The following is a 288,358-nucleotide window of genomic DNA, read 5'->3' as shown; positions in this document are numbered from 1 at the left end:
GTGATTCATGGTGCGAATTTTCTTTCTGATTTTGAGCTCTTTCGATGACGTACCAGTCCGGCTCTAAGTCCAAGGATTCTGGCTGAGTCACCGCTCGACAATCAAGGAAATAGGATTTGGAGGTTCTTAAAGGGGATTTGCATCGGTGCGAAGGCTTCTAAGTAGCTGTACGCAAGAGAGGAAGACCATATATCAAATATTGATCCTATGGTTCATGAATATTTTGATACGGAGAGAGAGAATAACTTGCCAGAATCTGTTGGGGTGAGTGTGAGATCCTTCACAGGGTCTGTCGCCTTCGATTTCAGTCCAAGCCTTCCACCTGTATAAGGAACCGTTGCACATGTTCCGCGCTCCTGATTTTGGTAACGAAAAAGTAGTCCTAGTCTGAAACAATGAGCAAGGGGATAATGTATAACTGCTACTTTATTATTACCATTATTACAGTTATTGCAATAATTTAAAGGTTTGGTAACATGCCGTATTATGAGAACCAGAGGAGAGTAACTCCAAAACTTTCGGGTTTGTTTAATGTATCTCCTCTTAAGAGTTCTAACTTACTTGGAGTCAGATCGACGTATCTACATTTCTAATCCTTAGCGGTAAAGTGGAGTCGCGTATCTCCAAATTACAGACTTCTTTTTAGAGTCAGACATATTCCTAAGAACACATCACGGTATTTCATCTGTCTTGTAAATTTTATAAATTTGAGTTACGTCTGTACACAAGGTGGTGGAAATGAACAACAACTGCTGGCATGGGCTACCGTTGAGCTGGGATAACCCTGTCATGGTGCTTTATATACATTTGAAATAGTAAAAGTTAAAACAATGAATTTAGCTTTCAAGTCTGACTAAATAATTTGTGATCAAATTCAGATTATAAAAAGAAGTATACATTTACGATAATGTGAAAGTTTTTTCACGTGATGCAGGGATTAGCTATTTATCTAAAAAATATAAATCTATTGACTATATAGGGGTATAAAGTGCCCTTACGGTAAAAAAAAAAACTGTAAATGGGCATGCCTAGCATCTACATTTTCACATATCCAAAAGTGAACGTGAGTTCAGCCTATAGTATACACGCGAGCCTGTAGAATTATTACTTTTCTAGTAACGCTTCAAGAACTTTTCGGCGAACACATCCTCAATGAAAATAATTTTAAAACACAACAACAGTCTCTTTCAGGCAATATTCATAACACGTATTTGCTACGATCATAAATTGTTTGGCGCTTTTCACAGAACGAGTATCAATAATTAAATGTATAATGCACAGTTTTCAGAGGTACTTCTTTCTCACATCAAATACAAATTTAAAAAAACATATTTTTTATTCAAATGTCATTTAAAGTAATATGTAAGTAATATTTAAAGAGCTCTTTTTGTTTTGTCAAACACTTCTCAACATAAAAAGATTTTCAATAAAATTTAAGACCCATAAATACACATACATGAACATTTTCAAACAATTTCTCCATGCGTGTAGCATAGGTTGATACGTTTATTGTTATTCACATTTAATGAACTCTGCATGCAAGCAAGACAATTAAATCATTTTACTGTAATTTTTGGTACGATATAATTCAAGCATAAGCATTCAAATTCTAGTTTGTTGTGTAACTTCCATAGAAGCAATCTTTTAAAATGTACAAGTCATAAGAACACTTTGTAATACATTTTAACATATGTTCACTTACGTTTTATGTTCAATACATATTGCAAAGTGTAAATCTTGTCAGATTATTATTCGTGTATCTACAAATAACGAGAAAACATTGGTTCTTCCATCTGTTGAAAAGTTGCACGAAACTGGCAAAATAAATTTCCAGGTACTGAAAGGGTCCAAACCATGAATTATATTATTTAAATTGTTTGCAGACTTCGTGAAAGTAAACCATGATTTTATGGTGAACTCATTGACAATGTTCGCGCCAGATATATAGCCACAAAACAACAGCAAAGTTCCATAAATACAAGCAATAATTTCTGATAGCCGGCAAATAACTTCCCCCAAATATCAAATAAACTTAATCTTTCCGAGATTATATCTAGAATTGACGGTCACAATAATTTAGTTTTGAGGTGCACATTACCCGAGGGAGACATTTTAAGTTCATTTTGTGCGTATACTCTAATCGGTTAAACCTGAGATCCCTCCATTCCAAGTCAATTGAGTAAACGACTTCGCTGTCGGATACCTCTAACATAAATGTCTTAAATTCTGTAGCATTTAGATTTTATATTTGAGTATTATCATCAATACAACAGATATAAAGCATAACTGTGTACAATACAACAGATGTACATAAATTATTTTACCACAATTAATACATAATTTTTCAGCAGCAAGTGCAGATTCTAGATCCTTAACTGACCTCTGTGTTGGCGTCGACAGCAATTTCAGTAGGTGGAGTCAACCAGTTGATATAAAAATTGAAGAGAAGAATTAAGAATCAAATAAAAAGTATAATTATGTAATACAATACTACAGTAAAACCTTATTAAGACCCCGATAAGTCTGACTTCGCTTAATCCGGACAGGCAAAAAATAAGATAAAAAAAGCAGAATGCAAGGTTTTAAATGTGGCTAGAAGTCAACAAGAGAACTTCCCAAAGAAAAGGCAGTCAACCACTGATGAAATTCTGTTTCCCGCAGACTTTGTACTGTACTGAATAGTGTATTTAGGCCTATGCCTTTTAAATACACCATAATAAACGTGTTTTGTTGCTATAAACGGAGTTTTAATGCACTTTCTACTGTTCACTTAGGTTATTTCAGTTATTCCGGACTTTCGTTAAACCGGTCAACTTATCCCTCCCCCCCCTGGATTAACGAGGTTTTACTGTATAATTTTTAGTGCATATTTATTAGCAGTAGTAGCTATTATTGATATATCTTCTACTCGGTACACGAGATAAGTTAATATCTTGCACAGCTGTTTTTCTTTGGTTGAAAATTTGTATTTAAAATACTCTTATCGCCGTGAAGTTATGCAACACACATAACGCCTTGCAGGAAAGCGCGTATTTCAGGATGTAGATGTCCCATTTTTATTGCAGCTGACTGTACATTCATTTGCTGCAATGTTGTTTGCACAGATAAGTAATAAACCCTTGAACGGTTTGAATGAACACTGCTAGTCTACTTACATTTAATTTTGCTCACGATTACAACTGCGGGAATGGAATAAAATAGAGCTTTCGCGTGGTCGTCTCCATTGCTCTGTCCGGATTGATTCGTATCGAAGGAGGGGGTGAAAGCAATTCCTAGAACTTCAGATGCAGAACCTAACTGCTGTCAAATCGCATTACACACTTGATGATTTTGTGACTGTTCAATGGAGTCTCCATATCGAAGAAGTCGCACCCCATTCAGACAAGTCTACAAGACACACCTAGACAACAATTATTCATTTTCCTTTAACAACGATAAGTGGCGTTCATATCTTAACTATCTGCCGTGGCCGTATCTATAAAAAATTATAACTGAAGTTCAACTTTTGCAGCGCAAGGAATTTTAATAGTTCTCATTTATATTACTATTTACTTATTAATAACCAGTTTTAAAATATATCCTATAACATTTTCTCTCTAAACAATTTTGGTATAAATATTAGTATATAAATGTATATAGTACATTAATTATACTAAACGTAACAATATTATTTTTATAATTAACTTTGTTAGAGTTAGGCTTTTATTTCTAAAATATTATTTTGTGTTTGTGTGTGTGATATTAACATACAAAACCATTTCAGCCAATTTGGAGTTGTTTATTTTATTACTCAATTAGTACAAAATGTTTACTAAACCATTAAGAAAGGCTTTGTGCCGTTAAACCCTCTATTTATATGCGGCCAAGTGCTAGCTGTATGAAATTAATACGCGTAATTCTTATTCTTCATTGAAGTTGGAAATTGGCCTTGTATTCGCGTATACGTTTCGAAAATCACATTGCTATACGAATTCGATTATGAAATGAGCGAGGATATAATTCAAAATTAGGAATATCAGCGAGACATTTTTGGAAAAGTCCAAAATTTACTTTTAGCCGCCTTTATGCTCAGATAGGCTAATTAGGACTGAACGCACAATTTAAAGTGACGTTCACCTGTGTCCCCTGAGGTATTGAACTCCGGATTTCTTGATTACCAGGCAACTGCATTAGTCGCACACAACGCAATAATATTAGAACAGGGTACCCACACACCTGGAAAACCTGGAAATCTCATGGAATTTGAAAAAAAAACAAACAAATCTCATGGAAATCTCTGAAAAAAATTTCTAAATGAGCAATGTATCCCAACGAAACCCACCAGATAATATTAACAACTAATAAGTACTAATAATTAGAACTGCATTAACTTGATTTACATTCCAATCACATATTGCCCGCATTTTAAGCGAAGCTCACAGAAATTTGGGATTTGTAATGAGAATGGGTAATCAATTTAGAAAAAAGGAAACATTTCTCTTGCTGTACCTATTATACGCTCGTCAGATCTAAACTCGAATATGCTTCTCTTGTTTGGAATCCGCAACTCAAGAAAGATATCGAAAAATTAGAAAAGCTTCAAAATAAATTTCTCAGATATCTACTATTTAAACTTGATGGTACATATCCAAAACTCACTCCTAGCAACATATTACGCGAAATCTTTAATATTCCGTCACTCGACGAAAGGAGGCAAACAAGTCAAATAACTTTTCTCTCCAAGCTTATCAATGGTAAAATAGATTCTTTTAATCTGTTGTCGAATTTAAATTTTTATGTGCCAAACTGTATGTTAAGGCCCAGAACTGATCTCTTTCAAATCCCCCTTGGAAGAACCAAAATGACCGAAGCTGAACCCATGAGGAGAATGTGCAAGTTATTTACCAAGCGTAGACCTACTTAAATGTAATTGTAACATTAGATCTTTTTGCTGAATTTCTGTATGTTTTGTTTTGCTTTGTTCATTGAATTTTGGTTTCATTCAGCTTGTAAGGTTATATCCAATAGTTTAGCGTCATTTATTGTTGTTTTGTCTCTGTGTTCCCTATGCTTCTATAATCTAATAGTTAATTTCTCTCAATTATTCTTAAAAGTAAAATGTATATTGCATCATTCATATTTCTTGTTAATTTTCTTAGTTATGTTCTTGTTTATGTAATGGTGTCATCCCATATTGAACACTGTAACTGGGCATGTGCCTGTTGTGTTTTAATTAATTAAAATAAAATAAAACAAGCTACTTTGAAAATACAGGCTTTCGACATATTTGTATTTTGAAGTACACACTAATTTTTATGGTTTGTCACAAGCAAATATATTCCGATGTTCTCATTTGAAATTTTATTTTGTGAATTGTGTTAAAGTTTGTAAAGGTTTGTTTAAATCCAAGAAAAGCTGTAATCTTTGTCCTTATTTATATGCAGAGATGACATTTTACTCTTGAGTTAGGTTTGAGGTATTAGAAAGTAGTAGCAGTAATAATAATAATAATAACAATAATAAAATAACTAGGGATGGACTGATAATGAAATTTTTGCTAAAACTTATAAACTGCTGATATGAAATTTACTGATACCAATAACTGACATCAGTGACGGTGATTTGATGCCAAAACTGGGGGGGGGGGGGGCGAAGAGACAGTTTACTTTATCTTGGTAGACAATGCATAATGTTAAAGAGACATAGTGCGGGGGAAAAGTGGCAAAAGTGCCCCCCCTCCCAATTGCCGCCACTGACTGTTATTCTAGTGATCCGATATTAAATTGCAAATATTCACCTCCTTAATTATTGAATCAACTAAATCTTAGAATGGGTTTTGCCTTTGAAAAGAACATGCAGGCAGTTACTTTACAAGACTCTGCCAGGAACTGCGTAAATATGACCTTGATTGCCAGGAAAACATAACGATTTGGAAATTATTCCCAGATCGCCCCCCCACTCCTGCTCTTTCGTGTAAGGGGGGCCCTTCCTATTTTCTTCTCCCTAGAAGAAGAGGCTCTTGAGTTGAGTTGCGGTTGTACCGAGTAACTCACCTCACACGTCGGCTGCAAGGAAAGCCAAGATTCGCTCGACTCTCTTTCCTCGTCTTTTATCACCCGATGCCGTATTCAAAATTTATACAAAATTACACACTTTAATGGGCGGAAAGAGAGCCTGCTGATGAAATCACTTCCCCTTGTAATGTTCCGCTCGCTGTTATAAGAGCGCGGGGCCTTAGTACCAAGGCAAGCTGTTAACATTACCATAATAGGTGTTAATCATGACAGAAAGCTTCGTTCTGAGAGTTTATAAAGCACGGCTGTCTATAGCCTTATATTAACACTGTGGAAAAGGAAGTTGGGGGGGGGATACCGAAGACACTTTTCGCCTCTGAGAGTGCTTGCAGGAGATTAATTCAATTTATTCCTCTAAACCGCGTCGATAAAGTCGAATCAAGATTGAAAGGAGTACTGGTACCTTTTTTTTTGGGCTAGAGTAACGTGTTAGGTGGGGGTTTGACCCCCGTTTCTCCCCGTTGTGTTTATGTGCAGCGCTTTTAGTACCCGTGGTGTTATGGTTCTCCGGGCTGAAATGGGAGACCGGTTGATGGGCCTTGTTAAAAACCTTGTTTGAGAACCCGCACAGGGTTAGCTGAGTGCGTTGCTGGCACACCAGAACTCTGGGAAATATAATTCGAACCTGTTACATGACTGCTACCACGAGAACACTCGAAGTTTCAACGACTATTCGTACACATGCGATTTATTGATATCCTTTAGACTTGTCCATCTTAAATGACTTGAAATGTATAATCATAAGAAAACGTTCAGTCGGTCTCCGTGGCGAAGGGGTTAGCACAGCGCGCTACGATGCCAAAAGTCCGCGTTCGAATCTCGACCTGGGCATGGGTGTTCTTTGTGATTGTTCCTTCATCAATTTCATTACATAACTCATCCTCATCTTCGTGAGTCATTGCTCCGCACAAGATTGCAATTTTTAAGTTTACTAAGAAGGATATAACTCTTCATATTCCACTCCACAAGTGAGAACAAATAATTTCTACACAAATATGAAAACAACAACAAGCTGCAATGCGCAGCTCCGCCATATTACTATCCCCCTGGCTAGAGCGAAGATGGGCGGCTTCAAACAAAAGCGCATCGTTTCCAGTCTGTAATTAGATGTCTGTGGTAACTCCAAACTCAACGAGATCATTTCAAAGGCATAGATTATACAGATGCTTCAACTTCAGATTGAAAAAGCGTAATTTGTTGTGCGCGACTAGGGCGACACCAATATCAGTTCATAATCTGGATCGTGTGGTTTCATACATACAAGGTAAAAAAACTGCCGTTTTTCAAGGATTCATACTGTCAAAACGAGACCTGAATAAGGTAAAAAACATTAACGTTCTTTATACGGTGTCAACACCATGTGCTTGTGTGGGTGTGTGTGGGTGTTATTGCTTGATAAGCCGAGATAGCTCTGATGGAATTCCTCGAAATTATTGTTTCCATCAACATACTGCTTGCATTTCATGGTCTCTGAGATAATCCTGTTAGAGTTCTTGCTCGTGACACCAAGGCTGCAAGCGTTTGGAGTGGGTGTTGTTGTCGGGAGTAGGAGGGGGGGCTCACTGAAGCCCATTGGCTGAAATTGCAAATGATGTCCGTAGCCCTTTGAACAGGGAACAAGAACAAAGCTCAAGAGCGATTGGCATAGCCTGGAGACCCCTGGACGTCACGCTCAGAACTTTATTGTTTTGCAGAAATTAATTCCGACCGAGGAAGAGATGTAGTTACTAATTGTGCTACAAGATGGCGTTGGTGCGAGGAGGGTGGGAGAAGGGATGTGATAATGCCATACTAATGAAGATCTAGCAAAATACTCGTTCATAAATCCAGCATTATAACTAGGGAAAACGTGTAAAGGATGTAGTTAACACCGCCAGAGCTGGAAGCATCGGGCGGAGATCGGTTTTTGTGTCAGCCATCTGGCGCTACGGAGGCAGATAAGGAACTCGACGGAGATCAGCGATTGGCCTGCCAAGTATCACCTGGGTAGTTTACGCGATTGGAAATCAAAATTAAGGGGGGAATTTGACACGGCAGAGCCTATAAAAAATATTATTGCCTTGTGAGAAGACGCTGTAAACAAATGAAGTAGCATGAATTTTTTCCCACCATGCTCAACGTCTGCTCTAGATGCTAAAACAAGATGGTGAGAAGCTTAAGAATATTTTGCGCTTAGTTTAACCAAAATGAGAAATAATAATATGATATGCCGTTTCCAGTGTTTGACAACATATATATATACAGGGTGTACCAAAAGTACCATTACCCCGCTTTTGAATTGTAGACAAACCTGCAAAATGTTATTTTAACAGAATGTGTATGATGAGAGGATGGTATACCATTAAATCAGACAAATGACCACCATTTACTCCAGAGGATCTGTGTGCACACTGCCATTTTCATGGCACAGTATTATTCGCCTCCAGGTGCGATGTGAAATCCTCCGTAACATGGCTGGCGTGAGGGAAGCAAACGCACAGCGAGCATCTTCTTGTAGTGAATAGAATAGAATTTATTTCCAGTATGAGCCTTTACAGCTATACATACCATACAGGTGAAAAATTTTCGTGCACTTTCCCTATACCCTTCCTCCTTTATAGTCTGCTTCCCCCTTCACCACTGCTTGGTAGTTCACAAACACTATTTCATTTCAAATCTTTCCCTATACTTGCACTGTTACCTGAGTGGTTCCTACGTTTCCTCAAATGTATTTATGAATTTATTTATTTATTTGGTACCCCTCCCTTCTTTCACACCTGTTCGCTATCCCCACTGAGCTTCTTTGCTCTCTTTACCCAGGCGTAATGTAGGAAAGTTCCCAGATTCCTTATTTGCGTCTCCTCCCCTCTCGGTCTCTCCCTCCTAATAACGCTTGTCATTATATTCTCAATGTTATCTTCATCTATTTCCCTGATATATTTTTGTCTTGCCTCCCCTGTTTCTTTGCACTGGAGGAGAATGTGAAATTTCGTCTCGTCTTCGCCGCATAACGGGCATTCTACGCTCCCGTCCTCACGTTTAAGCCTAACTTGTGCCCATCCCCCCAGTCTGAACCAGGCCAATCCTGACCTTTCTTTTGGCCCACACAAATCTACGTAGTTCCTCCTTCCCCATTCTCGATCCGTATCTACTATTTTCGCCGATGTTAACGATATTTTTGCGTCGTGCCTCAGTTGTCTGAAGGGTGTGAAATGAAAATGGTGGTGTGCACACAAACCCTCTGGAGTAAATGGTGGTCATTTGTCTGATTTAATGGTATACCATCCTCTCATCATACTCATGCTGTTAAAATAACATTTTGCAGGTTTGTCTACAATTCAAAGGGGGGGGGGGTGTAATGAACCTTTGGTACACCCTGTACATTACATAGTAATTTTTCCATGCTCAATTCTTCCTAACATAATCTCATAATAAATATAAAGGAGAAATCTTAATTCTTATGAACAAATCAGTGGTCAAAAATATTTCTTTACCGAGTAAGAGTTCTGTGTCCTTGTCACAAATGTATTTGCTTTATTTTACATTGCTTTTCTGTCACTTTGGCTAATCGCGGAGATGAATGATGATATGAGTCGTTGCGGATATCAAGGGCGAATTCGACAATGGTTTGTATCATACACATTGAAGACTGTAGGAACTCATGAAAGAGATGACAGGAGTGCCTCGTCTCTAATACTAACATTTGCTTTAGAATGGGACAGACGTTTGGAAAACTGCCGATTCCCGCAACTTGTATTTTGCGAGGTCGCCCTTAATATCCGCAACGCTTCATATTATGAAATTGATGAAGGGACACTCACGAAGAACACCCTTGGCCAGGCCGGGATTCGAACCCGGGACGCATGGCGTCGTAGCGCTGAGTTAACTACTTTCGTAGCTACGTAACTATTGCAAATATCTGGACAACAGGGAAAGCAAATCAGAAGATTCACGTGAGTGCTCTACAAGAAATTCTATTGAGATGTAAGTTTTGAGAATCTGGAATTTCAGAGCGGTTTTTCGATGGGAAAGCGAAATTTTGAAAACTGTTTCGCTGGCGTCGGGCAAAGGTCAAGTCGACCGGCCACGTGGCGTGTTTATAGAAAGATAGTGTGTGAAAGTATGTGAATCATTGTACACAAAATGTTGCCTCCTCCTCTCGTATTTATTTACTAGTTGTTTATTATTGAACTCAACAGGTTTACACCAATTTACAGAGTTCATATTATAATAGTACAATTTCTTATACAATACGTAGATAACAATACTGTAGAGTTTCATAACATATTTCCATCTGTTTTTCTAGCCAATGTATTTATAACTGTTTTCTTGAATTGTGAACAAAGCGATGATTTTATTCTCTTCCTCTAAAGCATTGTAGATGGTAGAAGGTACTCATTTCTCCAAATAGGCGACCTTCTCATGATATCGTAGCTGGGATGTTACGATATTTAGTATTGGTAATACTGAAAAGTGTTCATTATGAATTTATTATATGTTTAAGTTTTTGTTTGTTAACATTAAAGAGAGGTTAAAAATGTAAACTGCACATGAACTCTTCCCCCGCCCCCCCTTGGGTACCAACTTTCTCAGAAAATGCAGAAGAATAACATTTCTGTACATTTTGCACTAGGAAAGCCTTCATTTAGCACCCCTTGGTAATTCCCAACACAAAATGTCGGAAACGTGGTTGCTGTCGTCATCAACCCCTCGCTCTCACCCTCCCCTGGAGCAGGAGTAGAAACTCCTTGCAAACACACACACACATAAAGCTCCCTGTTTCCCTTCTGCTCTAAGTTAATAACGGGCCCCAAATTGAACTTGGCTGGGGTCCAAACCTCTCTCCCATGTTTTTGTCCCCTTCCCTGGAAATCATGCACCTTCGTCTCTCTCGTCTCTCTCTCTCTAACAACAGACCACTCTGCCTGTTCCCACAGATACCTTTTCTTGCATCCTCTACATCAAAGACAAAGCGTCGTCCATTTTGTCTTCAGTACCTTGTGACAATGACGTCGTGTAATGCTGTTAGACGAAGAGGCAGCCAACATTTGAGAAAACCCTTTCTTAATTCTATTTTATTCACTTCTCATTTGTTCCTAGAAAATTATATTTATTTTTATGTTTAGAAATATCTATAGGAAAAAATGGACACTTTGCTACACAATATAAAATCGTACACAAATATGCAATTCAAAATCGTAATGGCATAGTTCAGTACCAAAGTGTGGTCAAATATTTTTAACCGAAAAAGTTGAATTGAAATTCCGATAATACACAGACTATTCTCATGATCTGAAGAAAAATGATTTGTCTATCAAACACTAAAATGCATATATATATTTTTTTATATATAAATGTATATTTGGTTGTATCTTTGCTGCTATGTAGCAGTTACATTTATTTTACATTTCATAATTTTACAATTTCATAACTTTACGATTTCATAATTTCATAATACAATATTTTCTCTCACAATATAGTTGGTAAGTACATATATTATTTTCTTCGTTGGGTTCCTCAAAAGTGTTGACAAGTCGTATGGGACATTATATCCTGCTTTTTTTAGGTCTCTAAAGAAATAATCACGCGTATTTGCATTAAGATGACATTCAAATATAATATGATCAGGTGTTCCTTCAGTTGCACCACACTGACAGATTTGGGATTGAACAATGCAAATTTCAACAAAACATTGTTTATTAAAAGCATGAGCCGTGCGAATGTTTCAGTACATACCTATGATTTTCAACAAATCATAGGTAACTTTAGTTAGTGAGAACATAAGTTTGTCCAACAAATCTATTCGAGAAAAGGTACATAAGTTACAAACTGGGATTTTATGTTGCTCTCTTCTAAGTCACAATGAATAAACTAAAGATAATACGTAAGTATCTGTATAATCTTATACTGAGCATGTGTAAATATTCTAAAGAGCAATGATCCAACATGCCTGAAATGTTTGATATTAAAATAATAAAAATTAAAAAAATGTCTGCTGTAAAATTGCATTTCCCGAACAGACTAGAAATATAAATGTATTACTAAATGAAGACAAAATTGCGTAAACACGGTATTTAATGTAAAAAATATGGGTAAATTTCTCGTATCGGACAAACGGATTTCTTCAAATTTACAGGAGAAATTACTTACCGAATGCAGTTTCTTTAGACTTGTGGAAGTTCGGGGAAGTGTTTTCTTGCATCGTTCATTGAATTTTGCCGGTAAATCATCTATTTTTCTATATAAATGTGTGACCGATGCACGAAAGCTCTTGCATCCATTTACTTCCAGGTGGATGTAGCCTGTGTCTGATGACGTAATCCTGGTCAGTGTTTCGAAACACGTGTTTTTGTAACTGAAGAAGGTACGTTTCCGAAAATGGTTCGTGGGGCTATGTGTCAATGTTTCGTGGGGCTATGCGTCAATGGTTCGTGGGGCTATGCGAGAATGGTGTGTGGGGCTACACATATTTTTTTTTAAACCAATTTTTCAATATTGTAACCTATAGTGACCCTACCTAACCTAACCTTACCGGAAATGGTTCGTGGGGCTATGTATGAATGGTTCGTGGGGCTATGTGTCAATGGTTTGTGGGGCTACGTAGGTATTTTTGGGTGCAGTTGGGTGGAAACACTGCATGCCGAGTACGGTAGTAAAACTGTGACCGCCATTTTGCGTGTTACCGAAGGCAAAAAGAAACGAAGAAAACTTACCCGATATGTCGCAAATAGAGCTTATTTCCGTGAAATAAGTGAAATGCCACCTTCAGCAATGTTTCTCAATGAAGAATACGTAAGTACGAATATTCAAATTAAATGAACTAGCAAATTTCAGCCGTTTGTCCGATACGAGAAATTTACCAAAAATATGTAGTTTAAACATAAAATATGTAACATAGCTCAGCTCTTAAAATGTACAAATATACAACACCATTTCATGTATAATGTTCCTGACATCGTAATTCACGCGACACTTATCAATTTTTCTTGGCTACATACAAAGAAAAGAAAATGCTGGCTCTTCGAAGTGCACCAAACCAAAGTTGATGCAGTTATGGAGTATTAATTGACACAGTTAAACGTGTAATTTTGGTTTTCTTGAAATTATCGTGTTTATTTGTGATCAACTAATTAATGTTTAGTGCATCGCACAGAATAGCGAGTGATAAAACTACCATTTCGTGCAGTTTCCTGTGTATTTTGCAGTTTCTCAGTAGCAGTAATGTGCTATTGAAGCAAACATACGTATTTGTGTCAATTGGTTTTTTCTGTGTATGGTTATAGTAAGATTCATAATTTGTTTCTGTCTCCAACCTGCATGGAGTAGTGGTTAGCACAGTGCGTTACGTTCAAAGTCCCGGGTTCGAATCCCGGCCTGGGCATGTGAGTGTCCGTTCATCAATTTCATCACATCATCACTCATCCACAACGTTGCCTTTAGCCATAAGTGACAGAAAAGCGACGCTAAGTAACAAAAATAAAATAAAATCATCACTTCTCCTCGTATTTGCGATTAGCCAAAAGTGGCAGAAAAGCGAAGTAAAATAAACGAAATCAATCAATCAAAATATGTGTGTGTGTGTGTGTGTGTGTGTGTGTGTGTGTGTGTGTGTAGAGTTACAATAAGACTTAAAAAAATAACTACTTGCCTTTTCATAGTGGAGAAGCCCTTTTTTGTCTCCGCAACAAGATGACCAACGAGTTAAACCCTGACCTTTCGCTCGCGGTGCAAGGGGGTTGAAAATCGCTCGTATGCATACATGCAATCATTCACTCGTTTGACTTTTGATTTACAGACGCTGGGCAGGTTCCGTCGCCTGTTCATACACAAATAAGTGCATTCAAAGAGGCCGCGCGTTACATTCAACCACCCTTCATCCTCCCTGCGTGCATTGCAAATGCGTTCGCTGACCGGTTCTGCAGCATACGCACAGGTGCGTGGGGCAAGGAATTATTCATTGCAACCGCTACAAGTAAGGCGAGTGCCTTCAATTATGCGTAGACAGCAAGTTTTAACTTGTTCGTCACTTGTACGTACCAGAGAAAGGAAAGATTTGTGGCATTGCAGTGATGACCATTGCTGACAAGGTAGACGTTGAACTGTATTTACGAGATTTTTGTACCTGAATAGCCAACTACCCGCCACAAAAGATTAAAATTTGAATACCGCATCCATAAAATTATTCCAATTTAGCACACGCAGTACTCGATAACACATTAACGTTCATAAACTGCAAATTATGCACTTTTTGGTGTGTCAAAAAAACACAGAAAGGGCACTTTTATCAGCTAGTGTTCCGTCTGATGCACTAAAAATGCATGAATTTTGAAGATCATACAAGATCATTTCAAAGATAATAAAGTTTCACTTTTAATGCATCAATTGACACAGCTAAATGTGTAATTTTGTTATCTTTGAAATGATCTTGTCTGATCTTCAAAATTGATGCACTTTTAGTCCATCACATAGAACTGCAGCTGACAAAAGTGCCCTTTTATGCATTTCTGTTTATATTTTGACACACCAAAAATTGCATAATTTGCAGTTTATGAACTGAATGTATTATTGAAGTCGATTGATACGTTTTGGGTTTTGAGTGCACCAACAAAGGGACGTATCTAGAAATGTTTCTGATAAATAATTATAATAATATAAATGTTGAAATGTATACGTTAATATAATAAGTATATTCATAGTAACATGAAATAATATTGATATTATTATATAAAGAGACGATTTAAGAATAGATTTACGTATAACAGCTCATATTCAGTAAAGATCCCCAAAATTTGTATAAAAACAACCGTCCTGACTTGGACGTTAATGTCAAAAAAATATATATCGTATTTGCCGCAGTACAAGACGCATCTTTTTTCCTATAAAAATAGGTCTGAAAAGCAAGGTGCGTCTTATACGCCGATACTCAGGAGAAGGAAAAAGCGTAACATTTCACAAGTTTGTGAATGGGTCAAAGTTTCATTGGATGATGCGAAAACTTAAACAGTGGTAAAATCATTTAAGAAGCGTGGCATTAGTAATGCACTGGATGGTACAGAGGGCAATTTGGTGCATGAGGACTCAGATTCTGATTTAGAAGAGGTTTCAAGTCACTCTTCATTGAGCTCTGGAGATGAATGACGAAGGAGACGAAAATGTACACTATATAGCCAAAAGTCACTGGACACCAAATGCTGTTCATTCCAAAGCCACCAGCCAGGTAACCAATAAGATGTCGGGCTTCCCTTCGCTATTATTACAGCATTTACGCTTCAGGGCAGGCTTTCCACTAATTTCTGGTATATTGCTGGTGTAATTCTTTTCCATTCGTTCTGTAGCCTGGGCGGTCGAGTGATTCTGGCATGCAACCGACGCTCCAGTTAATCCCAAGGATGTTCTAAGGGGTTCCAGTCGGGGCTTTGAGCGGGCCAGCTAAGCACATCCACCTGATTGTACTCAAACCACGATGCAATGGACTCTGCTTAATCGTGTTGATAGAGAAAATGGTCCATTACAAACAGTTGCCACAGCGTGGGCAGCATGCTATTGTCTAAAATGTTCTCATAAACACCACCGTTCATGTTGCTATTGACCAAAACTAATGACCCCAGCCCAAACCAGGGAAAACAGCCGCAGACCATGACACTACCGCCACGTACACTTGGGTGTCTGGTGACTTTTGGCTACATAGTGTATTATTTCAATCTTTTCAGTGCAGACAACTTGCACTATGGGAAACTCTCTTAATTTTCCTTATCTTTTATTAACCTTTACTTTAACGTTCATTGAATCTTGTCCGGCTATAAGATAGCGGCAAGATGTGGTGGCAATTGACTTTTAAAAATTTCTTACGGGCCAACACAGGGGCTGATTACAGCTTCGATTTTGGTTTTTCGCCTTTTCTTCAGTCCTTATGTAGTTGAAACCTGAGCTCCAACGCTGAATTCCCATCATAGTGTCGAACCTCCTTTTCCCGTAGGAAATTCCCATCACATAGACTCAATCTGTTGTGCTTGCGAAAAGTTTTGCTTTGAAAATCGCACCGGATGCATAAACAAATATCACGAAAAGGGTTTGAATTTTTTTCATATGAAAAATACATGTAGCAGGAATTGCGTTTTGTCGAGGGGGGTTCTGGGAGGGGGTTCAAGGAAAAACGCTATCGACAAAGAATGAGGACAGCAAATTGTTTGCAAAGTGTTCTTTGGAGGAGCATATTGGAACGCAGTTTAAGGAAATAGGATAAAATTTCTCACAATGCTCCCGGAGCACGTGTCTTGAGCTGCTTTCCGAATTCGATAGACGAGAAAGATTCACTCACGCTCACACATGCTCTTTCTCGGCATGAACGTGTATGGACATGTCTCTCTCTCTTTTACCCTTTTTCTCTCTGCCTCTCTCTCTCTTTCCTTCTCTGTCTATATTTCTTTCTCTCTCCTTCCTTCCTTCTGTCTTTCCTTCCTTCTCTCTCTTTCTTTCTCCTCTATTTCTCTCTCTTTTTCTTACTATCTCTTTCCTTCCTTCTTTCTCTTTATTTCCTTGCCTCTCTATCTTACTTTCTCTTTCTTTCTTTCTTTCTCTTTCTTCCCTTCTCCCTCTTTCTTTCTCTCTCTCTCTCTCTCTCTCTCTCTCTCTTTCTTTCCTTCTCTCATTCTTGCTTTCTCAATCTCTTTATTTCCTTCTCTATTTCTATATTTTCCTCTCTTCTCCTCTCTCTTTTCTTCTCTCCTTTTCTCTCTCTTTCTCTCCTCTTTATTTCTCCCTATGTCTTTTTCCTCTTTCTTTTCCCGTCTCTCTCTTAATCTTTTTCCCCACTTTTATTTCTATCCCTCTTTCTGCATATTTCTCTATCCCCCTATATCTGCCTCCGTGTGTCTATCCGAATCCTAAATTCAAGTCTCGGTCAAGCCAGACATTTTTTTTCTATTCTATCCTATCCATTTCATGTATTCATCATATATCCTCATCGTCACGATGAAACGTAAGGTGTGGAAATCAACGTTAAATATCCTAAACATAACTTTTTATTTACATCCTGATTCCTTATGATTTATCTATTAGTTTTTCCTTATCTATCTGTGATATCGCTCTCTGTGTACATTTATTCCTTTCTGTAGTCTTCTCTATCTTTATTCTTTATTCATTCTATCTCTCTCTCCCCCCCTCTCTCTCTGTCTGTGTACACGCACACACACATACACACACCAGTGGCGTATTCTGAGTCCAAGATCTTTGGCTATCTCACTATGTCACGTGGTCCTAGGCTATGAACAGAAATACTTTTACCAACTCCTAAGGAATCAGGTTGCTAACTCATAAAAAATCAGGTTGCCAACTTATAGGAAATCAGGTTGCCAACTCATAAGAAATCAGGTTGCCAACTCGCAAGAAATCAGGTTGCCAACTCAAGAAATCAGGTTGCCAACTCCAGAATCACCATCATCATTTCACTGATATGAATAATTTTATTTACAATTTCTGATCGATTTTCCCACAGATATATGTGGGTGTTGGTATTTTTTTATTTAGCGTAGTTTTTTTTGCTAATCGTGACGACGAGGATGACTGCTGATATGATGAAATTGATGAAGGGACTCGCACAAAGAACACACATACCCAGGTCAGGATTCGAACCCGGAACCTCTGGCGCTGTGGTGCGAAGCCACGTAGCCACTCCTCCAAGAAGGTCGGCATATCTAAATCACACATATATAAATATATAACGCTCTATTTCTATCCATCTATTTCTCTACTTCCGATTCTCTCCCCTTTCTGCCTGTCTGTACTTTTCTGATTCTCTGTCTGTGCTTGCGTGTGCGCGTAACATATATTTCCTCTCCTCTCTCTGCTGAGTGTGTGGGATACACACGCAGGCTACAAGGCTGTTGGGAGGACCCGAGCACCTCCGCCGATCGATGCATTGAGGGGCCGGGGGTGGCGGGGGGCGGGAGGGGGCTGGAGGAGACCCGGATGTCCCGGAGACTCCAGACTGAATAAACAAGCCTGGAACAAAATCTTGACGTTGCATTGCCATGAAATAAACCGTTACTCGAGACGAGTTAAAAAGTAGATTGGTGTTCTCTCACTCTGTTAGCTGAGGGACTAGCTTCCATGAAGACAGAGAGGATTTATGTATCTCCAGAAAAAACATTATTATCAGTAAATTTACATACCCACGAATATACACAGCAATGAAACTGAATTAATATATTTTACATGTTCATTTACAGTTTAGTCTATCCAATATATATTTTATTTTTTATTTAAAAATTTAGGCACTTCATAATGGCGTGCACAGAAGTTCTTTAAGGCCATAAATGAGGGTGGCTTTTTAGTAATCAGTGCTGTAATCATAACCGTGCTCACGCCCTCTGATTTAGAGGGGTGAAAGTCTTGGTGAAAGTATAGTCAGGGAAATAGAAACATCTCCTCTAATTCGTTCACAAATTCTGTATTTATGAGTATAAAACAGGAGCGTTTTGTACCTCCCGAATTCCGTTCTGTGTACATTTAGTATAATTGTAGGAGTAATTATATACATGCCATACACCTGATGCTGAAATAGAACACATTTTATTCCAAGTAAAGGACAGTCAAATCTGATTGTAGATGAAAAAGAACGAGAATACCAATGGACAATTTGCCTAATCTTTGCAACTGATCTAACTTCTGGAATAGATACGGTGAAAAATTCGATTCCTGTGCAATATTTATTAACAAAATAACGAGTAGAAAAAGGACACTATAATATTTACGAAAAATTAATATTCAAAACATGTACATACTTAAAATTTAGTACAGATGTAACAAATGTTACATGAACGTGTGAAATATGTTGATGGAACTCAAACCTTATTTATAATATTCGAATGCTAATAGTTTTAAGTTGTTGAATGTTCAATTCGGTCGAACAAAATAATGATCTTGTAAATGTTGAATTTGGAATCATATTCCAAATTTTGATACAATTGAAAAAATGTTTGTGTCAGGAATCCATACATGAAAATATATAAAATACAGGTTATTAAATATCACAAGTTATTTTGAAAATGTATGGAGAAATAAAAAATATATTAGTCTACTGCAAAACATTATTTCCATAGCTTAAAAATAGTTGGGGTTCTTCGTATATACAATTATTTTTTGATTGAACGTCAAATATGTTACTGTCTCTAATGTTAGTTTTTGTAATATGTACATTTATAAAATTGTATCTGTGGGGTACTGAAAAATAGTTTTAAATACATTATTTTTATACATTGACGTCGTGCTCGTAAATTTTAATAATAAGGACTTAATGTTATTTTTCAGACTGAAATGGCGTACAAGCATTGGAGCAGAAATCTTCCGTCGCTTATCATGTATAGTGGTTACCGAAAGACACTTCCAGACCAAATTCAAGGTATGCTATCATTATTTCTATTTCATATGTTCCATTGCTATATTACTGATCTTCGTAGCATGTCTTTCACTACGACACCAGGGTTAAGGTCAAATATTTCGGACAAGTGTTTGTCATACCGTCCACTTTAAAATTATGTAACTGAATTCTTCCTCATTGTTGGGATTAAATTAAAGAGGAAAGGTAAAATAACTAAAGAGAAAACCATATCTATTATTGTTTTTTTAAAATTTTAGTTAATTAATTCACGTCGCTGTTCTACACTGTTGAAAGTTAATTGTGGAAATAACGGTGTAAGAGCCTCAATTTTAATAAAAAAAATCACTGCTTTTACGGTAAAGTATGAGTAAAGTATTACATAAGTAACTTAATCAATGTAATTTTAATGGCCAAGTTTTTTAAAAAAATATATTTATGGTACACTTTACGCTTTGATATAACATCCGAATATAAATAAAAAAGTTTGCGTTAACGAGCAGCCTGTTAAATTTTAACGCCAGAATATTGTAAATTTTCTGTAACTTCTACCATTGTACCTCTTGTGATAAACGCGACGATGAGCATGAATTAGATGATGGGATAACCACAATGATACAGCTATTCTTTAGCCAGGATTCGAATCTGAGATCACTGGTTTCGTAGCAGATAACATGGCTGACAAAAATACATAAAATAACGAAAATAGAAATAGATCAGTGTGAATTTAAATTGCAATTTTACAATTTTATTGTGTAAGAAATTTTAGGCTTGCTCCCTTTAATTACAGGAGAGTATGTTATGGATATTGAACCAATGTATTACATACACATAATACATTATTCTTTCGAAACAATAACGTAAATGTAATTGATATTAATCTATGTGGATGGCTTTATTAGAAGGAAATTTTCAGCTGAATCTAATAACTATAATTTATTACTAATTAATCCTGGATGTCACAATAAGAAAACTTGTATTATAATTTAGCGGTGTAATATGATATGTAAGAAATGTATTGAAGGTTTGGGCCAATTATAAAGTAAATAAAAACTGACATAGAAACATAAGGTATGGCACTATTGTTGTTTTCAGCTGTGGATGATGATTGTTGGAGCTAATGCTTTGTATTACAACGGACCTTTCGCCGTTCACAGTAGTAGAAATTGTGATCAGCTCATGGCAAAGCTTACGGCAATTTTCTTATTCTTAAGTTATTTATGGAAAGTGGTAAAGGTTTGAGTACTAAAGAGCGAGTCTTTTTTTTTTATTCTTTTGGCGCTGTTATTAGCTTAGCATCTTGTTACTCTCGTGGTCGTCAGAATCCATCGCAAAATGGGTCCCAGCATCCCGATCTGTTGCTGGGTGACGGGAGGCTGATTCTCCGCGATTTGGACCGGTTCTCGTTCCTCGACAAACATGCCGTAAGGTGACGTCCGTTGATAATTACTATCTTAGTTACTTGACTTTCACGCACAGTATCCGTTCTTCTAACGTACACGTAACTTCGAGACGGTAGTCAGAAAATTTTCATGAAAAATTCCATGAAAGTTTTCTTCTAAAATTTTTCCAGTAATTTTAATTTAATTAATTCGTGTTTCAATTTCACTGAATGCTTGCGTTCTTAATGTTGACGGACGAAAAGTTATCCGTTATCTCTATCGGCTTGTAATAAAGAGTTTTAAGGTTCGATTCCCGGGAGATGCATATTATTGGAGTAGATCTAGTCCCGGCAATCTCATTTATGCATAAATTAGATTTTTAAATAGTCAATTTTAGCAACGAATTTTTTCCCAGCTTTTTTTTGTTCATTTGTGTAACATATCGTGTATGGATGAAAACTAATAAATATCATGGAATGTAAATAAAGCATAATGTGCAAGAGAGTACTTTAATTAATAAAATTTAATTAATACAATCAATAGATACACGGTTATACATTAGCACTGTGAATAAATTACTTATAGTCATCATGATGGGAAATTAGTAATAATACAAGGATACGCCACCGAAGAGGCGAGTCTAGGATTATTGTAGTGTCGCTTCATTAATTTTATCTAAGCTTCATTCATCCTCATCGTCGCGATGGCATAAAAACTGTTTGAAAAACATATGATCGAATCTCATTATAATAGCTAATAAAAATTATGTGTACTTTACAAATTATTTGAACTGCTAGAGTGTGTAAATTTGACTATGAAATGTTGCACGTACGGTCAGGAAATTAATCGTCTTGTTATGGAAAACATTCATCCTTCCTGGTAGGCAACCAAAATGACACTAAAAAATCGCAAGGTTACATATATGGTAAGGATAGGCTCGATAAAAATCAGGACTTCCAAAAGCGTATATGTGTACTGTGTATATATAGGCTATATTGTGGAATTGGTTTTGAAATCTTCGTACGAATTCTTTCTGTACGAAAAGCATTTTCTTTCCTTCTGCATGAATTTTCTAATATCAATTATTTAACAGAGCTTGCAATAAAAATCCCCTCTGATTAATTTATAACGAAAGTACTTCGAAGTTAATAAGTAGTTAGGTCTTTCTAATGAAACAATTCGCGTATATTTAGCTTTGTCCTGAAGAAAACGCTTATATCTTCTTTTGTTCTATCCAATCTTCCAACTGAAGTCGAAGGGGAAGAGAGATTGTGTGATTACTATGGCCAGTGGCGTACGCAAGGGGGGGGGGTTACGGGGTTTAAACCCCCCCCCCTTGAGCTTGTGAAATGTTATGAAAAATGCTGTGGAAAAAATAATTAAATGGCCAACTTACCACAGTCGAAGATCTAGGACAATACTATTACTACTACTACTACTACTAATAATAAAAAATAATAATAATTTGAATTATTATTTCCATGCAGCACGGAGAAAAGCACAGCATTCCAAACACATGCGTCTTTCAGAGAGAAAGCCTTGAAAATTAACAAGTATTCTTGAAAACAAAATATGAGGGCAACTATGATTTAAAAGAGGGGTGTAAGGGGTGATCTTCCACGTAGTACACCCAAATGTCAACCTCACTTCCACGTTAGTGCACCCTGGACTCAAGACTAACGAGGCTCTGGCGACTGGCCCCATGGCCAGTATAATTTTGTTTGTATTGTCCTGTTCTTTTGTCCTTATGTGTGCTGAGTGCCCCTTTACAGCCTCAGCTTTTAACAGAAGTCAGAACATTTTAAATTTTTTAGTTATGCAACGATAGAGTTGTTATTTGTAGAGGTAAGGGGCTGGCCCCCGTATACTGTGACGGGAGCAAAATAGCCTAAGTGCTGACGCTCCCAAAATTTTAAATTCAAATTCAAATTCAATGATTTAAAAGAGAGAAAACTTGTTTTGTATCTCAGTTGCAACAGTGTTCAATACATTGGCATATGCAGGATTTTTTTTACGGGATGGGCTGGAATAGTAAATGTGGATAGCACATGCCTTCGTTTTGGAGGGCAGGATGCATAATAAAATATTTCGTATTTTTGGAGCTTTTCAGTCTATTAAAATTGTATTCAAAGACAAAAATGGTAATCGGGACTCACTTTAAAAGAGGTTTCGTCTTTACACATTTTGATTTTTTAAAGTTCTTAACGGATTTTTATTTGAAAATTCTGATTTTCTCAAAATTTCGGTAGGGGCTGTAACCCCATCAGCCACCCCTCTACGTACGCCAGTGTTCAATGAACATGTATTTTTTTGTGTGAACAATGAGAATTAACTAAAGAAAGTTCTTGGTTCGTTGTAAGAGGCTAATGTATAGTCAAAGGCTAGGCGGACAAGGACAGTCACCAGTCCGCCTTCCCATTGTTTACCGCAGCATGTTTGAATGTCTCTCTTTTAAAATGTCTCACCTTGTTGACTAGGCATTTATTCAAACGACAATAAGCTTAACTATTGTAAAATGTTTTGTTGGTAAGAACAGAGAGACAATCCAGATGTGAATTATCGGGGACATTTATGAGGGGATGAAGCCGGAAAAATTCCAACCAATTCCGGGAATCGAACCCGGATCTCCCGCGTGGTTGTCAGACGATCTACCAACCAACCAGACAACCGCAGCTCCTTGGATGAGTTCCATACTTTGATTATTTTAATTTATTTTAATATATTTTCTTGTTTTTATGGATTTTCTTCACACTTAAAATGTCTCACCTCGTTGACCAGACAATTATTTCGTAATAAAGAAACAAAAAAAATCTCCCAGAATTTGATAAAAATCGAATGATTAGAAAGTGATATTGTTCTATTGCTTTCGTAAATACTATATTTATGTAGATTTCTAGTAGATGATAGTAGTAGTGGTATTAGTAGTAATTCAGCTAATTAATTAATTATAAGTATTATTAATTAATTGTGATGATTATTATTTAATTAAAGTATAATAAAACAATGGTAATGTGAATTTGGAGAAAGTTTTAGAAACCCCCCCCCTTGATAAAATCCTGCGTACGCTACTGACTATGGCAACAATATTGTGGCACTTCTGTGGCAATAATAAATAATACTAATAAATTCAAAGCTGTATTTTTTTACTTGGAATTTGCACATTTTTATCCTATCAAGCAATATTTCAATGCATCTTCATCAAATATTCATCAAAGTTTCATTCGTCTCTTTTTATATTTTCTTGTGTTTGCTTTCAAATCGTTTCCTTAAAGGCGTATGCTTCATGCGGTGACATTACTATCCGTTTACTTGAAGCTATTGTCTAACATTTCATGAATTGTTAGAACAAGAATTTACTGCATGCCAACCGATAATATATTAATTAGTTAAAATATTATTGGAATAGTGCGTAATTGTATAAATATTAAGGATTTTCGTCTTGAATTATCTACATGTATCGAATTTATCAATTATTAAATTTTCAAAGCTTCCCATTGGTACTCTAATTAATTATCTTGATATGAATTTTGGTTTGTCTAGTACGTTCTCTTTTTCTGTTTAGGTTATCTAGTATATTCGCGACGATGATGAAAGAAATGATAACACCATTAAGCCTTGTTTCCATGATAACCAAAAACTCAATATGCTGACCAAGGCAGAATTTATTTTATTTTAAAACATATCGTAACGTTTCAACCTTCTAGCAAGGCCTTCTTCAGACTCTGTACCAAACACAAACGAAATAAGGTACAAAACAGGAAGATATATGTATATACACAAAAGAAATACATGATGAGACAAACACATATCTATGATTTACCCAGGACTCTAACCTAAAGGTATACAACCTCACGTCGTAAAGCAGCATTCGGTTAATCACCTTGTCATGGAGCCTGTCTGTACAAAAAATGGACTTAAGGCAAAACTCAAACTCATTTTTTCTCTGGGATAAGGGCTAAAAACATTGAAACCTTATTATAGCTTTAGGAATCGGGTTGAAGTGTTTCATTGTTGTGGCTACGGATGCATTTGTTACAGGCACGTCACTCAAAAACATGGAGGAAGGCCGCGTAACTAAAACGTGTACCAAATTCTTAGGATTCACTTTCACAATGCAGAGCTTTCATTTGTCAGTACATTTTCTTTTCCGATTTAATTTGCAAAGCTGAAATCTTGGAGGGGGGTTTGACAGTCAACCTCAACAGCCCCAGTCAAGTTGAAATCCGCAGTTGTTGCCGTGTCGAACGTCGACCACTCCACAATGGCGGACTGTCATTAACCGCGGCCCTAAAGAAAGAGAAGAGGACTCCGATTTCTGCATTTCTCCCATTCCGATGGGGGGAAAAGGGCCGTAGACATTATGATGGCTGTTCGTACGGGATGGCGAGGGAACGAAAAATGTGATGGACCCAAAAGATCACTTGATCCCCCTTCCCCCACCGTACTCTTCATCAGCCCTTATATCCCTTAAAGGTTTGTGTTACCCCCTCCCCCCTTTCTCCCTCAGAATCCCCGGTCGCAAAGATGGACGACCATCCCCGTTGGTCTGTCGCACAGACATGCTGGTTGGGGGAGAGCGAAGTTAAATGGACCAAGTTATAAACTCCACGATTCGTCCTCCCCCCTCCCCCTAACGTCTGACTCTCCCTTGATCTGAAACTTGGAATAAGGGCGATATACGTGTCTGGGTTTTAGCATCCATCTTTATTGGTCTATAACCTGCATGGGCGAAATGACTGGTCTGATATAACATCCCGGTGCTTCTCAGCACGAAGATATGTGTAGGATGTAAATAAAGTAATGATAGATAGTATCAGAATGAAGTTTAGATGTTGTTCATTCTTGTTGTTTATAAGAATGTTTGTTTGTCCAGTGGCGTAATTAAAACGTCCCTCCCTTTTCCATGTCATTATCACAGCCTTACTATTTTTGCAGTATGAGGACAGCATTACAATTATGCTTTCAATACAAGGCGGCGTTTGTAATATTTTTAAAGGCCCTGTTTACGTTGAAAGTAGACTAAAACTGGGAAAATTCACTGATGTTTGAACAAGTATGTTAAACTATTAGAACAAATTCTTTACAAACACTTTTGGCTCATGTAAAATGAACTCCTTACACAAGCACGGATTCGTACCAAAGAGATCTGTCGTGGCAAACCTCGTAGAAATTACATTTCCACTGAACTGGGTGTCATATTCACGGATTTCTGTAAAGCGTTCGACACCTTAAACCATGATATTCTACTGAAAGAGTAAGCATTTTATAATTTCTCATTTTCCTCCAAAATTGTCAATCGACACATATATTTTGACACATTAACTGCAAATGATGCACTTTTTAGTGTGCCAAAATACATATAGAAATGCATAAAATGGTATTTTTATCACATGATGTTCCGTGTGATGCACTAAAAATGCATCGATTAAGAAGACCATTTCAAAGATAATAACATTTCACTTTTAATGGATCAATTGACCCAGCTAAATGTGCAATTTTGTTATCTTTGAAATGATCTTGTCTGATTTTTCCAACTGATGCATTTTAGTGCATCACACGGAACATCATCTGATGAAAATACCCTTTTATATATTTATATGTGTATTTTTTATCACTAAAAAGTGCATCATTTACAATTTATGCACGTTAATGCGTCATTGGAGTCAAAATATATGTGTAAATTTACACGTTCTGTGTTCTGTGTGTAGATTTAATTGATGTGTTCATACCTCAAAAACCGAAATCGATACGTAAAATATCAAGGTTGCTGCTCGTATGAATTTCTAGCTGGCTCAGGCGTACCACAAGGTTCTAAAAACTCCCCTTGTTATATTTAATATTAATTAATGACGTACCAAAACAGCTTAGAAATTATGAGAAACTTTTAATCGCTGACAGAAGCATTCATTATAAGGAAAATTTCATTAGGATTTGTAAATCTTAACGCATCGTGCAAAGTAAATAAAGTTCATCTAAACCATAAAAAAATGCAGGGTTGTAACATTTACCCGCTTGAAATCACCACCACATTATAATTACGAAATAACAGACACAAATAAACAGGGCAGACTCAGTAACATCTCAATTACAAATTATCGTTTCAGTTACATATAATTAAGACTGTTAATGAGGCGTATAGAAATCTATAGAGAACTGTAAAAGAATTCAATGAAAAAGGTTATCATTACTTAAAATATACTATGTTATGTTGTATATTAGGCCCAAATTAGACTACGCATCTATAGTACAGAGTTAAAAAACCAATAAATAAATAGATCATTGAAAAAAAGTTCTAAATAAATTTACCCGTTTCGTAGTTTTTACGATAGATGGTGCATATCCAAACCTGACATCTTACAAAGAATTACTTTTAAGAGTTTGACATTATCTCACTCCTCTCTGCTTTCAAAAATAACTTTTTAGGTCCCCCATCCTAAATTGCGATCAAGAAAGCAACTGTTTGCGATTACCCACAGAAAAGGCTCCCCTGCGAGGACCGTGTAGATTGTATAGTGACTCTTTAGACATAACTGGTTAGACTGGACATATTTTCCTAATTTCCTGAGTTCAAACGCAATATTTTATTCGTATTTTCTTAAACACATATATTCGAATAAAGGAGGCTACAGCCCCATCAGCTTCTTTTGGGGACGCCCTTGCTTGGTGGCGAGACTCAGTTCCAACTATCGTGATTACACAATTATCTTTCTGTCTTTCAAAGGGTCCGCGCCCCAACCCCTTCAAAACTACGCACCATACCAGCATAGAACGAACTCATAGTATCCAGTTATTTCAAGTATTGTGCTGACTCTTTGGACATTCGTCATTTACCCTAACGGAAGCGCTTCCCACACTACGACCTTAAAGAAAGCTGATACCTCACTTCCTCTCCGGGATACAATTACGGACGGTACAATGTTCCGATTCTCAATTTTACCCCCTTCCAGGCTGCGCCTGTAACTCGACGTTTCCGGTTGGGAAGGCGGTTTTAAAAGTCTTCCAATTTGCGGCTCTTTTGTACTTTTCAAAGACGCCTTTCCTTTGCGAACGGCTTCAAAAGAAAAAGTGGAAGAGATTGCACCTTACCCCTGCTATACATCAATAGTGTAACAGAATCTGTTCCAACCCCTTTCCTATACATCTTTTTCTCGTTCCCATCACGTGATTTATTTCTTTTAAAATTGTAGGTCGGTTGCCTTCTCAATAATTTTCGCTGGAACAAACAATATTTTGTTATTTTTTTTTCTTTACGTCGCTTTTCTGTCATTTTTGGTTAACCCTAGCTTACCCGAGAGGACTGTTAGGCCCACCACCTATTTTTCGATTTTTGAACTATGAAAATGTTTATAAAAATTGAAAATAAATTACATTGTTCGCTAGAGTGTCCCTGACCATTTTGTATCACTTTTGTATATAAAAACCTAAATGTAATGTAAATAGGAGGCAAAATGCACTAGGTGGGCCTATCAGGCGCCATCTTTGAATGTTCTTCGAGACCCTCATGCCAGTGAGAGTGTACAATTAATTGGTAATTATGGTGATTTTCGTATTTATTATAATTAATTAACAACTTCACCTCCATAAACAAAAAAGCGTTAATGAAAAATCATTATTTTTTCTGAGATTTAGTGAATGGTAAAATATGTGTATGACACTCATGCAATAATTGGTTATTATTTCCTATTAATGATGATAATTTCTATAATTTTTCTAATAACTAACTGCTAGTGAAGAATATTTGCTGTGATAAACAATTTCCAAAATGATCTTGTGCTGGTGAAAAATGAATTGTTTATCGCCTACTTAAATAATTTGATTAAGGTATAAGTTACACCACACATGCCATTATTTCACTAAATAGCTAAAGTCCAGTTTAGGCATGTACGTTCTTTTTTAACCCAACTTACCCTTTGCTAAACTTTTACTATATTCTTGAGTTATTTCCTCAGGAAGCCACACGATGTGGCGAAAATTTGAGTAACTAAAAAGTGCATGCCTCAACTGGACTGTAGCTACTCTAGTATTAGTGAAATGTTTGGTTACCAGAAACTATTATTTATTTATTAATCAAAATAAATTCTTAGCTCTGTGGCACAAAATATTACATATTTACACTGTAGCCTTAAATAAAATTTCAGTCTTGATAATGTACTGTATTCTTAGAAACTAACGTCGTGGCTCCGCATAGATGAGGAACAGTCAAAGATGATTTGCGTTGCAAATTTACTGTGTTTATACCGTGAATATACAAGTCGTATTACGACAAATTCAATGTTTGTTAGCTACGGGGATAGATGGCGCACGTTTTGTGTCAAAGAAATATGTGGGATTTTGAATCTAAAAATCAAACACTTTTACATTTACATAAAGTTAGTTAATGAAGAATATCGCTGCTAGTTTACGTTAGTAAAGATAGTAAATCTATAAGGTTGATGAATAAAATAACACACTAAAATTTATACATGACTTCCATGCTTTTCATTATCTTACATGATAATATTTCGCAATAATGATAGTGAAAAGCAGAAATCTGATGAGATTTGTGCGAGATTATAACAAATGGTAGTAGCAAGAGATTAGCACTAACTGTTGTAGTTTCCAGTTACTGAAATTAGTATCCGTAACTTAAAATATTCTCATATAGAAATCCAACCCTTTCTTGCTTCGGAATAATCTCCCAGTCTACAGGACATTCTTGAAATACTCTGTTGTCTGGAAACTATTCCTAGGAGGGTAACAATCCCTCATGTAAAGGGATCATCCCTATCGAGCGGCTTGTGCTTTAGTGCTTGGTTGCAATTCCCCCGCTTTAACAAATGGATATTGCTGTCCATCACATGACAAAATATCGTCAGCATAAAACAGCCCTTCTTCCGTTTCGTAATGTCAAATCGAAGAAGGATTTCTTTGTGATCCTAGTCTCTCCCCCCCCCCCCCCCGGCTGCGGCGTTCTCGTATTCATCTGCATATTGATCTAGAGTGAATCATACGTATGATATCCTTTCGAGATATTTATCAGCACATGTCTCTATTCAATATTGCATCGCCCCATTACAAGCACAAATCAACAATGATATTCTTGTAATAGTTTAATGAAATCAAGTTTTGAAAGAAAAAATCTAAAGCAACGTTGCCAACAATGCCCCTTTCTTTACAATAGTCACAAAAATAACCGATTTATTTAAATTAACCAGAAATCTTTGGTTGAAGATTTTGGTTACAAAAGAAACTCATACCCCTTACTTATACTGGTACACCAAAAAATCGTCCGAATTTGATAACCTGGAATATATTGTATTAAACATGTACTTACGTTAAAAAAGTTAGTGAACGTCACACAATAAACAAAAAAATATTATATTTAATAATGGCAATAATATTACGAATACAATGTTTTAAAATATGGAATCGCTATATAGATTAAAAATGTTAAAATTTACTAAAATTAGTTTTGGCGTAACGAGATTTTAGTGTAATAATGATGAATTGTTCAGTAATCCTAAACATTTTTCTGTGTAGTTTTAACAAAGCAGAATTTTAGAAAGCGGTAAGTCATTGTGGGTCTTCATGTTGACAACAATGCTTTTTCCTTACAAAATTTTTAACAAAATCAAATTTCGAAAGAAAACGTTGAAGCATTGTCGACCTGAATGTTACGTCATTGTTTCTTGTTTTATCGAAACAAATTTTGAATAAAGCGTTAAAGCGTTGACATGTACGTACATTGTGGACATTATCTACAGAAACTTTGTGGTCAAACAAAAGATTCGACATGATTGGAATCAAATTTTTATTTAAAAAACAAAATACCTATTGTACTACATACTAACTGGTTGCATATTTAAAGTGTAACATGTAACGTGTCCGGAACATATACCTCACTAACATTTCAAATATGCCTCAATTGTTAACACAAGAACTAATTACCTTCCAATAATGCACACCCCTAACGTCGAGGACATAATGTAGCAGGTTGTATTAATATTTAAATATGAGAACGAGAGCGGTTATGAAGAAATAAATTAGTAAATAACCTGAGCCAAATAATTCATGACGCTGGCCTAAGGTAGTGTAAATTATTTGCTCTCCGCGATGCTTCGTACCCGGAATATGTTCGCCCTCATTCCACACTAATTCAACTATCCATTACAGTCTGGGAGAATATTTGCTCTTCTCCGTTCGTCGTTGCAGACTGTACACAAAAGATTGCGCCGGTACGTGACTGCGGGTACGTGATTCCCAGGGATAGAACGTTACGCTATCAGATCACGTAGCGATGAGTCTGCCAGAGTTCCGCTTGGAGTTTGTAATAGAGCCACTGTACCGCGTCTTCACACATAAACTTCAACTTCTGTGCGTTTGCTCTCTCTCTCTCTCTCTCTCTCTCTCTCTCTCTCTCTCTCTCTCTCTCTCTCTCTCTCTCTCTCTTTCTTCTTCCGTACAAGAGCCATTCTTCAAACACACAGCTATTCTGTCTTTTGTTGTTGTTTTTTAGCCTGTGTCTGTCACTAATATCTTTACATCTCACCATACGATTTTTTTTACGCAGGAATAAATGTTTAGATATCCAAGAATATGTTGATTAATTGATTTGATATTATGGGCATATCAACACGTCGTAAGCTAAATCCTTAACTCACTTAACTTGAGGACAGGTCCCTGAGAATAAAATGAAAGATGTCAATTAAAAAACTTCCTCAAGTTTTAAAACTAATTCATTGATTGATTACGAAACAAGAAATAAAACTAAAGCGGTCTCCGAAGGCGTCGCCAGAAATATTTGTAGAGGGAGGCAGGTCATTGATAAAACTTGATTAGTAGAAATAATAATAATTATTATTATTACCAAGGTTCTAATTGTTATTTTACAATAATAACTATTATAAGTTATCAAAGATAAACCAATTTTAATCTAAATATATTATTATTATTATTTAAAAGGAGAGACTTTGCTGTTCGATCCACCGTATGAGTGAATATCCAACATAATTGTTGTCCATTATTTTTCTTACATTTTGTACTGAAATTCATAGCTATTGTATTTTGTTATTAAGTTTAAAAAAGTTAAAAAAAGGCTTTAAAAAGTTAGACCCAAATTTTATTCAAAATTTATATTGTGTGACCTCTCACAAAGAAAACTATAAATTTTGAGAAGTGTGGGTCTATTTATTCTTTGGATTAAATGGTAGAATATAAAAATATAACTTGGTTTCTCTATTACACTAAACTTTTCTCGATCTAATGTTTGAGGAAGTAAAATTAATTACCACTATACACTATTTAAATTAGATATTTGTAGGATTTTGGGGGGTTCAGCCCCCTTAGCCCTCCCCTGACAAACACAGGACAACACGACTCCACAGAGGATTATCCTTGGATCCAGGCGGCAGAGCCTCGTTGGCCTGCAAAAAACAGTTACTGTGGTGTACTATGGGGAATTGAAGTTGACAGCCCAAAAAATAGGTGATGGTGACCAAGGATTTACTTGAATAAGAAATACAATGATGGTTCATCATTTAGTTTGTTTAGTAATTCTGACAAAATTCAGTCAATTTGTTTAGAATTATAAAAGTTCAATGCCAGAAACACTTGACAACCTATGTACTAATATCAGCACAATTTCGTTCCATATTATATGTAGCTATAACTTACAGTCCAATGTTTTACAGTCCTTTTCGCTATGATTTGACATACCAGTGGTACAATTGTTACTTCCCAAAATCCACTATCTTTGTGCAAATATTTTCAGTGGGAAGAAAGTTTATTTCTTTTCGAACACTGATAATAATGATATATTTACATTATAGACGTCATTAAAATTTGAACTATTGGAAGGATAGACAATTAATATTTATGCTTTTCAACTCAAGTAAGTAATGAAACTAAAGTTGAAATCACCAACCCTGATATTTTCTGTAAACAAAACCACGTGCATGCAGAAAGCATTGCAAACTCATAGAAGTAAAATAATCCACACGAAAATCCATCGTTGTTACAGGATTCATTACGTAAGGTAAAACAATGGCCAATTTGTAGTATGGGATACGCTGCCGAAAATGACGTCTCACTTTAAACCCAATGCTCTTTCTTTTGTACTTATTGCTTCACCTTTATAGTTAACTCTTTTCACCAGTAATCATTTCCCATAAATTTGGCTTCTTTCTTGCATGTGAATTGAATATATTTTACTTGCATTTTTTTTAGACAAAATGATACGTATAACATGGTAATGTATATTTCTAAGGTTTGATATAGATAGGAGTGTATTTGAAATTTGTTTGTAGATTTTATGTAAATTGTATCTTATGTAAATAAAATATATAATGGGCATAAACAGCCATATGCAATGTTGTAAGTCCAATAAATATATTGATGATGATGATCAAAACAAGACAAAGAAAGTTCGTAAATTTATTGAGGTTGGAAACTTTGACAAGCATCCTAATAACGATTTTTGTTCCGCCAAATATAGTGCACTTCGTAAAATAACTTGGTGACATGGCAAGGCAAGATAAGTGTGAACATTTTGTAGGAATATGCATTGTAACTTTCAATGAGCTTAGAGATTTGTGTACGTAATGATATTTTATAACATTGGTTATTTTCTAAAAATAATCATGTGAACAGCAAGGAAGTAGTGCCACTTCAACATGGCGAGTTCTATGCGTGCGGGAAGGTCTCTGTATTCAGTGATACATCAAATCGGTGAGACGGTTTGTTTACAGAAGGTCTCAGGGTTGGTGATTTACACTTTAGCATTCAGAATATTTGAATTGTTTAAAAGTGCCAAAGGATCTATGACGACTTGACTTTGAACTAGGGAAACAAAAGTGTGTTTTAGTTTTATTATTCTGATTGATATTATTCGAACTCTGATTCGAAAAATTACAAGAATCTTCCTTTAGAAATATCCAGCAAGAATCAACCTGTACAGTTTGATGCATACAAATTAGCAGGCTCATTGCCCATCGATGCTTTCATTCATTTCTATCTTGCGTCCTACGTTATTAATTAATAAGAATGGACTACGTCTTTTAATACGTATGCTTTAAATAATTGCTTTTGTTATTGAAATGACACAATTTTAATTAACTTCCATTGTAAACTTAATTTAGAACACATTGCACTTGAAAAATGTTCAGACAATTTGTTAAATTTGAATATTGATTACAAAAAAATACATTCATTGTTAAATTTGCACTTTCAAACATTTTTGTTTCGCTTTGATTTATTTTGCTTTTTTTTCCTTTCGCTCATATAGTGTATAGTGGACATTAGTTTCGCCCTTATTTTTCCGTTGCTATTATTGGTTCATTTAATTAATAACGCTATTCTTTCTACCATATGTTGTTCACGACCAGGCTATATAAGAGGAAGATAGGAGGAAACGAACAAGAAATTTAAACTTTATCAATCTTCTTCATGTACTTCGAGTTAGATTTAAAACGACCAATCCGGATAAATTCGAAAAAAAATTTGCTACTTTTAACTGTGCTGTTAAAAAGAAATTCAAATTTTTTTGTGTATCTTAGTTGACGAGTTGGGACTGTGCATAGGTTTACTACGACTAAAACAATGCGCTGAAATGTACACACAAATATGTTAATTCACTGTTTTGACTTTAGTAGCATATTAAAGTGCATAATCTGCTAATAACGTACTTTCAGTGCATCAAAATATACAGAGAAATACATACAATTGTATTTTTATCAGCTTCTATTTCTTGTAATCAACTAAAAATGCATTACTTGACATGATCATTTCAAAGAAACCAGAATTATACATTTAACTGTGCGAATTGATGTACGAAAACTGCATCAACCTTCATTTGATGTATTTCGAGTTCTGTGTGATAGTGGAAAATTAAATTTCACTGTGAGCAAATTATTTACGGAACTAGGGATATTCTGCAATCTTTGTAATGTTTCTCTCGTAATACATGGCAATTTTTATCGCTGTTGGGACGAACTTTGAAAATATTTTATTACATAAATTCCAAAACCCGAGGGCCATTTCGTGTATCAAGATTAGGACCGTGTCATACGAGGCGCGAACGTCTGGTAAGTCTAATTTATCTAAATGCTTCAATGCAGAATATTGATGCATTTTTATGCATTACTGCACGTGACCCAATGCTTCAGGCTGTTGCATCTCAGTTGGAAGGGAAATAATATCGTAAATATGAATACGCTCTAACATCAACAACTCACACACATACAAACGAAGAGTTACTATTTCTTCTGAGAAACCTTGGAACAAAAGTTGCAATTATAGTAATAAATAGCGACGTATAACTGCACAAAAATACAACTAGAATTGAACATATTACTTTAATGGAACTCCAATATTAGCAATAGTTCTATTCGCGCTGGGTAACAACAGGACATGACCGACTTCCTCATTCAGGGACCACAAGGAAAAGAATCTTCGGCAAAAATCTCCGCGCACCTCCCCCTTCTTACGTTCGACTCGGCCATAAGGAAGCATGCTCCACTCTGCCCCTACCCTCCACGCGGGAGTGAGGTGCACAGGAGTCAGGGGTCTGCGCAGGCTTTTTTGCTTGTGGTTCCGCTATAGCAGCCACTATCTTTCTCCCCATAGTTGTTAATTTAATATAAAAATAATAGAATGAAAAAGTATGCAACATTCTTTTCGTAACAAAGTCAAATTCAAATATAGAAATAAATAGTTTTTAGATTTGAATATCATGCAAATAAAATTAAGAAAAATTCATTCATAAACCTGTTAATTTTCTCCCTAAAAAGTAGTGGGTGCTAGATTTATTTGATTTATGAAAGAAATATTCTTTGCCTAAAAGGTTTGTTTGCTAGTTGTATGATTTTTTGTGAAGTTTTTTTTATTTTTAAATAAAAAATTATAGCAGCTGTATGATTTACATTTTTCTCGCCTTGTCGACATGTAATATATTGGGAAATTGTATATTTTAAATTCATAAAAATGTTTTACATTTTTAATATGTCCAGTTCTCATACGCTGCAGCAAACTTTACTATTTCTTAAATTATATTAACGTAATAGCCGAGCTTTAGAAATTGTTATGACAAATTTACAATAATTTCCCCAGCTTTTTTTTTTAGTTCTAATTGATATGAACGTTCCATTCCTCCCAAACTTTATTTCTTCCTCTTGGGAGTTATTCTGCATCGTACAGGTAAAATGTAACGCTGGGTAAATCAGCAGCCTTTTTTACACGCTGTTTTCTTCTTCTTCTTTATGTCGCCATTGTAGTGTGATGTCTTTCCTCATTAGCAACGTCATTAGACAACCGTGAAATGTTCTTACTTCAATTGATCTGATTGATTGATCCTCTGTGTGCAGAAGAAAATCATTTTCGTTCAAGGTTTCGACTGTAATGCGTACTGTGTTCGTGAAAGACAGTGGCGTGCCCAAGGTAGAGTTGGTGGGGCTCATAACCCTGGTCCAGTAGTCCTACAAGAAGAGCCAGAAGCAGAAAAAATGAGGACTGGCTACTAAATAATAGTATGTAAACTCCTCTTTTAGAAAATCCTGGGCACGCCACTGGTGAAAGAGTTGCACGATCTGTAGCAACGTTTTGGCGCTGTGGTGTCGAATTTCTTCCGGCATCCAGCATCAGTTCTTTTATATGCAACCTACCCCCAAGCATTCTGTTGTGCATATGCTTGACACAGTATTCCCAGATCTTTGGTCGTGTTTGTACCTCCCCTACCCCCCCCCCCGGTCCCTTCGACACCCCAAGAATAGAATTTTTTGTGCACTTGAAAAAACACCTATTCACCCCTTTCGGTTCCGACCAAGGGAAGAAGGGTAGATGAAAAAAATGTGTGTGTGAGAAGAAAAAAAAAGAGGCCCCGCCTCATATGTGTCAAGGCATGTGTCCCCCATGAACATAACCGCACGGACGAAAGAAGAAAAATGTCGGGTGGGTATTTGCAAATCTCTGTTCTCCCCCTTCTTTTTGCAGGGAAAGAAAGGGGTTGCAAAAGAGGAACGAGAGACACGGCATAGTATTCCTTCTTTCTGAATGTATAACGTATGCCACCCCTTCGCGGAATGTTTAAGAGTTGCACCTGGACTTGTGGAAGCGAATACAAAATTTGACTATTATACACCCTTTCGCCTCATCTATACTTCCTGTTGACCCGAATCTAACACGGGATCTTTTCTCCTGCTGAAATCGCATGTTCAGAACACGGAACGTAGTACAGTCAAGTTCAAAAATACATGTATCCAAATTCTCCACCATGTTAATTTCATTTTGTTTTGGGCAACGTAGGCATCAAAAGTTGAAAGGCGCTCGTCCCTCCCAAAAACCCTTGACTAGGTTTTTTGCATACATTATATTTGATAATTATTTTATTTGAATCTCAGAATTATATATGTAATCTATCCTTTATTTCATTGGTATAAAACATTATGGATATGGATATTTTGCAACTATTGTAATGTTTTGTATTGTAATGCCAATTATCATAATTATTATTAATTGTTCATAATTCTTTATTCGGGTGTTCTGGTAATAATCTACATTTCAAATCAAAATTAAATAAGCAAGTAATGGCCCAAATGCTTCTTGTATAGTTTTTACATTTTCCTGGCTTAACAAAGGCGACACTCTCTAGAGAAAAGGTTCTTCTTTCTTTGTTTCCACACTATTAATCGGATCTTTATAATAACAAGTTTATCATGACAGTGAAAATATATAATAATGCAGGAAAAATATTAATAAACATTCTTTACTTATAAGGGATTCGAACCCAGTATTCCTATGCGTACGTTAATCCCTTGTATCCACAGATGTATTGTTGTAAAAACTATATTCCTTTTCCGGAATGTCTGGAGTAAGAGAACGCGAACGCGACCTTAGCGCACGTTGCGGCTGTGCGCCTCGTCCAATGAACGCGCGGAGGGGAGGGGACTCGACTGGTCCAGTAATTCTATAGTAAACATGACAGCTAGCAAGCCTACTATGGGAATTCTGCATTCTGCACCCTTCCCCACCTAGTCTGGCCCGGCCCACAAGCTTTCGCCTCTGCGCGTCGCTACTCCAGACATTCCGGAAAAGGAATATATGTAATATTGGTTAGAATGGACTTCCGTTGGAAAATCCCAAGTGACATTCCTGGAACCGCCACTGAGTAAAGCAGAGGAAACACTCCCTAACTTGTTATTACACATAACATCATAGCATGAAATATAAATTACGACTGATGTTTAAAAAGAGTAACATAACGATTTTTGTTTCAATATTTTACAATATACCTACGTAAACTAAGAAATACACGAATTATTGTTCCAAGCCAAGTTGCATATCTGCGAAGCGAGTATACGTAATTAAATAATTATATATTAATTTCTAGTTAAGATTGTGAAACAACTCAAGGTATATTGAACTAAAACGGTTGTCCACAGTTGTAGCAGTTTAGCTTAGTGATTCTACTTTTGCTTTGTAACTTCAAGGTTATAAGTTCGAGTGCGACTGCAGAAACATTATCTTTTTCAGTTGGACTTTTACATTATTGAAAAAAAAATATTATTATTTATTTAATTATACTTTAATGTATTTAGTTTTCCCTTACATAGTAGTAAACCTTTTTAAGAATACTTCAGTGAATTCAGTACGTTGCTCAGTTGTTTAAAGTAATATTACTAATTTGCATAATCAATTTTAAAATGTCAGTTCAATTTGAAAGTTGATTGATTACACCACAGAATAATTGCAAGATCAATCAAGGTAATAGATAATCCTTGGATCAATGCCAATAACTGAAAGAAAAACTTCTCGAAGTGAATGACTGTTTTTTAATCTTTTTTTAAAGAATGTATTTACTTGTGTTCCATCGAATCCTTAAAAATATCGCGACTATCTTATTCATATAATGATGAACATCAAATTATGATTCATCTATCGTTGGGCCTACAAGTATTACTTGTCCAAAGTTTGTGACATAAAGTTGCCATCCAACCAAGATCCAACCGTATGATCGCGCTAGTGATTACCGCTTCATTTCACCTTGTTAGTGGTAATTTGCTGATTATTATTTACATGGATTTGAAAGTCACTTGTACAATATTTTTTGATAGCAACTACCTCATTGTCATCAATTTTGTTGTTTCTATGCATATGTGTATGCATGAAGCTATCACTTTTGTACTTTTAAGTATACTCGCTGCTCGTTGAATGTTGTGAATTATCTCTTGTCAGAATTATCAGTTGCAAAAATCACTGCAACTCATTTATTTAAGAATTCCATTTTCGTCGTCGGCCTGTAACCAAGATGTTCCGCGTTCGATACCTGGAGGAGGCATGCAGTGGTTTGAATCCCACTTTAAACTGTAGGCCCAGTCTCAGTTAGCCTATCTGTGTATAAAGTAGGCTTGAAACAAAACTAAAGGGTTCCATTTTCGTGTGCTTCAACAAGATACACAAACCTCTTTTATACGGGCAAACCAAGACTTAAAAATTAAAAACCATCTTGTTTTTTACGGACTTCTCGCCTAATTTAATAATCTCTCTCAGAGTATACCTATCGGTCATCCATTAGAATAAATGCTGCTAAATAGTGTTAAATTTGGCCTTCTTGAACTTATTTGTGTTAATTTTTGTTTATTTATATTTTTTGTTCCTTTCATTATTGGTGATTTTAGCGTAAACTGGTCATAATGTGCTGTATCTGAAACTTTATCAATAAGTCACAGTCAAATTGCCATAGTCAGAGAGCAATTGCATTCCACTTGTCACTAGTCCTTTCCGAAGTTCTTTTCGTTGATACACTACCTATAGTTTCTTCCTGTGACTATTACACAAAGATAGATAAGTGTTTGCACGTACAGAGCGACATATGAATGCACGCTTGCATGATATATTTGAGGAGACATTTCCGGAAACGTAATTTCGTGCAATTTCGAAGAAACTTCTTCTCTTCACGAGAGCACGAGATTTCCAGGAGGTCTGTGTGCATTCCATCATCACTTTATGGTTACCTGGTGTGTTTATTCTTCAGTTCAATCAGCAGAGCCATCCGTCATCCCGAAACTTGGTAGAAGTTTCTTATTGAAAGCGTCCGCGACAAGTTGGAAGTATGCCCTCAGAGGCAGGGAGGGTTTACCCTCACTGAAATCACGCCTCACCTTTGTCTGCTTCTGAGGATGGTAATTTCCAGGTAATGCAGTGCATGACGTACTAGAGTAAGTAGAACTGAAAGTGACACGAACTTGATACATCTCTGCGACCTTAAGAGGGTTTAAATCAACTCCCCTTTCCACTTTGACTCATGTGCTCAGGCTACTGGGGGGAGTACAGAACCGGTTTCTACCTTCGCTTCAACAAAGACAAGACGCAAACGTGAACTTTTGGAAATTAAAGTTCCATGAAGCACATATTCCGAGGCTATATTATACATGCAAGGTTTGAACAGTGAGTGTTCTGTGAGGATAAGGTGTATAGAATCAGCAAAGACAGCCAGGTTGGTGGGAATTTGAGGAAAAGTGATAACGGAACTACTGCTGAAAGTCATTACACCTTACACCCCAAGTTATTTCCAAACTGCTGGAGTCCGCATACACTCCTCGTACCCATTATGGCAAGTTAATGAAATCCGACGAGGTTCCCCAGTACAAGGATTTCTCACGGAGCTATTCATTGGCGTAGTCGGAAATCCAGAAGGGGTCGTGTTTCTCGTTTTGGCCCCACGGAGTGTCTTTGTTCTTCTCCAAAGGCACTGCATGTGTGAAGTCCATAGAAGAGTATGAGATGAGCTTCCTAAGCGTTCTGAGAGGAAATCGTCTTGCAGGAAACCAACATGGATAGGAAATAGTCATTCTGGATAATGTTACTATCAATAACTGTGTTAGATTGTTGCTATTTTGGGCAACCTTGTTTGTCGTAATGCACAAATTCACGTTACAATTGAAGGGTTAGCTGGAAGAAAACATAGTTTGGATGTAATAAACGAAAACTGCATCTCTTGCTGGAATATGACAATATTCGCTTATATTTGTTTGCAATATGCACGAATGTTATCATATATATCTCAATCTTGAGGAAAATTCAATGTATATCTCCGTTAACTTCGTGGATCATCAAGAATTTCAGATATTAGTGTAGGAGGAAAGTACCAGTTATTCGATGAAAAGATGTCAGTTCATTTGAGACTTCGATTGCCCATGAAACGCAGCTTTAAAAAATATAATTATTTTTCCTCTCCTTACAAACTAATTATGTAAATTTCTGATAAAAAAAGGGGAGTTACGTTAAGATGGGGTGGCACATTCAAGACTGCACATAAAAAGTGTCACTTATGCACAATGGGATGCATAAGTATTATCAAGTAAATTGTCCATCATCATATTTCTTCTCTTTATTTTACCCAGTGAGAGCTTCAAGAATTTAAAGAAACAAACAAAAACATTTACTTCGGATTTCTTTACTTCTAATTTTGTTTCGAGACGGGAACAATCTAATTTGTGAACAATTTATTCTGGTTTTATCAAGTTGACGATTGGTGTTCGAACTGTGCATTATGGCTTCCCAAATATAAAATCTGTAACCTGTTGAATTATTTTATCGATTATCACTATTTTTACTCAAGTAAAAATTTTACCATTTTTTGCCATTGACTTAGTATTATCCTCTGAAATTTTCATGTTGTAATTTGTAAGAATTGATTTCAGTTTGAAAACAGACCGTTGTGGATCATCTTCAATAGCTGCCATTACATAAAGCTTCTCTCAGTCCTTTCCATAAATTTATTTTAGTTCATACATTGGAGAAGGATGATGGGAGGCTACAGTCGTATCTCTGCTGGAAATTTCTAATGTTTTCAGTAGAAGAATTGTACTGTTTTCAAATGTCTTCTACTGTGAACTGGGAAATGTATTGAAACCAAATTGCAGGCTTATTGCACGGCTACTGTCCTCCAACAGTAGGGTTTCTGAAAATCCAATGTGTTAAAAATTCATTTATTAATGTCAAACATAGATAATTTAATTCTTGACATCACATTTCCATGTGATTTAAAAGTTCATTGGGAAAACAACGCATGAATTGAATTCTAATGAATACTTCTAAAGTCAGATATATCTTAATGAATAAGTGAATAGAACCCTTTCTTAATAAAAACTCAAACCTTATAGCAGATAGTAGTTGATCATAAATGTATTAGTTATTCTTCAATGTTGAATTTCCATGGTTATTCATGTCTGTGTAATGCACTTGCAGAAATAAGTAATCTTTTGATCAACTTAGTCGACAGTGTTCAATTTGTTGGTTTTCAAGCATTTAGGATTAGTTCTTTGTTTAACCTATTTTTTTTTAGCTGTTTTCGCATGAAGATAGGAAGAACAACATGTCAATTTATAACTAAAAGACTATGTTTTTCCATTTTCTACAAATGTGTTAATCACAATGAAGCCACATATTTAAAAACGAATGCACTGTATTCGATATTTTTTTTGTCGTGGGAAAGCATTCCTAAGTAGCAAATTCCATATGCTGTAGCAGACATTTATTTTAGTTGCTTCATATGATTTCTCCATCACATTTACAGTTGTATAGATATTTTTTTCGTTACTGATAACAGTACTGTTTTCATATAGCAATATACTGAAAACAATAAAATACTTTAACTGTACAATTATGTTACTGAAAACACTAGCAGTACATGAAGTAAGTATTGAAGCTTTCCTGGTGACGTATGATGAAATGATTCTCTCGGGCTATCGACCAGGTGAGTTGCAGTGGACATGGGCTACCAAAGACAGTAGAAAACATTATCAGTACAGGTAATCAACTGTAAGTGTTTCAAATCTATTGATCTACTGAAAACAGCAGACAGAATTTTCAACAGGGATCAGATCTTTCCTTCTGCACGCCCATGTCTGTGGAAAAGAAATTTCAGACAATGTTTAAAACAAAACACGCTATAAATATTTTGTATCACTTTGTGAGAGATCAACATCCCAACGAATGAGAAAATTTCCACCCATGTCAATTTCACCTTGTTATTTCGTTTGAAGCATTCTATCTTTTACATGAAACTATCTCTACAATTCTTCTTGTAAATGTGCTACATGAAGTGTAGCCAGAGCGTGTTTAACCTAGCTAACCCGTAAAGTACGATAAACTTACACCTTAAAGCCCCACACTTTTTCACTACAAATCAAGAAACCATTTTTTTATTGAATCACTGCTTCCTTTGTTGTGTATATAGGTGCGGTTATAATTATAATAATTACAGAAATTACCATCATTAATAAAAAACAAGAACTAATTATTGCATGAGTACCTATCACACACTTATTTTGTGATTTACTAAACTTAAAAAAATAGTATTTCATCAATGATCCTTTTGTTTATAGTTGCAGTTATATGGTAATTATCATCATTACAAAATTTACCATCATTACCAATCAATTGTACACTATTATTTGCATGAATGTCATGTCAGAACACACATCCCAAGAGGGGAGGGGGCTGATAGGCCCACCATGTGAATTTTGCCTCTCATATGTACGATACCTTTATAGAAACAATGTATTTACTTGTTTACAAAAATGTTCACAGTTGAAACATTGGAAAACAATAGGTGGTGGGCCTGGCAACACCTCTTGGGGTAAGCCAGGGTTAAAATTTCAATGTTTTGATGACTTTGACTTGAGAGAACGGATGTTGTTGATATTTTTTGTACCGATCTTGTCAAAATTAGTGTTACGGAATCATTGTGGAAAGTTGGAAGGAATTGTTCTTTATTCTTGCTGGAACAGTTTCACTGTGTATATTATCTCAGAGTGCTTCTCGCATGGGGCGCTGAAATAGTATTCCACGTACAAAATCAGCGCCATTTTGCCTCGCTTCCGTCTGATCGTGGCATTATGGGAAAAGAGAGTGACGCCATGTCACGGAATCTGCACCAGAAGGGTACTCTCCCCAATACAAAACAGTTCCGTAGACTCTTGTCACAGATGCATGTAGAAGTCTTGAAGTCCAGGAGAGAAAAAAAAGAGCCAGGAGACGCTTTGGAGCATGGGGGAAGAGGAGGCTTTCCACTCTCCGCGGAGGGAGTTTGGAGATCAGGAGGGATGCTGAGTTGAAGGAAGGGGGGAGTGAAGTTTGCTACTCATCCGGCCAAACTGAAGCGACACAGAATCAATAAGAGTTATCAATCCGATCGATGCGGACTCCCATTGGTCCCCTGCCGTCTCCCTGTTTGATGCTTGGTGTGGGCGGGCACAGTGGAGCAAATTCCCCCCTCCCCCTTCCCCAGACCTTCACCATCTTGCATTCCCATTTTTTTCTCTCCCCCTCCCTTCTCTGTCCCTCTCCCTTCAAGAGTCAACCCCTCTCCTCGTTCCCCCATGCGGTCGTTTGGGATGCTACGTGAAGATACATTGCCCTTCACGGCTACCCTCCTCCCTGGCTCTGTCTTCTGGAACTTTCATGTGTGTGTGTGTGCATGTGTGTACAGTATGTCCGCGTAATCTGAATCACAATGGAACGTTTTCGTAAACACTGACGTCACCAGAAGAGCAAGAGAGCATCAAGCAGGATCTACACTTGAAACTACGAAATCTTTTTTTGTCTTTTTCTGCGACGAATTTCCTCCGCTTTGAGATTAGCAGCCAATATTGGCCTTTGCACACTGAGTTGAGACCCCTTCCCTAACACATACACACTTATTCGTCTTCCAATAGCGATTACTGAGAAATGCATTCCGGCTACAATTTCCGGTTAGTACCGAAAAATGAGTCATTTGAGTTACTGAACCTCTTTCCTTACGTTCCCTTCTCCCTGGGGCTACATTCACTGGAATCAAAGAGATAGTTAGGTTCTAGTAATATAGGATGAGGAAAAAACTAACGAACATATGCAAACGGGAAAACCGGAAGTTGAAATATTCGTTTCGATTTCAACTTAATACCTCACCGATGGTGCAGTGGTAAAGGGTTCTGGGTTCGATCCCTGATGGAGGCACGTTTCATGGCTTGAACCCCACTTCAAACTATTAGCCTATCTGAACATGAAATAAACGTAAGCAACTTTTGTTTTTGTATTTGATCATGCAGTTTTATGTTCGTTCGAACGAATATAAATAATGTTCTCCTAAAATAAGACCACATGTTAATCAATTTTTACATCTTCTATGCGTTCATTTATGTTCTTGACAGTTGTACACTCCTGCTTTTCAAATGGAATAGCATTTTCAATTCCATATCCAATACCGTCTCTAATTATCAAATTATATGAATTAGCTAATTAAAAAAGAATGTGCCATATTTTCATTTTGTACGTTTCAATGTAATCTTTACCATTAATGCGACACATTAGAGACGAAAATTTATCTTCCTTTGAAGATACAATCCTTTTACAGATGTTTTCCGTTTATTGCACTTGCACTGTGTTTGCGACACAATTGAGTAAAAATTGGTAGGAAAATTCAGTAGGAAATTTCGTATAAGAACAAAAAATATAGAATCAATTCACATGTTCTTTTCTTATGACTTGTCTAAATTATTATTTAACTATATATATGTATGTATTTGACATCAGGCTCAGAATGTCGCCTATAGTGCGTGCTGTCAAGGTTCGATTCATGATGGGAGCTTAAAGAATGCTGTTTCCTGAAAGTTATTCTCAATGATTCCTCTCTAGGAAGGCAGATAAGGGACTCGATGTGCTGACCCAACAAAAGGTGGATTGACCTTCACTGGGATGTTGTACCACGTAGGTATGAATTCATTCTAAAACATACAAAAGTATGAAACATGCAATTTCTTCCTCGAGTAAGATTCTAAGCGGCAATGGTTGTTGCGCCTTGTACAAAAGCTGATCATTCTTTGATAATTCATGCAAGGTCTTATTTTATCTAAGGTTGATCACAACAGACCTCGTATTTCAAGTTGACGCAAATGGCTTCGTCCCTGCTTATAAATTAATTACCATCAGCTATTAGTCATCAACAAAGACATTATGCCTTTACGCGGAAGAGAAAGCAGAATGATGGCGTTGGACCGTTTTCGAAGTAATAAATTCTTCCGCCTATTACCGAAGCAGCCCTTGTGCATAACTAACGTGCACACGGGTTTATCACAGAGGAGAGAGAAATAAGACAAAAATTGGAGTGGCAAACTCGCGCTTTTCGAAAAACTTGGTGCCGTTAGGGTAAGTTATTACAGACGAGTCATCCAAGCAACCACTTAATTTAAGTTGCTTTCTTCCATGAACGCAACATCAGCTCTTTCACTGCGCGTGTTCACAAAACTTGCCTTGAAGTAAGCTAACACAGCACATGCAATCACGATTGGAAAGATCCATCCAGCGCGTTCAGCAGTACCTTCCTCGAGACACAGGCTATATTTTCATACCGCGCGTCGTCTTCTTCTTCTTTTCTTTGCCACGCGTGCATCCATCCATTGCGTCTTTCTGCCTTCATTTGTTACGAAGCTGTTCCCTATATTCCTGCCGTAGTATGCAAAACAGTTAAATTGGGTGCGTTGCGGCTTATGGCTTGATTTCGAACATGCTCATAAATTCAAGGAACAGCAAAGCAAGTAGGAAAGTTTTGTACAAAAGTTACCAAGATGAAGACATAGAAAACCTCTGGAAAGACAAATTTCTTGGAACGACACGAAAAGGGCACCATCTGGCTTTTCTTGTTAAAACTACACAGCAGAAGCGGGAGAATACATTTCCACTACGTCTCTAATTTCAACATCTGTGTAACCCTTGCATGTTGATTTCAAACTCTTTTTTCGAAAGCTTGTTACCACGAAGAAATGTTGTAAACCAGCACAGTAAGAATATGCATCCTTCGTTATTAGATATTGCTCAAGTATTCTAATTAATGTTTCTCATTGAACTTGACGTAATTCAGATGAATTACTGCTTATTTATTAATAATATTTTATGCCAGTACTTACAATTTGTAAGTTTTTGAATGTATAAATATCACGGTGTGTATCAAATTCCGATAATACACGTGATACGTAAAATCATGGCGGCATACATTAATATTTTAAATCAGGATGTGAAACTAAGATCAAAAATTGTGTTGCCAAGTCACTGTCATTTGTTTCCTGTCTTAATTTCTCTAATCTAGACCATGACGATTAATAGGAATTTTATGTGTTGGCCTACATTGAGAGCAAGTTTTTGATGTCCTTTACATGTTTAATACTTTTTGTTGCTGAAGTTTCTCACATTTTAATCATAGCAGTGCATAACTAAAATTGATGTTCACATTTTTATTGACAATTACAGAATAGGTATGTGTATTTTATGTTCTTGATGAAACAAAGGTGAGAGACAATATAGGGGTCGTTTTGATTCAACACATAAACGATATTGTCTAAAGAAAATATAAAAAAAACAAAATGAACTAATGGATAGTGGTAGAGAAAGTAAGAGGAAATTTTCCACCATTTTTGCTGTTAGCATAGTGTTAACGAATTAATGACAAAATGAATGAAGTAAAACAGTTGAAATTGGGTTCGTGGGGTTTTCCAAATGTGCGAAGTTGAATTCCATGAACTGTCATTCGTGTCATTTGAAAAGTATCGTTTGACACTTATCCATAATTGTATACGAATCATCTCTTTCCTCCTGCAATCTTGAAGAAGATTTATGCCAAAATCGTTGGACAGAACACAAAAATGATATTTTGCATCTGAGAGTCTCAAATGAAAGACTACAAAAGAAGAGAAAAAGGCATATTGTTAGCAAGAATGAATGATTTACAACTATTCTTCTCTTTCCGTTATCTGCATGCATGAATCAGGGCAGTTCTTCACCTCTCCCTATCTTCTGAACGAACAACCCGCATGACGTAGCACCATTCCAGCTATATTAAAATAAGAAAGAAAACGAATATTTTATGGCTTCCGTTCTCGCCGACCATTCTGCCTTTGTGCTCCAAATGCAGTCGTTGACAATGGAAACACATTGACCAGTGTCACATACCGCCTGCGTCCTATTCGCTCGATCAAGAGCAGATTGTACCACGAAGACAAATGTCGCCCTCTGTAGCGGCTGAAGGAGGGATGAAATGAGGGTCTGAAAGAGCCAGAGGTGGATGAAGGGTTGGTTAAGTGACCGGGCTCGTGCCTGCAATGCCCCGCCCACTCCTCATTGACTGACGGAGTGGGTGCTGTCCAGGGCCCATGGCCACACGGCTGGTTGAGGACGACAACTGGATGACCGCTTTCAATGGCTTCTCGAGCGGGTCCCAAGCATGCGCAGCAACAATCCGGACGCCATCGCGAAAATGGACAACAATGCAGCTTTGCGCGAGTGCCGGTCTGCTCAATCTTGATCCGTTGTGGGATACGCGCTGTGGAGGAATTTCAATTAAGATGATAATCATTGTTCGGGAAGCAGGCGTTTAACAAGATTTCTTGTGTTCAGGGAGACTTTGATAACCGAATGATAGTTGAATGATCGATCCCAGGCTCTATTTTCGAGTCCCGACATGAACATTGTTCGGCATTATTCGTCATCGAAATTTACCTTATCATATAGAAAAGTTACATTCAATAATCAGAATACAATTAAGTAATACTACTGTTGAAAACTACTAAGATTCGTATCTTGTTCAAATCTTACTGTAATATGGATGGTATACTTGGAATTTTCAATAAAAAACTGACGCGAAAGAACATTACGAATTTATGCCTTCCATTTATAGAAATATCAGATACATAAAATTTTCGGCAAAATTGCAGATATATCGATTTTTATATTGACTCCGACTTTGGAGGGAAAGGCCCTTTCTCTACCCCACGTATTTCGAGAGGGAGGAATATGCACACTAAAACATTAACTGGAGAAATAATGGTTTAAGGCCGTCGATTTCCGCTGGCATCCAACCACCGTAAAAAATTACCATGACCACTTTTAAGGTATTATAATTTCCTCTTTACCTTAATTTTCATTTAATAGGTATCAATTTTTGATTATGAAAACTGTTTCAATAAAAATTCTTATTAATAGTGTTACTGTATACTGACAAGACGGAGCAGCAGTGACTGAACCTCGCCCGCTGAATAATGTATTATTATTATTATCATCATGACCTCTTTGCTAACACACACACACACAGAAGGGGGGGTTTATGTTAGGGGCGTATATTCTAGTCTATCTGCTAAGCCCGAGACTCAGAAATTAAAATACAGAAGAAAAATTCATTAGAAAATGTACATGAAACTGTACACTTCATCAAGAAAAAACATGAATATGTGGAAATGAAATTTACCCAAAATGAGAGAAGAATGAAGTTTCAGTTTACTGTTGTTATTTCAATGACACATTTCCATAATTATTTGTGAATTGTGAGGTATCTATTTTTAATCACTTCAACATCCCAAAAGTGAACGAGAAAGAACTCACCCAGCATATTTTGGTTCATTCTAGTACTACGAGGGTCACTATTTATATTTTGAGCCTTGGCAACACTGATTGATGTTAGGCGCGATTTGACGTTTGCACGGAATCGTCTGGCATTATTGACCATAACGTACTTCAAATGTTTTGTCAATAGCTTCATTTGTGTTGTTTATGTTGCCTTGGAGATTGCGCGACAACAATAAAATGGAATTAACTCGTGAACATTTTCGTGCGATGATTATTTACGATTTTCGACGTGGATTATCAAGACAAGAGTGCATCGATCAACTTACTTCCACATTTGACGATGAAGCCCCATCCTTTGCACTGTGAAACGCTGGTATAACGAATTTAATCGTGGCCGCCATTCGCTCACCGACGAGATTCGCGAAGGTCGTCCAAAATCAGTTGTTGTTCAAGAAAACATTGATGCTGTGCAAAACCTAATACTGCAAGATCGTCATGTGACATACTGTGAGATTGAGGCAACCATAGGCATTAGTTCCACCAGCATATATAAAATATTACATGATCATTTAGCTGTGAGAAAGGTATGTTCTCGTTGGATCCCACACAATTTGACAAAAACTCATAAAGACGCTCGCGTCAATTGGTGCAAACAAATGCTCAATAAATACAATCGTGGTGCTTCAAAAGACGTATATAAGATTGTAACAGGTGACGAATCATGGATATATGCATATGAGCCGGAACGTAAACAGCAGTCGACTGTATGGGTGTTTGAAGATGAACCCAATCCAACAAAAGTTGTTCGAGCTCGAAGCACATCGAAACAATGGTCGCCTGTTTTTTCGGGAAAACTGGTCATGTGGCAACTGTGCCTTTAGAGGAACGTAGAACGGTCAACTCTGAATGGTACACAACAATTTGTTTGCCAGAGGTCTTCGGTCAAATACGGAAAACAAACAAACGCCGTCGGATCATTCTTCATCAAGACAGTGCCAGCTGTCACACATCTCGTCTAACAACCGACTTTATGAACAGTCAAAAAATCGAATTGATGGGTAATCCGCCGTACAGTCCTGATTTGGCACCCAATGACTTCTTCTTGTTCCCGAATGTCAAGAATAAATTGCGTGGACAACGATTTTCGTCGGCGGAAGACGCCGTTGATGCGTTCAAAAACCATATTATGGAGGTGTCTCAAGAAGATTGGAAAAACTGCTTTGACAAATGGTTCGAACGAATGCAAAAGTGTATTGACCATAAAGGAGAATACTTCGAAACACAATAAAGCAGTTTTCAATGCCAAATTCTTGTTTTTTCATTGTTAGGCTCAAAATATAAATAGTGACCCTCGTATGAACGCAGCATACGCTCGCTTCTGGTTTGTCTTCCCTAAAATTGTTTGCGCACATTAATCTAAAGCAGAGAAAAAAGTATTTCATTAATTCAAAACGCGAACGAATTGTAAGCGACAGAATGCACAGGAGATATATAAAAAGAATGTTTAATGTACTTTAATTTGCCCGCCAAACAGAGCGCTCACGCCAGCGAGAATGCAAATAAAATTTGCAAGGAAAAGAATGGCCCATTTCGACTCTCTTCACACAATTTCCGAAGAGGAAAGCAGCATTTTTCCAAGAAACAGAGAACAGATTTTAATTCTACTTAAGTGGTTTCACTCATTTGCTACTTGGCACCAGAAATAGAAACACTTGCTCGAGCTCTGTTGCCCCCCCACCCAACCCATTCCGCTCCTCCCCCTCTCCTTATTTTATGCGAAAGTAAGAGGGAGAAGTCTTTTTTCTCTCCTCCAGACTTCTTCTTTAAACGACAGTTATTTCGCCGTTTGCAAAAAGAGAGAACGAAAAGGAGGGAGAGTCATGAACAAGAACAAGAGAGAATCGTCATGACCTCATTTCGGTACTAAAACAAACTTTCTCCTGTCTGAATTTTAAAGACCTTTTCCCACGTTGAAAAAAGATGGAAAACCCTGACCTGGGTCTATATTTTGTTAGTTAGTTGCCACACAATGATGAGCCTGTGTAACTTCTTTTTCTTCTTTCATTCTCAGCTGCGAAGAGCGCTGTAAAAAAAAAGAAGAAAGATCAATAATCTTCTTTCTTGGCTTCAGCCTTTAAAATGCTAATATTTAAAAACTTCGTCTACCCTCGCTTGTGACACTCGTTAAACAAAAAAGGATCGCTTCGGGAGCAGCAAATTGCACGAAATGAGACGAGAGAGACTGAGAGAGAGAGAGAGAAAGAAGAAGAAGAAAAGAAAAACGATTTGGTTTCATGGGCTCGGGTGCAAAGTTTGCAGAAGCTATTTCAAGATTGCTGTTCATTAATCAGCGGAAGGAAGGGAATGTTGAGGAATTGTAATGCAAGCTGTTTTTCCTCTTCTTCTTCATCTTTTAATCCGGAAGTTCTCTGAAGAATTTGAAGGTTCATTCGCTCTTACGAAACATTTACAAAATTGTTTTCTTTCGTTCAATTTTTTTGAAAAAATAGATTTGCAACTTGTTCACCTCTGATTTATAAATTGTATGAGGCAAATTGTCCATATCTGATTCATAAATAGTTTGAGGCAAATTGTCCATCTCTCATTCATAAAAAGTATGAGGCAAATTGTCCATCTCTAATTTCATTCATTCAGATTCATTATTTTTTTCTTGTATTCCGTGTTTTCAGTGGAATTGTATACCTATAGTAGAGGATGTATGGGAAAATTACAGAATTTGTTAGACAGGGATAAATACCACGCGCTTATTACAAAGCATTTAGTTTAGGACCCCCCAAAACAAACGCCCTTAGAAATCAAAATACCGGGCATTTTCCAAAATATAAAATATATTTATTTTATAGGTCATGGTCGTTTATTATGTTTTCGAGGCTGTTAAATTCGATGGAAACCATGTCATAGCTCCAAAATTTATTTTCAGTAAAGTTAATATATGCTATAAAATTATGCATCAAATATACTAAGATATATGTAATGATAAAGATGCAGGAAGGTGCATCAGAAACGCATCAGTTGATGCATTCAAGCACATGTCGACAGATATAGACTCACTTGCATCGTATGATGCATTTCGGCGTTACCTTTACAAATGATACACAAAAATGCATCAAACTGGTAACTTGATTCTTGGCAAAGGCCAAAAAACACACTTGCTTTCTGGTGCATCAAATAGATTTTATGCATTTAACTTCTGTGTGACAGGATGTTCGGATATTTTGTTCGTTGCAAAATAAACACTTAGAAAACAATGTTCATCTTCTCATTAACATTAATGTTTTTACAACATGCAGTATTCTTCCATAACACCTAAGGTTGTCTGCTGAAGTAACTGTATTGAAGTTATGACGTTGTGACGATGAGAAGAGCTACCATAAAAACCAAGAAATCCCTAAAAATCCAAAAATCCCTAAATCGAATTGCCATTTTTTCTCACAGAAAGATGTCGTTAGAGGCTTGCAATCGACATATAACCGAGGCCGTATTCAGAGACTAACGTATTAAGTTCTATTTTGCTCCACAGAGGGCTCTACTGTGCAAACTGGCATATTTCGCACGCAATTGACGTGGATCAGAGTCTGAGATTTTTATGATGGCCCCAAGGTATGCGACATTTTGCAACACCCATTGTCAACGGTGGGTGGACCTCAACGAGCGTCACCCACTTTTACTACATATTGGAACGAGCCAGCCCAGCAACCGAGTTGTGTATACACTCCGCGATGGTCCTGAAAAGGACCGAAGAAAAGGGTTAAAAGAAGATAACGTTTTGTGGCTTCACAAAAGGGCGACTCCCTCCTTTGGACCCTGAAGCACACAAGTCTTCAACTTCGTTCGGGAATCGACGCACTGACGGATCACCCCGGCGTCAACAAGATGTGTCCCTCAGGGGCAAAAGAGGTTCCCTATTATTGGCCCTCGTCTCTCTTTGTGGAGGGGAAGAAGCCATCTAAGAAACCAACATCCACACACACACACACACACACACACATGAAGGTTCGTGCACGCATAGGAAATCTCGTTCCAACCGCATATATATACACCCAGGAGAGCGCCCTGAACGTTCTTTTAAAAGCAGGATACGACGAAGTAAAGCTCTGGGTTGAGAGAAGCTGCAAAAACTTCTTTTGACAACCGCTGGTCTTGGCAAAAAAAACAACATTGTTGCCAACCTGGGCCTTTTGGAACCAGATTTATCCATTTTAGTGTAGACATAGACTTCTCGTTTCATGATCTCTTATGTTCATGGACGTTCGCAGGATTTTTTCCAGGGAGGGACAAGCCAGGATTTTTTTTATATGGGAAGAAGGGCAAACGAGGCATATCTACCCCCGTCATAATAGCGTTATCTCCTTCAGACTGAAGTTATCACGCTCCTTCAACGCCCTTATAGTAAACAACACAAATATATGTAAATGAAGCAATGATATTATGTGTTAGGTTGACATTCATTTCCCAGGGGGCGTACCCCCGTGTCCCATTTCGGACACCCATTCCTAAGTTACTTTGTACAGAATTTCCGTGTTATTTCTCGCGATGTAGTGTAAGAAATGTTATTAATTTAAAATACGTGTAAATTTTATGTTATTTATAGGCGTTCATATTGAATACTGTGAGAAGTGGAATGAATATATATTTCGGACACTAAATATGGAATATTAACTGAATAATATCCCACAGCCATTTAAACATACTTTTGTCATTCACTTTTCAGCCTCATAACGATAACGATGATGGTTTTCCACATATTACATTTCGATATTGATCATAGGCTATTTACCCACAAAACTCTTTACATAGGCACGAAAATTGAAAGAATTTGAAACGGAACCTGAAACGAAATAGGCATTCACAGTTCAAGACGAGACCCGATAACAAAACAGAACTGCAGGCACATGAGACGAGATACGTTTCAATGTTGCAAACTCCTTAAAAGTGTTTCACTAAATAAGTTCACTATAATTGTGAATATTACGATACTGATATGTACAGTATCATATTTTGTTCACTTTTATACCCACTGCAGTCAAGAAGAATCTGAAATTTTAGTAATGTAGTTTGTTTGAGTTTTCATATGAAAAAATCATATTTTGAAATTTGGAACCATCTGAAGACATGGAGGGAAGGGCGTCAATTTTACATCAATCTTAGATATTTGAATTTTAAATTTTGAAACGCTATATTAACAATGTTTTTTACAAGGAAAGGGAATACTTGTAAAGAAATAATTTTATCAGTGTTTTAACAATGGTACATGGATGTCTGTTGGACAACAATGCAGAAAAATATCCTTTAACTCACATACCGAAATAAAAATAACATGTATGTGTTATTAAACTTGCATTCAAGCTATGTTGCGAAGTCAAGAAAACATTACTGCTACAGTAATGAACACATGGTAGTATTGTCTGTCCACTTTGTTCAATATGCGGTATACCCTCGTAGAAATATCTTTGAGTCCATCTATACAATTCACCAACCAACTTACATCGGATGATGACGTGAAGCACCTAACAGCTACACAACTTCCGTAATCAGCATTTTCAACCAAGTGAGATGAGAAACCACGTTTAATAGCAAAGACAGCCAACTCCTAACAATTGATGTTCTATTGTTATGATAGGAGAATAGACCACTGCCGTTTTTCCATCAAAAACTAGGACTCTCATTTGTCTTCTAACTTCTGAGTACTGTTGTATTCTTCTCGTTTTCAACTCTAACGAATGTGCATACAGAAGGAACTCCATATCCTCTACCCAATGGAGTTATTATACAATATATGTTATTGTATGTTAATGGATATTAACTTTCCTTCATCGCCTCCCACGTATTCTTTGAATTAAGTGATAGCATATGAAAACATCAAGTTCTGACTTATTTTCCACATATTATCCTCAGTCTAATTCAATTTAATTGATTGATTGAATTATAATTTTTGGGTGCGTCGGCACATCAGGTCATTTTCCACCCTTCTATGAATGTGGAGAAGATCCCCTTATCTAAAACCCTTACCTCAAGTTTAAAAAGATAAGAAAGGGGTGTAAAAAGCCCCTCAAGAAAGGTTAAAAAATGCAGGTTCTAACTTGTAAATGGACCTGCATTAGACAAACCGAACACATTAAAAAAACTAGGGGTAGTTTAAAAACTACCCCAGAGACAGTGGAAGAAACCTGCTCTTCTCAAAAATCTAAAAACATTGGCTAAAACACTGCTAATTCTATTAGAGAGCCTCCCCGATGGCATATTAGTAACGTCACCGCCTTGTAATCCACGGATCCCAGGCTTGATACCCGGTGGAGGCACATAGTGGTTCGGATCCCACTTTAAACTGTAGTTGCAGTCCCGATTAACCTTTCTGTGCATAAAGTGGACTTAAAAACCAAACTCAAACTTCAGTTATTCTGCTTGGAACAGAAATTTCTCGTTTACTTTCATAACCTTTCACGACTAGCTCGTTGAAGTCATTCCAGCTCACTTTAGCTCTTTTCTCATAATGCAGTTTGGCAACACTGCCGAAAGAAGCTCTTGGGATGTTTTTTTTTGGTGGTCGGTCTTCGAGTGCCTGTCTCGCTATATAGGAGTATCGCGCCGTAAGGTACGTACCCAGCATCTCATGGGGAACTAGATAGGTTCCCAACGATTCAATGTCTTTTGGAAGTGTCCCCAGAGGGTCCTGGCGGGAACGAAGATGTCTTCTGCTGCCTGGAACCTATATATCCCTGGCGTATGCATGAGTTTGAAGTGGGGGGCGGGGGCGATAAGCGGAGGTCGTTCCGTGCAGCTACCTCTTCCACGTAAATGCGGCAACGAAGGTATCATGACTTGGCGTATTCTGCTGATTGGTGTTACAAGTGCCTGACCAATTTTGGAATATTTCTCCCCAGGAATGGGTGTAAGTAGAAGAGCTGAACCAAGGGGGTGCCAAGAGGGGGATTTGGGGGTTCAACCCCACCTGTAGAAACACCTAAGTCACCTGCGACAAGCGATAAGTGCAGATTGTCCTATCACTTCGGTGCGAAAGGTTGCATTAGATCATTCAAATGAATGAAACCGGCCTGAAATGTGATCAAATTGAGCGAGAAACATTGCAGAAATGCTCAGATTTTTACTGATGATCACCGAGGGCTCGGTTCCTAGCGATACTGTCGTTTCTGTCTGAAATCTCATTTAGTCGTTATTGTTCCAATGCCGTTATCCTGTTCGCCATTTTAATGTTAAATTCCTTGCACATCTAGGTGGTATCAACAATAAAAAGCTGTTTGTTTGATTGATTGAATTGATCTATTTTACTTCGCGTTTCTGTCAGGTTTTGCTAATTGCGAAGATGAGGATGAAATGTGATGAGTTGAAAATGATGGGACAATCGCAAACACATATGGACGGCTGATAACACAAGTCCCATAGAGGATTATACTGACCATGGGTCCGCACGCCAGAGCCTCGTTAGTCTGCAAAATTCAGTCCTGGGTGTACATGTGGAAGTGAGCTTGAAACTACGTAAAAAGGTCACTCCATGTATTTTGAATATCAGTGTTCCTAAGTACGATGAAATTATGGAGTTCATAAGCTGGCAATAAAAAAAACTGCTTGTTTTATGAGCAGTTAAAACGAATGGAACGTAGTATACAGTAATCAAACAATGACAAAAGTAAAGTCTTCCATTTTCGATATGGCCAGCAATAGGCGGAGTTATGGAGGGGCCAGGGGAGGCCTGCCCCGCCAACTTAAAGAAGACTAAAAATAATAACACATGATTAAGTTCAGTTACTACATTTTTGTTATGAAGCCATACCGCAAATCTTGACATTTGGCATGATGGCATGTGCGGTAATTGCGCCGCAATAGCGGGTCTTAGACGATTTGATTGATGTGTACAGTTTGAAGAAAGAAAAACGTAAAATGACTTTGTGTTGAGTCAACAGTTACTGCTGAGGCATCAAAAGAACTTTTCAATTTAATTTTTCTAAAATTACTGAAGGTTACTATTGTACCGTAACTTTTTTAAAGTAATACGAGTATTGTATCAATAAAAAAAATAATGAAATGCAAAATGCAATAATCGTACTGTTTTGCTTCTTTTAAAAACTGACAACCAATATAATAATTAATATTTGTTTACTTAAGCGAGGAAATTTAACATTTTCAAATCTAAAAGGCCTAAAACTCAGTGTTTTTAGGTTGTTGTTTTTTAATTTCTGGGGGAAGGTCTCCGGACCCCTTATAAAGTAGGGGATATTCAGTAACCCTCAGGTACATCATATGCTTCTCCCAGAGTGTGCCCCCCCCAAAGCAAAAGCTCAAACTCCGCCCATGTGACCAGCACACGTGATTGTATTGTCAGTGCAATGTGCACATATTTTCCTAGAACGCTAGTTCATTAGATACGTGGTATTTGAAAGATCAGAGGTTTAATTTATCTTGAAGACAATGAAATTTGTGCCCTTAAAGACTGATGAACTAAAATGCCAAGCACTAATGAAAATATATCTAGGAGCGCAAACCAATCGATCTTTAGCATAAGGGCATCTTAATGTGTATAGGACGCATCAGAAAGTTGCGAATCAATATTTCATTGCTAACAAGCATTTGAACAAAGTAACAAATCAGGTTAATCCATATTCCGATAAACTAGTATTATAGGTGTGGCGTGTTGGTGTACAAAATCTTGCATCTGCAATAGTTTCTGAATGCCGATCGATATATCGAACCTTTCGATTATCGAGCCGAACACATTAACATACAGCCTCACCAAGAATATTGATAGTGCATGATTTTAGTAAATTATGGGCATTTTACTCTCCTCCAAATTAAATATAGCTTTAGTTTCTTCATCAAAATAACATATAATACTAGTAGTACATAAGTTAAGCTGCACAATGTGGTGTCATATTTGTTAATATGTCTATTATTAGCCAGTGGTCCAGAGTTCGAATCCCACTCTGGACTTGGGTCTTCTTTGTGTGACCCTTCATCAATTTCATCATATCATCACTCATCCTCATCTTTACGGTTAGCCAAAAGTGGCAGAAATGCGAAGTAAAATAAACCAATCAATCAATCAATCAATCAATGTTTTATTATTATTATTATTATCATATAACTATTTAGACACAGATAACGTACAACAGTGGCCTCCCCGATGGCGGAGTGGTAGCGTCGTCGCCTTGTAATCAAGGGGTCCCGGGTTCGATACCCGGTGAAGGTACATAGTGGTTCGGATCCCACTTTAAACTGTAGGTCAAGTCTGTGCATAAGGTGGACTTAAAACAACAAATCAAATAAAAAAATCAATCAATAACATACAATCCTGAGTAATAAATACCTCAGCAGACAATAAATCTCCAGAAAGACGAAATTTAAGAATTATCATTGAAGCACTCATACAAGAAAAGAACATCCTGTCAGAAGAATTTTCAAACTCATCGTTTCCCGTCTCAAGTGTCTCCAAATAAAATACTTTGTGTTACGTTAGATTTTGCTTAGATAGATGCATAACAAATTACTGTTAAGTAAAGCAAATTTTAAAACTAAATATTTACTGTTGTTTTTTGCGCCCTAGTTACATTAAAAAAATATATACCGGGGATGGGCCCTGGCACGATTACACCACTGGATTAATTAATACATTCGGGTGAAAATTTAACAATTCAATCATTAAATATCTCCTTACCAAGTTCGATAAGCTATGGTTGTGATATCTTCTTTTATTCTACACTGTTAGAAGTTATCGTAAAATTTACAATATTCTACCGTTAAAAATTTAGTAGCCTGCCTGTTAATTTATAAAAACGGTACAGAACCGTATTTTAATTATATTTGAATATTTTATCATGCATAAAGATGCTTACACCATAAATATATTCTTTAAAACTGAATCATTCAAAATACATTGATTAGGGCAACCGTGTCATAGCCGTTCTTACAGTGGGATCCATAAGTATGGCGTGCAAATCGTCCATCACCATGTTCGTGCACTTTATTTGACCCAATAAGAACTTCAAGACTAAAAAAAACCTCAAAACAAGCTGTTGACAACTTCTGCACCAGCATACATAAAAATCCATAGTTAATAACACATAGGATGTAAGAGAAAAATTAATGAAAATAGTCTTGGACAATTTGCACGATAATACTCAAAGATCTCACTGTGCATGGAAAAACGACCACTATCATTTGATCGTCATTTCTTCAGTCAACTTTTTACAGCGTATGTAAGCGTGTTTGCTGTTTTCATTCAAAGATTGTCGTAATTTAAAAAATAAAGACAATGTTACTGAGCCAAAGTACGGGTTAATACGTCCCCATTATACGACAAAGTAACAACCTTACTTTCGAAGACTGGTTAGTTAAACTATTCAATAAAAGTGAGTGGAAATAATTTCAAAAGTTTGTGACTAGCAACTTGTTCAGCGCCAGAGATAAGAGACTGATAGTGATGTACATTTACATTTTCGTTCACAGACGTGTCAGATAGGAGTGGCAGAAAGCTTGAATTATACATTCCGCTCGTGCCATTTATCTGGTTTTCTCGCGAGGACTCATTTGTACCCTGCTTCGTTTCAGTTAACAACTATGGGGTATGCAAATCAAACCCTGATCACCAATATCTTTCTCACCCCTTCACCTACTCCGGGTAAGGCGTTTCCTGTGTCGTGAGGGAACAACAAGGGTTAAAAGATGACATTTTGTGCGGGAAGAATCATTTGGAATCTATCTCTGCATTCAAGCACGCCAACTTCGATAAGTTTTTACCTTCTGTCATTGGCCATTGTGTGCGCGTGCGCAATGAATCACTTCTTGAAACTTGGCAAGAATATGTTTTTATCTAGAGTATGATTTTTGGAAATCGCTTGCACCATGAACGTCGGGAAAGGAGGGGGGTGTAAACCGGTTCGTCAATCTCCCCTGGAAATTGGCATCATTCATTTCAAGTGAAAAAAGAAGCAGAAAATTTGTTATTTCTATTATTAGTAACAAGTAAAGTCAGTTAGTATTTGAGCAGAATAACCAAAGTTAAGATTGAGTTGGATCGAGAGAATATGGTATAAAATGCAGGAAGCAAGTTGGGTTTTCCCATTCTATAATTATTTCAAATATTAACACATTTCCATAAATTAGTTTTATGTGAGAAAACGTCAACTTTATGACAAAAAAAATCCCTCATTTTGTGTGTAAAATTTTATAACAAAATAGAATAATTATGCATTTCAGTACACTAACCGGACGAAATATTTTTTTTAAAAAAAATGAAATAGAGTTGTGTTAGATATTCACTCATTTGGTGGCTCGAGTATAAGAGTCTCTCTAAGGATATAATAATAATAATTTTGGAATAAAGTTGGTTCATTTTTTATTAGTTCAAGTAATTATTCTTGAATAATAACCATCGTAACCATGATAGTAATAATTATTGATATTGTTATTATTCCTAATGTTGAAGTTTTATCAATGGCCTGACACCCCCCCCCCCCCCCACAAAAATTTCTGGCGACGTCCATGATTTGCACAGACACAGATGTTGGTTTGTATTGTACCGCTTTATAGTTTCTTCGATGCTTACATCTTTAACTAAAATATGCGTGCTACCTTCAAGTACACACAGAATTCAAAATATCAATTCACACAAATATGTGGACCCCAGTATCACATTAAAATGCATAAATTGCTAATGATTCTCTTTTTGCCGCATTAGAATACACACAGAAATTCATTAAAGGGAACTTGTATCAGCTGCTGCTCCGTGTGGTGCATTAAAAACAGAAATCATTTCAAAGAAATCAAAATCACAGAAACGGTACACAACTATGTCAATTGATCCACCAAAAGTGTACAAGGCAGATGCAATGACAATGTGAACCTCTCTTGAGGAAACTGTATTCTTGCAGGCAATCGACGCTCTGGTGCCTGGAACATAGGCGTAACTTGACGGGGACCCTTCCAAAATTATCAAGTCTAGTAAAATTTGCAAGTTAAGTGTATTCTCTTAACCTCATGGAACCTGAGGAACAAAGAAATAAGGAGTAATTTTTATGATTTCTCAAATGTAACAGTTACTTAGGAAAATAGTCCTTCTGCTCCCTTTCCAAAGTTGAGCTCGAAGTTCAGATCTGCCTCTCTCTCTCTCTCTCAAAGCTAGGGCCCAAGTTATGCTCATTGACTGGGCCCATGTGAGGTTTAAATTGTTCTACAGGCGAATTCAAAAGGCAACTTCATTTAATCATCATCAAAATTGATTGACGTTCTATGAGAGCAAGACAAACTATTGCTTTTTAATTGAAACAAAGTCACACAAGCGCTAAATGTTAGACGAGAATTGGATGAGGTAACTCTTTGCAAAGTGACATGAAAAATGATGTAAGACTCTATTGAATTTCGTGAAATTAACTGCAAACAAACTAATTTTAAGAACACGCTGTGCAAATCTTAGACTCCTTGCTGGAGTTCGCAAAATTTTCCCTCCTTTTTTTTCCCGCGAGAAACCTACGAGGTAAACTGCAAACAGAAGAGACGATGAAACATCCCTCCATGCGGAAAAAGAAGCCGAGATTTCCAGAGATTCATCCCACCGCGAACGGCATCACCTTTGACCGTAAAATCAACACGACGCTCCCCCCTTCCCTTAAAAAACATCTTGAAGAACATTCATCCTAGGTAAGCGAGAGTTCCGACTTGCATAATGATCGCGCAATATTCCATCCTTCACTTACTTTCGCATCAGCCTGTGTACTGAAAAGTTTAAAGAGAAAACGCTTTCGGAAGTAAACTTTGTTTAGCTTGTTGGCCGAAAAAACGCGGTGTGTAAAGAGTTTCCACGCTCATTCACAGGACTTTTTGCTCGCCAGTTTATGCTACCGACTCTGTATTTACCAACCTCATCCGCTGCGCAAGCTGAAATTCTATCCAGAACACACCAACGGAGAAAAACATCATTTAGAAACTATGACAACAAGCTGGCTTCGAGTGTAATGTAATTATGGCACACGCCACAGAATATCTCCCATTTTATTTTTTCTTCTTCTTTCGTATTAACAAACCGTCTAAGGGAAATTCAGATGCCAAACAGTGGAAAGAAGGGAATGAATGATATGGAAGACTGGTGAAATTTTTGTTTGTGTTTGCTCAAAGTTTCTGTTCAAGATGCTGTTCTAATTGAAAATAATTTGAGGTTTGTGGTTGAATGTTGCTGACGATTTTCGTGTTCTTGAGAATAAAATGAGAATGCCTGAGGTTTTCGTGTTTGATATATTCCTTTAGCTCAAAGATTTATCTCTCTGTAACACTCGATCTGCACAAATCGGCAGGAATTTGACAAAGGACTTCAGAGATTGTTGTAAATGAAGCTAAGCCGAAAATATTTTGATGATTGTGGCAGCAAGCATCCATTTATTGTTCGACTGCGAGAAGAAAATACATAACTTTTTTTAGGTGGAGAGATAAAAAATGCCACAATATGAACGAACATAATAATATAATTTATTATAATTCGATTAATGGATATTTCGAAAAACTTTCCCCTTCTTTAGGGCTTGAAAGTAATCTTTTTCACGATCTTGAAGACTGGAAGTTCCCTTTCAGATACAGAAAATATTATTTTTAGTGTTTTGTATTATTTTTTTTTGCCTTTTTATTTCATTTTAATGTATTTTTACTGGTGCTACATTTTTTTCTTTTTTTAATGTTTTCTAACTGCATTTTGCAGCATTACGGATGTTTCGTAGAATTTTAGTTGTATTTCTTCTTTCGAAATTCTACAACGGAAAATCAACCATTTACATTTTACATCGATGATAATGGAAGTAGAGCGATAGAGATATGAAATAATCGAACACAATGTTACCGACAGCAGTAAATAACAAGTGTAATTGTACATAATTTTATTTATCTTCCCTATCTTCAGTATTTTAAGTCATCCAACATCTTGTGTCGAATTATTCAGTAAATTCACAAGTATATGACTCTTTTGTCCTAGAAAATTCAAGATTACACATGTCACACATCACGTCACTTTAGAGGTACTTTTTTGTTATCGGCTTCCGAATTCCAGTTATAATGATTGAATCACATGAATTTTGGTTCGCTGTGATATTTCTGTACAAAGTATAAGTTACTCGCTTCGTTGCAACAATTTTAACACGATCTAAACCTAAGATTTGTTTCGATTCTCAATAAAATTGTCTAACAGATGCAATTAATGAGGTGGAATTACATTATTAGAATAGAGAAACCTGAATGAAGAAAATCCCGACAGACTGAAAACAATAGTGTTTTTGTTTGTCTGTTTCGAACAAGGTTTCGAAGGGTTTGTACCCAAGCATTATTATCATAAAGTACCCAACCAAAGTTCTTAGAATTAAAAAGATGGTGCTCTTGAGGACATGTGAATAAGTCACTCGCTGCAACTTCGCGACACCATATCAAGGCAGTTTTGGAGCACAACCCATAGGGTACACAACCTATCCATTAACTCCTGATATCGTGATGTTTCATCTAGGCAAGCAACGTATGAAAGTTTATGACGGTCCCAGCAGAAGTTATAGCGGGCCGAACCTCCAGTTGCTACTTTGTATAAATCTCACACCCAGACGGCTCCTGTTTTGCACCAGGTGGAGGGTGGGCTCAAGGCTACGTGCCCTGCTGTTGTTGCGAAAGGAGGAAAAAAAAAAAGGGCATTGCCAAAAGCGGTCGGCACGGCATACGCGAGCAAAAAATTAATCTGAATTTGACAAGCAACTGTCTCCCGCATGGAAAACCCTTTCATAGAAAAACCAGGGTACGTCTCATCTTCGGGAGTGGACCTTTCCAATGGAAGATTACGATTCAGGCCCAAATGTACAAAAGACATGGGATGATTTGAATGGAAACCAGGGTCGACTTGGATTTTTAATTAGAGCTTTTTCTCTATCAGGAGTCCACGGGTTCATTGTGATGTAGTGAATGCCTCAGTTCATAACAAGCCGTGTTCGGAATATCAATTCAGAAGGGTCTTTTGGGAATAGTTACTGTTGTCGACTGTCGTTCCAACCCAAGCTCCACTTCATGTCTGTCTGGCTTTGGGATTGTTGTGTTGTAGTGAGCCGTGGTGTGCACGATGTGGGCTAGACCGTTCCTCGCAGGATCCAATGTGCGATAATTAGGACGATTATCGTGATGTCTTGCCTAACTAAAATCGCTGAAGTGTAAGTCGTGAGGTACATACATGTACTGTATCGTTTCACGTTCATAGGTCAATTATATAATTATTTCTTCTGCTCCCTTCTGTAGATAAATTGTTGCAACTTTATTTATTCAAAATTATTAAGAATTTCAACAAATATTGCAAGTTTTCAGATTGTTTGTACCTTCTTACTAATCTTGTACAATTGATTCATTTAGTTTTAGTTCATAATGCAAAGTGTTTGCTAATTTGATACATTTCAACTCTTTTACACGCATTTTATTGATTCAAATGTTGCAGTATTATTAGTTACAAATAAGACAATATTCTTATTAGTTTCATGTTTTATGGGTTCGTTTAAAAAAATTAAACTACAATAATATTTGCTCTTTGATTCTGAAGTGTGCTGTAGTTTTTTTTAAGTAGTGCAGTATCTGGTTATAGTGAATCATTCAAACACTTACCAGGTTTTAGAGTGTTATGATAGCTAGTAACTTCATTATTAATAAAGAAATTGAAACAGAGGTAACAGTAGGGTAAGCCGGAGACACTTAATACTCGGTTGTTTTCAAATAAAAATCATTGCTACTTACCTCATATGCATAGCGGAAGATTTTTCAAGCTGGCGATAACTTTTTTTCCATGAAAAACACGTTAATTTTAACATTATAATCATTTATTGGTCGTTGCTAATTCTGCGGGCAAATTTTGACTCACGTTAGGTTAGGCCTGTTAGGTTAGGTTCCATTAGCACTCATTTCACCCCTAAATATGTGCTTCATGATCTAAAAAATTCCTTAGTACGTTCAATTACGCATATCCGGACAACATCGGTTTTTCTCGATTTACTCTTACAGGAAATTTTTCCTACCTTTGGGATTTACCTTGTTCAATTCCTTATAAAATAAGCTTTCCAACGATATATGACACGTATTCCTTAGGAAAAGGACGTAAACTAGAGTGTTACCTTAAATTGGAACAAAAAACGCGCTCACACGTCATCTTGTAAAACTACCGCGTGGTTGCTACACTGGGAGGGGGTTACATAACCAAACGCACGGAACATTTGATTCACGTAGTCGACGGTAATGGCGGCACGAGCTATCGCACAACGGAGATGCATGATTGACGAAAAATACCTTATTTACGGGCAAGAAACGTAGCACGATTCTAAAAAACAATACCTCCGGCTTCGGAAAGTCCTCAAGAACACAATTCCGTAAGTACTTTCTCTTCTTTTCTCCTGTAAATTTTAAGAAATCCGTCTCCGGCTTACCCTACCGTTACCCTAGTGTTGAGATGAATGTTAAAATATAAGTTATTGGTTACTATTATTAGAACTAAGAGTTTTTTTATATCTGGACCAACTATACCAACTTGGTATTGCAAGGGAAAATGCTTAGACCAAACGTTTGATCAAACTTGTTTTTCTGTGATTTCAGTTTGAAAGATATGTGTGACTGAAAAATAACATATTAACTTGAAACTCAACATTTTGTCCATAGTGTGCAAAATAATACATTACCTACGTTTACACAACATGAACAAATTCCAATTTTTCATGATAAAGGTACCCTTTAAACTGCATATAACTATTTTATCAAGGAAGGTAAACACAAGAAAGGCAATGAAGTTCTTAAAAGGCTGAGTCAGTATTCAAGTTAATGTTCGGACTTTCATTTTAAATTTTGCCAAACACCTCTCTTGTAATGGGAATTATATCGAACTTCACCTTTGCATAGTTCTTCTTGCTACATTTGAATAACTTTGGTGTTCTTTATTGCTATGGACTGATACATAGTATTTCGTATGTGGAATTCTAATCCAGGCCTCGTGACTGATAGGTTGCTATTGTCGTGCGGATTTGTTGCTACAGTCGCATTCATTTGTTTTTGTACAGTAGTCATCTGTTGCAAAAGTCCACATAATTTTGGACAGCAGAAACAGTTTGACACGTTATAAACAACTAGGAGTATTCCCTAACCTCGATCCGTACTACCATGAATCGCGAGTTAGTCTTCCCCTGGACAAAGTTGCTTGACCAGTAGCTGACCCCTTGCATCGCCAAACCCCCAGCGAGCTCACTGCATCGTGGCCACACGCCCCAATAGGGACCCGAAGCGAGTTATTGTTGCTCACAATGGCCGTATTATAACAACGTTATAAGCCTTTGAAAATTTGTTATTATACTCCCGCGGTAGCTGTCAGATGATCCTTGCATAGAGTATGAAGGATTCCAAAAGGTCTATAAAAAGTGATGGCCATAATAAAGGAGAAGCAACTGGGATATATAACGAAGGCTTTCGACCCTCCACGGTCCCGATTTTTTTATCTAATCACGGGCTTCAGAATGTAGATGATGTTATTGGAGCGTGAGTTTCTATTTTATTTTTATGAACCCCCCACCGAGCAGCAAAACTTGGGTTGGGATTATATGGAGAAAGGGGTTCTTTAGGCCTGTAACACATCGCCTGAATTGAAAGGTTTTTGAGGAACGTACCGAAACAGTGACTATATCTTGTATATTCAATGCACCAAGAAAGCACTAAGGGAGGTATTGAGCTGTGATACCATTTTCTTCTTTAAAAATAAGAATCGAAACAACATTTCACCAAGAACCGAAATGTGAAACATTCAGTATTATACAACAAACAAATTGCCTAACTTATTAAAGTAAGTCATCATGTGTCATTAGCCCCCAAAATTTAAAAACATTCAAATAGGAAATGAAAATAGGTAACAGAACTAATAAAGTCACTTCAGTTGCTACACATTTCCTTCTTTTACCATAAACATATACATATTTTTAATTAGCTACACATGCATACATACATAGCCCACGTTTTTATTTGCATTGCATCATCTCGTGCATGAATTAAATCTGATATCTTGTCATTGATTTTTCATTATTAATTATACAATACTTCAGACTGTGAAAGTATTGTTGTAGACAATTACATTATAAATACAAAATTGTACAATGTACCATCAGGGCCGGATTAAGACGAAATTGGGCTTGATGCTTGAAATCTTCGGTGAACAATAAACACAACGACGTTATAGTTACGTCACAGCGCAAAGAATAATAGTAACTGTATAATAAGTAACGCTGTGTCTAGGCGTCCGAAATTGGGAATCCAAATTTCATTCTAAGATTTATTTTCAGGTTAATATAGCAAAAGAAAACTGTTCTCGCCTGTTTTCATCTGGGCCTATTTCAGGAATGGGCCTAATGCTGCAGCATCAATAGCACCCACCTTAATCCGGCACTGAGTAACATAACTAATGTATTAACCGGTGCACAAGCTTTTCAATGTTTGATCCATGGCTTCCAAGGGAAGAAATACATTATAGAAGCCTTATTTCACTTGGTCATATAAGTGGTACAGAGACACTTGGTTTAACCTAGAACTGTAATTAATGAAGAATTGAATTGAATTGATTGTGTTTTAAGTCCGCTTTATGCACAGTAAAGCTGGGTCTGGACCTACAGTTTAGAGTGGAATCCGAACTACTATGTGCCTCCAGCGGTATAATTAATAAAGAAAATGAGTGTCCCATAAGTTCCTAAAAGATCCACCTGGCAACAGCCTATTGGGCACTTGTTCAAACTACCCCGAAGGATTCTGACATTATGGCAATAATAGTGAATGCGATAATGTTCTTCCATACAAACATGGTGATATTTAGTACATGTGAAACACTACCAACGACTTTCGTTGGAAGCTATATTATTAATTTGTCCATTGTTAACATCACAGCAGGGAATTTTACAAGATACATGGTTCTTCAGCCTACACCCATGAAGTCCACTGCATATTTGCACCATAAATTTGCTACTAAAGAAGCTAAGTTGAAGTTACAAACCATACAAAGCCTCTTCATGAGAAGAAAATTGACTCATTAAAAAATTCGAAACAGTTAATAATGAAATTAAAAACTACATTATGTATATGAGTAGTTAATTTCAAGAACGGGAGATAATACTAAAATAAGAAACAATATGCATTTGTAATTTGTAATTTAACTAAATCTAACAGTTTCCTAAAATTATGACTTAAAAGAGACACTAATTAATAGATAATTTTAAGGAAATATATGTAAAAATAAATACTGTTTCAATATAACATGTACACATATAATATAGTAATGCAATTATCTAAGAATTTTCGTACATATACAAGGTAAATTAAAGTTTATTTGAATGACTTGAAAGACATGTAAACATATTTTAAAGAGAGTTGTAAAGTAAGTCAATATTGCAAAGAAATATAAGAATATAATTTTCAAGATAACTGTCTTTGAATCTACATGTGAAACTTGAGTTTATTTTTACAGGATATTCAAATGAACTGAAACACTTTGAAACTACGATATTTATGCTACTCTACGACATAAACACGAATGAATTACGTGTTGAATAAATTCACTGAACTGGGAGGGATTTAGCATGACAAATGTTTCCATCCATTGTCACTTTAAGTAGCCAGTAAAAACAACAAGAGAAATGAAGAATGGAGTACACAACTAAATAATGTATGTTTTATGTGAAACTATTTTATCAAACTGGACACACATGTACTAAAGTGTAAAGGGTTGTCCTTCTCTGATAACATCCAAAATTCAAACTCCAGGCTCTGACGTCTGGGTTCACAGTCAGTGTAATTCTCTGTGTGGCTTGTGCTGTGTCCTGTCCATGTGAGTTTGTGATTGTCCTTTCAAGCATTTCATCTTATCATCTGTCATCTTTGCGATTAGTCAAAAGTGTCAGAAAAGTGAAGTAAAATAAATGAAGTTCAATCAATTCTTGGATAAGTTCCATCACGATAAACTCATTTGTATAATTAGTTGATCGTGTACGAAAATTTGCACTTGGATGTATCGGACCTAGGTACAGCAGAAAACATAAGAAAGATACGTTTTAATGAAAAAGGAAGAGTTGAAAAAGAGGGGGAGAGAATGAGAGAAAGTAAGGAAAATAAAAGAATAGATATACAGAAGAAACATGAAAGAAGATCAAGAGTGTAAATAATATAATATGGCAGAAAACGCAGGAGAAAACATTACAATTACATTGCATCAAAATTGAAGGAAAACAAGAAGAAAGATTAAAAAGAACCCAACGCTAGGATGAAGCTTAAGAAAGGATATTCAGAAAGAACAAGTTAAATGGAGCAACTTTTTTCATCCTTGCGAGCCCCATCCTGACCTCCCTTCACTATAGGTTTGAAGGTTCAAATCTAGCAAAAAGACATTGAAAACACGACCTTCAAATCAAGGAGTTGTAGCCCCATCTGCTCTCCCTCTGCGTACGCCAGTGAGCGCCATCTTATCAGACAGAAAAAATGTTAGTAACAAACATGAACCTGTAGTGCATAGCTACATACAAACAAGGTAAAATATGTTTTCTACACGCTGTCAATTTTTTTCGGTGTGTTAATACACCTAGGTACAGCGCCTTTCACGGTCAAGTCGTCCGCGGAGCGGCGGCAAGCTCGCCGGACAGGTGGGGGCGCGTCTTCCGGCATTTAGATCCACAGCTGTACGCTGACCTTGGCACTGGACGCGTCAGTGCTTCAGTATCCAGGTAGCTGGTGTCCAGTTTGCACGTGTTTGTGAAGTGTTAAGGTGTTTACAATTGTTTTAGATTGTTTTGTATTACTGGTGCTTTTCTACAGTCTAATAATGCCACGCTATCCGTACAATTTTAAAAAACGAAACTTTTGTGTAGAACTCTTAATTCTAATTCTTGTAGGGAAGGAAGTTATAAGGTTCGCAGCAGAATTTCCAGATGTTTCTGTTCCACACAGAGACAATGTTCGAGAACTTCAAATTTAGGGGAACAGGGATTGTTCATAATAAGAAGCGAAGGGTGAAACGACGTTTGCTTACTGAGGAGAAAGTAGACGACGTTAGAGCACGATTGGAACCAGGAGCGTACCTATATTCTAGGCTAGCTAGGCTATCTGCGAAGCCTGAAGTCTAGAGAATAAAATACAGGAGAAAAATCGACTACAAATTGTAAATAATATTATTCATATCAGTGAGATGATGTTGCTGATTCTGGAGTTGGCAACCTGATTTCCTATGAGTTGGCAACCTGATTTCCTATGAGCTGGCAACCTGATTTCCTATGAGCTGGCAACCTGATTTCTTATGAGTTGGCAACCTGATTTCATATGAGTTGGCAACCTGATTTCTTGTGAGTTGGCAACCTGATTTCTAAGGAGTTGGTAAATTTATTTCTATTCATAGCCTAGAACCACGTGACATATTGAGATAGCCCAGATATTGGACACAGTATACGCTACTGATTGGAACATACCTAAAAATCCCCCCAACGCTTCGCACAAGAAACACATTTTCATGACGTCTGCGTGGCGAGCTACCAAGCTTTTAAACCTGAAGCCATATATTAGAAGAATTGAAAGAAAATATCAGGAGACAAACTGTAGCAATTTCTGAAGAGAAACTGATACGTGTTGGTGAAAATTTGCTAAAAAGATACCGTAAATGTGTGGATGCAGGAGGAGAACATTTCCAACGCCTCTTGCAACAAAGTACGTGTTTACTTTAATTGTAACTGTCCATGTAATTGTACGATCTTATTTCATTACACAGCTAGCGTTTCCAGTTACGATGTTGCATCAAGTTTGCCGGCAGACGAGCTCTCGCTGCCAGGTGCGCTTGACGCCGCTCCGCGGACGATTTGACCGTGAAAGACACTGTACATAAACAATGTGTAATAATGACGCAATTGTAGTAATTTTTACAAGAAATGGAACTTGTCTATACTCCTTGTTAGCCAAAAGTAGCAGAAAAGCTACCTGAATTTAGGAACTTGTCTATATTTTCCTAACAGCGGCCCTGGCAGTAACATGGAAATATTAAAATTTAAAATGTTTTTTTTTTGTTTTTTTAAAGAGTGAACAATCGTCGATAATATAGCCGCGTGATTTTGATTAGGTTACCATTTTGTTAAGGCTCAAAGCCTGCATCTACATCTTAGAAACCACCACCATCCACAAACTGCACCCTGGTCATTATGGCTAAACCGGACAACCCACTTGTGTGCCACGTGGCCATGCACAATAGTAAGGCCAGGGGTCATCGGGTGTCCAGTCCGGTGCAACATTGTCCACTAAATCCCTTCCGGATCTTCTTACCATTATTACCAACCCCATCTAACTGCAACAGGGTGCAATGTTGCTTGACCAGGAACCGGCCTCGCGAACAAAGGATTCGCGCCAAAGCTCACTGCAGCGTAACTCGCCAAGGAAAGGACTGATCTTTTTTACCTTGGTCTGTCAATGAGGGGCCTTTCATTCCAAACAAAATCTAAATTGGAAGATTGAGTGAGGTGGAGTTAACCTTTGGCTCGTATTGACGTGGGTTTTGCGAAGAAGACGTGGTATAAAGAGGTCAGTTGCACAAAGAACTAGACTGACGGTATTGAAGGACATGATAGGATAATTTTCTACACTTAACTAACAATAACTTGATGCAACATCAAGGTGCATAAGCGACACCTGTTCCTAATGTTGGTTAAAATTTCATTTTACAGCACTGAAACAAAAAAAACAAAAAGAATTTTTGTTTTATTATTATTTAGATTCGTGTGAGCAAATTGGCTGAATAACTTTTCTGAGACATCTATAATTAACCTGCAAGTTAAGTCATGTTGTTATGTACGATTTGTATGAACATGAATGCATAAATATTGGTTGCTTTTTGTAAAAAAGTAACATCAAGATTGTTTGATTGATTGAGTTGGTGTTTTAAGTCCACTTTATGCACTGAGGGAACAATTTCCCTTACCAAGGGGCAAAATTTCCCTTTTTGGATTATTTTTCCCTTCACCTAAACAAATATAATAATAATAATTATTATTATGATTATAATTATTATTATTAGCAGTGGTAGTAGTAGCAGCAGCAGTGGTAGTAGTAAAATTTCCGTTGGTCCATGTTCGTATGAATAAAAAATCTTATACAAATTTTTCACATACATGTCAGCTTTCTGGTAAGATGTCCAAGATCATGGTCAGGAATCCATTAAATCGTTAATTCTCATCGTTACAATTATCCGAAGATACAGAAAAGCGACGTACAGTAAACTTAAGAGAATTATAAATAGATATAGACTTATATTCAAGGGAGCAAAAATAATAAGGATCAGAAAAATAAAAATGTGAATATGAAACTAGAACTTAACAAACTGTAATAATGTAAAGTCAGAAGTCTTAAAATTTCCCTGAAATTGTGACATTTTTCATCGAAATTCCCTTTTTCCCTTTTGGCTAAAATTTCGGTCCGAATTTCTCTGCAAAAGGAAAATTTCCCTTCATGTGGCAACACTGATCCGAACCACTATGTGCCTCCACTGGGTATCGAACCCGGGACCCCTTGATTACAAGGTGACGATGATACCACTGCGCAATCGGGGAAGCGCAAGAACATCATACATTTATTAATGAAGTGATAAGAATAATAATGGTTGTGATCAATGCCACTAAGAAATGGGGAGGAAGGTCCAATAATTATATATATTTATTACATTATGTTATGAAATATATATTTAACTTTAATTAATAATTATATATTTTTTCACGTACCAACTGGTTCAAAATGTCAGTAAATTACAGAATATTTGAGATGCTTTATAAAATATTATTATTATATTTCTTTAATTTTTGTTTTCTATTAATATTGAAAAATGAGATTTTCATACAGTTGTCTCATACCGGGTGTTTTATAAATACTTGAAGGATTACAAATATATATTGCAAATAAAGTATTGAACTAACGTTAATGAAACCAGTCCAGAACTAACGAGGAACTCTTTTGACACTTACAAATGTTCAATGTATACACCACGGCTGACCAGGCAACGCATCGACACGATAGTCTAGTTCTTGTAACACTTGCATCTTGTGTTGCCCACGAGACGAGACTTTGGCCTGTCTCGTCTCGTGGAAATGCTGTCTCGTCTCGAAAATATTCGTTTGTCTTATGACACATGGTCAATCTCGTCTCGTCTCGAATTTTTAAAAGCCTGTCCCGTCTCGTCCCGTGGGCAACACTACTTGCATCAACATGGGCCTGTCGATAGTGTCTATCCCTGCGATGATACGCTCCCTTAGAGCTGGAATTTCACGCGGCATCGGTGAGACGAACACCCTGTCTTTGATGAAACCCCACTTGGTGTAAGGTCCCGTGATCTTGAGAACCAAAACATTGTACAAAAAACTGTGACTGATGTGGGTGATTTGAGTGTCCCCTAGCGGCAGGGATATGAACTCTCAGCTTAACGAAACATGCACGCACAAACTGTTTACGTTCCTATCGTGTTGATGCGTGACGTCACCCGTGGTGCATACATTGAACATTTGTAGGTGTTAAAAAAACTTAGTTCCTTGAAAGTTCTGGACTGGTTTCATTAACGAAAGTTCAATAGTTTACTTGTAATAAATATTTGTAACCCATGAAGTATTTATGAAACACCTGGTAGGCCTATTTGTGATTTATTTTATTCTTTATATAATGCTATAAATATTCGTTAGTGGTCTCTTAATACGAAATTTTCCTTGCTACCTCAATTTGTGTAAATATTAAGCTACTTTATGACTACAGGGCTGTATTAGTGGTAGCAGAGCTAAAAGAAACACATACGCGCGCACACACACACGGAGAGAGAGAGAGAGAGATGAGAAGCAAGCAATTTTAATTTAGGCCAAAATATTTCAAGCGGATGGGGGGGGGGGAACCCCCTTCTGGATTTCGCACTCTGTTGTGCTCGACGATATTTTCGACGTTGAGTACTGACTCTGGAAATGAGTCCCTGCCTTGACATAACTACCACTAACTTTGACGAAATTTCTGAGCATTCGAATTTCATTGGTACTCGTTTTAACAGAGTGTGCTGTAGAATGACGCATACGTGGATTTAATAGTAAATTTTCAATGGTGACTGGTACCACTGTTATAGAGTTAGGCAACACACACAACACCTTGCACGGAAGCAAGTTTTCAGGATCTAGGTGTCCCATTTTTATTGCAGGTGACTGTACATGTATTAAAAATTTTGCCATGACACAATATTTTGGGCAAATGCCCCCCCTTTGCCCCAGTTGGATAAACCTAAGATAACAGCACTTATCTAGCTTACGGTACGTCTATAGTTAAGATCACTAAAATGTGTCAAAAAACTGTCGCCCTTCTAAAGAAATTAATGTATTTTTATAATTGCTTGAATACCAATAAGCTTGTTAGGTTCAGCTGATACAAAGTAAAAGTCCCTGATCATTATTTTAATGCGTATTATTATTATTAACGCATAAATTTTCGCAGGCACTGTCAACGCAAAGCTCTATCATCAAAATCTTATCCTTGACTTTATGAAAGTTCTGCGCGACGCCCTGCATGCCCTCTAAATGCGTCCTTGCCACTCCAGCGCTATCTTGGTTTGAGTAGTGACCGCGATTGCAAATAAACGTATGTTCTGTTCTTTGAGTTCTACGTCTAACTTGTTTGAAGTGCATTGTGAAGAAAAAGAGTAGTGTGGTTGTATTTTATGTAGCCTGTGGGAAAGCAATTCAGATTAAAAATTGCTTTAATTTCAAACCTATTCATCGGAGGATATGTTCACTTTCTACGTGATTCCAATGGTATGGGACATGAAGGAGGAAGACAGTCCCGGTCAACAAGAGTCGCAAATATTTCACATTTCAACCCCCCACTAAAGAAAATCTGTCTCGAATACAGTGTGTGCATAAGCAATCCAACAATCGAAATAAAGATGGATGCCAGAGTGAAATTCTGACTTCTGCTCTATACAAGTCTTCCTTCAGCCCGGTATAAGGACTCCGTCTGGATAAAATGCAGGTTTTGCAAGTACTAGATTCACGAACTCAATGATGATTATTTTTATCTTGTGTGACGTTTAGGAAAATAACAGTTTTGGTTGGAAAACATTTGGCGTCTAATAATAAAGACCCTCTAAATTTTGTAAAAATTAACAGTCACATTTTATTTTTTAAAAAATTCAGTGAATTATTAGAAGTTATTTATATTTGATTTGTGTCAGGTTTAAGGTTCCTAAAAATAAGTGAATTGTATTTTATTTTTAGAAACTTAGTGACTCCACTCCAATACCTCCCAACCGTGCCCTGAATTTGTAAAGCATAAGCCATAGTAAAATAATTTTGAAATAGCTGAAACTTTCATATATATCTTGACTTGCAATTTACTACCTTCAACGGGACGATACTCTTCGTAAGCTTTGGTGTCGTCTGACGTGTTCTCGGTCTCGATACAGTGGAATGCATAATTTTTACCAAGCAAATTGTCCACCACCATGTTTATTCTCTTTGTTTTATGTAAGAAGGGCTTCAAGAATTGCAACAAGACACTACACAAGCCGATGATAACTTCTGCACCAGCATTACTTAAAATAATGGAGGATGCAAGGAAAATGTTAATGAAAATAGTCATGGACAATTTGCCGAGCATTGTACAATATCTACAAGAAATGTAGTTATAAAATTACCACAGGTTCAAATTTTATCAATTCTTTTTCGAATTGTGCACAACCTCTTCTAGTTTCACTCTAAAGTAACATGATTTTTAGCGGTAAGTTAGTGCTTTCTTCAGTCGAGCCCTTGCACACTGTTGACTAACAAAAAAAGGTGCGATTGCAAGTGCACTGTTGCTCATAACTGCTGCGTGCAAAGGCGTAGAAAAAACTTGTACATTCAATTATTCCTGTACTCCATGATTTGTATGTAAACTTGTATGCGGTTCCTGCGTTTACCCCTCTCGGACTTTGCCATTCACTTGAGATATATGCATGTGCATGCGTAAAAGCAAGGAGGGTGGCTAGCGTGCTTACATGGTCACCCCTTCTCGTTGCGCCCAGTCATATATCTTCCTGCTGCATTGTCAGCTCAGGGTGAAAAAAAGGGGGTAGGGTGCGATCAGTACACAAGAAAAAGACGCGCAAAAGACGATGAAAGATGACTCCAGCGTTCAAGCTCGTGCCGCAAGGAACGACGGGAAGATTGTCCGCCATAATGAGGGTCAGTTTGATGGTCAAGGGTAATGGAAGGGTCTCTTGAGAAAAAAAAGGTGTACAATGCTGACGGACTGGACATGCATTTATGCACGAATGCAAACAACCCAAAGGGATTGACCCTTTCTCCCTGCCCTTTGAGGGCGCGTGTCGGAAAGTGGACTCTCCGGTTTGGTAATGACCACAGACCCATGGACATATAAAGTGCCTTGTATTGATGTTTACTAATAGCTACGGAGGCGCTGTCATGTAGCATAAATCACCGACATCGGTTGAAGTTTTTGTCGGGATACGTTTTTCCGATGGATAGGGCCTTTCTTTTCTTACCTTTGCTTCCACGTTACCTCATAAACACGTTGACAGTTCGTAAATTATACGCATGCAAAGGGCCTTGTACCATAAAATCATCCTAATGCGTTGTGTCCTTGGTGCATTCTTCACCTTTAAGCACTGCGAATTCTTGTCACAACATAACCGGACTGTATCCTTGGATGGAACACCTTACGATTAACTGTTGTACTACCAACTTTAGAACGAAAGCTGCATTACAATAACAATCCGATATTATTTTTTAAATAAAAGAGCACAATTGCTGAAAAAACATAAATTCTAGACTGCAGTTTGCTACAGAACATTGCACTGAAGGTTTTTATTATTAACAGTTTCAGAAATTGAACTAAAAGTAATATCGATAAAAGAACACACATTTTCGTAATTATATATCACGCCATTATTTTAGTATTTTAAATGTTCAAACGCTGAAACTACTGATAATTACAATTTTAAAATGAACATGAGATTTCATGACATACGCGAGGTGACCATCAGTTTACAGAAATTTCTTATTTGTCCACAACTTAATATAAACAAGTCCAAATTTGAAGGACTTTTCTTTTCCTATGCACTACACTTATTTTCACAATACGTTAAATATAATTTTTCACCAGGATATTAATTAGTATCAACAAAACTATATAATACAATTTGAAATTTAATAATTACAATGATATGTGAAGACAGTTGTGAAAATTCATAACTGGATCATACTTCGAATTTTAGTGTTTGAAATTCCCTACCGTTTTGATCGTCTGTAAAAAGAAATCCGTTGTTTAAAACTACCCGTACTTCAAATTATGATAGTATAAATTAATCAAACCTTCATTCGTATTGGGTGAAGTAGGTAGATGCAATAATATAGAAATCGAATTTTAACGTCTGAATCAAAACTGAGAAATCCAGTAACACAAAATTATTTGCAGCATAACACAACAAACATTTAAAGTAAATTAATTTTAATCAAAATGAAAATCATCAACACACTGAAGCAGAACCACCCGTTTTCAATGTTATGGTATCACATTCGAAATTACTAAGTAGTCAGCCAATACTTCTATTTCAAAATTACGATTTTATTCTGTAGCTATTTATGCTGAAATTCTTCTTTAATCGGGACGAAATATTCATTTTAACGGAACATTCCGCATTTTTTTATGGTGATTTCAAATACCGGAGTAAAGTAGGAGGCTACATATATAGGGTGTTTTTTTTTAGAGTGATAGTACTTTGAATTGAAATAAAACACATAAAAAAATAAGTTTTGAAGCCAATTGTGTTTTCATTTGAAAGATAACTTTCTGACATTTACTTTTTGAAAATAATTTCCGGCATATGTCCACCACGACTAGCTGTGATGACCCGGATTCGATCAGTCCAATTTTGAACCACTTTTTCAAGTAATTGGGGACGTATGTCGTTAATAACACGAGTTATGTTGGCTTCCAAAGCGTCAATTGTTGCTGGTTTATCAGCATAAACCAGAGACTTTAGATATCCACAAAGAAAATAATCCAGTGGCGTTAGGTCACATGATCTTGGAGGCCAATTCACTGACAGTACCGATATTTCCGAAGTGCTCTATACGTTTGGCGAACAGAATATTGATTTTGGAAATAGATTTAATTTGTAAACGTTGTTGCGGCGTCAGTCTTTCCATGATCATTTGCCAATGCTCACTGATATGAAATGACAAAACAACATGTCATCAAAACAAAACAAATGACAGCTATCCCTATCGAAAGTTCTATCACTCTTAAAAAAACACCCCTTATTTGATTATCAAAAAAAAAAAAAACTTTGTGTTTTTACCATATATTTTAATTTGATACAAAACCATAAATCACGTTTGTGTAAGTTGTTTTCTCGGACGAGCGTCGATTGCACCGCAAGCATAACATGTCAACCAAACGACTGGGCGAATTGCACCCGACTTCCTCGTGTACAAACAAGCTAGTTGCACCCGACTTCCTTATATATGAAATATATAAGGAAAAATTTGAGTCGAGCACGGCGTGCAGTGTTACCACCTCTTCCCCAAAACTCAAAAGAAGTGCATTGTGCTCTAACTTCATTGGAGAAGCAATGCTGCAAATTAATAACGAAGAAAAAGGTATTGTTTGTTTTTCAAGTACCTCTAATCTACAATTTTTTGTGTAAAAATGATACGATATTTATCTATGGAACTTTCAAACATTGTCCAAAGTTTTTCCATCAAATGTTTTCCTTGCATGTCAAAGAAAATGGTCACTACATACCACCTGCTCACTTTCTTTTGCCAAACAAACGTTGTTTCTGTTGCTGTCAAAGCGTTGTGAAGAATTAAAATTGAAATTCGAGCCGAAGACTATTGTTGCTGATTACTTGGTAGATACATACATTTCGGAAGATGCCAAATTTCCTTCCACCAATACTATGGGCTTCAGATAAAGTAGACGGAGAGCAGAAATAAAATGAAGCAGAAATATAAGAATAAAGAACTAACACTATTTGATTTCTTAAAGGCTATTTCCTACTACAGTTCAAAGAAGGATAAGAAGAAATAAAATTGAAACATAGAGGTAATATTAGACAAAGGAAACTCATCCGCAAATTTTTAAACACGCCATGAGCTTTTAGACATGACAGTCAAGCCTGTGAAGAGTGTGAAGGGAAAATTAGCGGAGAAAGGGTAAGCGGTGCAACTTACCCCTTGGTCCGAAGGGTTTAGCGGTGCAACTGACCCCTTGGTTCGAAGACTTTAGCGGTGCATCTCGCCCATTTATGTATTCTCGGGGTGCAACTAACCGTCACCCGTTTTCTCAATGCACTTTACCCAACAATACTCAATTATTAATTCTTGTTGAATTTAGTGTAATTCCTTTCTGTTAAGTCACGACTAAATTAATTTAAACTAAATACATGAATTTAGACCATGGGTTTCATCACAAAAGTAATTCATAATAATCGCAAAATGAAACAAAAATGTTTACATGGCGAACTTTGTACATAGAATAATTTAAAGATAGATTTTGGTGTGAAACCAGTGTGGATTCATTGTGATTCTGATTTTTACTAATGCCTGGGGGCAACCATGTGAGGGGTAAAGGCGGCCGGAGCTGATAATGACCACATAACCTCAAAAATGACCGATATTGAGAATGTGTGGTTCTACTTCCACTCTGACTGTACTACTTTGACATAAGTTTCTAATAACTCGAATATATTGGGGATTTTTTTTTACTACAGCCTACATACACTACCAGGAAACTTTATTTCCCCTGTGCAGAATCTTCTCACTATTTACATTTGGTTATTTTACGTCGCTTTTCTACCTCTCTAGTATAATCACAACGATGAGGATAAATGGAGAACTGATGAGGGAAATGGGACAAGCACAATGACACACTCAAACACTATATGCTCAAACTACTCCTACATATACATATTTAAGCTTCAGTTTGAGGGAAATGCATCTATAGTTTTGTTATCATTACATTGAACCCGTACGTTGATGTATTCTATTCAATAGGTAATGCCAATGATAGTATAAATATTTTAATAATAATAATTTAATACAAATATTTCTAGAAGCAACAACATGGAAGATTGCTTTTGTATAGCAGATATTTAGCATAAAATTACCCTACCCTATCTTGGTTCATGTCAATTGTAACTCCATGTGGAATCTACTGCGATTATAGTTAGCAAATTTATATATTTAAAAAGGAGTAGCTCATAGGCAATTTAGTTTCATTTCGAAGAGCGTCGATTTGTTAATTTCACTTTAAATCCTGTTTACCATGTAAGAGATATGATGATAGTAATATCTGATTAAATACGAAGATAGATATCACATTTTCATGTGAGCAGGTTTTTAATAACAATTTTAAAGTTTTGTATATCGTTGAAAATTAGCTTGGTTGGTATTAAGACTGGATTTCGTTGAACTTCGCTGCGTTGTGGAAACAGAAGTCCGCTAGACAAATTAAAAAAAACTAGTGCAAACAAACAAACCAAATTAGTCTCAACCTAGACCTAAAATAAAGAAAGGAACACGCTTTTGTGTGATACTTTGCCTCGTTGCATTCAAAGTCACGACATAAATTTCAGAACACGTTTTTCAGAATATCAGCAGGCATAAGTACAATAACGAATTGAGGTAATAATTCTTCTTTATTATTGTAAAATATGATTTCTCCGTTCCAAACCTAGAACATTCAAAATACTCACAAGTTTATCTAAAGTATTACTGAATTTTCCTTCCCGTTTTTGATTACCCATTGATTTTTGTCCATCTGATAATTCTTTTATTTAGTGATCCCTACCAAGGACAACTCTATTGAGCTAGTCACAATTAAATACCTAAATAAATATGAAAGGGTTTTTATTTTATAAATTAACACATGTGGCTACATTAGTAAAGTGTATAGTTTGAGAAAAATATTTAAAATGAACAATTATAACACCATTAAGCCTTGTTTCCATGATATGAAAAACTAATATGCTGACGAAGGCAGTAATTTATTTTATTAAAAACATAAACTAAACGTAACGTTTCAACCTTCTCACAAGGTCTTCTTCAGACTCTGTATCAAGTACAAATGTACATTACTGCCTTGGTCAGCATATTTAGTTTTTTAAAATGAAATAATAAAAAATATTAGATGACTCCAAAAATAGTGACCCCTCTTGATTGGCAGGAATTCATAGATCGGTGCGAAGAGGTGAACGAGAAGGAGATTACGCCCTCCGACGGAAGCTATAGTGGTGTTACTATTTAAATACTCTAGGAATACAACTGCACAAAGCACATGATAGGAAAGAAAGGGTTGAAGAATAATATTTCGGACACCCCCCCCCCCCCCCAAAAAAAATATTCCAAGACAATCTTCTGATTAGTGGAAACGTTAAGTTAAAGAATGATATTTTGATTCTCCCTAAGAAATGTACCGGAGAGAATTCATCGACACATAACTTGTAAAACTACCACATGATGAGAAATACATACTCTAGAATGCATGGGAGGGAGGCCTTTCTTCTCTTCAATATTTGAGCGTATTTCGACAGACATCATAGCTATAAATGTGCATTTTTTTGTTAAACTGTACTCCATATCTTGAAAAAAGAACAACGTTCTTTCTCATGACGATCGATATGTTACAACTTAAAAATACAACAGAAAATGTCAATTTAAGATCGCATGCTAAATCAGAGTGAATAGACATCGTGGGGGTTCAGTGTGTGCACAAATACTTTTTCATGTGACGGGACATCGCTACCAAGAAATGTTTAAATTTTTATGTTGGCTCAGGTCCATCCACTTAAAGTCTGCACTGCGTATAAGGAAATTCACAAATTGCAAATAATACTGTATTTAACAATACGCTTGGGTGACGCGTGCAATTCCACTGCACAAAAGATTGAATTTGTTGATAACCTTGTGTAAAGTCTATGTTCCCGTGAGATTCTCGAGGTCCTATTCACTCTTTCTGTTTGTGCTAACCCCATTCATTTCCACCCAGAAATTAGAATCACTTAGCTCTAAAGCTTTCAAATTGACTCCAAATTGCATAATTTGAACCTAGAGAGCGAGCGAGCGAGCGAGAGAGAGAGAGAGAGAGAGAGAGAGAGAGAGAGAGAGAGAGAGAGGAATATTTAACTCACAACCACTCCTCAACCCTTCGCGGAAAAAGAGAAAAGAGTTCCTCAGATTTCCAATCAGCCAGGCAGTATTGCAAATGCAATAATGAGTCTGAAAGGAAATTGCTATCTCCTCGTGGTTTAAGAGTTGGGAAGAGAAAGAGGGAAACTTTCTGTAATCATAAACCTCTTTTTGCCTCCCCTCTTCCAGATCTTTATTCCTCCATCCCCTCTTTTATGTCCCATTTCACCTGGGGAGCATAATTTTTAATTAGGCAGTTCTTAATCGTTTGACATATACACACAAGGGCCCCGAGGAAGGAGAAGAAAAATTGGCGGGAAGTAAGGAAGTCTGGTGTGAGGGACGTGAGAAGAAAAGTTATTCTGTGTTGTCTGGGCAAGGAAGACGCCAGCCAGCTGCTAGTGGAAGAAGAGAAGGAAGAAAAAGAACTCGTCGAAAAGAGAGATCCTCTGGAGAATACAAGATGGGAGGATTTTTACCGGGACCAACAGGCAAAGTGAGTGCTGGTACATGCCGAGAATTCCTCCAGCGTTGAATTGAATATTATATATGAAATTGCCACAAAGGAGGGGAAAAATTGCCGACGTCTCGCAAGGAGAAGAGAGAGAAGGCTGAAAAAGAAGAGATAGGGTGAGATACTTGCCAACACTGACCCACGTCAACGCGATGGCCAATGCGCATGCTCAGTACGAATGTGACCGCCATTATGGTTGTGGGAGACAGTATGTATTGACGATCTTATCCCCTCCCCAACTTCCTTGCTACTTTTTTTTTCTAGTCTTGAGAACATTACAGTGTTCCTCTTCAAGAAACAAGGCAAGTTCTGTGGAAAAACTTCTTGGAAGGGTTCGGGAGAGCCGCATAAGTACAATTAGATCCAGAGGTCAGAATAAGGGATGTAGCAAAGGGTAAAATGGGTAAAAGGGAGTTAGGTGGATGGGAGACCATGCATGAAGCTGGTTCACCCTTTGTGCTTTTCCAGTAAGGGTGTGTCTCCATGGACTTCTTACCAATGTATCCCAAAGGCGTATCTCGGGAAAGGAACCTTTTAACCACGCAAAGAGGTTTCCTTTCCCCGGTACCTGCAGTCAAATGTTAATTATATGGATATTATTATTTTATTTCCCCCCTCCCCCTTCTTCTCTCCATTGCAGCAGTTGCCGCAAGTCCACCCTCCCCTCGTACTTCTCCTCCAACACATTTCGCGTGTACACCTACGACCTCCCCACCACTTCACTTACCTAAAACCCCTGCGAAGAAACCCCCCGCACCATAATCCTGGCGAATGGCGTAGGGGATCAAAACCACAGCCAGTGACGTCACAACGTAGCTGCCCGCGCAGCTAGCCCAAGACCCTACTCATCGATTTGCTTTGCTAAAAGCGCTGACCCCTTGTGGACAAATCCGATACTGTGCTACCGTTTTGCAATTGCCCTGAGAATCTGGAATATTCCAGTTAGAGAATCTTTTTGACAACATCTATGTCTAGCTCACATGCCCTTGCACATGGCTGCAGCAGTCAAATTATAACAGGTGCAATGGCACGGCCATAAACACATAACGATACCAGCTGGACAGACTCGGCACAACGCAGTCCGCCATGTCAGTTTGTAACCTTAGCGCCATCAAAAGCTCCAAGCCGACGCCCCCTCCCTCCCTCCCTCCCTCCATCTCTCTCTCTCTCTCTCTCTCTCTTGCGAGTCCTCCCCCGTTCCATATTGTAACACAGTACGTTATCGATCTGTTGGTGGTAGGTGTTAGCGACGAAGGTCTGCCATCTTGTTCCGTGTTGACACATTGCAGGCTATTTATTGTTTTACAATGCGCAGCAACAGAGGAATATAAAACAATAAACCTTCCTCCAAGTCAAAATGGCATAATTTTTTTTAAGAAACGTAGCCTGTCATTGGTTTGATGTCTACCTCAAACTTTCAGCCACTACATATAATAAATAAATCATAATTGCATTGTTCTATCATATTGATGAAAACACAATAATATTCACAAGTCAATGCAGCTACCAGCTTTTGTACAAATGAGACCAAATAGCAAATGATAGATTTTAGTGTAGATATAACGTTTTTGTTTCAAACTATACGAAACGCTGTATTGAGGTAAACATGATTACATCACCTTCAAGAAATGAAATCATGTTGGTGCAACATAGAGAAAAGTTCAGTGGTTATATGATATATTTTCAAATCATGATTTTGAGTCTTGTTTTTTCTATAAAATCCGCACGTATCTCAAGATTTCAGATTTAAAATTTGAAATTTAAAAAAGAGCTAAAGATATTAGAGAAAGTCACAATTACGAAGGAATCAATTTAATGTTCTGAAAATATATCCAAAGATTAATATGTTAAACGTAATGTGTACAAAAAACAAAATACTCATGTTGATAAGATTGAATTCCAATTTGTTTCGTTATAATCGGTTAACATTTACATGAAAGACTAGAATTTGTGTGTGTATGTGTATTGCTGCTCAGTTTTCAAGAATTTGTATCATGCTGAATCCAGAAATAATCCATTTAACCGCCATAAACATACCTAATTTATAGTAATGAAAATATTGACATGAATATTGTGATTACATTTGATTAAATTTCATCTTGCTTTATACTTAATTATAAAGCGTTAGGTTTAGGACAATTTTTGTTTTTAAGTTTTAAAATTCCAAGAATATTATTCACCATATGAAGACGAACTCACTAGACATGACCACTTATAAAACAATATTAATACACGTTCATGGTAGTACTTGTATCACATACTGGAGTTATTTTTATTAAACGACTTAAATCAAACTCGTATAACTCATATTGTTTCACTGTCTCTGCTAACATTTTGTATTTGAAATTTTAGAAGTTTATTAAACAAATATTTATTCAATTTATTTTTATTTTTAGGTGAAGATGAAAGTCCAAGGCAGGGTTCATAGACTTTTCTCAAGGCAAGATTCAACTATTTTCCTGGAGGAACAGCGAAGAAACACAGATAAAACCTCCATCAGGTATAAATTATCAACATTCATCATTTTCAACACCAAGTAACATAAATCAATTTCACGCTTGCAAAAACAAAATTATGCTTCCTGGAACAGAATATTACATACAAATGGTTCAATGTATAAAACATTTTATTTCAAATATCTTAGCACACACTCTTTATTTGAAATACCTGTTCACGCACCTTTTATTTGATATATCTTTTCATACACTTTTCATTTCAAATACCTATTCACGCATGTGCGATATATTGTTTTCTTGTTAGTAATTCAGCATTCATGAACTGTGTAGCTCAATATGCTATATGCCTATATGCGAGTTTTTTAAAGTGTACAAAAATATTTTTTTAAGTGTATCTTGCATACTACCTAGATATATTTTATTTTAATTTTTTTCTGCGCGGATACCTGCTTATAACTGTCAAATACAATATTGTAATAATATATTTTGTGTATGTTCAAAATTTTATGAGACTCCGTGATGTAGCAATTAACATGTGGCACTACAAGGCAGAAAGAGAACAGGTGTACCCTGGTGGTTGGTTATTCATCAAGTTCATGAATTTATCATTAATATCCGAAAGGTATTGATCTTAAAATTGAAGAGGTGATACGTTTTGTGCTTTCACAACTTTTGCATACACTTCTTTTGCCGACCTCTGTGCTGTAATGGTTAGCGAAAAGTGCTGCGAATCCAAACAACCTAGGTTTGATATCCGAGTATTTCTCTTTCTTCTTTTCCATAGCTTCATCAAAAATTATCATATTAGACAATATTACGTGTATGTATACATATAAACATGTAAAATTATGTGTGCGTGTAATTACTTCACGATAAAGATGTGAACGGGAAGCTTAGAGAAAGACAATATAAACATGTCAGTTGCCCTTTAAAGACATTATTCTTAAATTTGCCTAGCACGTCGCTTTCCTTAAGTATACAAAAACTTATTTGATAAATTTGCATTAGAATATTGAAATCATTCTACTTTAGTAAACAGGAATATGGCATTATTTTTTTTACAAAAATTTAAAGTAGTGCGTATAATTATGAATAAGAATATTTTCTATAACGTGATTAGTTCCTCATTTATTATATACATGCAAATTTTTATAATGACGACAAATTGTTTTCTGTTGTTTCATAATATGACGATCTTACTTAAAATTTTATAAGTAAAATAAATATTGCTTAATTATTTATGCCAAAATGTTAATGTTCTGTTTTAAATATCAGATTCATATGCTGTTAAGGTAATATATTTTATCTTTTCAGGTAGGCTCTCTTTGCTGAAGCGACGAAGAGGATTGTATATTTTGGCCACTGCTGAAAACATTAGCGTCGCCATCATTGTAAGGATCACGAATGGCTACTGTTTAGATGGCCTTGTGTGTTCCCATCCATCCTGCCATAAAAAGCTTACATTAGTGATTTTCAGACAACTTGGTAAATGTTAATTGTAAGATCACATCATTAACAGCTATTTTAAACAAAAACCCAAACACATGTGACACATTAATGAAGGGCTCGAGTGTAAAACATGGTAAGTGACATTTTGTTGATATCTGAGTTCATTAAGAAAAAAGGTTATAAGAAACTACAGTATACTGTAGATAAATTGTTTTCGTGTTGTGTTTACCGATTTCAGAAGGCTTCCCTGAGTCCAATGAAAATTGTATCACATGGCAATTTCACTCGAAAATTGAAGGATGGCATATTTTACTTCGACTCAAAAATAAACAAAATGTCACTTACATCCGAGCCCTTCAAATATGATGAAACACATTAAACAAAAATCTTTGGCGTTGTTACAAAGTTGAAACAGAAACAAATGTATTTTTGCAAAAACCAACCAGAAGCATGTCAAAATATATGCTAAAATAGGTGAAAATCATATGATTGTTCATCAGCATTTTTCTTAGTAATTATGAAAAAATAGAACTTATTGTTTAGTATAATCTAACCAAATAATTCAGTCACAATACTGAATTACCCAATTCAAACACGATGTGTCGTGTTCTTTTTGCACATCAAATAAGAAACGCAATGAAGAATTTGTGTTTCTAGATTTACATATGAAAATCGATATTGAGAACAATTATAACAAAATTAAAAGTTGTGGATATCATTTTTAATTAAGAAAAAAAAATGTTTACAAAATAGCAGGAAATCTGAACGAGATATTTATTAAATACGGTATTTCGTACACTTAATATTAAAAACATTCCTGTTCTCATTTCTATTTATATCATGCATTATCCAACTTTAATGCAGTGTTGTTAAAGCTCCAGGAATTGTAAATAAATTCAATTCCGGTCCGGGAGAGAAAATCAGAAAGCATAAATGTGTTCTGAATCGTAAATAAGCTTTTTATCTTATATTTCAATTCGGTTGCGGAACCTTTTTTCCCGATAGATTTAAATAAGGTCCAAGTTAGGTACTGAAATGAAACACAGCAATATGAACCGAATTTAAATTGTGCGAGAAAAAAATGTTCCGGCCCAATAGAATCATTAAAATGACAAGATATTCACAAGTCATAAAATTTAATTTCCCTCATTCTATCAGAATTTAGGAAAAAATAGTAAAAACACAGAGAAGAAATTTCTCCAGATAGCTCTTGAGGACAAAAATCTAAGCTTCTTTCACATGTTCATAACCTTAATTTACGTAGTGAAAATTTGGTACTATTGTTAAATCAAGTGTTGGTTCTGCTTTTTATGGAAATAACATGTGATAAGAGCATTTTGACTTAAGTATCCTAATTTTCATTCTTAACGAGAAATAAAATCATATTATACATAGAAGACAGTTGAAAAGCGCCATTTTTTTTTGGAACACCGTCATCGAGCAGATAAGACTGACAGCATTTGCCGCCAAATTATAAACAGTAGCATTATGGGATACTACCGTGCTCAAAAATTCCAATCGCCTTCCAATTACTTCGTTTTGAAGGAAGTTATTGAAGGAGTTTCTGATGTGGATGTCAATTGTATAGATAGGTTGACTAATAGTCGGTGTCACCCAAAGTCTTATTTTTCGTAAATTGTATTAATATTTACAAATCTAGTTTTAATTTATTATTATGATTATGTGTTTGTCTAGACAAATCTAAACTACACAGTAATAAAATATTTTTGACGTTGTTCACGTTATTTTAATGAACCAGTCTTACTTCTAAGACGCAGAATTGATGTCCATTTCTAACGCGGATTACAAATGAAGAATATGAATTAAAATCGATAAGATTTGTAGACAAGAAGCACTCGGGTGTCATTTTTGTAATCCCAATTATCATCTTTTAAAAAGCTTTCCATGCTGTAGACCTCTGTAATAGGTATTACAGTTCATTCAAACGAAACGGGAGACAAGAATTTCCACTAAACTAAACCAGAGAGCTTTAATTTGGCAAGTGTTTTACATCGCCCCCGCCTAGAATTGTTTTTTCCCTCGCCTTCTTTTTTTTTCCTCTTTTCCCGTCTCTTTTATGAGGCATCAAATCAGTTTTTAAACACACAACTTTCAAGATATTTTCGCGGCTTTCACAGATTTCAACTTCGTGCCATAAATGCTCATTTCAATCTCATTCATCCAATTTGGCGAGCACTACTTTGCATAAAAGTAATTGTGTTATTTATAATTTAAATAGATGTTCCGAGCGGAGGGAAGAGAGAACATTTTAAAGAGAAAAGCGCAGGCTAAAAAGGAACGTCTTATAACTTACAAGAGCGAAGAAAAAGTAGACTTCGATGCAGAACAGCGAAAAGATGCTTCGCGCGACATCTAGGCGGAAGTTTTACAAATCAGCCTGGCGAGAAGAAAGAGCCGAAAAAAATCAATGTGTTGAAGAAACTTGTATATTTGATACTGATTTAATGCTAGTTTCTTTTAGACGTGTAAAAACAAAACAATATTTATGGTAAAATCATCCTCTTGTTGTTTGATAAGTTATTCAAGCATATTCAAGAAAACAAATGAATTAATTTGTATTGCTGGTAGAGACATCTACCGAATTCTGTGCGAACAAATTGTGAGAACACAATCGGATCCTAGACCTATACTTCTTTCTGGATTGATTTCGTTAAATCAATCAAATAGTAAGATGATGGATTCGGAAGAATAGAATATATGTTTGTCAACCATCAAACGTGGAAATTGAAATGCTTAGGTACAGTGGGATCCATGAGTATTACCGTGCAAATTGTCCACAACTAGTTTCATTCAATTTTCTCTTACATCCTATGTGTTTTTAAGCGATGGATTTTTATGTATGCGGGTGCAGAAGTTGTCAACAGCTTGTTTTGAGTTTTCTTTTAATTCTTGAAGCTCTTATTGGGTCAAATAAAGTGCACGAACATGGTGATGGACAATTTGCACGGTCATACTCATGGATCCCACTGTACAAAACTTTTTACCATCTGCCCAATATTGCAATTTGAAAATACAAAAATATGTTTTTTAAACATTAAGTAAAACAACGACCCATGCAAACTTAATATGAGAATTTCACGTTGGAATATTTAAAATATAGGGAATAATCTAATTTTCATTATTGTTTAAATCATGCAACGACAATAGTAGTTTTACCGTGATTTTCTTCAACAAAGCAAACCAGGTGAATGTTGTCATGATACCTTTGACGAGGCCATACTTATCTTTGTCCATTTCACCGCCTTCTCCGTTGGTTAGGCCGACTTTTAATAGATCAGCCATTGTCATAATTTAGTTGCATTTTATTGTTGACACTGAGAATGAAAATGGCGGTAATGTTACTGAAATGTAGGCAAGATAATGTATAATAGTTAATATAAATATCATTACCGAAGGAAATGTACTTAGTCAAAAAGTTACGTAAGTGTAGGGTATTCTCTCCATAAGAATAAGGAAAGGGTAATGCGCATGTGTTATAGATTAGTAATCCTTCAAGTAACATAAAAATCGAAAAATTCTCTGAAAGGAAAAGAGATCCTGCCTTATTTCCAGCGTGAAATAATACACTTCGTAAATAAACATGCAAAATTTACGTTTTATATGCTGATGGATGGTTCGCGCTTGAATGAGCTTTTCGTCTTAGCACTGGTGCGCTTCCCAACTCTATCTTCCCTGTGTTTCTTTTCCTACACGGGGACGTTTCGCTGATAGGGAAGGACAGGTGAAAAGTTTGTTTTGAAACTGACACCAACCGGTCACGCTGCGTGAAAACATGTCTGAAACGAACACACAACTTTTCAAACACTTTTTGAACGCACTACATGTTTAGAGTATAGGTGGGCTTCATGTGACGTCAGGAAGAGCACAGCCACCATGTTTGTGGTCAATTTTAGTTGTCGTTTGCAACCACGTAGCGTTCATTACATCTGCACGTACTGCACTTTTGTTTTAAATCACGAATGTCTGTGCCAGTATCTCCCGCCACGCCAGCCAGCTTGAATTCCGTATGCTTACAAGAACTAACCTCACTCATGGCTGCTCGAAGCCACAATGCAATAGGTTGTGACGTAGGTGAAACACACCTATTGTGCTGAGAGTGACCAGAAAATTCTAAATCTGCACAAAAGTTTTCGCATTGCAGCTTTTCTGAAATTATATTCATTTTTGGAACACTTTTAGCTCACAAAAAAGTACAATTTGGTGATCAAAAAGAGTTTCATCGTGGTTTGAAAAAGATTCATGCAAAATATGAAAAATGTATTAGAATTCTGTTTTTATTCTTCTTAAATTCAGTTTTAATTGTACGCTTATATTCTGGCAACACACTGCTGGTATTTTCTCCCAAAGTAGTAGTAATTGTACGTTTTTAAAGATCATCTTCAGACACTTAAGACATAACTTAAATATTCTGAAATATGCTGAACGTTTTTAAAAGTACAAATGCAAACTACGAACATGTAAGTGTAACTTAGATTATTTTATTGAATTTTTCTTTAATTCTTCATTTTAAAATTTGTAGGATGTAAATATCACAAACCATGGCATTAGAAGAAAATATCGTAGGACGCACACAAAATGTTGGTGCTTGGTAGTGCGGGGTTAAGGGGGGCAAAGGGAGCCAAATTATCTAGTTACGAGGCTGGCGAATGTTCAGGAGATACAAGGTAAGTAGTGTCTCCCCACAGAAAATGCACATGGACACTGTAATTGAATACGTATGTAGTCTTCGAAAATCCCGGGTTGTAAGGACTTTTTTACAAGAACATTCAAGAAATACCCTCGACAACGCCTGGTATATAGACAACCCAAATAACATTACATTGAAGGATACATAAAAGATAGAACAGAGATAAAGGGGAATGAGTGCCTCGCCTTTCTTGAAATGTAGCAATGTCCCATTCCGCGGTAAATTCATTTATTTACAGCTGCCTACGAACGAGCCTAATGAATTTATTTTCTCGCTCTTTGCAGTATTTTCACAATGTTATTGACATATTCGAGGAAAGAAATCCCAAGGTCAACACACACATGCACACGAAATATCTCACTCGAGCACGCAAACACACAAACGTAGTTGTTATGATTTTAAACATCTCAAAAAACTTTAATGGGAAGAATTATATGCGAAACTCTAGGAACGCATTTATTTCTGACATAGAATACATTTTTTTCTATATTACCCATAGATTGTGTACTTATTGCGAAAAACGAAAACTTAGCATTTCCGGGATTGGCGCATTAATACGCAAGAAAATAGTCTGAGTGAAAGGTACTGAACATTCTCGGTGGCGGATTGGTTATCACAACGCGCAAGGACGCTAGGAGTCCGGGCTCGACATAGATGTTTGTGTTTGTCCTGAATGAAAAAGTGGAGAATTAAGAAAAACTGATATGAGAATGATAGTGACAGGAAAAACTACTGGGTAGGGGTTTCCCCCCTTTTTAAAAATGAGAATGAGTGTTGGTTAGCCTACCAAGCTTTCAACAGCTATCCAGGCTCGATCCCAGCAAAGAGTAATATTTTTGGTCTTTTCTTCGAATGAAGCAGCATGTAATGTTGATTTCTAGATATTTTAACGAAGTGAAATCCGTCCTTCCATTATTTTCTAATAGGTCTTATATCTCTGGAGATGATACAGATACCCCAAGGAAGGGAAGGAGAGTGTGCTGGCTTTATTTATTTCGTCCGTTCAAAATACCTCACGAAACATAATAATATTTAACTAAAATACACAAAAATAGCTAAAAGTGAACATTTCTCTCTACACCAGCGCCTCTGAAATGAGTAATAGAAACATACCACGTCATCGTCTGTTGTGTGTGCTTTCGTCATAGCTTTTGACCTTATGGCATACTTGCGTAAGGATCTGTAGTTCGTAGCTCAATATATGGTCAACTTCGTTCTCTAACATTGTAGACATTACATATTATAACAATACAATCAGAATCCATGAGGTTTGCGAGCGGAAGCTGGAGGGGTCGAATCAGTCTGTCAACAGCCAACTTGCAAATTTACAGCGTTCATTTCAAATAAGGAAAAACCAAATATATTATTATTTTGATAGTTGATAACAGAATAAGGTTCCGTTAATTAATATTCCATAAGAATAACCAAATAAAAAAATGGTTACGTTGAAAACTTGGGTGTAAAATGCAGAAATCAGGTAATAACTTCATGTAACTTTAAAAATTAAGGATTCCACGAGTTTTCAAAATTCAAAATTTCACGAGTAAAAATTTTCCCTAACTTTGACTGACCTTTCGTGAAGGAGATGTGAAAAGGTTAATAAAATGTAGTAACTATTCATCTCAGTATATTAATGATATGAAACGTGAAAAATAAAGATAAAAAAGTGTGACGGACAATGGCGCCCGCGGGGGTGGGGCAAAGGAGGAGCTTGCTCCCCGGAGACATCTCGAAAGCTTCACATAATTCAAATGGTGGAATTGTTGCGCGAAAACATGAATGGGGCAGCCGATTAAATAGTCTTCGTTTTATACAGGGTGGCCCAAAAAAAGGTAACGAAAATTTTTCGGTTGCCTTTTTTTGGGCCACCCTGTATTTTTGCATAGTAAAAAGGACAAAAATACAAAGAAACACCGCCAAGGTATTTCAATACTATGTCAATTTTATGACTTGTAAAATAATAATAATAAAAGGCAAAATATGAGTTCTTGTTACTGAAGGGTAAAGAATGTAATCTTACTCTGCCCTCCAATAATCACTGCTGCTCTCTTAAAAAAAAAAAAAACGCGCGTCCTTGGTGACATATATTTACAAATGTGGTATATCGACTAGAATGAATTGATTGATTTCGTTTACCTTACCTCGCGTTTCATTCACTTTTGGCTAATGGAGAAGATCAGGATGAGTGAGGATACATGAAATTAGTGAAAGTACACTCACAAAAAATATCCACGCTTATAACCTGGATTCGAACTCGGAACCCCTGGGGTCGATGCGCGACTTCGCAACGAAGGTCGGCATATCAAGTGAAGTCAAGTGATATATAAATAATAATAGTAATAATAATAATAATAATAGCAATAAATCAATAATTATTTGATTATTATTTTTACTATTCAATTGAATTGTTGTTTAAGTCCACTTTATGCTAATCGGGACTGTACCTACAGTTTAAAGTGGGATCCGAACCACTGTGCCATGTGCCTCCACCAGGTATCGAAGCTGGGCCCCCTTGATTACAAGACAACGACGCTACCACTACTCCATCGGGGAGGCCTTTTACTATTCAATATTATATCAAGGGCCTTACACAAACAATTCTGGAGACTCCCATGTCAGTCACAAATTTACTCATACTATCTAACAATACCTAAGTCCGAACTTATGTTATCCATGGGCGTCCGGAAGGGGGGGGGGCAAGGGGGGGCCATGCCCCCCCCTGGAAAATGAAAGTCAACCAAAAAATATGCATTTCACACATATAATTTCATTTTAGCCACAACAATATGTGTTAATTATTGCATGAACACCATAAATTCAAATTTAAGCAATGTTTTTTTAGGGAAGAACACTATTTTTGGGGAAAATTTGTCTTCGTTGCCCCCCCTGGAAAAAAATAACTTCCTTGCCCCTCCCTGAAAAAAATCCTGCGGACGTCCATGATGTTATCGCTTATTTATTTTCTCATATTTGCAAAATATGTAATAATTGAGATTGCATAGGGTATGGTAGGTATTGCAGAAGTGATGTTTCCTTGCACTTCAGTACACGCATACCGCTTTGAGATTTTCACCGGAAATCGCCTCAGTCCTTTCACACAAAAGGCCAAACGTTGAATTCACATCTCCCTCACAATCCATCTTCATGTCGCACACACAGGAATTAGAACCAAAGGCACGTCACATGCTTACCATCAAAAGGTCAACTTAGAGCCTGTCATCAAAGTCAAAAGCATGGGTTGACGTCTTTATGTGGAAGCCGTTTAAGGGTGACTCGTGGCAGAGAGTAATTTGCATTCAGGAAACTTCAATATTAATCGCTGGAAACTTCTAATTATGCTCCATTTGTACACAAGAATATCTACACGTTCAACAGCCGGCAAGTATGACATCTAAACTCTGTACCGATAGTGTATCATATGTAAGTGTAAGCTCCTTGCCAAATAGCACCACAAAACATGTCTTGCAATGCGTTCTCTTCGCACAAAATGACGGATTTGAGCTTTGAAAGGACACAGCTCGCACTGACGTTGTCTTATAGACAGTCTTGGATGGAAATGTTCTGTTTTGTAGTTCATGAAGAGCTATGCTCATTTCGGTACCAACGATATGGTTGTGATATTATGTAGAGCGAATCATAACAGTTATTATACATGACATAGAGAGCCCATGGGCGTCGGGAAAAGGGGGGGGACCAGTCCGTCGACCCGCACTGGAGTTTGCACCGTTCAAGTTACAAAAATCAGGAAACTTCTTAGTTTTATTGTTAATAACAGAAATAAAGTTCAGTTAGTTGCTATTCGAACAGAGTAACGAATTAAAAATGAGTTAAATGGAAAAAAATTAGTAGGCTATTAAATACAAAAACCAGTTTATATTTTCATATTCTACCAGTTACATCAAAGAATAAATGGTTTCACAGTTTTCAAAATTTGAAAAATTAGTTTTATATTAGAGGTCACACATGAACTCTATGACTGAAATTTCTTCCTAACTTTTAAAGTTGTTCTTGAATGAGGTGAGTAAAAGTTAATAACAAAATAGAATAACTGTGCATTTGTACACTGACAGTATGTAATGCAAAAAATAATAAAGAAACAGTTGAGCTGGATATTCACTTATCTGGTAGATTGAGTAAATAGTATCCCAAAGGATATAATAATAATCATTATTATTAATAATAATAATAACATTTCTACTATTCACGTTTTATCAATGGACTGCAGCCCCTTCAAATACTTCTGGCGACGCCTATGATAGAGCCAAACATGTATATTCACCGACTTGAAGCTACAAGGAACAGAAGTATTACAATGTGGAACGATAGAAGTGTGAGAAATATCTTAATAACAGTAAGCCACATACAAAAGCAGTGGCCCAGAAAGAGAATATAAAAATACATGATAATCACAGTCACAGATATGATAATGATACCTATCAAATGCAAGTTTTCAAGGGATTTCAACAATACCGAGCAATTCTCTTACTTCAGTTTTATGATACAATTTTCCCTACAAAACTTTCTGTGTTTATTTGCCATATTGGACGTAATTACTCTGTTTCCTTATAGGAGTAGTTATATGTAGCAACTTCGATACATTCTGATTCTGGTTCCAAATGTATGTATTTGCACTTTTATAATGTTTTATCTGTCTTTCTATGATGAACCTGTTTAATTTTGAAATAGAATCTACATTTATTTCTATACTAATACATTAATAGTACAAGTTGTTTTCCAGAAGAATGTATCTTCATTTTTCATAGCAATAAACAGTGTCTAATCTCCTGATTATTTTATTTTACTGATATCATTTCTGAACATCATACCACGATATTTTGGTATATTTCTTGTGAAGAACAATAACAACCAAACTTGAAAAGTACCAGAACCATTCTTATCAAAAATAATAAGGTAAACCGGGGTATTAAGGACCACGGGGCATTAAGGACCGCGTGCTAGAATTTCGTAAAAAGCTCAAAGAAATGCGAAGCGGCAGGCACCAGCCATGTGCACGGCCTGTGATCCTTTTTTGTTTGTGTAAATAGTACTCTGCACACAAATGGCGTGTACGCTGCGTAGTTAAGACCGGGAAACGGAACCAGCCAAAAGGCAGACAGACGAGTGAAAACGCCATGATGAACTGCTGAGAGGCTGTATGAACTTAAAAGCGCATCCTGGAACGTCTACTGCACTAACAGCTGCAGAAGAATCACAATTAGAGGAGTGCTTCATTCTATTTCCTCAGTGGGTTTTTGGGATGAACAAACAAGACTTGTGTGACGTAGTTCAAGATTATTGTGTTTCGAAAAAGAAGGACGTACCATTCAAAAGCGGACCGGTCCTTGATACCCCATTGGCTGGTCCTTATTACCCAGCAAAGGGGCAATTGGGACCATACAACCTACCTTTCAATTCATTTTTTTTTTTTTTTTGCCTTTGCATTATATTCCTACTTCTTTGTGTTGTCATTAATGTAAACTAGAAAATATACATTCCAGAATGCATCCTGTTTGTGTTTTCTTGAACAGCTCCTGATGAATTTCTTCAATGAAATAGCAGTTTGGTGGTCCTTAATACCCCTGTTTACCTTACATGCAGATACACACATATACACTGCTCTAGAGATCCCAGTAAATTTGCTTGCATGTAAATATTTCCTAAATAATTTTATTTAAATAATTTAAATAGTATGTAATACCTGAATAAGCTAAGTACAATATAGCTATGGTTGACCATTAGTACAAGAATCTGAAAAGACTAAAGGGTTCTCCGTTCGAATCTCGTGTAAGGATATTTGTCCCATTGTTTCTTTCTTCAGTTCATCATTCATCCTTATCGTTGTGATTTATCTCGACAGGTAGAAAAGCGACTTAAAATAAAACAAAAATAAAGCCATTCATATCTCAACACAGAAATGTGCTGCAACTTGCCTCTTTGTTATAAATTAAACGTAGAAAATCTGGGAATTTAGGAAGCTGTACTGTTTAAAAATAATAGAAATAAAGTTTTATTTGATATTTAACACTCAGTATTCTCAGGATTTACTTCCACAACTCCAGAACCCTTCCATAAATATGTTAGTTCGTTCGTAGTTATTCTCAATCAGACTGACAAAACCAATGTCACGTGGTCTGAAAAAAATCTTGCAAACGAGAGGGAGAACCGTGCCTGTCGTCCTGCAACCTCAATTCGTGTGCAAGGGCATTGCCTGAAGCTGCTGAACCGTGAAGAGATTAGCGGTTTTTTGAAAGGAAATCGCGAAATTCCAGCCGCCATTCATACAAGTTTTCCGCTTGTCTATCTCAACACATTACGTTTGCTTCAGCGCTTTCTGTCGAAGACTCAAGCTGCTTGCCTGTTCTTATAACGGAAAGGAAGGAGGGATCGCATGGCTAATGTAATAGGTAACTGATTGAGCAAGGAGAATTGGGGAAAGCATTGTAATATGCTACGGCTTCTACCTCACTCATGATCTATTCAAACAAATATAAACTTTATGAAAGTTATACACTATAACGTCTTGTAATCAAGAGATCATGAATTCGATTAGCAGTGAAGCTTAAAATCTGAAAAAAGAGAACTACAGTCAACTGCATACCAGACAAAATGTCCACTACCATGGTCATTTTCTTACTTTAATGTAATGCCAAATTTGAGAAATGAAACCTAAACACCAGCCAACATATGTGACTGAATATAGAGCTGGAAACAATGCTTATTAATATCCTTGCAGAATAATCGTATGAACCCTTGCACTTTAATTAGCATGGAATTGCGCATGAACAAAATAGACCCTATTTAAATTTTTGGCGTTAATTTTGACGATTTATGGACATGACAGTTTATTTATTTCATACGTTACAAGACGTTTTAAGACTAATCGTATTAAATTTGTGCATTAATATTTAAAAGTAACATAGTTTTTTCTTACATTTTTATCTTGAAAACTTGATATTTTTAATAAGCTAGAAACAGGAGTTACCGAAACACAAACGTAATCTCAAACTCAAAAATGTGAGAGAAACTAAATGAGTATATTACGACGAAGGAAGCAAATGAGCATTTCTATATGTAACTTCGTGTGTTCAGTGGTGATATTTTGGATACTTGTATAGTGCAACACTGACATACAGATAGATTTTCGTATCAGTTTTTCTTTATAAGTTCTCCAAACTCGGTATGAGAACTTAAAAGGGCGAATTATTTCAACCTCTATAACCCAATAACTTCGGTCGCAAGACTGCAAATTAGGAAGGTGGAATTTATAAATAACACTCTGGATTAACTATTTGAAAAGGAAAGCTGTTCTGTCGACGCGTTCTCAACAGCCTACTGTAGAGGATGTAAGTGTTCCATTGTTAAAATATTTAGTGCCAAGATGTTCTTTTATTGTAAATGAAGCATATTAACATTGTTAAAAAATGCAATGTGTAGCCTTTCTTTCACTAACATTTAAACCATTACATTGGTTTGATTATCGAGACATGGTATCCATATTTGAGTTAATTGTGTTCAATAGTCTGTTCAAACATAACAATTGAATAACAGTGCAAGTATACCGACATATACGCTCTTCGACCGACATCATTACATACATGCTCTGTTTAATGTTCACTTGTTATCTCTTTGCATTACTGTATGTCATCTTCTTATATACACCATAGATTTATGGTCTTACAACAATTACCGTTCTCGGAACATTTCCTACATGTTATCTATCTCAAGTTGTAAAACTTGCCTTGCAACGTAAGAACAGCTCTTTCAGTGTGGCGTATCAATTGAATTTATTATCAATTGAAAAGCTGGTGGATAAGAATGATTAGAAATATTCTCTTTGCCCAACCCCAACATGTCTTAAAATATGTTTAAAAAGTGGTTTGCATATTTTAGGTAGATTAGGGATTAATCAATTTTGGTATACCTCAATTTTAAATATCATGTACTCACTTTTTATCATTTGACCAAAGTAATAATTAATTTATGCAAAATGGTTGGACATATTTTCCGATTAGCTACCAACTACAATGTTTCGATTGAATCCATTTATGACTGTTCAGAAAACAAATTATTATTGAAGTAATTATTGATTCAGTATATTACTCAACAACTTATGACATGACCGATTTGCCAAAAATGTTTAATCTGAGATAGTATATTTTTAGGGGATGTCAATGCAAATTTAACAACAAAATATCACAAATTGGGCTTTTTAAAAATTTCTAGGGAAGTGTTACATTCGATGGGAGGAGGTTTCTGATAATCCGGTTAAATCACTGCTGATTTGAAAGCAATGGTTTCTCGCTTCTAATTTATTTGTTCTACATAAGTTAATAACTTTATAAAATAAGCTTTTCGTGAGGCATAATTTTACCAGAGGAAAATATTGTTTAATTAATGGTAAATATATAATTATTGTTTTTTTTTAATAAAACAAAGATATAAAATATACGTATTAGTACTTGTACCATACTCTAAAGAAAAATATTGGGCAAGTTAAAATTAAACCATTTACATATTTTTCAAAGTTTTTGCTGTATATTATTTTTAAGCATCAATTTGCCGAATCGTGATACGTACTTACGGCAAAATTAATCCAATAAGGGCGAGATTTTTTTTTATTGTACCGATAAAATCTCTTAATTGATTGATTGATATGTTGTTTTAAGTCCACTTTATGCACAGTAAGGCTAATCGGGACTGGACCTACAGTTTAAAGTGGGATCCGAACCACTTGTGCCTCCACCGGGTATCGAACCCAGGACCCCTTGATTACAAGGAGACAACGCTACCACTGCGCCATCGGGGAAACCCTGATAAAATCTCTTAAATATTCAATGTTAACTCCAGAATATATTTCTTACAAATGTAAAGTTATTCATTAAGTAATTATATTTCTACATAGTTTAGTTCATTGGAAGCATAAGTATGATTTTCACACGAAACTTGGCATTTTAGAAATGGTAATGTAACTTGCCAAAAATCAGTTTCTCTCTTTGCCCAGTTATTCGCTCCAAAACATAGACTGGAAAAGTCAGTAATATATTTTTGAAGTGCCCCTCAAGATGTTTTTACTCTGAAAATTTAATTACGGTCTATTTAAGTTATTTAGCTCAATACTTTCTTAATACTTGGACACACATAATTACTAAAACGTACATTTTGTGTGGCCTGCATACATACTAGACGGAAAGGTTGGAGCCAAGCGTCAACTAAACGAGGAACAACCTGAAGGAAGTATCATGAATGTATTGTAATAATGGTGCAGATGAGAGGAGAACGTTTTATTTTCTTTCATGGGCGTATCCAGCGGGGGCAAGGGGGCACTTTCCTCGCTGGAAAGACAGTGGTGTAAAATTTAATTCTGTTCATTTTGCTTTTTATGCGGAAAGTAAAGCAAATATTATCCCCTTTTCAAACCATTCAAAATATAGCATTGCTCTCCCTGGTAAACTGTTTGACTTTTTTTATTTAGCGTCGCTTTTCTGCTACTTTTTACTAGTCGTAACGATGGGGATGAGTGATGAAATTGATGAAGCGACACTCGCAAAGGACACCCATGGCCAGGCCGGTATTGGAACCAGTCTACGCGTAAACAACGATGTAGTCTACATTTTACACGTAGACTATTTTATACACTATATAGCGTAATCTATGTAAACCACATGGTTGAAGGCGGAAGCTTAATTAAGGGTGCTGTGGAAGTGAAACAGAATTATACAGTATATCAGTTGTTAAAATGTGGGAAGTAATTTGTTTAATCTTCTCTACAATTACAAGCAATTTCTCAACAAAGAAAAATTGCAACTAGGGAATTATTATATTGTTTTATGGGGAAAACATTACTTTTTCCTGACGACTGCCATCTCTTATTTGAATACATTTTAGCTTTTCCCTACAGTTTATGATAGAAAATGAGATAACTTTTTCTGTAAATAGGATTCATGTCACCTGGGTAGGAACAAATATAATTGCAAATGTCACTTTTAGTATAGTTTGTATTGTCTACGTACTCTATGTAAACTAAAGCCAATGTAATCTACGCGTAAATTACGTGTAGACAACGTATGCAGACGTAAACTTATAGCACAGATAAAGATATATTCATTCTTTATCTGTGCTTATAGTCTACGGCACATCACTGATTGGAACCCGGGGCTCCTGGTAGGTATCGTAACACTGTGCTACAAAGGTCGGCGTTGGGATAGTGTTTGCGCCACCCTGGAAAAGAAGGTTTATTTATGCACACAGAACAAAAAACATGTCAATTGCCAGATATATTTTGATTTCAATAACACGTTAACGTGCATAAACTGCAAATGATGCACCTTTTAGTGTGTCAAAATACACATAGAAACGTATAAAAGGGTATTTTTATCAGATGAAATTCCGTGTGATGCACAAAAATTCGTCAATTTGGAAGATCAGACAAGATCATTCATAGATAACAAAATTATACATTTAACTGTGTCAATTGTGCATCATACGGAACTTCATCTCATAAAAAACCCTTTAATACATTCCTATGTGTATTTTGACACACTAAAAGTTGCATCATTTGCAGTTCATGCACGTTAACGTGTTATTGAAATCAAAATATATGTGGCAATTGACACGTTTTGGGTTCTGTGTGTGTTTTTTTGTAAATTGCATAAAAGTGTTTTCCAATTAAATGCTTTCCTAGTGCTGCACAGTCATTCGCTGTAGAGAGATTGCAACGGAGGGAATGAAGCTTCGATAAGCGTAGATAATTTTACGACATGAGACACACCTGTCGTTTCTGTGGTGCAATTGCACTACAGTCCCTCCTGCCTGTTCAGTAAGTCGGAAAACCTTTTGTGGGCGAAAGAAAAGCAGTTTCGAAGGAGCGGCTCACGGTAGAAAAGAAGGCGAGGTTCTGACCCCCCGAACAATGCCCTCAGGTGTGTATGTGTGTGTGTGGCATCTCGACAGGAGGGGAGCCGATTCAAAGAGAGAAATAAAAAAAAATGTATGAGGTGTCGGAAGAACGGACTGGGAGCTATCGTTATTGCTGTCAGAACTACTTAGCACTTGAGCTCGAAACCTATTCACGAACCTTTAGGTTTGGATTTGCTAAACGGCTACGCAGCCGATCGCTACGACATTGATTTTTCAGTAAAAATGAAGAGAAAAATGGCGACAAATTCGAAGTGACACCTATTGGTGTCGTTCGTTCAGACATTAGCTCGCGTTACTGAACACTCTCATACACGCACTATGCTTAAAAGATTCCTTGTCGTGATGGACTTATTGTTCATCATTTCGTCAAATGTAGAAAAGTGAATAATTTCCTTTTCTACGCTAATACGGTCCTCTTATTTTCTAGATGATTGGGATTTAATAGTGAAACGCTTCTGCTACACTGAACATTGCTCCTATTCGTTATTCTAAATCCAGTAATGGATCATACTTTATTTTTGCTGTCAGTACCATAGTAGCGGATACGGGAAGTACAGGGGTACATTGTCCAGTGAAATGCACAAGTGTGCAAGTTGTCCATGCCTATTATTTTTTCTCTTTTGTACACCCTACATCCTTAAGGAGTGGATTATTACCCAAAGGTTGTCAGTATCTTGTTTGGATTTTTGTTTCATTGCTTGAAGTTCTCTTCGAGTAATAGAAAGGGTGATGGGCAATTTGCTTTTACAGTGGGATCCATGAGTATTACCTTGCAAATTGTCCATGACTACAGATTTTCATTAATTTTTCTCTTAAATCCTATGTGTTTTTAAGTAATGAATTTTTAATTATGCTGGTGCAGAAGTTGTCAACAGCTTGTTTTGAGTTTTATTTTAAGTCTTGAAGCTCTTATTGGATCAAATAAAGTGCACGAACATGGTGATGGACAATTTGCACGGTAATACTCATGGATCCCACTGTACTACATATACATTCCACTCTACCCCGGATTTTTTTTTGGGGGGGGGATGTGTAGTGTACCCCTCTAAATCCTCTGCTTCGAATTGTAACCTATAATACTACATTTTGGTACTACTAGTTACCTCACTCGATCTCTGCTCTCGAAAAACTTTTCAAGAAAGTAAACTGTTTAAAATGACTGAAAAACGATGTAATGAGGCCCAGAGTTTTATTTATTTCGGAATAGTAAATATTTTTAAAACATGTTAAAACTATCTTGAAAATAATGCAATTTCTTTAAGACAAGAAATTCTAAACTATTTTGTGAATATTGCAAATATTAATTTAAAATATGAAAGCCGTGTGACCTGTCCTAAAACGACGTTGAACTGGCCAGTCCTACATTTTTACCATATTTTCCTGTTTCCGGCATATAGGCAAAGGGATTATGAAAACTTTTCTAGATCAGCCATTCCCAAAATATTACTCCGCCCAGGCGCCTTATTTTTTCGCGGCACTGAATACATAACAATTGCATGTATGGTGTAGTGAATAGCTCAGATAACATAATAGTTAAATATGTTGACATGAATCCCGTAATTCACGTAATTTAACAATTTCAAATGAACTTCTAAAAAAATTCGGTAGCCGTCTGGGAACTAAAGGCAGCAGAGCTTTATGCAGAGGGCGGGTGACTTTTTCCTATCGCCACAAAATTCACTGAAGGCTTGTCGTTAGTTTTAGAAGTCAGTTCTCTACGGCCCGCTTTAGACGAAATTACTTCCTTTAACATTTTTGCTAGGATAAATGCTATGCAAATGCTTCCAAAAATCTTATAGCAGATAATCCTTTACACGGAAGCATTTCATTCATTCATTCATTGTAACATTCCTGATAACGAGGGCGCCTGCAAGGAGGTGCCATGGGGTACTTGCCCCCTGATATTCCTGGAAAGATTTAATGCAATTCGAATGGTGAAATTGTAGCGATATTTTGTAACAAAAAAAAATTGTTTTCTGTGACTTACAGGCTGTAAGTTACAGCAACTATTATCATTTTTTTTTGAAGTAGGTACATTTAAGCTTATAGTCTATTTTACACTTATCTAATTATAAAAAATCAGCTTTTTGTCCTGCATGAATTAATATGTTAAATATCCAGTTATGCAACTTCTATATAAATACACAGAATATGCAAATGGCAAATGTATGTATTTTTTAAGAAAACATAAGTAGTAGTAGTAGTGGTGGTAATAATAATAAAAATAATAACCACAATAATAATAATAATAATAATAAAAGTTTCTATAACTGCCCCCTCCTGAGGAAAAAATCCTGCATGCGGCCTTGCCTGATAATATTAACCGAGAAATTTGTATTCTGAAACGTCAATTATCTCTCGTATTTGTATGTTAGGCAAGATGTACGTGTGTCAAAAGTAGAGATATATTTTGCTCCACGCTGATTCTGAAAATTGCTTAGAACTAGTAATTGGTATTTAAATTCCAAAAATATTACTCTCTTCATTTATTTATACATGTAAGTGCTGGAAACTACGGAGAATTTTTATGTGGTGTCTATGACCAGCTTTCTTCTTATTATTACTATTAGTTATGGTTACAGTTAAGCCATCCAATATACTATATATTTAATGATATAGCTACATGCACAGACCGCGGTAGCTCAGTCGGTAACGCGTCTGACTACAATGCGAAAGGTCCCGGGGATCGAACCCCGGGACCTTTTCTAACATTGGAAGCGGTCCTGGCGCCCATCCAGCGTCGAATGACATGGGTACCTGGGGGAAACCCTGGGAGGTAAAGGCAGTCAGGGGCGTGATGCTGATCACATCAACCCCACTCACGATCGGATCAAGAAAGTGTGGGGCGTTACCCCCACACCCCCTATACACCTTCATGGCTTGTTGCTAAGCACAGGGGAGCACTTTACCTTTACTACATGCACAGTAGCCATTTGCAAAGTTACCACTCGAGTTATCTTAGAAATTTAGACACTCAAATAATACGAATATACCGATTGTAAAAATAGGCGGATAACAGATAAATGCATATTCCGATATCCGTATTTTGTCATTCTTGATCATAAGAAAGTTCTGAAAATCACCAAATTTGGAGGAAAGCCATTGGTCTCTCCTTTCTACAAATAGCCTTGTCTTTAACAAGACCTCCTCTCCCAGAAAAGTTATTATTTTTATTTTTTTAGCACTGTGGCTTGTTTGGATTATTACTTTCTCATATTCAGTACTGTCAGTGCTACACATTTAATGTCGAAAGTATCCATCAGATGGCAGGCAATGGTAGAACGATGCTGCCATCTGCTGGTTGGCATTTGTACTTATTGCCGACTGGTAGGATATGAGAGCCGTTCATTCAGATTTCTTCCGGACAGATTGTAAAGGTTAAAAACTTGTATTCACGTTGCTTGCGCCTGATCATTGGGCTACACAATAATAATTGGCAGACTCTTAGTGTCCCAGGACTATAGATCGTCACGTCAAAAGTTTCTCTGGCTAATCAGAGGACCACAGAAAGTTTCTGTTTCTGGGACGTTAAGGCGTATTTTCTCAAGAAGTAAAACATTTATTGCCAACGTATTTTGCACACCATTTTATGGATCATTATCCGTAAAATTAATGGATTCAAAAAGTTTTCCACACCACACCACAATTGAAATTTTAATTTTTCATTTTGAAAGTGATTTTTAGCTGAAGCTCCGTGGCTGAAGTTTTGGTGCAGTTTCGTTGTGGCAACACTGCAAGCATTCAACGTTCTGGTTCTGTAAAAGTAGATGTCGTTGTTGTAATCTGGAAATTTCTGCAACTATCGTTTACTAATGATACTTGTTACAATGTCGATGTCAAAAATTAAACAACCTTGATTATACATATTTTTTCTTTAAGTAAGAGGAAAAAGAAGTTTGTAAGTATTTATTTGTTTTCTTGAAACTAATTATTTTGTGAGAAACAAAGTAGAAAAATTTCAAGTTCGCTTCTGCAAACTGTCTGATGAAGAGTTATTGTGTACGTATACATTCCTTGTAGTACATTGGTATCTTTATGTTTTACTCCACACTTATTATCGCACACAATGCTATAAGTTAATTATACCACTCCTGAGCTGAAAATGTCGTTACGCCTTATTTTTTGTAAATCTGTGGAATAGTATCCTCTGTCTTAAGGCGAACATCCATCGTTTATCTTTGATAGTTTTAGAACCCGTTCAAAGTAGTATTTAAAACTCGTGAGATTTTTGTGTGAATTATGTTGTCTAGTGAATTTCCCACTACTCTTTATCATAAAATAGACCTAAATTCAACCAGTGTAGGCGAATTGTGTCAGTGCAATAAAACATGACATCCCATTCACAACTTTCGAGAGACCTACTTACCTTGACAGTTGGAGGGAACGCTGAAATTGTTGATTTTAGTTTAATGTCGTCTTATTTTAGAGGGCATTATATTGAATAAATTATTGAATTTTTATAGCTTTTATTTGGGCAAGTAGATGGAAACAGTTTCACTTCAAACTATATTTTTGGTGCATGAATATGAAATACCTTGAATTTGAAGGAACAGGAATAAATTACAGTAAATTGTTTGACAGTTGTACACACATACGTGCAATGCCTATAAATTGTGATATGTAAATGGAAGCAGTTAGGTGCAACGCTAATAGGAATATCAGTACTCTCTCCCTTGCATTGGATGATAGCAAAACCCATAAAAACTTAAGTTCATACTAAATGGACGTTTCTTGTATGACAGACAATATTTTAAAAAGGGTACTAATCTGATATTCCCCGGACAGATTTCTTCATTTCTACAGAAGAAACTACGGTAAATATGCGATAACGCCTGGACACCTTTCACTCATTTATTTCCTTAATTTTACCACTGGTACTTACCTATTTTGCCTTGTGGGACATTCTTTAAGGTGAAGCTATGCCTTTTTCCATAAAATAGTGTCAACTTTTCATATTACGATTGATTATTTGTCTTACTTGTTCCGCTTCTGTAATAGACAATATGGCGTGCACTCGTCATGGATCATCAGCACGTCGTGCTTGTGTTTTGTCGATTTGGAATGGGTATGCAGTGTTTCAACCTTCTTCACCGAAAAATACCTAATTTCGTGTTTATTATGTCATCACAAACCATTGACGGATAGCCCCAAAAAACATTCATGATAGCCCCACAAACCATTCACGGATAGCCCCAAAAACCATTCACGAAAGCCCCAAAAACCATTCACGATAGCCCCAAAAACCATTGACAGATAGCCCCAAAAACATTCACGATAGCCCCACGGACCATTTCCGGCAGGGTTAGGTTAGGCTGGGTTGGGTTAGGTAAGCATAGTTAAAAAAAAAAAAATCTCGTAAGAAAAAGGCATGTTTGGAAACACTGCAGAGATCGCGTGACTTTCAACGCTCTCGCCATCTGCACGCACACAATTGAAACAACGGCATAATGTGGCAGGCAATGCCAATTTCTTACGTAAAAAGTGATTAATTCTTGTTCGGCAGCATTCAAAAACGAAGTTTTTACTTTCCGTGAAAGAAAATACCTCCAAGAACGTCCAGAATGCTAAAGAAACTCATTTCAGTAAGTACTTTCTCCTGTAAATTTGAAGAAATCCGTCCGGGCGGTATCACATATTAACCGAAACTACTTACGGTAATAAGTTCCTGTAGCATTGTCTAACATCTGGAAGGTGTTTTGTGTGATGTGGGAATGTTTCATAGTGGAAATTCACACCATTGACATGTGGTTAGGTTGGTTTTGGTTAGGTTAGGCAAACATAGTTAAAATTTCGTGTCGTGGTAGTATCAGGATCTAGAAATTGCAAAATAATTGCGAACCATTGACGTTTGGTTAGGTTAGTTTCAGTTAGGTTAGGCAAACATAGTTAAAATTATGTGAAAAATTGCAATTACTTTGATAAAAAAAAACGTGGGTACTATTATCATATGAGAGAAACACCTACGAATCATATATTTCGGACTTCTGTACATTGCTAACGTGTTATTTTCGAATGTGGAACATTTCCTAAAGTGAAATAATGCATATCAATGTCTATTTCTTAGATTTACGAGTACTTACTGTTATTTGTTGTTTCGAATCTGTAACACATTATGGCCATGATAGCATACTGGTTTAGGGGGCGTTCTGAGAGTGTTTCTTCGATTTATGCAGTGTTGCAACCTCGTTCACTGGAAAATATCTACTTTCGTGCCCAGATTTGAAATTATGCTAATACGTCGCAAACCATTGACGTTAGCCCCTAAAACCATTCTCGTTAGCCCCAAAAACCATTTTCGGTAAGGTAAGGTTAGGTTAGGTTAGGTTAAGTTAGGTTAGGCAATCATAGTTAAAAAAAATAATTAAAAATACTCGACACGTCATGTTCTAGTGAAAACACGGCGAGGCTGAAACATTGGCTACAGGGTTGCATAATCTTAACACACGGAACATTGCACTCTCGTGCAGAAAGCAAATGGCTGGAGCAGAAACAGTGTGTCGGACAGAGATTTTTGCAGAAAACAACATGCATTCACATTAAAATGGATCAAATCTACATTCAGGAACTTCCACAACGGTAAAGAAAATGATTTCCATAAGTACTTTCTCCTGTAAATTTGAAGGAATCAGTTTTCCTCATACGATAATGTTACCAAAACGTGAATACATCTTAAAGAATGTTCCGCGAAGCAGATAGGTAAGTACAAATGTCAATAATTGACAAAACGAAGAAGTTATAGGTGTCCGGGGAATATCAGATTTTTACCGCTTTCGAGTGTGCTTGAAGAGAAAAATTAACCAATACATTCCAGCATTTCGTGTGTGACATTCTTCCATAAAATGTAATGCTCTAACCATACAATTGGTTAAAAATATTGATGCAAAATTTGATTTAGTTTGTGAAGCATATTTGCTACAGATGGTAATATTTTTTGTTGATGAAATATGAAAATTATATGCATTCCCAAACATTTAAACCTAAATGCAATTAAAAGCAATAATACTTTCCAGATTGATTAATTTTGTTATTTACTTGAAGACCACTTTTCATGGATTGCCCCACCATTGTTTTGTTAAACTTGAATAATAATAATTTAAAATGGCAGTTTTTTTTATCAGATGCACTTATTTTGGTAACAGTATGGTATAGTGAAAACGTATTTCTTCAAATTTACAGGAGAAATTACTTACGGAACTGAGTTTCTGTAGACTTTAGGAAGCTCGTGGAAGTGTTTTCTCCCTTCATTCAACTTATTCGGCCGGGAAATCATGTTTTTTCGACATTAACGTATCTCCGATGCACGATAGCTCTTGCCACAATTACCGTCGACTACGTGAATCAAATGTTCCGTGAGTTCCATTATGTAACCCCCTGTTAGTGTAGCAACCACGCGGTAGTTTTACAAGATGACATGTGAAGGTTTCATTGTGAAAATGTTCCCGGATATTGATGACCCACAAGATTTTTTAATTGAACATGGAATCGTCAAGGAAGAAATGGAATGTCCTAAATGTTCTAGTAGATGTAAGCTACACATTGGACCGAATGGGAAGTGGATGTATATCTGTACGAAGAGAGTCTAGGGGCGTAGTGAAAGTGAAACAGTATTTTTTTTTTTCAATTTAATTTTCTATGTTTGCCTATTGTGTGTAACGAAAGCGAATTAGAAAGAAAAGTAAATACTTGTAATGTGAAAAATTACACTTTTTTCAGTGAAAAAGCAAAATCGCACGTTAAAAATTGTTCTGCTATACATAACAGGTAAGTACAAATGTAAATAATTAGGAAATAAACGAGTGAAATGTGTTTTCACTATACTATACTGTTACCCTTATTTTTATTAAAGAAACTAGGAATATACGTTTAGCATAAATCAGTGTATGGTCCATTCCAGCATTATATTTGTCATGTCACATTTTACACAAGTTCCTAAACATGAGATTGGATTAAAATATTCATAATGATTATATTGAATGATGAAATTAATAAAAAATAAATTATTATTAATATTCCAATCTCTGCTAAATGTCTATAACTCACTCATTCTGTGATTTTTCATATTTGTACTTACATGTTCTGCATTGCGAGGGATTGTTGAAGATTGGTATTTTGCTTTTTAAGCAAAAATATTAACTATTTTCGACATATCGAGTAATTATTGTTCGTTGTTTTTTCTCTTCGGTAACATGCAATATGGCGTTGACAGGTTGACTACCATTGTCCATTCAGTGTTTCCAACCTTTTTGACCGAAAAATACCTAGTACCACGAACCATGGCCGGCAAGGTTAGGTTAGGTTAGCTTAGGTAAGGCAAACATAGTTAAAATTGTTATCGAACATCAGTTACAAAACCACATGGTTGGAAACACTAACCGGGGGTTACGTCATGAAACACACAGAACATCTGATTCACATAGTGGAAGGTAATGGAAGCAAGAGCTTTTGTGCATCGGAGATACATTAATGTCGAAAAATACTTGATTTACCGGCCAGATAAATTGAACGAAAGGAGAAAACACTTCCACGAAACGCTACAGAAACTCAATTCCGTAAGTACTTTGAAGAAATACGTTTCGCGGAGATAAAAATTTTACCAAATTATTTTCTTGGTGGTCAGTGTCACTTGTAGTTCACCTGCGTGAACTTTTTGCAGGTCTCTGTTATGTTTGAACTCACGGTACAATATGATGGAGCAGATTGTTCTGAAGTTTGTACAGAGTCCTCATGTATTCTTGCGGATTTAAGGTTTTCATGTTCAACTACTTGATGACTACACTATTTTCCATTTTCACCACTTTTCTACAGATGCTCTAGTTTGACAACCTGTGAAAACTAACATACCTGTTTGAATGCAAGTGTTTTTACATACAATCTATAAGGTTTCTACTTTTTAGGAATGTTAAATTTATGCTGCTGGGAGCGAGGGAAGTGGGTCAGTATTAGAACATACTGAACACCCCTTGCATGTATTCACAAATATTTAAGCCTTAATGGAATTCAGAACAATATTAATTTTCAGATCGATTGATTTGTTTATTCACATGGAGTAGGGCCACTTTTCGTGGAATGTTTGCGCAGATGTAACTAACTCTGTGTGTGTGTAAAGAGGAAAATTTGTGGCCCATATTCCAATTTTCTAATTACAATTTCATCATGATACACCTGCATTTCCTACATATTTTGAATTCTTTTTAATTGATAGATTTTGATCTTCGGAAGAATACATCTGACAGCGAAAACCTTCTGATTGCAGTTGCTTGTGCAACTTAGTAATTTCGGCATGCTGGTTTCAGATTTGCTGCCCATTTTTCTTCATCATGTACCACTTTTGAGATATGCATGTCATATATGGCATAATATGGGTAATTTATATGCCACTGAATTCCTGAACTTTTTACCAAGCTTCCCTGATAGTGTAGTGGAGATGCATCACATGCTGGTTCAGATCCAACTTTAAACTGCGAGTTCAGTTCCAGTTAACCTGAGTATAAAGTGGACTTATCACAAATGTACTAAATTCTTTACCATAAAAAATAATTGTCACAAACTTTTGAAGCATGATAAAATGTTACAGTATATTTGTTTTGGCTTAAATTGTTCCTTCGTTTTATGTTTTTTGAGGGTAAGGAAATTCTTTATAATCCTGTGGATATGCATGGTAGGAACATTGTTTGCTTTTTAAGTTTGTAGATGCTAATTTGCACAAGGGGCATTTCAGTGTTACGTGTGTGACATTCATACTAACATATTTGTCAAGAAAATTTCTCACAAATTACTACTGTGTGGGGCATTCCATGGAAAGTGGTCCTACTTCATGCAAGTAACAAAATTAGGCCCAAGTTCCTTTTGTTTTATTGCGATTTCATCATGCTACGAATGCAATTTTTACATGGTTCGTTTTTGATTTATGTCTGAACACATACTGCGGAATTTTAGCAATCACTTAATATTTTGTTCAATATATGCTTTCGTGCTTAGGTTAGGCAGGTTAGGTTTGGTTCCCTTAGCATTAAAATAAAGTCCCTAAATGCATTCTACTAATGTTCCGATTTACTTCTACATTCATTCCCACACTTCTACGATATTTACTGTCGGTTGTCGACTGAGAATATTTTGTCCATGAGAAGTGTGTAAGGTAATTTTCAAGTTGTTTTTTCTAAAGGTTAAGAAAAGGTCAAGAAAAATAATGATGTCGAAGAATTTTGTATTTGTTATTTATGTATGGTACATTTTAAAAGATCACTCATTACCAATAGGCTATTTCGTAAAATACAGATGCACCCTAAAAGTTCATGGTAAATGTCTGGTAAACATTCAGTCTGTACTGAAAAATAAAACATGAAGAAAGGGGGATTTCCTTTTTCAGGGAGACAAAGTTGAGTCTTGTGGGGTGGGGGTGCTTGTATATTATGGAGCTATTTTGTACTTAATGGAGATAAATCATACCTAGGTCATAGGAGAAATACCTATGTTGGTATGTTTGATTTTGTATGGGAATGACACAATTCCAAGTATGATTTGCATACAATGCTTTCCAATGTCATTGTGCTATTCGTAAGTCACCTTGACAAAGTGTTTAAATGGTTGTTTCATAACCTTAGTTTGTTTACACAATTACCGTGTTAGTCTTATGTTGTACAGCAATTGTTGTATTGAATTCTTATCCCAGCCTTGTCATTGAATGTCCCTTTACCTATTTAATTTCATCATTGCCAGGGACATAACTAGGCTGGGGCAGCCAGGCAAGTGGGTCCCAAAAAGCCGGAAGACTGTAATGGATTTTCCTGACTTATGTTTTTGATAGACTGGCCCGCTGCTGGCAGATTATAGTGGGGTGTTACACGTCTGCAGTAATTATACCCAGTGGTGAAGCTAAGGCGTAAATACTGGGTAGGCTGAAAAATCTGCTTACCTTATATTTTTTTAGACAGCAGGTCAATGTGTTGATTCTTGTTGGTCGCAAAAGTATCAATTACTCTTTCCTTGAAGCCTTGATCAAGAGAAAGTTCTTTAACAAGTTTTTTCCAATGACTATTGTACTGAGAGAACTTAATCTTTCATTTTTCATTGAATTACGGAGATAATTTTTTACTCTCTGGAGGGTGCTCATACTTCTTTCGGAGGAAGCTGTTGTAACGGAATATCAAGACCAACTCAATAAGTTGTGTTACTTCTTTGTAGATTGTTTGAAGATCATTGCTAACTATGAATTTTAGAAGGTCTGCAGGAGGTAAATTCTTTTGTTCAACAGCATGGGTATTCTTTAATTCATTTTCTAATCGGTAAAAGTGTGGATGTTTGAACACAATTAAGTAATGGTTGCAACACTGGCCGGGAAATCTGTGTGGGTCATTCCACGTCAGTTCAACTAGGCCAGGGAACCCACCATCTCAGATTTTTATGAAACTTGGTACATTCAATCCTTCCATGGTGGTAAGAAACCACATAAAATTTTTCGCCTCGAACTCATCTGGTTTCAGAGTTATGGCCTCTCAAACTTTCAGCCAAGTCTCGTTTTTCTTCATTTCCGAAGCCCTCATTGAAACCTGCAGTGCTTTACAAAAAAAAAAATCTTTCTCGCTTACACATGATTCAATCCTTTTGAAATTTCACAACAATATTAACCAAACAATAGGCATTTCAGAAAAAAATATGACATCACATGATATCAATATTTTAGTAAAACAAAAAATTAGTAAAAAAAAAATTAGCGGGATTTTGTTACTGAAAACATGCCTTGCTAACATTTCAATTATCATTAAAAGGGAATGAATTAATACCAGCATAAGTATTTTTAAAATTAAAATGGATATGTATTCTAACTTACCCAGCAATAAAAGTTATGGTTATTTTATTCCTTCTATAAATATAATATACTTATGTCTGATATTTGGATGAAATGGCTTCCGGAGTATTAAAATATTTTGGTTAACTCAAAATCAATCAAATAATGTGTTATAAATTAATCAGTGAAGCAAACTCGAAATTCTATACTTTTGTTTATTCTTTGAGCATTGTTGTCTTATTATTTCCTTGCTTATTTATAAAATAATTTATCCATATGTAAGCAAAATATATATGGCTCAAAAAAAATCTTTGTTTAATGTTGTGTTCTTTGTAAGCAGCAGTTTGATGATATGTCAACATTACCTGAGAAAGAATAGCAATGAAGGTGACAATAATGATAATAATTTATATTAGTTTATTAATATGAAGTCATCATTGAACAATATCAGTTATTATGGTATCCCCTCCTGCTTCAACATTTGGTGTTTGATGATTTATCCATATAGATATTTAAATGTGATTGACCAAAACACAGGTTTAAAAATTACTGAATATTCCATATATTGCCTATATACAGGGTGAGTCATAAGTCTCCATACAAATGGTGAAAACGATGACCAATGTTTGTTTTTCCTTTTCAGGCAGGTGAGCCAATGAAAAAGAGATGCCACTAACGAAGGAAGAACGGATTATTGACATCATTCTGTTGGCTGGGAGTGGTACCACCCGTCATGTAGCACGTACATGCCATGCAGCCCATAGAATGCAGATAACCCATGACACTTTGGCTAAAGTTCATCGCCGACGAAAGCAGGCCTGGAAGACCAAAAACAGCAACAAATGATCCTGTCCTTCTGAATTTCTTGATAAGTTTGGCCACGGTGTCATGGGTTACCTGCGTTCTGTGTGTTGCATTGCATGTACATGCTACATGATGGGTGGTACCACTCCCAGCCAACAGAATGATGTCAATCCGTTCTTCCTTCGTTATTGGCATCTCTTTTTCATTGGTTCGCCTGCCTGAAAAGGAAAAATAAATATTAGTCACCGTTTTCACCATTTGTATGGAGACTTATGACTCACCCTGTATATTTTTTACCTTTCCATATATGTGCATGCAACATATACAAAAATTTACTTTGTGACACAAGTTGTATACTTTGACACGTTGGATTATCTTGTCCATTGAACTTAGAACCTTTTGCCATCCAAATGTATGATTCTTTCCTGCACTGATATCATGCAGATGTCTGAGAAGTGGTATGTCCTTCCAGATGTTGTTCCTGGTGGATCAACAACAGCCAGCACATGGGGAATTGGTACTGCACCTGTATCTTCATGTCTTGGCCAATATAATGATGGGGAAGGAGCATGGGGTGAACAAACTTTACAACATCATCTCCTTGATCTTCATCCACTTGAGATACCATTCCAAAATACCACAACTGATCATACTTACAAGCAATGTAACATCCAGGAAAGAGTTCATGTACGGTTACAATAAAAGATTGAATCCAATCTTTTACAATCCAAGATGAGGCCCAAGGTTTCCACTGGACTTCTGAGTCATGTACTGTACATCCTGTGGTAGTCTACTGTAAGAACTCTGTTTGGGAAAAGATTGTTTCATCACACTGTATCATATATAATGACCTGAAGCATGATGTGAACATGGTTTACAAAATTCAAGGAATAGTCATGAGATTTCTGAAAGAAAATTTTTCACATGTCAAGAAAATACACTATTTTCGTGACAGGAGTGCTGCTCAATACAAAAACAAATATAACTTTCTCAACTTGTGTCTGCATGAAAAGAACTTCCAGCTAGAGGGACAATGGTCATTTTTTGCAACAAGCCATGGGAAATCAGAATGTAATGGGATTGGCGCAACAGCAAAACGCTTGGCACGAAAACAGAGTTTACAGAGACCATTTGAGAGACAGATCACAACAACAGGGGATTTTTACAATTTCTGTGTGGAAAAAATTACAAATATTGCATTTCACTTTATTGAGAAAGGTGAAGTAGATTCAACCCATTTGACACTTCAAAACCGGTTTACAGATGTACAAACAGTTCCAGGCACTAGAAGTTTCCACAATTTCAGACCTCTGGATTCTGCAGGCACCATTGTGGCTAGAAGAATCAGTCATTTCTCACGTACAGTCTGAAAAACCGCCAATCTTTTATTGTAACCGTACATGAACTCTTTCCTGGATGTTACATTGCTTGTAAGTATGATCAGTTGTGGTATTTTGGAATGGTATCTCAAGTGGATGAAGATCAAGGAGATGTTGTTGTAAAATTTCTTCACCCCCATGCTCCTTCCCCATCATTCTATTGGCCAAGACATGAAGATATATATGTGCAGTAACAATTCCCCATGTGCTGGCTGTTGCTGATCCACCAGAAACAACATTTGGATGGCAAAAGGTTCTAAGTTCAATGGACAAGATAATCCAACGTGTCAAAGTATACAACTTGTGTCACAAAGTAAATTTTTGTATATGTTGCATGCACATATATGGAAAGGTAAAAAATATATATGGCCAATATATGAGTAGTGTAGGTGGCCGGGTTGGCCAACCGAAAATGAGGCTCGGTGAGGCTCGCCTTAATGGATTTCTCTCGTAAGGCATGAGCCTCATTTTCTCACAGTGTTGCCAGCTTCTTACTTGAAAAAATCACCAAGGTTTTTTTTTCGGTCTAACCTAACCTAAAGCAAGGAGCTGGCAACACTGCTTGAGGCTTGTCTTAATGGTTTGCTCTTGTAAGGCATAAGCTCTATTTTCTCGCAGTGTGGCCAATATCTTACTCGAAAAAATCACCAAGGTTTTTTTTGGTCTAATCTAACCTAAAGCAAGGAGCTGGCACTTGTGTGCTCGCAGTGTTGCCAACACTTTACTCGAAAAAATCACCAAGGTTTTTATTTTGGTCTAACCTAACCTAAAGCAAGGAGCTGGCAATACTGCTTGAGGCTTACCTTACAGTACATAAAGCAATTTGCCAACCTACTGGTATTTTTGCCATAGCTTTTTACAAAAAAAAGAGGAGAAAAAGAGAGAGAGGGAAGAGTTAAACAACCGACAGTATTACCAACACCTACCTACAACCCTTTTTTCTTACTTGGCAAGGGCTACCTTGCTTAAGGCTTAGCCAATTTATATACTGGCGTAACATACATACACTGAGCAAGAAGAGCCGGCAACAAATATATACTGCCGTAAAAGAGAGAGAGGGATGGATGGATGGATGGCAACACAGTATGTGTGTGTGTGTGTGTGTGTATAAAATATGTAGCATTATTAACTAGAGTGTGTTGGCAACCCACCTACAACTAAAAAAAAAAAGATAGAGATACCAATATTGATGTAAGATGAGGAGGGGGAGAGACCTAGAGCTGGCAACACTGCTTGAGGCTTGCTCTTGCAGCGTTGCCAACATCTTACTCGAAAAAATCACCAAGGTTTTTATTCTGGTCTAACCTAACCTAAAGCAAGGAGCTGGCAATACTGCTTGAGGCTTGTCTTGCAGTATTGCCAATATTTTACTCGAAAAGTCACCAAGGTTTTTATTTTGGTCTAACCTAACCTAAAGCAAGGAGCTGGCAATACTGCTTGAGGCTTTACAGTGCATAAAGCAATTTGCCAACCTACTGGTATTTTTGCCATAGCTTTTTACAAAAAAAAGAGAGAGAGAGGGAAAAGTTAAACAACCGACAGTGTTGCCAACACCTACCTACAGCTTTTTTTTTACTTGGCAAGGGCTTAGCCAATTTATATACTGGCGTAACATACATACACTGGTCAAAGAGAGCCGGCAACAAATATATACTACCGTAAAAGAGAGAGATGGATGGATGAATGGATGGCAACACAGTATGTGTGTGTGTGTGTGTATAATATGTAGCATTATTAACTAGAGTGTGTTGGCAACCCGCCTGCAACTAAAAAATGATAGAGATACCAATATTGCTGTAAGATAAAGAGAGAAACCTATAGCTGGTAACAGTGGTGAGCGAATATGTATTATTTCCAAGTCCCAGGCGCCAATGTATATCGTGACCTTTGTAAACCTCTCTCGCGGGGACGATGTGCTGCACACGCACACACATGTATGTATTTTTTTTTATTTCTGTATTGTGATGCAAACAAAACAAATAATAATTGTTGTTTTTAGGATTCCTGGCCCCTATAACCTCGCCAGGGTGTGTGGTGCCCAACCAAAAAAAAGTAAAAGGTTTTCTAACGGCATTGAGGACAGAGTTGGCAACACTGTGGGTTCTTACTGTAGCTTTTTATGAGGGGGGTCTATTGCCCTCTGTTTACATCTGGCAACACTGCCGTAGATTTTCTGACAGTGTTGTTAACCTACTGGGTTTTTCACTGTAAATTTTCATCAAAGGGCCTGAGGGGTCCATGTATTTTTTATGTCTGGCAACACTGTTGGGGGCCTAGTGTTGGCGACCTGTGAGCTCTTACTGTAGTTTTTTATGAGGGGGACCTATTGTTTTTTTTTTTTACATTTGGCAACTCTATTGGATGTTTTTTTGAGGCTTGGGTTTTGCCAACCCATCTGAAGAAAATTCCACTATATGATTTTTCACTGGCTAAGCTAACCTACAAATAGGAATTGGCAGCACTGACGAGGCTCGAATTATTATTTGAGGCTCGAATCATCATTTGACGCTCGAATCATTATTTGAGGCTTGAAATTAATATTTGATGCTTGTTGGTATTACCAACCCACTTCACAAAAATTCCACTATATGATTTTTCACTGGCTAAACTAACCTACAAATAGGAATTGGCAACACTGACTTATAAACCTACTGGGTCCTCTTGGCATGTTTTTTCATGATGTGTTGCTAGGCTATTGGGCATTTTGGTGTATACAATGTATATATTTTGAGGAGGGGGGTTATGGCTTTTTATGCTGTACGAATACTGGGAGCTTGACAGTGACAACTAACAGAGTAGGTAAACCTACATCCAGGAACTGGCAACACTAGTTTCTGACAGTGAATTTGAAATAAAATATTAAACAAAATACATGAGTAAGTACTGTGGGTACAAATAGTACCAGTGTTGTGCCCCCAACTCCAACTGGGGGAAATAATTGTACAACAATTTGTACCTAATTGTACAATACTTGTACCTAATTGTACAACATACATATACACAGACATAAAAGAGAGAGCCTTCTCACAACTTACTTCATGTACAATTTATATGATTTTACAACTGTGAAAAGAAAGCATATGTGTTCTGTATGCACACATTTATTCTTATTTTTCGAAGTTGAATGCAAGCACATGTTTTTATGTTCTCGTAATACTAACCTTCCTCCACTGATTTTAAATTGCTTCCATCCGCTTTTTTTTCTGTGTTATTTCCGTATGCACGCAATATTTGCTTTCATAATGCCACGGGGGCGAAAAAAACATGCATACTTCTGTTTTTCCACATGTATGTATGTATGTAATGCGATTTGTGTGGGGGCCAAAATTTTGAACTTATGGCTTAATTAATCTGCATGAATGCTTAATGTTTGATTTTTTTATTTCTAGTTCGACATGAGATATACACAATTTTTATTTTTTTGAAGTACAGTTAATATTACCTAGTTCGGGTTAAGCTGTAACATACAACTAGCGATCGACACGACCACCTGACACACAGACAGAGAGAGTGTGAGCAAATTCAAAGTGTGATCTATTGTGAACTAAACTAACCTCACTCACCCACCCACATATAGTTTTACAGGTAATTCAAAAAGCAGAAAGTAGTACATAGCATGACAGGTCGATCTATCGTAAACTAAACTAACCTCACTTGCCCACTCACATATAGCCTTACAGGTGACTCAAAGGCAGAAAGGCAGCTATATCACTTGTAAGGGGCAACACACAAGATTTATTGCAAACTAAAATTAACCTACGACATAAGCCATGGACACATTTTCCAGATAGGGTATAAGCAACTCACCTCTTGCAATTGTATAACGGGGAAAATTAACCTACAGCTGGCAACACTGTTTGAGTTGTTTTTGACGAGGCAAACTTATATTTTGCAAATAGGCTAAAGCTAATCTTCTACAGCTAGAAGCTTGAAACATATACCCTCGCAGATTATGCCAACTTACCTCATGTAAAAATATTACCTAGTACGGTTAAGCTGTGACATACAACTAACGATCGACACGACCACCTGACACACATATGGAGAGAGTGAGACAGCTTATATGCAATATATTCCTACACATGTACTGGGTTTAAAAGGTAACTTGCAACAACTATTTCACTCACCCTCCTATCAAAATCTTCTAACCACATGTTTTTGATACTTGCTGCCAGAACATGGTGGTTTTAGACTGTAAATTCAACCTGATTATTCTATTTGTGCATGATGCCTGCATTTGGAATATTTTATTCTTGGCATACGGTATTTTGCGTGCTCCAGTAATCTTGTGCTTGATTTACGGAAGCTATGATGTGTATTTCCTGTTTTGCGAACATGCGAGAATTTTTCACAATAGATAATATATTGCAAGAGCGAGTTGTTTGTGTATATAAATCTAGTTTTGGAAATGGACGTGAATATAATGTCAAAAATTATTGCATAACTTAAAAATATTGATATTTATTGCACTAGCAAAGGTAAATGTGGAATGCCCCGGCCCCTCAGCTGTTAGGTTAAACACCATAAAAATTTTATTACTGATAGCAAGCATTCTCATATCGACAAAACAGATCTAGTAATGAGCTGTCTTGTAAGTCTCCCGAGTGAAGGAATATGATGCCACTATAAACTGTAAACAAGATATGCAGTCCCTCGCATGAGATGTACGAGGCTTATGAACCTCGACCTATAGAGTTGTACAATGGATGTTTTTTTTTTTTTTTTTAAGCATAGCGGTGTGTTTTCGCTTATTTCAATGTCATCGAGCGGGCATGTAAAGAAGGGGAGAGAAAAAAAAGAGGAGGAGGGGTTATAACGGATAATTCATATTTTGATTTTAATACTTTTGCTAGTCACGATTCACCTGCTATCTAGAAGGACACTGGACGATGGCTAAAAGCGAGTGAAGGAGAGAAATGTTATTTTTTTAATTTTTTTGATTGTGTGTGATGAAATAGTTTTAGATAATAATAGTAGGCTAATAGAATTGTAGAAAACGGCTGTATCGTGATGCGAGGCTGAAAGCAATTTCGAAAGCAGTCTCGGGCATCTTCGCGTTCAGCTAACAAGGAAAATGCACATGGAGGGCGTAACGGTATTGTCCATGGATGGTTTTTCTGAATAAACATACATATCAGTTTTTGCAGTCTCCAGATGGGACCGGAGTTTTTGTTTTGGTTGGACAAGGGGGTTCAGATAAATGCATGGACATCAAAATAAAAGAAAAAAAATTTACTCCACTGCTCACATGTATTGAGTCTTCCAATAACACACCTCGCGGGGCGTACCTACATGTATGCAAAATATAGTTAATGTTTTATTTCTCGAACCTGTGGTCTGTAGATTTGCTTTTGTTGGCAACAGAAACAGAAAAAATGGCACTATGTTATTGTATACTGATATGGGTGTACTGTAATCATAACAATTTTTCTAGTTAAAAATCTATGTCGAAAAGCAATGTTGGGTGACTTGTCTGTGTTGGGTCTTATTAACAACTTCACAGCTGTACCTGCACAACTCATCGACTACAAGGCAACAATGTTAGGAAATGTGTGCATGGCTCCGAGAATACAATTTAAAATTACTAATGTGGCATGAACCCCCTCCACTTGTGTGTATTTGAATATGCGAAAATTAGACACTTTGAATAATCGATGAGAACAATCACAAAAACAGGTTGCACCTGTATGACGTGTTCAAACTTCAGACGATTTTTGTTAATCTACAAAAGCCAAGTGCAAACGGAGATTACTACGAAAATTGGGAAAAAAAAGAAGCGACGCTATTTTGGCTAATGGCAACGATGAGGATGAATAATGGTTGTTTTGATAAAATTGACGAAGTCAATATGCCTAGCCTAAAATAAAATTCAACAATTAATGTTAAACATTTGCTACTCTGAAATGGCGATGGCTATCATCATAACATCACTTGTTTCTAACCTGTCCATATTGACCCTCTCTCTACCCCTCCATAAATTCGATTCGAAAGGCACAATCATTCCAGTTCTTGAATAAGACTTGCATATGCCCTCAGAAAAAACAAGAGAAGAAATAAATAAATCAAGTCATGTATATTCTTCATCCCCGAATTTTCTTCCACAACACTGCACGAAGCCTCGAGTTTCGGATATTGTTGTTGTGCGACAGGATAGGATAGATGAACCGTATGTTTACCGAGGACCAGACGTAATCAAATATTTTTTTTGAAAAGATAGTTGAAGAGGTTGAGACTATTGGCAGTCTCTTACACGAATCGAAACCAAATGCTCCTATTATCCAGCGATGAACTTCAATCTCACAATAACATTGAAATGTGCCTGGTGTGCGATCAAAGGTTTCACCGACGAGAACCGAAAAGTAATTTCATCATAATCATTTCACCGGAAACTACATCGGTGGAATCTGTAACATAATGTATTCATGTATGTGTTTGACAATCATATATCACTCACTAGAACAATTTTCACATTGTTTTCACTACGTGAGATGATATTTTATTTACATTTATGATAAAATAGAGGTTTGGGTGTAATAACAGTTTTTATTAATTAATTTAGAGATGCATTTTTTATTTGTTGAGTTAATGATTAGGTTAATTTGTTATTTCTCGCGAAAAAAAAGAGGGAACCACAGCTGAAAGAAAATACACAACTTGTATTATTGAGGTCAAGAGTTTGTTTTAACATCACTTTTTTGCACACATAGGCTAATCACGACTCGGGATATGTTTAAAATGGAATCTGAAATATTGATTATGCGACCTGACTGGAACTCGGAATAGGACACACTGATTACAAGACGTCGATATATTACCACTTGGCAAGAAATTGTAGTGTTTCAATTCACACACACATACTCACAATTTAAAACATCTAAACTGATCGCAGGCCCAACTGGTGGCTGGCATACACAACTATCCATCCACCAGTCGTCTTCTGGGGTGTGTGTCTTGATGAGTGTCAACAACCTCTATTGTGAAGTAAAATCTGTAGGGGTAACATCACTCTCCAATTACAATGTTGGCAAACTTTCCAACTTCATCGTGAACGACGACAAAGGTATCGGCTACCTGATCAAAATTATCAACATGCTGCCTCCGAGATTCTGGAACGTTGCCGAAGGAAAGGGACTCGTGAATGACATCATCAACAAGTTACTTTTCGAGATGCATTTACCTGGCTACCAATACTGCGGACCGGGTACCAAACTCGAGAAAAGATTGGAGAGAGGAGACAAGGGTGTGAATCCGTTGGACACACCATGCAAAAATCACGATATTGCTTACAACACGCACACGAATTTGGATGCACGTCACGAAGCAGACAAGAAATTGGAGCATGCCGCTTTTAGGAGGGTCATGAGCAGAGACGCTTCTTTGGGAGAAAAAGTTGCAGCATTGGGCACCACCATTGCCATGAACACGAAACAAAAATTTGGATGGGGAATCCTACCTAGAGTTATCTTTAACTGGCAACGAGGTAATCTTAGTCAGCACGACGAACCCTCAGCTGTTATAGAAGATATCTGAAACCAGCTTACACCAGTCACTCATAGCCCCTCCAATTTTCTCACGATGGTGGGTTGCTACCGGCCCTATACGTAGGCCGAATAAATTCCGACCAGAGCCGGATTCGAACCTATGCCGTCTCACAACGAACAATCTCAAGACGAGTGAACGTCGTAACTCGCTCAGCTACGGAGGAGGACTCTCTTTCTCTACTTTTTCTCTAATTTTCATCATTATTGTTAAAATTAATCCAAGAAAAAATATATATTTTGTGTTGACATGGGAAATATGCAATAAAAAATGCATGATCAATAGTTAAGGTCAAAATCTGAATAAACAGTGAGGGTGATACACGCAAGCTTCCAGGCATGTGATTTGCACAGAATTAAATATAAAATGAGAGATGGAAGGTTTTTGTTACTATTAGAATTTAAGGACGGAAAATATGTACAGCGAATGAATACTACGTTTGACTAATCGTGAAGATGAGTATTACAGTACGTTTTTATCGTTCTTATATAAACGTTGAAACGTTCTTATACGTTCTTAAACATTTCAACGTTTATATAAGAACGATAAAAACGTACTGTAATACTCATCTTCACGATTAGTCAAACGTAGTATTCATTCGCTGTACATATTTTCCGTCCTTAAATTCTAATAGTAACAAAAACCTTCCATCTCTCATTTTATATTTAATTCTGTGCAAATCACATGCCTGGAAGCTTGCGTGTATCACCCTCACTGTTTATTCAGATTTTGACCTTAACTATTGATCATGCATTTTTTATTGCATATTTCCCATGTCAACACAAAATATATATTTTTTCTTGGATTAATTTTAACAATAATGATGAAAATTAGAGAAAAAGTAGAGAAAGAGAGTCCTCCTCCGTAGCTGAGCGAGTTACGACGTTCACTCGTCTTGAGATTGTTCGTTGTGAGACGGCATAGGTTCGAATCCGGCTCTGGTCGGAATTTATTCGGCCTACGTATAGGGCCGGTAGCAACCCACCATCGTGAGAAAATTGGAGGGGCTATGAGTGACTGGTGTAAGCTGGTTTCAGATATCTTCTATAACAGCTGAGGGTTCGTCGTGCTGACTAAGATCACCTCGTTGCCAGTTAAAGATAACTCTAGGTAGGATTCCCCATCCAAATTTTTGTTTCGTGTTCATGGCGATGGTGGTGCCCAATGCTGCAACTTTTTCTCCCAAAGAAGCATCTCTGCTCATGACCCTCCTAAAAGCGGCATGCTCCAATTTCTTGTCTGCTTCGTGACGTGCATCCAAATTCGTGTGCGTGTTGTAAGCAATATCGTGATTTTTGCATGGTGTGTCCAACGGATTCACACCCTTGTCTCCTCTCTCCAATCTTTTCTCGAGTTTGGTACCCGGTCCGCAGTATTGGTAGCCAGGTAAATGCATCTCGAAAAGTAACTTGTTGATGATGTCGTTCACGAGTCCCTTTCCTTCGGCAACGTTCCAGAATCTCGGAGGCAGCATGTTGATAATTTTGATCAGGTAGCCGATACCTTTGTCGTCGTTCACGATGAAGTTGGAAAGTTTGCCAACATTGTAATTGGAGAGTGATGTTACCCCTACAGATTTTACTTCACAATAGAGGTTGTTGACACTCATCAAGACACACGCCCCAGAAGACGACTGGTGGATGGATAGTTGTGTATGCCAGCCACCAGTTGGGCCTGCGATCAGTTTAGATGTTTTAAATTGTGAGTATGTGTGTGTGAATTGAAACACTACAATTTCTTGCCAAGTGGTAATATATCGACGTCTTGTAATCAGTGTGTCCTATTCCGAGTTCCAGTCAGGTCGCATAATCAATATTTCAGATTCCATTTTAAACATATCCCGAGTCGTGATTAGCCTATGTGTGCAAAAAAGTGATGTTAAAACAAACTCTTGACCTCAATAATACAAGTTGTGTATTTTCTTTCAGCTGTGGTTCCCTCTTTTTTTTCGCGAGAAATAACAAATTAACCTAATCATTAACTCAACAAATAAAAAATGCATCTCTAAATTAATTAATAAAAACTGTTATTACACCCAAACCTCTATTTTATCATAAATGTAAATAAAATATCATCTCACGTAGTGAAAACAATGTGAAAATTGTTCTAGTGAGTGATATATGATTGTCAAACACATACATGAATACATTATGTTACAGATTCCACCGATGTAGTTTCCGGTGAAATGATTATGATGAAATTACTTTTCGGTTCTCGTCGGTGAAACCTTTGATCGCACACCAGGCACATTTCAATGTTATTGTGAGATTGAAGTTCATCGCTGAATAATAGGAGCATTTGGTTTCGATTCGTGTAAGAGACTGCCAATAGTCTCAACCTCTTCAACTATCTTTTCAAAAAAAATATTTGATTACGTCTGGTCCTCGGTAAACATACGGTTCATCTATCCTATCCTGTCGCACAACAACAATATCCGAAACTCGAGGCTTCGTGCAGTGTTGTGGAAGAAAATTCGGGGATGAAGAATATACATGACTTGATTTATTTATTTCTTCTCTTGTTTTTTCTGAGGGCATATGCAAGTCTTATTCAAGAACTGGAATGATTGTGCCTTTCGAATCGAATTTATGGAGGGGTAGAGAGAGGGTCAATATGGACAGGTTAGAAACAAGTGATGTTATGATGATAGCCATCGCCATTTCAGAGTAGCAAATGTTTAACATTAATTGTTGAATTTTATTTTAGGCTAGGCATATTGACTTCGTCAATTTTATCAAAACAACCATTATTCATCCTCATCGTTGCCATTAGCCAAAATAGCGTCGCTTCTTTTTTTTCCCAATTTTCATAGTAATCTCCGTTTGCACTTGGCTTTTGTAGATTAACAAAAATCGTCTGAAGTTTGAACACGTCATACAGGTGCAACCTGTTTTTGTGATTGTTCTCATCGATTATTCAAAGTGTCTAATTTTCGCATATTCAAATACACACAAGTGGAGGGGGTTCATGCCACATTAGTAATTTTAAATTGTATTCTCGGAGCCATGCACACATTTCCTAACATTGTTGCCTTGTAGTCGATGAGTTGTGCAGGTACAGCTGTGAAGTTGTTAATAAGACCCAACACAGACAAGTCACCCAACATTGCTTTTCGACATAGATTTTTAACTAGAAAAATTGTTATGATTACAGTACACCCATATCAGTATACAATAACATAGTGCCATTTTTTCTGTTTCTGTTGCCAACAAAAGCAAATCTACAGACCACAGGTTCGAGAAATAAAACATTAACTATATTTTGCATACATGTAGGTACGCCCCGCGAGGTGTGTTATTGGAAGACTCAATACATGTGAGCAGTGGAGTAAATTTTTTTTCTTTTATTTTGATGTCCATGCATTTATCTGAACCCCCTTGTCCAACCAAAACAAAAACTCCGGTCCCATCTGGAGACTGCAAAAACTGATATGTATGTTTATTCAGAAAAACCATCCATGGACAATACCGTTACGCCCTCCATGTGCATTTTCCTTGTTAGCTGAACGCGAAGATGCCCGAGACTGCTTTCGAAATTGCTTTCAGCCTCGCATCACGATACAGCCGTTTTCTACAATTCTATTAGCCTACTATTATTATCTAAAACTATTTCATCACACACAATCAAAAAAATAAAAAAAATAACATTTCTCTCCTTCACTCGCTTTTAGCCATCGTCCAGTGTCCTTCTAGATAGCAGGTGAATCGTGACTAGCAAAAGTATTAAAATCAAAATATGAATTATCCGTTATAACCCCTCCTCCTCTTTTTTTTCTCTCCCCTTCTTTACATGCCCGCTCGATGACATTGAAATAAGCGAAAACACACCGCTATGCTTAAAAAAAAAAAAAAAAACATCCATTGTACAACTCTATAGGTCGAGGTTCATAAGCCTCGTACATCTCATGCGAGGGACTGCATATCTTGTTTACAGTTTATAGTGGCATCATATTCCTTCACTCGGGAGACTTACAAGACAGCTCATTACTAGATCTGTTTTGTCGATATGAGAATGCTTGCTATCAGTAATAAAATTTTTATGGTGTTTAACCTAACAGCTGAGGGGCCGGGGCATTCCACATTTACCTTTGCTAGTGCAATAAATATCAATATTTTTAAGTTATGCAATAATTTTTGACATTATATTCACGTCCATTTCCAAAACTAGATTTATATACACAAACAACTCGCTCTTGCAATATATTATCTATTGTGAAAAATTCTCGCATGTTCGCAAAACAGGAAATACACATCATAGCTTCCGTAAATCAAGCACAAGATTACTGGAGCACGCAAAATACCGTATGCCAAGAATAAAATATTCCAAATGCAGGCATCATGCACAAATAGAATAATCAGGTTGAATTTACAGTCTAAAACCACCATGTTCTGGCAGCAAGTATCAAAAACATGTGGTTAGAAGATTTTGATAGGAGGGTGAGTGAAATAGTTGTTGCAAGTTACCTTTTAAACCCAGTACATGTGTAGGAATATATTGCATATAAGCTGTCTCACTCTCTCCATATGTGTGTCAGGTGGTCGTGTCGATCGTTAGTTGTATGTCACAGCTTAACCGTACTAGGTAATATTTTTACATGAGGTAAGTTGGCATAATCTGCGAGGGTATATGTTTCAAGCTTCTAGCTGTAGAAGATTAGCTTTAGCCTATTTGCAAAATATAAGTTTGCCTCGTCAAAAACAACTCAAACAGTGTTGCCAGCTGTAGGTTAATTTTCCCCGTTATACAATTGCAAGAGGTGAGTTGCTTATACCCTATCTGGAAAATGTGTCCATGGCTTATGTCGTAGGTTAATTTTAGTTTGCAATAAATCTTGTGTGTTGCCCCTTACAAGTGATATAGCTGCCTTTCTGCCTTTGAGTCACCTGTAAGGCTATATGTGAGTGGGCAAGTGAGGTTAGTTTAGTTTACGATAGATCGACCTGTCATGCTATGTACTACTTTCTGCTTTTTGAATTACCTGTAAAACTATATGTGGGTGGGTGAGTGAGGTTAGTTTAGTTCACAATAGATCACACTTTGAATTTGCTCACACTCTCTCTGTCTGTGTGTCAGGTGGTCGTGTCGATCGCTAGTTGTATGTTACAGCTTAACCCGAACTAGGTAATATTAACTGTACTTCAAAAAAATAAAAATTGTGTATATCTCATGTCGAACTAGAAATAAAAAAATCAAACATTAAGCATTCATGCAGATTAATTAAGCCATAAGTTCAAAATTTTGGCCCCCACACAAATCGCATTACATACATACATACATGTGGAAAAACAGAAGTATGCATGTTTTTTTCGCCCCCGTGGCATTATGAAAGCAAATATTGCGTGCATACGGAAATAACACAGAAAAAAAAGCGGATGGAAGCAATTTAAAATCAGTGGAGGAAGGTTAGTATTACGAGAACATAAAAACATGTGCTTGCATTCAACTTCGAAAAATAAGAATAAATGTGTGCATACAGAACACATATGCTTTCTTTTCACAGTTGTAAAATCATATAAATTGTACATGAAGTAAGTTGTGAGAAGGCTCTCTCTTTTATGTCTGTGTATATGTATGTTGTACAATTAGGTACAAGTATTGTACAATTAGGTACAAATTGTTGTACAATTATTTCCCCCAGTTGGAGTTGGGGGCACAACACTGGTACTATTTGTACCCACAGTACTTACTCATGTATTTTGTTTAATATTTTATTTCAAATTCACTGTCAGAAACTAGTGTTGCCAGTTCCTGGATGTAGGTTTACCTACTCTGTTAGTTGTCACTGTCAAGCTCCCAGTATTCGTACAGCATAAAAAGCCATAACCCCCCTCCTCAAAATATATACATTGTATACACCAAAATGCCCAATAGCCTAGCAACACATCATGAAAAAACATGCCAAGAGGACCCAGTAGGTTTATAAGTCAGTGTTGCCAATTCCTATTTGTAGGTTAGTTTAGCCAGTGAAAAATCATATAGTGGAATTTTTGTGAAGTGGGTTGGTAATACCAACAAGCATCAAATATTAATTTCAAGCCTCAAATAATGATTCGAGCGTCAAATGATGATTCGAGCCTCAAATAATAATTCGAGCCTCGTCAGTGCTGCCAATTCCTATTTGTAGGTTAGCTTAGCCAGTGAAAAATCATATAGTGGAATTTTCTTCAGATGGGTTGGCAAAACCCAAGCCTCAAAAAAACATCCAATAGAGTTGCCAAATGTAAAAAAAAAAAACAATAGGTCCCCCTCATAAAAAACTACAGTAAGAGCTCACAGGTCGCCAACACTAGGCCCCCAACAGTGTTGCCAGACATAAAAAATACATGGACCCCTCAGGCCCTTTGATGAAAATTTACAGTGAAAAACCCAGTAGGTTAACAACACTGTCAGAAAATCTACGGCAGTGTTGCCAGATGTAAACAGAGGGCAATAGACCCCCCTCATAAAAAGCTACAGTAAGAACCCACAGTGTTGCCAACTCTGTCCTCAATGCCGTTAGAAAACCTTTTACTTTTTTTTGGTTGGGCACCACACACCCTGGCGAGGTTATAGGGGCCAGGAATCCTAAAAACAACAATTATTATTTGTTTTGTTTGCATCACAATACAGAAATAAAAAAAAATACATACATGTGTGTGCGTGTGCAGCACATCGTCCCCGCGAGAGAGGTTTACAAAGGTCACGATATACATTGGCGCCTGGGACTTGGAAATAATACATATTCGCTCACCACTGTTACCAGCTATAGGTTTCTCTCTTTATCTTACAGCAATATTGGTATCTCTATCATTTTTTAGTTGCAGGCGGGTTGCCAACACACTCTAGTTAATAATGCTACATATTATACACACACACACACACATACTGTGTTGCCATCCATTCATCCATCCATCTCTCTCTTTTACGGTAGTATATATTTGTTGCCGGCTCTCTTTGCCCAGTGTATGTATGTTACGCCAGTATATAAATTGGCTAAGCCCTTGCCAAGTAAAAAAAAAGCTGTAGGTAGGTGTTGGCAACACTGTCGGTTGTTTAACTTTTCCCTCTCTCTCTCTTTTTTTTTGTAAAAAGCTATGGCAAAAATACCAGTAGGTTGGCAAATTGCTTTATGCACTGTAAAGCCTCAAGCAGTATTGCCAGCTCCTTGCTTTAGGTTAGGTTAGACCAAAATAAAAACCTTGGTGACTTTTCGAGTAAAATATTGGCAATACTGCAAGACAAGCCTCAAGCAGTATTGCCAGCTCCTTGCTTTAGGTTAGGTTAGACCAGAATAAAAACCTTGGTGATTTTTTCGAGTAAGATGTTGGCAACGCTGCAAGAGCAAGCCTCAAGCAGTGTTGCCAGCTCTAGGTCTCTCCCCCTCCTCATCTTACATCAATATTGGTATCTCTATCTTTTTTTTTAGTTGTAGGTGGGTTGCCAACACACTCTAGTTAATAATGCTACATATTATACACACACACACACACACACATACTGTGTTGCCATCCATCCATCCATCCCTCTCTCTCTTTTACGGCAGTATATATTTGTTGCCGGCTCTTCTTGCTCAGTGTATGTATGTTACGCCAGTATATAAATTGGCTAAGCCTTAAGCAAGGTAGCCCTTGCCAAGTAAGAAAAAAGGGTTGTAGGTAGGTGTTGGTAATACTGTCGGTTGTTTAACTCTTCCCTCTCTCTCTTTTTCTCCTCTTTTTTTTGTAAAAAGCTATGGCAAAAATACCAGTAGGTTGGCAAATTGCTTTATGTACTGTAAGGTAAGCCTCAAGCAGTATTGCCAGCTCCTTGCTTTAGGTTAGGTTAGACCAAAATAAAAACCTTGGTGATTTTTTCGAGTAAAGTGTTGGCAACACTGCGAGCACACAAGTGCCAGCTCCTTGCTTTAGGTTAGATTAGACCAAAAAAAACCTTGGTGATTTTTTCGAGTAAGATATTGGCCACACTGCGAGAAAATAGAGCTTATGCCTTACAAGAGCAAACCATTAAGACAAGCCTCAAGCAGTGTTGCCAGCTCCTTGCTTTAGGTTAGGTTAGACCGAAAAAAAACCCTTGGTGATTTTTTCAAGTAAGAAGCTGGCAACACTGTGAGAAAATGAGGCTCATGCCTTACGAGAGAAATCCATTAAGGCGAGCCTCACCGAGCCTCATTTTCGGTTGGCCAACCCGGCCACCTACACTACTTATATGGAATATCCAGTAATTTTTAAACCTGTGTTTTGGTCAATCACATTTAAATATCTATATGGATAAATCATCAAACACCATATGTTGAAGGAGGAGGGGATACCATAATAACTGATATTGTTCAATGATGATTTCATATTAATAAAATAATATAAATTATTATCATTATTGTCATCTTCAATGCTATTCTTTCTCAGGTAATGTTGACATATCATCAAACTGCTGCTTACAAAGAACACAACATTAAACAAAGATTTTTTTTGAACCATATATACAGTACCCGCCCAAATTATATCATATTTTGGTTTTTTGAGGACAACTTTTTTGAACCTACTTCAATTCATCTGCTAATTTCGACATAATATTAGTGAGGTATATCACATAGTTGAAACAGGTTTACAGCATCTAAAACTCATTTTCAAATTTTACAGAATTTATTTTGTCAATTTGGGCAAAGCTGCAAAAAAACTAGTCATCATTATTACACTCAAAATTAGTCTACTATGCCTACTCTGCTTTGCTCTAACAACTTCAACGTGAACAATCAGTTAATACTTCATAGGAAATCCCTTGCTATCAATCACAGCCTGGCATCTACGTGGCATGGTATCGGGGAGAGTATTGATGACAGACTGGTCAATCTTCTCCCACTCCTCCTTCAGCTGTCTGAACTTCTCATCCTCAGAAGTGGCTCTGGTGCCTCGGAGACATCGGCTGAGCTCCTCCCAGAGGTGATCTATCGGGACTCTAGCTGGGCCACTCCATAACTGGCACTCTGCACTGCGCGAACCACCCCGTGACATCCTTCGATCGGTGCTTAGGGTCATTGTCTTGTTGGAAAACCCATCTTCTGCCCATGCTGCGATGTGCCCATGGCAGCATAGTATTTTCCAGGATGTTCTTGTAGACATGCCGATCCATGATTCCATTGATGCATTCCAGGGGGCCAATGCCGAGGGAAGAGAAGCACCCCCACACCATGACCGATCTACCACCGTGTTTCACTGTAGGAAGCTGATACTTTTGGTGGAATCTGGTGCCTGTAGGATGTCGTACCCACTGTGTGCCGTCAGTCCCAAACAGTAGATACTTCGATTCATCACTCCAGATTACGATATTCCACTCACGACAAGTCCAGTTCAGATGTGACTTGGCCCACTCGACATGTGCCTTCTTATTCTTCTCGGAGACAAGCGGTTTATTAACTGGCCGACATCCATTCAGTCCGGCAGCCTTCTACCTCTTTTGTATCGTCTGTATGGATGGCTGGCAATGTCCTGGACTCGCTAATTTCCGTCCAATATCCACTGCAGTAAGTCGGGGATTCTCCCGAGACAAGCGCAGTATGTTCCTATCCGCGACACGGTCTGTGATGCGTGGTCTCCCATTCTTCTCCTTCTTCACGTATCCTCCCTGGACCCGCCACCGCTTCAGAAGTTTGCTCACAGCCGACTGGCTGATCGAAAACTGCTATGCCAGCTCCTTCTGAGTCCTCCCTTAGCGATGGCCTGTCACAATCGCATTTTGTTGCGCCTTGGTGAGATCGAGCACTTGCTTTGTTTTACCCATCACAGAAATGATTATTATAATACACTTCAACAAAACAATTACAGATTGAGGTAGAAAAATACTTCTAAAAAGAAGATTCAAAAAACATGGAAAATCGCCATTTTCGAAAATCGGCGAAAAAATCAATTCTGCTTTTTACCATTGCAAACCACGCTGGCTACTGTAACATAATAGACAGTTCAAAGTGCTGTGAGAATTTCATAGAGATCGGGTAAGTCCCCAAAAAGTTATCCTCAGAAAACCTGAATATGATATAATTTGGGCGGGTACTGTATTTTGCTTATATATGGATAAATTATTTTATAAATAAGCAAGGAAATAATAAGACAACAATGCTCAAAGAATAAACAAAAGTATAGAATTTCGAGTTTGCTTCACTGATTAATTTATAACACATTATTTGATTGATTTTGAGTTAACCAAAATATTTTAATACTCCGGAAGCCATTTCATCCAAATATCAGACATAAGTATATTATATTTATAGAAGGAATAAAATAACCATAACTTTTATTGCTGGGTAAGTTAGAATACATATCCATTTTAATTTTAAAAATACTTATGCTGGTATTAATTCATTCCCTTTTAATGATAATTGAAATGTTAGCAAGGCATGTTTTCAGTAACAAAATCCCGCTAATTTTTTTTTTATTAATTTTTTGTTTTACTAAAATATTGATATCATGTGATGTCATATTTTTTTCTGAAATGCCTATTGTTTGGTTAATATTGTTGTGAAATTTCAAAAGGATTGAATCATGTGTGAGCGAGAAAGAATTTTTTTTGTAAAGCACTGCAGGTTTCAATGAGGGCTTCGGAAATGAAGAAAAACGAGACTTGGCTGAAAGTTTGAGAGGCCATAACTCTGAAACCAGATGAGTTCGAGGCAAAAATTTTTATGTGGTTTCTTACCACCATGGAAGGATTGAATATACCAAGTTTCATAAAAATCTGAGGTGGTGGGTTCCCAAACCTCTTTTTTTTGGTTGAATTGATATGGAATGACCCGTGTATTAGTTGTAATTTAAATTTAGTTCTTAATGCTGTAGAAGGTAATCAGGAAAGAGCCCTGATTTTTTGTAACATATCAGAATATCTGTAATTTTACTGGTAACAGTATTCTGTGATGGCAAGAGTTAAAATCTTGAACAAGAAATAAACCGAACCCAACTCCCAAAACACTTAATCCAACATGATGGGCAGGAAGATAAGAAGTTGTGTATGTTCTTAAAGAGAGGCTATTTGATATTTTGAAAGTTTTTTTTTTATGTGATATTAACACGAAGCTTAAATAATAATGTAATATTAGCACGAAGCCAAATGAAAGAAGTGGGGCTATTACCCTTAAGGGGGAAATGTATACTTTCAGTTTATTTTTTTTATTGGCTGTTCAATGTAAAGTTTTGGAGCAGATGAATATCACTTCTAAGTAATTACGAGCAGACTCTCTTGATGTATGAAAGATTTCTTACAGAACGCTCTCTTAGAAATGACAAATTTGGGGATCATTTGAATCACTTGTTGAAATGATGAAAAAATGTACCAAGTAGGAGGATTTCGAGTGAATTCTCTGACAAATGAATCAAAAAGATAAAGAAGCATATTGATGAACTCTGTTCAAAGACTTGCCAACATATCAATATTTTACGTGATGATAAACACAAATTGCTCACAACTGGACAATCGTTTTGAAGGCACAAATGCACGTGGAAAGTGATACAACCTTCCAGTGGCGTGTCCAGGTTTTCATTAAAGGCGGGTGAGTGGGGAATATGTATACTTTTCTCGGTATTCAACCGACATTTTGCAATCTTTTCCTGCCTTTTAGGAATACTGGGCTAAAGGGGGTTTATGACCCCACCAGCCTTCCATTGGGCCATGCCTCTTGAACCTTTTTTTTTTTTTTTTTGGCAAGATCTATAATAATAATAATAATTCCTTTATTTAGTGGGCGAGGTTCAGCCATAGGCTGCTCTACCACCTAACCCTTGTCATGAGATACATAAGAAAATATAAGTATATATATATACAGTATGTAACATTCTTATTCGTACACACAGATTTTCAAATGCTTTAATATCTGAAAGGAAATACACTCTTTTGAAATTGTTTCTTTACAATTCAATAACTAATATCATTAGGAACATAGAATCTTACCCAAATTCTGTATAACCAATGACAATAATAAATTAAATGAAACTGAAAGAGAAACATGCCAATTTTTGTACAACTTTTCTATTCGTACACTTAATAATATAAAAGAAAAAAGTATATTCAGAGCAAATTGACTGACAGTTCTTATCGTGTACTGACTGAACATATATGCTGATCTGCATCATCTGTGCATGCCAGACCTGGTTATTAAGTGTTTTTTGTCATGAGCAGAGTTAAGATTTTTAGGGGAAAATTTCATTGGGAAAAAGGAAGGGAAAAGGTGCTAAAATAAGACCCAAAAAGGTGCTGATAATTATACTACTTATTAAAACTTTCCCTCCTATTTTATTAGTCTAAGCTATTCACTCGAAGCTGTGTACACATCACACACATACGTTGTGTTACAGTTATTCACCAGAGTCGGGGGGGAAAACACAAAGCTGTTGTACCTTACAACATTAAGCATTCTAAATTTTTAAAAGTGAGTTTGTTTCTTTTCGGAGATAAAATATCTTTATATAAGCTGAAGCTTCTCTCTACATCCACAGAAACAAGTGGGGCAAACTTAGTATTCACTCAGAATGGCAAATTCCACAACATCCGGATTCTTGTCAAGACTAGCCTCAAGTTTGTGTCTGGCAAAACCATCTAACTGCCCCCTCACAGTAGTAAAGATATCCGATTGTTTTTCCTTTTCGACGCCTTGTTCTTCTAAGCTTTTGATGGCTGTCGACAGGTACTTGTAGGAATGTACACAAAATAGTTCTTTTTGCAAATCATCTATCTTGTCTGGAAGGAGAAGTTGCTGTGCCTTGGAAATTGCACCTGCGTCGGTTGAATCCAGGGAAAGCACAAACTCCTCAATTTTTTCAAAATTTTCACACAGAAATCCTGCACACTCAATCCATGATCCCCAGCGAGTAATGATGGGGAAATATGGCAGGGGCAGGCAGGTAGTTTCTCTGTAGGCAAGATCGAGACTTGGGGCTTTAAGGAGTATTATCTTCAGATCAGATGTTAACTCATTTACAATGTTGTATTCGTTCCTAATAGATTCAGAAACCCAGGGAAGGGCATGAGTCAAACAGGTTACATGCTTTAACTTAGGGAACAACGGATTCAATTGGTTAAATGCCGAAAGCATGTAGGGAGCCTGGTCAGTAACTACAACAACAACTTTTTCGAACTGAATTCCACCGGGCCACAGTTTTTGACAGAAATCCATAAATGACTGCATCACTGTACTGGCATTGGTTTTCTCCAACTCATACAGGTTTAGTAACACGGGCTTAACTTCCTCACCTGTCAGAGGAAAAAACAAAATGTTCAAAACATATCGTTGCATTGAGTCTGTCGTCTCATCCAGAATGACACCTATATCGCAATCTGACACTTTCACCTTAATTTTACGAACAGTTTCTTCATACACAGGTTCAATATAGTTTTTCCTTAACCTACTCTCATCGGGCACTGACAACCATGTGTACTTTTCAAGGAACCCTTTAAAGGCCGGATGGTCCACCTTGTTGAGTGGAATCCTTGCCTGTGTAAAAGATATACACAAGTCAACATTAAGTTCCTTTAAATTTTGGTTCTTGGAAGAACACTGCTCAAATGCATTGCGTAAGAGAGACTGCCGAGATTTACTTCCTTGCAGATTCTTGTTCTTTTGATGCTTAGAGCTGGAAATATGTTGCTGGATGCGATCTCTCTGGTGTTTTTCATCAATGTGATTTCCCCCCATGCATCGAATAACAGTTCCATCACTTTCTATGAACTCGTGCTTAAATTCTTGAGCCAGACTGAGAAATCTGGATCTGGGCACTTTCGGCATGGTAAATTACATGCACTAACAGGATCTAACAGAGTGAAAAAACAGGCAAGGAACTTACATCCACAAACAATATCTGTCCACTGCGCACACATGAAACGTGAAACCCACCACTTCAGAAACACATTGTTGCTTCACTGCTTCCAAGACCAAACTGTGTTTCCTTCTTCCTTCTATCTTAAAAAAATAAAAATAACTGCGATCTGGTGCATATCAGTAGCGGTCTTGCCATTGTTGATTTCAAATAGGCAGCAATCAAGCACAGTTTAAATACATTCAATTTCAGTTAACAATGTGAAAACATCTTAAAAAGAAAAATGTCGCGAAAAAATAAAATAAAAATTCAATGATTTGCTGAGGAAATATATTTAAACAACACCAGTAAAAGGACACAAAAAGGGGAGGAAAAGTGATTAAGAACACGAAAAAGGGGGAAAATAGATAAATGTCCCAGAAAAGGGAGGGAAGGGGAAAGGTTATCAAAAAAGGGGAAAAAAGGTGCTGGAAAATTAGCTCCATTCTCACCTTGAGGCAACATTTCACACACTGAGTCCTTCCAGAGAGGTCTCACTTTCACAATGTAAAAAAGGTGCGCACCTAAAAATCCTAACTCTGGTCATCAGTATTCTGTGTAATAGTACCGTCATGTATGCACCAAAAATATTTACCGTCCTTCGTGACGAGACATGTAGCATTTATACCATAATGTAAGTTGTTGTATTAATTCTTATCTTATTCGTGAATTATACACTTTTGTTTGTGTCCATACTCCAGTCGTATTCTTTACTTCATTTCCTGAATTACCGAAGAACAGAAAGAACTCAAACTCAACAATGGCGACGAGGATGTTGAGAACTTCATTTTATACTGATTTCTCATAATTCTACATATTTCTTGTGTTTGTTCTTCAATCTGTCTGTTGGAGGTAAGAATCTCTGTACACAATGCAAAAGTTGTCACAATTTTCTGAATACTGCAGGGAATAGGAAAGTATTAAACAATACTTCGATAGATTTGAACATTTTTGCAAAGCTTCAGACATTCCCGACGATAAGGTTAAACATGTTCTATTATCAGCAATAGGGCACAGAACGTATGCTGATTTGTATAATCTTATACAACCTAAATCAATATCGGAGCTCAGTCTAGCTCAGATTAAGCAAACATTGATCCGCCACTATAAGCCCAAAAAGAATCTCGTACTTGAAAGGCATAAGTTTTTCCTCATTAAACAGAAATGTCATCAAAGCATTCCTGATTTCATTGTGCAAATCAAAGAGCAAGCCTCAAAATGTGATTTTGGTGATCTCATTGATTCCATGTGCCGCGAGGTATTTATTCTTGGTATGAGAAGTTAGAAATAGACTATTGTCAGATTCTGAATTGACCTTGAATAAGGCAATAGCTATGGCCATGTATCTCAACGAGCTAGAATTAATCGAAGGAATTGTTAACCAAAGTCAATCAAAGAATGCTGTGGAACATTCTGAAACTCCGACTGAATTCACTTCGCTAGTCCAAAAGAGGTACAAGGGCAATCTTCGAATTAACATCAGACAAAATAGAACTGATGCAAGGAATATTGGTAACAAATCAAACAATGATTCTGGTAAACCGTGTGATAATTGTAATTCCTTTCATTGTAATGGAAAATGTCCAGCTTTCGGGGGCTACTTGCAAAATGAAAAATCATTTCTTAACAGCTTGCAAAAAGATGGAATATAACAATTCTAGCAAAAACAAATTGGTTTCTAGTGTGCTTAACACACGTGTTAATGGAAGATCTATCAATGTTCCAGCTTATTCAAAACCTACAATTGTACCTAACAATCACAGCAATTTCAACCATATGTTCCGAGAATCATCCATTGATTATTCAGATTTTAATGTGCCATGCATTCCCACAGATCACAAATTTGTAGATATGAACTAAAAAAAATCTGAGAGCAAACTTGTTGATTGCAGCGCCGCTTTTATCCGTTTTAACCTTTTGGGTCCCAAGTATCTCGATCGAGATACCCAAATGTAAGCCTCACAGTCCCAAACATCTCGATCGAGATACCCTGTGTCAAGGTCGTAGTTTTACGTTATAACTTTTCTATTTTTGGCTAGAATTTCGATTTTTTTTTTATATATTGTTCCTAACACATGTATTTAACAGAAATGTTTTTTTGCATTTTTTTTGTCTTCATGAAAATGGAGGGGAAAAGGTGGGAAAAGGGACTTCTCTTTTGCGTCTCTTTTCAAGGTCAAATTTTTGCCGACAAAGGAAGACCGGCTTTGTTTGTTCATTCCGCGTACAACAGTATATCACTCATCTCTCTAGGGCAATTAGTTTCCGATCTACACTCATTTAATTGCAACTCTGCATTTTGCTCAAAATCGGCTCGGGACCGATAGGCTTACTTGTGAAAATGGCCTCGGGACTCAAAAGGTTAATGCTCAGTGTCCTGAAATTTTCACTACTTTCATTACTAATGAAAGTGAGTCTGTTTGGCATACAGAGGGATCGTTATTAATCGACTAAGAAGTGAACAATTCTAATATTCCATTCCTAGTGGATACAGGTTCTGTTTATACTTTAATTGACAGTAGACAATTTGAGTCTTCATTGCAAGGTTGCACTATACACAATTTTTGTATCATCTTGAAAGCAGCAAATGGTAATAATCTTGGTGTTTTAGGAAAAGTTAATGTTAAACTTGTATTTCGAGGAATGAAACAACTTAAATCTGATTGTTGTAAAGACAAAATTGAATCATGCTATTATGGGTTTGTCTTGGATTGATATTTTCATGCCTGAATGGCGAAACATTTTTGTTTCACATGTTCCTTAAATGATTGCAACTACCGTTGAATTATCAGCAATAAAGAAACTGGTTGACAATCTAAGGAAAGATTTTCCTATACCTTTTGATGGTGACATGTCCAAGTCAATCAAGCACTTCGAGATAGACTTGCCATTGAAAGACGATGCTACACCAGTGTTCAAGAGATATTATGACGTCCTGTACTCGCTAAAGGAACCAGTCAAAGATGAATTGCAGAAGTTGGTTAGTGACGGAGTCATTGAACCGATCAAATCATCATCGTGGGCTTCTCCTCTTGTTGTTGTTCGTAAGGAAAACGGTGAATTAAGGCTGTGTGTGTTGTACAAGAACACTGTAAATCCGCAACTTAGGAAGATAGGTCATCCATTACCTAAAATAGAGGACCTCTACAACAAGATGGTTGGTTGCAGTTGGTTCGTTTCATTTGACCTTCGAAGGGCTTACCTTCAGTTAGGCCTATCTCTACAGGCTCAGAAGGTCCTTGTCTTCAACACGGAATTCGAATTATTGAGACAGTTGAAGCTTCCCTTCGGAGTGCCATTTTCCAAGACGACATTTTAGTAGGAGGATAACATATTGTGATGTGCGTATTACTCACAGCTAAATAATGAAGAACTTTAAAAAAGATCTAAGATCAGTTACTTACGTGTGCGAGTACGATTTGTCGATCAAAGCAACGTTTCAGAGGTCAAGACTGCCTCCTCCTTCAGGTTAATGCATGGTGTCATGTTAAGAAAGTGTTAGTTGAGGATACAGGTTAAAGGTTATGGTAGAAAACACTTATTGAAGTGTGGGTTCTTAAATGTCTCTTACGGAGAGTTTGATGAAGCAAGTAATGCTCAATTCTAACAAAAAAAAGAAGTTGTTAATAACTGAACTCGTATCTTCAACAACACAGTAAAGCAGAGAATTATGAATGAATAAGTGCATAACATTGTTACAAGGTTGGGATCACCTCTCCGATAGTGTAGTGGTAACGTCATCAGCTTGGATCAAGGGGTTCCGGTTTGATGCACACTTGAGCCACATATTGGTTCGAGTCCCACTTTAAACGGTAGGTCCAATCCTAATTAGCCTATCTTTGCATGGAAGTGGACTTAAACTGTTACTGGAATCTGTAAAGTAAGTTGTTTGTTATTGTAAAGTAAGTTATTGTACATGGCATTAATTTTTATTGTATCTCTTTCAGGCTGAAGCCGTAGGGCAGCACAATGAGTAGTCACCACCACCTAGGCATGAATGCTCCAAGTGGAGAAATTGAGCACACAAACTTCCTGTCCGAACATATCGGTGCACTGTACTTAAATGATGAATACAGTGACGTCATTTTAATCATTGATGGCCAGAAGATACATGCCCATAAAGTCATTTTAGCAGCTAGAAGTGAATATTTCCGGTAAGTATTATTGTGCATTGCAATTAACTTGAGAGGTAAATTCCTTAATATATGCATCCAGTGTATGTGAAGTGTCCTAACACTGTTCATTCAGTGCAAATAAAGCTGCCCTTCATGACAGAGTGATTAGCACAGCATGCTGCAACTCCGGAAGTCCCAGGTTTGAATCCTAGCCCAGTCATGGGGTGTTCTTTGTAAGTAACCCTTCATCACTGTCATCATATCCTCACTCATTGTCATCTTCACCAAAAGTGGCAGAGAAGCAAATTAACATTAAGAGTCATTCCATGCTAAATCAACACAGATACGTGCAATTTTCAACCCGACCATCTCAGATTTTCATGAAATTTGGGAATTTGAAAGTATGCATGGAACTTAGTAACCGTGAAAATTTTGAGTCTCATTTGTCTTGTAATTGTAAAATTATTCAAGGTCAGAGTTTGCAGGAATTGCCCTTTCTAAGCTTATTTAACTATACTAAATGTGCTGTAACTCTGCTCCTATTTCACCTAAGAACTTGATATAAAGTTTAACATGCAGGGAATAGAACAAGCTTTCCAACGATATGTAACAAGCCTAACTTTGGATAACAAGTAAATATTGACCTTGAAAATCTCAAGACGGGTCATCGCCAAAAATCGTGAAAAAAAATATTTGACACACCATGCTATACTCTAAAACATACGAAAAAATGAAACTAGGACTGCAAAGGAATCTGAAGATACAAAGTAATATGTGTAACTATGTAACTGAATAGGGTGAGTTATAAGTCCCTTAACACCCTCTATAAAATGTAAAGGAATTAAGCTGGGTACAATGGTCATGATAGAAACATGTTAGGGTCAGGGGGAACCATATTTTTTGTGTGTCAAGCGGAGGTCCACCATATTGAATTCAAGTCAAACCTTTTCATTGGAAAGGAGGTGATGTGATATATTAAATCAGGCTAGAATTTCACGAGAAATGCAGGGGCGAAGCTTGTCAGTGCAGTTCTGTTAGTTTTAGCTTGGAGGTGTAATTTTTCAGTTTAATTTCAGTGTGTGAGTGCACTTTTGTCCAGTCTCATAGTTAGTTTTTCCTGTATAATCCCAGTGTGTGTTTGTGTGTGTTTAATAAGATTGTGTGACCATTGAAATGAGTAGCCGAAAAATTCAAATTAAAACAAAGAATTTTTATGTGTGACACTTACATGAAAACCGAATCATGTCGAGACATATGTAGGCAATTTCTTATTTGTGGGGACACCTAGAAATAGTCTATAGAAACAATCCCCACATTATAGATGAACTGAAAGACTATATAAGAACAAAACTTACAAAAATTACGGTTGAGGAACTTTTGCGTGTTAATCAAAATATGCCGGAATGTGTGAATGAAGTTGGCCATCACTTTGAACAACTCTTATAACACAGGTCAGTACCCGCTTATAAATACAATTTTCTGCATGCTAATGATATGCACTTAAAAATAGCGGGACGTCAGGGGTGCCTCGCCGTTCTGCAGTCACGTGCTATCTTGGCCAGGAGCCAAAACGAACTCACTGTATTTGCCCATTTCAGTAATCAAGTTTTTCCTTGATGTTTTACCAAAATACCTGTATTGATAAAGAACACCTAATGAAATTTTGTTGGTAGTATTTTTAATATTAAACGTATCAATAATATTGCAATAATGTTAATGTAATACCATACAGCATTTTTCTAATAAAGTACATACATCTGTGTGCCTTAAATTATGTTCCCCCCCCCAAAAAAAAGCGGAAGCAATAATTAAAATGCACATTATAGTCATTGGCATCTTTAATTTGAAGAAATGTGGTACATACCAGTTTCCAAATTCAAATACTTAGAAGTAATATTAACAAGTGAAAATTATATTAAAGAGGAAATAAAAAGTAGGCTTAATTCAGGAAATGCATGTTACTTCTCTCTTCATAAACTTTTGTCTTCTCGTTTAATATCTAAGAAACTAAACGTTAAAATATACAAAACAGTAAATTTGCATGTAGTATTATATGGGTGTGAAACTTAGTCCCTTACATTGAAAGAGGCACATAAATTGAGAGTATTTGAAAATAAGATCCTTAGGAAAATATTTGGACCTAAAAGGGATGAGGAGACAGGTGAGTGGAGAAGGTTACATAATTTAGAACTACATAATTTGTATTCATGTCCAGATATTATTAGAATGATTAAATCAAGAAGACTTAGGTGGGCAGGCCATGTGGCACGAATGAGAGAGGAAAGAGGAGTTTACGGGATTCTTGTTGGGAAACCTGATGGTAAGAGACCTGTAGGAAGGCCAAGGCGAAGATGGAGGGTCAATGTTGAGATGGACCTAAAGGAAATCTGTAGGGATGGAAAAGAGTATATAGATCTTGCTCAAGATAGGGACAGATGGAAGGCCTGTGTTGCTGCAGCCATGAACCTTCAGGTTTAAGAAGGCTAGGGAATTAGTTAGTGGTACATATGAATGTATGACATACTAGAATTACAACACAATAAGGGTATCAAATGTTTGTCAACAGCTGGTTTTATTTTTTAGTTAGTATGAATTTTAAAGTCCAGGCTTGTGGACTGAGAACTATTCATTATACAGAGTTGAAGTTTGTTCCATTTTGGATGCAGTGGGTAGGGCTTTCACAAGAGGTACGAAGTTGACATTCAATCTCCATGCAGGCACAATTAAAATAAAAAAATAAAAATGTAAATTACTCAAAAAATGTCTTTTCAAGGAGCCCCTGCGACCCGTACATTAAACTGAAGTGAATAGAAGAATTACGAAGTGTAGCATTCAATCATACTTAGTTTAAAATTGCCCCACTTTATCATTATAAAATTGGTGTTGCCAATTTTTCCTAACTAGGCTATTGGTCTAGCAATAGGGTATCTAGGGCCTCCTAATGGTGTAGTGGTAATGTTCTTGTCCTGTAAGCAAGGAGTCCCGGGTTCGATATCTTGTGGAGGTACATTACACAGTGGTTTGGATCCCACTTTAAACTATATGTCCAGTCCCGAGTAGCATATCTGTGCAAAAAGTGGACTTTGAATATTTACTTGTTGTGTACCACAGAAGACCACTGTTTGGGAAGTATTAACAGGGACAGCCGATTCTTTAGGACTAGAAACTCGCTTGAATTTGTATTCGAAGTGTGTATCAAAGAATGCCACGTATCACATTTTCAATCATATCAATATGTACAATATGGCGGCAAGCCCATGTGATAAAATTATTTTTTTGAGACAGCTTGTAACTTGCAGGAATATTTATATACCTTCTGATAATGGATTTGAGGCATCTTTTGAAATATTTCTATTGTAGTCAGGTTGTTACAAGCGTAAAAATTTTTGATGTGATGTTTCAGGAAAACGTCACAACAAAAACTGTATTTTTATGCTTGTAACAACCATAGACTACAAGAGAAATAGCAAACACTTATTGTAAAAAATAAAGTGTACTAAGTGATCTTCGTGTGAGTTTCATAAACATAAGCAAAAAACCACTATTGGTTCCCCAGATTCGCACATTGTGCCACTAAGACAAAATGTAGCTTCATCACTGAACACATGTGTATAAAAGATGTCATCATGCTCTTCCATAAGCTTTTGCAATTGTGTACAAAACTGAAAGCAAAGAATGACTTTGTCCTCGGGTTTTAGTAATTGCAGCAACTGCAAGCGGTGTGGCTTCTGCTTCAGCTGTTTCTGTAAGTTCTTCCATACGGTCGCTCGTGGAACATCCAATTCCTTGGTTGCTCTCGACGTTGACTTTTTGGGGCTATGCATGAAACTGGGCCGTACACGGTCAACAGTTTCTTCAGGCACTAGAAGATGACCCATTGATTTTCCTTTACAGAAGCATCCTGTAGCTATAAACTGTTCATACCATCTGTATGGAGTTCGCACTGAATGGATCTTTACTGAACTTCGTTCTAAATCGCCGTTGAACCGTTGTCACCGAGCGACTTGGATGAAATTCGAATACAGCATATGCTTTCTCGCTGTTAGTTGCCAACTACTGCTGCGCTCTAACAACAGGAGGCAGAAACGTACAACATATGCAACAGGAAACAAGACTTTGTGAAATACTTTTGTCCTCTAACATCACATTCGAACAAATTACATCTAATAGTTACAAATAATATTTGAAACCAATCCAATTATTTGTAGACACCTCGTATATCAGACCTAATCAACACATAATTAATTTGTGTGTATCCTTTTCAGAGCTCTTTTGTTTGGAGGAATGCGTGAATCGCAGCAGACTGAAATAGAATTGAAGGGAACATCAGTTGGAGCCTTCAAAGGACTCCTGAAATACATATACACAGGTCACATGAGTTTGGCCAATAAAAAGGTATGTATTCCAAGTGTTTAATATGTTTTTGCACAACACAGTCCAGAGATATAGAAGTAATTTAAAGCATACCGTCATTACATGATTGATGTGTCAAGGATTTTGTTCTTTTCTTGTACTTCCTCTACTCTGTACTTGTAAGATAACTACTGCTACATTTTCTACTCCTGAGTGAACGTCACTGGCATTTGCCATAACAATATGTAATGGCATTTCATTAGGAAATGCTATAAGGACCCTTTACTAAATACAGACATTTACAGTGGAAAAAGGCTGACCAATGCTTGCATAGAGGCTGGGAAATTATTTGAATTTGAATTTAAAATTTTGGGAGCGTCAGCACTTAGGCTATTTTGCTCCCGTCACATTATACGGGGGCAAGCCCCTTATCATTACAAATAACAACTCTAGCGTTGCATAACTAAAAATGTTAAAATGTTCTGACTTCTGTTAAAAGCTGAGGCCGTAAATGGGCACTCAGCACACACAAGGACAACAAACAGGACAACACATACAAAATTATACTGGCCATAGTGCCAGTCACCAGAGCCTCGTTAGTCTTTAGTCCAGGGTGCACTACGGGGAAGTGAGGTTGACTTTTGGGCGCCTACGTGGAAGGTCACCCCTTACACCCCGCTGGGAAATTATGTCTTATGCCCAATTTTTATCAGAAAAACTTTGTTACTTTATATAAGAAAACATATGAGTGTAGTTCACCCACAAAAATGCAAAGTGAAGGGAACAATTGTAAGATGTAGCACCGCTACATACATACAGCTTCTAGTTGAAAATTGCTCAGTAGGTCATCATAAAGAAATAATTTATTTAAATATGCAACTTTGGTTCTAGCCGTGCAGCTATGTAGGTCAGATACTTGTGTGTGTCAAAAAAGAACACTGAAAAAACCTTATTTTTTTTTCAAAAATACAGTGGCACCAAATTTTATGTTCCTGGTTTTTACTTTTTTCCACATTATGCATTCAGTCTTGATGGTTCCAACATTGCAAAATGTTATAAAATTTCCTGCATTTTAAGTTTCTTCAGCTTGGTTTCCTGAAAAATGTAAAATGGAGGTTTCGCTGTAAAATGTTTTCGAAAAAAATGTAAACATTGACCAAGATAGGGGCCAAACCTTTTGTTTTTTAGGCCATGTATACACAACCAATATCTACCTATGAAATGCAAGTACCTTGTTTACCGATAGACTACAAATAATGGTTGGATCCAGCCCTTTTAAGTAAAACAGAATGTTTTACACTGATTTGTTCATAAATGACTATTCATTTGAAAAGTGCATGTTTGAAAATCTGTCTAGAGATACTTTACAAGCATAAAATGGTACTACCATCTTTTAAAGGTTTTAAATGGCCGTGGACATAATTTTCTATTGATTTGTGGGATGTATGAATATTTTATGTACAACTTGAGTAGATTAATGTGGTGTAGGTGGTAGGAAATATTTTTGAATAAACTGTACTTATGCTTAAACTTCAATTTTCTACAGCCGAGCTCCATGGTGGAGTGGTTAGCAGTGTCTCCTATGATGCCAGGAGTCCAGGGTTCAAATCCCAGCTAGGGCATGGGTGTTCTTTGTGAGTGTCCCTTCATCAGTTTCATCATATCATCACTCATCATCATCATTGCAATTAGCCAAAAGTGGCAGATAAATGATGTAAAATAATCTAATTCAATCAATCGATTCAAATTATTGTAGTGGTCATGTATCGATATTATCAGAAATTCTTATGATTATGGTATCAGTTCTTTTGGGACATCCTGCATCAAACATATGTGTAGATACTCTTTCTGTCTTGATTTGGGACACTTTTGCCTGTGTTATACATTAACTTTTGTTGTAATGCACTGTCATATTGTATTGTAGGAGGACGTTATCCTGGATATTCTTGGATTGGCACATCTCTATGGATTTGTTGATCTTGAAGCTGCAGTGTCCGATTACTTACGGGAAATTCTCAACATACGTAATGTGTGCATGGTGTATGATGCTGCCCGCTTGTATCAGCTTCACTTTCTGATGAGGTTCTGCTGTTCATTCATGGATCGTCACGCACTGGATATCATAAACAATGACAATTTCTTATCACTTTCAGCTGTGAGTACATTTCTGGAATAATTTTATTAATACATTCAACTAGTGCTTTTTTCCTGGGAAAAAATGTTCGGCTACTCTTCTGAAGTTGTTTGTTGTTGCCGAGCGTAGACAAAAGCAGAAATAATTCAACCACCAGCCCCTTTTTCTCAGGAGCCATCTTTTTTTTTTTTTTTTTTTTTTTTTCCTTTCTTTTCAAAATATGGTTTAAGAAGGCCATGAATACAACTAAGATAAAGCTACGCATTTTGAAACTTGGACTTAAAACATTTAGTTTATTAATTAACACAAGATTGGTTTAAAAGCAATTAATTCTTCCACCACTGGAGTGGCCTTCCTAAAGAAGGCTCTGCTGGCAACAGCATTAATAATTAACTAACTATCTAACCTTCTTAAATCCGAAGGTTTATGGCTGCTGCAACTCAGGCCTTCCATCTGTCCCTATCCTGGGAAAGATCAATCCACACTCTTTTCCATCCCTACCAATTTCCGTCAGGTCCATCTCAAGGTTATCCCTCAATTTTCGTTTTTGCCTTCCTACTGGTCTCTTACCATCAGGTTTCCCAACAAGAATCCTGTAAACTTTTCTTTCCTCTCCCATTTGTGCCACATGGCTTGCCACCTAAGTCTTCTTGATTTAACCATTCCAATAATATCTGGACATTAATACAAATTCTGTAGTTAGCATGAATAACTATGAAATACATTCTAATATATGTCTGACCCTTTCATATTGCTGGAGATTTTAAAATCAACTAGTAACAGTGCAAAGATGTACGTGTTTTTTTTTTTTTTTAATTAGGGGCCGTTTTGAAATAAAACGAAAGCATGCAAAGGAAGAAATTTAATTATCTCTGTGGCTGTTCATGTGTACATTCAGCTACTTCTCAACGTAATTCCCATAGTTGTTGAGACACTTGTCGTAGCGGTAGATGAGCTTTTGTAGACCCTCATCAAAGAAATCTGCCACCAGGTCAGACAGCCAATTCGTCATGGTCTGTTTGGCTTCATCGGCGCTGTTGAATCGCTTCCCAGTGAGGAAAGTCTTCAAGTAGAGGAATAGGTGATGATGTCTAGGGGTGAGATCTGGACTGTACGGAGGGTGGTCCATCCACTGCCAGCCAAATGAGTAGGGGCATGCATATTTCGTTTTTGACGAAAATACGAAATTTGAAAAAACACATTGTAGTGTTAATTTTTCATGTTTTTGAAAGGTGTGAGGTGCATTTTGTGACCATATTTTGTCACGAAATAATGCGAAATGAACTGCAAAAAGCGAAATTAACTCTTAAACACGAAATTCAGGGTTTATTCACCGACGCGACACCTTCTGAGATCTGAATTATCCTGAGAGTTATGCAATTCTCGGAAAATTGATTAATTCTGCTGTTAATATTGGAGAAGCAAAAATGAACTCCTTTACACACAAATAAACTTAATACTCTGATAACTACATAAATGTGCTATTAGAAGTGAAATGTTAATTCTGTGGAATAAGTGGTTTTTAAATCAAATTTAGGATTATTTTCACAATTTTAAAACCAATATGTCTTTTTACATACCACTTTTCATCCATTTTTTCACCGCTATAACACCAATATTTTATTTTATTTACCGCTTTTGAACCCGAAATTGACTCAGTTTTTGTACCGAAATTTTATCTTTTTATTTACCAAAAATATGTGCCTCTACAAATGAGTCAATGAGCAACTGTGTGGCAGCTGCAGTGTGTGCCCATGCGTTGTCGTGCAGCAACATGATACCGGAAGACAGCATTCCTCGTCGTTTATTCTGTATTGCTCGGCGAAGTTTCTTGAGAGTGTTGCAATACACGGCTGCATTAACTGTTTGTCCATTCGGCAGATACTCAATCAGAAGCACCCCGAACCTGTCCCAGAAGACAGTGAGCATGAGTTTCTTGGTGGAGGTCACTTGCATGAACTTCCCTTTTGTGGGGGATGATGTGTGGCATCCTGCTCATGGTTCTTCATGAACATTCATGCGACCGCCTTAAACAGACTTACCCACTTACGCATCTTGCCTTCAACAATGACATTCTCACCATACACCTCACGTAACTGGCGATAAATGTCTGCTGCTTTCACGTTTTTCGCGGTCAAAACCTGATCACTGATTGTATCTCACACTCAGTGGTATTTTCAATCACCTGCATCACTTCTATTGTCCACCACAACCACACCAAGCATTTTACAACGTGCAAATGGCATCTGTTTACATGCAAGGCATGTTGGTAACTAATGCACATGCGCAGAACGCCAAGCACGCAGTGTTGTCAACGTGAGTGCAAATGGCCCCTAATTTAAAAAAAAACAAAAAAACTCGTATAATGGCATGTTTGTTATTTTGAGTAAATGATACATGTAATACAGACATCACACTGTACTTGTTATTTAAAGAAAGGTAATGGACATTTCCTTAAATGAACTCTAAATATTTAAAAAATATATTTTTAGAAGTGAATTTGAAAATTCAGGTGCTACAGCGACCAGGTGCCTTGTATTTTTTCACCCCTGCTTATTGCAGCACTAATTACAATAATCATAAGACTTTACAGCAAGAGTAGCAGAAAGTACTGTGGTATTCATATATTCTTACATGTTAGTTTTTAATTCTCAGCTATGAAAAATATGCTGGTATGTAATACTGTTTTATACCACCAGAAAAATAGAATGCCCTGAGCTACAACTGAAGAAAAAAAATCACAATTTTTATTTGGGTTACACAAAGCCTATTATTAATGGAACTTGCGAAATATATCTGGTAGTTAGGAAATAGTTTTGAATGAACTGTACATTTTTTAAATGCTGAATCTTGATTTTTTTAATATTTCAAGTTTAAGTGTAACATTATGTGGATTTTTGTAACTGGAGATTTGACTTGTTATAAACCCATGCAACATGTATTTTTAAATGGAATGGAAAGCAATTCCAATCCTGCTCAGACTTCGTAAATAGTCTATCAAATTATAGTCCAGAGATGCTAAAAATGACATGTCTGCATAATAATATGAAATTTTGCTTTAAACCGGGGAAATCTTTAAGTGAAACTTGGTAAATGTTTCAACAACCCTTTGGCAGGGACTGTATGAACCGATTGCAGTGTCATGAGTGGTTTCAGCGTTTCAGAAACAAGATCGAGGAAGATTAAAGATCGGGATGACCTTCGACATCAAAAACGATGAACACATCGACGCTGTTTGGTGCATTATTAAGCAAGAGTTGGTTGAAGCACCATGACAATGTACCAAGTCACACATCACTGCTTGTTGGCCATTTTTTGATTCCTCATGTGATAACTGCCATTACCCACCCACCTTACTCTCCAGACTTGGCACCAGCGGATTTTTTTTGTCTTTCCACAATTGAAAAAAAAAACTATCAAAAGACATCATTTTGAACGTGTAGACAAAATTCAGCAGAACGCGACAACACAGGTGAGAGCTATCCCCAAAATCGCGTTCCAGGAGGCATCCGAAGATTGGCAGAAACAATGTAAGCACTCCATTGCTACTTCGAAGGGGACAAGCATGCGTCCAGTCTTTTTTTGAACAGCCCATGTGTACCTCAAATTTTTTGCAAATATGTAACATGAAATTCTTGTCAGGTGGCGACAGACCTGGAAAACCTTGAAAACTGGGAAAAGTCAGGGAATTTGAGGTGTCAAAAAAGTCAGGGAAATGTTAGGGAATTTTGTCTTGATCGACTTTTTTTTTTTAAAAGATATTGTTATGGAACTCTGCACAGGAACAGGAAATCTTGTTGCTAAATTTCAGTCTCAACTTTTGGGCCCCTTTTATGCACAACACAACCACGATGCCAAAAACCAGTGATGGCGGGAGGAGAGTGAGAGAGAAATTTCCGGAGGGGCAGAAAAATGTGTTAAGCCTCTAAATATTTAGTGGAAAATGCATTGAATTATCATTTTTTCTTGTCCGTATGGGAGAGTAGCAAGGGGACAGAACTGTCAACAGATGTAGGGGATGGGAGCAGGTGGCGCCGTTAGATAGTTGTCGGACGTCGTAGTAATGCATTTTGTTGGACAAACTAAAGGAACATAGAAACAAAGAGGCTCCATTGATACATACGTTTTTTGTCGAATATCGCCACTTGACAAAGTATCTCACTACAATATGCGACAGAAATTGCATGCATGACACACTCATGGAATTGATTTTTGTTGGATGTCTTCGGAAGGCAACATCCAACAGAAATCGCATGCATAAACAAGAGCTTTAGACTGCTAATATGTTGCTGGAATTGTATTATTCTTCTGGCTCACTTCACCTTATTTAATGTAGCAGTGCGGGGCGTTACCCCCACACCCCCTATATGCCTTCATGGCGTGGTGCTAAGCACAGGGGAACACTTTACCTTTACCTTTTGTGCTTACGAAGGTTTTCTTTCATCATCCTGACGTATTACTGGTTTCACACAAATTATCATACATTTACAATGACATTGCACAATTCTTGAATATCAAGAATAATCCAACAAATAGGGATATATATTTAATACTATCACGAAAAAGTGAAACAAAAATCTGCATTGGCAAACGTTATAAAAAATTGGCGAAGTGCATGCTCCCAACCTCAAATTTACTGCTGCATAGTATATTACAATGAAATTAACGCCACTCTCTGTCCTGTCTGTTTCAACTTGTGAGAGATGGTCATTAAACTCTCACTGAGTGAAGTTAATGTTAATATTATGAAATAAAATACTAATAATAAATACGTAAATATTTTAATATCATATTTACTCAAATCATTCAATCATAAAAGCATATCACTTTCTTCAAGAATTGACTTTTCTCTGCCAGCCCTCCTAAATTTTCACTTTTCATTTACAGATTTATACGAGGGGTGCCCAGACAGTAATTTCCAAATACCTTGATTTTTCACAAACACGAAAACCGTGAAAAATGTTAATTGCTGCGAAGTTGTGTTTATGAATGTGCAGTGATGTCTGGACACATTTTTTGCAATGCAAATTTGGCATAAAATGCGAATTGTTGGCGTTTTTAGTGATTTTTTTTAAAAAAAGGTCCTAAAACAACGAAAAATTCCTTGAAATCCAACATTCTTACTTTTTTAGGCTTATGTGCCATATTTGTGTACATAGAACGTGCAAGTTTTCCAACATTTTATTCAAGAGTAAACTATAATGCCTGTTATACATGGAATAATTCCAACAGCCACATTAAATCATGTATTTCCCACGATTTTTTCAACTACTATCAAAACAATTTGCATCACAGAGCAAAGTGGCAGGGTTCTAACAGGAGATCGAGTGCGTATCTACCGTCACTGTCTGCTCCATAGTCTGACCATACTCTCACTCACGACGTCCGGTCAGCACACCTTACAAGATTGCTGGTGGCTCTGTGCCAAATTCTGTGCGTGCAAATATCTGATTACTACACGTAGGCTACAGCACAATTGGTGGGAGACTGTATGAGAGCTGCAATATTTAATCTAGAACTGTCCTAAAACTGCAGCATTGCGACTGTACCAGATTACAGCTACATGCCACTTCTTCCTGCCCGCATGTGTGTGTCGCTCTCTGGCCACTAGTGCTGTGTACACATGCCTTTGGAGCTTTTTTCTGGATGCCTCTCATATATGAACTTTCAGAAGCTGTTATTAACAGAGTGTTCCTGTTTTAATGTTTAGTTAGCTAAATCAGGTAACTATACAATGCAATTCTATAAATTGCTTGCGATAAATTTCTAATACCTACATACCCTTTTCGTCAGCAATGCTGGTATAACTGCATGTTGTCAGTTTCACAGTACTTCACTTGGATATACTGTACTGAAGCAGAAATCCATGGATAATGTAAGAAAATATGACAATTTATTTTGTACAATTTAATTGTTTCACTTATATGCAAGAGTTAAATTGTTTGCTTTACAGAGAACAGAGAAGTAGATTTATGCATCGAAAAATGAGTCCGCACTCATGGTTCTTGCAAACAGAGGCTTCCAAACCTCAGTGGAAATATCAACATATAATGCCAAGAATGTATGAGGAGACTGATAAATTACAAATTGTATTTCTTAATCAATCACTCATCACACTAATCTCATTTAGTCGTAACTTTAAAAATAATCAAGTGTTTTATTTTAAACTTACTCTGTATGATAAAATTCCGTAATACTTCCCTAGCTTGTGAATTGTAATAATTTTCCAAATTCACTATTTTGCAGTTTGAATTCAAATCATAGAGAATAGAGAAATTAAGTCAATTTCAAAGAAGGTAATATTGGTACTTAACAAATCCATACCTGGATCTGTATGAGATTATTATTTCCATTTGCAGAAACATTGATTTAGTTTAGTTTGTAATTGACAGGGGAAAAACATAAATTTTGCCCTGGGAAACCTGGAAGAGTCAGGGAATTTTATTTCTCCTTGTTTGTAGCCACCCTGCTTGTGTATATTGTTCCTAATTTGTTTGAAATTTTGTGAATTTTGCTTGGCTGCATACAAAGGAAAAGCTATATACAGTAGAACGTTGTTTATCCGCATTAATTGGGACCGAAGGTTATGCGGATAACGATTTTTGAGGATAATCAAAGATGTGTTTATTTAACAAAGAAAAGCACGTACAGTGCAGGTTTATTTTATACATACAGTACACAGTACTAGGTACATACATATACAGTACAAGAAGACAAAAGACATGAGAAAATGACAACACACTCGTAATATACGTACAGTATCTAGCTTGGGAATATTCTACCCTCAGAGGCATGTGACACACTGTTGATTGGTTGAGAGTGTACTTGGGGTTATGCTCTAAGCAGGTGGTTTAGTCTTGTTTGAGAATGGTGCCAAGGTAGTTTTTTTTTAGATATGAAAACTACTGACTACTTGATTACTAGTTATTTTTAAAACACCCTGCTTTGCTTATACCTAAGGTAGTTTCTTAAATATTATTTTGGTTACTAATATATTAAGAAAAAACTTTTGAGGCATCCTATGTGAGAGACTAGTCTAGTCTAGTAAATTAAACTAAAATTGTTCTGTGACTCTCTCATTCTTCACATCTATGTATCATCTATGCCTTTGTAAATATGTGCTATCATATTTATTTCTACTCAAAATAATTTCTTAGCTATAAAAAAACTGACTACTTGGTTACCAATAAAAAAAATAGATACTACTTTTAACACACCATGCCTTTCATTCTCATTTGCCATGCTTCAACATAACAAATGTATATGACTTTTGGGACATACTGTCTATTGTTCACCTACACATACTAGTATTGATCCAGTCTAGAATTCCTTGCACAAGGTTGTGATAAGTTACTCACTCACGCATGTGTATGACTTTTTAGTTTTTCTTTTCTTAAAATTGACCAAACCACCGAGTTTCTCATTCAATTGCACCAGTTTCTCACATAATAAAGGCCCAGAAACAGGATCTCCCTTACTTCTTCTTTGAATGAACCATAGATACACAGCTTCTTCCAGCTTTTCATCCTGTGCTGTTCTCATAGTTCTTCTTTTTTTGGAACCTTCTTCACTATCTAACTTTGACACAAATTTCAGAATTTCATCTTTTCGGGTTTTTATATCATAAACCATCGTCCCTTCCAATCCCAAAACTTGTGGCAAGACATTCTACACTCTCACCTTTATCGAGCCATTTGATAATCTCTACCTTTTTTTCCAATTGATAGAACATTGGAACTCCATTTAACTTCATCACCACTTGGAGAGGCCATGGCTACTACAAAACAACACAAATCCTGAGTTCTTCACACAAAGAAGCACTCTTAAAAAACAGTACTGTACTGTACTGTACTGCTAGTTTCTGATCACAATGTTAGGTTGACGAATTCAAATTTGCTTGGCAGGTGTTCCCACCCCTTCAGTTTAATTGTTGCAGAGTCCATTACTCAACTTTCCTTCTGCAGAGTTGCCGGTCCATTTAAAAAAAACAACACTAAAACACATCAGATCCAATGTACTATTGAAGAAATTGCTTAAATTTGTTCAAAACTGAATCTTGCTTTTTTGAGTTTGCAGATAACTGACGTTGTGGATAATGAACTGTGGATAAATGTCGTTCTACTGTAATTCCATTAAAAGAAAAATTGCGGCGAACTTCCGTCATATCTTTAAACTGCTATGTTAGACAAACATATTCTCTTTGTAACATGCTCATCATTACCATAATGTAATGAAGTTCATTTTTTGTTTTTTCCAGAGTTCACTGAAAGAATTAATTACTAGGGATTCGTTCTGTGCACCAGAGGTGGAAATTTTCCGAGCTGTTTGCCAGTGGGCCCAACACAATCCTGAGGAAGATTCCCAGAGCATCCTGGAAGCCGTGAGACTACCCCTTATGTCTCTAACAGAGCTGCTGACCGTTGTTCGTCCAGCGGGGATTGTCAGTCCAGATTGTATATTAGATGCGATACAGGCACGCACCGAATGTCGTGACACAGAATTAAAATATCGAGGATACTTAAGTAAGTATTTTCTTGAATTTTGGATGAGAGGTAGATAGATGTTTAAAATATTGGTAAATTTCTTATCAGTGCTAGTAAAGCTTTCATAAAGAACGTGCCAGTTCCCCGTATGTTGATGGTGCATACCTCGCAGTTACTCTTGTCTTGTAGTGGTGGTTTCTCGTGCAACTCAAGAGCAACAAAACTAGTTTTTGTTACGGCTAATCCAATTGAGCCAATATGGATACTGATACCTGTGTAGATTTCCACAAATACTGTGTACGTTTTGGTATATTTGGCAGGAAAATGATCTGAAATAGAAACACTAATTTTGGGAAATATAAGACTGAGAATTTTTGGAGTCATAATATATCGGTTTCTGTAATGTGAGTTTGATTGATGGGCACCAATTTAGAAAAAAAATGATGAAAAATGAAGATCCCTACCGATTAGGCATAAATAAAACAAGAATATCAGATTTTTAGTTTATTTAGTTTATAATTGTCAGGGAAAAATGTAAATTTTGTCCTGGAGAACCTGGAAAAGTCAGGGAATTTCATTTCTGCTTGTTTGTTAGCCACCCTGTGTATAAAGGGGTCCATTTTTTCTTCTCAAATATTTACAGCAGAATTTATCGTGTCTGTAAATGAACTCTGAATTTCATGTTTAAGAGTCTTTCACATTTTGTAGTTCATTTCGCATTATTTCGTGACAAGACAGGGTAGGAAAATGTGCCTCTCACCTTTCAGAAATATGAAAAATTAACATTACAATGTGTTAATTCACATTTCGTGTTTTCGTCAAAAACTAAATATGCATGCGTCTAATTATAAGCATCAACTTATGAGAGTTTTGCTTTGAAGCATTAAAAAATGTCATCAGAATATGAGAATACCTGTTATGTAATCACAAAATACAGTTTTTTCATATAATGTTGGTACAAGATCAATGAAAACTTCAAATTTTACATTACTTCCATGCAAGTGTCACGTGTATGGTTACCAGATCACTATCATGAAAAGGAATAGAATAGAAAAGTATTTTTATTTACTACAGAGTGAGATTCAGCCTTGGTCTGCTCTACCACCTAACTCTGTTAGGACATGCTATCCCAAAATGTAGGACTTTTAAGTCAAAATGCAGGATATAAACCATTCGCAGTAAATAATACACATTATACCAGAACATGTTAGCAAAAATCCAAAATTGACACATTTTCAATTTTAAAAATAATGATTTTTATCATTTTGAGGGGAATAAGCAACGCGGTTGATAATATAAGACGTAAGCGAGTTACTAAAGTTATATCCGCGAAACTTACTTGTAAATGTTCTATTAATTTATGTCTTATATAATGATTTTTTCATGATTTCTTAAATACAAAATTCCCAGACTTATAATCGGTACTAAACAGTACATGTGAGGATCATCATGTGTGAAATGCCATTCTTCTCATCCAAATCAGCAATTGTATGCACATTTTCTAATAGATTTTACTTCTGAATTTTAGTTTCCGGGCTTTGCTACAACCTAGATATCCAAGAACGAAAGCTCCTCCTTGGAATGGTTTTGAAAGTTTAATTTTGGGTGGTTTTTAGTTCATTAACTTTGTTCTGTATTGCCTGTTTTAAAATGAAAATAATGAAGAAGAATTGGAAACACTGTGTAGGATTACTTGCATTGCGATAAATGCCAAAGTAAGAAATTCCACTCGGGTGCCGAACTGAGTGTGGCCCCAAAACTGTTGATTATTGCTTTGGTCTTTGTTCTAGCACATCAAACTTTTGTTTTCTTTCTTTTTTCATCTTTTTTTTTTGTCTCAATCAAAATAAATGTCACTATTAAGTGGGGAACTGCAGTCTATAGACTTGCATGATTTTTTTATGTTCAATGACTGAAACATACATTTTCTTAATATAAATTATGTGACGCTCAAAATGTAGGACATGAGCTTTTTCAAATTCCTCCCGGACGCCGGACATGCTAAAATGAAGGACATGTCTGGGAAAAAGAGGACCCTAGTCACATGGCATTTTTGCAGACCCTGCAAACGAAAAGTATTGGCCAATATTCCTAAATGAAATCGAACAGATACTTTGTGATACTGATACACTGGTATCAGGTCAGCTCCAGTTTTTATAAAAGCTGTTGAAATGGCCACTAGAGGAGGAGCTCCTTCCTATCCGTGTGATTGCACACCGAGGGATAGAAATCAAGGTGGTTAAATGTCCTGGAACCCATGAATTCTAATGGGTTCTGTAACAGGATCGGAACCTTCTTTTCTCGCACAATTTAAATTCTGTCTAAGTTGCGTATTGTTTCATTTCAGTACGGAACTTGTTTCGTATTTAAATTGATCCGGAAAAAATGTTCTGGGCCAGAATTGAAGTACTTTACAGAGAGAAAGGTTTTTTACGGTCTAGAACCCATTTACTCTTGCTGATTTTCTCTCCCGGACCAGAATTGAATTTATTTAGAATTCCTGAACCTTTAACAACCCTTATAAAAATGCATGTGAAAAGGAATGACACATGTGAACTGTGACTTCAAGAAGACAAAAAATGCAGTGGAACCTTGAAATTGTGTTTTTCAAGGTCAAGAGTGAAAAAACTTACGAGAAAAATATAAAATTTGTTAACATTTTGTAACATTTTGTTGCACTTGGACCATACAAAATGCATATTGCAGGAAAATGTAAAATCTGAGAGCCTGAAATCAGAGTTTCGCTGTATTGCTTTTTGAACATTATGAAAGCTGTATGATTGTGTGATGTATAACTGTTGGACTCACTACTGCACTCATTTTAGTGGCTGAAGAGAACGTTGCTCATCCAAGGCACGGAACGCAAGTATTACAAGGGGAGATGCGGGCTGCACTCCTGGATGGGGACTGCAATAACTACGACATGGAGAGAGGATTCACGCGGCACGCAATCAACGACAATGCTGAGCAGGGTATCCTCATCAAACTTGGAATGCAGTGCATCATAAACCATGTTAAGTTGCTGCTTTGGGATAAAGATATACGGTAATACATGTCTTTGAAATATTATCTGCCAACCTTTTAGATGATATTTGTATGTTATAAGTAGGGAACCTAAGTTTTTGCAATCACTGTAACAGCCGGAAGTGTTGATTGTTGCCAGAAAATGGTTATAAATGGGTAAAATGCATGTTTTATGCATGATGTGGTAATGCTGTTTAATCAAATAGCACCAGGTTGGGTTTCCAGTGGATGCATTTTGCACAGTGGTTGGGTTCCCACTTTAAACTGTAGGTCCAGTCCTGTATAAAGTGTACTTAAAACAAACTTTTTGCATAAAGAATACCTATGCCCAGGCTAACATTCAAACCTGGGACTCCTAACATCGAGGCATGCTATGCTAACCACTTCGCCACATGAAATTGTTATTATTTATTTGTTTAGCACAGAATACATTTCCCAATTATGTTGAACATAATATGCCATACATAGACTCCATTGCTCCTTAATTTTGCCTTAGAATATGCTGTTAGGAAGGTAAAAGAAATTAATGATGGACTAAAATTAAACAGAGTGACTCAGTTGTTAGCATATGCAGATGATGTAGACTTACTAGGGGATGATATTATAAACTTTATCATTGTCGTCATCATGATGATCATTATTATCAGAAGTAGTCAAAACTAAAATAATGCAAGTGCCATCCCGTTATTCTCAGGATCCAGCATATATATATATTTTTTTTTTTTTTACAAATATGAGCCAAGACCATGAATCCAAAAAAGATAAGCTAGGAAATGTGATCTTAAAGTGTTTAATTTATTAATTAATGCAAGATTGGATTAAAAGTAATTATTTATTTTGCCTTAGTGGCCTTCCTAAAGAAGACTCAACTGGTAAGAGCGAGAATAATTATGCAATATGTTCTAATATATGACTCTGCCATATTGTTGCAGATTTTAAAATTTGGCTGGCAGGAGTGAAAAAAATCACAGTGACATGTTTGTTATTCCGATTTAATGATGCACATGATATAGAAAAAACAAGCATTTAAAACACATACTGCACTTGTTATTTTGTTTAAAAAAGGACTGTAATGGAAATTTCTGTAAGCGAACTTGAAAAATATATATATATATATTAAAAAGAAAGTAGAACTGAACTAAAAAATTGAGGCACCATGGTGACTCGGCACCCTGTATTTTTCTGCCCCTGTTTATTATGATTACATGTGAAACACTTGGTTTGAACCCCTCCTGAAATATAGTTCTACATATGTGCCTGATTATAGCTTACAGTTTCTAATAAACTCAGGGCATTGACAGTTTATTCCTGCTCAACTTCCATAGGAAAATGAAATTGCTTATAATTCACCTGTCAACTTGGGTCTTCATGCCAAAATGTTTACACATTATCTTGTAGTTTTCTCTGTATTAATGTGCAGTTGCAATTTTAATTTATAAGAAAAATGCAAAAGAATAAGTGGTTCTGGTTGTGGACAGCCCTGTTTCCAAGACCTTCTTCATGCTTTCCAAGAAGTGTAAAATGTTAGTTAAAAGGTAAAATAAATAGGAAAGTTGAAGGTTGATAGCAAGCTGAGGGATGCTCTGTCATGTTGTGTTCATATTTATTAGGGATGGGACCGATTAATTGGTGCTCTATCGGTATTGGCCGATATAGGCATATCGGCTTATCGGTAAAATTACCGATTTTACCGATCCGATATATCAATAAATATCTGATAATTTAGTGCAAAATTCTGCCATTTTGTTGTAATTTTTATGGATAACCTCCATGCTCTACTTAATAAAAGAGTAAATGTCTAAATGTGCAACTTCTTTTGCACCTTGATACAATTTATTAAGGAGGTCAATGACCATTTCTAATTTTATGTCGGATCTCTATAATATCGGTTATCGGTATCAGTAAATTTTATATCTATACTTTATCGGTATCGGACAAAATTTCATATTGGGCCATCCCTAATATTTATTGTATTGTGAAACAGTGGTTATGGGAACATTCAAGAAATAATTTTCATTTATCTTCCATTATTTTCAGGTCCTACTCGTATTACATCGAAGTTTCCATGGATCAGAAGGACTGGGTGAGAGTGGTGGACTACACTCGCTATTTCTGTAGATCATGGCAGTATTTGTCCTTCGATCCTAGAGTTGTTCGATACATAAGAATTGTTGGGACAAATAATACTGTCAATAAAGTGTTCCATGTGGTTTCTTTTGAAGCCATGTACACCAATGCATCATTTGAGCTGGAGAAGGGGCTAGTTGGTAAGTATTCAGTAAGAATTTCATCAGTGCTTGTCTGATAAGGCCGCAAGTGAGAAAATTTAATTTTTTTAAGATTGATTTTGTGGAACCTTCAGCCTGAGCAAGTTTTCATGCTTCTGCCTCTTAATGATTATCACAGGATGCTAAGAAATCAATCAATCAAGAATTGATTTGGAACTTATGTTCCAGTAAAACTAGTCTTGGGCTGGGAATATTTTCTGACTGTTCCTGTACAAAGGGGCTCACCCAGTCTCCAAACAATTGGTACCTTTAAGCTGAGTTGGGTTGGGGCTAAAGGCAGCAGACGTATGGTGTTGGTCGCATCACCTCCACTATGGTCGATATTAAGATGGGCCTTTATTGTGTGATGCAGTGCACAGCGGATAGCATTACCTTTTACCCTTTTCAGATAAGCAATAATATGTGGGAATGTGTGTGGTAAAGCTAAGCTGTCCCCTACATACTGCACTGTGCCTTGACAATACATAGGGGTGTGGAGATAGGGCAACATTTATTTCCATACTGGAGATGATGTGATAAGCACCAGGATCTGGATTACCCCCCCCCCCCCCCTCCTCTCAGGTATCCATTGGAGGCTGTGTGTACCCAGAACTGCTCTTTGTAGTAGCATCGTCAGAAAAATTCCCACCGGAGGCCCCCTGGGAATTGAAACCAGGCCTCAGTGGTGTAAAATTATTTTATTAATAATTTGGAGCTCTGATGATGAAATTCTAATTTATTTATTTAATAGAAGATTCCAAATACAGTGTAGCCATTTTACATTGGAACGATTTTATAGAACATAAGGACAAAAAAAATAATAACATAATACAACAAAAATAATAACATAGAAAAATTACATGTGGTTAAGAGACTTGCATACTTTTAGCTAACTTTCTTCTAAAACAGTCCAGATTTTCAAAAATGTCTATTTGGCTTCCTAGATTATTATACAGTATTAACTGGGCAGTCTATGGAACAGAGAGCGCTGGATGAGGCACAATCTCGGCTTCTGAGAAGCAAAAAGTTGAGTGCTTCTTGTTGAGCGGGCAGGCACACGAAAGTGAATTTCCTGAAGAAGGCGGTCACTTCTGAGGTTGCCATTCACTATTTTATGTAGAAATATATGGTCAGCCAGTCTATGTCTCTCTTGTGGAGTTTGGATATTTAACATTTGCAGGAGGATGGACTTATGCAAGTGTTTTGTGGACGGAATTCGGTGTCGAACAATGGCCAGGAAGAAATTTAGGACGGAATTTAGTCTTATCTGAATTTGAGGGGCATGCCATAGACCAGATCGGAGAACAGTATTCAATTTTAGGTGACACAAAAGATTTGTGAAAGGTGCTGAGTTTTCTAGAATTTTTAAAACTACTGAGAGTTAGTGTGGGTCTAGTAAAATGCTCACATCGCCTAATGTTTAGACAACTGTCATTAGTTTTATTTTCTTTCCATGCCAGCCTTGTACATGAGAACGAAAGTGCAACGATCTTGCACAGCTCATATTTAACGTCTGACTTTAGTGAGATCATTGCATCCAGTACATTGAAATTATGCACCCAAGAGCTAGGGGCAGCAGAAAGGGATTCTCATCGCACTCTACTGCTATGCTGCAACATTGGAAGTGCTCTTTCCATCTCTTCATTTGCTCTTTATCTGTTAATAGTCTGCCATTCTTATCATTGACTGGTACTTTTTTCTTATATTGTTGCTTTGATAGTGTGTTGTTCTATCCATGCACTCTTCTTCAACCTCCCAGTCAAAATCCTTACACTGTTTCTCTAGGCAACTTTTTTTGGTTTCTTGTTTTTACAGTATTTAAGTCTTCTTTCTTCATTTTCCTAGCTTAAATTTTATCCCATGTGTCAGTTGACATCCAGTTTTTCAGATTACTTTCTCTATATGCTTAAAAGTTTTCACTTGCTTCTATCGAATTGTCTTGTTCTCCTTCCATTTTTCTCTATTATATCCCGCCTCTCTTTCTTCTAGATCTTATCTTCCTCCATTTGCAAACTTTTCAAACATTTTTCGATTCCAAAGCAAAACTATTTTTTATTTCTTTGTTATTTAACTTTTCACATCAAACTTCTTCCCTATTTTTAGAAACTTTTTATTTGCTGCCTTTATACGAAGTTTAAGGACTGCAATTACCAAGTGGTGGTCACCAATGCTTGCTTTTTTTAATTTCTTACATCAAGAAGGGATCTTTTCCATTTACGGGTAATACAAACATGATTACTTTGATTTTCTGTCACGTGATTAGGTGACACCCATGTCACTTTATGGATTTTTTTGTGGGGGAAAATCGTTCCACCTATGATTAGATCATTTTATGCACAAAGGTCTACAAATAACTGGCTATTTTCCTTCCTTCCCCTAGTCCATGTCTGTCCACATATATTTTTTTTATTTTGTACTATTATTTGTTGAAATCTTCAATACAATTCCATTTTTCTGATGTCTGAAACTTACGTTGGGGCATAGCACTGTGTGGAGAGTAAACTGTGGCTGCAGCTACCAGCCATTTGCAGCAGTGCACTTTGCTTTGCTTCGCCAACTAACTTTCTTCTTTTCTGTATCATGTATGGCTATGCTTCACAGGTTTTCAAGACATAGTGTAGTGTGCTCCTGTTCTTTGGAATAATGTATTAGGCTGTTTAAATTGTTTGTTATAGAAATCACATTGATATTTGTGAGCAACAATAGCAAATATTTATACTGTACTGTAGTTTTAGAATATATAACTTAACTCATGGCACAAGAACCCTTTTGGGCCAGTACTTACCTGTCACTGTCAGTCTCACTCCCACATGCGTCAGCAGAGGTGGACAATCATCCAACCACTTATGGGGTGACACGTGCTCAGCACGATGAACCCCCAGTCGTTGTAGTTTTCCATGACTGGGTTACACTACTCATCCGTAGCTCCCCAATTTCCTCACAATGGTGTGTGGCCCACACACACACTGAAATCTCAGGATAAAAGTTTTTAATCTTCCCCCAGGAGACTCGAACCTGCATGCATCCCGTACCCGTAAGCTGAGCCTTAAAACCACACAGCCAGGGTGCAGGACTTTAGAATATGTAGTATTGACATTTGTTCAGGAATAAATTAAAGTTTGAGCTTAGTAGCTTAATTCTCTCTTTTTTCCCCCCCATAAATTTCAGTTCCAAAACAAAACGTTGCAACAATCGAGAAAAGTGCATCTGTCATCGAAGGAGTAAGTCGAAGTAGGAATGCCTTGTTGAATGGCGACGTCAAGAATTATGACTGGGATTCTGGCTATACCTGCCATCAGCTGGGAAGTGGATCGATTTTAGTGCAGTTGGGGCAGCCGTACATGGTGGACTCTATGAGGTCAGTACTTCATATCTTATCATTTAGATTAATGGTCATAATCTGGTAACTGTGTGTGCATGTAGACAGTATAAATGTACCTATGACATTTCAGCTCCAGTTATTAAAAATTATGGATACTCGAATTTGGACTCAAATTAAAAATTAACCAGTAGACCTACACATAAACAAATTACATAAAAATTTAGCTTATTCAATTCTGCATTACCATATTAATCTATGGCAACCATTTTTTTTGAGTATGTCTTCAATTTTTTTATTGTCGGGAGAATAAAAAAAGTGGCAGTTTTTTTTTGTGTTTTCCAAACTACCACTCTTTGAAATTGTATAAATAAAAAACTAGTGATCCAATCATGATGAAATTTAAGTAGAGTGCAGGTAGAAAGGTTTTAAATACAATTCTAAAATTTCAGATTTTTTAAATCGGCCAAAGAAGAGTTTATCAATTTTCTGAAACAACTTTTTCTTAGTAGTGAGTAGTCCCACAAATACGTTCTTCATCTTGTTTTGCAGCTATTTTTAAAACCGATTGTCCTTGTCAGTTCACATTGCGAAACCGATTTGATACAGATTTTTATTGAACCACTTGCAGCAACAGCCTGCAGTTTCCATGGTTAATGAACATCGCTGTAGTGAGAAAACTTTACTCCAATATTTCGACTTCAAACAGCATAATGGTTAAAGTTGTGTTGTAACAAAGAACATCACCTTAAAAATATGAAAATGAGGTTCCACTGTACTTCCTCACACTTGTCATTTTTACTCTGAGAAAAAATATTTTTTAAATGCCAGAAACACACCACACATACACACGCGTTAATAATACAGAAGTGCATGGCATTGCTCAAATTACTCGTGACAACTTTTAAAGCTCATGTACCAGTGCACATGAATCTTCGGAATATTACTTGAGCTGTAATGTTTCCAGAGTCACATATTATGGTAACTACCATGTCATACCCTGCACCTCACAAAATTTAAAGGTTAAAAATGTTTATAAGTCGGTTAATAGTGATATTCCAGCAAAATGAGTAGAAGAACTCCATGGTGGAGTGGTTAACATGCAGTTCATTGTTTGATTTTTCTTCTACTTCACCATTTTACCATTTCTTCTTAATGCTATTAAGTTCAGAAAGGTAAAAAAAAGTGCCGTTATACACCCAGAATAGAAATATTCAGGTCAAAGTTTATTTTGAAAGTTCACTTTAGCCCACAGCTTAATTGGGACGGGACCCACAGTCAATAAAATTGAATCTGAACCATTCAAGTGTGATCTATCAGGGAATTGAACCTCGGCTTCCTTGATTAAAAAGCTAATAGGCTAAAAACTGACCACTGGTGTGGCAATGGGTCATTCCTCACATTTGAACTGAGAACTCGATATTTCGTTATGATGCCGTTTCTGACAAGTGGTTGACTCTTGCAGGTTGTTGCTGTGGGACTGTGATGATAGAAGTTACAGCTACTACGTCGAGGTGTCGGTCAACATGTGGGACTGGGAATTGGTGGCAGACAAAACGAGAGAGAGTTGCAGATCATGGCAGACCCTTCGCTTCGAAAAGAGGCCGGTGGTTTTTATCCGTATAGTGGGGACTCACAACACAGCGAATGAGGTAAGATATGTTTCTATCACTCTAAAAGTTATATATTTTGTGATAATATTTTCATAGATGAGCAGTGTGGTATATAAGAAATTTCCAGTGGGGGGATTCTGTCTGTCTGTCTAGAGACCGTCTACTACATTAACCTTTAGCCGCCTGACCTCATGCGTGCCTGTATTCTCGTTCACGTCAGCACATTTTCAAGCATGCGCTTTTCAAACTTTCTGCGAAGTACAAAAGAAATCATATCTCAAGATCTAATTATCGTAGACAGATGATTTTTTTGTTGTTGTTGTCTTTCTTAAAGAGGGGGCTTTTAGGGGAGGTAAAATTTATGCATTGTCTCTCCCAATAACACTGTGCGACAATGAAAATTGCCGCAGAACAAAAACATGTGATTCCTATGGAGTTCAGTGCCCTGATGACGATAGTGAAAACCGTTTTTCACTATCACCTAAACTTTTCTCTGAAAACTCAATTTTATCAGCGCACGACTGCATGTTATTGTTGTCGCGGCACTTATCAGCACAGCCTGTTACTAGGGCTCGACAGTGCATAGGGGAGGGGGTGGAGAGAGAAGGGATAGATAGCCACTTGGTTGAGGTATAGTAAGGTATAATGGAGTTGCAGTTATTTGCATCAGTCAGTTGCTAGTGAGATCACGCAGTGTCTGTTCCTGCAGTGTGTGTCATGTAAAACCCCTAACGTGAAGAATACTGTTTGTGTGTGTTCGCGTGTTTCTTGTGTTCAGCGATGTCTAGGATGTGTGTTAATTTACCAAACCTTTTCTGTTATGTGTGTGGTGAGTTTACGACGAAGTCCCAAAGACATCCCATTTCCCTGCTTGTCAAAAAGGCGTACGAGTTGTATTTTGAATCAAAAGTAGATGAGGGTAAGTGTTGGGCACCACAGAACTGTTGCTCACGTTACTCTTGCTATTTAAGAGGCTGGTTGCGTGGAACCCACCCACCTATGCCATTTGCCATACCACAGTTGTGGAGGGAACCTAGAGACCACATAACAGATTACTTTTGTTTAATGAAACTAACTGGAATCTCAAGTAAATCAAAACACACAGTTTCATATCCAAATTTGGAATCTGCAGTGCGCCCAGTTCCGCATTTCGATTCTCTCCCAGTTCCAAAACCACCAACGGAATGGACACTGGAAGATGAAACAGGCGATGGTAGTGACCAACCAATAGATCATGAAGATCTTGATTACACGCTATCTACATCACAGCCATTGTCACAGACAGAATTGGTATGAACCCATTGTTTACAAAAATAGAGTCTGTTACCACCGCTCCATCTGAAATTGGGCTTCATGAAGAATTTTGTGAAAGCAATGGACAAAGATGGCAGGGTATTAAATTTTTACTGTCCAAATTTTCTGCGATTAGTACTGCAAAAATTAAAGAAGGTATTTTCATTGGTCCTCAGATTCGTGACTTGATGAATGACATAACCTTTGAAGAGTTGCTGCCAGATACTGAGAAGGCAGCTTGGCTTGCCTTTAAAGATGTATGCAACAATTTCTTCGGTAACGTCAGGCCTGACAATTACAGAGAACTGACAGAATAAATGCTGGACTGTTACAAGGCTATGGGGTGCAACATTTCTTTCAAAGTACATTTCCTGCATTCTCATTTGGATTTTTTCCCGCCTAATCTCGGAGATGTGAGTGACGAACATGGTGAGCGATTTCACCAAGATACCGCTGCCATGGAAAGACGATATAAGGGAAGATGGTCACCAAACCTTTTGGCAGATTACTGCTGGACACTCCTACAAGAAGTTTCACCATCCACCCACAAACGGAAAGTTTCCAGGACATGTTTCTAACTTATAAATACATTTCAAGCTTTTTGCAGATTTCTCGTACCTTTTCTATGTTTTGTAATACAAACAATTAATTTTGTTCCATGATATGTATTTTATCCAGCTACAGGTTCCTCCTGTACTGTAATGGAGTCGTTTCCAAGTGTCGTGAAAGTTGCTACTTTGTTTTTCGTGAATTACAATATAATACTTACTATATGGAATATAGGCTAAGTGGTACATGTAGCATATCTTTTCCAGAAAAATTGGTACGTGATGGAACATTTCTGATTTCATTTTCGTAATCAGCGTACTTGATTTAGTAAAGAACACCTTCTTTCATCTCGCGGCAAGACACAAAGTTCCAATTTGTTGCACTGTGTAATTAGTGTTAAACGAAGAAGAAAGTGTATTGTGCTCCCCTAAATAGACCAAAGTGAATGATAAAAATGTAGTATGTAGCGGTGGTACATTCCTACAACCGTGCAAAGTTTTGTTGAAATCAGACTGATACTTCTTGAGTAAAAGTATAACATTATATAAAGTGGCAGTGTTGCCCACTTTGGGACAATGTCTGGAATTTCGCTTCTAGGTTTGGCCCTATGGACGCTGGATGTACCAAATTTGGAGGGAAGCACAACAAAAGACTATTCTATGAGCATATATCATCCACGTGCTGCAACTTTGAAAAAAAATGGAAATTACGGGGTTCGGAAATGTTATGTAATTACGGAAAATTTTGAACTTTGGACCTTTGTCCCTGCTTCCCCCTAAACTCTTAATTGTCGGATATTAATTAAAATGTTGCTTTTTACTCATTCTTGCATTTAGAATTTAAGTTGTTCAAAAAGATGCAATGGTTAGCAGTTACAGTTTATCATCTTCAATTTTCCTATAGCAACAGAAGGGAAACAAAGGGCTTTCTCAAACGGCACTTATTAATAATAATAACACTAGATATCTTGTTTTGTAAATCGAGTATATTATACCTTTAGATGAAAGCTAATGAATATCAAAGACAGAACTGTAATATAGTGTATAGTTTTCAAGAAATGGCACGTTAATTGCTGCCATGTGCTAACATGTGGCCGGGGCAAATTTCGACAATCCGGGCCTTTTCCCCCGCGTCCCGCCTAAATCCTTGATTGCAAGACATTGCTTAAAATGTTCTTTTTTACTCATTCGCAAGACATTGCTTAAAATGTTGCGTTTTACTCATTCTTGCTTGTAGAATTTAAATTTTTCAAAAAGATGCAGAACTTTACAAGTTATAGCCACTTTGAGAAATCTATCCCATAACAATATGGCTGTAACAATGGGAAACCAAGGGAAACAAAGGACTTTTTCAAACTTCGCTTGTTAATAGTAGTAACAATGGATATATTGTTTTGAAATTTGAGTATGTCATACCTTCATGTGTATACAAAAGATCAAAAAAGACAGAACTGAAATATGGTGTGTAGTTCTTAAGAAATTGCACGTTAATTGCCGCCGCTAGCTTCTGGCCGAAATATCGACCATCCGGCATTAAGGTGTTCGCATGTGTGGGGGTTCCGTTCCACACCAAAAAAGCCATTCCATTTTCTCTGGCCCCCAGGGGACAGCGCCTGAACACTTCACCCACCTCCCATGAGAATTACAACCTCCGCCTACACCAGGCCCTGGTCAACCGTGGATATCCCTCCATCCTGGTCACGAAACAAATATCACGAGCTGCCTCACACACCACTACCACCAAGGAACCTGCTGCCACCAACCCACCTGCACTCATCACCCAATATCATCCCCACCTCAACAAAATCAGGCACACACTACACTCTCTTCTCCCAATTCTCCACAGTGATCCTGAAACCAAAAACATATTTCCCGACAAACCCAGAGTGGTTTTCAAACGCCCCCAACCTCCAAAACATCCTGGTCCACAACACTCCTTCACCACACATCCAACACCCCCCCTGCCCATAAATGCAACCGCCCCAGGTGCAAGACCTGCCCCATCCTCATTACCTCTCACACCCTCCAGGTGCACACGGCCACTGGCAAATTTACCCTCCATCCCAAGGGAACCTGCCATGCCTCAAACCTAATCTACATCGTCACCTACAACATCTGTGATGATTTTTATCTGGGGGAAACATCTACTGCCCTCAACCTCTGCATCAATAACCACCGCTCTTCCACTCACAACCTGGACTTCACTGTCGCCGTTCACACCAACCACCACAACATCCCTTTCAATGACTGCTTCCGGGTAGCGATCATCCATCTCCTACCCCAACCAGCCAACACCTCTGTTCGCAAAAGATGGGAGAGGGCCTATATATCGGCCATGAGTGTTCAGGCCAACCAGTAACGTCCCTACCTTAACCCACCTCATCCCACCCTCCCAACATATTTCATCCCTCCGTCCCTCCCGACCCCTCACAGTTTCCGACGAGCCCGGTGACAAAACAGTGTTTTTTTCGTTCTACGCACTACTTCTTTTTCGATGGGGACCTGGCAACTCTGCAGGGCCCCAACTTCCGGTTCCATCTCTTTCTCCTCACACCGATGATGCTACGAAGTTAGCAAAAATTTTGAATTTGTCTACTGTCCGGTGAGTGTTTCTTTGACCTTCTTTGATTTTTACTTAGCCCTTTTGGCCCTCCTTGCTTTTATATATATATATATATATATATATATATATATATATATAAGGAAACACTCGCCGGACAGTGGAAAAATTCAGAATTTTCGCTAACTTTGTCGTAGCATCTTCTGTGTGAGAAGAAAGAGACGGAACCCGAAGTTGGACCCTGCAGAGTTGCCAGGTCCCTATTGAAGAAGAAGCGGTGCGTTGAACGAAAAAAGCACTGTTTCACCAGGCTCGTCGCAAACTGTAAGTGGGTGGGATGAGGTGCGGGACATTACTGGGTGGCCTTGTTCAGGCCAGGTGGACTGGTTACACTCATGGCCGATATATAGGTCCTCTCGATCCTGAAACCAAAAACATATTTCTCGACAAGCCCAGAGTGGTTTTCAAACGCCTCCCCAACTTCCAAAACATCCTGGTCCACAACACTCCTTCACCACACAACCAACCCCCCCCCCCCCCCCCCCATGCCCATAAATGCAACCATCCTAGTGTAAAACCTGTCCCATCCTCTCACACCCTCCAGGTGCACATGGCCACTGGCAAATTTACCCTCCATCCCAAAGGGACCTGCCACACCTCAAACCTGATCTACATCCTCACCTGCAACATCTGAGGTGATTTTTACCTGGGGGAAACATCAACTGCCCTCAACCTCGGCATCAATAACCACCGCTCCTCCACCCACAACCTAGACTTCACTGTCGCTGTCCACACCAACCACCACAACATCCGTTTCAACGACTGCTTCCAGGTAGCGATCATCCATCTCCTACCCCAACCAGCCAACACCTCTGTTTGCAAAAGATGGGAGAGTGACTATATATCGTCCATGAGTGCAACCATTCCACCTGGCCTGAACAAGGCCACCCAGTAACGTCCCCAGGTGGTAGAACAGCCGCAGGCTGAACCTCGCCCTTTAATAAAGGAAAATTGAAATTAAAATCCCACCCTCCCTCCCAACCCAACCCACCCACTCACAGTTTTCGACGAGCCTGGTGACGAAACAGTGTTTCTGCTCACACCGAAGATGCTACGACAAAGTTATCAAAAATTCTGAATTTTTCCACTGTCTGGTGTAGGTAAAAAGTGGGTGTGCGAGGGTTGTACTGCCCAAAATACATAAACCTGGCAACCCTGGTGGACCCATTGTGTCCAGTTACAATTCACCTTCTGAAAGAATCTCAGCCGTTGTCGACTTCCACGTCCAGCCTTTTCTTAAAGCTCTGCCCTCCTACCTCCGGGACACCAACCACTTCCTTCAGAAAATCAACACACTCCCACCATTATCTGCCAACACCATCCTTGCCACCATCGATGTTACGTCTCTCTACACCAACATACCTCACTCCCATGGCCTCCGCTCCATAGAATCCTTCCTCAACAACAGACCAAAACCCCACAACCCCAACACCAATTTCCTGACCCATCTAGCCCACCTTGTCCTCACGTGCAACAACTTCACCTTCGAGGACAAGCACTATCTTCAAATCCGGGGCACAGCCATGGGTACCAGAATGGCCCCATGGCCCCATCCTATGCCAACCTTTTCATGGCAAACTTGAAAAAGAGTTCCTGGGGACCCAGTCCCTCAAACCTCTCCTCTGGCTCCGTTTCATCAATGACATCTTCATGCTCTGGACACATGGAGAACCTTCCCTGACCACCTTCCTAGACCAACTAAACCACTCCATCAATTTCACCTGGACCCAATCCACCAACCAAATCACCTTCCTGGATATGCACACGAGTAAAGGACATTTGGAAACCTCTATCCACATCAAACCTACCAACCACATTCAATACCTACACTTCTCCAGCTCCCATCCGTTCCACACCAAGAAAGCCATCCCATTCTCCCTGGCCCTCACCCACCTCCCGACAGAACTATAACCTCCGCCTACACCAAGCCTTGACCAACCGTGGATATCCTTCCACCCTGGTCACCAAACAAATATCCCGAGCTGCTTCATACACACCCACCAAGAAACCTGCCACCAATCCCCCTGCACTGTCACCCAATATCACCCCCACCTCAACAAAATCAGACACACTCTACGTTCCCTCCTTCCCATCCTGCACAGTGATCCTGACACCAGAAATATCTTCCCCGACAAGCCCAGAGTGGTTTTCAAACACTCCCCCAATCTCCAAAACATCCTGATCCACCACAATCCACCTATTCACAATCAACTCGCACCCGCCCACAAATGCAACCACCCAAGGTGCAAAACCTTCCCCATGTTTGTCACTTCCTGCACCCTCCAGATCCTTACTGCCACTGGCAAATCCACCCTCTATCCAATAGGAACCTGCTACAGCTATAACCTAATTTATATCCTGCAACATCTGTGGGAGCTTCTACCTGGGGGAAACATCCACAGCCCTGAACCTCCGGATCAACAACCACCGCTCCTCCACCGATAACCTAGACTTTGCTGTTGCCATTCACACCAATCACCACAATATTCCTTTTAATGACTGCTTCCATGTAGCGATCGTCCACTCCTCGCCCCAATCCACCAACACCTCAATACGCAGAAGATGGGTGAGGGCCTACATATTGGCATTGAGTGCAACCACACCCTCAGACCTGAACAAGGCCACCCAATAATGCCCCTCATCCCCACTCCACACCACTTTTCCCCGACCTTCTCCCCCACCACCACTCACAGTTTTTGTTAAGCCTGGCGAAAGAACTACCTACGTTTTTTGTGGCACTGTCAACACTTTTTTCTGGACCTGGCAACACTGCAGGCCATGCTATCGCCTTCTATGTAGCTTACTCTACTAACGTCCTCTCTACTCCTGAAGATGTGACACATCATCATGAAAATTTGAAGTTTTTTCTGCATCTGGTGAGGGTTTCCTCTCTCCTGTGTGTGTGTTATTCCTCTTTGGATTTTACATTCCTTTGTGTCACCTTTCTTGAATATGGGAACTATTTGTCCCTTTGCCCAATCTCCTGGCACTTCTCTCTCGTACTACACTGTTTTCATCACTCTGTTCAGCCACTGCACACCTGTCACTCCTGCTCCACTGGCACTTCATCTATTCCAGGTGCTCCACCTCTCTTCAGTGCTTCCTCCACTTCTTTCCACGTAGGATTCATTTTTTCCTTCACTTCTTCATGTTCATTTTTCACGTTCAGCAATTTCTCGAAATGATTTCTCTCCACATTCTCCTAATTTCTTCATCCTCTTCTACAACATTTTCCCTTTCTTCTTTCCTGCGTTACTACTGTTCTTGCCTCTTGCATCTTTTCGTGCATTTTGTGAATTAACTTTAAACCATTTTCTAAATGCATCATTTTTTTTCACTGCCTAAAGTGGGTGCAACATGTCCATTTCAATTTTTGCAGTGTTACTTGTAGCCCCATTTTGTTGAAAGTAAGTGTTTTTGTTCACTGGAAGACGTTAGAGACGAGGAGTGAAGAAGTTCTGTAACATGTGTGCGAACACTCCACGTTTGTCCTCAAAGAAATAAGGACCGAAAATGGCAAAGGCTGTAACAGTACGCCACACAGTTACTGTGCATTGGTTTCTGTACAAGTTTGTGTGGGTGTTGATCACACCAGTATTGGCAGTGTTGTTTGTTTACTAGCCTGTTCCACCCTTAAAATGTACCAAAATGAGTGGGATTTCGGTGACATCGTACTATCTTTGCACCCTCTGTGCTTCAAGATAGTCCAAGGGTTCATGCCTTCAATCTCGAATCCCGAATTCTGTCACATTGCTCTCTGCATGTTTTGTTTTCGAACACATGGCCTTAACGATAGCTTTTCTGGTGATACAATTCAAACAAATGTTCTCGGGTTAGCAGCAAGGTTAAATTTGCCTTAGCATCCAACATTTTGAGTACATACATTGCTCTCATCTTTAGGGATGTATGTACTCAAAACATTCGACACTAATGCCATTTTAACCTGGCTTGTAACCCGAGAACACTTGTTCCATACTACTGTTCTCTACTTAATATCTACCACAATGAAAAGTGTGCCATTCAAATATTAGTTGCTTCTTTCGTGCGATCTCTTTTCCATGGTGCTATTGCCAGTTCAACTTTTTCCTCTTGATAGCGTTCATCACTGCTGTGTTACATTGGATTAAGAGGCTTTTAGCTGAATCTAGAATGAAACTTGGATTTTTTTCCTATGCAGGTTTTCCATTGTGTACACTTCGAATGTCCTGCCCAGTTGGAGGAGCAACCAACGAAAATGGAATTGTCACCAGCAACGAACGGGGTGGCAGCAGGCGATGCCGCCCAGTCTCCTCAACCGTCAGCCGGGCAGCAAGCACCAGAGGAGAACACAGAGCAGGTTAAAATGCAGGAAAGATAGAAATCAGTTTTCATTTTGAATTTAGAGCTAACTGTGATGTAGGAATCTCAATGATTCTTAACTCTTCGTAGCTTTATTTTCTTTCGCTTTATATGTAAATGATACGTTACTTTTAAATATCATGAAACGGCACTGGTGCTACTGCTGAAAATTCTAGTCTCGGTTTGCATTAATTGCAACAAAGATATTGAGCTGTTTTATGTTTACTTATCAACTGTTTGTTATTGCCAAAAATACAAATGAGTTGTACATTAGCAGATACTTGTTCATGACAATAATAAACATGACAGTATTGTTAACATTCTTAGGTAGATATAATGAAGGGAAAACAAAATATGTCATTATCAATAGAGGTAAGTACAAATTAGGCTTTCTTTCATTAGAAAAAAATGTGGTGTTTTTTCTATGATGAGCGCTGTGCTTTAAACATTCCACATCTTTTAGTCCACAATTGAGTATGGCTAAGAATAATATGTACATTTGTTTAAAATGCCTGCTGTCACTTTGTAGGAGAAATTTCAACTTCCTTCTGGGACCATCATGAGAAAAATGTTTGCATGATGCTTACCAAAGATGTACATTTAAATTAATATATGTAAAAGTTTATTTGCTCGAATCCACGGAGATAATTTGCCCAGCCAAAAAATGGTAAAGATTAGTGCAATGAATGCATAATTCAAAATATATTTTTCCTCGCATGCCTGTTTTTTTTTATTCTCTCAAAATTGTTCGAATAAAATTTGAGATGTGGTATTTTTTCGTATGCTAGTCTGAATGTTGGTGTCTAAGCCACTTTTGAAAGTTTTCAATGTAGTGAAATCACTTGAAAAATTATGATTTTTTTTTCTGATTGGCAAAATAAGAAAAATATTCCTGCTAAAGGAGGTAGAAATTGAGTTATTGATATGTGGCAATACGTACCACAGTTTTTCTTCAATTTTTCTTTGTTTATGTGTATTCGGCTTACAAGTGAAATTTTTGATACTTCAAACAAATACATTGTTGTTATTGCAGTTACTATATATGGCAGCAAAAGGGTTTTCACAACAAAGAATATACATTTGAGTTGCAATATTATTTCCCTAAGTATGTGGAAAATTAGATTTCTAGTATTTCATATATTTCAAACGAATGACTAAAAATTTTATTCCAGAAAAGGAAAATTTTGAAATTTTACATTCCAGAAAATTATGCTACTAATTTACAACTCTAAACTTTCATTTTGGTCAGTGTTCTCTTTAGCTTTTACACCCACCCTCAAAAAACTCAATTGCTAGTTATAACAAAGAAATTATCTAAACATAATTCTAATAAGCATTGAACAAGAGAAAGATCATATACGGATGTATTAATTTTAAAAGGCTGTAGTTACAACAGATATATTATTTATAATAATAATGGTTGTGAATGCATATGTATATAAACTCGTACCTGCATTGATGAGATGTTTTGATATTTGGCTGGTGTAAATTGGTTAAAAATTTTTAGGGCCAGTTGTTGATAAAATTCACTGTACCTGATATAACAAGGCCCTCTTTTATTTTCAAATCGTAAATATTTTGTTTTGTTTTTCTGTGCAACTAGTGCACGAGCTATCTTGTGCCTTGATATATTCTGTTGTATTGATGTCTATAGGTTAATACATTGTCAAAGTTTTAAATGGAAAGATTATGTTGGAAAATATATACTGAGATGTGTTTCTTCACAATATCTCTAATGCTAAATGCTGCATAGTCAAATGTTAGTGTAATAAGTTGCAGGAAGTATCATTTCCTTCCATTCCTACGCATCTGAAAAAGACTTACCTTTTCATGTCAATCCTTACCCAAGGTTCAGAAGTAACTTATGCAGAAAATGTTTCTACAGTAGCGTATTAGTAGAGGCATGCAAATTTCGTTTTTGACGAAAACACGAAATATGAAATAACATGCTGTAATGTTCATTTTTCATGTTTCTGAAAGGTCTGAGGTGCATTTTTCTACCCGGTTTTGTCACGAAATAATGCGAAATGAACTGCAAAATGCGAAATTGACTCTTAAACACGAAATTTACCGTTTATATACCGACGCGACACTTTCTGAAGTCTGAAGTATCCTGTGAGTTATGCAATTCACGGAAAATTGATTAATTCTGCTGTAAATATTTGAGAAGCAAAAATGGACCAGTTACTCTGGTAACTACATAAATGTGCTATTAGAAGGGAAAAGTTTATTTTTTGTAATAAGTGCAGTTTTTAAATCAAATTTAGGATTATATTCACAATTTTAAAACCAAAATGTCATTTTATATAGCACTTTTGATGTGATTATTCACCGCTATAACACCGAAATTTTATTTTATTTACCGCTTTTGAACCTGAAATCGACTCTGCTTTTGTACCGAAATTTTGCTTTTTTATTTACCAAAAATATGTGCCTTCACGTATTAGTGTTCAGTACACTGTCGTATTGCATATATTATTAATATCAAATTGCTCTCCAAGTTAAGGCAGGGTTTTTAATTGCATCTGGTCTAAGGCATCGTGCTTTGGACTCTGGCTATGAGATGCTTGCAGGTTCGAGTCTCCTTGGGGAAGCGTATTAACTTTTCTCCTAAGATTTTGGCCTGTGTATGGGACCTGTGGCCACCCACCATTGTGAAGAAATTGGGGAGCTATGAATGAATAGTGTAACCCGGTCTAGGAAACTTACAACGACTGGGGGTTCGTCATGCTGACTACACGTCACCCCATAACTGGTTGGATGACCTCCCACCTCTGGGAGTGAGGCTGGCAGTCGGTAGGTAGGCCCTGGCCTTCACGGGCTTTTGCGCCACAAGTTAATTTAAAATTAACGGTTAACATTATGTAACAAAGTTAATTTGTAATTTTAAAAAAGTAACATTAAAAAATCAATTTTTCATATCAGATAAGTGCATAAGAATATAAGGTGGATGCATGCACCCCTTACTAGAAGCTGTCTACACACAGTGCCTATAAGGCTCTAGCAGTTCAAACAGTTACCCCTATGTTCGCCCCATCTAGTTAGTTAAAAATGCAACAATGAGTGACCTATTTCATTGATGTGTACACCATTTGCTCTATGTTGTGGAACAATGTACATCCAAGTACAAAAAAAAACAACATGAAAAACTCAATATGCTGACCAACGCAGAAATTTATTTTGTACTTTGTACAGAATCTGAAGACCTTGCTAGAAAGTTGTAACGTTACGTTTAGTTTATGTTTTAAAATAAAGTAAATTTCTGCCTTGGTCAGCATATTGACTTTTTCATATCATGGAAACAATGGCGTTATAAAAAAAACAGTAGGCAAATTCAGTTTTTCTACACTGTGATGCCAGTGAATTGAAATAAATATGTAATTAGAGGCCAATACTTGCTTTGAATCAGCAGAAATGCTATTGCTATAAATAACACAAGATGTAGAATTAAAAGTAATGAAAATAGCAATGGAAAATTTGCCTACTGTTATCTTTGCTGTTGACTGTACAGTGTGGGGGTACAGAAGAGACTTTTTCTTTAGCCATGTCTTCCTGCCCCAAATAAATGGCATAACACTTGGGTAAAATCCATGTTGTTCTTGTAGGGCCCCAATATGAACTATTGATCTGCATAATCTGCAATTCTTCTGATAACCACAACAGCTTTACATGATTGACAAGATCATCTCACCCAGTCTAAAATTAACAAAAAAAATGCATTTATGAACCATTAGGTGGTGCATAGCTTTTAAAAATCAATATGTTAGTTATAAATGAAAAATGTACCACACATATTTGAGGTGAGAGCATGAACTTTTGTGTAATTGTTACTTCTGAACCTACTATTCCCCCCCCCCCTTCCCAAACTTCCAAATAAGCTTTAGGCTTTTTTTAAAAAAATGTATGTTTAGAATGTATGTATTTTTCTTTGGATAGGTTATTTTTATATTTCAAGTCTTGATCCTTCCTTTTAGTGTTAAGAATTTGCAACCTAAACAATTTTTACCAGCCTAACAGATACATTTCTTTTTAGCCGACAGAGAGAAATCTGCATATGTACATGGGGTGCTAAACATATTTTTGTTGTCTTCGTGGTGGATGCGGAAAACACAGTTTTAATATTGCACAAGGGATGTTTTGTGTTTCCATATTGCGAATTTAGTTTTTCTCCCCATTTAATTTCAAAGGACTACTGCCTTCATTAACAGAGTTTAACGGCATCTGGGACAGAGGTATTGTCACTGCTTTGTTCCTGGGTGGTGATTCTCCCATCTGATGGTGCTGGTGTGTTCATTGTCTGGCATGCTTTCTGCTGAAACTAGAATGCTGTTTCAGCACATCACATTGGTGCTAGAGTCGAGAAAGTTAAGGTAACGAATTATTTCTTCTCTATGGTGAATTTTATGTTGGAGGATATTATGTGCAGTGTAGGTCCTCACCCTGTTCATGGTTGGGTGAGTATGGGTTTTTCTGTGTAACACGGGTGCAGTGTCCATCACAAACCCTCTGTTGTAATTTTGGTTACTGAGTTTTCTAGGAGCCATTTTGTCAGGTGTACACTGGGTTGGTTCAAGCTGGCCTCTAAAAGTCTTGCATGGGTTTCAGTTTTTCGGTATGCCATAATGCATGTGGAAATGCAGATCATCACCTATATAGTAATAAAACCACATTTGGCTTAAATAACTATGCAAGTTATAAGGTGATTTTTATCTCAATGGTAAGTCATATTTGTTTCATGGTGTGGTGCAAAGCACAGAGCAGCACTTTACTTTTTAGGTTTTCATATGGCCAATTTTTGCAGCTTCACTTAATCAAGAACACTGGATTTGGTAATAAATATCACTTAGAATGCTTTTAATTTTAAATCAATTAAGCTAACTGCTGCTATTAAAGTTAGCAGCCTTGAAAATGTAGGAAACATTCCGTTGCTTGTCTAGATATCCTAGATTACATAGTCTAGTTGTGGCCTTGTGTTGCTGAACTACACTATGAAGAAATGCATTAGTTCAGCAATGTGCCAAGAGGTGGGACTGGTTCTGATAATAATTCAGCACCACCTGCTGGCAAGTTGCCAAAAAGTTTTTTTTTTTTTTTTTAGTTAAGCAACTTGCCACCAGGTGGCAATGGTCTGAATTGAACTGCAGCACCATCTGGTGGCAAGTTGCCAAACTCAGTTATTTTTGATATGGTAGTTCAGCAAGTTACCACCAGGTAGAGCTGCAGTTCAATTGAACTTTTGTGGTGGTAGTTTACTGAACTACCATATCAAAAATGCTTTAATGCAGCAACCCACCAACAGGTGGCACACTTCTGAATTTAACTGCATCACCATCTGGTAGCCAAACTAAGCTGTTTTTGAAGCGGTAGTTCAATTGCAGGCCAATTAAAACTTCAGTGCCACCTGGTGGTAGCTTGCTGAACTACCATATAAAAAAATGCTAGTTCAGCAATCCAACACGAGATGGTACTGGAGTAAAAATATCCTACATATTTTAGTGTCATATGATGGTAAGTTGCTGAACTACAGTATGAAGAAATGCATTAGTTCAGCAACTGACCACCAGGTGACACTGAAGTAAAGTTGCCAAACAGACCACTAGAATATGTAGGAAATGAATGTCCAGCACATTGGCTTTAGGCCAGTACTTTTTCTTCTATAGATGTGCTTAAGTTCAAAATTATTATGCCTGTACTTGCTCCCCCCCCCCCCTCAATTTTTCAGGTTTGTTAAAATTTAATGATACATTTGTTAACATCCTAAGACCTGAGTAATAAATAATAATGATTTTGCAAATGTAACAGTATGAGATGAAATTTTTTTTTCGACTGCCCACCAAAGTTATGCCCATGCCTGCATTGATGTTTTATTTCTATTATATCTAATTAATATACACAATAAATAAGAATTGTTGCAGTAAACCAGGTCAAATTTTCAGAATGCACCACTGGAAAGCCCAAAATCTCAGGCTGGTTTTAGTATACTAACTGAAGAATCAATACAAGAGATTATGCACTTCCAAGATTTAGAATTAAAGTGTTCCAAATCCAGTTGGGTGTGGGGTACTTCAGGGAAGAAAATATGACAGCAATTTGAACATACCCACCACTATGCCTTTTCAGATTCCATTCAAATCACTGTGAATCCTTGTTATCCAGCACCTAAGCTAGGCATTTTTTTTTGCTTCATTTCCTTTATTAATAAACTTTTATTTCTTGTAATGTATATTACAAAAAGTAACTTTCATTCTTTGCCATAAGCATACACTCTCAAGGTGCTTTCAACCCTGTGTTTTACATGCGGAACTGAAGAACAATTTCTCCTCAGCATTCAAGATTCTTCCACCAGTCCAATTCTGTAATGACAAAAGTAAACTACATTAAACTGTGCCAAATTACACTTTAAAAGCACAAATTCTATGTGTATATAAAACAGAATGTTTCACACCAACAACCACAACTGTAAAGCTCAAATTTGGAAACAAAATTAATTATATAGTCCTTCCTGCACAAGAAATTTGCAACATTTGATGGACTGGTGCCATTTGTGTAGATAGAAATCACATTATCAAAAGTTATTGCACAAAGAGATCCCACAAATATAGGCTTAAGTATTCAAAAATTTTGACAAAATGCAGGATATATGAGGGTGGATCAAATGGAACAGGGGCCACAGAATGAATTCAACAAATATAGCCCAATACATCCACTGTTCCATCCCTATTATATATATATATATATATATATATATATATATATATATATATATATATATATATATATATATATATATATATATATATATATATATATATATATATATATATATTAAATGGTCATCCTGAACGTGTAAGGTGTTGTTTCCTACATTTCTAAGGATCTTACATTCAATGGAAACAGTTAAAACGTGAAATCTTGGCTTTAATATGATAAGAAGCAATGTATGAATTAAAAAAGAAAAGATATTTGTTACCATCTTCGAGGATGGTTTACTGGACATCTTTTGAGATATTCAACATAGCAGACAAATATGGCTGTTACCATTAACATACAAATTACCTTTTCGCTTACAAGGGTTATTTAAGGTGGGTGCAGTAAACATGGTTTCAATATTGTATGTATTTATTTTAATGTTCTGTATTTCTGCATATTTGTAAGTGCATTGTAGCATACAAGAAAACTCACAATCTAAGAATGTTAGCGGTCTGCTTCAACTAACCCAGTGTACACCTAACAAAATAGCTTCTCCAGAAACAGTGCCCAAAATGCTTTATTTATGTACAACTCTTTCCTCACCCCTGTCAAACATAGTGTTACATATACTCACCCTGAGTTTTTGGTTGTGTGAGTATGATACCAGTCATTTACAAACATAAACCACCCCCTAACTGCCTTCAACAACATGCACCCCAACATAAAATTCAATCCGAATGAAAGAAAATGGCCACCTAAACTTTCTCGACCATATCATCCAATGCCATGAAGACAAGTGCATCAGTTTCCATGTACAGTCATGGAAAGAAATACTTTCCCATACAGCATTAAAACCAGTAGTCTTATGGAGGAAGTATTTCTTTCCAGGCTCAGGCACCCAGTATATCATGCCAAATCCAACCATCTCCCAAAACAGAAAGCCAGAATGAGAATGAATTTCTACATAAGAGCCATCAAACACAGCTCCTTGGAAGAGAAATAGCACACATCACAGAAATAAGACTAAATAATGGATACACTAAACGTGAGTGTGTGCATCAAAGCCCAGTTCCCAACACCCAGAGTCGAGCCGAGCCAAACCAAGAACAGGAACTCAAATGGATTGCATTTCCATACCACCCCACCATGTCAGGAGACTATCCAAGCCATTCAACTCAAAATATAAGACTCGTGCACAAACTGGTATCTCAAAGTTAAGAGCCCCCTACCAAACTTTTAAGGATATTACCTACCTAATCTTAAATCCCCCAGTGTCTACAAAACCACATGTCAATGCTACAGCTACTAAATCAGCATAATTATCCGCACCTCCACCACGTATTGAGACACACTTTTACTAAGCGTGTGAACCTCGAAAGGTTCGGGGATCGAACCTGGAGCCCTTTAGATGAAAGTAATTCTTACCATTGGGGGTTAGCGGTAGCTCGTAAGCTCTCGCTTGGCTGCATCTGCTAACTGCAGGAGGTACCTGAATAAACTTAAATTTACAGAATCCTTTATAAAATGGCAACTCTCTAGATTTGGGTTACTATGACCTTAAGTCTGCATTGGCAAAGGATGACATTATAAAAGTATATTACCTGTCTCTCTTTAGAAGCGTGGACAGAAGGATTTCTAAAGTAACTCTCACTCGCTTGCCGAAGTTCGCCTCTTAAATTGTCACTCAGCTTCGCTGCACTCCACTTCCAAACAAGTTTCTAAAAGTCTGCTTCCAGCCTGAATCTCCTTCAAAATCCAACTCACTCTCCTCTCTCCAAAACTCAAAAACCCCCTTCTCTTACTCCCGAACCACTCTCCTCTTCTCTTCAAACCCCAAGACGAACTCTCCATGTCTCCCTCGAGCCAGATCCAACTTGCATTCCTCCTAATCAAAACTCCTCCCCTTTTTCTCTCTCATCAATTTTGCTTTGCAAATATTGGCGAATGCTTTTCGCTGAGCTGAAGTTAACACTTTCCTATACTTCCTGCCAGGCTGCCTAGCTAAACGTAACTCGAAAATGAAAATGAGGGATACGTAACGGTACTGTACAAGAAAGAATTTGAGAACACCCCAAATAATAAAATCCCCAAAATCGGGCCACAGTGCCACAAACCACTCCATGTACTCCACATCCATATTTAATCCAACTGGCTCCTGCATGAAAAACATCATCAAAGAAATACATGCTATCATCTAGCAGACACCAGCCTAAACTAAGACAGTGGAGAGGCACACCTAACCTGGCACCCTGTACTTAACAAAATCCCAGACAGCCAATCAACACTGTCAGATGGTGGAAGCCAGAACAACTGCCAAGAGAAATCACAGCAGACAACGCAAGCCAAGAAACATACGAATGTCACCAGATGGGAGAAAATGGAACTACCGCCACCCAGGAACAAGCAGTGATGCTCTACTACCTCTATTCCAGATTATGTATCCTTCGAAATTAATCAGAAGAAAACTATTCACAGCCCAAAACATTACTTGTGCAATATTTTTGTTGGCATGTCATTTCATGTTTCTTAATGTTACATAGTGCAATAATAAATGTCTAAATGAAGTTAAAATACAGACTAGAAAGAAGCTCTATTGTGTTACCATTCAGAGTAAATATAAGAACACTGTCTAATCACATAACTCATGTAAAATAATAGTATGTGTAAGTTAATTTGCAAAGTAAAATTACTTTCTAATTTTATGTGTATTTGTTGTAATACCTATCCTTACCACATGGTGACGTAGGATGGCAATTTTCCCATAACCCTATAAAAACCTAACCTACACATCTTTCAGTACAATAAATTTCAACTCTCATTTCATCTGGACATTGACTGAATAACATATTCAGATGTTGGGCACACCTGGTACTGCCCTCTGACACAACCAATGTTGCCAGAACGCCTCGTAATTTTGGAAAAAAAACTATGAATATGTTATAATTAACCCCATGAAATCATTGGTAATGCACTTATCAGTTCGATAAATACCCACACAGATCATCGAAACACATTGAAAACTATTGTAAGTGACTTTACAGCTGCCTTTTCTTTGCTTCATCCAAAAACTTTGTTACACCTTAGTAACTTTTCCCACATACTGAATATTCATGTAGAGCATGATTTTCTTGTTTAAGTGTTTAAAAAAATATCCACATACACTGGGTATTAACTTGGTCTAAGTTTCATGTCTAACCCTTTCTGTGCAAAAGTTATATGCATTTAAAATCTCAGTTGCATGACTTTTTGGACACCCCATACAATGTTCCCGTAATAGTTGTAAATGAAAATAAAAAGTACATTTCAACATGGGGCACCTAGGTTCTTTTTTAAACATAGAAAACTAATAATGCAAATAGCATGTGAAGATACAAACAGTACTTGTCGTGTTGCACTGCCATTCATAGTTCATGAGGAAAAATGGGTATCAAAAATCTTCAGCGATCCAGGACACCATTGTGAACCACAGCTTACAATAGATAACCAATGACACAGATATTACTAGCATATAGGTGCATGCCATGAAGACATATGAGGTGATGTGGAGGTATGGAGTTCCACATATTCATCATCTCTGCCATAGTTGGGATGATGTGATTAGCATCATGCCCGGTGTGACGTCTCTTTAATGTGTGTATTAAATTTGATATTAACGACATCTAAAATGGGAACTCAAATGCCAATTTAATATTAATTTGTTTTAAGAATATAGTTCCCGCCTCAGTAATAGTTTCAATTTAGCACAATTATCGACACTAATACCAGTTGAGTTACTAACATACACTTAAGACAACACTTTCAAGCTTGGAAGACAATTTAACATGAGTTATATTCAAGCCTATTTCACATTCAGGTATTTTTAGTATCTTCAATAATCTTTGGAAGAAACTATGCTTTACAAAACAATTCTACATTTTGATATACAATCACAAATAAAACAGTATTGTATATATTCAATTGTATTTGTCACAATAATTATATGTATACTCATTTCAAGTCCATGCCTACTTATAATTTTACATCAATTATTACAGTAGATGTTATTACATCATACTTCATATAAAGGTGAAGAAAGGTACTTTTATGCAATCTTCCAAGTTTGTCACAAAAGTATGAGTACAGCTTAAATTTGAAAGACTTGGATGGCTATATTTGTTCTTTACCAAATCAATCTTCTTATAATCGAGTTTCTATGTTGAATAATATCACTGTTGAAAGTTTACTTATAGTTCACGAAAAAGATTCCAGCCTCCCTTACCTGGAGCTGTATTAATCAAATACTTATCTGTCAGTATTTCCTTGTCAAATCACTCTTACACAACTCTTCTGTCTTCCCAAAGTGTGAAGATTATTTACTTGTACATTTTCACATTTGTTTTGAAAACTTTTGAATAAATCTGTTCACTGACCACTACTTTGGTCTTAATTTATGTTATTTCTGATAAATTTGGACTTATATCTGCCAAATCAAGAATTTATTGCTCCAACGCTAATTTACGCATATTTTTTTAATAAGTAGCCTCGATCCAGGCATCCATAGCCTCCAAGTTGAGATATGGACACACAGACCAATGAATGAATTCTCTTTTATACATCATGAATGTCTGTTTTTGATACAAACTGCTGTATACTTAGTTTTACATTGACAAATGTGTAATAATATTATATTTTATATAATTTCAAAGGCATTTTTGTATTATTTGCTAACCCAAAAGAGATTATTTTGTATAATTTTTATCATTATGTTATTACGATTTTTTTTATTTTTGTTCAAAGTGATTCGGCAACACTGCAAAATAGCCATGAACTATAGCAAAGCATTTTTCTTTGACAAATTTTATCCAAATATTAAATAAACTTCAAATTGTGCCTGTTTTCATTGCAAATGTATGGGAAACTTTATAAAACAACTGTAATTAATAATTGAATGACTCGGGGTGTAAAACATGGTGAGTGACATTTTGGTCATTTTTGAGTTACAAAGTAAAATGTGCCATCCTTCAATTTTCGAGTGAAATTGCCATTTCATACAATTTGCATTGGACTCAGTGAAGCCTTATGAAATTGGTAAACACAACATGAAAACAATTTATCTACAGTATAGCTTCTAATAACCTTCTTTCTTAATGAACTTAGAAATGATCGAAATGTCACTTACCATGTTTTACACCCGAGCCCTTCAATTAGCAAAGAAAGATTGCAAAATACCAGAATTACAGCTACGAAATTCCTGTTCTTTGCAATGCTTACATAAGAGCATGGAAATAAATAAAATATGTATCAATTTTTTAATTCTGAATAACTTTTAAACTATAGTTGTGATTTCCATTAAATTTCAGAATCAGTGGCGATTAATTATGGGGAAAACAATTAAATAAAAGCCCACTCTGAAAAATGAAGATTCATTTAAAATTACCAAACTTAACAAATTTTAATGCTGATATAACCTTACATGTGAAAGACTGGTTATACCTGCTGCCCTTACCCCCCAGGTACCCATTATATGTGGCTGGGTGAGCCTCAGAGCCATGCAGAAATGGATATGACTGGAAAAATTCCTTATCCTGGGATTTGAACCTGGGTCTTTGATGTAGTAGCCAGATGCTCTACCAACCAAGCTACCATGTAATAACTACCGTATTTCGTAGTTAATAGTTTCGTAGCTACCCCTTTCACATGGGCTCTTACTAATATATTAAAATGCTTAATATTTATAAGAAACTGAATATCTGGGCCATGTCTCAACGTTCCTGTTATGCATCAAGTCTACTGTAAACCAGTGGTTCTCAACCTTCGCTATATCGACTGTGGCCCAGTATATTTTTTAATAATTCAAGGCCCGGTACCAACAATTTTACTTGTAAATACCAAACTTTATTCATTAATTAATGGCATGTAGGAATGGTTTCCAAGAGATTCTCTCCTCACGGTGGCTGCAGAGCACTGTTGCCAACTTAGCTCGTTTGGAGCCAGATTCGGCTCTTCCATGTATTCGTTTGACTGTGAACTATAATGCTAAAGCTGGCTCTGGCCCACATAGACCAATTTTTACCATGAATATAGATTTTGCACATTATATTGTTATATTAGCTGCATTGCCTCAAACTTCCCCCCCTCTTATCTCCCCAGCTACTTTTTATAGCGCCATGGCTGACGTTAAGATGACATAATATTGTTATCCGGGAATCCTTTATTTTCAATTTCATACGATCATTGGTGGATTATTGAGATAAGTGATGCCATCAGATCTAGATGATGAAAATTAATAATGTCATCATCATCACTTTACGACCCCGATGCCATCTCTCTCTCTCTCTCTCTCTCTCCCTCTCTCTCTCTCTCTCTCTCTCTCTCTCTCGAGAGAGAGAGAGAGAGAGAGAGAGTGAGTTTAAAGTTAACAGTAATAGCAGCACCCCCACCCCTTTTGACCCTAGGAGGCACTTTATCAAGTCTTTGTAAATCTAGCTCCTTGGAAGTCAACCCTAGCTCCATTTAAGGTAATTTAGCTCATTTGTTTGCATCAGGTTTGGCAACACTGCCAGGATGGCCGTAGAAGGAAAGGAGAAATGGATCATGCTTATGGGAGCATTATTTTCATTGTTCTCTCGGTAATATCAAACATCCAAGGCGTAGAAAAGTACATGAACGGAAAAAGAACATGCTGAACAATTTCTTGGTCATCGGAAAAGTCAAAACTCCCATTTGATTAGCCACAACTTGAAGTTGATTCCTCCATAAGGAATACATGGGATTCTGTAAATACTTATTCATCATATTTTTCAAACATCCTGTCTAGCTTAATAATCAACTTAAAAAACAGCTTCCACTTGCAACATGGAGAGAAATTCATACTCTCTTCTAAGCCGTTTTTCTCTTGTTATTTTTAGTAGCAATGTCCATTCAGACTATATTAAAATAAATGCATAATTGATGCGAAACTGTCACTCTTTGTCTTCATAGTATGTAAAGCTGACTAAACAAAACTCTGCGGCACATCAACCCTCTGAGGGCCAAGGCCTGCCGACAGGGTGGATGATTTTTATTAAAAAAATATATATACAGTAGAGCGTCGATTATCCGAAGGAATTGGGGGACATGGGTGTTCGGAAAACTGGTTTGTTCGGATAATCGAACTGTACATGTTTATTTGCCAAAAAGAAGTACTGTACAGTAAATTTATTCATAAAAACAGGCATCTCTTTAAGTATGTATTACAAAGTAACGTACAAAGGCAACTTTAGTAGGAATATATAGTATGTGGTACAGTTTATTAAACAAAAATATGTACATATTACATACGCATTTTGCATGAACAATACACACAGTACACAAAATTAACGTTTAAAAAAATCCTTTATTTTGGTCTGTCTAAGCAAGCCTACACGCTTACGAGCAGCTAAGTCACGTACTTTTTTCATTACAGATATCTGAAAGTGAGCGAGTACACAGTTCGGTTAAGCGGTCGTTCGGTTGACCGACGTTCGGATAATCGACGCTCTACTGTATATTTAAATAGATTTTTTCATGTTGAGGGGAATAACCAACGTGGTTGATAATATAAGATGTAAACTAGTTACTAAAAATATATCCACAAAACTTACTTGTAAATGTTCTATTAATTTCAGTGGTCTCTGCCACCATCCACTTGGGAACTCGATGCTTCACTGCTAGGTTGACTTCTGGTTCCTGTTGTTGTTTCCTTGACTACCGCTAGGGGCGCTGGTGTAGCAATTTCATCTGCTGCGCATGATGGGTTTGAGCTGTTGTAATAGTGGGAGCCAAACATGATAAGCCTGACCGCTGTCGATATTCAGCTCGTAAAAATCCCAACCCACTACCGGGCTAGCAAGACACCTCAAGTTCAATAAACACAGGATCCAAAAAGTTTCAGTTAGGCACACATCACACACCCTAATCGACACCAAAATCAAAGAGATGCATGCAATTATGCACTTTCTGCACGAGCTGAATATCGACAGTGGTCAGGCTCATCATGTTTGGCTCCTGCTATTACAACAGCTCAAACCCATCACACGCAGCAGACGAAATGGCTACACCAGCGCCCCTAGCGATAGTCGAGGAAACAACAACAGGAACCGGAAGTCAACCTAGCAGTGAAGCATCGAGTTCCCAAGTGGACGGTGGCAGAAGCCACTGAAATTAATAGCACATTTACAAGTATGTTTCGTGGATATATTTTTAATAACTCGTTTACGTCTTATATAGATTTTTTTATTTTAAAAAAAATGCCTAAAATTGCTTGTATGGTTTTGGCACCATACAGATATATGTATTTTATAGAGAGACTTTTTCTAGTAAATAGCCCTGTAAAATATTTGAACAGTTTAATTAAAGCACATAAAAAAATTGTATGTAAATATACATTTTTCTGTTTCTGATGCTGTATACCTACTATAGAAATGTTTGTTACTGGCCATCATGGCGGAGCGGTTAGCACATTGCGCTACGATGCCAGGGGTCCCGGGTTCAAATCCCAGCCTGGGCATGGATATTTGCGAGTGTCCATTCATCAATTTTATTATATCATCACTCATCCCCATCTTCGCAAATTAGCCAAAATGTGGCACAAAAAGTGAAGTAAAATAAAGCAAATGTTTGTTGAGCGTGTAAATGAAACTATAATAATTTCAGTCACTTCCAATGAAAATAAAACATTCTGGCTGTACTCTATAATTATAACTTAAATATTTTTTATAGTGTTTGTAGCTGAATTTTGGCAATTTTTTAATAAGTTTGCAAAATATCAGCTGCCATGTTTATTTACAGTTTAATGATTTACTGCTTAACATGATTAGTATTTTGTATAATTTTTCATACAAAATATTTGCTATTTTTATCTAAAAAAGTTATTGAATTTTAAAACAAGATAAATTTAAGTTTGTTTTTAGTTTACATATTACATTTCCTTTCATGTGAGCTTCACCCCATCTGTACATATATTTTGTTTTCTTTCTTTTCCTATTTAGAGCCTAATAAACACCATTAAATGATTACGAGATTAATGTGTTTTCACCAAAAGTGATTCTCATATCTAAAAAATTGTTGTGTACATTATTCTATAAATTAGTGATTTTTTTTAAAAAAAAACCCTTATTTAAATCGGCTCAATGCTTCTTTTCAAGTAGCTCCCCAATTGTTCTCCTACAGAAATTTTTGGGGTCCCTACCAAAAGTGGGGGAACTCTCTCGCACCAGAGACGAGAGCGTTAATTGTAATAAATATAATAATTAATATGTAATAAATAAATTATGGCGTAAACGTAGGAGTACTAGTTCGATTATGTCTGAAGCACAACTTGTTGACAAATAAACTGATGCCATCTTCGTGTACAGACATGACAAAGAAATAGAGTTACTGATGGAAAAACTTAGAACTGGAAAAGCAAGGCAGTAGCAACTTTTTCTGGGTGCACACTCTAGGACCTTCACAAAATTCAAGTGTAATTCCCGGTTTTGAAGGTGAATTTTCCAAAAATTCAAAGCTACAAGAACATGTTTTCTCTATTTCAACTTACATATTACCGCCTCTCAACACCCACCCACACACACAAATATATTAACAATATAAAGGATGTGTGCTTTCCAATGCATCCAAAAATTATAATACAATTCAATTAAACAGAATATATATTTAAAATATTTAATTTGGGGTGGGGAGTTTACATTTGCCACTTCACATACTCAGACTCAAAATATATCTACAAACATTAAGTCACAAATGTTACGGTTTATATTCCAATCTATTAAAAAAGCTAAACTTTGAAAAACTTGCCTCAGGGCATTTATAAATATGTATAAATTCAATGGGATTTGGATTAATAAAAGTCGCAATTTTTGACGTCTACCATGAAAACTCACGCAGAATTCCCGGAGCCAATAATTCATGCAGAATTCCTGGTGAGTAGTCACCCTATTTTTAGACCGAACCATCAAAAGCAACAACAAATTCACTACCACAGAAAACCATGGGCAGGGAACCAGTATATTCACCCAAAACAATGATCTAAGGGAAAATTCACACCATAGCAACTGAGCCAATCAGTAGCAATGTTTCATGCTGTCACGGCATGACAGGCTGCACAAGCCTGCATTTAATTGGTGACACGTTTCACCTATCCTTGCAGTGTGAATTCTCCCTAAGGAAAGATGTTACCATAATCATAGACAAGAGGACATAAGAATGGGTACACAGAACTCTCAACATGGTGTAGCAAATCAGATGCAGGTTTGACATCCAAACCATCACCAACCAACCAGCAAAAATAAAATGACATGGATTGCCTTCCCTTACCACTATACGAAATCCAACTGCCTTGCCAAGACACCGAGACAGATCAGCATCGAACAAGAACACAAACCAGTGACCAAAATAGCCAGTGCTCTAAACTAGCACAAACGATATTTCATCTTGCCCCTGGACAACCCAGGAGTATGCAACACCCAGCGTGAGTGCAATTCGCATTACATTGGCAGATCAATCAGAGCCATCCATGAATGTATAGAACAGGACTTGTCAGATGCTAAAAAATCCAAGCCGACTAGCAAATTGCCTCAAGTTCAACAAAAACTCGGTTAAAAAATGTTTCATTCAGGCATACATCACACAAGCTAATTGACACCAAAATCAAAGACACACATGCAATTATACACTTTCTGCATGAACTTAACATTGACACTGGTCAGGCACATCACATTTGGCTCCCGCTCCTGCAGCAACTGACACCAAGTATGTGCAAGCCAATGTAGCAGACAAACTGGGTACACCAGCGCTCCCAGCAGTGAAGCTACAAGTTCCCAAGTGGATAGTGGTAGGGGTCCAAAATGAACAGAACCTTTGAAGTAAGTCTAGCAGAAAAAGTTATTACAGTGGAATCCCGATTTTACATTTTCCCGCATTATACATTCAACCGTGATGGTCCCAAAGTAGCAAAATGTTTTAAATTTTCCTACATTTTACCATATTTTAAGTTTTTTTAGTTTGGTCCCCTGAAAAACATAAAATCGAGATTCCACTGTAGCTTGTTTATGTGTATTTATTATACAACCAAATATTTTATCCCCCAATCATGAATAAATAAAATTATGTTTATGGTTGGGTATCCATTGTAAACATAATTTTATGTTTAATAACATGGGTACCTGGGGGGAAACCCTGGGGGTAAAGGCGGTCAGGGGCGTGATCCTGATCACATCACCCCCACTCACGACCGGATCAAGAAAGTGTGGGGCGTTACCCCCCCCCCCCCCACACCCCCTATACGCCTTCATGGCATGGTGCTTAGCACAGGGGAGCACTTTACCTTTTTATCCATTGTAAGAGATGGTCTCCTTAAGTGTTTGCTTCAGTACCTGTCCTAAACCTATGTACACACACACATTGTTACTATTAGAACATAAACTTATATTCTCTAAAGTCACGTACCTTTCCTGCTTCCTTCACTTATTAGTCACTGCATCATAACGCTAACCTCACCCTCACTTTTATCAATGGATAACTGTTGGCCACATTCCATCCCTTTAGAAAAAAAATATTTGTTAAAATTTGCACAAGAAGTTCAAAAATACTCGCAGTAATTTGTTTTGAAAACATGAAAATAACAGAAAGCAGTTTTAAATGCACCAGGTAACTAACCATAACGTAAGTTCAAGACAAAGCATGGAACAGTTTGATCATTTTCCGAAGTGCACACCTGAATAGTCTGCTTTTACTTAAGATTCATATTTTCCTGACAAAGATGTGGGAATAAAGCAGCAGGGGGAATGCAGAGAGAGCTAGGTCAGGAATTTCTCAAAGGATATTTGGTTCCTTCATGACAACTGTTTCACGGAAATGAGTCCGTGAACAAGGCACACTGAACGCCTTGTATTGTTACCCAAATCGAATGCACTTTCATGATATGTGGTCTCTTACTTTGATATCGAGAAACAGAACATTTTTTTTCTAATATTTGAATCTTCAATTTGTCACTGCTATATGTTTAGAAGTCTCGTACCATGGCATCTCGGTCTAAGGCATCATGCTTTGGACTCCGGCTACGGGACACGTAGGTTCGAGTTTCCTGGGAAAAGCTAACAACGTTTCTTCTGAGATTTCAGCCAGTGTATGGAGTCGGTGTCCACCCACCATCGTGAGGAAATTGGGGAGCTACAAACGAGTAACTTAACTTGGAAACGTACAACAATGACTGGGGGTTTGCCGTGCTGACCACACATCACCCTGTAACTACCTGGATGATTTCCCACCTCGGCAAGTGGGAGCTAGGCCAGCAGTCACGGGTTATTTATTGATTTATATGTTAGAAAATTGACACAGTTCAAAGTTCCCAGCACTAAAAACCAAGAGGGCAGAGTAGAGATGGTATCAAGACCATACTTGGCAGTCTTATCTCATCGGTTTACCTTGCTCTCAGTCTTTTCTCCAGTTGTAAATGCCTGTCTTGTACTGAGTCTCAACACATTCCTTTTCTTCTCGGTCTCAAATTCATGGAAGTCTGTCTTATTCTTGATCTCGTTTCCACAAGTCTTAAAAGATCTAGTCTTGTTTCATTGCAATGTTCACCCTCACACCTCTCTCTAATGTGACCGAGGCAGTGACAATAGTGAAGACAGCGTGGTCAACCAATTCTGTTAAATCATGTCCCACCAATTACTTTTTATATCACAATGTGACTGGTACATGCTCTCAGTTATACCTGAAGTTCAGACTAACACATCATCACATCATATAAATGCCAGATATATAATAGCATACAATCAGAATTCAAAAAAATGTGTAGTACAGGAAGAAGCTACGGTTACATGATGAAAAGGTAACACCAGCTTACATTTACTAAGGAAATATATTTTTTGTAAAAACAGTGGAGTAATTTTTATGTAAAATATGTTGTTATAACCAAGCAAAAACCTATAGTTAAAACATCATCAAATTATACCTTGGAAAAGAATTATTTATAACATAAAAGTGAAATTTAAATAAAGAAAGTGTCTTAGCTGTGGTGGTTCAGTCGGTAACGCGTCTGACTACCATGCTAAAGGTCCCGGGTTCGATCCCTGGCCGGTTCAAATCTAGGAACTTTTCTAACATTGGAAGCGGCCCTGGTGCCCACCCAGAGTCGAATAACATGGGTACCTGGGGGAAACCCTGGGGGGTAAAGGCAGTCAGGGGCATGATGCTGATCACATCACCCCCACTCGCCACCTATACACCTTCATGACATGGTGCTAAGCACAGGGGAGCACTTTACCTTTTTCTTAGACAATCTTCTCTGAGAAGAATCAGTCTTTTTCATATATTATTTACTTCCAAGAATTCTGCTAGAGTATAATTTCTTCATCCAGGTCTTCTACAATTCTGCTCTTCAATTTTCAAAACTCAATATCTGACTAAATCACGTCCAAATGTAGAATATATGTGTCACTTTATGTAATATTCTTTAACCTTTAAGTAGGTAGGTGGCCAAATTGTACACAAGTGGGTAGTAGACACAGAAAAAATACACTTACAGTTATATTTCTAACAATTATAATTGTAATTATGTAATTTTACATTATTTGTACGGTTGTAAGATTGTGAATAATGAAAATAACTAAATTTGAAACTTTCTAAGGACATTTTTACAATTTTCCTTTTTCCTTCTATTTTATAGGGACAATTCCTTATTTTATTATATTTTTTTCATTTTTTTTTTCTTCTGCACTACTAACCACGTCCAATAACTCTAATAGCTTTTTGACATGTTCCTGTTCTTTCTTGTATTCCATTTCGAAGAAAAGAAAAGCCATAAGTATTGCAACACTCGAGCAAAATAAAGTTTAAAACAATACGCAAGTAGGTAGGTGGGGTGCTGATAACACCCCAGAACGCTGAGTTCTTTTGTTATTGTACACCAGCGCACAACAAGGCGACTAAAAGACCTACCCCTCAAGGAGTAAACAACATGAAGGTAACGGAAAAAGATGAACAGTGTTGCCAACTTATAAGACTATTTCTTTTAACAATTTTTACACCTGGGGTGTTGTGGCCACCCCACATACCCACTTAAATGTTAAAGCATCCATGTGAGGTATTAAATCACATATAAGCTTGCTTGTTATTGTAGATGAAAGCAGATATCAATTAACTGCTACAAATTCAATATGGTGTTTTTTACACACATTAGTGCCATTCCACAACTTTCCAATCTTTTTTAAACATTATGCCATGATCAAAGTTCTTTCAAGATCCAGTTATAAGAAAAAAGGCTTCTATATAGCTTAAGCAACCTATTATGATTAAATTGCAAAGTCTAATATTTTAAAAACATTAATAATTGTACAAATATGAAGCAATCACCAATTGCTACATTTGTACTTATCCTTATTCCATCATGAGATTTTTTCAATGTATATATATATATATTGGTCACTAACTGCTTAACAGCCTTGATATTTGTGAAGTAAATGTACATATTTGTTCTGTTACAGCTATTTTGCAATGTATATAACAATATACTTATCTAGCAATTGCATGATGTTACAAAATACCAAGAATGACATTATATTATACACTGACCAATCTTAAAGAGTTGATCTTTGTATATAAACCTTGAAGCAATCAATGCAAATGTAGACAATTTCAATAAATTTAATTATACATCTGAATGCTTCCCCTCTTACTTCTTTGAAAGAACATATTGAAGATATTGTTTCTTGATATAATCAGTAAAAAAAACTGTTATAAATTTGAATTCAAAATATTGCATAAATATAAAAATATTAATAACTTACGTTTTGCGAGTACGTATCTAGGTAATTCCGATGTTTCGGGATGCAACTGCTCCCTTCTTCAGGCTGCTCACGTTTAGGTTATGGGTAAATCATAACCACGTCGACCTCTCCATAGGTACAGGATATAGGATTGGTAAAAGATGTGTGGTTAAAAAACAATAAAAATCTAAAACCCATTACAGGTGCACGTCATACTGCCATGCTGTTTCCCCGAAATGTTAAAACTTTAAAACTGTGAATAGCCACAGCCCGCGTGTGCTGCAATTGCAATTAAATTTAAAGTTTTAACATTTCAGGGAAACAGCATGGTAGTATGACGTGCACCTGTAATGGGTTTTAGATTTTTATTGTTTTTTAACCACACATCTTTTACCAATCCTATATCCTGTACCTATGGAGAGGTCGACGTGGTTATGATTTACCCATAACCTAAACGTGAGCAGCCTGAAGAAGGGAGCAGTTGCATCCCGAAACGTCGGAATTACCTAGATACATACTCGCAAAACGTAAGTTATTAATATTTTTATATTAAATTTGTGAGTAATTCGCACAATTTTCAACAATATTACACAATTTCATAATTTTCTCCTAATATTCAAATTGGCTTTTTAAATATTTATTAAAATTAGTTCAAATAGTAATTCCAGACACATTTAATTGCATTATATGAATAAATGTGGAGTAATCGCATGACCAAAACTATTATTATTATTGCACAAGTGTGGAACTCTGAACTTAGCGTAACTATTTCAAATCTAAATATGACAATATATTAACTTTATTCTCATATCTCTTCCACACACCCTCCCTGCTACTGACCACACATTTCAACAAGTCTGGCGAGGGAGCCATGTTTTTCCATGTCACGTTTATCTTTGAGACCTGGCAACCTTGCAGGTTCAATGCTTACTCCAATGTCTGGTGAGTATTTCCATTTGGCTCAAATATATATGTCTAATACCCATTAACTTACCTGCACATAAAATTGTGCTTAAGCCTTAACTAGACCTCGCATTTTAGGTTTTTAACCTATTTTTTTCTTTACAGGTGTGTAAAATACTGTCAGCATTTTGTTAAAAAATGCAACTGATGAGGTTTTATAGTGGCTAAATAACCTATTTTGCTTGTTAGGTTTATGTGCCTAAATCAAACCTTTTATTAGGCTTTTATATATTTTTAAAGGTTTTACAGGATTTTTATGTCACACAGAGACATTTGCTTTGTTCGGTCACGAAAAAAATTCAATTACTAACGTGTTTCAAACGTACTTTCTGTCGATTTCCCTTCCTCCAAGTCCGGTAATTTTTCAAAGCTCTAAACAAAGCAAAATGTCTGGCGCCACTGTTACCTGTACAATCCAAAGTGGTCTGATCTGTGTAGTCTTGCTCACTTTCGCGTCACTTCGGTGCTTTGTGGCATTCACACCTTGCAAACTGCAAGGGTTGATCAACTGAAAAGGTACAAAACGACACTGTCGGTGTAAATGAATACTTTATTCAAAGTATCCTCCATAGGCCTGAGCACATTGATCCCATTGATGAACGAGCCGAATGATTCCTTTTTCCCAGAATTCCTTTGGCCGTGATGCGACCCAGTTCTTTACAGCGTCCTTGAGTTCATCGTTCGAGGTGAAGCGCTTTCCTTTGAGATGCTTTTTTCACCTGTCGTGAATAATTGTCCACATTGTTCCAAAGCTGACATCCATCTTTACCGCCAACATTCGCAATGTGACACGTCGATGACTTTGCACTAGGTCGTCCACCTTGTCGAGGAGATCGGCCGTGATGACAGTGTTCGTCTGGCCTGGTCTCGGGTCATCAAGCAAACTCTCACGGCCTGCACAAAAACGGGCACTCCATTTCCTCACTGATATGCCAGACACACAGTCTTCCCCGTAAACGTTCACCATCCGGCGATGAATATCGGCCGGTTTAACACCTTCCGCTGTCAGAAAACGGATAACGCCTCGCTGCTCCTCAACAGTCAAATTTGCCAATGTTAACGCCATCCTGTCCGAACACGCACTGCCGCGTCACTTGGACGGCACTCTGTATCGGAGCCTCTGCTCTCTCTCCTGCGCATGTACGTTCCCCTGCATGCTCCGATGCCGCGTGGCGACTCCAATCGCACTCCTACATATCACGCTACGTTCTCCCATCGCGTCATCGGTATTATATAAACGATTCCGTTGTTACGACGTTTCGTACCTTTTCATTTGATCAACCCTTGTAACATTTCAGCACTGAAGTTTGCATGACTGACTATGTTTTTGTTGGAAGATTATTTTCAGCATATAAGATGATCCTCACAGACAAAATTGCAGAGTTTGACTGTGGATAACATGAAAAAAGATTGTGGCCTAACTATACGGCAAAGAGTGGATTTTAATAGCAAATTTCCAACGGTAAGTTCTGCCATCGCCGTAAGGTTAGGCAACACACATAACGTTATGCAAGATGGTGCGTATTTCAGGATATAGATGTCTCATTTTCATTGCAGGTGACTATACGTAAACAGCATTTTTCAGGAAGTTTTAACTATTTTAAGTTTTTTTTAACCTACTTCAAGATTTTTCAAGCCTAACTAAGATTTTTAGGACCTATTTCATGATTTTTAGAGCTTATTTTAGGAACCTAAAAGCACACTTTTTAGAATCTAAAAATCCGAGGTCTAGCCATAACGTTGAATGAACCCAGCCAGAGCGGCAATATGCCTGTAATTTTTTACTTATAAATTATAACTTATAATAAATGCCGAAAGCAAACATTACCTGTACTTATATGGTCACTCAGCATTCGTGGTACAATATTACCCAAGACATCCAGCCTCAGCTCAATTTCACCCACACTGATTGAATTTGATTCTGGACTCTGAAAAAAAAAAGTGTGTTGTATCTTATCTGTAGCATCATAACATATTTTTGACTTAAACTATGAAGTTATAGAATGATGCCCAATTTATGCCATTGTTTGGTAGTTATCTCTCAGATCACAAAATTAGTTAAATATGGTAACTGCACATCTGAAGTTGGTTTAATTAAAGGCACTTGGCCTATTACTATTTGCTAGGGATGGGACCGATTAATCGGTACTCTATCGGTATCGGACAATATAGGCATATCGGTGTATCGGTAAAATTACCGATTATTTTACCGATCTGATATATCAATAAATATCTTATAATTTAGTGCAAAATTCTGCCATTTTGTTGAAATTTTTATGGATAATCTCCATGCCCTTCTTTCTAAAAAAGTAAATGTCTAAATATTCAACTTCTTTCTAAAAAAGTAAATGTCTAAATATTCAACTTCTTTTGCACTGCAGTCACCTCGAAACACACATTTATTAAGGAGATCAATGAACATTTCAGGTTCTTCAAGGACCATTTCTAATTTTATATCGGATCTGTAGAATATCGGTTATCGGTATCGGTAAATTTTATATCGGTACTTTATCGGTATCGGCCAAAATTTCATATCGGCCCATCCCTACTATTTGCTATTTTCATTAACGATACAATCAATGTTTTAAACTAATGAAAATCATTACTGCTCTGAGATGACTTGAAAATATGTTTCGAAATTAACTATAGTAAGCATTATTATTGTTTGAAAAGAAAAAAACCTGGAAGCTAATATAAGTAGAACAATATTTATTACCATCTGTAGGAAAAAGCATTATTTAATTACACATTACTACAGTGCAAGAAAGTAAACAGGGTACACATTAACAGCTTGATTCATTATCCCGAGTAAACTTTGGCAGGTACTAGGTGCACTTTTTATATTATCCCAATTACTTTCTCTCGTTCCATTTTTTTTATCCCGTTCAAACTCTGCGAGGCTTTCTGCCATGAAGTACAGTACATGCCCACTTGGAAGCAGCACCTGCTCAACTTGATGCTTGGAATGTGTAGCAGTGAGAGATGCCAAAGGCAAGAAAATTGGCAGTCAATCAAATTACTACTGCCCAGATTGCAATGTCCCCTGAAGCTGCATGCTTCAGAGTCTATCACACTGTGCATAATATCTAATAAGCACAGGACCAGAACAGCAATTTGTAAGATTTTAAAAACATATGTACAACATTTAAAGGCAAGATATTATGTTTAAATGTATTATGATGATAAAAATGTGTATCCTTCATTAGGCCGAGTATAATAAAATTTGTTCATTATCTGGGTGGCTACTCTAAGACCATGATAAAATTCACGTATAATTCTCGATTTTCAAGGAGAAATTTCCAAAAATTCATGTCTAAAAATTTAAGGGTACAGGCAAATGTTTCCTCTATTTAAACCTTGCTTTATTACCGCATGTAATCATAAGCATATTAAGAAAATGCTTATGATTACACAAAACAATATTAAGAAAATTAAAACACTTCCATCTGAAAGAACATGCACGTGAGCGAAGAACTGACAACGAACCGATGCTAACGCACACAAATTTCGGTCATAAAGGAACTCTTAGCTTACGCTCCAAAAAGGTTATATTTGACGCCTTCCCATGAGTTGCTATGTTTGTCAGATAGGTTATACTGCTAAGAATATTAAAAGTATAGGGACTGAGAGATTTGTGTTTTGTTTTTTACTGAAGCTTTACTATTTTCCTTCCTCGATAAAAATAAAAGCTAAAAAGTGAAAACATGCCACAGGGCATTTATAAATACGGATTCAATGAGGTTTGGACTAATAAAAGCTATAATATTTCACGTCTGCGGAGAATAATTCACGCAGAATTCAAGTATAATTTCCGGAACCAATAATTCATGCATAATTCCCAGTGAGTAGCCACACTGATTATATACACATGTACATAGGTGGCCGCGGTGGCTCAGTCGGTAACGCATCTGACTACCATGCTAAACGTCCCGGGTTCGATCCCCGGCCGGTTCAAATCCGGGAACTTTTCTAACGATGGAAGCGGTCCCGGCATCCACCCAGCATCGAATAACATGGGTACTTGGGGGAAACCCTGGGGGGGTAAAGGCAGTCAGGGGCATGATGCTGATCACATCACCCCCACTCACGACCGGATCAAGAAAGTGTGGGGCGTTACCCCCACACCCCCTATACGCCTTCATGGAGTGGTGCTATGCACAGGGGAACACTTTAGTTTACTTTACTTTACTTTACATGTGTACATAATGTTTACAAGTGAGTGAACTGAATTGCTTGACCTTTCATTTCATATATACAATATTATGAGTAGAGTATGGTTTTTTTTCGATAAAAAGCCGGCTTTTTTGAAAAAAAAACCCGGAAATTTTGGTTTTTTACCAATTACAGCTAACCTATTTCACTTGAAGTTACTGTTATGAGTATACAGGTTTGTAATGACATATTTTACAACTAGCTACAAAAATTTACATGATGTAGCAGCCAGGAGACAGATATTGGCCAATCCCAGTGGACGCATATTGCATAGTGGTTCAGCTACAATTTTAACCCTAGCTTACTGGGCTGAGGGGAACTTGCAGTCCCACAGTCTCTATTTTTTAGATTTTTCAACTGTTTGATGAAAATAAATTACATGGTTCCCTGGGATGTTCACAATATTTCTGTATTACTTTTGTTCATAAAAACATATAAATGTAATGTAAATAGGAGGCAGGTGAAATAAAGATGGCGGATGGTAGAAGGAGTACGTTTCTTCGCTCCTCAACTTTAGCCTGTGTTCTTGTAGTGTTTTGTGCCATTTGTGTTTTTCAACTTGATGAGACTGTGAAGTTACACCCTGGCTCGTCAATGTGGGCCAGGGATCCTGTAATCACGAACTGGATACTTGGTTATAGAAGTTACTTTGTTCCTGCTATTCAAGTTGTTCCCAAGCTCTCCGCTGCCATGTCTCGGCCGCCGATACAACGGGACCCGCACCCTCGAGGTAAGTCAACAACCCTCGCCAGCTACCGTTACTTCCTGTGCCTCGCGCTCCTGTGTGGTGACGTTCATCTGAACCCCGGGCCCCTCCAATGGAACTCTACCTCCCTCTCAGTTTATTACCAAAATGCTCAAAGCATAAAAAATAAACTCACCGACTGTACTACTCACCTGACGGAGCTGTTGAATTACGATTGCTTGGTGTTTACGGAGACCTGGCTGAACGACACTGTTCCAGACAATGAATTGCCTTTTGTTAGTCACTTCAATATTTTTCGAAATGATCGGCCAGTTGGAAGAGGAGGGGGTGTGATGGTGTGCATGAATGTGAAGTGGAAAAGCAAAATTCGAAAGGATCTGAACCGTGACTGTGAAATCGTGTGGGTTGAACTTAACATTGAGAAAGGTAGAAAAATTTTAATTGGTTCGTATTATCGACCGAACAGAAACTCTCCAGTGCAAATTCTGGAAGCCTGCAGGGATTCAGTCTTGGCAGCCTTAATGTGTGGTGACGTAATGCTTTTTGGTGACTTTAACCTTTCCATCGATTGGAACACCCCCACGTCTGGTACTCCAAACTGCCCGGCTGATCAATGGTTCATACACACATTCGTGAATGGCATTGGTTTGAAGCAATTCAACATGCATAAGACACGTGGTGATAGCAACTTAGATTACGTCCTGGCAACCCTGCCTGATCCAGAAATAACCCCGGAAAGAAACATTTTACCATCGGACCACGACTCGCTAGATGTCCTTGTATACCTGCCCCCCGTGGAGAAGAGAAAGTCTCGACCGCAAAAGCAGCCTTATCGCCTGTGGCGGAATGCACCCTGGGAGGACATTCGCCGAGCTCTTCATTTCTACCCGTGGTGTCTGGTGCAGGATGATGACGTCAACAAATCAGTGGAGATGTTTGTGAACGTACTGCACGCCGTGATTGATGACTTCGTGCCGACCAGGAAACCGAAATCGACCAAATATCCGGTGTGGTTTGACAATGAAGTTCTCCTGGTGTTAAAAAACAAAAAAGAAGCCTGGAACCTGTGGAAACAATGCCCCAATGTGCATACACACCAAACCTTCTGTAGTATTAGACGTCACTCCAAATATTTACTTAAGAAAAAATATAAGGACTACGTAGACAACGTAACATCACAGTGCCTTACCAATCCAAAGAAATTCTTTACTTTGTTAAATTCAAGAAAGCAGAAACCACGCGTCCCCATGGAAATCAAGTACAAATCGGAATCAGCCTGTGGAGATAAAAGAGTGCACTTATTCAACAGTTTCTTTCACGAAAACTTCACCTCGCATGCTTCAACCAACCCACTCCCCGACGTGCAGTCTGTCTGTTCACACTCTCTCTCCACTATCAATACCTCTTCTCATGAAGTTAAATCTCTCCTTGCCTCATTACCCATACACCGCTCTTTAGGACCAGATGAAATTCCCACAATTTTCCTCCGTAACACTGCTGACTTCTTGGCTCATCCTCTCTCTCTCTTGCTAAATAGGTGCTTCTCTGAAGGCGTGTTTCCTCAGATGTTCAAGAAAGCCAACGTTGTACCCATTCACAAATCTGGAGACAAAAATAGTGCTACATCATACAGACCAATATCACTCCTGTCACCTCTGTCTATAATCTGTGAAAAAATCATTAAGGACAGATTATTCAGATTTACATCTCCGCATATCAGTACTGCCCAACACGGATTTCTTCCAGGTAGCTCTTGCTTGACTAATCTTTCAGTTCTCCTTTCACATGCCACTAGGGCTATTTCCAAAAATTCCCAGCTAGATGTGATATACTTGGATATTTCAAAAGCCTTTGACAAAATAAACCATGCTCTTCTTATTCACAAATTACGAACTAGATTTAACATACATGGCAAATTTCTCTCCTTAATCCAGGATTATCTACACTCACGGACACAGCGTGTCACCCTTTCAGGCGCCTCTTCTGATTTTCTTCCTGTCTTGTCTGGGGTGCCACAAGGGAGCGTCTTAGGCCCTCTCTTGTTCATCCTATACATGGACGATCTCCCTCAAAGACTTTCCTCACTTCCTGTCAAGATACTCATGTTTGCTGACGACTGTAAACTTTTCAAAGAAATCTCAACCACGCAAGATGCTGTGATTCTCCAGAATGCTCTTTCCGAACTTGTCACATGGTGTAAGCAGTGGAATCTACAACTTAACCCACAGAAATGTTCCTCCCTCACAGTCTCTTTAAAAAAGAACAAAATACATTCTCATTATGTTCTTGAAAACAATTATATTACTACAGTTGCAACCCAAAAAGATCTAGGTGTTATCATAGATGAAAAACTGAACTTTAAGGAACACATCGCAGCTACAACTAAAAGTGCAATGCGCCTCTTAGGCCTCCTCTACAGATTCACTGAAATTGATACTCCAACTTCTCTTAGCCTGTTTTTCAAGTCATTCATTTCTCCGATTCTCGAATACTGTTCTCAAGTCTGGGCCATGGCTTCCAATACAAATCTTTCTAGCATGGATTCCGTCCTCAGCTTCTTTACCGCCATTGTTCGTCATAGAATTCCTTCTTTGCGGCATCTTCAGAAACCTGACATCCTGACTACTTTGAACATTCAGTTACTGCAGACCCGACGCGATATGGCCAATATGAAATTTTTCTATAAAATCATCAATGGGAAATTAAGATCTGAATTTCTTCTTACAGAATTCAACTTCAGAGTTCCCTCTCGATCCACCCGAAACACTGAATTGTTCCACAACTCTACCGCTAGGCTTTCCCTTATACAGCGCGCTCTATTCCACAGGCTGCCCCAGTTCTACAATAAACTACCCACAAACATAGACATTTTTGCCCCTGAAAGCATTTTCCGATCTTCCCTAAAAATGAATATGTAAATCTTTGTTTGTTTCCTTGTTTATGCCTTATGTTTATATTTAACTTTTCTTGTTTTTACCTTAAACCATCTTTACTTGTTATTGTTATTTGTTAGAGTTTTCAGTGTAAAATGGCCTTAAAAGTGCTGTATCTGAAACTTTGAATAAATAAATAAATAAATACAGTTGGTGAGCATATCAGGTGCCATCTTTGAATACGTCTCATTCGAGTCACTCACACCAGTGGCAGTGTAAGTTGGTAATGATGGAAATTATTATATGTAACAAACAACAGCACTTCTACAAACAAAAAAGCATTAATAAAAAAGTCATTATGGATTTTGTGGGTTTTAGTCAATATAAAATAGATGAGACACTCATGCAATGATTGGTTATTATCTTTTATTAATGATAGTAATTTTATAATTATTATAATTAATAAATAACTGCACATATATAATCTGCAAAGGAAGCAGTGATACAATAATGAAATGGTTTCTTGAATTTTAGTGATAAAAAAAAAGTGTAGGTCTGAGAGACATCACCCGGTATGTAAGTTTCTTGTATGGCATGGGTAAGCTATGGTTAAAACTAAACGTGTAGTCCTGATGAGCACTTCTGACCATGAAATGGACTTAAAACAAGCTTTTACATGTTTGTGTCTCAATTTAAATGTTCAGTTCATAAAATATGAAACAAATGTTAATATCAAAATATTCGATGTTTCAGGACAATTAAAAATCTTTACTGTCCACAACACATAACCAGAAGTATATGTGTTACATGAATGTAACAGCTTTGAGATGGAAGCGACGCGTGGCTCTTGGAATCCAAACTTTAGAAGTAAATGTCACTTGGCCTGCACCATTTTCTCAAGGAACTTTCAGACCGAAGCAACAAGTGACTTGTGTCACTTCTAAGCAGACCCTCAATAATCCATTCAACATTTTGATCCAAAGTGCGACAACGAGCTAAACGTCACTTGCATGTTGCTCGGACTATACTGTTTTCTCAATGACGTGCATCGTTCTGCTTCGGTCTGTTGTTCTTGCATGCACGATGAATGTTTTTTATATACTGAAGGTATGTCGATGGTCACCTGAAATCTCCTTCAATAGCGCGCATCCTGTTGCTTCGGTCTTGTTTGTGCATGCATGGTGGATGCTCGTTTATACTGAAGGGGCACTTGTCACATCAATGTGACACCCCCACTGTCATGTGTTGCTTCGGTCTGAATGTTCTCTATACTTAACAAGATTGTCATCAGATGTTAAGATTTAATTTAGCCTGAAAATCACAGAGAACAAATTGCAAGTACTGTTGTAGGAAAAATGCAGGCTTTTTGATAGAAAGTACCTTTCATAATCATGAATGGGCCTCTGGAGTGGAATAAAGTAATCCTGTTGCCTTGGGGTCTGAGGTTCAATCCTCAGTGGAAGCAGTGCTTTGGATCTCATTTCAATCTGTAGGTCTAGTCCAGATTTCTTAAATAGATTTTTCTTTGCCATGAAATGAGTGTCTATTTTACAATAGGGAGATAAAAGAAAATAATGGAACATGAAAAATACTGCCAACTTCTGTGTTTTCATTGATTTGAGACACTTTCATGAAAAAGCCGAAAAAAGCCCAACCAAAAAAGCCGTGGACAAAACTGTTTTTCCCCCCAAAAAAAGCCGTTTTTTCCTGACCACTTCTAACTCTAAATATGAGGCAGTACAATGTAAACTTTTTGTAAAAATAATTCTTCTTAAATTATGTTAAAAAAAAATGAACATTTTTCATGCATGTGTGTTTAGCCCGAGTAACTTGGGATAATAAAACATGAGTCTTACATACATATAGATATTCTATCTATATTTCAGGGAAAATATGTACTCTTAGTAATGAGCATACAATACAGAACAAAGAAACTGGATTTAAAAAATTACAAAATTTGGGACCGAATTTTAGAAATTAATTTTTAAGGCAAGCAGTTAGACTTAAAGGTGTTTTTCATGAAGAGAGATCATTATTTAAGGGGATGAGGGATGATTTCCCCGAGGTCCATCTCTCTGCAGCAGCTGGGGAGCACTGTTGCCAATTTAGCTCTTTTGGCTCTTTCATGCACTCATTTGGCTGTGAACTGTGGCACCTGCCCCCTGCCTCATTATGATGCCATCACTGGCTCCGACACCACAGACCAACTTTTGCCATGAGTATACATTTTGCACGTGACGTGATGATATTATATTGGCTGCGTCACCCCCACCCTCTCTTACCTCCCCAGCTACTTTTATATAGCACCGTCCATGGCTGAGGTGACAATACTGTTATTCGGGAATCCTTTATTTACGATTTCATACGACCACCAGTGGATTATTGAGATGGGTGATGCTGCCAGATCTAGACGGTAAAAACTAAGAATAAATTGTCATCACTTTAAAGTTAACAGTAATAGCAGTGCAGGTGATTAAGTTTTATAAAGAATTTATTAAATAATTACCCCATGTCTGAATTCATCGTGGAAACCTTCATGAGATACATCAGAGAACCTTACTGCTTTTGCATGGCCTGGGAGTTGCACGCTCTTCACTTCACCCTCTTCACTATGTCCCAACAGAACTTCACCCTCTGACAGGGCCAAATCATCTATGTCCTAAAAACAAGCAATTCAGTGTTACAAAGCAATGCAACAAATGCAGGGGTTTCCAAGAATGAATGGTGGGGTTTTGCGATTATTTGAAAGATACATTACAAGGTATACCTTGAAAGTGGTTTTATTACCTTCAGCAAGTCAACAGTTCTTACAATAAGCAAACAGATGATTTAGGAACTAAAGAAAATTATGAATTACCATGTTGTCCCAAAAATAAGCTGCACACTAAAAATTTGACGGGGAAAGGAGAAAAAAAGACAATACCCAGATATAAGGTTAACAATTTTATTCTATATACAAAGGCTGTCGCAGAGAAGGTGAGACAGATTTTTTCCTGGCTTGGCAACACTGCCTATGGTTTCGGCACTAGTCACATCGTGTAGGATGACTCATTCTGTTTCCGTAGCAAGTTTTCACATGTTGCGAAACCACGTTAGTGAGCAGCTGTGTTGATTTAAGTGGAACGTGTTTCGTTTACCCCTCCAGGTTTTTGTGTATAACATTGCTTTTCGTGATGAGTATTCAAGATGAACAGTGACATGCCATAAAATTTTGTTGGCGTTTAAGGAAAAGTGCTGCGGAAACATATGGAATGTTTCAACAGGCATATGCTGATCAAGACAGACTGAGTAGAGCCACAGTGTACCAATGGCACAAGTTGTTCGAAGATGGGCGCAAATCAGGTGCATCCTGGACAAAGACCATCTGTGATTAACGAGACGCTAGTGAATAAGGTTGCATACCGCGCTGGCTTTTCATATGCGACAAAGAGAAAAATAGACATTTTCCTGCATACAGTATACAGCCTGGACCTTGCACCCTGCGACTTTTGGCTATTTCCACTTTTAAAGGCTGCTTTACGTGGTCATCACTTCATGACGAACAAAGAAGAGATCACCGCAGCGCAAGTTTTCTTCAGTTCGCTACCTGACGACGAATTTTCAAAGACATTCACAAAGTGGCATGAGCGTATGGAGGCTTGCTTAACTGTCAATGCTGCCTATTTTGAAAAAGATGTACATCTACTCGATGTGGCTGATTTTGAATAAAAAATTTGTGGTTTGTACTTTTTTTTTGTTTCATTTTAACGATTCTTGGAGGGGTCCATGTACATGCTTTTTGACCTATTGTGCTCATTTTGGTCTCAATCGACAGCTAATGAACCAAATTTTCACCCTAGTACATTTGCTAGCCAATGGAGGTCGCTGTTTTCCTATACAGGAATTAGTCTCACCTTCTCTGCGACAGCCTTTGTATATCTAGTATTTGGAAAACAGTATGTACCCCCAGAATTTCCCTTCAACACATTTCTTTTCTTGTTAGGCATCGTAACAATCATTATTAACCCCTTAAGTGTGCAATTTGTTGAACAAGTCGCTACTGGAAAATGTATGTTTTTTCGTCAAATTCAGTATACACCTTCTGCATTGTGCTGCTGTGCGGAAGGCGTATATATACGCCGTATGTTTGTTTCAACTATATTCTATTTACTGTGGCGTATATAGTCACACAGACATTTGGTGAGATAGTTCTAGCAGTAGAAGAACAAAAAATAGAAGCAAGAGATGAAAAAGAAGACAAAACTAACTTTTCCCTTCTTCTTCTTTCTTTTCATCTTCTTCTCTTGCTTCTATTTTTTTTGTAGAATTATTTTCCTGTAGTTTACGGTTATTACAAGCATAAGAAAACAGCTTTTCGTCATGATGTTTCATAGCCCTATTATCCTAATTTTACATTCCTGGATAGAATATAATGTTATAACATTTTCCCAGTTCCTGCATTATATAACGGATTCTTTTAAAAAATTGCTAACCATTGTTATAACTGTATCTTTAGTCAAAATGAAAATAAATGTCTGATGAAGGGAGCGTGTGTTCTCCTGAAACGTCACAACGGAAAACTGTTTTCTTATGCTTGTAATAACCGTAAACTACAGAAAAAGAATTCTATTTTTTGTTTCTACTACAATTAGAACTATCTCAACATATACGCCTTCCGCACTACAGCAGCGCAATGTGGAGAGCGTATATATACGCCATCCACACTTAAGGGGTTAACTTCAGTAGTAACAAGTGCGTAAACATTTTTCTTAACACAGTGTAAACGAGCACAGTTTTGTTATGCACCTAACACATTTTCACTGCCCTACTATTTAAAAATAAGAAATAAGTGTAATTTGTAAACAACATACAATATGATGAAATGTCATAAAAGCCAAGGTTCCATTTATAAGCCTGAACTTTCCACAGTTGAAATTTGGATAGTGTGGCTTGTTTTTGGGCAAATACAATAACTAAAACACACTAAAGCAAATTGTGCATTAACTGAAACACACTAAAGCAAATTCTGCAATAACTGAAATGCACTGAAGCAGAATTCTGCATTAACTGAAACTCACTGAAGCAAAATTTTGCATTAAGTGAAACACACCAAAGCACCTTGAGGCACTGAAATCTGCACATTGTGCACAAACTGTTTGTAGTTGCTGAACCTAACAGAACAACTTTCAAGATAAATACTGTGTAATGTATATTTCACAATAACCTCAGGAAATCCTACCATTCATTCTCGGAAAGCCTGTACCAAAATTTTCCACACTAAAGCCATTAAGGTAATTCATATATTTAAATGTGTGTAAGAATGTCACTATATTTTAGGCAACACCACACTTAGAACTCCACTCAACGAAGTTTTTAGAATATTCACTTTACATGTAAAAGTGATAACAGCAGAATTGTCTTATTGTTAATTAATTATTTTTACAAAACACCATAACAATTAGAGCATAAATAATGCACAACTATAGTAACATTTAGTAATAAAAGCTATATTAATTCTAATATATATATCAAACCACCCCAAAAATTGCAACAAGAAAGTGGAAATTTCTGATAGTTCAAAAAATGGCCTTCTTCCTAGGGTATTTAATATACATTTTCTACTGAGAGACACCCTGAAAACTTCACAACTCTTCCATGTATGGCACATAATTATTATACAGTACAATAATATACTGACGAGTGAATGAAGAAATGCATAGGCTACACACCAAAGAATATGATGTACTGGAGACAAAGATAACATCTGATCCACTTGCACTAGGAGACTTCTGCAATGCTGTTTCCGCATGAACAGATGTTGGCTGTGGCTGCTCAGGGGAAGGAGGTGGAGGTGCACAAAGTGGGGAGTATGGAGGACTTGGTGATTTACGAGAGGAAACAGGTGTTGCAATTTGAGGTTCCAAATCATGCATCTTCCTTGGAGTAGATAATGGTGTTGGAGCAACTGAATTCTCTCCCACTTCAGTTCCACCTGACGGTAACGCTGCCTCTGATGGTTGGGGTGTTTCAACTCTGACAGGTGATGACATTCCTTCAGGAGTATGAACTGGTGTTTCGACTAATCTTTCCTCCTCATCCCTGCCATCTTCTGTAATGTTAGTTTCTGAAAAATTAATAATAATGTTTATGGACGATGTAATATCAATCTATTATCAACAACACTGTCAATTAGAGTACTGCATAGGACCACTTTCGTTCGCTCATACTTGTTATGTTCAACTTTATAGAATCAAATAACATTTGAATGTGACAATAATCATAGAAATATATATGGTATGGTAGTTTCAGCCCATAACCAACTACTCTATCATTCTATTTTATTTGCATATCACTATGCAAGACAAGGTCGTACATAGAGGTGCTGACTGTGCCAGTGACCATTATTTAGTAATTGCTAAATTAAGAGAAAGACTCTCAGTGATAAATCATAAGCAACAAAATCTAAAAGTTATAAAATTTAATACAGGAAAATTTGCTGATGAAAGAATTAAGAAAGATTACCAAATTAAACTGTCAAATAGATTTCATGTTTTGCAGGATTTAAATGATGATGAAAATATAAATGAAACAGACGTAAATAAGAATTGGGAGCACATACGTAATGCAATAGAATCAGCAGCTAAAGAAAGTATAGGATACCATAAACCGAGAAAAAGTAAGCCATGGTTTGATAATGAATGTCATAATCTAATAGAAATAAGAAATCAGGCTAGACTTAGGTGGTTAAATAACTCTGATGATACAAATCTAAACAATTATAATAGAATAAAGCGAGAAGTTAACCACACGTTTAGAAGTAAAAAAAGAGATTACTTGAAAAGCAAAATTAAAGAAATTGAAACAAACAGCAAAAATAAAAATATCAGAGATTTATATAAAGGTGTAAATGAGTTTAGAAAGGGGTGGCAACCTAAAGTAAACTTGATAAAAGATAAAGACGGTGATTTTCTAGCTGACCCAAGCAATATTCTAAATAGGTGGAAGAACTACTTTAATGACCTTTTAAATGTCCATGTAGGAGATAAATCAGAAGTAAATGAAGTACAGACAGCAGAACCTTTAGTTCCAGAACCTAACTTGACTGAAGTTAAAGATGCTATTAAAAGGCTAAAGAATAACAAAGCACCTGGCATTGATTTAATACCAGCTGAGTTAATTAAATATGGTGGAAATTCCTTAATATGTCAAATTCATAAATTAATTTGCTTAATATGGAATAAAGAAGAAATCCCTCAACAGTGGAAAGAATCCATAATTGTTCCTGTGTTTAAAAAAGGTGATAAAATGAACTGCAATAATTACCGTGGAATTTCTCTACTCTCAACAACATACAAAATATTGTCTAACATTCTTTTAACAAGACTAACCCCATATGCTAATGAAATTATAGGTGATTATCAATGTGGATTTAAACGTAACAGATCAACTACAGATCAAATTTTTCACATCAGACAGACACTTGAAAAAAAGTGGGAATATAATCAAAATGTCCATCAGCTATTCATTGATTTCAAAAAAGCATATGATTCGGTCAAAAGAGATAAATTATATAATATATTAGTAGAGTTTGGAATACCTAAGAAGCTTGTTAGTATGATAAAAGTATGCACCAGTGAAACAGAAAGTAAAATTCGTGTGAGTATTAATATGTCTGACAAATTTACAATTCATGATGGGTTAAAACAAGGAGATGCATTATCTTCATTGCTCTTTAATTTTGCCTTAGAATATGCTGTTAGGAAGGTAAAAGAAACTAAAGAAGGACTAAAATTAAATGGTGTGACTCAGTTGTTAGCATATGCAGATGATGTAGACTTACTGGGGGATGATGTGAATACAATTAAGAATAATGCTAAAATATTTTTCAAAACTGCTAGATATAGGTTTGGAAGTTAACAAAGAGAAAACTAAATATATGCTTACAGGCCGAAACCAAGTGTTAGGCAATAATCAAAATCTAATTAATGATAACAACTCGTTTGAACCAGTTTCCAAATTCAAATACTTAGGAGTAATATTAACATATGAAAATTTTATTAAAGAGGAAATAAAAAGTAGGCTTAATTCAGGAAATGCATGTTACTTCTCTCTTCATAAACTTTTGTCTTCTCGTTTAATATCTAAGAAACTAGAAGTTAAAATATACAAAACCGTAATTTTGCCTGTAGTATTATATGGATGCGAAACTTGGTCCCTTACATTGAAAGAGGAACATAAATTGAGAGTATTTGAAAATAAGATCCTTAGGAAAATCTTTGGACCTAAAAGGGATGAGGAGACAGGTGAGTGGAGAAGGTTACATAATTTAGAACTACATAATTTGTATTCATGTCCAAATATTATTATTATAATTATTAAATCAAGAAGACTTAGGTGGGCAGGCCATGTGGCACGAATGGGAGAGGAAAGAAGAGTTTACAGGATTCTTGTTGGGAAACCTGATGGTAAGAGACCTGTAGGAAGGCCAAGACGAAGATGGAGGGACAACGTTGAGATGGACGTAAGGGAAATCGGTAGGGATGGAAAAGAGTATATAGATCTTGCTCAAGATAGGGAAAGATGGAAGGCCTGTGTTGCTGCAGCCATGAACCTTCGGGTTTAAGAAGGCTAGAGAGTTAGTTAGTTAGTTATCACTATGTAAGACAAACTAAAACACACTTTAACATGTAGATGATGACTGTGTTCACTAAGTTTCAATTTCACCCATCTTTCACTTCACGAACCATATTTGAGGGCATACTACCACAGAAGGTTGGTTATATGTGTACTACTGGACTTCGAGCATATACAGTACTGATCATTTTGACTGTTCGAGCATTATTTGTTCAATAAGCGTCATCCATGCGAACTATTAGACACTCAAGCAAAAAGCCCTCGCTGTAGCACTCTACTGCCTACTCTTGAAAGTTTTCTTCATATGTCTCCAGCCAGTATGTCAATACTCTATAAGAACAGTCATCATCATTATCATGGTGTGGTGGAAGGCCAGAAGAAAATGAAGAGGCTTGACCTCTATGCCAATCCAGCCAGTGGCAGGAAACGGCAAAGGATGATGATGATGATGATGATGATGATGATGACAAGGACATTATGCAGTCAAAAATAAAACTTGTGAGAATACGCCTGATTTTTTGGGATGGAAAAATAAAACATAAATATAGTCAAACTACAGGGTGTCCCACGAACGGCGCAACTGGGAATTAAGAGTGGCGTTACTTTGTAACCGAAACCTGTACATACATAAGTCATACACCAAATGTTAGCCCTGTCCAAGTAGATATTTTTAAATATAGAAACAACAAACGGGGTGCAGTGTTGTTCATGCAGTGTTGCCAAATGTAAGTGAAAGTGTAAATTTATTTTTCCACAAAGCATGGAAAATTGCATGTCAAACATTCGTACGGAAATTTGGACGTCAATTTCCACCTTGGGTAGGTGGACTATTTCACCATCTATAGTTCAGAGAAGAAAACCGATCGTTTTCGCGTATAGCCAATCCTGAAATGCCTCGTAAAGGCGTACCGGTCCAAATGAGTGTTTTAAAAAAAATATGAGGTACAGTGGCAACACTGTTGATGTTTGAAGGCAACAAAAGGTGTGTTTAGTGATGGTCTATGACATGGAAATACTGGAAACAGGAAACACCATAATTTTCATTTTCTTTTTTTCCAGTTTCCAGTATTTCCATGTCATAGACCATCACTAAACACACCTTTTGTTGCCTTCAAACATCAACAGTGTTGCCACTGTACCTCATAATTTTTTTAAAACACTCATTTGGACCGGTACGCGTTTACGAGGCATTTCAGGATTGGCTATACGCGAAAACGATCGGTTTTCTTCTCTCAACTATAGATGGCGAAATAGTCCACCTACACAAGGTGGAAATTGACGTCCAAATTTCCGTACGAATGTTTGACATGCAATTTTCCATGCTTTGTGGAAAAATAAATTTACACTTTCACTTACATTTGGCAACACTGCACCAAGTTTGTTGTTTCTATGTTTAAAAATATCTACTTGGACAGGGCTAACATTTGGTGTATGACTTATGTATGTACAGGTTTCGGTTACAAAGTAACGCCACTCTTAATTCCCAGTTGCGCCGATCGTGGGACACCTTGTATGATTCTATGTTCCCATATTACACATTTATATATATATAAAGTGAAAGAGGAGAGAGGAAACACTCAACGGACGCAGAAAAACTTCAAATTTTTGTAATGGTATGTCACATCTTCAACGTTGTAGAACTTGGTGACAAGAACAGTTCTTTCGCCAGGCTTGTCAAAAACTGTGAGTGGGGGAAGGTGGTGGTGAGGGTGAGTTTAGGGGATGAGGGGCGTTACTGGGTGGCTTTGTTCAGGCCTGGAGGTGTGGTTGCATTCATGGTCAATATGTAGGCCCTCTCCCATCTTCTACGTATTGAGGTGTTGGTGGATTGGGGCAAGGAGTGGACGATCGCTACATGGAAGCAGTCATTAAAAGGAATAGTGTGGTGATTGGTGTGAATGGCAACAGCAAAGTCCAGGTTTTGGGTAGAGGAGCGGTGGTTGTTGATCCGGAGGTTCAGGTCTGTGGATGTTTCCCCCAGGTAGAAGCTCCCACAGATGTTGCAGGTGAGGATATAAATTAGGTTAGAGCTGTAGAAGGTTCCTTTCGGGTAGAGGGTGAATTTGCCAGTGGCAGTGTGGATCTGGAGGGTGCGGGAAGTGACAAATATGGGGCAGGTTTTGCACCTTGGGCAGTTGCATTTGTGGGCGGGTGCGACACACACACTCTACGTTCCCTCCTTCCCATCCTGCACAGTGATCCTGACACCAGAAATATCTTCCCCGAAAGCCCAGAGTGGTTTTCAAATGCCCCCCCCCCCCCATCTCCAAAACATCTTGGTCCACAACAATCCACCTACTCACAATCAACTCGCACCTGCCCTGATCCCAATACAACAAAATATTAGAATTAGAGTAGAGCCCTAATTTTACATTCCTGGATAGAACATAATGTTATAACATTTTCCCAGTTCTTGCATTTTAAGATTTTTCATCTTGGTGCCCTGAAAAATATAAAACTGAGGTTCCACTATATATCATGGATTTTATATTTTCCTGCAGTTTAGATTCTTCATGGAAAGGCCTCCTGAAGAAGATCTAATCAAGGCTGCACTGAATTTTGGGTTTTAAAAAGAATTTACACTGCAATTTTTCCTAGCCCCATTACATTTAAATTTCATCATGAATGGCAACAAATGTCACTGGAATTAAGAGAACAGATAAAAAATTAATTGATTTAACTGACCAAATACTGACTAATTACAGACCAATTTACTGATCGATAAATTAGCCTTTTAAAAGCGAAACATGGATTCTATCAACAAAAAAATATTATCTGCCATCCACCATTGTCAAAGACAGCCATAGGGCTAGGAAGTTGGTGACAAATGAACTTTTCTTCTGGGCTTTGAAAACCACGTCAAACCTGATAGTAGTCAGTTTCACTTCAGTCTAACTGAAGTGAAAACATTGTTTTCATTTTGCACTTTTTTTTTTTCCATTTTCCAGTCTTTTTTTGTTTTAAGTCATTTATCAGTATTTTTTATCATTTTTGAAGTTTCTTTCTTCCCCTTCCCAGTTGTTTCATGAATTTTAAATGCATTTGCTAGCATAATTTACGCATTTCAATTCCCTGACATGGTATTTTTAGCAAGTACGCCATTAATCGTAAATATGCACAAGCACAATATTATTTTAAACTGAAATCTTTAGCAATGTAATTAAATGTGATAAATTTACTTTTCTTCCAGCAAACATAAAAAAACATTGGGTGAAGGCTACCTTGAGTTTCCCTTGTTGGCCACTATTATAGCTTTAATCTGTGATTTTAAAACAAAATTAGTCACAACATAAAAAATATAATCTGATGCACACGAAACAAAACTGTATTTTCAGATGCTGACCAACTGCTGTATCGTGCAAGATCCACTCTGAAAGGAGGTAAATGACTTTCACAGAAAAACCTTGTGAATTATTTTATGAAACCTTGAAGTAAAAGTATAGAGAAGTACATTAGCACTTAATTGCTTTTTCCCCTTTGCTTAGATAATTTAAACCACCAAACAACAGATTTTATCAAATTATTTGACTAGTCTCTTGTAATTTATGAAAAATAAAGCTTTCATTTTAAGGGCGGAAATTATTTTTAAGTCATTTTTTGAAATTTTTAGGTCATTTTTAATTATTTTAAGGTCATTCTGTGGGTTATTTTTTAAGATTTTTTAGGTTACCAGCTTCCGAGCGCTAGTCATACCACATATTTATATTGAACACCAAGATGTAATTTTTATGAAGACATGTTTTCATTTTGTACTAAAAAGTTAATGAGGTATAAAGAAAAGTGATTGGATTGATTTGGTGTTTTAAGTCCACTTTATGAACAGTAAGGCTAATCGGAACTGGACCTACAGTTTAAAGTGGGATCCGAACCACTATGTGCCTCCACCGGGAATCGAACCCGGGACCCCTTGATTACAAGGTGACGATGCCATCGGGAATAAAGAAAAGTGACTTGGTAAACATTAAGTGGTGAATAAGATAAAAACCCAAGAAGGAAACCTAGCCTAGAAAATACATAAACTTTTCAGCAATTATGGAGAGTCGGTGCTCAAGGAAAGTGGTCATAATTCTTATATAATATTTACATAAAAAAGTTTTCGTCTAGCTGTATCCCTCAAAATACAATAACCATATCAAAAATATCAAATCAGAGCCATCAATGCTAAAAAAAAACTGACTGTACTGACCAACTTTAAAAAAAACAACTGACAAATTAGAGATCAAGATGAAAACCTGATTTTGTTTACATTTTAGGGAGTGGCAATGCCATCACCATGTAAACAACGTGTCCCCAGTTTGATACCTGGTGGAGGCATATAATGGTTTGGATCCCACTTTAAACTGTGGGTCCAGTCCCGATTAGCCTATCTATGCATAAAGTAGACTTAAAACAAAAACTCAAGCTAATGTGCAGCATGTCAATGAATATTTTTATGGGGTTTACCTTGTACTAAAACTTGAAAAGCTGCTTATTCAGATATTTATTTTACACAATCACAGTGCATGAATGGTACTTTTATATACCTAAAACTGTAATAAAAATATAAAATTATAATTACAAGCTATTCATAGTAACATTAGATTTGCAACAACTGACATGTCCTACCTTGAGTATACATTTTGTTTGCACTTGTCAAATAACTCACTATTTAATAGGACTGAGCTGATACCAATGTTTATGTTACCGCAAAACTTCCGTCGAGTACTGGAGATTATGCAAAATTTAAAGTTTCAATTTATTTTGCACAAATGTTGTGTGAAAACTGGATTTTGTGAGTACATAAGAGGAATTTTAATATTCTGATGTCATTCTTAAATATTTTGGAGCAAAACTGGTAAATTCATGCTTATAATTGGAATAGAATACTTACTCTCTCATATTATTCAATATTTTGAACAATTTTTAATTATTTTCAAGCATCGGTATTGGTGGGAATTGGTAAGAATATCGGTATTTGTACTGGTTCAAAGTGGTACTGGCTCAGAGCTACTCTTTGACAATAATTGCCTATTTCTGGTTATTTCATAAACTTTGGTAAATTCTATATATGATATCATGTGATAAGAATCTTTGGAAACATTTAGTACTACCTTCTTCCGATGCTTCCTGCTGAAGTTCCGGCGTTCTCACGGGAGTTGGTACTCTCAATTCCTCTTCCTCTTCTTCTGAGAGTATCTCGCTCACTGGCGATGGTGTGGGAGTTTTAATGTGCTGCAAACATCGAAATAAGCCCAATAATTAGTCACTCAAGCACGAAGAGAGTTACATCTGAAATGAGATTGGTACGAATACTTTAAAAAAAATGTGAAAATTTTACAGCTGCTAACAGAAATTTCAATTCGGGTCTAGATGCTTGATCACACATTTTGTAGTAAAAAGAGAAAGACAATTCTAGCATTTGAATTTGTTCCGACAGCATATTGACCTAGTAGATACTACTTCAACATTTTACAACAAGAGTGCTAGTCAAGATGTCTCAAAAAAGATTGGATATTTTGAAAAGGAAGTGTAGAGAAGAGAATCTAATCATGGAGAATGCAGAGAATACCATTACATAATTACATACTGCTGAAGAGAAGGGTAGATTTATGTCTTGAATATGACATCCAGTATATGACTATATTTTCCTAAGCAACCATTCATGCAGTCATCAAGGGACATTTGCATAGCTCGACGTAACAGTTTGTTGAGTTGAACAGATTTGTGAGAAAATCGCCCAGATTTCCATGATTAAATCTCTTGTAACTCTTTATTATATTCTCTATACCTCAGTTTCAAAATGCCCCATCTTTTTGAGACACCCTTTATATGATAAGACTGGAGGATACAAGTGCAGGCTGAAGTTAATACTTTTCTTCTGGAAATTGTATGACACATACGTATGCACATTTGCAAACGTATTCATGGAATTTCTTGGGGGCTTACAGTGTTCCCAGCTCAGAATACATTCTACTAAAGTGCCTCCATATTGGTTATGTACTGAATTCCCTTTAACAAAGTACACCATCTCACATCAAAACACATGGCACAAGTCACTAAATGTATGTTTATGTTAAGTTGATAATCTTTATTACTTAGGTTAAATTTCGTATTTCCGTGTTGCAGAATTGGATGGTTATTTCAGATTAATTTCGAAGGCTCACTGCCTTCATTCACTAAGGTTATGGCATCTGGAGCGGAGATGGTAGTGCATCACTTCTTTGTTAGTTCCCAGGCAGGTAGTTGCATTTTCTACCGTTTGGCACACACTTATTAACGTAAGTAATAAAGATTATCAACTTAACATAAACATACATTTAGTGACTTGTGCAATGTATTTTGATGTGAAACGGTGTGCTTTGTTAAAGGGGATATGTTAAGTACATAACCAATATGGAGGCTCCCATTTGGCAGCGCTGGTGTGCATTTCCTGGCTGCCAAACGGCAGAAAATACAACTAACTCTGCCTGGGAACTAACAAAGAAGTGACACACTACCATCTTCACTCCAGATGCCGTACCCTTAGTGAATGAAGGCAGTGAGCCTTCGAAATTAATTGGAAATAACCTTCCAATTGTGCAACGTGGAAATACGAAATTTAACATAAGTAATACTGCAAAATAATCTAACACAGTTATATTTAGTGGTTTTTATTTGATTTTATCTGTGATGTTTCGTTCTAAGCTCACATACATAGCCATGTGAGGTTGTGTTGTTGTATGTGTAGCTTGAAAAAGTTCTGGGAAACCAGAACGAAACGTCACAGATAAAATCAAATAAAAACCACTAAAAAAACTGTGTTAGATTATTTTGCTGTACAAAAAGTGGTTATGCGAATCGTCAGGAAGAACAAAGTAAGTACAGTCAACTCTCGATTCTAAGACCCCGGATTTAACGACCCTCTCGAAGTAACGACCCTTTTTCCGGGAACCATGAAAAATTTGAAGAAAGGAAAAAAATAAAAAAAAATAAGGAAATTGGCTGAAAAATACGTTTGTTGCACTAATTTTATTCGCTGTTTTGCAATTTACTTCACGAGCGCTCTGCGGGTCGCAAGTGAGCCTGATCTAAAAATAGACACCACCACACCATGCTTGAGTGATATCCAATAGCACTTGACCTCTGTCATTCCCTCCCCCAAGGGCAGCGACGGTCGCTACTTACGCGCCAGGCTTGTTTTGCCATTGTGATTTCGCTTGCTCTTGGATACGCGAGAAGAGAAGATCGAATGTGCTTAGATGTTATTTTAAATCGACCTTGACTTGTTTCCTTGTCCTAAGAGCTGCTGACAACTGAATGGGGGGGGGGGGGGGTGGCACCACCTTGAGAAATTAGAGATAAGATCGCAGGAATGTTCCAGAATACAGGTGCATGGTGCCTGGAAGTCTGGACCGTCTGTCCAGCTCTGACCTTGAGTTCAGCAGGTACCCGTGAGTGAGCAACTCTTGGCCTTGTAGCAGACAACTTTCAGTAACCGCTTTCATTCAAAACGTGTTCTTTGTTCCCTGTAACACTTCATAAAAAAGCGAAACTATTAAAGATAATAAAAGCCACATAGGCCAACTTAAGATCGTCAACCCGCTTAACCTCAACCCTCATCTCCATCCCTTGCTTGGCTTTCCTATCTTCATTCATTCTATTTACATGTCCATACCACTTCAGCTGGCGTTCCTCTACTACTTCAGTCATTGTCTTCTTTTATCTCTTCTCTTATTCTTTCATTTCTTATTCTGTCTCTTCAAGTTTTCCCCAGTGTTCTTCTAAGATATTTCATCTCTATTGCTTGAAATTTACTTAGATGTTTATCTTGGAGTGCTAAGCTTTCCGTACCATAGCCCATGATGGGAACTACAATTGAGTTGTAGAGTTGCATTTTTGTTTTTGTACTGATCTCTCTTTTTCCCACTAAAGTATTATTTGATAATATGCTGATGCTGCATTCTTTGTCCTATTCATTATCTCTTGATCAATTTTCCCACTGCTACTTATGATAGTTCCTAAGTATTCATATGTTTCTACTTTCTCTAGTTGTTTGTTTCGTACTTCGATCTTACGTGCATCGTAACTCCCGTTTCCCACTTCATACGCTTTCCTAACTGTACCAATGTCGTATTATTTGCCAAAAAAGTGTTCCGTTGGCTGAGTGACTTCTCTCTCTTTTACTCGCAGCAAACGTGTAGGGGGAAGGGAGGGGGGGCAGCGATGACGATTGCTTCAGCCACGATTTTCTTGCTCTTTCTTGCTCGTGTATGCACACTGGGTGATTTCAGGCGAGGGTGGAAGTGGACCGCTCTTCCTTTCCTTTGGCGTCTAAAATGGAGCAACCAGTCCTGGATACATTCTTGAAAACGAACAAAAAAACATAGGACAAGTAAAAAAAAAAGGCCCCTCCCCCTTCCCAGCTCATTCTCCCTCACACCCGGCAATGTCAGAGAGGCAATGTGATAATTGCAGAATTCAGGTCCTATTTTTTTCTATTAATGCTATTTAGTGCATAGGAAATATTGCCCGTATTATTGTCTGGTGCATAGTAAAACGTAAAGCAAGGGTCATTTCTTTCTTCTTTGCACTGCTGTTAAAAGTTCCGTCTTCGACAGTTGAGTTATCTTAATTTCTGAGGATTTTCTCTTCGACCACCTGTTGCTCGAACTTCCAGCCAGTCTCCTTGTTTTTACACTGCAGATGGCGCCAGTGTTTTGTCTAGCGTCTGCAAAGCTGTCGCTTGCCGATAACAGTGATTTGAAGATAATGAAATTCGATCTCCAGAAAGAAAAAAAAAAGAGATAAAACAACTTCATGTTCTGCACCTTCTGATAAGCAAAACTGTAAATTTTATCTTGCATCTGACAAGAATAAACTTCCTCAACACTCGGAACGTGTTGGAAGGAAATGCGCACAATATAACCGCTACTTTTCTCCAGAACCATTCATTTGAGAGAAAAGAAAGTGCTCAATGTAGGATTGGACGCTGAGACCGATTTAAAGAAACATTATTCAAGGGGAAAACGTTTGGAGGAGCGGATGTTTGACATCGAGAATAATCCTAAATCCAACATAAAAACGTCGATTAACGTGAAAGTAAATAACGATCTCCCATTTTGATATCTAAAAATGCGCAGGTTTCATAAAGCTTGTTTTGAGTTCATTTTATGCTGATGGGCTAATCGGGACTAAATATACAGTTTAAAGTGAAATCCAATTCCAAACCCGAATGATTATCGACTGCGATGCTGTTTAATGACGTGTCCTAGAATATGCATTGGGTGAAAACAGGTCTCAAGTTGCGTGTTTCCTTTCTCACGCTGGATTACAATGCAAGTCGAGGAAGGACTGCTCCCTTGAATGGGGGAGGGGGTGACTATGAAGTTGGTTGAAGCAAAGAAAATGTAACTTTTTTTTACGTTGTATTTTACACAGCTGAACCACAACAAAATTTACAGCCCCACCTTTTTTTTCTTCACTCTCAGGTGGCTAGAAAGATTGTGTTGTTTCTCCCGAGAGATCTTATCTTACCAGTTAATCTTGTAACAGACAATGATCCAGTAGACCCGTATAAAATCCAACATTCATTCTGCCCGATTATCTCCCGACTTTTGCTGGCGCCAGTGAGACTGGTGTCAAGATTCTTTGAGTTTCGCTTGCAATAAGGGAGAGATTGTTTTCTTTTCAGTAGGTCTCAGTGCAAACTGGTTTCTCATGAACTAGAATTGTAAGAATTTCCTGGAAGAGCAACGACTGTGCACAATTGAAAGAAAGTAACATTATTTTAAATTCTTTATTATTTGAAAACTTTGTCATGTTCTATTTTCCTTCTCACAACATGCGTCATGTACATAACAGGTTGTATAACTACCAGTATAAATTGTGTTACCGTCTCCTAGGCATCTTTGTGTCCGTTTGAGCCCTGTTTAAGCTGAAAATTGGTGCAAATTCCAATAACGACCCCTTCGAAATAACGACCCTTTTCCTGGGAACTGTGAAAGGTCGTTGTAACGAGAGTTGACTGTAATACTTAAACCGTGTTTACCGCATCCATCATGAATTGATAATCTTTGCTTTACCACTTCATATGCATGTATGGGCATGGCCTATTATTACATTTCAGGACTTATCTACAAAATCACTTTCATCTTTTGGAATTTTTCTTGCTTCACATCACTTTTCTGCTTTGTTAGGTTATCACAACAATAAGAAACTGACCAAGGGAAAAATACAAAGCAACAGTGATGCCCATGTTCTTACTGAGGCTCAGAACCTTCAATGGTAAAATCATGAGTGAAGCATCATATTTCTCATAGTTTTTGTATTATCATTATTAAAGTTGCGTAATGTTCATATCAAACTGAAAAAAACTCGCTGGCATAATATTACTTGTTCTAATGATCAATCTGCAAATTGAGAATCTTCGAACCTAAACTTCAAACTATAAGTTGGATGCTTCTGGAAGCACCTTCTGCCCAAAGTTTCTCGTTTATTTATGGCAGTCAGTTTTGCTACCTTATCCATCAATTTCCACACCACAAGTCTCAGTTTCTAAGCCTTACCTCATATACACTAGTCTCATCCTGTTGGGATCCGGATTCTTCATTTTCATTTTCTTCTTTCTCATTGGCTAATTCGTTACATATGTCATGAACAGCTTCACCCAGTACCTCCACAATTACATTTGTCAACATTTGATCATTAAGTGCCAGCCCATCTTGAAACTTCCATGGAACAAGAAAGAAAAAAATATTACCATTAAAGTTATGAGAAGATGTATGTATAAAAATAAATACTACAAACAAATAAATTCTGAAAATTTGACCTGGTTTACTGCAACAATTCCTAATTAGTGAATATATTTATTATATATTTAGATATAATAGAAATAAAACACTAATGCAGGCATGTTAGCAAAACAATACTGGAGTCCGACAACTTCAAATTTTCAAAAGTTGGTTTACCACCTGTATACTAGATCAGTGTTCCGCAACCTTGTTTTACTCACGGCACACCCCAGACGGGTCGAGACTCAACACGGCACACCAAAATGTCTGTCCCCTCAAAATCATATAATTACGAAATATTACGTTGTTATGTAATCAATTATTATTATTATCATTGTTGTTATTATTATTATTATAAAACATGAATAGACTTATGAATTTATTAAAAATTTATTAACTTTAATTCACTGTAGGAAATACACATTTCTAATACGAATTTTAAAGTAAATAACTCTACTCATACCTTCAATGTGATACTTGAGCCTGCTTAGCTGCACACAGACGGCTGATTCGTGGCGGAATCGTTGACAAAGCAAGCCTCATTTCTTCATCGATGGATTTGACTCTTTCTCTCTCTCTTTGATGTTTTAATTGCAGTCAACGTCGAGAAGCCCAGTTCACACAAATAAGTAGTTGAAAATGGTAATAACTTATCAACTGCCATCTCGGAAATAGCCGGGTATTCACTGCTTATTGACAACCAAAATGTATTCAAAGGCACTTCGAAAAATTTTAATTTCAATGTTCTCTCTGGTTTCAAATCTGCCAGTTCCTCTTGTAAGCGTAAATTTTTCTGAAGATATTTCGAATCCATACTGAATGGATCACGAACCCAGTCAAAATCTTTAACGCTATCTCCAAAATATTTTTTGAAAGTCTGCTGCAAGAGTACTAAATGTTCTTTAATTAAGTCCAACACCTTGTTATCGTCAGCAAGGGGCCATACAGTTTGGAACATCTCGCACGATCCATTTTCAATTGTCTGTATCCTCAAGTTCAACTTATTAATAAATCCTTGAATCTTGTCCAAATTAGTCAGAATATTTTCGTTTCTACCTTGCATTTTTCTGTTTAGTTCATTCAAGTGTTCGAAAATATCGGAAAGATATGCCAACTTCATCTGCAAATAAATCCACATACTCATGCCCCTCAATAGTCAAAAATGAAAGTACTTCCTCTTTAAGTTCAAACATTTGCGTTAACACTTTACCTCGAGATAACCATCATACTTCTGATCCCATTTCTTGACACAAAACGTTAAAGAGCCACATATTTAGGGGCTGCGATTTGATGAAGTTCACAACTTTTACTACTTCGTCCATCACAATTTTCAGAGGAGATGGCAAAGACTTAGCAACAATGGATTCGAAGTGAATGAGACAATGGTCGGTTCGTAAGTTAGGATTTACTTCGCGTACTTTACCCACAAATCCTTTCACTCAGCCTGTTAGAAGCGGCTCCGTCTGTACAAACACTAACGCAGTCCTCCCATATTAATCCATTACGGACCACATATTCATTAGTCGTACGAAATATTTCTTCACCGGTTGCTCGCTCGGGTAGTTCTTTGCAAAGAAAAGAAATTACTTGCAATTACATCCCCATCAACATACCTTATGTAGGAAAGAAGTTGTGCGTGACCGCCAATATCGGTGGACTCGTCGTTCTGAAGTGAGAACTTTCGACTGCTCTTTATTTTCTCCTTCATAATGTCTTCGATGTCAATGGACATGTCATTAACTCGGCGGCTGATTGTGTCAGCAGAGAGGAATTTTTGAAATTTCAGTAGGAGCTTCTGAACCCAGGACTATTTTTACCATTTCCTTACACGCGGGCATTAACAACGTTTCTGCTATTGTGTGTGGTCTTTTGGCCTTTACGATAAGTTCGGCTACCTTATAGCTAGCTTCCTGTACTTTTTGCGAAACACGTACCGACGTAGTCATGAGCGTCACTTGTTTTTTTATTTTGTTCCAACAACCGACGAAAATAATTCACATCTTTACTTAACAGAGAGGAATAATTTGTTGACAAATGTCGTTTTAATTTACTGGGAACCATAGCAGCATTACTGAGTTTTTCACCACATAACGCACTCGGGGATTAGGCATGTTTTGTCACCACACCAAAAAAACCCGTAAGATAAATAGTTATCACTATATTGCCGGTGATCTACTTTCTGTTTCTTTTTTTCGGGCTCGATGGTTTCACTACTTGCACTCGAGGACGGGCCACTCCGTACAAGGAACTTATCCATATCGAAAAAAGGAAATAGTAAGACTGGTGTAGCAATCCAATATTCGCAATACTGCAGAGCACAGCTGTGATAGATCTGAACTGAAATACTGTAATGGTTGTCTGACAATGTGTGGGTCCTTCGGCGAAGGAAAAGAGCAATAAAGTTTAAGAAGCGCCGACAAACAGGCACAAAACAGCAAGCCGTACACAAAAGATGTAGTGTTACAAACAAAGAACTCGCTTGAATAGCTCTATTGTATGATTGGTGCGGGCCGCTAAAAGGCTTGCTAAAAGACTTACGCGGCTTTCTTTCCGGTGAACACAAAGCTTGCTGCCTGTAACCTATCAAACCGGCCCTATATTACAGGTGAGAATAGATATAAGATGAGAAAACTATAACAATATTGAGTAAATAAATTACATTTAATTTCTATGAAAATATAACAGTTATCAGCAAGAATAAACAAGCACCGTCTTACTTAAAATCGACAATTAATTTCTTACAATATTACAATAGTAGATAAAAGTTCGCGTCACACCTTTAACCTTGTGATGGCACACTAGTGTGCCGCGGCACACCGGTTGCGGAACACTGTACTAGATAACAAAATTTTCAATGTAACATTAATCAAACAAGAATAAATGTCTGATGAAGGGAACCTGTGTTCTCCCAAAACATTACATAGAAAAATAGATTATGTCCTTGTAAGAACTGTAAACTACAAGAGAAATAATTCTACAATGCAGGTAATATATATGAGGGCAAATCGAAAAGTCTTTGCACCTAATTTTTTTCTAGCTTGTTATAAGTGTTATTACAAAAGCAAGGTATACGATCAATGAGTAGGCTTTTCTTGGAACAGCCCTATTGTAACTTCAGATTTCTTCCACGGCACCGCGCTGTTATCAGTTGGCAAAGATGGCCGGAGCGCTCAGGAAGTCCACGCCATATGAGCAGCGAAGTGTTATTCGTTTTTTATGGTGCAAAGAACAAACAACCACAGATATCCACAGAGTAATGGAGCCAGTGTATGGGGACAAGTGTTTATCAGTGCGAAGTGTGCAGTGGTGGTGCAAGTAGTTTGAAAATGGGACGGGAAAATGTGGAGTACAATGAGCGATTGGGCCGACCTCGTTCCTCACTGACACTGGACAACATTACCTGCGTTGATGAAATGGGGAAAGCTGATCGACGTGTTCATCTGAAGGACATTGCCACTGAACTTGGCATTTCCTATGGTAGTGTTTACGGCATTGTTCACGATTCGTTGGGATGTCGTGTCGGTGGGTTCCTAAGCTTCTTGATGATGTCCACTAGGGCAAGCGAATGGTCATTTCACTGAACCATTTGCAGCATTACGTATACAAAGGTGACAGTTTCCTGGACCTCATTGTCACTGGCAATGGAACGTAGATACTGCATTACACTCCCGAGTCAAAACAGCAGAACATGGTGTGGAAACATCCCGGCTCGCCAGTAAAGAACAAATTCTGAACAACACCATCGACCAGTAAACTGATACTCACAGTGTTTTTGGACAGTCGAGGACCACTCCTACTGGATTTCCTGACAAGAGGTGAAACCATCAACGCAGAACGCTACTGTCACACACTCTCCCATCTGCGAGCAGCCATTAGGAAAAAGCGTCAGGGTATTCGTGAAGTGAGCAATGTGGACTTCCTCCATGACAACGGGAAACCATACGTGGCAAAAAAAACAATCACCAAACTTCAGTCATGGGGGGTGGGAAATTATGGAGCATCCTCCATATAGCCCAGACCTAGCCCCCAGTGATTAACATCATTTTGGTCCATTGAAGAAGTTCCTGGCAGGACAGAGGTTCACGAACGACACCAAAGTGCAGAACGTTGTTCGTCATTGGTTCAGTGATCAGCCAGCCACCTTCCATGCAACGGGCATTGTGAAACTTGTGGTATGTTGGGACAAGCGCCTCAACAGGTGTGGTGTTTATGTGGAAAACTAGCAAAAAATACATAAAGATTGTGTATATCTTGTTTTTCTTTTATGGTTTGTAATCTGGCAATAAATAGTTAGGCACAAAGACTTTTTGATTTGCCCTCGTACATACAAGAAAAACATTTTCATCCATAGAAAGGAAATTAGAGATAAAGTGTTTAATTCTTGACCGACATCAAATTTGAAGAAAGTTGTTACATTTCAATCAAGAAGTGTCAGGCACAATTTCTTGCGTGCATACATTTCATTGGTTGCGATTCCTCTTTAAGAACTGTAAGTCAAGTTCTGATTAGTAATTTTTTACTCATAGATATAATGTACAATTGATATATTCAATATAATTTGGGTTGTATGAAAGGGTTAAATCAATGATTAATCCACACATCCTCTACACACTCGTAATATTCCCATTTTCTTTTCCTTGACAACCCAAACCAAGCTTTTCATAAAGGCACAATTTCTTGATATTTCGGTGTTAAATGTACTCTTACACTCTTCCTACAAAACTTCACGCTTGGGAAAGTTCTGAATAAACCTTTAAATCCCCCTCCCCTACTTATTTGGCAGAGGTGGTCTATTTTGTGGAAACTGAATGTGTCACATGGAACCAGGAAAACAAGGCACTAGCTACGTTTGCATCCGTCTCATCTTATCACTATGTATTCATCTCCACTGCCGAGATTAACCAAAAGTGACATTAAATGAACTAAATTGAATCAAGCTCATTCTGTCTTACAGAAGGAAACAACATACTGTTTGCAGGCCTCCCCAATGATGTAATGGTTACATCATCACCATGTAATCAAGTGGTCCCAGGTTCAATACCTAGTGGAGGCAAATGATCCCACTTTAAACTGAAGGTTCAGTCCCAAATAACCTATATGTGCATAAAATGGTCTTAAAATTCAACACCAACATAATGTTTACAGGATTATTTTACCTATAATCCATGAATTATATCCATTTGAATATCAAGAAAGCACTCACTAGACCACTTATAGCACCATTTGATGAAAGATATCAACACTTAAGAAAAGTAACAATATTCCTGCCATCAAATCAGCAGTTATTAATAGTCATACCAATGCCAAAAGAAAGAATGTGTTAAATCTTTCTTTTGAGGCATAACAACCTGGGGCATAACAGTCCGTGAGGACCAGGGCCTATGTAGCAACTGCCAGCCTCAATCCCACTACAGATGGGAGATCATCTAACCAGTTAGGGGGTGATGTTTGGTCAGCACGACGAACCTCCATTCATTATTTGTACACTACATACTTATTCTTAGCATCTGCCCCCTCCCCCCAACCGTGCCCATTCCTCATGATGGTGGGTGGTCGCTGGTCTCATACACAAGTTGAAATCTCAGGAGAAAAGATGTCAGCTTCCCCCAGGAGACTTGAGCCTATGCACGTCCCACAGTCGGAGCCCGAAGTATTATGCCGGAGCACACAGCCAGTGTGGGACTATCTTTTGAGATAAAGCATTTTAATATTCAACATCCCAAGAGAGAGCGAGAGAGAGAGCAAGAGCGAGAGAGAGAGAGAGAAAAAAACTGGATTTACATTTGGATGTGTTGTCATCGGTGAAATATATGCCCACTTATGTGTATTTTATTAAGTCGTATAAGTTGACATGGGGATGGATCTATGAACAAAACCTAGTCAGAACACTTAAGTCAAAAGTTGCACATTTATGGTTTTGACATTGGTGCGATGATATATTTCCGAATGAGAACACAAATACCTGTATAACCGATGGTTCAGTCTGTGTACCCCGTCCAGGCAATGACAGTGAAACACCAACAGGGAACCCTTCTCCATGTTCGGCAACAGATGAGGATGAACTTTCACTCGCACTTCCTGCTCCATTTGGAAACATTTTAATGAGCAAATTGGAAAAAGATGTGTCTTGAAACCTGTAACATCAAAAAGTACTTTCATAAAAATGCCAAGCATATGCACCAGTCATGTGGGTGTACTGAAATTTGGAAGTGCGAAATTTCTAAATTTCACGTAAGTAATTGTACACCGCGTTTACAGCATCCATCATGAATGCTGTATTTATGTTGGCAGAAGAGAGATTAAATAAATGTAAGCACTGACTGGTTCATTTATTGTTAACCTAGTAGAAATAGCAAACTGAACATAACAAAAGCAGGACAATTTTGCCTTTTGATTGATTGATTTGGTATTTTAAGTCCACTTTTTGCACAGTAAGGATAATTGGGACTGGACCTACAGTTTAAAGTGGGATCCGAACCACTATGTGCCTCCACCAGGTATTGAACCCAGGTCCAATTTTGCCTTTTGAAATTATTTACTTCTTGAATTATCCACAAAGAATTTTCTGTGTTCATATATGGTCCACGTACTGAGTAAACCCTGGTAATTGCATATTTTTATATTTATGAAAATGTAGAGGGAAACTTACATGTCTGGAACATTTTCGTGATCTTCCTGAATATCCTTATCTTCCTGCATCGGTTTCAAACTGTCCTTTCCCTCTGGAAACAACTGCAGCGGAAGTTTGTGAATCAAGGATATGTAAGGAACATTTCCTTCAGAAACAGTACACGGTACATTGTTTCCAGGTAATGGTGACTCAAAGCCTGTTAAAGAAATTAGATTTGTTACTGTATGAAGCATATCTAGTCTCCACAATAGCAAAACACTTAAATCAATGATTATATGCCACATTTCCTGACTTCAAATCAGTACTGCACAACATCCGCAGGCAACATACTTCCAAATAAAGTTGCCAGCGCTTTCATGTGTCTTTGGGCTTAATCATAACAACTGAGAAATACATACTGCTAAAAACAATCTGATTTTAATTGATTACATACAATTGATGAAAAGGCACTCTCAAAAAAAAAGAGTACATTGGGACATAAACCTGAAGATGAAAGTGTCTTTCAGCATACAAATCTTCAATTTTATGAAAATAAAATTCCCTGACTTTTCCAGACCAAGAACCAAAATTTTTCGAACCAGTTAGTTATTCATGTATTTAAACATTATGTAAAAAGGCCACTGCATTTTTAGCTCAAGACTACACTTAGAATCCCAAGTTTTTTATAATATTAAAAGTAAACTGAGCAGAAATTAATAGTTGGAAAGGGTATAATGAGCTTTTATGTAAAAATTAGAGTTGGAAGCGGTCGGAAAAAAATGCTTTTTTGAAAAGAAAAAAAACAATTTTTCCAGTGGCTTATTTCACAAGTGTTTGAAATCAATGGAAATACAGGAGTTGGCAGTATTTTTCCTGTTCCACAGTTTTCGTTTATCTTCCTACTGTAAAATAGACACTCATTTCTAAATATACTAGGGATGGGCGGGCCGATATGAAATTTTGGCCGATAACGATAAAGTACCGATATAAAATTTACCGATACCGATAACCGATATTCTACCGATCCGATATAAAATTAGAAATGGTCCTTGAAGAACCTGAAATGTTCATTGATCTCCTTAATAAATGTGTGTTTCAAGGTGACTGCAGTGCAAAAGAAGTTGAATAATTAGACATTTACTTTTTTACAAAGAAGGGTACGGAGATTATCCATAAAAATTAAAACAAAATGGCAGAATTTTGCACTAAATTATAAGATATTTATCGATATATTGGATCGGTAAAATAATTGGTAATTTTACCGATAAACCGATATGCCTATATCGGCTGATACCAATAGAGTACCGATTAATCGGTCCCATCCCTAAAATATACAATACAATTTACAATATAAAGATCGTACCTAGATAAAAACAGTGTTTTCAAGATAGTTGGCTTTTTTTGAATGGGCAGGTCTTTCCGAGTGTTATCTTCATATTTCGGCAGGCTTGTTAAATATATAGATGTAGTAAACATATTCACATAACTAGAGTAGTTTTGTACATGTTTTTAATGGAATCTAATAGTATGATGATTTTCAATGTTTGAATTTGTTATACGAACACATACATGAAGCAGAAAAGAAAATACTGCTATACCTTTTGAAAATCTAGTATCAAATCTCTCTACATTAAATTTTGTGTTCAGTAAAATATATTTGTATTCTGGCTTTGTAGTACATCATGTATAATTTGGTTAAATGGCTGCTAAACCTGGGCACGGAGTAACTAGTGATGTATTTTGGCTGTTTGTTGCACTGGTTCTCAACCTTTGTGAGACCACAGCCCAGTAAATTTATTCCTTACAAGTCAATGCCCTGATTCCAACAATTTCACTCATTTCTGATCTTTAAAGTTTATATGGAAATAAATATGCACCCTTAATTAATATTAATATATCAACTATAGTATAATCATAGTTCAATTATGTTTAGACTGGCTTTCAATTATAAAATTATATTGAAATTAGTCTTCAACCCCTGGGTGCAACGGACCTTTTGTGGCAGAATCTTTTAAGACTTGACGCAAATGGTGCCAAAAAAAAAAAATCTATTTCAGAAATCGGGACTGGACCTAGTTTGAAAACCTCAGACTCCTTCTTATTACAAAGCAACAGCATTAATTACATACTGGTAATGTGCTGATTGCTCACAATTAAATACCAACTAAAGGTTAAAAGATTAAAAATCAGTAACTTACATGTGTGAGCATGAGATTTGTCGAACTACGTTTCGAAGGTTATACCAGCTCCTTCTTCAGGTTGAAACGATGTTTTCAGACACCTGACATGGTGCCTCGTCGAGAAAGTGATGGTTGAGGATTTAGGTTAAAATGGTTTAGGAAAGACATTTTCTAAAAAAAGAATGTAAAATACACATACTAAAACCACGCAATACTCTATAAAAACAAAAGAACGTTCAAAGCTGATGAAGGCGAACTGCCGTTCGGTGCTCAGGGTAGGCGAATGCACGGTGTCAGCTCATACCTGGAGAAGGAAAACTCCCCCCCCCCCCCCCCCCATGTATGCGCATCCGGGTTATGGTCTTGCTAAAGAAATGATTAAGAGGTTGGGGGAAATTAATATGGACACTCAGTTTAGTATCAAAAACTCCCTTATGGTCAAAGAAACCATTGAGAAACTTACCATAGAAGAACAAGACACAATCTGTAGTTTCGATGTTATTAATCTGTATCCCAGTGTCCCCCGGGACAAAGCCGGGGATTGCTTGTATAGATGGTTAATAGACCAAAATGTTGAAATCTTGGTCACCTGGGAATATGTCAGGTGGTTTTTTCTCATTACGGGGTACAATTACTTCTACATTAACGATAAAATCTTCCGACAAAAAGAAGGGTTGGCCATGGGTAACCCCATTTCCGGTCTCGTGGCCAACATCTTCATGCACTATGTCGAAAAAGCTGCCATGGAGCATGTGGGAGGAGGGGTAAAATACTATGGGAGATACGTAGATGACATCCTCATCATAGGGAATGAAAACAAACTTGATAGCATTTTCAACCAATTGGGCAAGCAAGATCCCAGAATTGGTTTTACCAGAGAAGATCTGACCAACGGAAAGATTCACTTTCTAGACTTGTGCCTTACTAAAACCGGACAACGGATTGTAACAGGGGTCTTTCATAAACCGTTGGCTGGCAAGCTGTACCTCCATAAGAGATCCCAACATTCGAATAGAACTAAGTTAAATGTTTTTCTTAACTTTTTCATTCGCGCCGAAAGGAGACGAAAAAGAGAAAGAAAAAGAAGAAGAATGGATAAAGAAGGTGGGTATAAAGAATGGGTATACTATCCGCAACATGGAAAAAGTAGCTAGGAAAGCAAAAGAGATTGTTAGACAAGAACTATCACAAAATTATAAAGATGAAGATAAAACGGAGGTAGGAAACGGTGAAAAGAACACGTATTTTGTCAGGATTCCATATTTTAAGGGTGTTTCCGAGAAAATTGAAAAATCCGTAAGGGGATACGGGATAAAATGTGGGGTGAGATCACCTCGGAGCATTGAAAAACACTTCACGTCTTATAAGAAAGGGAGGGGAGATAGGCGCGATAACCCTGAAGAGCAAAAGGGAGTGTACAGGATAGTATGTGAATGCGGAAAGGAATACGTGGGACAGACCGGGAGGAGTATGCAAATTAGGTGGGGCAGCCACGATAAAGATGTAAAGGAGGGTATACCCAAGACAGGATTATCTGAACACGTATTAGTTAACTGGCATAAGATCGCCAAAAGAGAAGTCATTAGGAAGATTAACAATAAATTGGACAGGAATGTGTATGAGGCAGCCTATATATGCACGGATAATAGGAATAAACTCAATAGGGATGATGGGAATTTGGAAGACGGCTGGATAAACTTTTTTAAAAAATGGGATAAAGCCGCCGGGAGTAGAGACGAGATGGGCTTCCATGTTACCCCTGAGGTTAGGAAAGCCACCGAGGTGGAAGTTCAATTCAGCTTGGATTGGTGACTCACGAGCCCCAGTTGAGGAAAGAGCGGGGGGGGGGGGGGGGGGGGGGGGAATTTTCCTTCTCCAGGTATGAGCTGACACCGTGCATTCGCCTACCCTGAGCACTGAACGGCAGTTCGCCTTCATCCGCTTTGAACGTTCTTTTGTTTTTATAGAGTATTGCGCGGTTTTAGTATGTGTATTTTACATTATTTTTTTAGAAAGTGTCTTTCCTATACCATTTTAACCTAAATCCTCAACCATCACTTTCTCGACGAGGCACCATGTCAGGTGTCTGAAAACATTGTTTCAACCTGAAGTTGGCCGCGGTGGCTCAGTCGGTAACGCGTCTGACTACCATGCTCAAGGTCCCGGGTTCGATCCCCGGCCGGTTCAAATCCGGGAACTTTTCTAACGGTGAAAGCGGCCCCGGTGCCCACCCAGCGTCGAATAACATGGGTACCTGGGGGAAACCCTGGGGGGTAAAGGCGGTCAGGGGCGTGATGCTGATCACATCACCCCCACTCACGACCGGATCAAGGAAGTGTGGGGCGTTACCCCCACACCCTCTATACGCCTTCATGGCGTGGTGCTATGCACAGGGGAACACTTTACTTTTACTTTACAACCTGAAGAAGGAGGTAGTATAACCTTCGAAACGTAGTTCGATAAATCTCATGCTCACACATGTAAGTTACTGATTTTTAATCTTTTAACCTTTAGTTTGTGTGACAGCATTAATTTATGCCACTCCAGAGGCCCATTCATGATTATGAAAGGAACCTTCTATCAAAATGCCAGAATTCTTTCAGACAGTACTTGCAATTTGTTTTCTGAAATTTGCAGGCTAAATTTAATCTTAATCTCTGATGAAGTAACTAACAATCTTGTTAAGTATAGAGAACATTCAGACCGAAGCAACACATTACAGTGGGGTGTAACATTGAAGTGACAAGCGACATGAGCCCCTTTAGTCTATAAGCAAGCATTCACCACACATGCACAAACAAAGACCGAGGCGACACGATGTGTGCCACTGAAGGAGCTTTCAGACTGAAGTCACAGATGACAAGCAACACAGTCTCCTTCAGTATAAAGCAAAGCATTCACCGTGCATGCAAGAACAACAGACTGAAGCGGCACGATGCACACCATTGAGAAAACAGTATAGTCCGAGCAACATGCAAGTGACACATGTTTAGCTTGTTGTCGAACTTCGAACTTATCCTAAGACTTAGGATTGGTACCAGTTTGGAAAGCATGAAAAAGTAATGGAAATTACTTTTTCTGGAAAAGTCTTGAAAATATCAGGGAAATTTACCGTGTTTCAAAGTCTCTGAATCACTTGGTGATCCACAGTACAGCCAGTTGTATGTACATATTTAAAGAATTTAAAGATAGGAATGGGCAAATTAGCATCTGTGTGGATCATAATTGGCTGCATAAACAATAGAACATGATATAAATATAAGAGAAAGTCAAATAAAAATCTTATAAGTCCGACAAAAATTATGTGGCTGACTGCATACAGCTCAAATTTACATGAGGTATCCAACTGTTATTTATAAAACGATATCAAGGCTGCAACACTGATCAAATGAGCTTCAAACTGCAATTTTTGTCATTTTAAAGGTAGCGCCGCCTCTGCACACTTGCACCAATGAAGAGGAGTGGTTTCTTGTCCTCTGTCAGCCTGAAAAGGCTCATAAGTGACTGCACGTTGAGCCCAAAGACTTTTTCTTCTTAAGGTACACAGGTACTAACTCCAAGTTTAAAATATAAGTAGATTGTCAATAGGTCTGTGCATAGGTGCCAACTCCATGGGGCTTGGAGCTCGATGGTGGGGCAGAGCCCCCCAAATAATTTTGCTTTAGAGGATCTAATGTATTATTTTGCTTCTCTTGTAAAGTTTACTCTGAATTGTGCCACATGAACTTAGAACTTAACTTTAAATACACATTTAAAATTTTCTAGACCATCAACTTTGGGGGCTGAGACTGCTAAACCATCAACTTTGGGGAGGCTATGACCAGAGACAGGAAAACACATGACTTATTACTATATATTAAGTATGTAATTATGAGTATTGTTAAAATTTTTACTAAAAAGAGTTTCAAAAGACGATGTGCATGAACTAGGGTAGTGGATGGGACGTTCGGGCTACAAATGGCTCACATAACATTTAGAACGAGATCATTGATATATTAGGGAAATCTGTTTTGCGCTCCGTGGTAGCAGATATTAAAAGACGGGAATATTTTGCTATTATGGTTGAGGAAACTTGTGACATATTAATATTCTGCATTCGAACTGTGAATAAAAAATTTGATATTTTTGAGGAATTCATGGGCTTATATTAGGGGTGTGCGGGATGGGAATAATTTCCAATTTAAATTTCCCGAAGCTCTGAAAATCTCGAATTCTACATGTCATTTTCACTTTAAGTGATTTCTGGATTAAAAACTAACAATTTACGATAAATTCCAGAATTTGACAATGCAGAAAATGATCGTTCGGTATTTCCCGACTGCTCAGGATCTCCAAAAGTTGGGAAATCATTTCCTCGAAGTCAGGATCAGGATGGGAATTTTTTTTCCCAATCCCAGTCCCGACTTTTGGGGATCCCGCACACCCCTAGCTTTTATGAGATTCTGAACACTGAGGCTAAAACTTAAAAAAGGGAGAGCATTAGTCATTCATTAATTTATTTCAGTGATCAGAGGCCCCCCCCCCCCCCCCCCCAATAATTTTGACAAGTCGGCGCCCCTGGGTCTGTGCTAAAATGCAGCAAACTTGTGCAACCCTACATACAGAAATCTATCACATAAGAAACAAAATCAAATTCATTCTTTTTTCATTTGACTCTCCCGTGTAACACATGTAGTTATGTATATAATTGAATTTCAAAAAAACAATACCTGCATTTGAAGGGTTTGCTGCTTCTGCTACATGAAAATCTGTACTAATACTAGATTTACTAGCACATTCAGCCTGGTTCTTTTCATCCCGAACATCTTTAAAAGCAACACAATTCAATCTTACATTACTTTCCTTTTTATCGGGTTCAAAACGTGGCACTGATTCTATATTAACACTTGGCAGTCTCTGAAGAACCATGTCACCTTTGATTTCTACACTCGGAAGCGAACACACACCGAGCATGGTTGATTTAGGCTCCGGACGAGGTTCTTGGACTTTAAAGCTAACGAGAGCATTTCTTGGTAGATGGATCTCACGATTCTTTTGCACACTTGTCAATGGTGAGGTGTTGGTGGCAATTTCACGATAAACTTTAACTTGTTTTGGTGTCTTTGTAGAATGACGATATGGGGTTAAAGATATGGCAGACTGAGCGCTAACTTTGCGAGTAGATGGAGGTTCACACATGTAAACAGAGTTGCCAACCCACTTGTTTTGTACTTGATATGCAAATTTATTCTTTTGTAATTGTTTGACTTGGGAACTCTCTACAGACAGACACTTTTCTTGATCTCCATATGCTGGTTTGACCTTCAACGCATTTATACGAGCTTGCTGAGAACGAAGTATGGATTCTTGAACTGCTAAATCTTGGCACAACTTTGAACTGAGTAGTGGAAACACTGACATATCACTAGGGTTCTGTCTGATTTTGGCATTTACATTATTTGAAGTGGATCTCAAGGAAGACTTCACTGTATTAGCAATTCTATAGGTTCCATCAATGGAAGACTTGACTCTGGTTAATTCTTCCACAAACTCCTTGGTTACGCCTGATGGCAAGGTCCTAGGAAAAGCAGTTCTGCCCAGCTGCTTTTGGGGCTTTCCAAGAGCTACCTTCGTCCCTTCCGGTTCCTTCTCCGCTGCTCTTTTCTTTACTTGACTTGGATGTAGCTTTGAACCAGATTTTCCAGTTGGGTCAATCAGTTGAACAGTTAAAGCATTCTGTCCTTTCATATTGAGCACAGACTGCAGTCGACTCTAGAAGGAGAAAATTACTATGATAATTAGGCTGGAAATTTCAGATATTTTTGTTGCCAAAAACACCCAAACCAATATGATATGTTTGTTTAGTTATTTACTTTTTGAGAAAATATCAAACCATGACGTGGTCTGATGTCCACTGGTGTGCTTTTGCTCCATGACAATGCAAGACCACACACTGCCAATGTCACATTGTCTACCATCGAGGACCTAACCCCACCCTCCATATTTGCCCGATCTTGCACCTTCAGATTTTCACACCTTTAGCCCACTGAAAGATGCACTAAGTGGATCAAGGTTCCAGAATGATGATGAAGTTTAGTCAGCAGTGCATGAGTGGTTACGCATGCATCCAAAAGATTTTTTCCTATAGAATCAGTGCCCTTATCAAGCACTGGCGTAGGTGCATTGAACTAGGGGGGGGGGGGGGGGAGTATGCTAGGAGTACTATGTTTCTTTTGGTGCTTGTAATAAATATTTGTTACAACATATTTCCAGTTATATATTGAATGAGCCTTGTATGTACGTAAGCACATAGTGATGTGTGGTGGAATTTGCAAGATACACTAAAAATTGTGTAAAAGAACAAATTTCATGCCTTATAATGCATAAAAAATGTGCCAACATTTCATTTTATACACTTAAAATTACTTTTAGGTAATAACCAGTGACTTTGGGTGTTATTGTGAATGCAAAAATTTAAGATGTCTAATTATGATGGGGAAAATATATTTACACTTGATGATAGGTCTGACTCCTTGATTACTAGGCAACAGTGTTTCCACTATGCCACTGAGGAGGTCCGGAAAGTCTGTAGAAAGGAGACTTTTTTTTTAGTTATTACTTCACTAAATTATTTAAATAAGCATGATACCAAAAGGTTTAGGCTTGAAAGTAGCAACTGCCTTTCTGAGGAATTGAAAAGCTGTTAGATCGTAATAAACTTCAAAATTCAGACAGATATAAGGCACTTATTGACTGGTGGACTGTTATTCAGATGAACATTACCTGAACTGTAGCTTCCAGTTCTTGAATCTTTGCATCAACAACTCTCCTGATATGTATTTTGGTTTCCTCACTGTAAAAGAATTAAACAAAAAATTAATGACACGTAACTCCCATTACAAAACATGCCATTAAGTTTCAATAACAAACACATACATGGAAACAATTTCAAGCTGAATGAAAAGAAACCTGATTTTAACATTTTGAATATTAAGTGCTCCCATAATTTCAGTTATTTCTAGGCCTAGTCTGCTACTGTTTTCCAAAGGTCCACAAATATCTTACTTATTTATGTATTTGTTAATTTTTACATTAATCATTTCGACCAATGCATCAACAGTAATGGAATGTAGTGAAAGAATGAGCAAGTGGACATCAAAATTACCTAAATCAAGTGGGAGTTTTCTTTTTGTTCCATTTGAATAATGGATTTGCCACGTACATCATAAAATGTTCAGATTCAGTTAGTATTATCCATTCTTAAACACAATTCTAAGTGCCCTATAATGACTTAACACAAAAGTTGACTTGAATGCCACAGAAATTTGCTGGTGTCAAGTTTCACATTGTGTGACCATTTTAGTAACAGAGGAATATGGCCATAAAGATGGACAAGGGTATGACTTCTGATTTTTCTTAATATGGCAACACTTCATTTTACTATCATTTCAAATTTTCAAACGAAAGATGGATCTATAAGGGGTGGGGATTATAACGTCTGTCACCCTCGTTGGCCATGTCACTGCTGAACATAAAGTAGACATGAATACAAAAACCACCACAACAAAAAATGCAAAGCATACCTGTCCATTGGAGAACTGCTTGACGGTGACCCTGCAGCATTAATTGAATTCATTACATGACTCTTCCTCAAGGCTAAATCCAACTGCAAGTTTTGCAGCTGTTTTCTCGCATCTCGCAGAAGAACCTCTGCTTTCTCAACGATCAGTGTTGATTCTGGATTCCGACATTTCACTGAAGGTTCCGAGTCATCAACTTGTGGAGGCTGAGAAACGAATGTGGAATCAACATGAATTTGCTTGAGTACAGACATCAAACATTAAGAGCGTAAAATACCGTAATTACTCTAGCACCCCACACTCTCAAATAATCTGTGCACCTAAATTTTGAAAGAAGAAAACAAGGATCTTTTAATATTGATGCCACACTTGTTTTATCCCTGGATTTCACAACCACCATTTTGCACAGTATCATTCTATCACTCTTCTCTATTAGCTAGTGTCAGAGTATTTACAATAGGTTATCTGCATCTTCAATTTGCACTAGAAGATTCTGGTATAAGGTCCTATCGGTGGAATCTTGATTTAAACTATAAATGAGAGAACATGACTGGTTTACCTTCAGTTTCCCTGTAGAGCAACCCCAAACAAAAGAACCTTCCATTCATTTCTGGCCATAATCATATCATCACTCATCCCCATCTTCGCAAATTAGCCAAAAGTGGCACAAGCGAAGCAAAATCAATCAAATCAAATCAAAAAATTTCTATGATGCTGTCATAAAGTGAAGTTTTTCATTTGAATTTGAATTTTTGGGTGCGTCATGGTCATGGTCCATGTTATCCACACCTGAATTCCACACGTTTTTTCACCCGAAAATAGAGTACATGACCAACAAAAGAGTTTCGACAACTGCGCACATCCACATAACCACGGATAGTCATTATACCACGAAACATTGAAATGTCGGTCATATCCAGCAGACGACTTGGTTTTCAAATCGTTCAAAATAGGCTTTGGCCTCCCTTTCGCCACAATTTCGCTTTTTCCTGCAAAAGAACGAACCGAAAGATTGCTTCAAAATATCTTCTATCGCACAATTACACACACTGTTCAGATAGGATGAACCCGCCACCTCGGAACTCGGAGCAAGCTCCATTCCACTTGTTAATTAATTGACAATGCCCGAAAACAACATAAAGACGAAAAACACCACTCACAAAACTCGCACTGCACAGTCCCTCCCGCAAACCGTTGTTTACTTTTGTAACACGTGAAGCACCATCCTTGCCCCCTCCCCTCTCAGCATCGGCGCTTACTCAATATTTCCTTCGGAACCTGCAAGAAGTCCAGTTCTACTACTGTTGCCATCTTAGTTCTTTTGAAACCAGATTTGCCCAAATCGCGAAACTTTTCGTTTCAAATAAGACGTATGAAGAGTAGATGTAGGCTTCATCTGTTTCCTAACTACTCCCACTCCCATGTTTCGCTAAATCCACTGAAATCTCATTTCTGACACCACTACTATTTCGTATATTTTACGTCCTTTGCTACCTTTAAGGATTTCGCTTTATAGGATAATCATGACGATGAGGATGAATGGTGAATTATTGAAATAAAATTATTATTTCTTTGTGTATGTAATTATTATTTTTTATAATTAAGTAAGTAAAATAATAACAACGACCACTGAAATAACCATTTCTTGCTGAGGATTCGAACCTGCGACACCTGACACTTCAGAGCATGCTAAGATAACAATCGGGAAATTATGCTTGTAAGTATTGTTTTCACACAAAAACAGTTCTACCACCTCAGAAACATTGCTTCAATCCGAAATTATGTTTTCCTGCGACAACGTATGTCAATCTCAATCGGCCCTTTCAACAATTACGTAATTCCTGTAACCAGGTTGACATTTTTAGAAGGACAACGGACCCCATGACTATCCCCAACTCTCCTTCTCGCCCATGATGTCAAAGAAGGACAAAGAGGACTTTCGTAATCGCTGATATTTAGTGTAAATACAAAATATCACTTGCTAGTTTGCTTTTCCCCCAGTGTGATTTGATTTTTTAAAATATTGATTTGGCGATTTAAGTTCACTCATGCACAGTAATGCTAATCGGGACAGTTTAAAGTGGGATCCTAACCACTTGTGCCTCCACCGGGTATCCAACCCGCGATCCCTTCATTACAAGGCGGCGATGCTACCACTGCGCCATCGTTCCCAGTGTGACTGGACACCTTCAGAGTAAGTTAGACCCGATTAGGCGACTTAGCTCTTTTCTGTCAATTGAATGTGGCAACACTGATCTGTATCTGGTAACGATCCCCGGCAACTGCGGCGGCTAAACAGGCAGGCAATAACCCGCCTCCTCCTCCCACCATAACAGTCTTTGCCGCGGCGCGAAGTCTTCCTTGCGGTGGCTCAGGACCCTTTCCTCATGTTGCCTGAGGAGGGTACCGGATCAGTCCTCCTCTTCGCTTTTGCCGGTGTCAGAAAAAAATGTCAGTCTGCAATGTTTACTTTACGACAATATTACCAGTTTATGTACGTAATAATATTTTAAGACAGGTTCTTCAATTCTTTATATTTTGGTGTCACCTGCGGTAACAGCGGCTACATGCACACCACGCCTCTGCCTAGAGTCAAGCAAAGCTCTCTTCAGTGCGGTACCTGCCTTTATGGCAGTGACCCACTGTTGCCGCATTTACCTAAGAAGAAACTTGCAGTCGAACAGATGATTGGGCTTCCTGCTGGCTGCCGTTTTGAGCAAGATATCTTACACAAATTACTAACCATCCAAAACTTATAAATTTTAACCTTTAATGTTGGCTATTACAGTGCAAGGCAAAGGAAACTATTCTACATGAAAAGGTCAAGTGTCAACTAGCATAAGTTTTCATGTGCAGTGAGAATGAGCTACTAAGAGTTGGTTTGAGTTGGTGTTTTAAGTCCACTTTGTGCACAGTAAGGCTAATCGGGACTGGACCTACGGTTTAAAGTGGGATCCGAACCACTGTGCCATGTGCCTCCACCGGGTATCGAACCCGGGACCCCTTGACTACAAGGCGAGGACGCTACCACTGCGCCATCGGGGAGGCCCTGAGCTACTAAGAACTGCACACTTTCATGTATTCACACACACACATATAGTGCACTGAAGATAAAATACATCAATAACTACATAACTTTTATAACACCATTAAGCCTTGTTTCCATGATTATGAAAAACTAAATATGCTGACCAAGGCAGTAATTTATTTTATTAAAAACATAAACTAAACGTTTAGTTTATGTTTTTAATAAAATAAATTACTGCCTTGGTCAGCATATTTAGTTTTTCATACATAACTTTGTGTAAATATTATGTACATAGATGTTCATTATGTATCTTATTTGGTATGTACAGTGGGCCCAAGTATTGCGATTTCATCATGCTACGAATGCAACATTAACATGGTTCGATTTCGATTTACTACTATTAACACATACTGCAGAGTTGTAGCGATTGCTTAAGATTTTATTCAATACATGTTTTCGTAGTTAGATTAGGCAGGCCAGGTTTGGTTCCCTTCGCATTAAAATAAAGTCCCTAAATGCATTCTAGTAAGGTTCCGATTTACTTCTTCATTAATTCCCACTAGTCTAAGACACTTACAGTCGCTTGTCAACTGAAAATACATTGTCCATGGGAAGCAGGCATGCTTGCATAAGGTAATTTTTAAGTTTTTTTTAAACATAAATAACTTTTTTCGAAATCCAAAGAGTGCTCATTACTTTAAGGTAGGTTCAAATTTTGTGTGACAATGATTGCTAAATTAGTCTTCCTGCTTGGAGAATTTGGAGGAAAAAAAGGATAAAACAATCTGAACCGTTACCGTACAGTATATTAGTATGATATGTTCAAAGTAACTGGGAGATGTATCGTGTGTTGAACTAATAAATAATATTAATAAAAAAATCTTCTCATAAAATGCTGAAAAGCAAATTAGCTACACACACACATACATATCTGTAAGAACCTTACCAAATAATCATCCAAAGGGTACTTCTTTTTACTGTATCCTCTCGCTGTAGTGTTTCGGAGGAAATTCACAGATACAGATGATGACATTTTGCCGACATCAATGCACCCTGCTGTACTTCGTAAACGATTTGCGTTTCTTGGCTTTGATGGTTTATCAACATCACCACTTCCGTTTTCTTTCCTTTTCGTTTCCATTAATGTTGCTCCGTTCCAGTAATCTTTCAATGCTGTCTCTAAATCACTTTCTGCTGCTTCCAGTTGCAAGGCTACATTTCCAACATCTTCACCATTCTTTGTGCTGATGATGTTCGACTGATCGTTTGAAACCACATCATGTAATGTATTGTTGTTATCATTATCCATAATACCTTTAGAGGATAACCTGAAAAATACAAACTTAAGTACAATGTTAAGTAAGATACACTTATGCAAGTAATGCATGTATTTCAACAGATCAGATAACAGAGTGTGCAGTTTCATAAATGGACAATGTAGATGAAGCAGATATTCTTTATGCATATACAGTGCTTGAAAAATTTTCTTCAGAGCTAGGTGCCAGCTCTGAAAATCAGGTGCCAGGAAATTGTGCATACTATAAGAAGCTGAGCATTACCGAATTCGGTAAAATTCTTATCTCCGGGAAATGTATTTCTTCAACTTTACAGGAGAAAGTACTTACGGAACAAAGTTTCTGTAGACTTTAGGAAGTTTGTGGAAGTATTTTCTCCCTTCGTTCAATTTATCCTGCCGGTAAATCATGTATATTTCGACGTTAATGTCTCTCCGATGCACAAAAGGTTTTTCCTCAATTACCTTCTACTACGTGAATCAGATGTCCTGTGCGTCTCATGACGTAACCCCCAGTTAGTGTTTCCAAATACGTGGTTTTGTAACTGTGAGAACGTACGTAAATGTGCATGTTAGTGTGCATCATTTTTGAGTATGAACTTCCGAAAACATGACATGTACAGGATGCGTCGCGGCGTAGCAGATGTAAAAGAAAAGAAAAACCAGAATATATGTTATCCTCACATGAAATATCTAGAATATTTCTGATGTTCAATAACAATTTTAACTATGTTTGCCTTACCTAAGCTAACCTAACGTAACCTAACCTTGCCATGCATGGTTTGTGGGGTTATTGAATGGTTTTTGGGGCTATCCGTGCATGGTTCATGGCACTAGGTATTTTTTGGTCAACAAGGTTGGAAACACTGCATCGACAACGCTAGTCAACCTGTCGCCACCATATTGCATGTTACCGAAGCGAAAAAACAATGAACAATAATTACTCGATATGTCGAAAATAGGTAATATTTTCGTGAAAAAAGCTAAATCCCACCTTCAAGAATCCTTAGCAATGCAGAATAGGAAAAATGAGAAAAAAAAGGAATTTCAGACATTTTTCGGAGATTGAAATTTTAATATAAAGGTATTTGTAGTGGCTAAATTATATGGTAAAAGTTGCCTATCGGCCGAACGGATTTCTTCATTTTTACACAAGAAAGTACTTACTGGAATGAGTTTTTCTAGCATTTGGATACTTCGTGGAGATATTTTCTGTCATCGTAGAATCTGCTGGAGCGGTAAATCATGCATTTTTCACGATATTACAATGTTTGCCTAACTAACCAAACCGAACCTAACCTAACCTTGCCATGAATGGTTTGTGGGGCTATTTATAAATGGTTTTTGGGGGCAATCATGAATGGTTCGTGGGGCTATTATTGACATTATCCTCGTCACAAAACGTCAGAAAAGCAATATTTCACCTTAAAGAATGTTTCGCAATGCACAATAGGTAAGTACGAATGTAACAAGTGATGAAATAAACGAGTGAGAGGTGTTCAGCCGATTGACAACAATTAATGAAAGTACTTACTGGAATGAGTTTTTCTAGCATTTGGATACTTCGTGGAGCTATTTTCTGGGTAACACTTTACTATACCGGAGATGGATTTCTTCAAATTTACAGGAGAAAGTACTTACGCAAATCATTTTCTGTGGTGTTGTTGATGTTCGGGAATGTAGTTTTGATCCATTTTAATGCGAATGCATGTGGTTTTCTACGAAAATATATTTCCGACGTGCTATTGCTGCTGCCGCCATTTGCTTTCTGCACGAGAGCACAACACGCGCTATTGCTGCTGCTACAAGATGGCGTGTCGAGGATGCGTCGTGAAATTGTTGCCGGGTGTGGAAGATGCCATGGAATTTGTAATTCCGATGTTGTCCGTATATGCTAAATTGAACGAAAGGAGTGCTAATGGAACCAAACCTAACAGGCCTAACCTAGTAGGCATACCTCATCCCCGTGATGGTTCGTGGGGCTATCGTATGTAAGAAATAGACATTATTTTCGTTAGAAACCATTATTTCACCTAAAGAAATGTTCCGCAATGCAGAATAGTACGTTAGCAATGTAAAAAAGTGCGAAATAAATCATTGATAGGTGTCTCCGGTATAGTAAAGTAGTACCATTTTCTGTCATCGTAGAATCTGCTGGAGCGGTAAATCATGTGTTTTTCACGATATTACTATGTTTGCCTAACGTAACCTAACCTTGCCATGAATGGTTTGTGGGGCTATCAGTGAATGGTTCGTGGGGCTATCTGTGTATGGTTCGTGGGGCTATTTATAAATGGTTTAAAGAATGTTTCGCAATGCACAATAGGTAAGTACAAATGTAAAAAGTGACTAAATAAACGAGTGAGAAGCGTTCGGCCGATGGACAATTAATAATTATATTAATATACTCAAAGTTTCAACATATTTTTAGCTCTCACAAGGACACATGCAAAATTTGTCAACTATCAAAACGTTCTAGTCATTCTAAGCATTTTTTTTTAGTAGTGACTAACTTTACCAGGTTGTTAAGCTAGCATTGTAGTATGGGCTGAATAAGACCTACGACCTGACCTGATTAATACATTAACAAAACAGCCTCCCTTATGTGGTAGTGGTGATTCTGTCACCTTGTAATCAAGGGGTACTAGGTTTGATCCCACTGGACGCACCAGCACAATGGTTCAGATACCACTTTAAACTGTAGGTCCAGTTCTGATTAACTTATTTGAACAAACTTTTTGGCAGTAACAAAAAAAAAAAATCATTCGGAAAATGTGTAATTAAAAAAAAACTTGTTTAAAACATTTTAATACTTTTGTAAATACATAAAGGATGTATACGTTTTAAATTAAAGTAAATTGTTTAAAGCATTCAAACCGTGTTACAACTGTAGTTTATCACATTGAGACTATGAAGAACATAGTCCACAACCATGAAAGATCAAACTTTCAAACGTACCTTGTGAATTTAAGACGAATAACATTTGTGTGGTTTGGTAAATTTTAAACTAATATAGTAATAGCAGTCGTGTTATTGTAGCGTATAGAAATCGCGTATACTGCACATGCACGAAGTGGATTATGAAATTCTACAGGTTATGGATGCATTATGTTACTCACGATGCCAAAGAAGGACTGACCTGTATAACTTTCAGTTAACGTTCTGTGACTTATGGTTTCAACTCTCTCACTTTATTTTAATTATCTCCTTTTTCCCTAAAAAACGTTTTCAAAGCCATAAATTTATTCAAGTGGACCACCTACGTATGAAATAAACCCAATTCATGACCAAATTCAACTGCCGCCGACTGGGAAGGTACAAAACTAATTTATACGTCACAGTTGTTTCAATATTGCTGAATATTTTAGCTGACTGTATGGGTGTATGTATATTCGTAGTTTGATTTAAAGGTAAGCTGATAAATAATTCATATATACGTGTGTGTTTTATACATGCCAGAACCACTTAGTACAAATATAGTGTATGTATATTTCAAACGACACCAAGAAGGGGAAATGATGTAATTAATGAGCGATTCTACAATGTCTCATATTAGAACTACTTTCTTTTTTCAAATCATTTTAAAACCCACATGACCAAAGTAACACACCCACACAGACTTTATTTCGTTCTCGGATGTGGGAGTCTCTGATTTCAAAAGAGCGGTGTTGCCTGATTTTTGAACAGTCGTAAATGACACAACACCTACACTGTTCGCTCGCAAGTCAGGGAGCAATGATTTATCCACCCTCCCTCCCAAGTCCCAATACTCCCCTAAGAACCACCGAAACTTCCTCAACACCGCATAATATTTTTCACGAAGGCCAAATTTATGGAAATTTTGGCAAACGACACACCCTACATGAAAAATTATGGATAAACCCTTGTCAGGGAGACGCAGAGAACGGGAAACCCTGTCATATCCTAAACAGCGGCGGTCGCTAGGCCTTAAAAAACCTTGGACCCCGAATGTTGCTTCGACCCATAAGTTTGACTTGGCAATGCAGTATGCTACAAGAATTTCCTATCAACATGCCAACTGGACCAACCTGATTGGTTCAAATTCAAGGGTTTGTGTGACTCTCTCTGCGTTCCGAAAGGCAAAATAGAATTTCAAGTTGGTTCCTTGGTCGTGTGTGATATAGAATGGGGCTATTCACTGCCAAACTTTTCTGGTGGCGGCGCGACCCTAGACTTGTCCTTAGAAAATTTCATTCTTCATTTGCTTGCCCTAAGCTTTACAGCTATTCAATCGTTATTTTCACCGATGTTAAAGAGTTTCTCTTATAAATCGATAACAAAAATAAGAATAATAATAAGAATTAATATGTTAAAGTGTAACGGAGGGTAGCTCAAACGGATTAAATAGCGTATGTATTTCCACAAAGAGCACTAAAGTTGGTGTCATTTGGGTAGTTACCAGCTGCCTGATTGCGAGTGTCGGAATCGGAGAGTCTTCTAAAAATTTGAAAAATATATTGAGTGTCGTATACGCATGGTATTTATTACTTTATTACTATAAACAATGCTCTCTCCAATATTTTAAAGCTAACGTATGTTGTCTATGTACTAAGCAGACATTTTCCCGTTACACCATCGTCCTCTTTTTGTTACAACACTTTCAGATTTGTAATTCTTGGAAATAAAAACGCCCTAGTGGTTGCTAAGCTTGGAACAGAAGATAAGATGTTAATTTTTACAATTTTTCTTTTAAAAAAGTTTAAAAAAGTCAGTTGTCGACAACAACTTTGAAAATAAAGAGAACTATACTATGTCCCAGGAGTCTGTGGAGAAACGCCGCGCATAACAGTAGAGAAGGAGGGAAACCAGTGCACGCTGCTGCAAACGGCTGGAAGCTGCAGTTACGTTGTTCCCTCCGTGCAATCCCTTTCCCTCTCACTCGTTCATTGGTCGAACCCTATCTTTGTCCATCGCCATCATCTTCATTACAGTCCATTGCAAACATTGGCTATCATTCTCCAATTTCCACACTAACTTACACCCCTCCCCAACACCATCTACTCGTCTTAATTTTGATGGTCCTCGTTTTCTATATTTCTCTGGAGTATTAAGTGATATTCTCCCACGAGGTTCATTATCACTAGGGACGTGAAGTTTTCGTTTTAACAATAACACCGAGAAATGAGGAAATCAAAATGAAGTGTTTAAAATGTATAGATCTGTCATTTGTAGTCTAGCTGGTGATAGCATAGGTGATAGTTCGATTCAAATTGTCACGCTTCATAGGTTATATTGCAATTTGGCGCAGACAATGTTTAACCTCGTCCTGAAATAGAATTCGCTGGGGGGATCTTCCCAGAAGGAAAGTTTCGTAGGAACGGGAAATTTTTCAGGGAAAAGCACCTGCTTTGTTTCGGAGAGGGCATATATGTGTGTGTACACAAAATAGTATTTTGACGTCGTCAAAGATTTGGGTGTTATCATTCAATAAACATTTCATATTTAGTGTCTGATGTGATGAAATAGTTTTCCAAATTGAAGAAATTTGGTCATTTCTCACAAAGGTCAGCCATATATATATATATATATATTCATTAAATAAAATTTTCCCAATTTTCCAGAACTAAAACAATGTGAAAATCTAGAACTAGAAGGAACAGTAAAAATGCATGTAAAAATAACACCGAATTGCAGTAAAAAATAACATCGAAATTTAGAGAAAAATACAACGAAAACTTCACGTCCCTAATTATAATTAGGGACGTGAAGTTTTCGTTGTATTTTTCGGTTAGGTTAGGTTAGGTTAGGTCTGGATATCCTGCCCATTTCAATCCATATTTTTAAATCATTACAGTCACCGTTGGTTCTCCATACAACTCGTATTAACTTACATTCTCCAGTGACCATTTTTACATACAAGGTGCAATGTGTAGTGGAAGCAGACGCAAAAGAACCTGCCAGACCCGCGACTCCTGCGCATTGTACTCCCGCTTGGAGGGGAGTGGTAGGGTGGAGTTGTACAGATGGAGGGGAAGGTCCGCGAAGGATTTTGGTTGAAGGTGTTTTTGTTTGTGGTCGCTCTGTATGTTTTTGTTTGTGGTCGGACTCCTATAAGGGCCAGGATTCTACGCAATACTTTCTTCTCTAAGATCTCCAACACTGTTCCTCTTTTATTTTAGTCCATGTTTCAGATGCATATACCACATATATCAACACTTGTCTGATCAGGGTCTTGGGTTTGGGATTCCCACAAAGGGGGAGGAGGGATGGTGCCGCAAACAGAGTCATCAAAATTTGAGGAGGGATTTTACATAAAATAATATAAAATTCATCAGGCACCATTCTGCAATATGTGCGATGAGACAGGGGAGGAGCTAATCAATCAGAATATATTTCTTTAATAATTTATTTACTTTATCTGGTTCCAAGTCACTTTGCACCATATTTAATCCGTTACATGACGAAATGGAATAATTTTTGATGGCAGCTCAGGCAAAGTGTTAAATGAAGCTAGAAAAAAATAAGACTTTCAGTGATAGGATGGTGGTAGACACGCTGTTTTAATTAAATACTTTATGGGGAATATGACATTATCTGGGAGGGTCTATGACATTGATCTTGGGGAAATTGACATCCATGCTTTTGGCCAAAAAAGAAAAATACCTGGGCACATGAAAACACGGTAAAATATAGAACCAACTACTAAGAAAAGCCAAAACATCCTCGCATCAAATTCCTAGTAACGCCACAGCTGGCAAGAAACTGTTAAACTCTCTCCCAAGAAAGCTATTTCCCAACCTGCAACTCGAAAGCAATCATGACGTCACTGGAAACATTCCCGGTGGGGAGAATGGCGCCTCTAAGGCGGTTGGAGACATCTCAAAAAGGAGGAAATTTTCAGAATGAAACTTTAATTAATATCCACGTCACTTCCACTTTGTCTAGTTACTCGTTCGCCTTCCCTTCTTCCATATTTTTTGTTGGGGGGGGGGGGGGGTCGAGACCAATTAGACGTTGATTGGAAATATAGCATGATGTGAAGGTAAACACGCAGGCCATGCGGTGCCAAATGGCCCGGGCCAAATAAGAATTTCGTGGAGCAAAGTGCCAGGAATGCGACTTCCATTTACCACCAGCGTCGCCTTGGGACGTTCGTTTCTGCTGGCTGATCCAGTGTTGCCAACTGCTTCTGAGAAAATTCCATATCGAATCAGATCTGCCAAAAAATCGTGTTGCCCCTCCCTGGAAAAAATCCTGCGGACCAAGGCAGTATTTTTTTTAAAAAAAAAAAAAAAACATAAACTAAACGTAACGTTTCAACCTTCTAGCAAGGTCATCATCAGACTCTGTATCAAGTACAAAAACTTTTGTATTTGATACAGAGTCTGATGAAGACCTTGCTAGAAGGTTGAAACGTTACGTTTAGTTTATGTTTTTTTTTTAAAAAAAAAAAAATATATTGCCTTGGTCAGCATACTTAGTTTTTCATTTCTTATATGCGTTGATAATTTGTCTATTGTTAAATATCAAACTGAAAACTGTTTAATTGAAATGAGCTTCAAACAAATCTTCGGAAGTTCTGAAGCATATTACTTACGTAAATTTAAGAAACATGCATGTAAACCTCACTTAGCAAAGGACACACACACACACACACACACACACACAAATACGCATTGATACTAGCAAGAATGTTCATGTACTACGTGCCTCCCCTATGACGCAGTGGTAGCGTCGTCGCCTTGTAATCAAGGTGTCCCGGGTTCGCTACCCGGTGGAGGCACAAGTGGTTCGGATCCCACTTTAAACTGTAGGTCCAGTCCCGATTAGCCTTACTGTGCATAAAGTGGACTTAAAACAACAAATCAAAGAATGTTCATGCGTTGAAATAGAGAACACAACTCTTTCATTAAAACTATTTTATACAATTCTACAAAATGTTAAAACTCGCACCTTTAAAGATTTAACCAATAAATATCTTTACTCTTTCGCCCTCCCCTCTTCCCTCCTAAGAACTACTATAAAATGGCACCATGTAGTTTGCAATGAGCTCAGTAGGGTTGATATAATCCCGCGAACGTGCGTGGTATGCCTCTTCATTTATTTTGTCCTTATTCTTCCAAGTAATTAATAGCTCATGTCTTAGTTTAACTGCACTTAGGAATGCAGGTATTATTCAGTTCTATGACTTAGGTCGTGGCAGTAAATATGCAATTTTGTAACTTCTTGACCCATTCAAAACACTAGTGTGCGACATTGTTTCACATTTCCATTGCCACAGAGGAAGGCTGCCAAATTCATCTACCTTGCTTCTTAAAATACAAAGTCGTAAAGTTTACCCCTGTATGATAAATTTTCAAATAAGACACACACACATTCAAATGTGAGTAAGTGTTGATAAATAGGTACAAGCACTGAGAGCACTGATCCACACTTAACACCACCCTCCCAACCCAATACTTACTTACTTCCTCACCTTCTTAAACCCGATGGTTTATGGCCACAGCAACGCAAGCTTTCCATCTGTCCCTATCCCGGGCAAGATCAATCCAATCTTTTCCATCTTTACAGATTTCCTATAGGTTCATCTCAACGTTACCCCTCCATCTTTCTACTGGTCTCTCACCATCAGGTTTCCAAACAAGAATCCTGTGCACACTTCTTTCCTTTTTCATTCGTTCCACGTGGCCTCTTGCCCCCATAAGTCTTCTTGATTTAACCATTCTAATAATATCAGGACATGAATACAAATTATGTACTTCTAAATTATGTAACCTTCTCCACTCACCTGTCTCCTCATCCCTTTTAGGTCCAAATAATTTTCTAAGGATTTTATTTTCAAATATTCTTAAATTATGTTCCTCTTTTAATGTAAGGAATCAAGTTTCACATCCAAATAATACTACAGGCGAAAATACTGTTTTGTATATTTTAACTTTTAGTTTCTTACATATTATAAGATGCGTATTTTTATTTTGATTGATTAAGCTTTGTATGGACCTCAGAAGACCTCGAAAGAGGGATTTTTTATCCTGTATGCAACAACGCATCACGAGTTCATGGTTGCTACTGGTATTTGTGTTTTCTGGCGGACAATTCACTAAAAGCTCTTCAATTACGGATGTAACTATGAGTTTATTTCCGTGAAGGACGAGGAGGGTTCAAGTTGATTGATTAGAACATGCAAATTATTTATGTAATATGTTATTTCAGAAATGTCGAAACCTATAAGTTGAAATTGGACCTCGGGAAGTTGGTTGGTAAATCAGAAGGGGCGTGTCCTTTCAATCCTTACTTATACCGATGTAAAAATGAAGGCAAAGGCAGTCTGTGGAGTGTAAATACCTCAGGACAGAACTTATGAATTATGTCTTTAATGATAAAAACAGCAGCAAGGATAAGCGACATAGGTCTACATAAATGTGGTGCTAATTGTGTTTCTGTGTACGTATGTATGTGAAATTTCACTAGATTTCTTTTCGCCCGCCTTCAACCAGCGCGACAGTGGCGACCCCAATGTGACAAAACACGGTCAAAAAATCCAAAAGGTTGGCAATACTGGCCCGATACCTTTCGGTTTATTCCCAGCAAAGGCTCTTTCCACCCGTTCACTGAATAAAGCTTGCTTCAAGCTATTTCGAACCCTGGCTTTTCGGATTCTGTGAGCCTCATCCTCCTGCCACGTGCTTTGGCGTGTGCCGGAACAACAAGCACCAGCGACGCCAGCGCCATTTCCACGAAGCGGCAAGTTCCTTTCTAAACAAGGTTGACGACGCCGAACACGGGCCAAGGAGAAGAATATCCTGTGTGAACGGTGCCAGCATTTTTTTGAGCGGGTGGGCGTCCAGAATGCCCAGGGAAGAGCCCAATAGCGACTACATTCCTTCCTATTGGATTGGTCCAATTTCTGGAAAATATGGTGAAATAACAATGACTAATAGAAAGAAGTAATTTTGCATATTATTTTATGTAATATGCGAGGACATGTCCAGATATTATTAGAATAATTAAATCAAGAAGGCTTAGGTGGACAGGCAATGTGACACGAATGGGAGAGGAAAAAAGAGTTTACAGGATTCTTGTTGGGAAACCTGATGGTAAGAGACCTGTAGGAAGGCCAAGATGAAGAAGGAGGGATAACGTTCTGATGGTTCTAAAGGAAATCGGTAAGGATGGAGAAGATTGGATTGATCTTGCCCAGGATAGGGACAGATGGAAGGCTTGTGTCACTGCAGCCATAAACCTTCGGGTTTAAGAAGGCTAGAGAGAGTAATTAACGAGGAGCATGTTAAAAGTAAGAGCAATTGGTTATAAAATCCACATTACTTCTCTACATAGAGCCGACCTCACCTCCGTAGCGGAGTGGCTAAAACAACGTGCTACTACGCCTGGGGTCCCAGGTTCGAATCCCGGCATGGGTGTTCTTTGTGAGTGTCCCTTCGTCAATTTCATCATATCATCCTTCATCGTCGCGATTAGCCAAAAGTGGAAGAAAAGTGATTCTAAATAACAAAAATAAAAATTTTCTACACTATTATTTTCCAAACACTGAGCGAAAAACAAGTTTCTGGATTTGAAGCTAATTGGTTGGACTGATCTTGCCCAGGATAGGTAAAGATGGAAAATTTATGTTGTTGTAGCAATGAACCCTTGGGTTTAGAAATACCAGACAAAAAAAAGAGAGAGAGAAAGAGCAGCCTAATGCACGGGAATTGAACCAGTTTAGCTCTGCCCCAAGAAGAAGGCAAAGTCCATTCCATTTGCTGGAAAACTGTTTTTCCAAGCAACTTCCCTCGGCCTTGCCTATAGATGCCCATGTTTGCTGCAATGTTATTCTTTCAACAGCAACCTTTTGCATGTGCCAAATGATCTGCGCCACCGCATGTAGACCTCAAAACTGCCTTTGTCCCTCCCTTCAGTACTCACTACAGGTACATGGAGTTCTGAAAATAGCAGAATAATGTTGGTGGAAGGACAATAAATGCAATTTTCTGCACATGAATCCCATGCTTTTGTGTGTAGAATAATAAGAATATTAATATTCCGATAAACCTGTACGAGATGCACTAACCTAACTCAAACCCGCACATGTGAGTGTGCACCAACGGAACAATTCACAAGACATCTTCGTGGAGTCCCCCGGGCCGATTGCGTATTTACAAACCCTATAGTACTGCAGAACTTCCAGCGATATTTGGCTACTGATTGGCTGCCATTCCGGAAGTTGATGCAGCGTTCCTTCAAGTTAACGCTAGATGGCAGGGTTCAAATTAACAGTGTAGATTTCAGATATCCATCCCAACATGATAAGAAACCCATTTACACTAAGGTTCATTTTTTAGCAAAATTATTTAAATTAATGTTTTAGAAGACAGAAATCAGAACTATTCTTGAAGTGAATGAATTTTCTACTTAAAGTCACATCAGTGCAAACATTGTAACTACCAATGACTATTGAGAAAATTATGTATATCCAACGTACAGCATTTTAAACATTATATTTTATTATATAAACGCATATTTCTTAACATAATTTCGACAATCTGTTTACAAACTTTATTACTATATAATCACAAGTCTAATTTTTCCATACTTTTGCTGAACATAAACACTTCCGGTTCACACAGCCAATAAGAAAGTGTTATATACCTCTGGTTCTGCAGCACTATAGGGTTTGTAAATACGCGGCCCGATTAACGTCAGAAGAGACTCTGGTACTAAAAAAAGAAGGTCGACATCGAAGAAGCTAATTCAAATTTAAATCTACAAGTGGCGCCGCTATGAAAGGTGCGCTGGTCGCACCGCTGTCACGAGACCCGTCAGCTATGAAGCTGTCCGCACAAACCATAGTTCCACGAGTTTGCCCTTGGTATTAGATGGGCCTCCTTTATCGACAACGCGCTCCTAACTTCATGTTCTGACGTGAGACACGGAATGCCTATGTTGTTAGGTTAGGTCTGTTATGTTTGGTTCTCTAGCATAAATACACAGCAGATGTATTATTTTGTTTATACACTCGGTGTCAGTGTTGCCACAATCTGTAAGCACAATTTCCCTTTGTAAGGGGTAAAATTTCCCTTTCTCGCCCATTTTTTCCCTTCATCTAAAGAATTAATAATAATAATAATAATAATAAGTATTATCGTTGATCCATGTTCGTATGTATGTATAAAATGTTAAACAATTTAACTTTGAAATGCTACGACGCCAGTGACCCCGGGTTCGAATCCCGGCTTGGGATGACTGTTTGTAAGTGTCCATTCATAAATTTCATCATATCATCACTCATCCCCATCTTTGCAATTAGCCACCCACTCCCAATGCCGGGACATAAGGGTGAATGGTCAATAACCTTCATCCCAAAACGGTAGCCAGATGTGGACCAACCCAAATTCCACCCTTCCTCTCAGAACAAAGTATACGACAATTTTTTTTTTTTTAAAATCTCATTTTCAAAACTGGAATCTCTTATAATGTTTAATATAATTAATACTGATTGTCTTAAAATATCCCTGAAAATTCGCTAATTTTCATCGAATTTCCCTTTTCACATAAAATTAGCTTCAAATTTCCCTTCAAAAAGGGAAATTTCCCTTCATGTGGCAACACTGCTCGGTGTGTGTATAAGAGTGTAGCGTGTAGGGCTACCAGACACTGTAAGGATAAAGCAGGACAAAATGTCCCAAAGTCTACAAGTCAAAATGCAGGACACAATCATATTTACAGTAATTATAATATGTGTATTACTAGCAAATGTTAGCGAACCACGAGAAAATATCACATTTTCAGTTCAAAAAATACTTTTTAATTACTTGAAAATTTCCAGACTTCCAACGAATAGAACTACCTTAGCCAATAGGGTGTGCGGGGCGGAATGATTTTGGTCGGGATGAGATGAAGACACGAAATTATATACATATATAAATACAGGGTGTTTCCGCGCTGCTGATACAAACTTTCAGGGATGATGGACAAGGGCACATGTATCAATTTGAGATAAGGAACACTGGTCCGGAAACGACTTAATCGAAAGTTATAAGCGAAAATCGGTGTATGAAGATGTAATACTTTTATTACCTGCACAAGTTTCACAAGCTGCTGCATTCACAACAGTTGTTCAAAGTGTCGTCCCCCAACTTCGCTGCAGGCATGACATGCATGCATGACCCTGAAAGTTTGTATCAGCAGTCCGGAAACACCCTGTATGTGTGTGTGTGTGTGTGTTTATATACAAGGGTTGGATAAAAAGTAATGGCAACACTGGTATAATTGGTACTTGACTGTATTGGCAAAGCAGCACGTGTTACATTCCTTGAAAATAATCGCCCCTCATCTCTACGACCTTCTGTCACACGTATGGAAGGCGTCGTACACCGTCAGCGCGTCCATCTCTGTCGATGTCCCGCAGTGACCGCCCTATAGCACGTATGATGGCTTCGTGCGTTTCGTAGTGCTTCCCGCCCAGTGGTTCCTTCATTTTGACAAAACGGTCGTAATCACACGGTCTCATACCGGTGAATACGGCGGATGTTACAGTACCTCCCACTACCAGTTATGCAGGAGCGCCGTCACAGTGTTCGCAGTGTGACACCTTGCATTGTCAAGCAGGATGATGGGACACCGTGCCGTCGCTTCCTTCTTAATGCGAGACGAAGGTGGTGTTGCAAGAAGGTGCAGAAGTAGGCTGCGTTGACCGTCTGTCTGAGAGACGTTGTTCTTCTTGCCTAAACATATTGTTAGGGCGCTTGCACTCTCGTCCTCTGCTTCAGAGCACTGCTGTTTTTGACTGAATAACATACAATCGCTCCCACTCACTATACTTCCTCGTCTGACATTCCTTTATCAGCCACGAAACGCTTGTGGCGCTGTGACTCACCCCTTTCACGGGACAGCAGTGTTGCCATTACTTTTTATCCAACCCTTGTATATATATATATATATATACAAAAATCCTAGCCTGACCTTTCGCAGGCCGTCCTCCGAGGTGGAGGTGATTAGGGTATCGCACTGTGAAGCCAGAAGTCCTAGGTTCGAATCCTGGCTAAGGAATGGATCTTTGTTTCTCTATTTCATCAATTTTCACGGACCTCCCCGATGGCGTAGTGGTAACGTCGTCGCCTTGTAATCCAGGGTTCCCGTACTCGATACTCGGTGGAGGCGCATAGTGGTTCTGTTCCCACATTGAACTGTATGTCCAGTCCCGATTAATCTATCTATGCATAAAGTAGACTTAAAACAAATCCGTGCATTTACCACCGAGCCGTGATGGCACATTTAGCGGATGTGGGAGTAGGGTCCTACACATTCTCGATCTCGGCTATTCTGTAGGTGACGTGATCAGCACCACGCTCCTGCCGCCTATAACCCCCTCCCCAGGTACACATTGATTTGAGGCTGGGTAAGCCTCGGAGCCGCTTTATGCGGGGAGAAGGCCCGAAATATTCCGACATCAGATCATCCACTCCGGAAATCGAACCCTACCGACTAGACCACGGCGGCTCTAAAAAAATCAAAGAAACATAAATTCACAATTCGACCGTTGTGGTTAACCTAGAGAGATAGAAAGACGACGTAAAGTAACCTAATGCGCCGTATATTTCGCAACGAGCCCACACTTTCTCCCCGCCCCCTCCTTGAATTGCATAACAAGCACTCAGAGACGGTGGGTATGGTCGGGAACTTGCTATCTGGAGCGAGGGGATTTCGTGCTCTCATTGCGACAGGAAAGAAATGAGGCAATATCTCTCCAGCGCCTGGTCGGTTAGGCAAAGCGCACATCACGCGAGCAGCGTGCATCACGCCAATTCCAGGATAACCGGGTGCGTTTTCCGAGGAAGTGAGTCATGCGATGGAGGAAATCACGTGACTCACCCACGCTCGAGTGGCTGTTTGGGGAGGGTGAAACCTGCCAGCAGTGTTGCAAACTCTGCTCATTTTAGACCATATATTGCTAGCGTGGCATCAGATTTTCAGTTAAAGCCAAGAGGTGCGAACTTTCTTGGATTGTTATTGCCAAAAATCTAATTTAGATTTGACAAATTATATTTTGAGTGCATTTTCTAAATTTTACGTTGGGATTGTGGGGATGAACGACAGGTAAATGGAACTGTCGAAGAGACACTCACAACTGAACATGCGCAGGATGGTACCCTAGCCAGGCACCTTTGGATATACTGTGATAATTAGGAACGTATCGTCAGTAGTGTGCAACATGGGCAGTTATAAAATACATTTTAGATATTTACAAGAAACAAGAACTTCCAAAATAATTGGATTTAATTATATGTTTAGATATTTATTAAATGAGAAAATGGACACTGTAAGTCATTTGACAGGTACTGTAAAACAAAACAGTTCATTTAACAGCATTCGAATCTGAGGCCACTAGGCGTTACACAAATTCCGAAAGGTTATGTTTTCTATGCTGAGAATAGTCCAGAGCATCTATTTCACTATGTTTGGTACCGTCAATCGAAATATTCAACCCATTCTAGCAAGTAAGTAAATAACGATATATAGCACCTTTCCCCCATTTTTAATACTCTGTGCAGACTACATGTTTTTTGAAATAGAGAACGAAACGCGTAGGATTGTTAGGACAACACTTGTGCTATACTTTACCGTTAAAAGTTTTAAAATATGGTGCCTGTATTAGGAGCAGCAAGGTGGTGAAAGGGGTAAGCTACCAGTTTTGTCGTCACGACAGTTGTGTAAATTTATGGTTCAAATACGTAGAAACTTACAGGAGTGGTATTGGATTTGAGTGCAGTCAACATATTTCAAGATAGTGGCATGCACTAGCAGCAACAGTTTTTATTTTTGATTGATTGATTTTGTTTATTTTACTTAGCTTTTCCGCCACTTTTGGCCAATCTGGAAGATAAGGATGAAATTGATGGGGAGATATTTACAAAGAACACTTACATATGTCCAGGCCGGGATCGAACAATAGCTCGCTGTTCTAACCGCTCCTCCACGTAGGTTGGCAAATTTGTTCGGAAAATACACCTAGTGCAGTTGATGCGAAGGAGAGAATTTTCTGAATATCTACTGAAAAAAATGTTTGCGTTTCGCCATTGACTATATTAAGAAAATTTGGAAAACAGGGTGGACCATACTCTAATCATATTACTAATATAACCATAATATTTCCAACATTAAAAATTGGCCTTCCTGACAGCGTCTTGAAGTCAAGGAGTCCCGGGTTGGATCTCTCTTTAAACTGTAGCTCCAGTCCCGATTAGCCCATCTTACACAAACAAAAACATGAAAAAAAATTGGGATCAGTGATTTTTCTTCAAAATTACTTGGCAACACTGACTGCCACATGTTTTCGATCGAGATTATTCAAACGAGAGCCCTATCTGACCTTGCCGGTCACCAGATACCATCTGCGAGAGGAAGTTGCAAGTTTATTGTTCCTCAGTCTATCAAAAAGTAAATAATGACAAGTCGGACATGCAATTAGGATGAGTGGGCCGGGATGGTAGTGGTTAGATCGAACCGTGCGGGGAATCTACCTGGACCAATATTGCCAGATCCATATCCCGCCTACGCTGGGGGCTCCATGGAACTGCGTAGGACGGTTTATGCGTATCGATTTCCCGTAACTTGGACCTCGTAACATCAGAACTGAGACCACAGAAGCGCCACCTTTGAACGAGGACGGTGCTAAAAGTATATTCTGTTGAATGAAGCTTGACTCAGAGATATAAGAAAAGTCATATATGTTGGTATTAAGTAATACTATGTGTGCTTTAGTCAAATAAGTGTAGGCCTATACTGTAGACATGACGCAGCATTTCTCAGGGGAGATACTGTCCATGCAGTATTTTTATTATATCAAATGTTTACCGTATAACTTGAGGCTAACCTACATACTGTCACATCCATGGACAAACACAAGAAAAAAAGTATTCTTAAGTGAGATTGACGTCATTTTTAAGTCATCATTAGTAAGAAACATTTTGAGGGAAAGATAAAAGAAGAGATGTGAAAGAAAGGGTGGGGGGGGGAGAAAGAGAGTAAGAGCCAAAGCAAGAAGGAGAAATACACAGGTTGATATAAAGTAAGGTGACCAGATTTTTAAACAACAAAACGGGACATTTTTCATATTTTCCTGTAGGAATGGATCTTCAGATCTTATTCAGTACATCCTTCTTTTCAAATAACATTTTATAAAAGTTTACACACGTGTCCATAAAGCTCACCTTATTGATCAACATAACTTTCAAAGTTTGTACTGATATAGCGTTCTTGTCACTTGTTCAAGAACCATCTATGTACCAAAAAAATAGATCAATAGTGAACCCTCTGCCCCTTAATACGACTATGTTGTTTTACGTCAGTTATAAACAATTGACATGTATTTTTTATTGACAATGTCTATTTTGGTAATTTGTCAGTGATAACTACGGAAAGGATTTTAAGGTGCAAAATTATGGTCGGGGAAATGTTTTCAAAAAGGTGCAAAAAAATAAGGTGCTGATAAACTTGCCTTTATTCAATACACTCTTCTTCTGCGCTTTCTGTATATAATGCGCGCGGACCGCAGAGAGAACTGTGTATATAATGCGCGCGGACCGCATAGAGAACTGTGTATATAATGCGCGCGGACCGCATAGAGAACTGTGGTTCTGCCGAATAGGTTTTGTTGATGTTTGTATTTTCTCTAGGGTTTTGGTACATCTTATAGATTTCGCTCTGCTCTATAAAATGAGACTACGTATAGGATTTTATGTAGCTGCACAAGAAGAGTGAAAATCATTTCATGCAATAATTAACACATATTATTGTGGCTAGAATGCAATTATATATGTGAGATACAAAATTGTTGGTTGACTTTCATTTTCCAGGGAGGGCCACGGCCCCCCTTGCCCCCCTTCCGGACGCCCATGTTTGGAACGCGTCACAATCCTTTCAGATTTCTTTTCGACGGGCAAGATGGCGTCCCTAACTAGAAAGGCTCTGTTGTGACTCTTTTAGCGGTAGCCTCTGTGTTTGTTTCTCCTTTCCTCGGGAGGTTCTGGATTTATTCTTGAGTCAACACCAGAGGGCGTCCTGTCAAAAGACCAGGCTGTTTCCGCCTCCAACTACTCTTGTGAGTACGAGTACATGCTCACGCTTCTAAACGCACAGCCATGAAAATAGGCGGCTGGGCAGAATTGCGCTGGTGCCAGATTTGGGAAAACCAAAGCGAGAGCGGGACAAGAGTCCCTGGTTCCTGCGCATTGTGTGGCAACGTCAACCGGGCTGCGTTGCCTAGTTCGAGCGTCAGACCGACCTCTCTCCGGGGCACTTTTGCGTCATCCCTGCCCTTTCGAGCAAATGCTGTCAGTTTGTATCACATGGATTACAAAGACAAACTCTACAACGATATAGTTCATTCTCTTAAACGTCCGAACGCACGGGGTAGTGCTCCGACCTGGCAACAGCGCGAACTTCTGCCAGCCGCCTAATTTCATGGCGTGCGTTATAATCTACACCACCACACATCAGCCTGGTTTGATCTCTAAGTTTACATTTTGGGTTCAACCTTAAACCTGATCAAAAAAAAAAAGTTTCAAAAGGTTAACTTTAAAATCGTGTCAGGTTGTTTGGAACGTATAACTGAGCACGAGAAAATATCACAAAGCTGAAAATTTACGAATTCTGAATATCATCAGCAGAAGTATTCTTATGCGACGGTCGGAACCATCTGTTCGTTCGTGCCAACCAAAAAGACGAAATTTAGGTGCCTGATAGACTTATCAAATGATAGAGCCATCTAATATAAATTAAATCGATTTCCGAGTGACAACAATCGAACCGTCGATATCTCGAAAGCAGGCACGTATCTAGAAATATATTTCGGGTGGGGGGGTGGGGGGTCTGAACCAAGTGTCTCATTATTATTATTAATGTTTAAATTAAAATAATTATAATTATATTACATTAATTTTAAAATAATTATAATTAAAATAGTATTAATTAAAATATTCAAATTAATTAATATTATATTTCTATTATATAAGTTATTTAAAACGACGATATAAGGGTAGTGATATAAAAGCAAGTATTCATTATATATTGTAGCTTACGGATAGCTAAGGTCGGCAAGGAAATTAATGTCAAATAGATACAGAATCGAATATTTATTTCATATAAAAAAAGGATGTTAGATTCAGTTGACGAAAAGTAAAGTTCCTGGTAGTATTTTATGCATATTATTATAAGTAGTAATAGATCTTGCATAAATCATCTTTGGTACTATCATTCAAAGTCGTATAATCCCAATATAACCCTTGCCTTCCAATAAGTTCGGCGGAAATAAATAACCCTCGATTAATCAACAAGTTCATTTTCATTATTTACTTTTAGTAATTTTAATATTTCATTATTTTCATTATTTAATTCTAGTACTTGGTAAGTCTTTCGGGCGGTCCGGAACTCATGGACCCCACCTTTTAAATACGTCCTTGCTCGAAAGTTACAAATATGTGAATGCTTAGAACTTTCCACAGTTGGAAGTTCAGCAACGACGCTATGGGAGACACACCCGGTCGCGAATTTTCTTTTCCCAGTCAACTTGTGAATGCGGTTTCATTTCTTGCTCTCTGATTGGCTGTTGGAAAGTTACGGTGCTGTGATTGTGAGAATGTCTTATTTCCTATTTTAGCGCAAATTTGCTGCTTTCTAATCTAACCTAACCTAACGTACAGCTCAAACAAAATATTCTCACAATCATAGCACCGTAACTTTCCAACAGCCAATCAGAGAGCAAGAAATGAAACCGCATTCACAAGTTGACTGGGAAAAGAAAATGCGCCATGAGCGCCTTCTACCACCCACAGCAATCAAGAATTCCAGATAAATGAAAACTATTTAGCTCAAATATATATTTTGTGCATGTTGTTTAGTAGTATCGGTATATTAAATGCGACTGTCTCCCCATTATTTTTTCTGCTTTCGTCACTGCATAAAATTGGTTATAGAAATCGAAAGCCAGCAGCCAATTTTTAAGGTTGCTACATCGTCGAAACAGCTGCAAATATGCCATTTGGTGTGTTCTTGAAATAGTTTCTAGTTATTTTACAACCTTCCCTGCCTCTTTAGATTCATTGTGGAGATGATAACAAATAATGAACGACCTATGGTTGCCAACCCATTATTTTAAACACTAGATGTGGTGATTTAAAAGAAATGGCTGTGGAGGTAAGTATCGTGCGATCTGGGAAGCCAACACACCAGGTTCGAACTATGAATGAGGTACAGATACGTATTTTACCCTTTCATTTCATCATCGGGATTAGTCAAAATCGGAAGGAGAGCGACGCTAAACCGCAAAAATAAAATAAAATTATAACGCCACCTGTCATGTTCACTCATAAGTCGAAGATGCCTTAATTTGTCTTTGTTTTTTTTATCTAATAGCTTTCTTCATGTGGGTTACGCGACTTAGCTGCATTTTAGCATATATAACGGGTATCGTTATACGAGTCATATTATATTCAACTGTATTCATGTTTTTCTCTATATTATTGATAATGATTATTGAAAATTAACCACGGCTGTTGCTGCGCGCATGCTTATATTCTTGAGGACTCACAGAGCAAAATCTTTATATCTGTTGGCAACATTGTGCAGCGCTATACGAGTAACAGATCTTTTGAACGGTTCATTGGTAATAACTGATCTTGATTTCCGAACGGGATCCAGCAAGAAAATGCTTCTTTCTTTAATGTGATTTGGCGAGTTTGTGATAAACAAAGATTAAACCATGGGTTTTAATCATTCTCGGACATACGTTGGATGTGAAAGCAGTTCTGCACTGGGAATTGGACTTGTTGCCGGAAATCGCAGGTTGGAATCTGAACGTGAGGAACGGGTCGCGGAAGAGCGATTCAGGAGTTCGGGGAGAAAATATGGTAGACGCAGAAGTGAGCTGTTTTGATGCTGCAGATATCAAGGGATATCGGTCCATTTATAGGCGATCCATCCAAATTGAAGGATGCCTATGACCCACAAAGGATAAGATTACCTGTTTCACGAGAAATTTGTGAGCGCAAGTGAAGGTGTGAGCGGATATGTGAATTTTATTTTCGCTCAATATTCACAAATTGAAGGACCCGGATGCATTGTAAGTAGGAATCCTTTTCTATCTAAGCGATTACGGATAAACTCAAATCCAACTGAGAATACATGAAACTCATCGGCTTTATACGTGATTTAAGCTAGCTTTCGTGTGCGTATATTATGGCCATAATACGGAACTTAAAACGTCGTTAATTTGCGCGCGAAGCACATGCTAAGGGTAGCCATCTTGACGAGGAAATCTCTCGCTGCCTAAGACTGTGTAAATATTAATTATTGTATATAATTTTAATTTATTGTGCTCAATTCATTCATTATTTTCTGTGATATTTGTCAAAATTTACCTCATATCGAATGAGAGATTTTGTAACGTATGTTTACGTCCGTTAGCTGTCAATAATAGAGGCTGCTAAAACTTACATAGACAAATTTCATTGTTGGTTTTCATACGTTGAAATGGTATAAAATTGTATTCGTCAGCAACGTCAAAATGATCTAAATGATAATCTTTCAAATTATTTTCACACGTAATAATTGACGGTGTCAATGAGCATGGTGTGATCGATTTTAAGGAAAAAGACAGCGGTCACATCAGTTGATATTCACGTATTAATACGCCATTGTCTGGCATGTTGGTAAGGTGCAGAATGTAGCTTACACAAAATGTTGTGTTATGTGTTCGTCGTAATTCAAAATAAAATCCAGCAGATCTTATTTCTGCAATTGTTTTAGTTAATAAATGCTCATAAATCAACTCTCTAGTGTGAATATTATTAATTTACAGATTTCAATTCATGTAAGATAACCATGTGCATACTAATGTCAGTGATCTCTTACAGGTGGGGGGTTCACTTCTTACTGGTCACTCGTGCATGAATAATAACTCAATAAATTGTTACTTACTTTTACTTTAGCGTATTCGTTATCGGGAAAGAATTTAAATTAAGTTCATCTTTCGGGTGCGTCAATAAGTCAACGGAGATGGGTTCATTTTAATATACAGGGTGGACATGTGACAGCGGAATTTAGTATAAAGCATAAGTTCATTTCTGCTGCGGTTTTATACTTCTTGAGGTCAATAATGGTGAACATAAACTTTTAGGGTAGTTTTGGTCAAGATTCTTTAGTTTGTTTAAGCTTAATTGTTGTAATTCTTTAACACGGCTACCAGCGTTACCGATGAGATGGGTGGGGTCACGTGTGAGAATTTGGTGTGATTTCAGGGTTTTGTAATTGAGATGTCATCTAAATTGTTCACATTAACTTAATATACCTACCCACCAGGCATTGACATTCTGATTGGGAGTTCTCACCTCTCAGGGTTCGTCACACATAGACCCACTGCTGATTTACATATAATTACAAGTTTAAGTTAGTGGCTTTACACTTCAAGAACAATAATCTTTGATGTACGTGTAGTCACTTTTGAGGTACTGCGAAGGAGTTTCCACCCATCCATCTGCCTGCGAATTGAGGATATTGTTGAACTTCCTCCTTCGTTTGTGAACTTGCTGGTGTGGTACGCATGAATAGAGATAATTAATTTTGATTTACGGGAGAATTTCGATACGTTTTAGGTTTCCAGAGGGTAAGAAACCACTATTCTTCACTGGTGCAAGTGTGTGGAGGAGGCGCCATTTTAAAATGACAAAGATGGCGTTTTGAAGTGATGGGTGACGTTGTTTTGTAAATACGAGGGCAGATCGGACAGTAACGCACAATATTTTTTTTCTCCCCAGGTATTTCAGCTGGAATGCTGAAATTGCACGACGAGAGAGTATGAAGTTTGCACCACAGAGGGTATTTTTTTTCCTGTGCAGCTCTAGCGAGAGAAGCCTGAACTATGAAACAAACATGGTGCGCATGTTACTGTCTCCTACATGTGAAGAGCAGCGAAGTGTGGTTCGATTTTTATGGGCCAAAGGGCATACACCGAGTGAGATTCACAGGAACATGCGTGGCGTGTATGGGGACGACTGTCTGGACCGTAACAATGTCTCCAGGTGGTGTGCAATCTTTCAAGAGGGCCGTGTGAACCTTAGTGATTCGCCACGCTCTGGGCGGCCGGTAACAGCTTCAACTCCGCAGAATATCCGCGCCATTGAGGCAGCAATTGTGAACGACCGGCGTGTGCACCTGCGAACCTTATCGCATACGTTCAACATTTCCTATGGTGTGGTGTATGACATTGTCCATGACACGTTGAAATTCCGTAAAGTTAGTGCTCGCTGGGTGTCTAAAAACCTGACAGACCACCACAAGGCCAGCGAATGATGACAAGCATGGATCACTTAACACGTTACGCTGCAGAAGGGCATGACTTTCTGAAAGGAATCGTCACTGGTGATGAGTCGTGGGCATATCACTACGCTCCCGAAACCAAGCAGGCCTCTATGGAGTGGAAACATGCTGGTTCCCCAGTACGAAAAAGATCAAAGTGACTCAATCTGCTAGGAAAGTGCTTGTGACAGTGTTCTGGGACATGTTTGGTGTGTTATTGGTGGACTTTGCTGAACACGGGACCACTGTGAATGCTGCAGCCTACATTAAAACTTTGGTTAAGTTGCGTCGTGCCCTTCGTGACAAACGCCGCAACATTCATGCTGATGGTGTCAAACTTCTTCATGTCAATGCCCGTCCCCATGTTGCTGCTCCTGTTCGTGAGAAACTCACCGAATGTGGGTGGGAGGTGCTCCAGCATCCACCATACAGTCCGGACCTGTCACCGTCGGACTTTCATCTGTTTGGTCCCATGAAGAAATTCCTGGCCGGCCAACACTTTGCGACAGATGCGGAAGTGAAATCAGCAGTCCGCAGATGACTATACTCCAACCAAACGGACTTCTACGAACAGGGCATATTGAAACTTGTACCACGATGGGAGAAATGTATTGAGAAACTTGGTGACTACGTAGAAAAGTAGGTCAAAGATGTCAGTTCATTTGTGATTTGTTTGGTTTTTGTTACATATTAAACTTTTTGCGCAAAAAATTATTGTGCGTTACTTTCCGATCTGCCCTCGTAATAGTTGATGCCTTATATAAATTTGAATTATATGCAGTCTATCATATACTTTTTGTCGGACTTCTAAGGTTTTCATTTGACTCTTCCTCGTATATGGTTCTTCCCATGGCCGTCCGGAAGGGGGGGGGGGGGGGGTAAGAAGGGTCGTGCCCCGCACCTGGGAAATGAAAGTCAACCAAAAATTATATATTTCACACATATAATTTCATTTTAGCCATAATAATATGTGTTAATTATTGAATGAAACATCATAAATTCAAATTTAAGCAATGCTTTTTTTTTTTAGGGAACAACACTATTTTTGGAGAAAATGTGCCTTGTTTGCCCCCCTGGAAAATAATACCTTCCTTGCCCCTCCCTGGAAAAAATCCTGCGGACGTCCATGGTTCTTACAGAGGTTCTAGATGTGACGTGTATATTTCCTTGTGTTTATTCTCTCGTTTATGAGCTACTGAAATTAAACTTTTCTCATATTATCTTGGGTGTTTGAAGCCAACCGAACAGCTGTGTGTTATAGGCTGCAGTTGTAGCATAATATTTATTTCAAATTCGGGAGCTGAAAGTGGTACTACAAATTAAGCTCACATAAACAGTGTAGTAACAAAGAACCGTGAAAAAAGCAACTTTCAACCTATGTACGTCAGCGAAACTTACTTACAGAGGGAAACACATAGCACCACATGTTTGCTATCAGTTTTGCCATTAACCGGGCGATTACATGTTTCTGTAACACTTGATTCCTTGCTTATTTTGTCGACAATCAAATGGATTTTTATCCCGAGGGAGCATCTGGCGCCATGTCACAGCTCACAGGGCCAAAATAATCAAACATCAGCCTACCAAGCTATTTCCGCGTGTGCTGTGGTTAAGAATACACCATCTCTACGTAAAGAGCGCTATCCCTGTTAGGCTCAATGTTTCAAACACCAGGGGCAGAAGTGTCACTAAAATGCCACCGAAAAGTTACTTAGAATCAGTTGCTCGTGTACTAGGGGCTAGAAATATCTAGGTACAGTCACGGGAAAATTGTTACTGTTATGGAAACCTTTATACTAGAATTCCTGTAATCTGTATCCCGTTTCGGAAAGAAAAGGCAGAGAAAGATAAAACTCGCCGATGTCGTCTTTTCATGAAGGTATCTCGGGTTTGATTCCTGGTGGAGGCAAATTACACAGTGGATCGGGTCTCACTTTAAACTGCAGGCCTAGTCCCGATTGGCCTACCTGAGCATAAAGGTGGACTTAAAACGACCCCTTCTTTTTAAAACAAAATTCGAGAACCGATAAATGATGCAATATTGTTTTTCAAGATAGGGAATAAGTTGTAGGAATTTCGGTGTGTTTTTCGATAAGTTACTAGTAACCACTGGCACACGCAGGGAGAGCTTATAGGGCTACAGCCTCCTCCAAAATTTTGAGAAAATCCAAATTTTAAAATGAAAAAACTCTGGTAAAACCAGTGATGAATGCAAAACCTTAAAATAACCTCCATGTTTCTCTGATGCAGGGAGGCCGATGCTGAGAACTGTCAAGTGGAAACGAAGGTTGCAAATATTCATTACGAAATATTTTATTATGTATTCACAGTTCGCACGTTATTTACCACCACCCACATCTAGTGATCAAGTTAAAGAGTTGGCAACCGTAGGTCGACGGTCAATCCGACCTTCATCTCTCCCCTAGATTCATTCCTTCCTATCTCATCAGCTCTTCCGAGGGAAAGAAAACACCAGCGCGTGACGTCAAACATCTCGACGTCATCTTTACTTTGGCATCAATGTTACCAAATCCCGGGGTAACTTTAGTTCACGAAAATACATTGAGTTTATTTGTCTAACCTTACACAACTTTCTTAATCTCACTGCTGACGCATGGAAAAACCGACGGCCTATCTGATTCTGGGGGGTGGGGTTATGCAAACAGCATCTGACCAGGGGCGGGGTCAGAAAAAGATTTCGGGAGAGATTTGACAGAGGCATGATTTTCTCAAGGAGTGGAAAATTTCCCAGCATCGTCTCTGTATGGAGCAGCTCTGGGAATCACCCGGCCTCTAAAGAAATCGAGTTGGCAGGAGTACTGAGCAATCCTCCCATTGGTTCATTGCTTTCTTGGTTGTGGATATAATATCGGTATTTTCCTTCTTTCCTCTTTCATTACTTATTCATTATTTATTCTTAATGAAGAAGATGGCCTAAATTCTTTGAAAGCAAAATAAGAAGAAGCCTTTGGAACGTCCTACTTCTGGAAGACCAAATACTTGCAACTCCTGTTCCTTTGGGAGGCTTAAGGTCCAAGGACCTATATTACTCAATAAATTTACTAGATAATATCATATATTCCAAGTTAATATTTTATTATATTTATCATTATACATTTCCGTAAGATTTACAAGCTGAATATCAGCACCAAACAAATCCTTAACATATACAAGTCAATTTAGAAATTTTGGAAACACTGGTCAAACATATGTATGATTTTGTTTATTATATTTTATATTTATTCTGTATATACTGTTACGACCTTACTTATTTTGTAACTTTGCAATGCCGTGTTAAAAAGAAAAATTGATATAGTGTTACCTCAAGTCATTGTTAATGTCCGTGATACTACATGTTGTGACGCAAATATGAAAGCGCCAATCAAGGCGTTGTTGAACTAATGTATTCACCTTTCTGTAACTATCTAATGAAGACAGCTCGCTTAAGACAACGGGCATTTATTATGATGTAAATATAGATTTGCCAATCAAAGATTATCAATGTTTGATGAACTAACCTAATTGTAATTAAATAATGGCGGAACATTTAAATTTGTATATTTCCAAAATGTAAGATTTTATCAACGTTAAAGAAATAATTGTTAACTCAAATGAATATGTAAACTTTCTTTGTAAATTATTAATTGCCAAACTATGTATTTTTCAAATATCTTTCTGTTGTAATTTAGAGTATTGTAATAAGAAATTACCTAAAGACAGGTGTTCGAGGCTGGAACTTCGGGTATAAATACGAAGGAGTTCGGTCCGTAAGGGGGTCTGTTCTGGTGTCAGTCTAGGAAGAAGTGAATAGGTGTATGCCGCTCTTCTGTAAAACCCTAGGTTTGGGCCACCTTAGTCTGACCTTTCTAGTAAGTTCGAAATTATCTATTAACCATTGATCTCCAAGTTCCAGTTGCGAGTTACCTAACCTCTGGCTGTAAACACTCGAGCAGTAAATAAACTTTTCATTAAAACTTCACGACGTTGGTTGAATTTGTTCTGCACCTACCCTGAAGATAGGTTTCAGTGTAGACCCTTTGAGCCTCAGTGCTCCCGGCTATAAGAGTAAAGGGTGAGGAAAGTTACTAGGAACGTAACAATACTTTTCTTTTATTATATTTATTCCTCAAGTACAATAATCTTAGAAAACACAAACATATATATACACACCTTGGTTTTATTAATAGGCACCAAGGTCTGAAACTTCTCCTTACAAATACTCGAATCCTCTTCCATATTCCAATCCTAAACGGGACACTTCCGCTCTTGGCGAAATAACAGCTATGATAAGCATTCTACGCAAAAGTATACCAAGAGAGAGGGTTGCGTAGTGTGAGTGGCGAGAGGAGGCTGGAGGACCTCGTCCCTCAGTGTCCCGATACTTTTTTCTTCTTTTCTGTCACTTTAGGCTGATTGTGTTGACAAAGGATCACCCTTGCTCATGCCGAGACTCAAAGCCGGAACCTTGCGGTACGGAACGTACTTGGCCTCTCAGACAAAAAGCCGAGACTAGAACGAGACCTGGCAGTGTGCCAACTTAGCTCTCTTGGAGCCAGATCTGGCTCTTTCGTGCACTCGTTCGGCTATGAACTGGGATGCCTACCCCGTGCCCCACTATGATGCCATCACTGGTTCCGGCCCACATAGACCAACTTTTGTCATAATTATACATTTTGCACGTGACGTGATATTGTTATATTGGCTGCGTCGCGCCACCCCCTCTTATATATCCAGCTACTTCTTTATAGCGCAATGTTTGGCGTGAAATTGATATAATATTGTTATCAAGGAATTCTTTATTTTCGATTTCATACCACCATCGGTGGATTATTGAGATGGGCGATGCCGCCGGATCTAGATGTTGAAAACTAAGAATGAATTGTCATTAATTTAGAGTTAACGATAATAGCAGTGCCCCACCCCTTTGACAACTAACATTACCCTAGAAGGCACTTTACCCAGCCTTCGTAAATCTAGCTCCACTCCATGAAAGTCAGTTTTAACTCCATTTAAGGTGAATTTTAGTTCTTTCATGCGCATCAGGTTTGGCAACACTGCCAGGAGTCAAGGAGAAAATCATTGATCATATGGAAGTATGATTTGATTCGTTCTCTTGGGAATATAAAACTTCCGATGGAATAGAAAGATATGTCAACGGGAAGAGGGCAGTTTGAAGATGCATTTCACCAGCAGAAAAGTCGAAACTTCTATTAGATTAGCCGTAACTTGATGTTGAAGTTGATTCCCCATAAGGAATACATGGGATTCCGAAAATTCTTATTCATCATATTTTCCAAACATCTGTAACAGCCTAATAATCAACATAAGAAAACGCTTCCACTTGCAACATGGAGAGAAATTCATACTCTTGGATACACCCAGTGTTTCTTTTGTTTGTAGCAGTGCCCATTCCGGCGATATTGAAATAAATGCACAATTGGTGCGTAACTGTATCTCCTCCCCTTAATGCGACAATAATAATCGTAGACACATGTAAAATATCCGTCTTGGTAGTTTCAGCCCACAATCATCTATTTCATTATCATACATCACTGTGTATTGGTAACATCACTGAACAGTGGGTACGATAGACTAAACTTCATCTTACGTGGAGATGTTTATTTAAGTTTTAGTTTCACCACAGATAAAGATATATATATAAGCAGATCTTCATCTAAGGCAGGATAACCGGTGCACGGACCTCCCACTGGGAATCGCCATTCGCAAGAAGTTAGGTAATAATCCGCTAAGAGGCGCTGAGAGCACCACACTCGCACTTTTGCTTCCACTTCTTCTACCAAACAGAATAAGAGATGGCGCTACTTAATTTCACATTGTTTAGGACAAAAACTGACGTCACCAAACTCCCACCTCCCCGGAGGGATGGAGGTTCCCGAGAAATCTTTATATGTGGTTTCACTGCGTGTTGCATTTCACGGTCTATATTTTAGGGTCCACTACCACAGACAAATGACGGTTATAAGTGTACTACTGGGCTTCGAGTGTGTGTCGCTCGTCTTGCCTGATCCAGCGTCATTCGAACGAGCGAGGTATCTCTTAATTCCGTACGCTATCTAGCGTTATCCGTGAGAACTATTTGGCGCCCGAACGAAATTCTCTCTCTCTGCAGAATTCTAGAACTTAATGTTTGGCACAGTAACGAAATACTTTTCGAAGCTAAGTATTTCATCAGTTTTTAAGAAATTTAAAGCAACTGTGTTTCGGGTTGCCTAAATACTAAGTTACTAAGTCAGAGGGTGAAAATATGCACAACACAATGTCGGAGAATTCCGAGCTAAAATGCCGAGTAAGACATCATCGCGGTTGCAAGTCCCTGTGCACTTTTCCAACCTGGAGATGTCGAAATAGTTGAAAGTTTGCCACCCGCGAGCCTGCATCCGTCGGTATTCGCGGCTATGCACCTGGAAGGAATGAACCATTCCTTCGGTGCCTCTATTTATGACTCCCGGGATATTTCCGTGCCGCCATCCCTCCAAAATAGCTGCTTTCTTTCTTGTTCTGGCCTCAGAGGCTCCATCTTATTTATATTTCCACCTCAGCCGATCGTTATGACGTGCGTTGCTTCACATCTCCACCCAGACAGAGAGACTGGCATCTTAAGCATATCGAGGAATCAACATATGACATTTCGTTCGTCGATTTTCATTAAAAAAAGGGGGGAGAAGAAGGCTGAAGCCCAGGGCGTTATGCACAAAGGGCACCATTCAAACATTTTTTTCTAAACAAAAAAACAACAAAAACAAAGAATATGCGACTAAGAAATTTACACCTGGCAGAGGGAAAGCAAGAAGGAAGACAACAAGATGGTACTCGATACTTTTCTTCTTTTCTCGTAACACACTACTGGAATTTACTGTTTCCCAAAGTACATTTACAAAGATGTTCTTCAGACACTAAAACATTAACTAACGTAAGTATGCTAACCTTTATTGAATCAAATATGCAAACTATGGATCTTTTCGTCATTTCAAAATTTGTAGGATGTAAATATCACAAACCCCGTGAAGATGATCCACGTGAATACTACAGAACAGTGTTTCTCAACTGCCGGACCGCCGCGTCAATTATGCCCGGCCCGCGAGAGGTTCCCCTCAAGTTTGCGACTTGCAGCCCGAGCTGGAAGGATGACCTTTCGTTCGCGGTTCACCAGCGATAAGAGGATATCCTTTCTGGCCAGTCGTGGTGAAAATTCGAAGCCGCTGCGATGGGACTGTTATCCGTGCAATCTCCAAACTTGAATATTAACTGTTAGGTTTCTCTCGAGTTAGAACCTGAAGAGTTAAGCGACTTGCAGCCCAAGCTGGCAATCACCTGGCCCTTCCCTCGAGTTTGAATTCGACTGCGGTAACAGGAAATGCTCTCGCGACAGTGGCGGTGAGCGAACAAGTGCTCTAACGGGGGAAGGACGTTGTTTCCCGCCTCCTAATTTCGACGGACGGGCATCAATTTGAATCTTTCTGTGTCTGAAATGGAGCATGCCGACGAAAATCAACACTTACCAAATTTATTTAATGATATTGTCAAGAAGAAACTAAGGGTCCATTGGATCCAGTAGCTGTCAATTCAAACCAAATTTCATTATTTATCAACAAATCTAGACATAACCGAAGTAATACTCTCATATTAAATTCCGAACTGCATAATTAATGAATAAAGTTTTAAAAAGGTGAAAATTATTTACGAGTAAAATTGTTGGGATCGGAGCATCGACTTTTAAATAATGAATTTACCGGTCCGCGGGCTCAGTAAGGATAAGAATCACTGGTCTGCAACATTTATTTATGATGTTACATGTATTTACTTGCTTCAGATGACAAGCTTAACATAACGCCAATATATCTCAGTGGAAGCCATAACTTTTCGATTCTGACACCTTTCGCTTTAAATTCTGAGCCGTGCGACTCAGCCACCGGCTGGACCATGTCCTCTCGTCTTGTTCGGATCCCATGCCAATGCAAAACTGCAGAGCAGTGTCTGCTTCACAAAGAGCAGAAATGGTGCCACGCCATCCATTCGGGGAGGCAGGGCAAGATATACACAGACAGAGTGTTTATTTTCGAATTATGCTCTCGCTATTAAACAGAACAGCCGCTCCTTTTAAGAGAAACCCATCAACAAAGAGGGTGGGGAAAGGGGGGCGGTTGCGGAATCGTTGACGTCATAGCTAATAATCCTTAGCTGGGTTTCTGCTGCAGCGTGGAGTGGCGTCCTCTGGGCAGAGTTCCAAAGGAGCAGTGATGTTTCCAAAAGGGAATTTTCCCAGGATAGGGGAATTTTGGAACCGAAAATTACAGAAAAGGGAAACGCCCAAAAAAAATTACTTCTGACTCACGGTTCCTTCTACTGTTTTCTCTTCTAATGAAATTATTATTGTTTTAAGTCCACTTTATACACGGATAGACTAATCGCGACTGGGGCTACAGTTTAAAGTGGGATCCTAACCACTGTGCAATGTGCCTCCATTGGGTATCGAACCCGGGACTCCTTGATTGCAAGGCGACGACGTTACCACTATGCCTTCTGGGAGGCTCTTTTCTAGTGGATTATAAGCACATGAAATATTATACCTCGTTTCAATCAGAACTCAGTTGGTTAATTGTAGTGACAACTGTAAGAACTTCCGCGTTATAAATTTAATTAATACTGAAGTTCAAGGTAAAAGAAATTTTGTAAATTTAATGTCTAAGAAAGAAGGAAATTGTTGATTTAATTGGTTTGTTTTACTTGACATTTTCTACCACTTTTGGCTGGTCGCGAAGATGATGATGATACTGATGGACACTCACAAAGAACATCCATGCCCAGTTCGGGATTCGAACTCGGGACCTCTGGCGTCGTAGCGCCCTGTGCTAACTACTTCGCAACGGAGGCCCGCAGAAAGGAAATAAGTACATAGTACAAGATTTATCCATCCCAATAAACTTACCAGTAACTCTTTTTAAGACACGCTCACCGCACACGTAGAAGTTTTCACAAAGGTCTGATATGAAGCTAAATTTGCCTCCACACCTCCTTACGCCTTCCTCATTGGTGTACGATGAGGGGAGAGGTTGATGGGGCTACAGCCCCTCCCTAAATTTTTAGAAAATAAAAAAATATCAAATGAAAACAGTAAAGAAGTCGGAAAAGACGAAAGAGTAAATGCAACCCCGCCTTAAATTGACACCCAATTTCAATTTTTAGCCTTTTACCAAGCTTAAGAATTGTAATTATGAAATATTTTAAAGCGTATCCCTTCCCACCCTAGGACGCAGCTCTATGATATCCACCTTTACAATTCCAGCCTCCTGGAATGCTTGGTACGACAGTGGCTCTCCTAGAACGAAATCTCGTCATAAACCCTCAATAAGTGTGTTTTTTGTATTCGTTTGAGAAAGAGAGAATTTCAAGGTCGAAAAGGGAAATTTGTGGTATACGAGAGGGAAATATTTGGTATACGAGAGGGAATTTATTTGAATACGAGAGGGAAATTTCCCACTGGGCCAGGAACATCACTGTCTTCGGGCACAGTTCCAAGGGAGAGCCTCTGCTATTTGTCTCCGTCCGCCAACACCCCCTGCGAAGGCAGTCTCGCGTCGCCCACGTGCCACGGGGGCTAACTTTAGACTTTCCTCTTGGGCAGAATCCACGTGAAGGCTGGATGTTTACTTTTCCTCCGGCATATTTTTCCGGCGGGAGGCGCTGCGCTCGGAATAGCCGGTGGGAAGCCAGGCACAGGTGAAATCTGATTCACCCATTGACACCTCTTGCCACCGTGCCAAGCCTGCAAGTGTCTGATTTCGAGCGAAAAGCAGGGCTTGTCCGAGGTGGGTGTGATGCGTAGGGTGGCAGCTTGCAACTTGTGTCCAAAAACCCTCTGGAGGTCACCACACCCTTCCAGGAGATCCGTGTAGGCTTGTTGCAAAGTTACGACATATACTGACAAATTGAATCAGCTATATGGATATGAATTTGAAATTTGAAATAAATATTTTGTGTGCCCCGTCAACACCGTGTTCATCACCAACTTGTTTTGGCTTTTAACTTTCTTATGGTTGCCGGCCGGCCCCCGTGGCGGAGTGACATCGCGCTACGACGCCAAGGGTCGCGGGTTCGAATCCCGGCCTGCGCATGGATGTTTGTGAGTGTCCATTCATCAATTTCATCATATCATCACTCATCCACATCTTCGCAAATTAGCCAAAAGGTGACACAAAAAGCGAAGTAAAATAGAGCAAATCATTCAATCAACTTTCAAATGGCGCGTTTTTGGATCGGGCTTCCTTATCTCATATTTGTACGCATACTTGGGTCAGTCTCCATCAACCCTGCCAGTTTGATTCAAGCTCTCGGAAACACCTTTATACAGCTAGATATAGTACATGGAGAACTAAAACGGACACTGAATTAAACACATTAATTATTAATTAATTATATAATATTTAAAGGGTGATTTTGATATGCAAATCGTATCGTACGAAAGAAAAATATGCTAATTAATGAAAATGTATAAATGTGAATCTAGAGGAGGAAGACCATTAGGAGAATCGAAAATTAAATGTGAGGGTGGAAGAAAATATTTCCAATGTGCATATAAAAACAAATAATTAGCACAGAAAGTGTAAAGATATCTTTGAGAGTGGCTAACAAACATGAATAAGATGTATTGTTATTGTAAGATCTCTATTGATCATGTGTATTTATTTGTGTGCGTGTTATAGCAATTCCATGTTGCTGCATGTTGAAAATACTTTCCTTCGGAAAGTTGGGAACTATGTTTCTTTCTGTGTGGGCTACGTTTCTTCCCTCCCCAGCTAGGGACCAGGACGAAGGAATGCGAGAAGTGACAAATGAGCCCTGTATCCCTTCGACTAGACACTGCCCATCGTAGCTGAACTAATTTAGCTAACATGTGGCAGAAATTTTAGGGTCCAGAGAATGACGAGGGATGCTGTTCCCACGGTTTAGTCTAAACAACGCCAAACGATTTCATTGGGCCCGGGGGGCACGTGATCCACCAAAAGCTACAGTTTTTGGGAAATTGTTTTGAAGAGAAGACAGTGTGCGACGAGGCTCGAAAAAGAACAGTACCGCCAAGATTTGTTACGGACAGAGATGCGTTAGGAACACGAGAGTGCGCCAGTAACTTATACGGTAGAGTGTATGCGAGAGAGTCCGAACCCCGGACAGTGAAGTACCATAGAGTTGTACAAGCGTGTGTGGCGATAAGTGCCAATTGGGGAGAAGTTTCTGTTTACATGTGTAACAAGTGTATCCTTTTTCTTGTGTAAGTATGTTAGGATTATGTCCTTATTAATTAAATATGTTAAAAATCTATAGTTGTTTCCCTCATGTACAAGAAGTAGAAATTAAGTATCTAATCATTGGTAACTGCAACGGGTAAGCAAGACCAGGTAACGTTAGGTCGAGCTCTTGGCTCATAAATTCCCCTAGCTTCCCTGGCCGAATCCTGGAACGGACCGTTGCTAACCCCCAAATCTGTTGTAATGTGTGTGTTTTATTAGGAACGGACTCATGTGAAATTCTTGCAATACCAATACTGCACCGATAAATGATATTCTTCCTATCCGATATAAGATTGCAATTGTACTATGATGAACCTGGATAGTTGGTTCAACTCCTTCTGTGTGTAACCAGGTGATTGTAATGAATTTTACGTTTGAATAAGAATTGTGTATTTTGACATTTACTTTAAAAAAAAAATGATAATGTAACAGTAAAATGACCGAATTTTTTACTAACTTTTAGTATCAACCTTATTGTAATCTCTTAGGGCATACAATGATGGTTTATTTCACGGAAGGGCATTTTTATACGAGTCTTTGTTTTAAGTCCACTTTATCCACAGATAGGCAAATCTGGACTGGACCTATAGTTTAACGTGCGATCCGAACCACCGTGTGCCTCCATCAGATATCGAAGCCGGGATTCCTTGATTACGAGGCGACAACGTTATCGCTCCGCCATCAGAGAGGATCATTTCCCTTGCACATTGCACTGACGTCGGGAAATTATCATAAAAGTTGTGTTTTTCTTTTTCTATTCTTCCTGGCTGCCACTGTTCTAATTGGAATTCTTGTCCTCGTTTCGAAAAACTCAGTTGTTTTGTCTTTATGCAAATTCGCGCCCACTTAGCACTTTCTGTCTGTGGACGGTTGCAGTGGGAAGAAGGGGGATTTTGTGTCACGTTCATTAGAGATGAGGGGGGGGGGGTTCTCTGCAGCTTCGAGTCTCTGCTTCCGAGATAGGGGAAGCGTTCATCTCAATGGACCCAAACGAGTGAACATGCTACTCGTCGCATTTTAATTACAAGAGAATTTTCATCTTAATTCCGAGATTATTCTTGTACTTATTCAAAGTACAGCTTAGCTCCGATCTTACTGAGTTGGATAAACGGACAGGTTGGGTCATAAACAAATGGCCACCTTCTCTTAGTTATGTACATGGCGTTTGTCAGACCCATTCTGGAATTCAGTTCTGTGACATGGATTTTTTCCTGCGGTGTTGGAAAATGTGACATCATTGAGAATATACAAAATAAATTTCTTTCGTATTTATATTTTAGATTTAAACTGTTTAAATTATTTTATAGTTATGACAACCTATTAAACAAGTTAAAAGTTGAATACCTTTCAGCTAGAAGAAACAGATATGATATAAAATTCGTTGAGAAAATTTTAGAAGGTTGCTACTCTGTCCCAACGCTTTTATCGAGAATATCTATACGAGCTACGCCGTATCGAGTACGCACTAAAGGGTCGTTATTGACAACATCTACAGATTATAAATATAATGAGTTTCTAAACTCCATAGTCAGTAGTTATAATGAGTTCCAACGAGCCTAAAGATCAATTGTATTTTAATGATTCACCAGGCCTATTTTAATGACTTATCATGTATACTTTAATGTATATATCATTCATATTTTATTGTACCTTTTATTGTATTTAGTATTTATTTTGTACAGTCACTTCTTTATCATTCAATCTTGTATTATAAATTTGTGACTTTTATGTATTTACTTGTATACGTACTGCTGTACTAAGGCCAGCCAGCTGTTTTTCACCAGGATAATACTAGCATAAATAAACAAATAAATAAAATTACATTTGGAGAGTCAAAACAGAAAGAGCGATACAAAAGTGGCACGCCCTAACTTTGGTCGTTAATAACGTGAATATCTTAAGAAAGCTTCTGACCGTGTTTTCTAAATTATAACGCATTATCCGTTGAGATCTAGTACACTTAAATCACATCACTTCACAACTCTATACAGGAAAGGCAAGAAATTAATATAACTAGAGTATGTCGATCCTTGAAATGAAAATATATATATATCCCAAAAATTTGAAAGTTTGGTGATTGTGACAAACAATTGTCGTTAAAAAAATGTACTATTTTAGTGCAAGATAATCTATGCTGAAAAAACTGAAGTTGTCCGAAATTATGCTTAGAGCATCTCTTATTCGTCCTCTACCCCATTTTTTTCAATATTTTACCAAAGTCTTGAACGAAACCGAGAGTCATGAGAACTAAGTCTCGGTCTCGGTCTCGTCTCGAGAAATCTCAAAGTATCTGATCTCGTTCTCGTCTCGATTTTTACAAGCCCTTCTCGGTACCATCCACAGTAGTCCTTAAGCCTGGAATGAGGCTAATACAAAAAGCACAGAGCAATTTCGGTCCCAGTTTACTAAGAACCAAGACGTAGTATTCGTCGAAAACTGCCTCCTCTTTTTGCAGAATGTTTCTCCGCCTCATCTTCGCCGATGCCCGCCGTCGTCCAGCACCACCAATTGCAGCCAAACGACCCAATTACGTAGTCGCTCGGGCGTCCTGATTGGAGCATTAAGCCCAGCGGAGTCGACCGGGCGCACGCTGTTTGCAAATGAAACCACGCGAGGCAGATCATTGCGGCTCGAACAGGGACAACGGGATGAGCACAATCAGATTCATGGACCCCGAGAATCAGCAGTGTTGCAAATTCACCGAAAGTTCCATAGCAGAGAAGGCCAAAAAAAGGGTCATCCTTTATGTTATGCAATCCCGTAAAGTGACTGTGCATGACGGGGATACATAACTTTCAGGATATGTATCTTCGCTGCGAAGTAGGGTACGGTATTCGCGGGTAATTAACTCAAGGAGACTTACTTATATGGACAGGCCATGAGGTACGAACTGAAGAGGAAAGAAGAGTTTACAGAATTATTGTTGGGCAACCTGATGGAAAAGGTTGCCCAGGATAGGGACAGATGGAAGGCTTGTGTTGCTGCAGCCATGAACCTTCGGGTTTAAGAATGCTATAGAGTTAGTTAGTTAGTTGGTCTTCCAAGTAAAATTTCTATTTCATAACGTAATTTAGTTTCTCTAAGCAATTTTTCAATTAAAATATTGACTTTTCCTTTGAAGAAAGGAAACAATAATTTGATGATGATATCTGTAAGCCAGATCGAAAAATATTAACATTTATAACGTGTTTGCTTATTAAAATTATGATGTGTGCGTCAGCCTATAGGCTATATACAACTCTTTACACAATTCGGGCAGAATTAATCTGCAAGCCACATCGAAATACATTAACAAGGATGTAAATTAAAAAGATCTGCACAACCCTAATACATACTGAATCATTTTGGTGATTTATTTCAAACGTTTCTTCATAAATTTCAACTTCCGAGTTGGCAACACTATCCCTTAGTGATATCACCGCCAATGTATCAAGTGACATTGCTCCTTCCCATCTCATCAATTCTTCACAGGCTTCCTAAAAATAGGTAGGGACATTGACGAAACGATCGAACGCACAGAAGTCGAACCCAACAACACATGATGCCGCTGGTACGGAATCGATCGCCCTGACCTCTTGTGGCAGAAGCAGTAAAGAGAAAGCGGGAACCTCTCATAAAAAACTACCAATTGCCCTTTTTCATGCGGAAATAAAATTGGCATTCCCCACCTGGTCAGGTGCCTGCGACAACTAAAAGAAGATCATCCTAGGAACATCTGGAGAAGAAATTTTTCGGCCTAAGGCAGTGGCGAGATATCTGGATAGACCAAGTAGACACTGTTTCCCTTGGAATTATAATTGTGATGTCCCTTTTCTAAGTTGGCTTATAAAGTTACTTTGTACAGGATGTTTCATAATTCATAATTCCATCCCATGTACATGTCAGCGAAGAGAGAGAGAGAGTAAATATCCAAGTTTTTAGTTCACCTTACAGTCCACCCTTGATGACTCGATAGACGTAAATTCTGTAGTCTTGCTCGTATGCGGTCCACAGCCTCAGGCGATAACCCGGCCTACCTGCTCCAACATTTGTAACTTGGAGCATCACTGACAATGCTCTAATCCTCGTGGGTAAGCTGGCCTCTGAGAAACGTACTTACGAATTACCGGAGAGAATTATGAAACACCCTGTATATCGAAATGTAATATTGATTTTAATGACAAAAGGAATCACATTCGCACAACCGGAGGCGTAATATCTAAAAGTAGTCCTCTAGAAAATATTCTTTCACAGCGCTCAGTAAAAATATGAAAAAATTCTCATTGCTTGTTCTCGAGATAATCCTGACCAAAGTTACCCCATAAATTTACACAGGCTTGAATAGGAAGAGTCTGAGGGTATAAGATCAGCTTAAGAAACATCAAAAACTACAAAAGTACCGAAAAATGACCTGAAAAGGGTAGAAAGTAGCATGCATTGTCAAGTGGGCATTGTCTATTGTATAACCAAATACTGTAACGGATTTGTAGTAAAATCGCAGATCTGTCGTAGGTTCGATTCCCATCACCGGCAAAAAGAAATTGTTCGCCTGAAGACGAGAGAAGATGTGATATCTCGAAACAGTGTCAGACCAGACAATGGATAATTCCCAATTAACACTGAATGCTAACAAAGAACCATTATCACTAACACAGAGAATTATTGGGTCGAAAATGCCAAATAGATATTATGTTTTCTGGCTGGAAGTGAAATGCGTCTTCAAGGCCTCGAAGTGGTGGGTAACTTTTCTTCAAGAGACATACTAATCACCACTCATCCTCATCGTCGCCATTAACCTAGCGACGCAAAACAAAGCGTCAAATACAAAGTCAAACACACGTGCGTCCATCCACATACCAGCACAAACATACAGGAAATCACCTTCTGCGTCCTTTAAAAGCAAGTGTGACTAATAAGCTAATGAAGTGTCTATGACTGTTTCGGTCTTAATTTCTCTGCGATTTGAGGTTAGAAGGTAATTGGAAAAAGTAGGAAAACAGGAGCCTCGGTCATTTACCACTTAAGCGATAACTTATCTTGCTGCTTACGTGTGAGGAACATGACGCATGCAGTTGTCTAAGCTGAGGTTACGCATTCTAATGAAATGACGTAGGTTATAAACACCTTCAAAGACTTGACGTTAAGAAGAAACAGAACTATGTACCCTTTCCTTGAAAATGCCGCTATCTTAGTAAAGCTCATTATACAGTAGTGGCATTCATTATGGACACTTTTAGTAAAATGTTACTTTTAAAAAAATCTTGAATGTAGAAACTATATTCTGTATAGAAATATTAAACAAGTTTAAATAACATCGTTCAGTAACTTTACTAATTGCATCTGAGTGCAGCATTGTAGTCTGATTATAATTGTTATTGTTATTTTCAACCAACAGAACGCTTGTGTGCGATTGTTGTATAGTAGGTTAACTTCCAACTGCTGCAAACAATGAAGCTCAAACTTAACCCACAGTACAATACAGGAAATACCAATAATCAGAGAACAATGCTGCAGTAAGATGATATTCTTGAAGCTACTGAACAATATACAACAATGATGCTCCCAGTTGACCTACTATACAACAATCGCACACAAGTGTTCTGTTGGTTGAAAATAACAATAACAATAATAGACTACAATGCTGCACTCAGATGCAATTATTGAAGTTACTGAACGATGTCATTTAAACTTGTTTAATACTTCTATACAGAATATAGTTTTTACATTCTAGATTTTTAAAAAATTAACATTTTGCTAAAAGTGTCCAGAATTAATGCCACTACTGTATATCAAGATAACGTTCCAGATAAAGGTGAAGGCTATTGTAAGGCCATTAGGCTAAATAAAGTTTTAGTGAATTCTTCACTTATTGATCTATAATGTCTGAACATCACTATATAATTTTTATAAACGTTCTTATGCACTAAAAAATTGACTGCAGAAATGACGTTCTAAGTCCGTTAATTTTCGCTGCGATATAACTAGCGTTAAAAAATTATCTTGACCGTTTTTAACGAAGTAACGGCCATTATATACGTAGTTGCCCCAATTAATGTAATTTGAATGGTTCAATTTTAAACAATATATTTTATGGTGTACGCAACTGTAATTTACGCATGATAAAATATTCACATTGAAATAAAAAAAAAATCGGTTGTGTACCGTTTTTATAAATTAACGGTAGAATATTGTAAATTTTACGGTAACTTGTAATAGTGTAGATGTAAATATACATGTGTGAGGTTTGAAGTTTTTGTTTTAAGTCTACTTTACGCATGTGACTGGGCCAACACTTTACAGTGGGATCAGAACCACTATGTGACTCCACCGGGTATCGAATCCGGGATCTCTTGATTACAAGGCGGCCACGTTTTCGCCACGCCACGGGGAGGGTCACGTCAGGGATCTTGGATATACGAGGTATATGATGATCATCGTACGTATACAGGGTGGTGTTTGTAGAGGGGATATGGGGTAATTCGGCCTTGGTGGTAGTGGGATATGGTATACCTAGGTAGTATGTGAATTGTGTGTGTTGTCCAGATGCTTCGATAGACGATCTACTTACAAAACAGAATGAGAACAATGTCACACATTTTCATATTTTGGAAATAGATGGATATGGAAAATTCAGTTTTAATTGTTCTTTAGTATCTGGAGTTCGCTTACGAAAATTTTCATTACCCTTCTTTTTTAGTAACGAGTAGTGTGTGTGTGTGTGTGTGTGTGTGTGTTTTCTGTATCACGTGAATCATTAAATCAGAATAATTAACAGGTGTCGTGTCGTTTGCGCCAAGGCTTCTTATCGGTTCATTTCCTCCGTGACATATGTCAAGACCTTCCTTGGCTGGTTTTCCCACAATCCAGAGTGTCATCATCGCCGCGCGCACGTGTGTTTATGGGCACACGGTGCAAACAGTGGAGTTAAAACATAAAATCAAATGTGTGTTTATGACGATGCACAGCTGGGTTTACACTGAAATGTTAAACCTATCCAGAGAGTCAAATATGACTTTTCTTTACTTATTTCAATAGACGTTACAGAGGATTACTTATATCAATTTTATTCCACAACAGAAAATACATAAATCAGCATCAGCCTATTAACTATTAATCATTTATCGTTAATCGTCAAAAAACATTGTAAATACAGTATTGTTAAAATATTGCAAGCATTCTACAAGTACTACGTAAATGTACACTTTGGAAGCAACATAAATGTGCCAGTCTATTACACTTAATTATTATACACTACATAAAATCTTCAAAAACATTATACGTAAATACAGTGTAATTTTTTGCTAAACATTATATGTATAAGTAATAGCTACGTATATATAAACACAATATTTCGATACACTTGCACAACAACAATACAAACGTTATTTGAATTCTTGTAGGTATGCAAATGCTCGAAGGCATTCCACGCATTGTTCCTATCATTTCCATATTCTCAGCCATCTTGTCGTCTCTCTCAAGTCTCAGTTTTACATAAATACTAATTTCCCAATGTAGATCCCTCATATATACTTTCATCTTACATTCACTTACCAATCACCTTCCTTTTCAATCGAAGATAAACACAGCTGGAGCTGGGCAACGTCATAAACACACGTGCGCGCGGCGGTAATGACACTCCGGATTGTGGGAAAACCCACCAAGGAAGGTCTTGATATATGTCGCGGCGGAAATGAACCGA

At 37.6% G+C, this 288,358-nt stretch overlaps 3 protein-coding genes and 1 long non-coding RNA gene across 6 annotated transcripts; 3 read left to right on the top strand and 1 right to left on the bottom strand.

Moving 5' to 3' along the window:
* The first annotated feature begins 65,395 nt into the window (after window positions 1-65,395).
* On the top strand, window positions 65,396-86,754 carry LOC145980778 (uncharacterized). The gene is made up of 3 exons (XR_014440884.1): window positions 65,396-65,524; window positions 85,262-85,365; window positions 86,636-86,754. It is a non-coding gene; the product is annotated as an uncharacterized LOC145980778 (long non-coding RNA).
* Window positions 86,755-98,686: 11,932 nt separating this feature from the next.
* Window positions 98,687-181,998, top strand: BTBD9 (BTB (POZ) domain containing 9). Of its 2 annotated transcripts, none has more exons than XM_083114042.1 (10): window positions 98,687-98,821; window positions 141,661-141,867; window positions 146,094-146,223; window positions 148,106-148,336; window positions 156,573-156,837; window positions 159,624-159,843; window positions 161,860-162,089; window positions 165,258-165,447; window positions 166,874-167,060; window positions 175,660-181,998. In XM_083114042.1, exons 2-10 carry the CDS (start codon window positions 141,683-141,685, stop codon window positions 175,837-175,839), a joined length of 1,818 nt encoding a protein of 605 aa, XP_082970168.1. In that variant the 5' UTR covers window positions 98,687-98,821; window positions 141,661-141,682; the 3' UTR covers window positions 175,840-181,998. The 2 variants fall into 2 exon arrangements, with proteins under 2 accessions (XP_082970168.1, XP_082970166.1); XM_083114040.1 differs by lacking the exon at window positions 98,687-98,821 and adding an exon at window positions 106,147-106,293.
* Window positions 181,999-182,034: 36 nt separating this feature from the next.
* On the bottom strand, window positions 182,035-249,358 carry LOC145980954 (uncharacterized). Of its 2 annotated transcripts, none has more exons than XM_083114038.1 (14): window positions 249,201-249,358; window positions 245,714-246,095; window positions 241,743-241,945; window positions 240,943-241,012; window positions 238,890-239,931; window positions 232,040-232,217; window positions 231,353-231,524; window positions 225,166-225,327; window positions 219,733-219,853; window positions 211,738-212,132; window positions 208,536-208,688; window positions 200,067-200,166; window positions 193,953-194,045; window positions 182,035-182,173 (listed from the first exon to the last, which is right to left on the bottom strand). In XM_083114038.1, the coding sequence occupies exons 2-13, from the start codon at window positions 246,074-246,076 to the stop codon at window positions 193,978-193,980; spliced, it is 3,027 nt and encodes a 1,008-aa protein (XP_082970164.1). In that variant the 5' UTR covers window positions 246,077-246,095; window positions 249,201-249,358; the 3' UTR covers window positions 182,035-182,173; window positions 193,953-193,977. The 2 variants fall into 2 exon arrangements, with proteins under 2 accessions (XP_082970164.1, XP_082970165.1); XM_083114039.1 differs by lacking the exon at window positions 249,201-249,358 and adding an exon at window positions 249,020-249,145.
* A 19,689-nt stretch (window positions 249,359-269,047) lies between these two features.
* LOC145980596 (protein GVQW3-like) lies at window positions 269,048-269,368 on the top strand. The gene has a single exon (XM_083113635.1). It carries the CDS (start codon window positions 269,048-269,050, stop codon window positions 269,366-269,368), a length of 321 nt encoding a protein of 106 aa, XP_082969761.1.
* The last annotated feature ends 18,990 nt before the right edge of the window (window positions 269,369-288,358 follow it).

Source organism: Lepisma saccharinum, chromosome 28 (genome assembly GCF_977018435.1).
Source record: "Lepisma saccharinum chromosome 28, izLepSacc3.1, whole genome shotgun sequence".
NCBI classification, from domain to species: Eukaryota; Metazoa; Arthropoda; class Insecta; order Zygentoma; family Lepismatidae; genus Lepisma; species Lepisma saccharinum.
This window is presented reverse-complemented; position numbering and strand designations above follow the sequence as displayed.

Excerpts from the sequence above, each read along its gene's own strand:
- LOC145980596 (XM_083113635.1), top strand. The coding sequence starts at position 269,048 with ATGCGTGGCGTGTATGGGGACGACTGTCTGGACCGTAACAATGTCTCC.
- BTBD9 (XM_083114042.1), top strand. The coding sequence starts at position 141,683 with ATGAGTAGTCACCACCACCTAGGCATGAATGCTCCAAGTGGAGAAATT. Across the intron at positions 146,224-148,105 it reads TGAGTTTGGCCAATAAAAAG|GAGGACGTTATCCTGGATAT; the intron begins GTATGTATTCCA and ends ATTGTATTGTAG. Across the intron at positions 165,448-166,873 it reads TACATGGTGGACTCTATGAG|GTTGTTGCTGTGGGACTGTG; the intron begins GTCAGTACTTCA and ends TGACTCTTGCAG.
- LOC145980954 (XM_083114038.1), bottom strand. The coding sequence starts at position 246,076 with ATGGATAATGATAACAACAATACATTACATGATGTGGTTTCAAACGAT. Across the intron at positions 241,013-241,742 it reads AGCAGTTCTCCAATGGACAG|TGAGGAAACCAAAATACATA; the intron begins GTATGCTTTGCA and ends ATTCTTTTACAG. Across the intron at positions 219,854-225,165 it reads ATGAGACTAGTGTATATGAG|CACATTAAAACTCCCACACC; the intron begins GTAAGGCTTAGA and ends CGATGTTTGCAG.